The following is a 266,323-nucleotide window of genomic DNA, read 5'->3' as shown; positions in this document are numbered from 1 at the left end:
TCTATGTTCATAAATAAGGTTGGCTTATGTTTTTCTTATGCTGTTCTTTTTGTGGTTTGGTATCAAGGTTATGATGGCCCCATAAAAACTTGGAGAGTGACCCGCTTTTTCTGCAATCTGGAAAGTATATGTAATATTAGTGTTATTCCTTCCTTATGTATTTGGTAGAGTTTGCTGGTTAAACCTTATTTGTCTAGAGTTTCCTTCGTGGAATGAGAATGCAGTTCAACCCCCTTACTTACAGCAGGGAAAAATAAAGCCAGGAGCAGAATGACATAGTACGGACAGCACGGGCTGCTTCACTTACCTCATATACCTGAAATTAGTGACATTTTCTTTAATAGTCACAGGAATATATAGATTTTACTTTTTCAGTTTTATGAATTGTATTTTCTAGGAGTTGGTTTATTTCATCTAATATTTAATTTATCAACAGGTTGGCTTATATGATACTCATTTTAATGTCTAGTTTATAGTGATGTCCCCTTTTTGTTCTTCAGACTGATTATTTGGTTTGCTTTTTTTTTCTTAAATCTTGATCCAATGTCATTAGGAGTTCATCAATTTTTTTTTCAAAAACCAATTTTTTGTTTTGTTGCTATTCTCTAAAGCAGTACCCTGGTGAGGTGGCCAGAACGCAGAGGCACTGGCTTCATAGTGTGGTCAAAGAAACCCTGTACTAGGCATGTGACATGGAAGGAGAGAGTTGCTATCCACAAGGAACCAGCATCAGTGAGGATGTCAGGGGTCATTCAGAGAGGCTGAATATTAGAAATCCTTTCTCTGAATATCACATGGGTCTTTGAGAATCTAATGCAATACTAGAATGGAGAAAGAGCTTTAATAATGACTGAGATGGAATTTTCCCCTTCCATCCCAGAAGTGCAAGCTTGGTGTGCGAATTTTGTTGGTATAATCTAACTTTTCATTGACTTAGCTTTATACTATCTCATTTTTTTTTGGTAATTTATCTTGGTAAAAATCAAATTTTTCATGGACTTAGCTTCATATCCTTTCATTGTTTTGGTTTTCCACATAGACAAATCACTTCAAAGTGAAGGTCCAGATTCTCATGAGTCCTGAGGCCATGCTGGCCTAATCAGCTTGTTGCTGTTGTTCCCTGTACTCACTTTTGAACAATTACAGTTCCACAGCCTAGAAAGGGTTATTCTATAAGTAAGTAAGTAAAGTGTGTGTGTGTGTGTGTATGTGTGTGTGTGTGTGTGTGTGTGTGTAAAGGGGGATTTGATTATAATTTTTAATTAGTTCAACTTCAGGTTTACATATCTCAAAGGAACACTACAAGTATGTGGCAATTAATGTTTGTAAATCGCCTTGAGATCTTTGAGGAAGAGAGATGCTATATAAATGAATAATGTAATGAAAATAAGACTACATACACTTACATTCCCAAGCCAGTTGCCTGAATTGGGTCTTGAAGTCCAAGGAAAGCTGTACAAAATGTAGCTAGCTAAGAAAGATTTTCACACCATTCTTTAAGGCATGGTGGAAAATATCTGTGAAATACAGAATACGACTATAGCCTGCGACTATGATTTACAATACCTTTATGAATGTCTATTGTTTAGGTTAGTAACTATTTCACCATTCGTATACAACTATTAGATCAAAAACTAAAGGATATAATCAATTCTTTGGGATGATATTATGGGAAGCTGACTGGCAGCTATTTCAACATAGTTGCTAAATGATGCTCGATAATAAATTGTGGTTCTGTGATTAATTCAAGTTATGTCAATGGCATAATGGATATTTTTTGCAAAGATTTTTATAAATAAGTCTTTAAAAAGGCAAACAAAAAATCCTAAGTCAGTCTCAAACCATAAAAGAAATTGCTTTCTCCCCACCTGACCACCTTTCATTTCCTTTCCAAATTAAAGGTCAGTTATTGGATGCCTCTGACAATGGCCCTTCCCTTTGTCACTGCTCAGTGGAGGAGGAGGAAGAATGTACCTGTTTACTTTATGTAGGCCACTAAATTCCACCATTTCATATTTTGGCCATTTGGTTTCTGAAAGTTCTGAAAAATGGCATCAAACTTCACAGCCCAACTAAAAATGAGTTGTTGTTGTTGTTGTTGTTGTTGTTGTTTTTCTGTAAGTGTACAAAGTCAATTATGGCATTGAGTTTTTATTAAATAAGACCTTTAGGACTGAGAGGATAGATGAAAGAGCCATTATTTTGGATATGAACCACTTTTACTCTCTAATTTCACAACTTCATTAACGAGAAACTCTTTTGTTGTCATTGTCCTGTTGTTTGATTGTTGTGTCCCCCCAACAGGAACATAAACTCTTTGGAGCAATATCTTGTCTGTCTTTTGCACATGGATTCCCAGAACCCTAAGTTTAACTACCATCTAATAAATACAAGATCTCACTCCTGGGGAGAGCTTGTTAAGTACTTTGACAGCACACCCTTGTTGAAATAGAAAAGAAAATAGAGGGTTATGTGATAAAACGTAAGTCATGGAAAATCATCACATGGAAAAATAGAACAACTGTTGTTCTTTTGGGCTGATCCCAGAACAGGAAGCGAATGTATGTCTTAAACACTGGCGAATTTAAAAACATAAAGAGCAGTGAAATGTCCTTATGGTCTTTAAAGCATTCTTGCATGGATTACCTCCAGGCCTGGCAGGATATATCTCAGTTCCAGCAGGTTAACAGTGTGAAAAGAGAAGTTTGAACAAGTAAGGATGAATTTTTTTGGGGAAAAGAAAGCTTAGATTCTACTTATTAATGAAGCTTTGTAGACTAAAAGCTTTATGTTAGGTTGAGGATCAGAGCAATGCATAATTGAAGGATTCTCTAAGCAGTTGAAAAGGGGCCTGGATTTGGGTAGAAGTGAAGGTACAAAGATAAGGGTTAAGAAACTTTATACAATTTATAGTCAGTGTTTAGAATTGGTGTGACCACAAATTCATAGAGAAAGAATGCTCAGTTCTGAGAGTTGGGAGAAACTCCATCCTGTAGAGGATGAGGGAATATTTAAAAATTTCAAAAAAGTTAACCAGGGAAAAGTAATAACTGAAATAGGTAGGAATCTTGGCTAGTTCAGAGCCCCCACAAACCAATAGAATGGCCAGGAGGGGAGCATGTTAACTGTCAAATTTTGTAGTAAGGTCAAAGGTAGATAGATGATGGAGCAATAATACCTGATATGGAAATGCAGTCTTCAGAGAACAGTTCCTGGGGCACCTGGGTGGCTCAGTGGGGTAAGCAGCTGACTCTTGATTTCGGCTCAGGTGGTGATCTCATGGTTCATGAGATGAAGCCCAGCATTGGGCTCTGTGCTGACCACGTGAAGCCTACTTGGAATTCTCTATCTTCCTCTCTTTCTGCCCCTCCCCCACTCTCGCTCACTCCCCCCCTTCTCAAAAATAAATAAATAAACATTAAAAAAATAAAAGTAGGTTAAGAACAATGGAAGATATAAATAGTGAAACATTATATAGGAAAGAAAAACACATCCAGAAAGAAAAACAGAGACACAAATAAAAATTACAGAAGACGAGCACCTGGGTGGCTCAGTAGGTTGGGCTCAGGTCATGATCTCACAGTCTGTGGGTTTGAGCCCCACATCGGGCTCTGTGCTGACAGCTCAGAGCCTGGAGCTTGCTTCGGATTCTGTGCCTCCCTGTCTCTCTGTCCTTCCCCCGCTTACACTCCGTCTCTCTCTCTCTCTCTCTCAAAAATAAACACTAACAATTTTTTTTGAAAAATTACAGAATAAAAGGTTGGAGACCAAAAAGATAACAGTGACAAATTTTAATTCAGTATAATTGATTTCTAGAAGGAAAGAAATGAGAGAATGGAACAGAAGGGATATTTAAATGGATAACAGTTATTTTTCTTTCAAAGTGATAAAATATATCAAGCTAGTGATTCAGGAAGACTTGTGAACATAACCAAACCTAGAACAAATATGCCATATACTCTGAGACATAAAGATGAGATAAGAATGGTAGCGAGTCTCAGAAAAGGCCTCTCTATTGAGGTGCTATTGAAGCAGAGATCTAAATGAAGAGAACAGAGTTAAGCAATAGAGCGGTAGGTGGGTAGACCTTCCCACATAGGAAAATCTTTAAGGGTATGTTTGAGGACTGCCATGCAGGGTAGTGTCTCCAAAGTAGTATGAGAGAAATAGAAAATACTAGATGCACCAGGCCATACAGGTCATCTGTAGTCTTTGGATATATTCTGTGAGGGTGGTAAGGAAGGAGGAGGGTCATGGTAAGATTTTGTGCAGAAGAGTTCCATGCAGAATAATCTCTTTGGCTGCTCTTAGGAAAATAGACCATAAGAAGTACTTTTTAGGAAGTACTTTTTAAATTTTTTATTTTATTTTTTATCTTAGGGAAAGAGCACAAGCAGAGGAGAGGGTCAGAGAGACAGAGAGAGAGAGAGAGAGAGAGAGAGAGAGAATCTTCAGCAGTCTCCATGCTCAGCACAGAGCCCAATGAGGGGCTTGATCCCATGACCCTGGGATCATGATCTGAGCCAAAAGCAAGAGTCTGACACTCAACTGACTGAGCCCCTGAGGCATTCCAGGAAATACTTTTTGAAAAGGGGAAGAAAGTGTTAATGAAGACTTGTAGAAGTCTGTGCATGAGATGCTGGTGGTTTGCACTGGGGAGCTATTGTTGTACATGGTGTGAGGATTGGGTATGGACTTCAACTCTCTGCTGAGGATTAATATATAGAGTATTTTGATGAAATGTTTGTATCACTCCTGGAGGATATATTTAAAACGTATAAATTGAATTAAAGTGAGAAAGCTTAGAGGCAACTTTAATAAAATCTTATTAAAGTCAGCTATAGGAGTTCTAAAACTGTTATCTTAATTGAGTGGCTTCAGATTATTTATTTTATTTAGTAAAGTACAATAGGTCACCTCCTCAGACATGAAACAGCATTTTTTTTAATTCAAAATGTCTTTCAGTGGTACATTTCCAATGTAGCATTTGCTTTGAATTATGATCTATTCTAAGTCAGTCAATAAGAGAAGTTTCTCTGAATTATAAGATTTTTCTCAAAAAAAGAAAAAAAAAGGTCTTCCATAGATGTTGGGTTTTTGAGCCTATGAACTCCAGAAATAGTGGTCTAGCTCCAGAGTAAATTCTTGTTACTATATGGGTGGTGAGCTTCCTTTGAAGCTAGAAAATGATCTCCAGAAAATGTTTTCAGAGAGCTACTCTTTTTAAAGTAATAAAATCACCAGGTGTCTTTCTTTATGCAATCTTGCATTTTTTGCTCCCCGAATCATTACTCCTGATCTCTTGGAGTTATATTCCAGTTTTATATGAACATTGGATGAGTCTATACTAGTGTTCCAGGTCTGGTGGGAGAATCGCCTTCCAGGCTGTAATTAGATTTCAGTGAATTGCTTCAGTGAGAGATTATTTAAGCAAACATGGAAACAGCATTTAAGTGGTTTCCTTCAAATGATGAAATTACACATATAACTATTACAACACATAATCCTAGGATTAACCTCTAACTTTGAGATTCACTGGCTCTTTGTGTCACACCTTAGTGTCTGACTTCTCTTTTAAATTCAAAAGGGTTTTGAAAAATGATTTTTAAATGGCATGCCTTAGTTCATTATTAATTCTGATTTTAATCCTGTAATAAGATTAATTAACTGATGGAGAATTCAGTTGTTAGGATTCAAAAATAAATTATTGGAAATTATGTTTTTAATAAGAAGGATTAAATGGCAGGATCTATGAATGTCAGGTATGCCTAACTTTGAGTACAGGGGTGGACTTTTTAAAAATGATGAAATGGAGGGGCACCTGAGTGGGTCAGTAGTGAATCCAACTCTTGATTTTGGCTCAGGTCATGATCTAACAGTTTGTGGTTTCTACCCCACACTGGGCTCCATGCTCACAGTGTGGTGCCTGCTTGGATTCTCTCTCTCCCTCTCTCTCTGCCCCTCCCCTACATGCATGCTAGCTCTCTCTCTTGCTCTCTCTCTCAAAATAAATAAATTTTAAAAAGGTCTGAGATGGATAAAGCATTGGTAAAGGGTCATTCCTTCATGGGGAAAGCTTCACAGAGTGTTATAAAGATACAACAAATAGGCTTGTTTGGCTTTGCCCATTTTTTGGAGGAATTTTTGTTGCCAGTGCTGATTTATAAAAAAGCAATGGCAATCAGTTGAAAAATCTTTAAAAATTATAGAACATATACAGTAGAAAATCAAGGCCTCCCTTGATTTCCCTGACCTACCACCTCCCCACTTGCTGAGATAATTATTGCTAATAGTTTAGTATGTATTTTTCAGGATATGAAATATATAGTTGAACATGTGATATAAATATGATCAGTCTAATGTGTACACAGGATTAGGTTGTTTTCAACTTAACAGTGTATCATGAACACTTTTCATGTCAGGGCATGATTTAAGCTATTTGTTTGAAGAGCTATGTAATACTCCATTGAATCAGTATATTGGTGTGTGTGTGTGTGTGTGTGTGTGTGTGTGTGTGTGTGTGTTACATACAAAAACTAAAATTTAGGGAAATTAAGACACTACCCAAGGTCTTACTATCAGAATAGCTGCATCCTCATTCCAAAGCCCATATTTTTAAAATGATGCTACAAATTCTCCCACACTTTAATTGCTAAACATCTAATTTCTCTGTTGAAAAAAAAATGAAAATCTCCATTGAATATAGACATGTTGTTTTGCATATTTCTGGTTCCTTCCTTTGGATACATTTCTAAAAGTAGAGTTGTTAAGGTAAAGATTTATCTCAATTCTGATAGTTATTGGGAATGAAGGACTCCTACCAATGGTATATTTGAACACTTGTTTCCCCAAATACTTGCTGAGTCTATGAATTACTGATCTTGTTAATTTTGACAAATCTATAGATGCTTAATTAAAAAAACTTAAGCCCTTTCTCAAAAGTGTAATGCTTTGTTTGTGTATCTTGCTTTTATGAAGGAATCTGTGGATTTGAGGGTGCCTGTCTTCATGCTCACAAAATTGTAAAAATCCTAAGTAAAAAACATAACACTTTGTCACATAGGTTGCAAATCTGTTTTAAAGATTATTGCTTCTCCTTAAAATTTTTTTGTGACTTTTTTCATGTATAGCATGTAAGTACAATGGAGATATAACTGTGGTTTCTTAAGAATTAGTCTTCTGACCATGGTATTCTAATTAGAAAGCTTTAGCCCAGACTTACTGAACTATTGTTCTCCTTATTCATCTTGTCATGATTTTATTTTTGATGTTAAGTTTTAATCCATTGTTAATTAGTAATTATTTTTTTATATGTATGGTGGTCATTCCCGCACATCAAGTGGAGGGTTAATTGTCCCAAGATTTAATGAAGAATCTATTTATAAGTATAACTTTCATTATTTTATAATTCTCACCTATATGCTTTTTTTTCCCTCACTTATGTATCATCCATTTTATTTTTGTATTACATATTCTACTTCAAAATCCTTTCTTAAACTGTACTAAACTTCAAAGAATTCATCAACAATTACTTGGACTTAGTCCTAAGTATATATAGTTATATATATAAGTATATATAATTTCATTGCTAAGCCTTGTGTGTAAATTCATAGTTCACATTGTTTCTATAAAATATTTGTCCTTCTCTCTTTGATTCATTATTATGATTCACTTCTTGTTTGGTTCAATTGAATTCTTAAGCAATTCTTTTCAGGATTGCTGTATTGGCATTATACCTTTGAGTCCCTAAATGACTGATACAGTTTTTCTTTTCCCTCAAAGATATGAATATGCCAAAATTCCTAAATTGGGCTTCACTGAATAGTAATGTTGAATTAGATGTTAATAGATGTTTCAAAAGGGAAGGAGACATTATTGTTAAATAAATTTGAGAAACAGGATTAAGAAAACTAGCTTGTGGACTTTTTAAAAATTTGGTTTTATTACAGAATTTATCAGAGGTCTTAAGAAAATGTACTTTCTGCTTCTCTAAGAAATAAATGTAATGTATATTTCTAATAATGTAATTATTCACACATGCCCTTTAATAACAAACACATATCAACATCTCATGAAAAAACCATTGAAACAGTTCGGAAAATACTAAACTATAGAATTCTAGATGCTCTGTTCATGGAGGCTCATGGAGCATTTCCTATTAAAATTTAAGGAAAATTAAACTTCCTTGCTTACTCCTACCAGTCTGTTAAGGAATTGGTCTCTAATGTATGTAGTGGACCTATGTTTTTCTCTCTGTGTCATAGCCTTTTATTCATTCATTCATTCATTCATTCACTTACTCATCCGGATTTAATTAGTATCCAATGTGTTCTGGGAACTCTTCTTGACCTTGGAATAAAGTAGCGAACAAACTAGAAAAAAAATTATGAAGGTTCCGAGGGGAAGAGGGAAGACAGAAAATAAATGAGTAAAAATATGGTTTATCATATGGCAGAATGATGGATATAATATAAAACAGAGAAGGGGCACAGGAAGTTGTGTGTGTGTGTGTGTGTGTGTGTGTGTGTGTGTGTAGTTGGGGGATGAGTTTTCATAGGGTTCAGTTTTCAACGTTTTTTTTTTTTTTAATTTATTTTTGGGACAGAGAGAGACAGAGCATGAACGGGGGAGGGGTAGAGAGAGAGAGGGAGACACAGAATCGGAAACAGGCTCCAGGCTCCAAGCCATCAGCCCAGAGCCTGACGCGGGGCTCCAACTCACGGACCACGAGATCGTGACCTGGCTGAAGTCGGACGCTTAACCGACTGCGCCACCCAGGCGCCCCTCATAGGGTTCAGTTTTAAATAAATGGGCAGAAATATTTTACTGAGAAGGTCACATTTTAACAAGGGCATAAATGTGCTCAGGGAACAAGCCATGCAGGTATCTGGATGAAAGCTGGCATATAGGCAGAAAGAACATGGAGCTTGGTTTGTGGGTTTTTGTGTGTGTGTATTTTTTGTGTTTTCCCTTATGAGTTTGTAACAGCAAGCTGGCAATTCAAGCAGTCCATCTTTTCAGAAGAAGATATGTAAGTTTTTAAATCAGGAGAACATTTGTTACAACAAGAAGGATGTGCATGTCAGCTGCAGGAAGGTTCCAGCCACACAATAAGGACTGCCCTCCCTGAGCCTTCCTTTTCTATCAGAGTTGCAACCTTTTTTCTAGTTGCAGTGTCTGCCCTTAGAGAAGCTACCAGCAAACAATCTGAATCTGTCCTGGATCTCTGCTGGTGAAGGGACCCACATTCTTCTCCAGACCCTAACAGGAACTTCTCATTTCTTCATGTGACTCATTTTTGTATTTACTAAGAAATGGAAGCTACCAGTCAAAATGTTAACTGACCTGCACTACCCTATGTGGTTGGTGGCGAATGCTGCAGTGGTATTTCAGCCTCTAGCCAGTGGAGACACGTGGCTTTGGTGGTGCACCATTCTGTGGGGAAATGCAGGATTGTTTGCTCCCTCTGAAAGCATGGTTAGCATCACCAGCACCACAGAAGCCAGGGAGTGAGACTGCGTGTTCTCAATCATGGATAGGAAATTGAAGGCAACAAAAGTTTCTAATCTTCATCCTCTTCACGTATTTTCATTTGGCTTATCACTTCTTTTTTTAACATATTATTTATTTGTTTTTTAATGTTTATTTATTTTTAAGAGAGAGAGAGAGACACAGAGCATGAGCGGGGGAGGGCAGAGAGAGAGGGAGACACAGAATCAGAAGCAGGCTCCAGGCTCTGAGCTGTCAGCACAGAGCCTGACATAGGGCTCAAACCCATCAACCATGACATCATGACCTGAGCAGAAGTGAGACGCTCAACCGACTGAGCCACCCAGGCGCCCCACTTTTTAAATATATTTTTTAAAGGTTATTTATTTATTTTAGAGAGGGAGCGAGAGCAAGCAGGGGAGGGGCTGAGAGATAGAGAGGGAGAGACAGAATACCAGGCAGGCTCCCCACTGCAAGCACAGAGCCCAATGCGGGGCTCAAACCCATTAATCATGAGAACATGACCTGAGCTGAAATCAAGAGTTGGACATTTAACCAACTGAGCCTCTCTGGCGCCCCTGGTTTATCACCTCTTGACTTATTATCTTGGTTTTAGAACTAAATTAGTACTGTAAAGGGGATACCAGAAGTGCCATTTGCATTTGAAATGTAAAATGCTGTGTGTGTGTCTGTGTGTGTAATGTCAAAGTGAGAGAAGCATTTGAATAGGAATTCTAGAATAAAGAGTTAAATCCTTCTTTCTTCCATCATTTTGAAGAAGTACTAATGAATTTGAGAATTTAATGTTGAAGATAATTCTAATATGAAACTAGATTCTCTTATATGAAAATTTTGTTTCTCCCACTCTCTCAAGAAATTATTTTCCTTATCAGTTTTATTGAGGAGTAATTTATATGCAACAAATTCAGTCATTTGCAGTGTACAATTTGGTGAGTCTTGTCACTTGTAGACACCAATGAAACCGTTGCCACATCATGGAACAGAACATCCCCATTGCCCCCCGAAGAGATCTTGTGGTCTTTTACAGTTGATTCCTCTTTCCTGTCTTTGCCCCAGGTAACCACTGATCTGCTTTGTGTCAACTATAGATTAATTTGAATCTTGTACAAATTGAATTGTTGTTCACTGTGTTTTTCTTTGGCTTCTTTCACTCAGCAGAATGTTTTGCAAGTCCTCCATGATATCAGCAGTTCATTAATTTTTGCTGCCAAATGGTGTTTTAATTCTCTGCGTATACAACATTTTGTTTATCTGTTCACCTGCTGGTAGACGTTTGTGTTATTTCCAGTTTTTGGTAATTTCAAATAATGCTGCCATGAACATTCACGAATCATTTCTCCTAAGACTAAATCAATTTGATTCATTTATAGGATTTAAACATTACAAATTGAACTACCTGCCTATATTGCAGAGCTAGAAAAGTTCTGTTAACACTACAAATTTAAAAATTTCTCACCTCTATGTGGCAGGAAAAACTTTGCCTGTGGAGTTGATGATAAAGCTTTGCGAGGGAGTTTCTTCACTGAGAGAAATTTGAAATTTGAAATCATCAAAGGAAGTAGAACTTCAATGTTCTCACCAAATAAACTGAAATAAAATAATCTCAGAGAAAGCAAAGAGGCCAAAACACTATCAGTCACAGAAAGGACAAAGGAGAATATAATACACATGGCACCTATAATATACAAGCTGTATGAACTCTTCAGGAGAACAGGGAGGCAAGCCCCAGAGTAGCTAGAGATCAGCCACATAGGTCAGTTGTCATAAAATGGGGTGAAGACTGTAAGAAGTATCTGTGGAGACAGGTAACGGAGAATGGTGTTTCTAGGGAAATGTAGATGAGCAGCCAATGAGGATGTTGTTTAATCTATATAACCAGAAGAATTCAAGAATGAGTCAACAGTTGGACAGAAGGGTGAGGTCAGCTATCCTAATGGAAAGTCACTAACCACAAGTAATACCTCTAGAAGAGGAAACAAATATCCCCTTCCATGAAAACCATAAAGAACTAGAAAATTCTATTCTCTGTAGCAGTGAGTAGGAAAAGTAAAAAGTGGCAGCCTCTGAGAAAAGCAAAATGATGTTTTGTCTGTGTACTCAAGGTAATTAATTAGCAGACTGATGACTCCTGAGTGGTGAATGATGAAGGCATCAGGTGGGAGGAGATATGTCAGGAGTGAATGACTCAAGGCTTCATTTTACAGAGCAGTAAGACTTATCAAGCACTATTTCTATCTGGGTTTCTTCTACATCCGCTTTGAACTTTGAGAAATTAGAATTAAGCATACACACACAAAACTTTCTATTGAATATGGAAATTAATGGAGATTTACAGTTGTCTCCCCACATCTTTTCTCCACTTCTTCCTCATAGAAATAAAATCATCTATTTTAGCTATCACGTGACCAACCAGAACTAAATTCTGGACAATAGGCTGTTAGCGGAAATGATGTGCGGAACTTCTAACTCATGTCCTAAGAAGGAGAAGCAAACCTTTCTCACACCCTGCTTCCATCCTGTTGCTTGGAACGTGAACGTGGTCACACAACATCCTGAACCATGGGACAAGACAGAAATCCAGGAAAGGCAAAACAACAGAGCCCTTAAGTGACTACAAGTAACACAGCCTTTATACCCAATCTTTTAGGTGAGAGTGTAAAACACTTCTGTCTGTCTTAAATCACTGTTTTAGGTCTGTGTTACATGCAGCTGAAATAATATCCTAACTATAACGCACAACTTTTAAGTATGGTACATTATCTGCAATTTCCTATATTCTCTATAATAATTAAATATCCATCCCCAAGTTTCTTATACAAAAATGAAAGCAGGTAAGCTCTATATAAAAGATTTTTCTGAGGCATACTGAAAGGGATATATAACTCTAAGTTACTAACAGAAGACTCTCCTGGAAAGATAAAGCTGATGACAGTAAAAATATGGAACTATGAAATACGACTATGATTTCTTTGGCTCCTCATGTTGTACTTGATATTACAGGGCCTGGATATATATAAGGCCCAGAAAAATGATAGCATTGTGTGGTATCACTATGCTGATTAGCACTGAGTTGCTCCCAGATGAATTAGCAGCTGCAGAATCTTTAAAAAGATCTCATTCAGATTTATTTTTATGTATACCTTTTTTGGCATACCTATTGAAGACAGACCTGAACAATGGATATAGAACAATAATTGTCTATCTCTTGCAATTGCTGAATTTGAGCCATATGGCTTTTTGATACTGACTAATATATCATAGAGTCAGCTTCTCACAGTAATGAACACTTGATATCAAATAGTGTTAAAAGCTAAGCAGAATAAGATTGGGTACTGGGTCTCAATTTAGAGCTTTCTTATAAGGTGTCTGTATTTGCATGTCTGAGAAATTTTTTTAAAATTTTTTGTTTACACTTTATTTATTTTTGAGAGAGGGAGAGACGCAGAGCACAAGTGGGGGAGGTGGGGGGGGGGAGAGAGAGAGAGAGAGAGAGAGAGAGAGAGAGAGAGAGAATCCGAAGCAGGCTCCAGGCTCTGAGCTGTCAGCACAAAGCCCGATGCAGGGCTCAAACTCACAAACTGTGAGATCATGACCTGAGCTGAAGTCGGACGCTTAACCAACTGAGCCACCCAAGTGCCCCGAATGTCTGAGAGATTTTGACTAGAGTTTCTCCCAAGTAGCATTTTGACACCAAGAAGGTGTTTATTAAACACCTGATCTCCGACCTGATTTACCATCAGTACCACTGCTGTTACTACTAGCACATAACGCAGGGGTTGGCAGGTTAAGAGAGAAAAGGAGAAGGTGGAGGAAAGAAAAGAGGGAAAATAGGACAAAACAGCTCTTCCTTGACTTATGATGGGGTTACATCCCATAAACCCACTGCAGACTGAAAGTATCTTAAGTCAAAATGCATTTAATATGCCTGACCTTCCAAACATCATAGCTTAGCCTAGGCCACCTTAAATGTGCTCAGAACACATACATTAGCCTATAGTTGGGCAAGATCATCTAATACAAAGTCTATTTTGTAACAGAGTATTGAATATCTCATGTAATTTATTGAATACTCTACTGGAAATGAAAAACAGAATTGCTGAGAAGGGGCAGAATGGTTGTGAGTGTATACTTTTGTTGACCCTTGTGGTTGTGTAGCTTAGCAGCCAGCACCACTCTCTGCCTCTGCCGAGTATCACGAGGGATCTACACATATCACTGGCCTGGGAAAAGATCAAAATGCATAATTCAAAGTATAGCTTTTACTGAATGCATATTGCTTTTGCATCATCATAAAGTCAATAAAACACAAGTTGGGGACTGTCTGTAGGAGAAGAGAATGAAGGGAGAATAAGTGAAAAAAGCAAAAAAGAGCAGTTGGAACCGAACTGTGAGATGGAAAATATGAAGTTACAAGTTCAGCTTCAACAGAAATAGGTTCACTTACATAAAAGCCTTTGCAGATACACAAACTACGCTTGGGCCAGTGTTATGTGCCTCATGTCTCTCAGTGACTAAAAGGCTTACTGTGCTATAAAAATACAAACTAATATCAACACAGGATGAGGTCTGACTCTTGCACCTAAATACTTCTTTCTTTGGAGTATAACCTATACTAAAAATTTAGACAAATTTCCGTTGGGTATTTCTGGAATATTTTCTTACAATTCTTTGATGGTTATGAGTAAGAAAAAAAGCAGATGATATTCATAATGTTACTGAATCTGATGTTCATTTTTTTCCATGATAAAGGGTTGTCTTTGATAGATTTTACATTAAATATATACAGATAGCCTTGATCTCTTTAGTATAAAATGAAAGACCTTGCTTCATTGAGGAAGAAAAATACCTGGGAGTGTATTTAGAGATAATACTAACTGTATTTGGTTGTCATGGAAACTGAAATGTTAAAATGATGATGAAGTGATTGTCCAAAAACAAAGCCACTTGCATGTACTTGTTATGGTAACTACTCATTTGGCGAATATTTTTTTTCCTTTTTCTCTACATTAATGATGTGAAATACGAGCTTTACAAAATTGCTTCTGTGATGTATTTCACATAAAATATATGTCATACCAAGGATGGACATGTTCACGTAGAAATATTTTACATTTAGGTGAATTAATACAACATATGTGTGTATGTATCTGTGCATCTGTGTAAGTGTTAATTTATGCACAAAAAAAGACATCCCTAGATTGTAAGTGACTATTACAGGTCAGTGGTTTTGGAAGCATCCTCAGTTGGTAGAAGGTGGGCAGTGATTCAGGGAAGTTAGTAGATTGTTGTGCTAACAAAGACAAGGAATGGGATAGAATTAATATTTATTAAATATTTAAAGTGTGAAGAAGTTGACTTTAATATGTATTTTCTTATTTAGACCTAATGGTAACACTTTGAGGTTAGTAGTGTTCTCATTTTACAAGTGAGGAAAGCGAGTGTCAGAGATGCTAAATAACTTGCCCAAGGTCATAGGTAAGTAAGTGTGGAGCCAAGATTGAATCCATTTAAGTCTGTCTTAAAACCTGTTCTACTCCTTTGAACAATGGCTGATTCTAGGACTAGAGAAGGAAATATGCAAGGTGAGCCTGGAGCATCTTGTAGTGCCGGAAAGTAGGAAGGCTTAAAAAACTAAACACACACACACACACACACACACACACAGATTGATCACATTGATAAGGGTATGCCAAAAGGACACGAGCTACACGGGGGCCAACTGGAAGACCTCCCAAAGGCTAAAGCTGGAACACTTTGAGGGGCAAAACAAAGTAGTGGGCACAACTCCCCACTCCTTACGTGTGGGCTGTACAAAGTGACTTCCTTCCCATGAGTGCATCATGGAATGGAAGAAAAGGGTAACTTTACAGGGGAGGACTCTGATTCACTCTGGTGCAGCCAGGTAGACAAGGTTAACATCAACAATGATAAGTCATGTTGATAGTATGTACCCTTGATCAAATGTGATTTGAATGACAGTACATTTGTGAACTTTTTCCCCAAAACCCCAGCCCACTGTCTAATTATAAGAAAAATATTAAATAATAATTTGGGTCAAATAATGATAAGGGTCACTCTACATAATACTTGAGTGAAAAAAAGACATTAGATAAAAAATAAGGAAAGTTAAGTATGGATTTTAGTTAATAATAATGTATTAATTAATAATAGGCTTTATCCATTGTGTCAAAGGTACCAATACCTAAGGTAAGATGTTAATAATAGGGTAAAGTGAGTGTGGAGTATATGAAAGTCTCTATACAATATTTGCAACTTTCTATGAATATAAGTAAATATGAAATATTCTACATTCATTATACCACAATGTAGTCCCTCTTGTTTATAACTGCTTTTCCTCTTGACATTCATTTTATCAGAATCTTACCTAGAAAATTGTAGTTATACGTGTGGAATATGACTTATGGTTTGTCTCCAACCCAACTCTCTATCTCCTAGGGATTTTTTTTTAATATTCTGGGCTTAAAAGAGAAGTAATAGAATGAGTAACAGTGCATAAACTACAAAATGTTTCTTATACCCATTTTCACTTATGACTACCTTTTCTGTCTGCCAGTGTATGAATTGTCTTTGCCTTTCTATTGATATGTGCTGATGTTGCTATCTGTTATAGAAATCATTTGTCTCTGCTGGTAATAGCTCCTTTTAAAAATTTAACTGTATGTATGCTTAGAATAACTACATTTAGTGATTTGAAATGCACAATATTTAACATTCTTAATCAAGATGATTGGACATGAAAGAATTCTTATAGATACAAGTGGGGGCTGTCAAGTTTTGTGGAAATCTTGATGGTATTCCTTGTATTAAAAAAATTAATGTTTATTATTTATTTTTCAGAAAGAGGGAGAGAGACAGAGACAAACAGAGCACAAGTGGAGGAGGGGCAGAGAGAGAGGGAGACACAGAGTCAGAAGTGGGCTCTAGGCTCTGAACTGTCAGCACAGAGCCCAATGCAGGGCTCGAACTCACGTACAGTGAGATCATGACCCCAAGCTGAAGTTGGACGCTTACCCAACTGAGCCACTCAGGTGTCCCTTCCTTGTATTTTTCTTTCATGAAAACTGGTGTCATTGCCAGTGTTCCAGGGAACAACCATGGAACCAGTTGTGAGCTATGTGCACCACCAGACTTGAAGAGGGTGCCAGGTATAAAAGTTTCATTGGGGTTTATTGCGGTGCCCTCAGGCTGAAGGCACATGGAACTGTCTAGGGTATAAGCCAAATTTTCACTTGTATTTATTTTATATATTTTTAATATTTTATATGTTTTAGAGTCTCTCAAACATGCTTATGTTTTTCTCTCTCTCTTAAATAGAATCCCCCCAATAACTGTGCTCCATATGACTCAACAGAATGTAGTTGTCAAGACCAGAGTGAAGGGACGATAGATGTAACTTTTAGACTTCTATCACTTAGCAATTAACTGGTTCTCAGTTTCTCTATCTGAGAGATAATTTGGCCTGACTTTCAGCAAGTTTGTTGGTAAGTCAAGAAAAAAAAACCCAGTGTGGTAATTTGAGACAGCATGGATGGTAAGTGAAAATAATTCATACTGAGGAAGACAAACACCATATGATTCCACTCATGAATGGATTCTAAAAAAAATTTGAATAAACAAAAAGCAGAATTAGGCTCAGAAATACAGAGAGGAAACTGCCAGAGGGGCGTGGGGTGGGGGGTTGGGCAAAAATGGGTGAAGGGGAGAGGGAGATATAGGCTTCCAGTTATAGAATAAGTCATGGGAATAACGACACAGCATAATGGATACAGTCAATGATATTGTAATAGTGATGTAACACGATAGATTGTAGCTACGCTTGTGGTGAGCATAGCATTATGTATAAACTTGTCAAATCACTAAATTGGATACCTGAAACTAATACAGCACTGTGTGTCAACTGTACCAAAAAAAAATAATAATAATAATAATAAAGAAAGAAAGAAAAAAAAAAAAAAGAAAACTCCAGACCTATTCAGAAAACTCAAAAAAGTGTTTTTAACTATAAACACATAAAATTAGAGGATTATTTCTATTGCTATCTAAAAAATTTTTATTTTACTTTAGGGAGAGAGAGAGAGCATGAGCAGGGAGGGGGCAGAAGAGTGGGTGTGTGTGCAAGACAGAGAGAGAGAGAGAGAGAGAGAGAGAGAGAGAGCAGGCTCCATTCCATGCTCAGTGTGGAGCCCAACGACCCTGGGATCATGACCTGAATCAAAAATCAAGAGATGGCTGCTCAAATGCCTGAGCCACCCAGGTGCCCCTCTATTACTATTGATGAAGGAAAACTATACAGAAAGGAGTAGAACTTGTTGTTTGGAATATGGAATGAAGAATGAAGACCAGCTATACGTGAGGACCTGGAAGACCGGTTGTGTCACGATCTACACGTGGCACTGAGATCATGCCTTCTATGGTACATAGATGTGTTTTCTATATAACATATTAATGAGCCATACTTTTAAAAATGCCTTGTCTACATATGTTTAATGCTATTCCAGCTGTGAAGAGTCTGGCCACATGTGGAGGCCATGGACAGGCAAAATCCCCACTGGTTCCTATTATTTGGCGAGAATAACAAGGAACAGTCAAAGAACCATAGGGAACAGAGCAATGTACACAGAGAATTGTGTAGTGCTGGGGATACTAGCATTTTATTTTATAAAGTTGGATTGTTATAAATTCAACTCTTCCTTTGTTTTAGGAAATACTTGGTTTCTCTTCTTTTCCTTGACACAATTCCCAAATAAGTAATCAGCTGTTTCCATTTCTCCTTTAATTCAGATTCCACTCTGAGAAGTCCCCCGTCTTGCTGTCTATGGATGGACGAGTTAGAAACAGACACAATACAGTAGTGAAAAGGTTTCTAGACATCTCTAGGTTCTGAGGCTAGAGAACATACCAGAGATTTAGGGGTGGATTGGAGGGAGTTCTTTCTTTTGAGAAATTGAATTGAAAGAGAAGAGAACACAGGGACCAAGTACCACACCTGGGGAAATGTCTACCTGTCAGAAGTGGGAAGAGAAGCTAATGAAATAAATAATTGAGATAGGTCTGAGGGGGTAGGGAGAGAGAGAAAATAGAGCAGTGATAGAGCCATCTCATGGAAGATTGCACATCAGCTAAAACAGCTTTATTTTATTGGATTTCTTTTTAAAATTGCTTTTGAATAAAAGCTTTTGCAGATTAAAAAATGCTTGAAAATCAATGGACTAGAAAACCTTCTACCTCTCAATTCTGATTCAAGTGTAATTTCCTCTGAGAAATAAAAAATAAAAATAAAAATATGCATTGACTATACCACTATATTGCAAAATCTAATTTAAATATCTCTCCTTTCCTTTGACTGACTCATACTGCCTGTTTATGGCCTTATTGCAAAATGCATTGTATTTGAAATTCCTCACTGATGAATTGGGAACTGTAATTAAATGCATACCGAGAAAACATATCATTTTGAGAGTGAGAAAAAAATTCTCATTAAAATAATGTTGGACTATAGATGGTAATTTTATCAGCAGTTACTCCATTCTCAACTACTAAGGAGTTTTGGTAGTTCTTATGTCTCATTATATCATGAATATTAACAAGCATGACAATACAGTCTATTGTGATACATCTGTGTTATTTTTTCCCCCCACTTGATAGAATAGATCCTGGCTAGTGGAACACAGGCTAATGTTGGCCCAGTAATGTTTCCCAATTGAATATATCTTTAGCTTATCTCTTTAAACCTTGCACATTTTATCATAGATACCAGTGTAAGTGAGGAGCTATAATCCTTTTGGCATTATCCACCGTCTGCTCTGAAAGCCCTGTGGAATTTCTATTTCTTTTTGGAACCAGTGAGGTGAATAGGAATAGGAGATCTTACCAATCTATGAATTGGCATGAGAAGGGTAATAACTATTAGGATGCAACTATTTTTGGATTCATGGGATTCTGTTTCTTATTGAAATAAGAAATAGGAGCGATTATAATTGTTACGTTGAGTACTTTTCTTTATCTCAAGACCTCTGCTTCAATTTCATTTGTATTGTGTTTTCAAATTCAGGGCATATTTGACATCAAGTAGGAAACCTTCACAGAGGCTGACCTCAATGCACCTCTAGAATGTCTGCACTTGAAAGTGGTCCTCCACTCAGTCTTTGAAAAAATGATGCAGTTAGGTATTCCAGGACCTTACTTGTCATAGGTATTATATATAGTTCATTGGGGCGCCTGGGTGGCGCAGTCGGTTAAGCGTCCGACTTCAGCCAGGTCACGATCTCGCGGTCTGGGAGTTCGAGCCCCGCCTCGGGCTCTGGGCTGATGGCTCAGAGCCTGGAGCCTGTTTCCGATTCTGTGTCTCCCTCTCTCTCTGCCCCTCCCCCGTTCATGCTCTGTCTCTCTCTGTCCCAAAAATAAATAAACGTTGAAAAAAAAATTGAAAAAATGATGCAGTTAGGTATTCCAGGACCTTACTTGTCATAGGTATTATATATAGTTCATGGACCCTTCTTTTTGCCCAAATGCCGATAGAAAAATCAAAGTGGCTCTGGCCAAGTTCCAGGAGCATTTCAGTGCTCTTCAAAGCCACTTGGAAATGGACTTCACTAATGCAAACGTCAGGTTATTTGTGACTATAACTAAGGAAGATAAATACATCCTTTACACAGCAACTAATCAAATTGGCTCCCTTTTTCTTTCCACTTCATGAAAGGCATATTCTTCAGGGCTACTTAGGTCTCAGGAACCTTTGTCTGTCTTGTGGGCTATTCTCAATTCCTACATGTGCTTTCCAATGACCTTAAATGGCTCTCTAGTTTTATGATGCGTTCCGATTCATCTTCCTAAAATGGAAGCCCCTAAAAAGTAAGGACCATGTGTTGTTGTTGTTTTTGTTGTTGTCGTTTTGTATTTCCAGAACCTAGAACAGTGCCCCATATGAGACATCAAAAGCTTGTTAAATATTTGACTGGGGGTTTGATTGATAGGTGGACTGTACTTTCTGGATGTATGGGTATATATTAGAGTAACTCTCACAAATGAATTTTTCCCTCTTGTGAAAATTCTTTTTCTGAAATCCATCTTTTTTTTTCTGTTCTGTTCTTCCATTGAGCCTTTCAGTCTGCCAAATCAGCAACCAAATGCCTAATCCACTAAAGAAAGCTCCCAGACTGTCTTGATCCTTCTACCTTATTCTTCTAGCCTTCCCACTCTCACACAGCCCAGCACTGTCAGCAGACTGTTTTTTACTTTTAAAAACATTGTCAGTGTCTATTTTCCATAAGAAAGCATGCATTACAGTGCATGTAGATTCACATAGTTTCTGTTACCAGTGTATCTACTCCTTTCTTTCTGCTCCTCAGTGACACCACAGAGGTCTGAGACAACTTGGTTGCTTTATGACTGGAAGGGGTCATGAAATAGTATTAACCTGACTTTCTTACCAGTCTCTAGAACATGGATAGTAGTTTACTGCTTAGGAAAAGGGTTATTTCTTGGTTCTGTGTACCGTGTGGATGGGAGGAAAGGAGGGTGATTTTGGCAGCTTGAGACACAACTAATTACAAAGAGCAGAAAACCAAACAAATGTATCTTTGTATCTAAAATAAATATTGACACTGAAATACTTTAGACTTGGGAGGACTTTGAAGACATGGAGAAACATGCACAATGTAAGGGAGCTTGCCTAGTTCTTAGCTCTCTCCAAGGAAATGGGAATGGCAAATATTCCAGAGGAATTGTGGCAAGGCACAATCAAAAGGGAGAACAGAAACATTAGTGATAAGCAATCAACATTGATGTGGTTTCATTTTCAACTAGGCCCCTTAAGTCTGTCCAGCATTTATAGATACACTTCCCCCTGAAATCCTTAAATTTGTTGCTAGGCTGATGAGCTAGGAAGAAGAGAGAGCTGGTATGCCATACTTACACGAGTAAGGCATAGTTCTCGTCATCACTGAACACATATAATATAGCCACAGACACCTCAGGAATGATTGAGAAAAGAATAGATTTTATTTCATAGAAAAAGTCATTTTAATGGAAACCCTGACACCCAACCTCATAATGAAACTAATACCAAAATTAAGTCTGTAGACTTGAAAGAGCGGCCAGGATCATATTTATATTGGGTTGAACGAAAGAAAAAGAGACTACTTTTTGGAACTACAAAATGATATTGTGCGTGTTGAAGAGTTTGTTGAGGTGTGGCAAAGAAGTATAACTTCTCCTTTACTTACATAAAACCGTGATGTCTCCTCCCTCAGAATATTTAAGGAATGCATGCATATTTTGTCACTTCACTGTAGAATGAAAATAACTCAAGTGGGAGACTGTAAAACAAAATGAGTAAGAGAAGGAGGTGAGGATTTATATAAAATAGCTGCTATCAAAGGCAAAACTTAATGATTAGGACTTCCCATGCTAGAAAAATAAAAGTTAAGATGGGTAATTATGTGAGGGATAAAGAGGCTGTTACAATTAAAAATATATGTAATAATCCAGTCTTTGATGATGATCTCATATTAAGGATCACTCTTCTCTAAGTTCAAAAGAAGTTCATTTATACCCAATAATAACTAATTCATGTTCTGGGACACCATGAATTTTAAAATAAATGTTTTAAATGGGCTGAGATAAGTTTTTGGAAAATGTAATACTTAATGAGATTTATTAATAGATAGATGCTATTTTGGAAATAGCCCTAAATTTTTGCTACAGGAGTATATTCGTCTTCTGTACACATAGCACATACTTTGTACTTCTGTTATAGAAAAAGTCACTGAGCTTGATGAACCAAGGATTTGTCCTAGTGGGTTGTCTATCTTTTTATTGGGACGTGTAATTTAGGAAATGTTTGCAGTGGTGATGCTCAGTATGCTGAGATATGTAAAATGTAAAGAGCATTTATGTCCTCTAGCTGCACGCACCCGTGCTTACTCTTCTCCCTGTCCATGGCTGGCTCCTGGCTGACCACTGGATGGAAAGGTTTAGGGATAAATATGTGCTAGTTGAGCATAGCTTTCTGGATTCATTTTTTAGTCATCTTCAGAGGAAAAAGGAAAGGCCTTTCTTTCCTTTCCAGACAGATGGTGACTGTACTTGTGGTGTACACTGAGTAGGGTATGGAATTGTTGAATCTAGTTATATACCTGAAACTAATATAGCATTATATGCTACTTATACTTCAGAAAGAAAAAAAGGAAGGAAGGAAGGAAGGAAGGAAGGAAGGAAGGAAGGAAGGAAGGAAAAGAAACAAAGGGAAGGGAAGGGAAGGAAGAAAAGAGAAAGAAACTGAAGTAATCCATTTCTGTGCAAGACCAAAGCTCCTAGATGAAGAGTACACTTTTAAAGAGCAATTTCACACACCAGGCTTTGTTGTACAACTAAACACAGATGTGAAAATATTTTTTGACATTGCACGTGGAAATTTTCTGATAGACATGACTGTTTTTTTAAGAAATATGTGAAAATAAAAAAATTATCTTTATATCTGTTTGTTTTGATCTTGTTTGTACATGCCTAGTTCTTTAAATGCAGACAGTCATATTACAGTTTAATTCACGTATCTATATTTACTGAGTATCTTACAATGGCAGGCAATATTCTACATCCTTTTAGACATGCAAGCATTCTCACCTGTCACAATTATAATCTACTGAGAATGAGATTAGGAATTTTAAGGGTGATGATCAACCCTTTCCAGTGAGACAAAAATAGGTTTATCCCTGCTTACCCTACACTATCCAGGGATTAGCTGGGGCAAATGAATCATCCACCGTGTTGTTGTGAAGGAAAGTGATAGGTGCCTATCACTTTTTCCTGGTATCTCATGTGTTACTTCGTTAATCTGCGATAGCAGTTGCTTGAAGTTTACAGTTTCTATAAGAATGTAGAATGCATGAGGCATCCAAGTTAGTGTAATAGGCTTCTTGTTAGAGAATTAAGTAGATAGATAAGACCTTGTACCTATCTTTCACATGTCACACATTGACAAACTAAGGTTTGCAAGAACATGATAGCGTCAACAATTGGTTCTCTTCCCTGTTGCTCCTTTGTTTTGCTACATGAATGCCTGAATTTGATGTATCATATAATATTTATAACCATTCCCCAAGATATCCTTGACTTGAGTATTGCAACTGCATTTAAAGTGGATTTAGTTATTTGTGTCGTTAAGGGGCACTATTGCCTTTTTTCACTGAAAACCCAGCAGACCTCTGAATCCCTGCCTTACTTTTCACATAGTGACACTTAGACCTCTTGGGCCATAAGCAGAAGATAGGTTTGTATGATATAGTTTACATGAGGGTTTCATTTTAACTCAGTATTTTCACTTGCCACACTGGCTCATCAGCACTAACAAATGGTGGGACCTAGCAAACCTGAGGAGAACTGAAGCCCTGAAAAGATGTTTCCTGTCTCATTGACAACAGGCCGGTTTCCTGGTGATTGAGACTAAGCTCTGGTCAGACTTTCTTACCTAATACTCAGTACTATCCAGATTATGAACTTTTTCATGGTAGGGAGAGTGTTATATTTAATTCGTGATTCCACTGTCCAGCACCGCTTTGCATAGACCTAGATACTTGCTAAGAATCCATAAAATCCAACTCTAGGCTTTAATTTCAACTTGGGCAGGAAACCTGTAATGATCACTTACCTTTGTGTGATATGTATTCTGCACTGGGTCAATCATGTTTACTTTGGTTACTCTTGCTGGGTTTTGATCCACATTTCCCTGGAAACTGACCCCTGAGACTCAGGTATTCTTAGGTCTTCAGGGTTTGAGTCACCCACCTGTTGATTCCTTGCTCTTCATCTGGGCTCTGAGTATTTACCTCAGTGACTTAATATTTGGATACAAAGCTCTATCTCCATGTATACCCCAAAGATATCTTTGATTTATGTCGTGCTGTTAAAATAAAAATGGATTTATTAATTTGTTCCTAGAAGGACATTGTTCCTTTGTTTACTTAGTAACAGAATTCTTGCTATTTACTCCTATATCATCCTAAGCCCATATTCATCAAAGAACTTTGAAGCAGGAATGGCCTTAATAATAACTCACCCCTGCAAGCACCTCTTTTATTGAGACAAAGAAAGGTTCTGAGACCTCGAGAGATAGCAGTTTCGCAAATTCAGCAAGTAGGTTAGAAGTATAGCTAAGGATCTCTTTCTCCGCATATACTTGGCTTCCTCTATTCCTTCAGAATGGTCATCTGTGTCTTAGGCCTTGCTAGCATTTCTATTTGTCAGATGCAAAAACTCATTTGATTGCCTCAACTAAGCTGAGACAATAGGCGTCAGCACAGTTCAGGCAAACCACGATGAATGATCATTTCATACAGGTACCTCAAACTCAGCATGGAACACAGAAGTAATTTTTTTCCAATCTTATCTGCCTCTTGTATTCTCTACATTATTTGGTTCTGGTACCAAAACCATCTAGGTATCCAAGTGAGAAATCTGAAAGTCATCTCTGGCTCCCTTTCATCGTTCACCTGTGTGTCTTCACCCAATTCCTCCAGTTCCACCTCCTGAATATCACTTGAATGTATCTGTTTCTCTATATATTTACAGTGAGCTAATGAATATGGCTTATAAAATATTGAGAAATAGAAATTCATGTAAATGTAAGAAGTTATTTTTTGTCAATTTAATTTCATTTGAAACCTGTATTTTCAGATGCATTATGTTAACTCATGACCTTCTGAGGAGCCTCAGCCTATTTGGGGGAACTTCGGTCTCCCATCAGCCTGGCTCTATCAGATTTTCATGGTCAGGTGATTGTCTATATCTGCATACAGCCTTTTCTCCCCTACTTGTCCAACATCATCTAGATAGGTAAAGGGAATTGAAAACAGCTAGCTTGATATAGAGAAAAAATGCAGTTTCTCCCAGTGGGCTTTCTGATATTTTGTTTGCCTGCCTCTCTTGTCGTCCTAAGGAGTCTTGGACTCCTTGCCTAGATTGCTCTTTCCAGAATGTAGTTTTCATTATGCAACAGGGACATACAGTGACTCCTGTTTCCTCCCATCTAAACCCTGTCGTTGTCCTCCCGTGTTCAAGCCCCTCAGAGGCTGGTTTCCCGCACCTGTCGCAGTCATATATTCCAGTATATCTCAGCACATACAATTCGCTCCAGGCCAGTAGCCCTATATGTTTTCCTGGGCCCATGACATTCTTATTTCTACCCTATGGGCTTTGCACTTGCAGCCTACTGCTCCTGCATATCTAGATGATTTTCTTGGCATTTGAAAAATCTCATTCATTTCTCAAGAATCAACTCAAGTAACTCAGTCTTTAGAAAGCATGCTGGAGAACTTGAAGCCAAATCAATTTCTCCTGTCTCTGAACTCCCATAAATGTTTACTCAGGCAGCTTATTGTAGATGGAAAAACATGAGCCTGTGTTAGAGATTCCTGGATTTTAATACTGTCTTTGACACTTATTAGCTGTGGGAAGATTATTCTATATATCAAATCCCTCATGTGCAGAATAATGTGTAACTCATAGCCTTGGTTCCAAAATAAATGGTCTATTTTTTAAAATTACTATTTCTCTTAAGAACTTTTTGTGTATATATTCCGATTCTTTGGTGAGATTCAGTGAATTCAGTGGTTGATGGGTTGATTGAAATCCAACCAGATATATAGTCTACACATTCAAAATCTAAGCCACATGAAGTGTTTTAATTTGAGCAATGGTGCCTATATAGGTAAGTTCAATTTCTCTTAAAAATGCTAATTTCTCATAATCCTTTGCATTAATTATCCAATACTTTATCTCTTACATTATCCTTTTTCCTAGCTGTGTTTTCCTGTTACTATTTTTTTTTAAATTTTTTTTCAACGTTTATTTATTTTTGGGACAGAGAGAGACAGAGCATGAACGGGGGAGGGGCAGAGAGAGAGGGAGACACAGAATCGGAAACAGGCTCCAGGCTCTGAGCCATCAGCCCAGAGCCTGACGCGGGGCTCGAACTCACGGACCGTGAGATCGTGACCTGGCTGAAGTCGGATGCTTAACCGACTGCGCCACCCAGGCGCCCCAACCTGTTACTATTTTTAACTTTCAACATTGTTTGGTCATCCTAGTTTACCAAGTATGACCAATCTAAATGTAAAATATTTTTGATATTTGAATACTACCAATTATAGGATTCTCCCTATCATAGAATGAGAAACACAAACAGCTGAAATCCAATCATAGCATTTGTCATATATAGCTTTTCCTAAATCAAGTCACATTTCACAATTTTTAGTTCAGCTTCTATTAGGGCAATTGCTGTCGAGGGAAGAAATACCAATACTGTAACTGATTTGAAGATACCTTATTTTGGTAGTATTGGAAACTCTGGGATTTCTGAGTCAGTGTTTATGAAGATGCTATTATCCACCACTGTGGCAATTCTATATAAGCTGGGTGACTGGGCTAGTACTTATCCCTAGGCAGCCATGGTCAGAAAAAGGAGATTGAGTGAGCACTGCCTGATGTTGGCATGAATGAGTGTGTGTGGGTGTGTGGCTGTGTGTGTTTTCTGTGACATGAATCATTGTCTAAGAAAGAAGAATCTGCTACAGGAAATAATAAAATTTTGCATCAATGAAAGATAGAAAAAAAGCGACCAAAATCCTTATGGTTACAAAAATAATAACAAAACAAGCATCTCAGATTCCCTGTTCTAGTTCTGGGGCTTCTCCCAGGAGAGGCAATTATTATTTGTATTGATTTTAGTTTGCAATCCTGCTCTCTAATGTGCCAATGGATAGCCCCAAACTAGTAAATAATTACATATTATACAAAAATACTGTGTCTTTTTACTGTAAGCTTCACAGCCCCAGAGCAAATTAATCTTCTCACTGTATGCTCTGTTACCTGCAGTAAATACATCACAAAATATAGCAGAAAGGGAAAATAAAATCTTTTTGATCACCAGAGGAAAACTGTCAACAAACAAGTCTGATTACTATTAAGTAAGTGTTGAGGTTTATCTGTGTTCCCACATCCAGAAAATACACGATAGGTAAGTAGCCTTCACTTTATCTATATGTACATTTCTGTTCTATAAAGAACTTTATTAGCAAATGAAGTAATTAGAAAGGAGGAAAAGTAACACAGAAGCTGCATTATTCCTTTCTTTGCTTTTTATCAGCAATTATAATATTGACCAAAATGGCTCCAGTTTTCTAGCACAAGATCTAAAACTGCAATTTCTCTTTGTCCATTTTTTTTTCTCTCCTTTGATTACAAAGCAGAGTTTCTTCTTTTATCCAAAGCTAGTCTCTGCCCCTACCCCCACCTTTCCTTTATTCTGTTCTCCATTCCCTCTCGTGTCAAGTGTGTTCCCAAGCTACCCCCATCTTCGCATGGTAATTTGCCTCCCCTTTCCCCACCTACCTGAGTCTTCCTTAGTCTTCTCCATCTTGGCCAGTGGCACTAACATCTACTTAGCCCCCCAATCCCAAACCAGGGAGCCATTCTTGATTCATCACTTTTCACCATCTCCCAGCATCCAAACCATGCCAAAAAGTTTTTTTTCAAAGAATATCTCAAAACTGTCCAGTTCCCCATCATTTCCTATCATAACTCTAGACTAAGCCATCAATCTCTCTCACCTGTGCTTTATTGTTTCCCTAATATTAAGGCTTTATATCACAGCCAGAGGAATGTTTTAAAAATATAATTCAAGTCACATTACTCCCTTCATGCAAGCTCTTAAAAATCTAATACAACCCACACTTGTTACTATGGTTCTTCCAGGGCATCTTGGTTCTATGTGATCTAGCCTAGCCTCTGCTCATCCTCAGTTCACATCAGACCTCCCTTGTTCATTTCTTCTTAGCCATGCTGGTCTTTTGCCTTCCATGGAACAGGCCAGGAATGCTGCAGGTGACACTTTGGGTCTTGACACGTCGTGTATTTACTGCATTCAAAGCTGTTCCCCAGCTTTTCATAGACCATCCTTTCTCCTCCTCTAGCTCAGTGTCACCTCCCTAGACAGACTTTACCAGATACCATTTTCAAAATTAGTCCTTCCATAGCCATCCACTGTTACTCCCAATTATATCCCCCTGCTTTGTTTCCTTTATGGAACTTGTTAAAAATTGAAATGATCTAGTTTTACTATTTGATTACTCATTTATTGGCTGTCTGCTCCCACTTGAATGTAAGCCCCAGGAGAGAAGGGAACTTGTCTTTTTTGTTCCTAGTGTGTCTTTAGTGCCCAGAATAGTACTTGGTACACTCAGAACTCCAGGCTCTGGTATGAATGGCACCCTCTAGAGCTTTTCAACATGGCATACCTGAGTACATGTCTCTTTGATTGATCTAGTATAATTTTTTTTTTGCATCTGCTTTGGGTTTGTACTCCAGCTGAATCTTTTCTTTATTTTAGTTTTACCAGGATAATGAACTTACCATTGTATAGACAGAGCCACAAGAGGTCTGCATAATTCCCATGGATACCTTTTTAAAATCTGAAAAGTCAACACCCTAAGAGATAGAGTGAATTTGAAAAGAATGACTAATTCCTATGAAGTTATTAGATCTACACAGTTAGAGCCAGAGAAACAACAAAAAAAATTCAATTCAATGATGGAGTAGCCTAGGTGGAAGGTTGCAAAGTTATGTTAAAAAAAATGGCAGAATGAGGTAAGGATGTGACTCAAGCATAGGGAAATGGGTTACATTACCAGCCTCCTTCTTTAATTTAAAGGACTCTAAGATAAAGTGCCTAAAAGTGGCTGAAACTCAGCTCGACGGTTGGGATTATGAAAAAAATCACTCTAGATATTTTTAGCTCCTGACCTTATATTCCTGGCCGACATTACAGGTCCTTATATGACCCTACCCCTTGAAGATGTATAGGGTAATGTAGTTGTTTCCTTAACATCCTTAACCATAGGAAGATTTAGAATTAAACCTACAAATTAAAAAAAATGTACATTTATTTATTTTTGAGAGACTGAGTGAGACTGTGCACAAGTTGGGGAGGGGCAGAGAAAGAAGGAGACACAGAATCTGAAGCAGGCTCCAGGCTCTGAGCAAGCTGTCAGCACAGAACCTGACACAGGGCTCGAACTCACGAACCGTGAGATCATGACCTGAGCTGAAGTCGGACACTCAACAGACTAAGCCACCCAGGTGCCCCAAACATACAAATTTTTGATAGAATCATACCTAAATCATTAATATTTTTGTGCTAAGAAAAATTTTGTCCAAATTTGGTATTTTACCTAATTGTAATATTAAAGAGAATTTAGCTTTTTCAAGTAAAAACTTAACCTTGTTTGTGATTCTAATTTAAAATACATCATTGAATAATTGCTTTAAACTTGCAGTTTACTAAGATTAGGTATTATATTGGGAAACAAGATAATTTAAGAATCACCATACTTACAGTTTTAATTCTGTTGGTTTTATAACAAAACATAAGGGGAAATTTTTTAGGTTAGCCAAAGTACTTAAACAGGAAATGAAATATATTAAATTTATAAATGCAATTTAAAATATTGATGGTGTGAAGTTTGTGAGACCATTGTTAAAATTTTCTAGAAATATAAATAAAATCACAGCGCCTGAGTGGTTCAGTCAGTTAAGCATCTGACTCTTGATCTCAGTCCTGGTCTTGATTGCAGGGTCGTTATTGCAAGGCCTGTATTAGGCTCCATACTGGGCATGAAGCCTACTTTAAAAAAAGAGAGGAAAAAAGAGAGAGAGAGAGGGAGAAAGAAAGGAAGAAAGAAAGAAGAGAGAATACAAATATATGTATATTGGATCTAAAGAATAAGGGCAAGGGCAAAATGGGGTTTTGACTTTTGGAGCAAACCACTAAATAATATCTTTGGACCCTAAAAATTACCCTCAAGACATTAAGTCTAGTGAACTGTATGGCAAAAAAGAGATTTACACTGATCGGAGAGTTTCTTTTAATTATAAAGACTCATTGGAGCCAAAATAAATCACATTGTTAGGTTGTTAGGTGTATCAGACAGTGAGAAGTAGGTATAATGAGAGATTCTTAGTTTGAGTCTTAGCCCTCAAGTTTTGTTCACTGTTACAGTATTGTCTGCCCTCAAGTAGCCTATATACAAGTAGAAAGTTTCCAAGTTTATCTACAGCGTCTCTCATGAACAACTCACTGTCAAAAATAGTGAACCCCTCTTTCATTCTCCCAGGAAACTTAGAAGGTTGGTACTGTTATTCCCATTTTTTAAAAAAATATTTAATTGAAGCAAACATACATGTTATCTCCATTTTTAGATAATTTAAAATAATTAACTCATTTACCTCGTCATATAACTAGAAAGTGGTGAAATCAGGATTTGAACTCAAGACTTTATATCTCTGAAGCTCTTGTTCTTTTCACTTTACTCAGTTTGCTAATGAGTTAATGTGTTAAAGTCAGGGTTGCTACAAATATGATCAGCCTTTGTTGCACGACAATGCCTTGACCTTGTAGTGTCAACTACTAGACACTCAGGTAGGTAGATGGGTCCACTTTTCTAGGATGAAAGAATGAGAATAATAGAAATGACTTTTATCTTCACTCAAATTGTGTCAACTGGGCAGATGCTTAAGCAGTTTATTTGATGGATTTGCATTCTGTTTGTTTTAATTTAAATTTAATTTTTTTAATTTTTTTAGAGAGAGGGAGAGAAAGAGAGTGCACGAGCAGGGGAGAGGGGCAGAAGGAGAGAATCTTAAGCAGGCTCCACATTAGCAGGCTCCACATCCAATGTGGAGCCTGACGCGGGGCTTGATTCCATGACCCTGGGATCATGACCTGAGCTGAAATCAAGAGTTGGATGCTAAACTGACTGAGCCACCCAGGTGCCCCTTGTTAAATTTTTTAAACAAAGGATACAATCACTATACCATGACAATGATACGTAAAATTGTGATGACAATTTTAAGCTCAGAAACTTCTATAAATCCTGTGATATTGTAGTAGAGAATTTCAGTAGTTTTTACTATTTCACAGATAAACTGGCTAAGGGATGTGTGTGTGTGTGTGTGTGTGTGTGTGTGTGTACATGTATGTGTGTTTTCCAGTCTGCTGTGAAACCTGTAGTAGCAAGAAAATGTGAGGTTGGCATTCAGTCTGTGTAGATTTGGGATGCTGGCCTTTGTTTGGAACAGGGCAAAGACTAATTGGCATTTTCAAGGTTTTACTGGTTGGGTCCTGACCTGTTGAAGAGTGTCAGCTGTATGCCTGATGTTTTTCCAGAGCTGCAGGATGAGACTGATTAGATTTTCAGCCTTCACTTATTCTATTTCAATTATGAATAATGAATAATGGATTTTTATTAATATAATGACAAACGCCAAAGCCCAGATCATTTGTGTTGGACTCACAGTGGCCCTCAAGTCCTAAGTTGGGAAGTCACTTACGTGGGTCAGCTTACCTGAGTTTTCTGGTCACAGCACCTCAGGGTTATGAAACTAACATTAAGATCAACATAGAAGATGGTCCTGTCGACTAGTCATATTGAGTCTGTCTGGCCAATGGCCCCTAAACATGTTATTTCTCTAGAAGAGCAAAGGAGTCATTTCTTATTTTTAGTCTGGCTTCTGTTTTACATAAAATGCAACTCTGGCCTTAGTGATAGTGTTAGCATTACATGAAGCTGGGAGACATGAATAATGACACAGGTGACAGAAACTTCTAAGGAATGGGACAGGATGGTGCCACCAATCTTCCAGTAGGCCACATCTGGGAACCAGTATGTTTAGTGGATAAGTACACAGATTCTATCACCACATTACCTGAATTCAGCCACTTACTAGCTATATGACCTTTTAATATAAATATAAGCTGTACTATAAAATGTATATATTGCTGAGTTGATCTGTTTACAATAAATGTACTATCAAACATGATTCCTGATTTACTTTATTTGTATATTAGTTTGGGTTAGTATTTACCCTCCTGACAAGGATTATTTCAATTAGGGGAAAAGAAAAGATATATATGTGTATATACATATGTTAGGTGATTTGAAGGAACTGGTTGTTTAATATTTGCATACTGTAATATAGAATTATATTTTTATACTAAATAATAGAGTAGGAAAACACGCATTTTTGTCTCTGGGTTATCACTTACACATATGTCGTACAAGGCTACTTCTTGGTCCAAATGAGTAGTCTCCCGAATGGCATCCTCCTCACCCAGGAACTTATCAGAAATCTCAGGCCACACTCTAGAGCTACGGCCTCAGAAACACTGATTGTAGAGCTAGACTATCTGGATTTTGACAAGATCTGTGGGTGATATGTGTTGACTTTTATCCACTCAGAACAATCATCCTCTCAAGCAAGAATGTTCAAAGTGAGGTAAATACAAGACAATCCATTGGAGTCTGGGAGGAAAATACTGAAATTTTTACATACTTATTTTGTCCTATTTTATATTTTTGTATGTATATTGTAATATCCAGAATTTGTGTGTATATGTGTATGTATACATAAACATTTACAAACAAAACATAAATATACAAACATGTATTATATATATGTTTAAATAATTAACTATACTTCATATTGGATGGATTTTTTTAAACCAAGATATAGGTTTATTTATTTAAAAAATTTTAATGTTTATTTACTTCTGAGAGACAGAGAGAGTGAGCGAGCGCATGAGTCAGGGAGGGGCAGAGAGAGAGAGGGAGACACAGAATCTGAAGCAGGCTGCAGGCTCTGAGATGTCAACACAGAACTTGACGCAGGGCTTGAACCCATGAACTGCAAGATCATGACCTGAGCTGAAGTTAGACACTTAACTGACTGAGCCACCCAGGCGTCCCTAAAACCAAGACGTGGGTTTAAATAGTTTGGACACCATTGTTCTAAAGGACATATGCAGTTATTAGTTATATTCTGAGCATCACAGTAATACAAAAGTGAAAAAAGGAAACCAAATGACAGTAAAATTATTCAGCTCATAATTTTTGGTTACAGTTAAATTATAGTTAGATCTCTATGCACTTATAGGCATTCTTACATTGCAAATAGTCAATTGTTATCATAATTAAAGCAATAGTTTATCATATTAATACAGAATGAGTAATGATCACTGCCTGGACTTTCCCTTCAATTGAAATGAATCACCTATATTTTCCTAAATTCTATTGACTAAAGAAATTCAACAAGATATATTTAGGTAGAAAATTCCAAATGCCTTTTGCTGGCATTAAAAAGCTTCAAATTAAATATAAAAGCAGAATTGGCATTTTTGAAGAGAAACAAGCTTTCAGTGCAGTTTGCATTATTCTGGGAACATTATGCAAAATCCGTGCCTCTGTTATTTCTTCCAGTTACATGATGTATCATTTTATTTATTATTACTTGCAGAGGAGGATTGGGGAAGGAAATATATGAATTTCAAATTAATAAATTAGAGTCTTTGCTATTATCCACATAATTAATAAAACATAGATAGGCTTGAAGGTATGGGATACATTTGAAATATCTGTCCTTGCCTTTCCTTCCACTATTATTAACATTTATAGTTGAATGTTTACTATAAAAGTGATACCTGACCATTGATTCCTTCAAATTTCTATTCCATATAAGATTTCCTGAATTATTTTTGTAGTTTCTCAAGAAATTATTCTGGATGAAATAGAAACAAATGAAATGATACTTTCACATGTAAGTGGATTTAGCACTTTGTTAAACGACTTAAGGAATTGATTCCTGTTATAAAATCCAGAAAGCAATTAAAGGAGACATAAATAAATTCATATATCCACATTCCTGGATAGATATGCAATATTATTAAGAATTATTTTCTCCCAATTTATAAGTTCTTTTTAAAAAAATTTTTTTAATGTTTATTCTTGAGAGAGTGTGCAAGCTGGGGAGGGTCAGAGAGAGAGGGAGACACAGAGTTAGAAGTAGGCTCCAAGCTCCGAGTGGTCAGCACAGAGCCCGAAGAGGGGCTCAAACTCATGAAATATGAGAACATGACCTGAGCTGAAGTTGGACACTCAACTGACTGAGCCACCCAGGCACCCCCCACCCCAATTTATAAGTTCTGAAAGAAAATTCTATAACATTAGGGAAAGACTTTGTTCTTTAACCATGAGAACAAGTGGCTGCCAGAACTGGTTTACACCAGTTCAGTGGATCAGTGACAGGGAGACAGACACACGGGGGTGAACGCCACATGGTAAGTGAGAGAGATTAGAGGTAAGTAGCTTCCAGCCAAAGAATGCCCAGGACTGCTGGTGATTGCCTCCTGAATCTAGAAGAGACATGGAATGATTCTACCAAATCTCAAAGGAAGCGGGGATCTATCGACCCCTTGATTTCACACTTTTACTTTGAGAACTGGGACAGAATACATTTCTGTTGTTTTAACCATCCAAGATAGTGGTAATTTTTTTACAGCAGCCCTAATAAACTAATGCACCTGGGTTTTAGCATTTGACAAACTTGAGATTAGAAAAATACAGTTACCTTTAAAAAATTTTTAAATGTACCATTGTCTTTTCATTTCAGGTATTGAGTGGTAGTCTCATCATCTTTTATGTTTCAATGCAATTCCATTCAAAATCCCAGCAGACTTTTTAGTAGAAATTGACAACCTGAATTTAAATTTTATATGGGAATACAAAGAACCTAGAGTTTGAATGTGGTATTGGGATAAATATTTTTAAATAGATAAAAGAAACAGAACAGAGGGTACAGAAATAGACCCACATTTATATAGTCACTTGATTTGAGGCAAAAATGCCAAGGCACTAAATGTGAAAAAAGCAGACTACCCTATAATCTAGCAGTATCGTTTTTAATTCCTAAATATTTACCCAAAATAAATGAAAACATACGCCCACACAAAGATACATAAATTTTACAGCATTTTTATTCCTACTAACCAAAAACTGAGGAGGGGAGAATTTCCCTCAACAGGTAAATGGATAAATGAGATGTGCTGTTTTCATACAGTGAAATAATATTCAGCAAACAAAATGAATGGACTGCTGATATTCATGGATAAATCTTACAGACGTCGTGTTGAATGAAAGAAGTTAGATACAAAACTGTTCTGTGATTTCACTTGTATAAAGATTTAAAGCAGTCAAACCTAATTTATGGTGATTAAAATTATATCAGTGGTTGCTTGATACAGAGGTGAGTTTGAGTATTGATTGCAAAGAGGTGACAGATGTTCTCTATCTTGATTGGGGATGTAGTTACCTATATATTCAGCATATACATTTGTCAGAACTAATATATTAAACAGTACACTTAAAATTCTGTTTTATTGGATGTACATTATAGCTCAGAAAAGTTAAAAAAAAAACTGGAGAGGGGTGATTTGTAATTTTCCTCTGTTAAAATGTAATATAGGGGCACCTGGGTGGCTCAGTTGGCTAAACCTCTGACTTCAGCTCAGGTTATAATCTCATGGTTTGTCAGGTCTGCTGAGAGCACAGCCCTCTTTGGATCCTTTGTTTCCCTCTCTTTCTGCCCCTCCCCCACTCATTCTCTCTCTCTCTCTCTCTCTCTCTCTCTCTCTCTCTCTCTCTGTCTGTCTCTCTCTCTCTCTCTTTCCCTCTTTCTTTCTCAAAAGTAAGTAAACATTTAAGAAAATTAATATTTGATACACTTAATTTAGCCGGGCTTAGCCAGAATTTTCTAAATGAAATAGATTGAATGTGACTAAACCAGAATGCAACACACACAGTAAGTCTAATTATTTTATGTAACCCTTGTTTTAGGTTCGTGTGTGTCTGTGTATGTTTTCATGAAACAGTAAAATATATTTCTTATTGTAAATCACAGCACAAAATATTGGAAATACCCTGCCTTAGGGCACTATATCAATCCAGTCCTATTTGATATTTATCATCGATCTGGATGAAAGTATATCATCTTTCTCCTGTTTACCATAAACACCAAGCTGTCAGGAATAGAATGCATTGATGGTCAATAATTTAATTTTTTAGGTATGGTTACCCAATTTGAGTGAAAGTATAAGGAATTGCACATACTCTGCTGATGGAAAAAGTACTAAAACCAGTTTGGGAAGTTTTGACTGACATGCATTCAAGCTCACTGTTTCTTTGCTCAGCTATGTCCAGTCTACTGGTGAGCCCATCAAAGTAATTAATTTCCACCACAATGTTTTTAATTTCCTTCTAATTCATAGAATTTCAATCTCTCTGCTCACATTACCTATCTTTTCTTGCATGTTCTCCACGTTTTCTGTTAGAGCTCTTGCATATTAATCATGGTTATTTTAAATTCCTGGTCCAATAAATTCCCAAACCTCTGTCGTTATCTAAATTTCTTGTTGCTTCTCTGTCTCTGCAGATGGTGTTTTTACTTGACCTTTAGCATAGCTCCTAATGTTTTGTTAAAAGCTAGGCATGATACATTGAGTAATAGTGGCTGAGGTAAATAGGCCTTTAGTGGGAGGGTTTATATTAATCTGGCTAGGACGTTGGCTATCTTTAATGTTTGGTGTAATTGTAAATATTGGAGGCTTCAATTTCCTTTGTTTTCTTGTGTTTTGGGTTTTTTTTCTCTTTGGTATTTTTGGGTTTCCCTAGAGACTTTTTTTTTAAGTTTCTTTATTTAGTTTGAAACAGCATGAGGGGGAGGGGCAGAAAGAAAGGGAGAGTATCCCAAGCAGGCTCCAGAATACAGGGCTCAAACCCAGGAACCCATGAGATCGTGACCTGAGCTTTTATTTATTTATTTGTTTAAGTTTATTAATTTATTTTGAGAGGGAGAGAAAGCACAAGCCAGGGAGAGACAGAGAGATAGGGAGAGAATCCATACTGTCTGCACAGAACCCAACATGGCACTCCAACCCACGAACCATGAAATCATAACTTCAGCCAAAATCCAAAATCAAGAGTTGAACGTTTAATTGACTGAGCCACCCAGGCACCCTGAGACTTCTTTTTAAATAGAACCTGTGCCTTCCAGTTCTTTTATCTGGAATCCTCTGTTAGGACATGACACCAAAGCCCTGTTGCTGTCATGGTAAGGTTTAGGGGGAGGAGATGCATTCTACGATCATATGATGTTAGTGTTTCAGCAAGCCTCCCTCTCACACTTCAGGTGGGCTGTTCTCAGCCAGTGACTAAGCAGGGCAGAGATAAGGTAGACCCTTTTCTGGGAAATGAAGGACTTCTCTGAAAGTGATTTTGGATCAAGGACTTCCACTAGTTTTGTCAGACTTTCATGGAGCAGCCTTCAGACTCTTCCACTCAGCCTCCCTCCCTTCCCTTTCTCCTTCACAAGTGCAGGATAAGCATGGGCTCTGACAGCTGTCCTGGCCTCCCTCAGGTCCCTTTCCATTTCTCTTCACAGGGCATTTCCTCTAATAAATCTCTTGCATGTTTAATCTTGTTTTGGCATATGCTTCTCAGAGGACCTGGACGAATACATCTTTTATATTAAAATACAAAGATGAATTACAGAGTGCTAATGGGTTTTTAAGACCAAACATCAAAATCCAAAATCAGTTTGTACTTTTGGTTGGGCGTTTCACACTTTAATTGAAGACCCGTGGAATTAAAGATTTCTTCTCTCTGCTAAAGGTACCATATTAAGAAAAGTTTTAATGCACTGTGCTGGTCTAACCAGTAGGTTCTCATCAAACGCTCATGAAGTAATACCGTACTCCTTTTAACTAACTCAGTTCTAAAAAGAGCTTCTACAAAATACATAATATCTAAATTACCTTCCTCCTACTTACTAATGTTCTCTCTTTGTCTCTTGTACAGCATTCTGATGGACTCAACAAGACTTAAGTGGAGCTAATGTGAAATGATGGTCTCTGAGGTTCTGGCTACAGTTCTTGTTATCAATAAGCAAGCAATCACTTAGCATGTGCTCTGCTGGGAATCGTTTTGATCAATTTAAAAGATTAGATTAACTTAATTGAAGAGACTAATTTCTCCCGCTAATGAGATCAGTTTCAAATACCAGGGTGTCACTATTTAACTTCTTTAACATTGAATAATATTTATTATAAAAGAGTTCCAATCCTATGTAACTTACCAACCGTTACCCGTTTAACCCTGAGGAGTTGCATCTCATTCTAGAATTCAGAGGCATTGTATCTCTATCTTGATCTTCCATTTCTGTCATTAGCTCTGGTCCTGGGTGCATTTCTCATCATTTTCGCATAGATAAGTGAGGATTATTATTAGAAAAGTCCAAAAGTGATAAAATAATTTCTGTGTTTAACACACATTTGATTTGCCAACCCTTCATAAACTAAACATTAGATCAAAAATTTTATGATGAATTTAGATTACTCACACTTTTGCTTTCTTTGAATGTTTTCTAGGCATGAACCAGGTGGTAGACAATTAAAAGTTTATGGAGATTCCTCGTAGGTTCTTAATAAGAATTGAGTAGGTTGACCTTTAGATAGATAGAATTGTATCTATTTTTCAGATATTAAAAACAAAAAATGTACATTAGAACTAATTTGTGTTTTGAACAATTATAATTTTAAGGTAATCCAGAGATATTATTAAAGTCTACCTATTCATTAAAATGACAACATCATATTAATTAATTGTATAAATGTTTTCCTGGAAAATGATGAGGATGAAATCATTTCTTTCAATCAGGAAATTTTAAATTTCAATTATTATTTCCAGATATTGTTATCTGGAAGATTTAAGTGTGGTCAACTAAAGGGAAGTGCCGAAGGAAAAAATATATATATTTTAAAAATAGAATTGGTGCCATCAAAATGGCTTCAAAGTATGTGAAAAATCATAGCAAATTACTGAAGCTTTAAGGAATTGGTCCAATTGTGGGAAAATGATGGCTAGGGCAAGGAGGATTATTATACCACCAGATGGGAGCTATTTTATATGTGCCTTTCTGGTATTTCCATTTTTAACTTTTAGAGAAATACAGTACTGGTTTAAATATTTTAATACTGTCACTATCTTTAATCAATAATTATTTTTAAGAAATGTTACATATCTGTTTATCTCAAAAGATTATTGTACTTTTGAGATTTTTAAAAACCACTTTTAGGTTGTGAACATTTTCCAAGAACTGCATGTCCTCTTTTGTAATGAAAATCATTAAGTAAATGTAATTAGTAGATATTTACCGTAAGTTCTACTTTCTGGAATGTGTATCTATTCTTTTCACTAGACTGTATTGTTGTAAGGTATTCAAGTTAAGATGCCAATGCCTGCCTCTTTGTCATAGATTAGAGAGGAGTGAGCATTGGTTTAAAATGAGTGTGGAAATGCCCTGCAAGGAAGAAAAAGGCTTTCTTTCATCTTAAACAGTAAAAGAACACAATTACTTTATAGGGCCTGGAATGTAAAAAACACGTGAGTCATTTCATATTGCTGCACAGATTAGGGTTTATGGTGACAGCCATATCGAGTCTCCAAGATATAGGCCAGTGTGGAAAGCCAATGTGAGTGCTGTGTTTGCTCCACCGGTAAAAGGAATGTATGCTTTGTTCTTTAATGAACAGAATGCCTGTAGAACTGTTCTGTGGTCTAAGTGAAATTTTGCATGAAAATCATTTTGCTGAAGAGCTGGCGAAGTCATTTTGGGTGTTAATAGGGAAAAGTAGTTTTGAGATTAAAAAGATTTAACCATGTTGCATTTTATTTCAGTGATTACTTTTAGCTAAACCTGCCAGCGTAGTATCTGTAATTATGGCATGTATTAAAACCAGCCAAGCTGTTAAGTACACACTCGGATGTATAGCTGCAGTTCTAATATATCACTCAATCATTTTCCATTATACCATGCAACATTAGTCACCATTACTGCAGTGTGCAACCCTGATAAACACTTCATGCTAAAGGAGAAAATGTCGGGAATACTGCCTAATGTTTTTTTTTTTTTTTTTATCTCTGAGTCTACATTATGTTTCTCATGTGGTTCTCCCTGCTTCAATTCATCGGGTTCCCTTTGTTAAATTTGTACAAATTCTTAACATAAAAGTATCCCCACATGTCTATGGTGTAATTAGGTTGTAATTCTAAGCAGAGGGTCTAGTGACATTTAAGAGCAAACAGAGGAGCCAATGGGATACCGCTGACTCTTGGGGATTTAGAAAGGGAAGAGAAGAACTGATTTATGGGAGTCTGAGAGCTGATTATTTTAGGCACAACTACTTAGGAAATAAAAACTTCCTTAGTTCTTGTTCCCTCTGTTTCTCTCAGTTCAATTTTTATATCACTACTGTTCAATAGCTAGCTCTTTAGTTCACAGTGGTTAAAATAAATTTCTTAGTGGCAGTTTGCTTTGTTCAGAATGTCTATGTCCAACTCTAGAAGAGTATTGCATTAGTGCTTCTAGATTTTAATCTCAACATCTCTTTCTCTAAAAGATCCCATGTTTTTTTTTCAAGAAGTAACATTTTTCTTTTAATTTTTTCTTTAAATTTTAGAGAGAGGGAGAGAAAGCATGCACAAGCAGGGGAGGGTGGCAGAAGGGGAGAGAGAGAGAGAGAGAGAGAGAGAGAGAGAGAGAGAGAGAGAGAATCTCAATCTCAAACCGGCTCCACACCCAGCACTGCACTGCACAGAGCCCTATGTGGGATTAGATCCCACGACTTTGAGATCATGACCTGAGCCGAAACCAAGAGTTGGATGCTTCACTGACTGAACCACCCAGACTTACCAAAGGTCCCATAAGTTTTAAGCATTGAAAACTTTGGGCGTGGCAAACAGAACTCCTTATGTTAAGTTCAGGTGATGGTATTTGCTGACTTCACCGGAACCAACTCATGCCTGAGGTTTTAAAAAGCATACAAAACCATTTATTTGTCATGCAAAAGGAACGTGGATCACAAACTAAATGACAGAGAAAGGGAGTCAACGTTTCAGGTGTGCAGGGAGAAGTGACCCTTGCAGTTCCTGCACAAGAGGGCACCCAGTTAGTTCCAGCCCTGCACCAAGAACCTCTGCTACTGCTACCGCGCGGGGGAGCCACCTGCTGCTCGGCGCCCTTTGTTTCCACCACAGAGGCGTGGCCCCTCCTTTGTGCAGAGCCTACGTGTGTCCTATACCCCTTGCCCCCACCCCTGGGCATCCTGTTCAAGAGTGGGGCCTCCTTGTGAACTTACTGCCCTTTCAGAGGGTGGCCTTTTGTGGGCGTCTCTGCCCTCTGGCCTTAGGACCACGGGACTCCCGCAGTGCTCCCCTTTCCCGGGAGCGGCACCTGGGCGTTATTGAGCTCAGGTGTTCCAGGTCTTTATCAGGATGCACTTCTGTCCCACTGGCTCCCAGCGTGTTTTAGCAGCTTCCTGTTTCTGCTTTGCTGCGTCCAGGCCACAGTGGAAGCGAGGTTAGTGCCTTCTGAGAAGTTTTGTGGGGGTTTCTCTCCCGCCCCTTCCGCGGAGCCGCCGCCAGCCACCACTTCATAGCCGGTCAGCAGTGTTGGCAGAGGCTGTTTCAAAACTAGAGGGGAAATTCGGTTTTCAGTAGTGTTGCTGCATTGATCTCTCTGGTTTCATAGCAAGTCAGACTGCCTGGGCACAGCAAGGAAGCGGTCTCCAAAGAACCATTTTTCCCTGAAAGTGAGTCACCTATCAGAGTATGTGACCATGCCTACAGCGTGGAATCAGGAATTTCATTTTATACTTTCATTCTATGGATAAGGATCTGAAGAAAAGGAGACTTGCCAAAGGCATTTAAGCTGGGTCCTGTAGGAGAGCTTGGATATAAAAACTTCCTTTCAAATTTACCACCAGCCTGTGAATCTCTGGGTTTAGGTCCATTCTGCGTTTCTAGTGCTGTTTTCCTGAATTCCAAATGCCTTTCCCTTCCCCTCTGGCAATTCAAATGCTACCTAACCTGAGCTCTGCTTCCTCCATTAGAATTTTATCAATGAGGTCAGTTTATTTCTTTTTAAGGATCTCTTTTGCTTTGAGTGCGATACAAACTTTATTCAACTTAATTGTAGAGGACTCATCATTAAAATGCATATTCTGACCTAGTACATTGTACTTCTGCGTTCCTGACCAAGTCCCAAGTGAAGACCATGCTTGTGGTCCCTGGACAGTTCTATGCTGCACGTGGTACTCACTCACTGATGCCTAAGTACCTATTGTGGAGAATAGCTGTGTGGGCATCACCCACAACCAGTTGTAAAATGCCAATTCCAGGGAATTTGACTTAATTGCATCTGATGAAACAATTTCCAGGGTAGGGTCATAGCATCTGTTTCTTCACTAAGACTTCAGATGATTCTAAGTTCCAGCCACTAAGTCTCGTTCAGCGTCCATATTTTGCTGACAACCTGAGTTCCACGGGTGTCAAGAGAGAAGCACAAAGATAGCAGACAGCGTGTGTAATATTAGGAGTTAACAGGGAGTTACCCACCCCCTCCCTTTTAAAAACTTACTAGTATGAATTGAAACTCAAGTGTTAGTCTCTCTAGACGTTTTTCTCATCTGTAAAATGGAGATAGTAATCCCTACCTCAAAAGATGTGTATTAGGGTTTTGGGGAATAATAAAGGTTAGATGTCTAGGCCATAGCAGGTAGCAAATTTATTGTGATGGGGCTATTATTTCCTTTTTATGTATATTCTCTTCTAGATGACAAATCATTTGAGGGCAGGGATTAAGGAATTGCTGACCTTTTTGATCCAACCTGTTGCTAGCACAGAGCTGAGAACAGAGTAAATGCTCAGTAGATGTTTATTGACATGGCTCAAAATAGACTTCCTCTTGGCCTTTTAATATTTGGTCTCCCATATCAAATAGCTGGTGTCGGGTGATTCTCTTCTTGGACCCTGACCCAAAGGCAACTGAACTTAATATTACTGTCCTGAGCAGCTGTTCCCTGTCCATAATAAATTGATCTAACCCTGGATTAAGCCATATCCGTGGAAGATCAGAAGGTTGGGTCAACTCAAAGGACAATCAAAGATTCAGATCTATTTCATCTGGGGTTTCACACTCAAAATTTAATCATGCTTCAAACTGAACTTCTAGATCAACCTACCTATAACCTGACTAGTGTGGATTACTCTGGAATAGAGGTGAGCTGATGTTAATGAAATAATGGCCTCACCACAAAACCTCGCCCTTATTTGTTTACTCCCCTTTCTGCATCACTAGACCGTTAATGCCTTGAAGGCAGAGTGTGTCTTTTATCTGCAGATCCTCAGTAGCATCACAGTATAAGGTACATGGTGATTTCATGGGGTGACTCTAGACCTCTGCACCGTTTTTGGGTTGGAATGAGAGAAAATGTAACCTGACCTGATGTTAATCAGGCTTCTGTTCAGAAGTTAAATTAACTTTTTGCAATCAAGTCATTTGCCTTTGATTTTTCCCTGTAATCCTGTGCATGTGTCCCTACTGCAATACTTCTGAGCTAAGTCATCCTGAGTAATTTCAATAGTGATAAGAGCTATTGATTTATTATTTGTCATGTACTATGCAAAGTGTTTGACAAATACTCTGGTTCAAATACCATAACCTTGTGAGAGAGACCTCTCCATCTCCTAGATGAGGATCCTAAGGCCCAATAAGTTTTCCAAAGTCAAGGATTTAAACCTGTGCCTGCCTGAGTCTAAAGCTGTGCTCTTCATCATTCCCATCTACAGCTGCCATATGCTCTCATTTTAAAATTTGACTTGGGAATGGAGCAAATCTTTTAATATTACATGTAATAGAGACATGAATAATTTTCATCATAAATTGTTAACATTTACATTTAAGATAATATATAATCATTCCTAACCAATAGACACCAAAGTGAGTTTGGCCGAGTGGAATTTGTATAAGACCTTGACATCCGGGGAGTAGGAAGTAGCCTTGGGCAAGTTTCACAGCTTCACTATATTTCAGCATTTGCCCATAGAATGAGAAGGATATTGACTGCAGGTTGTGCTAGGATTGGAGATCAGTAAATACCTGGGGTCGTGCCTTCCATGTAGGGCACTCCCCCCATCCTCCTACTCTCTACCTGGATATCCTGCAAGTTCTTTCAGCTCAAAATTTCCCAACCAATGGCATTGGTTACTTTAATTTTTTTTTTCCTGCTAATTTGGTGATAGGCGTGTGCCAAATTTTATTTAAAGCTTCTTCCAAGGAAGGGGAAACCTAAGAAGATTAATTCAGAATCCCCTCTTAGTTGGGACATTTTACTAAAGGCAAAAAGAATGACCAGATAACGCTAGTTAGACTAGATAGAAGAAAAATACCTGGTCAGTGTCCTCACTCTTGACTGACCATTAACTAGATGAGTGGGTAACAAGTTTCCCAGAAACCATTAGCATTTATCAGAAAATTACTTAAGCATGTTACAGGGTATGCTAATTTTTCTCCAGGAGGTGACTGGGTATTTCATGAGAAAGGTTCTGTCTTCTAAGAGAATGTTTATCTCCTCTATTAATGACCTCCTACTTTTTTGGGATGTCTCCTCCCAGACTGTGGTCTCTTAACTAACCATCCTACCTTTAGCCTTTGTTGCTTCAACTCATTTTCTATAATCAAAATTATCTTTCTAAAATACCAATCTCATAACACCAGTTATGAGTTTAAAAGCTGTCCATTGTCTGGTCATTGATATCTAAAGTCCTTAACTTGCTCCTTCACAACCTGTTTTCCTCTTCCTGCATAGATGCAGCTTCAATGGCTCTTTTTAATGAAGGTTTTCTTCGATTTGTAGGAACAGTTGAGCCCTTTACTAAATCTCTTTAAGGACCTGACATACCCAGGTGTCATTATTTATGCTTTCTTCTTCTTTTCCTTTTTGGAAAACTTGATTCATTCTTAAAGACTTAGATTCATTCTTAAAGACTGGTATTAAGTAATACCAGTTCTCTGATGTACTTTTCCTGATATCTCACTGGGATCAGCTTTTCTCTCACCTCCTAAGCAATTGGTTCACTCTCCATTATTTTATTCAACAAGCTTTTATATAGCTTCTAGTATGTGCTAAACACTATTGTAAGCCCTTTTTAAATATTAACTATATTTAGTGTAAATAGGAACTTACAATGACACCATGAGGTAGGCACTAATTTTATCCTTATTTTGCAGATTACAGACCTGAGGCACAGAAAGGTTAAGTTACTTGCTCAAAGTCACACATCTAGTAAGAATGAGAGCTGGGATTCAAACTGAGACAATGTAGCTCTGAGTGAGTCCTTTCAGAGTCCATGTTTTTAATCACTATGCTAAAATGAGTCTTAAAGATCACTATACATTGCATTAAAGATATATTTCAGCACTTGTTACATTTTAGGGTTTCATTTTCACATACCAAAATCCCCTGATAAACCTCTTAAAGACAGAAACAAATTCTTTTGTGTTTCCTGGATTCCTGGCTCAGTACCTGCCATGAAGTGGATGCCTAATAAATGCATGTTGAACTGAGTTGAATTAAGATAAAAAATATTTTCCCTTTGCTGATAAATAGATTTGCATGTCAGTAGCTGTCCTTGAGGTTTGTTTATACTCAGTGACAAGAAAGGTAAGAAGATGAAAGTAAGTTAGTTTAGAAGAAAAGAAAGGCAATACTAGCAAATGCTCAGAAAACACTGTTAAATTCTATTACAGAGGTCCTTTTCCAAAATGGATGATTATTTAACCCATGTAGTAAGGGAGACAGAAGATTATACAATAATAGGGGCAACCTGCAGGCCATGCTTCACTAGTGCCCATCAACTGACCAGACATCACTGGAGTCCATACACAGTTCATGCAGGTCATTGAAACAAGTGTGCACACTTTGAATATTGCTAAAGGAGGTTAACCTGGAGTTTTTGGAAAGGGAAATGCTATTTCCAGTAGAAATCCTGATAGCTTAAATAGGAAAAGCAGGACTAATTGAACCTTCAGAGGAAAACAACCACAAATCCCTTCAGAGGGGAAAAAATAATCACGTAGGGTTTGTCATTATAGACAGTGAATCTTCTCATGAAAGCATTTGGTAAGTACACTAATGAGATCTAATGTTGACTATAGTATTACGAAGTTGTCCTAGAAATTGGTAATTATGATACCACTGAAATCAATATATTGGATGTTGGACTGGAATGAAAGGTCAAGTGGCAATAGTGATGGGAGGCGTTAGTTAAGGAATGGTAACGCTTTTTATGTCATAGAGTATTCAGGTAAATAAACATACATAATGTTATAAACTGTTCTAATTTCTGTTGATCAGTATAGATTTAATTATAGAAAACTACTAAAGTTTGGTATCTAATAAAACTACAGATTCAAAATTAGAATGAGATGACAGCAACTTCAGAGTAGGAGTTCAAACTGCCACCCAATATAATTTTTTTTAATTTTTACAATGTTATTTTTGTATGTGGGGGGGTGGGGTAGGGCAGCGAGAGTGGGATAAACAATCTTAAGCAGGTTCCATGCCCATGCAGAGCCCGATGCAATGCAGGGCCAGTCTCATGACCTGGGCTGAAATCAAGAGTCCGACTTTTAACCGACTGAGCCATCCACGGGCCCCTATTTTTATAAAATTCTTAATCAACTCTCAACAATTCTTTCCATTTTAACCCAGCTTCAGTTTTTAGCCATTGAATAGAGCAATAGTAAGGTCTTATCTGAAGTTCAGTGCTAAAGATGAAGAAAATGAAATAAGTTTGTTGCTCAAGGGAGATTTGCTGCAGTAATCTACCATTTAAAGAGAAGAAATAAGTACATCATTACCAACAACTTCATACAAATCAGGCAATTTCATATGATTATTATAACGTTGCTTAGTCTTAATGAAAACTTAACTACAACACTTTGTTGGCAATAGGGTTAATATGTTTCTGAACAGAATGCCTTGACACACATTATTTAATTCAGCTGTGCCGTCAATATAAATAGACTTTGTCCCATTTTGTGAAAATACTTAGGTTTTGTAGTCTTGAAATTACTGGAATTAAGACACTCTAATGAAGACATTCGAAACACTAGATCACAAAATGCTCAGAACCTTGAATTTTCTATTTAGTTAGCACTTTCTGAGTAGGTGTCCACAGGGAAGTGTTCTTTTTGTTATCTGGCAGATTTTCTTCTCTTTCATGCATTACTATTGAGCATAGAACCTTTTAAAAATAGTTGACATCATAAAGGCTTTACATCTGAACAGGTGAAATAAAATTTCCTTTCACTTTTTTGACATCATTCAGTTAACAGCTTTTATTTGGTGTCTACTGTGTGTCAGATCTTCAATACCTCAGAAATTAAGAGTCTGAAAGTGTTGGAGGCAAAGAAAAACAAAACTACATAATAGTCTCTATATTAAGCACTTAGAATGAATAAAACCAGTTACTGTTTTTAAATGCATTTCGTAGTAAATCTATTGTTATAATTTATTAAATGCTTGCTAAATGGCAGTCACCCTACTATTTTATAGACACGTTTGTTACTTACAACCATCCTGTAGGATAGATACTATGATTACTAATGTTTTGTCCATTTCACAGATGAGAAAAGTGGGGCACTGGGAGCCTCATGACCTTTTCCAGGTTATGTGACATCTAAGTGGCAGTTCTGGGACTCCATGGCTGTGTATGAAGTGTCACAAAACAAGCCACCAAATGACTCCTTATGTATTTACAAATACCTGCATGAGTTTCTTTCATCCTTTTTCATTAAGGCATAGATAGCAACAATAGAAAGTAAGAAAACCATCTCCTAGGGAAGGCAAGCCAAGTAAAACCAGAGAATTTAGAACTGCTGTCAGGTTTGCTGATTGCGGGTGTGCGTGTGTTGGGGGAAGTGTCTTGAGACTGTATAAAGAGGAGAATGATTCTGTAACCTCTCTTTGAGAAATAATATCACCTAACCGTAATCAAGAGCAAAATGTGAATTTCTGTGTGCCAGACTAGTTCAAGTCCAGCCCCAATGTTAGAAAGATAAACAGCACAAAGGAAGGACCCTAGAGGGCATCTCAGTCAGAATGTCTTCTGTAAGGCGGTTTGTATAGTTCAGTTCAAAAATGGCTGCTGTGAGCAGCCACATCAATTATCCCCTGGGTTTCTCTATCCACAGAGGATAACACAGGAATATAAGGATTGAAAACCTGTTGGGTTGAAGTTAGTTGAAGAAACTCCTTTCAGGTGAAGAGATCTATTTTTTGTGGAACTGTTGGGCTTTGCACCCCACAGTTGAATGAATCTGCAGATGAGCAAACTGAGGCTATAGTTTGAAGATGACATAAATAGGTGGAATCCATTTTAAACCCAGATGAGTCTCTTGTAGGTATGTAATGACATCTATGTTCCTCCAAAAGCTTTTGTTCCATTACTCCGGGCTTTATCTTACTCTACTTCCTTTGGGAGTTAATCTCTCTTTAAGCACCTTTTTCTCAAGTTAAAGGCACCCACAACTGGATTCAGTCTTCTAGGAAGCATTTAATCCAGAATATATGATGAGATAATAAGGCTCCTATGAGACACCTCATTGTTTAACTGCCCTCAGAAAGTGCATGATGAATATGAATTTGCCAATACTAAAGGGCATTCTACCTATTTGTGAATTAAATGTGACAGATCATCATGAAAGAGATGCCCGTGCCACCTAAAAATGTGCTGATGTTCAATAAATGTGATCTACTTTTGGCTGTCAGGTAGAATTAGGTGAGAAAAGGATACAGAACTGTCAAAAACTTGTAGGCTGATAGTGTTATTCAGTACAGGTGGTAAAATAAGACCGTGAAATCTTTCCAAAGAAGTTCTCTCTTGCTCTCTGGACGTGGATTGGTAGCATACTCTCCTCCGAGTGTGAATCTGCTTTGGTCATACTACACAATAATCAATGGCTATTCTAAGAGAGCTTGGATTGTCTTTCTAGAAATAAAAAAACAATTCAAATTTGTGATTTTTCTGAATAGGTTAAGAAATGTTCAGAGTAACAGGGCATTAAGAAATTCTCAGAATAAGGGGGCCATTATGTATATCAAAAACTATCCCTAACATTATAAATTTAATAATAACTGAATACGGGATGGCAAATGAAATTAATCACATAACTGAGAGCCCTGAGTATTTTCATTTGAGTGACTTCATATGGGGATAGCCTGAAAAGTGATAGCAGACCACTTAGGAGGCTGTGGAACTATGAACCAACCATGTGAGCTATGTAGACATGAGCTCTTAGTGAGGTCTTGAGTCATGTTTGCTACAGAACTGCAGGCATTTTGCTTAATGAGGATGGCCTCTGATATTGGCAGGGGCACCAAACTGATCACTAAGGGTAGAGCCCTGATGCACTAAACTGATCACTAAGGGTAGAGTCATGATGATGAAAATCTGCCAGAAGGACAGTTTTAAGCAAATGTTTTCTAATCAGCATACTGACTGCAACAGCTGGAAGAGTCTGTGGCAGAGAACATGAGATTTGTATACAGCATTTGAGTTCCTGCTCTTTCCCTTATTATTTAGAGGAGGTCTTTGAGCCTCCATTTCTCCAGTTATAGCCTGGGAATAAAGAACACCCACTTCATAGAGTTGATGGGAAAATTAGTTATTTCACTGGGTATATAGCATGGTAATTGACAGGGGGCATTGTTGTGATTATTAGGCCCGTGATTTGAACATGTGTGGGTGCCTTCCAGCTTTGTGTTAGGCTCTGAAGTATGCTAGGCCATTTCAGCCATATGTCTTAAGAAGAGGGTTATCTGGGGAGGAATGGACAAAAACACCACAAATAGAAGACATTAAGCAAGGGCTAAAATATTGGTCATTGCTGATTGGCACAATAGATCTTTAGGTATTTTTAATATACATTTGGTGACTTATTAGCTACTTTTCCTAGTTACATTTTCTTTTTACTGCACACAGACACACAACGTTGCCTACAATGAGATGATTATTTGTGGCTTACATTTTTTTTTTTCAACGTTTATTTTTTTATTTTTGGGACAGAGAGAGACAGAGCATGAACGGGGGAGGGGCAGAGAGAGAGGGAGACACAGAATCAGAAACAGGCTCCAGGCTCTGAGCCATCAGCCCAGAGCCCGACGCAGGGCTCGAACTCCTGGAGAGCGAGATCGTGACCTGGCTGAAGTCGGACACTTAACCGACTGCGCCACCCAGGCGCCCCCGTGGCTTACATTTTAATAAATGTATATATCATTGCAAGTAATACCCGGATCAATGTACAGCATTTCTATCACTAGGGGGAGAAAAAAAAAATCAAAAACAAAAACTTCTTTCCCTTTCCCAGTCAGTTGCCATCCAGGAGTATTCCAAAGATATACTATGTTGACTTCTGTCAATGCAGATCACTTTTGTCTGTTTTGAACCACACAGTAGAAGATTCTGCTTCTTTCACTGCATTTGTCTATTAGATGTATCCATGCTCTATCCATCACTAGTTCTTTTTCTTTGCAGTATATTAGGTCGTTCTATGAATAAAATACACATTATTTGCCCATCCTACTAATGATGGATATTTGAGCTGTTCTCAATTTTGTGCTATTAGAAATAAAGCTGCTATAAATGTTCTCATGCATGCCTTTGGAGGCCATAACCACTCATTTCTGTTAGGTATATATGCAGGAGTAGAATTGTTGTGTCATATGGTATGTATACTATGAAGCCTTTTTTCCAAAATGGTCTTGTTAATTTGTATTCCCAGCAGCAATAGAAGAGGTTTCCAGTGGCTCTGTAACCTGGAGAATACTTGGTATTTTCAGTCTTGAATTTGATCATCATGATTGCTTCTGAGTGGATCAGACCAAAGCATCAGGATTGCTTTGTCCTGTGAGACAAAGTACCAGAGACATCACTACAAGCATAAGCCACATATGTGGACTATGATATTTTAGCAGGGTGGGGAAGGCAATCACATATTCACAAAAATTGAGAACCTATCTGACCACAGTTTTTCTTGCCTTGAATTTTTACTCTGCCTTTCCTTTTCTAAGTTCCATGGATTCTCCAAAGGATTTTCCCTTTTTGACACCTACGAACATAATGTCTGCTCTTCTCTACTGACCAAATGTTGACTAACACTGGCCCCAAGAGCAGATAGGAAAGGCTCCCTTCTCTGGAATGTATAGCAGAACACTTTCTCTGCACTTCTAACTTCTGTCTGCCTTTTGCATAGTAGACGTTGAGTAAATATTTGTTGAAATGTGCTGACATTTCCTTTTTATTTTTTGGCTCTACAAAATAACTTTCACTGATGCTTGCTCCTGCTATAAACATTGCCTTTTCCTGGAAAATGGCTTATAACTTGTACATTTACCTGAAAAGCCTTAATTTGTCATCTTCAGTGCTTTTAGTCTTACATGATATGATTGGAGTGAGCAATATTGTGAGCTTCTTAAAACCTAAATCAACACATAATAGTGCTCAAAACTGAGCTGCTAACTATTTTTAAGAAGGATCTGGAGCAGGAATGTAGGCAACTTAGCATTTTGAAGACCATTTCGATGGTTTTTGCCTCAGACCTTTAAAAGAACCTGGTGGATACTGGGGACAGTATGTTTAAAACGCTCATAAAAAATAATTGATTATACATGAGTAATTTGTGGGGACTAACCATTATTGGACACCTAGAACATGTCTGGCAATATATATTATCTTTGAGTCTCTCCTCAGCTCTATTTCAATTTTGTAGAAATAAAAAATTTGAGAGTTAAAATTAACCTTGCCTAAATTATGCATATTTCAAATGGGATTTTCATCATTAAAATACAAACAAATTTGATAACAAAATCTTGAAAAAATGAGAAAGTGAAATTAATGTTGACACTAACTGATGTGATTTTAAATAATTTCTCAAGTGAAAAGAAATAAGAATGCTAGTTTGTTTTTGTTTCTGTCTTTTATTACCAGCACTCCTATTTCCACAGGTGTAGTTATATTGATGGTCCATGATCCAAACTATATTGTCCAAATGGGAAGAGGGACTGGGAAAGACTTTGAGGCCTCTTACATGGTTTCTTGGTATTATTTTCTCAAATCACAGGGCTTTATTTGACATGTTTCCAAAGACCATTGGAGTGCATTATTTTGCCTTCATTCTGAGAAATATCTTTGCTTTTTATAGCTTAATTTCTATTACCTTGCAACACAATCATGTTGTCCTTTGTAAAATCCCAATGGGTTGGGCAGTTTTCTCTTGATGATTACTTAGTTGGAAACCTGCATTATTTTTTTTGTTGTGCACTTCTTAAATATCTGTATATATTTTTTCTTTCTGTTTTTGTCAGTGTCATTTAGTATCTTACAAATTATTTTATGATTGTGTCTGTCTGTGAGCAAGTGGAATTTAAAAATTCTGGACTATCAATTCCTTTAGGCTATTTGTGCATCTCTAAAAAATCTTCCTCCACCCCATCAACTATGAGACTAACTAGTGGCTTGTGGTGAATTTGGCCAGAAAGGCTTAGCTGAATTTAACGCTAGATTTAACCCAGGTTTGTTATATATTTGACTATATGGAATTTACATATTTCACAATAAAAACCTATTGCCACTAAAAAATAGGCTTATTTGATGCTATGACTAATTTATAACCCAAGTAAGGAATCTGAAAGTCTCATAGAACCATCATCAAATGAATTTTTCTACTATACTGGTTCTTCTGTTGATACTTCCTTGCAATTCTGGTGTTAAAATTCCAATGTTAGTAAAAAACCAAAATCAGAAAGGGGTCCATTTGTCTATTGTGAATCGACTAGGACACAGGACAATTTAGGACACAGGACAATGGTGATTCCTAGTATACTGCTCTGGCACTTAGATACTGCACCAAGGCCACATGCTAAAGTTACCAGCTGAGGGGCACCTGGGTGGCACAGTCGGTTAAGCGTCCAACTTCAGCCAGGTCACGATCTCGCGGTCTGTGAGTTCGAGCCCCGCATCAGGCTCTGGGCTGATGGCTCGGAGCCTGGAGCCTGTTTCCGATTCTGTGTCTCCCCCTCTCTCTGCCCCTCCCCCATTCATGCTCTGTCTCTCTCTGTCCCAAAAATTAAAAAAAAAAAAAAGTTGAAAAAAAATAAAGTTACCAGCTGAGCTACATGTCAGATAGAATTCCCATTTTATTGTTTCCAGAGGAAAAGGCATAATAAGTTCTTGCCTCAAAAGTCATTGTAACAGGATACCCGGGAAGATGGCGGCATAGGAGGATGCTGGGCTCACCACATGTCCTGCTGATCACTTAGATTCCACCTACACCTGCCTGCCTAACCCAGAAAACCGCCAGAGGATTAGCAGAACGGAGTCTATGGAGCCAAGCACAGACGAGAGACCCATGGAAGAGGGTAGGAAGGGCGGCGAGGCGGTGTGTGCTCCACGGACTGGCGGGAGGGAGCCAGGGTGGAGGGGCAGCCTGCCAGCCAAGCAGAGCCCCCCGAGTCTGGCTGGCAAAAGTGGAGGGGCCAGACGGAGTGTGTTCTGACAGCAAGCGGGACCTGACATCTGGAAGGTTATAAGTTAACAGATCTGCTTGGAGAGCGGGAGGGCTGGAGGACAACGGGAGGGGGAGTTGTTGAGCCCCAGACGACAGAGAGCAGCTTGGCGGGGAACAAAGGCGCTCACCAGTGCCATCTCCCTCGCCCATCCCCCAGCCAAAATCCCAAAGGGAACCGGTTCCTGCCAAGGAACTTGTTCGCTCCGCGCAAACACCCAACTCTGTGCTTCTGCGGAGCCAAACCTCCAGCGGCAGATCTGACTCCCTCCTGCTGCCACAGGGCCCCTCCTGAAGTGGATCACCTAAGAAGAAGCGAGCTAAGCCTGCCCCTCCTGCTCTCGTGCACCTTGCCTACCCACCCCAGCTAATATGCCAGATCCCAGCATCACAAGCCTGGCAGTGTGCAAGTAGCCCAGATGGGCCACGCCACCCCACAGTGAATCCCGCCCCTGGAGAGGGGAAAAGAAGGCACACACCAGTCTGACTGTGGCCCCAGTGGTGGGCTAGAGGCAGACATCAGGTCAGACTGCGACCCCACCCACCAACTCCAGTTATACACCACAGCACAGGGGAAGTGCCCTGCAGGTCCTTACCACTCCAGGGACTATCCAAAATGACCAAACGGAAGAATTCCCCTCAGAAGAATCTCCAGGAAATAACAACAGCTAATGAACTGATCAAAAAGGATTTAAATAATATAACAGAAAGTGAATTTAGAATAATAGTCATAAAATTAATCGCTAGGCTTGAAAACAGTATACAGGACAGCAGAGAATCTCTTGCTACAGAGATCAAGGGACTAAGGAACAGTCAGGAGGAGCTGAAAAACGCTTTAAAACGAAATGCAAAACAAAATGGAAACCACGATGGCTCAGATTGAAGAGACAGAGGAGAGAATAGGTGAACTAGAAGATAAAGTTATGGAAAAAGAGGAAGCTGAGAAAAAGAGATAAAAAAATCCAGGAGTATGAGGGGAAAATTAGAGAACTAAGTGATACACTAAAAAGAAATAATATACGCATAATCGGTATCCCAGAGGAGGAAGAGAGAGGGAAAGGTGCTGAAGGGGTACTTGAAGAAATAATAGCTGAGAACTTCCCTGAACTGGGGAAGGAAAAAGGCATTGAAATCAAAGAGGCAAGAGAACTCCCTTCAGACGTACTTGAATCGATCCTCTGCATGACATATCATAGTGAAACTGGCAAAATACAAGGATAAAGAGAAAATTCTGAAAGCAGCAAGGGGTAAACGTGCCCTCACATATAAAGGGAGACCTATAAGACTCGTGACTGATCTCTCTTTTGAAACTTGGCAGGCCAGAAAGGATTGGCACGAGATTTTCAGTATGCTAAACAGGAAAAATATGCAGCCGAGAATCCTTTATCCAGCAAGTCTGTCATTCAGAATAAAAGAGATAAAGGTCTTCCCAAACAAAAACTGAAGGAATTTGTCACCACTAAACCAGCCCTACAAGAGATCCTAAGGGGGGTCCTGTGAGACAAAGTACCAGAGACATCACTACAAGCGTAAAACATACAGACATCACAATGACTCTAAACCCGTATCTTTCTATAATAACAATGAATGTAAATGGATTAAATGCGCCAACCAAAAGACATAGGGTATCAGAATGGATAAAAAAAACAAGACCCATCTATTTGCTGTCTACAAGAGACTCATTTTAGACCTGAGGACACCTTTAGATTGAGAGTGAGGGGATGGAGAACTATTTATCATGCTACTGGAAGCCAAAAGAAAGCCGGAGTAGCCATACTTCTATCAGACAAACTAGACTTTAAATTAAAGGCTGTAACAAGAGATGAAGAAGGGCATTATATAATAGTTACAGGGTCTATCCACCAGGAAGAGCTAACAATTATAAATGTCTATGTACCAAATACCGGAGCCCCCAAATATATAAAACAATTACTCATAAACATAAGCAACCTTATTGATAAGAATGTGGTAATTGCAGGGGACTTTAACACTCCACTTACAGAAATGGATAGATCATCTAGACACATGGTCAATAAAGAAACAAGGGCCCTGAATGATACATTGGATCAGATGGACTTGACAGATATATTTAGAACTCTGCATCCCAAAGCAACAGAATATGCTTTCTTCTCGAGTGCACATGGAACAGTCTCCAAGATAGATCATATACTGGGTCACAAAACAGCCCTTCATAAGTTTACAAGAATTGAAATTATACCATGCGTACTTTCAGACCACAATGCTATGAAGCTTGAAATCAACCACAGAAAAAAGTCTGGAAAACCTCCAAAAGCATGGAGGTTAAAGAACACCCTACTAACGAATGAGTGGGTCAACCAGGCAATTAGAGAAGAAATTAAAAAATACATGGAAACAAACGAAAATGAAAATAAAACAATCCAGACGCTTTGGGACACAGCGAAGGCAGTCCTGAGAGGAAAATACATTGCAATCCAGGCCTATCTCAAGAAACAAGAAAAATCCCAAATACAAAATCTAACAGCACACCTAAAGGAACTAGAAGCAGAACAGCAAAGGCAGCCTAAACCCAGCAGAAGAAGAGAAATAATAAAGATCAGAGCAGAAATAAACAATATAGAATCTAAAAAAATGGTAGAGCAGATCAACGAAACCAAGAGTTGGTTTTTTGAAAAAATAAACAAAATTGACAAACCTCTAGCCAGGCTTCTCAAAAAGAAAAGGGAGATGACCCAAATAGATAAAACCATGAATGAAAATGGAATTATTACAACCAATCCCTCAGAGATACAAACAATTATCAGGGAATACTATGAAAAATTATATGCCAACAAATTGGACAACCTGGAAGAAATGGACAAATTCCTGAACACCCACACTCTTCCAAAACTCAATCAGGAGGAAAGAGAAAGCTTGAACAGACCCATAACCAACGAAGAAATTGAATCGGTTATCAAAAATCTCCCAACAAATAAGAGTCCAGGACCAGATGGCTTCCCAGGGGAGTTCTACCAGACGTTTAAAGCAGAGATAATACCTATCCTTCTCAAGCTATTCCAAGAAATAGAAAGGGAAGGGAAGCTTCCAGACTCATTCTATGAAGCTAGTATTACTTTAATTCCAAAACCAGACAGAGACCCAGTAAAAAAAGAGAACTACAGGCCAATATCCCTGATGAATACGGATGCAAAAATTCTCAATAAGATACTAGCAAATCGAATTCAACGGCATATAAAAAGAATTATTCACCATGATCAAGTGGGATTCATTCCTGGGATGCAGGGCTGGTTCAACATCTGCAAATCAATCAACGTGATACATCACATTAATAAAAAAAGAAGAACCATATGATCCTGTCAATCGATGCAGAAAAGGCTTTGACAAAATCCAGCACCCTTTCTTAATAAAAACCCTTGAGAAAGTCGGGATAGAAGGAACATACTTACACATCATAAAAGCCATTTATGAAAAACCCACAGCTAACATCATCCTCAATGGGGAAAAACTGAGAGCTTTTTCCCTGAGATCAGGAACACGACAGGCATGCCCACTCTCACCGCTGTTGTTTAACATAGTGTTGGAAGTTCTAGCATCAACAATCAGACAACAAAAGGAAATCAAAGGCATCAAAATTGGCAAAGATGAAGTCAAGCTTTCACTTTTTGCAGATGACATGATATTATACATGGAAAATCCGATAGACTCCACCAAAAGTCTGCTAGAACTGATAAATGAATTTAGCAAAGTTGCAGGATACAAAATCAATGTACAGAAATCACTTGCATTCTTATACACTAACAATGAAGCAACAGAAAGACAAATAAAGAAACTGATCCCATTCACAATTGCACCAAGAAGCATAAAATCCCTGGGAATAAATCTAACCAAAGATGTAAAAGATCTGTATGCTGAAAACGATAGAAAGCTTATGAAGGTAGTTGAAGAAGATATAAAGAAATGGAAAGACATTCCCTGCTCATGGATTGGAAGAATAAATATTGTCAAAATGTCCATACTACCCAAAGCTATCTAAACATTCAATCCAATCCCAATCAAAATTGGACCAGCATTCTTCTCAAAACTAGAACAAGCAATCCTCAAATTCATATGGAACCACAAAAGGTCCCGAATAGCCAAAGGAATTTTGAAGAAGAAGACCAAAGCAGGAGGCATCACAATCCCAGACTTTAGCCTCTACTACAAAGCTGTCATCATCAAGACAGCATGGTATTGGCACAAAAACAGACACATAGACCAATGGAATAGAATAGAAACCCCAGAACTAGACCCACAAACGTATGGCCAACTCATCTTTGACAAAGCAGGGAAGAACATCCAATAGAAAAAAGACAGCCTCTTTAACAAATGGTGCTGGGAGAACTGGACAGCAACATGCAGAAGGTTGAAACTAGACCACTTCCTCACACCATTCACAAAAATAAACTCAAAATGGATAAAGGACCTGAATGTGAGACAGGAAACCATCAAAACCCTAGAGGAGAAAGCAGGAAAGACCTCTCTGACCTTAGCCGTAGCAATCTCTTCCTCGACACATCCCCAAAGGCAAGGGAATTAAAAGCAAAATTGAATTACTGGGACCTTATGAAGATAAAAAGCTTCTGCACAGCAAAGGAAACAACCAACAAAACTAAAAGGCAACCAAAAGAATGGGAAAAGATATTTGCAAATGACAACCGGAATGGGCTAGTATCCAAAATCTATAAAGAGCTCACCAAACTCCACACCCAAAAAACAAATAACCCAGTGAAGAAATGGGCAGAAAAACATGAATAGACACTTCTCTAAAGATGACATCCAGATGGCCAACAGGCACATGAAAAGATGTTCAACGTCGCTGCTTATCAGGGAAATACAAATCAAAACCACACTCAGATATCACCTCACGCCAGTCAGAGTGGCCAAAATGAACAAATCAGGAGACTATAGATGCTGTAGAGGATGTGGAGAAACGGGAACCCTCTTGCACTGTTGGTGGGAATGCAAATTGGTGCAGCCGCTCTGGAAAGCAGTGTGGAGGTTCCTCAGAAAATTAAAAATAGACTTACCCTATGACCCAGCAATAGCACTGCTAGGAATTCCCCCAAGGGATACAGGAGTACTGATGCATAGGGGCACTTGTACCCCAATGTTTATAGCAGCACTCTCAACAATAGCCAAATTGTGGAAAGAGCCTAAATGTCCATCAACTGATGAATGGATAAAGAAATTGTGGTTTATATACACAATGGAATACTACGTGGCAATGAGAAAGAATGAAATATGGCCCTTTGTAGCAAAGTGGATGGAACTGGAGAGTGTGATGCTAAGTGAAATAAGCCATACAGAGAAAGACAGATACCATATGGTTTCACTCTTATGTGGATCTTGAGAAACTTGACAGAAACCCATGGGGGAGGGGAAGGGAAAAAAAAAAAAAAGAGGTTAGAGTGAGATAGAGCCAAAGCAGAAGAGACTGTTAAAAACTGAGAACAAACTGAGGGTTGATGGGGGTGGGAGGAAGGGGAGGGTGGGTGATGGGTATTGAGGAGGGCACCTTTTGGGATGAGCACTGGGTGTTGTATGGAAACCAATTTGACAATAAATTTCATATATTGAAAAAAAATAAAAATGTAAAAAAAAAAGTCATTGTAACAGGATGATGACAATAGTAGTCAACTGTTTTAACTGTTTTTAAGGTGCAGGGTTAGGGGCAGATCTTATTGCATACTTGGTCCCTGGGTCCGACTGAGAACTTTCCATGAGACCATCAGTTACCTCTTAATTCTAAATCATTACTGAGCTGTTTTTCCCTTGCCTCTTATCTGTTTCATACCTTCTTGTCTCACAGACATCAAAGCCTTTCCCAGAGTTTCTTTGCTGCATAGTCATCATTATCACAGATACCCAGATGAGAGGATCTTGTCTGGCCCAATTTTCAGAAATGTAGTTTTTAAGCATGTGTGCAGAGAAAGGGAGCTCTGTGTCTAAATTACCATCAAATCTTTTAACATCTCTGGCTGAATGACATCTGCAAGTTTGCCCAGGGGAAAAAAAAACATTCGCTTTTAGAACACTTATTCATGAGCTTACTTGGGGAATATATATCCAGGAACTTCTGGTTCCTGTAATCAATAATTTAAACTATTTTGTGCATTTTAAGCAAAATGACAAATGTCCATTCTGCATCTCTGTTTGCCTTTCCGGAATTTTAGACTTATCAGAAATGAATCTTATGAACATGAATTGAGGCCGTCCCTGACTCTCTATTTCAGGGATTTGGTAATTTTAAAATTTCAAATGCATGGCTTTGAATTACCTGTTGTTTTGTGCGTTTAGGACAGCTGGATGTCCTTTCCCCAGCACTGAGTTGCTTTTCATAATAGCTTATCACTCCTGGTTCGGACTGTGGGAAGTGGTTGTGCAATACTGGTTGCACGAATTGATGGACAAGTCAGAAGCCCTGGAATAATCCTCTGACTGCGGGTTTTCTCTGTAGCTGCAAAATAAAAAGTTAAAAAGTCATCTGCAACTTGAGGTTGAGGAAATGGTTTTTGTGGGATGCTTCTTTCTTGATAGTGTTCAACTAGAAGATAGATTAGTGGGTGATAGCTCTTCAGGTACTGGGCCCATGTCAGCAAGACTCTTAACCCCCTACCCCCAAGGTATAAATGTAGAGCTAGTGAGCATTTGTGTCCTATCAGGTAGAATGTTCTTCGGGATGATGCGTCGCACCTTGCCAAATAATGTTGGATGAATGACTTAGAATCTCTCTACTATTTAAAACTTTTTTTGATATGCAGCTGTTTGGTTAATTTATTAACAATATCATTACTTCTATGAACCCTGCCTGAGTAATTCCTTTTGTAACTAGAGACTGAACAAAAGTTGTGGGAAAGAACAGAAATATTTAATGACTGCATTAGAGAAAGTCTTTTCCCTACTGGTGTAGTACAACCTGGATGCTGACTGAGCACTTTGAGAACCTCCATAAAGCCACCTCTACATACAGAACTGGATGTGGTTTCTTGTAGTTCTGATCAGATTAACTAGGGACTGAGGCTTTCTGTATGGCTCTGCCTTATGAGGGCAGGTAGAGAAGTCCAGGAAATCTGACAGTGCAAAGGTGACTGGAGGTTTTTCCTCTTAGGGGAAATAATCTATTTCAACAAAACCACCATCCTGTTAGTTTTATATACTGAGGGAGAGCCCACGATTCTCAAAAATCATTCAAAAGACAATAATTTCCAGGTAAAGGCCTATATATTTTTTACACATTAAATACTGATTGAGCTTTCTGTCCCTTCTAGAATTTGACCATATCTTGATCTATCTGATGCTGAAAACTTCATGCATTTATCATTTCACCTCATCAGCTACTGCATTTTTTTTTCTTCTTGTTTAGTGGCATTTTGTTACAGGAAAGAGTGGTTAGATGTATACCATTGGGAATGAGAGATGTTTATTTCAGGAAACAGAATTGTTGTGGATAGTGAGTATTTGTACAACTGGGGGGAAGGAGCTGTATCTGCTCCTCTGGGATCTGTAGCACATGGATTCCTGCCAGCACTTGCTGACATTTATTATAACCATCAGAGTGGCCAACAAAGCAACTGAAGACCACTTGGTGGCTAAGTGGGGAAAAATGCATAATAGAAAAAGAAATGTAATTAATTTGTCTCTCTGGGATCATGAAATCTGAGCATTGGAGCGGAAAATCACAATGTCATTGTTGAATGTACAGTGCTTTGGGATGTTTTCAATAAAATGTTTTTGTGTCCAATTCATTTATATAACTCAGAAAATAAAGTATCCTATCCAAAGCACAATTTTAGACCATCTTGGAATATGAGATATGTAAAATCTAGAGCTTTGCCTTGAATAATAATGGTCAACTTATTCGAGGGAAGTCCAAAGTTATTGGTACAGAAAATAAGTACTATGAGAACTAAGAGAAGAGTCAACATGGGGCCAGGTAAACAGGAAAGCTTCGTGGTAATAGAACTTGACTTTAACCTTCAATAATGTGCTTTTTAGTAAGTGTAGAGGGCAAAAGTTTGACAAAAAGCACTGAAAGTGCAATTAAGAGATTGGAATGACAAGAGTGTTCTCAGGTGATAGGGAGGTCACCAATTCCAACTGCAGGTAGAAGGAATGGAATGGAATCCAGCTGAGGAGAGTCAATAGCTGAGGAAGTCAACCTACTCTTTGAGGAAAGAATAATGGTTAAGAACTAACTTTTAAATGGGTTCTCTTTCTGGATCCTCTGGACTATGAGAGACATGAATAATTTCTTTGATCACAAGTAAGCAGAAGAGGTGTTTAAGAAGGTAAGACCTTGAAAGCCAATTTTGGAGGGAATGAGTTGGCTCTGATGGTTTGCCTGAGGATACTTTTAAGGCAGAATCCATTTCGTCTCAAACTGTCTTGTGTGTGTCAATCAGGTGAAAGGATCTGGAAATAATTTTAATTAAAAAAAATTTTTTTTGGGGGGAGAGCAAAAGCAGTGGAGGGGCAGAGGGAGAGAGAATCTCAAGCAGTTTCCATGCCCAGCATAGAGCCTGATGGGGGCAGGGGGTGACTCCTTGATCTCATGACTGTGAGATGATAACCTGAGCTCGAATCAAGAGAGGAATGCTCAACCGACTGAGCCACCCAGTTTCCCCGATAGAAATCATTTTGAAAACATAATAAAGATTCGATTGCTGTACCAAATAGTCTTATGGATGCTTACATAAAGTATGAGCTAGGTCTTGACAGCAACCTTGTGAGGTAGGTGTTCTACTCATTTTGCAGGTGAAAAATTTCAGCTTCAGAGAAGTTACTTGGCTTCACCTCCCACAAATAGAAGGAGGCAGAGCTGGGGTTAATGTCAAGAGACTCAGGCTTTGCATTCACACTCTTTCCACCCACCTGCATTGCTTTGTCATGTGATGTGGTATGTACACAAAAGAGTACCAAACACAAAGGGCAATAATCTAACACTTAGGCATTTTTTCTAAAGGGTAATCATTATACATGTGAAATGAACTCAAACAGGAGTGGCATAGAATTTGGTGCTTATCTACTTGTGATCGTCATCAGGCTATATGTGATTACTACAGATAGACAAGATTTTGTGCTTGTCCTTGGCCCCATCAACACACACTGTAATTCTAGCTCTGCATATTTAAAATTATTTTTAAAAATAATCTTCACAAAACTCAGCAGGCAGGATATGCCCATTATTTCCACGTTATTGGAAAGAAAAACTAACCCCAAGAGGTGTTAAATGGCAAAGCTAGCAATTAAATCCAGTTTTCATAGCTAAGTCTAATGACAACTTAATTCTGACTGAGTGTCTCAAATGTCAGCGCTATATTAGCCATCTTGGCTTTTGGAAAGATGACTGGATATGATCTATTACCCTTGCTTTGTGCCTGTCCATTATGGCTATTGTAGCTTGAAATACTTGTCCAAACTTTATTCACAATATTTCTCTGCTTATAATTCTATTACTTTCTAATCCAGAGTATTTCCTATTTCCCAGTTAGCTATTCTTGAAATGGTCCTCAGGTTACATGTCTAATTTTGCCTAATTTTTCAGTTACTAGTTTTAAGATTTCTCCATAAACGTAAAACCACCACCCTTTACATAAAAGACTGTTAATAGCCCTGATTATTGGACGGGAGGAAAAGGAACCTGGTGTTAGTAAAAGCATCTGCATGTCCTATTTCTTCTTGTTTAAATCCAGTCAAGGCTAATTATTCACTGAATAGTTTCATTTCATTGGAAGAGCAGAAAAACAGAAAATTCTGGTCTCTTAAATTGTACTGCTCTTTACGGATAATGGTCTTTATGGAACTAAATGAGGTTACAAACTGGATGTAGAGCTTGTCACAGACTTGGCCTCGCTTTTAGCACGCAAGACCCTTTGAAGTCCTTTGGAACTTCCTTCACCACCTTTGTGCCCGACAGCCCAGCCATGCTTAACTCTGCCATGTAGGGCATGAGAGAAAGTCAAGGTCAAACCTTTTGGTATTTCTCATACCAGAAATCGGAGGAAGGGGGTGACAGTTTTTCATAGGAAGGGGTATACATTTCCTATTGACTCTAGTGTAATATGAGGCCAGGCCTGAAGGATCACCCCAACCCCCCCTCCCCCAGCTGCTGCATTCTTCGCTGCTGGTCTGTTAGGGAAAAAGCCTGCAGAAAAAGCTTCAAGTGTTCTCCTATGGCACCACAAACAGAGGAGACCCAAGGAATCCTGAGAGGTATTACTACTGCAAGGAAAACCGAAAAGGCAATGGAATCCTTCCCAGCATGACCTACATTTAAATGTGTTCACCAGTCTGGAACAGCACTCACATGCTAATAAGAATATTTTTCAACGAGAAAACTACGTCTGACTCTGAGATGAAATAAAAATAATTGAAAACGAGGTAGCAATGGAAAGATTTCCTGTAGCTCCTGATATCACTGGGCTCCACACAATTGAAAAGGAAAAATGTAAACACAGAGTATCTGAAGAAACCACGTGAGGAATGAACATCAAAGAACTCAATAGGAAAAATCACTTCCCCTAAATCTAATGTCAAGAAAGCTCTATTGGAAAAAAAAGATTGATAATCCCTCCTCCCAGGGGAATATGCAGAAGCAAAGGTAAGCATTTTTAAGACTAGTGGAAACTGCACCAGGATTTAAAAAAAAATTAATAATCTACTTGCCAAAGGCCTATGGAAGGTGTTTATTTGTTCTGTGGGGAAAATAAAATCGTGAAAGGATGAACATATTGCGTTTATACACAACATATGTTTTATACCGTTCTGTCCTAACTGTACTTTTGTTATTCCAAATGATTAACCCACTCTAGCCTATTAAGTTTTTTGTGGGATGGTAACCTAGAAGGGCAACTGAATATTTTGCAATTCTTTGCAGAACTCTGAAAGGCTTGGAGACTATACTTCCTGCATGCTGCAAGAAAAGAACAGCGAATATTATCTTGCATATCTCATAAATCCACTTTTTCTTTAAGGTGGCTTTAAGCATGTTTTTAGAAGAATGGGGATCAGTCCAGGTATTTGACAGACAACATCTTTTATCACTGGTCAATATCCAGCCAGAGTCAGTTAAATATTTAGAATATTACACTGAGAATGGGCATTTAGTAGGCTTATGCCTTTTGCAATATAATATGAATTATTGCAACATATCTGGTCACTAATCAGAACAATAGCACATTCTATTTTCACTTTGTATATTGTTTAAGCTAGAACTCTTTTTTTTTTTTAAGGCTTTTTTTGAGAAAGAGACAGAGCCTCTGTGGAGGAGGGGCAGAGAGAGATGAAGACACAATCTGAAGCACTGTAGACTCAACACAGAGCCTGATGTGGGGCTTGAACTCACCACGAGATCATGACCTGAGTCAAAGTCAGATGCTTAACCGAATGAACCATCCAGGGGCCCCATAAGCTAGCTAGAGTTCTTAATGGACATTGTTTGTTTGTTTTTTTTAATCTCCTTAAAAAAAGTGTTCAATAAGAATATGAATATAATTGTAATATTTTCATTGCTTAGTTTTTTATATTACCAAAACTATGATTATTTTCCTTAGCCTTAGAGGAAGTATTGTCTTATATACTAATATTAAGAATAACATAATTGTAATTTTTAAAATTTTATGTACATTCTTTAAGAGTTTTCTAAAACAAACATTAAATTTTGTATGATGAAAATGTGTTCATGGCTTTTTTGGGCAAAAAACAAAAACAATAATGTCAAAATTTATAACAATTGCAAAGAAGTTGGCAGTATTAGGACATTAATTACCAGACTTGGGTTTGACTTATTTCTCTAGTAATGATGATAATCCTTGGTTTCTAATTTAATATGGATTCACTGACTTTCAAGTATCAGATACCACTGCAGGCAATAAGATTCCAAAGGTAAAATACTGTCTTCTAGGTTTATGGATCTATCCCTGGTTTTCTTGTGGGTTTACTTGTCTATCCTGATCCTTTATTACATGAATCTGATCTTCTAAGGTACTGAGGTTGACACAGGCCCAAAGCATATTACATGACTGTGCAGTGGGATGATATTCCTCATAATGACATGGGCAAATATTTATTAAATGCTTACTATGTGCCAGAATTATTCTAAATGTTTTATATTAATTTTCACAGAGTATCCATGAGTGCTTCCCTGGATTATCGCCATTTTCCCCATGAGCAAACTGGAGGGAAGGCCCAAGATCAAACAAGTGTAACTCATGATGGTAGAATTGTTGAAGAACGCACTGTGATGTTGATCTGTGTTAGCATAACTTCTGATGATCCAAGCAGTCAGGGACCTTTAATGTTAGTAAATGTATTATGCATAAATATTGTCTCTACCCAAATGGACTTCCATCTCTTGAGAAATATTTATTTTGAACTATTTCAAGAGACTGATTCAGGGGATCCTTCCTGTGCTTACTTCCTGTGCAGAGCTCCCTTGTCTGTGGTTAGGTTATGGCCCTCTGTGAGCTGCTTCTGAATCTGAGGGTAGCCTGGCTTTGCAGTTTCCTGTCTTTTCTCTGGGATTTCCCGGAATGCATCAGGCTTCACCTTTAAAAACGGTGTGCTCACCTTGAGAAGTTGTACTAATATTTTGTTCTAGCCTCTTTTGCCATCTGCTTTCTGAATCCTTCCTGAAATATAAACCTTATATCCTGGGCCTTCTGCCCTACTGTCATCAATTTGATTTCCCTTCTTGGCTACTGTTTTATTTCCCTCATCTCTATCCTTCTGGAAGAGTTTTTATGAGATATTTGGTATTATTTCTGAGATTCTCAAGTACTTAGTTAACAAAGCCCTTTTAATCTAGTAATGATTCAATAGATAGTCTTTTGCATTCACTGGCACTCAGAGGCTGTGGGGTTCTCCTCGCTTTCAACCTGTTCTCAGACTCAGTTTCCATGCACTGTAGTATCTGCTCCCCTTGTAGGAATATGTTGCCTATTTTGGGTTTCATCTTTGATTCCATTTCATTTCCAGCGGCTTCTGCCACACAACTGCTGTGTCTTCATTGGCCCTCCTCTACTTCTGCAGGGAGGTGGGTGGTGGAGGGGGTGAGGGACTGGGGAGGTGGTGGGATCTGGCCACACCCACCCACAATCTAGAGTTTCTGGGATTCCTAATCACCCAGTTTAACATGTCCTCCCTCGTTTTCTCTGCCCTACTGTTCTCCCCCAATCTCATCTGAAGAGAATACCTTTGCTTTATTTCTTAAAAGTAGAGTTACTGCTCTTGTTTCATAAACACAATTTCTTCTCTTAGCTAAGGATACCAGTATAACTTTTTTCCTTTGTTTTCCTTCCACATGTTCTCCTTTTATTCAAGTTGTTTAATTTGTTCCTTAACTTGTCATATTAGAAGCTTTCTTCAGATAGTTTGAACCTGGTGAAGCTAGGTTGTTGGCTCAGATTTAGAAGTAGGCACCATAAGGGATGCCTGGGTTCCTCAGTCCATTAAGCTTCCAACTCTGGCTCAGGTCATGATCTTGCAGTTCATGAGTTCGAGCCCTGTATGGGAGTCTGTGCTGACAGTGCGGAGCCTGTTTGGGATTCTCTCTCTCCCTCTCTCTCTGCCTTTCCCCGGATCATGCCCACTCTCTTCCCCACCCCCTTTCTGCCCCTCTGCCACTTGTGCACATGCTTGCTCTCTCTCTCAAATAAGCTTTAAAAAAACTATGAAAATAATTGGAAATGTGGTGTGTGTGTGTGTGTGTGTGTGTGTGTGTTTCCACTCTGAGCTTTGCTATAGGGTGATTTGCCAGGGCTGTTGCTTTGAGGAGTCTCCCATATCAGTAACTTCAGGTTTCCCTGGTAACTGGTCAGATCCCTGAAGAAGGACCTTCAAGTTTCTTATCTGGAGGGAATAGACCCAGCTGCCTTATCTGAACACTTAGTGAAGAAGTGGGGTTAGATTAGCCTCTCAGGATTAAGTATGTGTATGTTCTCTTACCTCTTTTGTTGGTACAATGTCCCTCCTTCAACTGGTCCTCCAACCCTGAGATGATAATCTGTGTAAAGAATAAACCTGTAGCCTCATAACAAGGTAAGGGAGAGGGTATTCTATAGAGGAGCAGGTCTGACTACATCTCGAAGAGTCTGTTTTCAGCTGGGTGTTCATTCATTGTTGTAAATCTACTTGTTGCCTCTGCTTCTTTGCAGGGAAATCAGCAACACACATCAGAGTATGTCTGCTTTTCGATAGCTAAGTCAGTTTCAGGTTCTGTTTTCCAGGTTTCAAAATTTTATTGGTCTTGTCTCTCTATTTTGTTGCCTTTTATCATGTGTTTATGATGTTTGGAAAAAGTTTTATTGTTGTTTCAATGGAGTTGTTGAAGGGAAGCAAAAGTAAATTCATGCATTCAATGCCCTGCCATTAACCAAAACGGGCTTAACATTGGCATTTTGGTAAATATCAAAGAATGTGTAAAAAAAAAATCTGTGCATTTCTGGATTCTACTTTTTTTTCCCCCTCCTGGTGGACAGAGATTCTATATCTCTGACACATTTATTATTCTCACTTCTATATCTTAATTGTTGCAAGAACTGGAATTTCTCTTATGCCACAAGTCCCTCTGTAAGCAAACAAATATTTTCCTACAGGAGCGATGTTATTCCTTACCTTACTAATCTAATAAGTAGAAAAATGCCCATCATATACTCTTTAGTCTTCTGAATGAAAACAAATGAGGTGTTTTGATTTTGAGAAAGGTTGCTCACCCCTCTTCGTTCCACAGAATTTTCGATTGGCTTTGTTTTGCTAATTACTATAGAAAGACTACTTTTGTGAAACAAATCTGATTATCTGATTCTTCTTAGTATATTTTTAAGTTCTCTCTTGTTCCAAGGCAAATAGCAAAACCTAGTGGCTAAAAACAGTCATTTTATGTTACAGTGTTGTTGGTCTGGGAATTCTGGAAGGGCTTGGCCCAGTGGTCTTTTTCACTCACAGGCCTGGCACCTTGGCCTGTCTTCATTCCCCTTTCATCTTTTCCGGGTGTCTTCATGTGTCTTGGGCTCTCACAGCATGACAGTCTCAGGCTACCAGACTTCTCACATGGTGGTTGGGCTTCCCCCGGGGAAAGCATTCTATGAACACGTGTTTCAGAAAACAGGAAGTAGAACGGACCTCGGCCTGGACACTAGGATAACTTCACTTGTGTTTTATTAATTTGATCAGAGTAGTCACACAGCTTACCCATACTCATGGAGAGGTGACCTAGAGGCCATGTCTCAAAGGAAAGACAAAGAATTTGCAGTCACCTCTAATCTGCTAATCTCCCCCTTCCATCCACCCACACAAATATATATGCATACCACCCATAAAAGATTTGACTAATTTCAGAGTCTAATTGGCATAATCCTATGCAAAGTGGATGGCTCAGCCATAAATACCTGCTTTGTTTAGGAGCACCTCACATCCTCTCTCTGCTGTCATTACTGTTGTCTGTGTTATGCCCAGAATTCGTGATCCCCAAAGACCACCAGGGAGCTGAGTCCGATGCAAAAGCAAAAGAGCCTTTACTCCAGCTAGCCCAAGCTCAATCCCTACCTGCACCAACTGACGCAGTGGTGAGATACGGGGGGGCGGGGAGTTTCAAAAGCACAAAGGTTTTATTGGGGTCTAAGGGCAGTTGGTAAGGTAATGGCTGTGGCCTCAGCCGATTGGCTGGGGCAGGGTCGGAGTCTTGTTAAACAGGTCGCCAGGCATGTTTTGATCAGGAAGTTTGAACGGGTGAGTGGTGAGCGGGAGGTTAGTCAAGGGGAGGAGGCGTGGTCAAGGTGAAGGACACAGAACAAGATGGAGTCGGCCGGGGTAGGCCCGCCCTTTCAGTCTGTAGATACCTCTTTGGCAAAAAGTTCTCCCCATAGCTACAGCTGGTTAGACTTCGTATCCCAGAGCAGGGGAGAGCAGACTTGACCAAGTGAATTTTCTTAAGAGCCACCAACCCACCTGTACTACAGTGCTGGACTTGTCACATCGTTCCCGAGAGAGTGAGGCTGTGTTTGGATAATGCCCTCCATGCCATTCGGATGGCAGAACAAGATAAGGTATCTGCCAACTAAATGTCCTCTTTCAAAGCAGCAGCAGTAGAGGGAACTGTAGTGGCAGTTCCTGAATAAGAGGGAAAAATAACCTCATGGAAAAGACACGCTCTGGGCTTATCTGCCCCCTTAATCTTCTACAAAAAATTACATAGCCTATGTACTGTCTTCGTTTATACGATGGAGCCAGTAATTTCATTTCTAAGAGGTTATAGTCAGATTAAGGGCACTCACACTGAGTCACAGTGTCTGGAAAAGAATTTGATTACAATTTTTGACTTATTTTCACATTATTATTAAGGAACAATATACAAACGTAGTGATGTGACCAGTTAGAGTTGATGTCCCTTAGCATTCATTGTATCTAACACTATTGATATGTAATGTCAAAACATAGTGGGTTGTACAGAATCTTTGAATTGGTGCCAGTTACAAGTATATTCAAATAATCAGCATTAAGGAGAAATTTTAGATCCTTTCAAAACTTCCCATAGGATTAGCACCGTATGATGGTGGTGGTGGTAGTCAGCACCTCTCTTCTGACCTCTTTTCATATGGAGATTGCCCAGGCTCCACTTGAAAACAATGGGGTTTATCGGTTTCAAGTTCCAATGGATTCTAGCTTTGCCTGGAGGTTGCAATGCGGGGAATCTGCCCCTTTCCGTACTTCCGTCTGTATGGTCAGCCCATTAGGACGTGGTCCTGCAGCTATTCCCATCATCCTTGCCTGTAGCTATTCCCATCATCCTCTTCACGGTCATCTTATGTGCTCTAATCACACATTGTTTTCCGAGTATGCATGAAACAAGTGACTCATGCTGCACCCCTGATCTCTGTCATTGACCATTTTGAGGGTGTCATGTTGGTAATAAAAGGAACTAAATACAGTGATGCTGTTGGGGGAGTACAAGCCATCACTCTGGCAGAGAAATAACACCAGCACACCCTGTCTTAGGCAACATGTGGTGTGGCATAGAGGCATTACCTATAAATGAGTTCTTCGTATCGAGGAAAGTTTGTATCTCTCACCTATGGCATGGAGCTTGTGGTCCTCAATCCGTACTCTTACTAGTAATTATTTTCACAAAAAAGATGCACCAGATTCAGAGACCCACAGATCTGGATTCTAATCTTGGTTCCACTCCTTAGTGGTTTTGTGTTTTAGGGGAAGATAATCACTCAGATACTTAGATTTTTCAGCTCTATAATATCTGTCTGCCTATCTATCTATCTATCTCTGTCTAAATAATATAGTTAAGTAAGATAATATGTGTAAAGTTTCTAAAAAAGAAAACTGGCATATAACACTTGTTTCAACAATAACTGATACATGACTGTTTTTATTTTCCTAATTCACCAACATCCCCAACCAGATTTTTTGAAGCAATTGCCAGATACTATATTACATCATCGCATCTTGAGTTACTTCATTATGTATCTTTAATGTCAAGGAAATTCTTTAATAACATAACTTTGGTAAAATTTTGACCCCTAAGTTACTAATAATTAGTATTATTAATTGTTAATTCATATCATCAAGATCTAGAAGTGTCATCAAATTCACATTCAATTTGTTTAGTTAGTCTTGGATAAACTACTTAATGGGCAGAATTGTGTACTTTCATACAGAGATCTGTAAGTCTGTTTTTTCTCTCTGATATTAGTAACTGATGATCATTGTTTGGATCTATTAATACATTAAGGGGTTATAGGATGGTGATACTTTGTCATTCTTTATTGTGTATTAGCTGAAATATTTCCATAAAGGCACAGTTCCTTTCTTTAACTGTAGTATAACTCCTATAGAATAGCAGAATAAATATTTAATTTCTCCCCTATATTTACTAGTTTTAGTGTAATACAGTCATTTCCTGGCATATTTAAGAGTAATTGTATTTATAATGTACTCTATTTTCATAGCTCTAGTTCAATATTCTTATTTGATTTTTATTGATAGACTTTATTAGGACAGTTTTAGGCTTACATAAAAATTGAGCACACGGTATAGAGAGTTCCCATATAGTCCCTTTCCCACACAGAGCTTTCCCTGTTATTAACGTCTTACATTAATGTGATACATTTGTTACAGACAATGAACCAATATTGATACATTGTTATAATTCAAGTCCACAGTCTACATTAGGATTCACTGTGTGGTGCATAGTTCCATTGCTTTGGGAAATGTACAACAGTCCTTGGAATACTTATTTTGAAAGTATTTTTTTCCCCACTCCATGGGTTACCTTATCATTTTCTTAGCAGTGTCTTGCACAGAGTGGATGTTTTTAATTTTAATGGAGTTCAGTTTATTAATTTCTTTCTCTTATGGATTGTAGGTACTTTAGTATTGTATTTAAAAGGACTCGCCAAATACAAGGCCACCTAGATTTTTTCCTGTTACCTTCTAAATGGCTTATAGTTTGGCATTTTACGTTTAGATCTGTGATCCATTTTGAGTTGTTATTGGTGAAAGGCATAAGGTCACCATCTAGATTAAGTTTTTTGAGTGTGAATGTCTAATTTTTTCAGAACTATTCATCGAAAGGACAATCCTTTCTCCATTGAATTGCTTCTGCTCCTTTATCAGAAATGTGCTAACTCCATTTGTGTGGGTCTATTTCTGAGTTCTCTATTCTGTTCCATTGATCTATTTGTCCATTCTTTTCCTTTAACAATATTGTCTCCCTTTCCATGAATGTAGAATATCTGTTTATATAGATACTTGATATTTTTAATCAGTCTTTTTTTTCAGTTTTCTTCATGTAGACTTTGTGCATATTTTGTGAGAGTTATGCTGTAATATTTCATTTTTGGTAACGTTAATATAAGTGATATTGTGCTATTCAAATCCTGATTGATCATTGCTAGTAAAAAGGAAAGCAATTGGCTTTTGTATATTAACCTTGTGTCTTGCAAACTTGCTATAAGTTTTTTAGTTCCAGGAGTAGTTTTGTAGGTTTTTGGAGATTTTTCTACATAGACAATTGTATCACCTGTGAATAGATAATTTTACTTCCTTTTTTTTCCCCAGTCTGTATAACTTTTATTATATTTTCTTCTCTTACTGTATTGCCAGGCTTTCTAGCATGATATTGAATAAGAGTAGTGAGAAAGTACATCCTTTCTTTGTTGCTAATCTTAGCAGAAAAGCATCCAGTTTTTCACAATGTTAGCTGTAGGTTTTTGGTAGGTGTTCTTTATCCAGTTGAAAACATTGCCTTCTATTCCTAGTTTCCTGGGTGTGTTTTATCATGAATGGTTGTTGGATTTTGTCAAATGCTTCTTCTACATTTACTGATTGGATTTTCTATAAGATTTTTAAAAATATTTATTTTTGAGAGAGACAGATAGACAAAGCATGAGTGGGGGAGGAGCGGAGAGGGACAGAGACACAGAACCCAAAGCAGGCTCCAACCTCTGAGCTGTCAGCACAGAGCCTGAAGTGGGGCTCAAATTCACGGACTGTGAGATCATAACCTGAGCTGAAGTCAGATGCTTGTTTAACTGACTGAGACACCCAGACTCCTCTATAAGATTTTTTTTTTTTTGGTAGCTACTTCTTTGTTTTCAGAATCTTCATATATTGAAGATACAATATTTCAAGTAACAGGGGCACCTGGATGGCTCAGTTGGTTAAGTGTTCGACTTGAGCTCAGGTCATGATCTCACAACTTGTGGGTTTGAGCCCCGTGTCTGGCTTTGTGCTGACAGCTCAGAGCCTGGAGCCTGCTTTGGATTCTGTGTCCCTCTTTCTCTGCCCCTCCCCTACTCACGCTCTGTCTCTCTCTCTCTCTCAAAAATAAATAAGGATTAAAAACATTTAAAAAACTGCAAGTAACAAAAAAAATTTGAATAGACAAATAATGTGTTTGATAATCAAACTCAAGACTCAAAGTGATCTGATAGGTTAAAATGTCAAGCTGAAACCTATAAGATAAAAGTTAAGTCCTGCATACCTCACTAAGTACAAAATGAGGGGGAAAAATGCCTTCACAGGAGTTCTTGGAAGAAGTATATAGCAAAATTTTGTTGACAAAAGTTTTAATATTAAATAGTACCAAGACCTGGTTAATTAACACCTGTTTGGGAGTATTTAGTTTCTGTCTTCTGGCTGGCAAATTTTAAGAGAGTCTATATACAACAGTGTGTGTCTTGTATTAATTTTATAATGATCTCTCTGTTGCTTACAGGACCACAGTGTGACAAGTTAGTATAGATAATAGCAAAAACCAAAAGCTAGAAAAATGGAGGAGTTAATGTGGCTGTGCAATAAGGATCTGAAAATACTTCATGGATTGTTAGTATAAAAGAAAATATAGGTATGTTTTTTATTCTTACAGAGCAAAACTATGAGCAGGGGCTAAGATTTAAAAGTAAAACATATTTTCAAAATCAAAACCAGGAAATTGGCATTGGTACAGTAATGTTAGAAAAAAAGCAAAATGTATCTTGAATACATGTGTGTATCATCTTGACATCCCTATACTTGAGGTATATGGTTTCTTTTCAGTTGTTGGATAGCATAAGACAAGTCCTTGGGATAGGGTGTAGAAGAGTTGCTACATGGGATAGAGTGTCAGGCTAAAAGAAGTGTAAAGATACCTTAGCACTTTAGCACTCAGTCTCTAATTCTCCTAGAGCTCATCTGAAGAAATAGATTCTGACCATAGGGCACTTGTGTAACTTTGGGGTGGGGATTCTGAGCTGCCGGGGCAAGGTAGAGAGAACGTAAAAGACTAGCTACCAAGAGTTGGTAGAAAATGAAAATGACAGAAAATACTCCTCTCTCAATACTGCATGAGTGAATAAGTGTGCAAATGCACATCCTCTTACAATTATTATTAGCATGAATAGTACATCCTTCATGCTTCCTGTGGGAATTGTGAAAGGCAGCTCAGTTTTGCAAGGCTATTCCCTAGAAATAAGAATAGCTCTGAAAACACAGAGTAGTTGGGGTAGAGTATTCAGGAGTAGGACTGACCTCAAGAAAACAAATTTGCTTCGAACTTTCTATGGGGCAGGAGAGCTTAAAAGATCCCACCCAGAATTTTATTCCGTCTTAAAATCAGTATCAAAACATTGCCACCATTCAGCATCAGAGGGCTCATATCAGAAGGAATTTTAGTTGCTAAAACAGAAAGAAACATCTATAAGTCAGTTAAGGAGTTAATATGGCAAGTTATGACCCTTTAATAAAGAAGCATTCCTTTGGTTAAGATCACTTATTAGCAAGGGGCGAACCTCTAGAAAATAAATGGTTAGGTTTTTTTATTCTTCTTCTACGTGAAGCACCTAATGGGATTTTTTTTTTTGAATAGAGTGAACAATTAGTTGGTATTCTGTTTCTGGTATGAATAAATTGAAACCGAATACATTTTTTGTTGTTGTTTAAGGGCAATAGAGAAGATGACAGTAGCCTTCGTCTGCTAAATAACTCCATTACAATTAGGGAGTCAAAAGAAACGATAGTTTTAGCAGATTATTAGAATTAAATTTTATATTAATTACACTGTCAAAAAAATGAATACAATTTAATTCAAGTCAGCAAGCTTTGACTATATTATTTATATAAAGATACTTAAAACTCAATTTAGTCTTATGAAGCGTGAATGTAAATAATATAGTTGGAATTGACTGAAGAATTCAGTCTGGAATGAAATCATATCTTCTTTTGAGGTCCTGTACACTTAGGTCATATTCAGTGATTGGCTTTCAGTTTTTTTCCCTTAAATGTTAACACTCTCATTGTGAGAGACCTAATTGACACATTTCCAATTATTCTTTCATGCTATTCTAAATATATGCCACTGACATTTAAGAAGTATCCCAATTAGGAATATAAGGGCTTAAACTTGCTTCTTGTGGAGGGAGAGTCCATGAACTGTCAGTGTGCCCTACCCTGTACTTTATTGACATAAAGCAGTGAGCCCATCCCCCCCACCCTGAGCTGACCCATCTACCCCATTCTGCCTGTTCATGGGCAATCTGTGTAAAAATACATATTCATCAGTAGAACACTCAAAAAAGACAACTTTCCCAAAACAGCAGAGGTTATTTTTATGGTTTCTTATAGTTGAATTTGGACTAGAACAAATTGCCGTATTCTGTCTCTAAACAAATGCTATTTCTGAAGCAACATGGTTGCATCTGACTGATGTTTAAATTGTGACTGGTCATGTGATTCTGACACAGTGAGCCCAGTGATCTGGCTAGATTGTTGGTGCTTATTAACTTCTTAAAGTAAAAGGAAAGAAGCACGTTGGGTGGGCATCCTTGTAGGGCATTAATATAACACCCTCATTCTTATTAAATGAGATACATAAAAATGAAGGACACGACGTTTTCCCCAATGCAAACATGCTGCTTTCCAATAACGTTACTATAAAAGGCAGAACAACATAGACTTCCAAATGCATTTTTGTTACTCTCCTGATGAAACAAACAAATTCATGACAACATGGCTTTGTGTATATTTTGAATCTCCACAGATTGTTATAGTTTTTCCTATTTTACATCCCACCATAATTTTTCTTTGGCAGATCAGCCCAAATTGCAGTTTATTATCTTTAGAGGAGTAAATGAGAGGGGTGACCAATGCCCTGGACCAAGTAACAGAGGGGCCTCTCTCTCGTTTAGACAAGCCTTGCTAGTTAAGCAAGTGCTGTTGGTATGTGACCTCCCTTCAGGTTCTCAGAGGTGAGGTCTCCGACCCATCCTGGCCCTGTCATTTGCTGACGTCCCCATAACCCCAAACCTGCCCTCCCATTCAAGAAACAGCAAGGACACTAAGGGAGATACTCGGGTGGCAAAGAAATTTCTTTTCAAAAGCCAATGCCACTGGAGACTGCAGTGTGGTGGTGAGGTTTCTGGAGCTGTGTCTGTCCTGACCTAGAGGTGAGGAGCATCAGAATATACTGGGGAGAGTTACCGGGGATCTGGAAGGATGGAGCAGTGGCCTATGTATCTTATTATCTAGTATCCTAGAATGATTGCTGACAGATTAATGAGGAGTCAGGAATGAAATAATATAATCAGAGATCATTGGTGACACAGGATTTGAAGATCTATCAAATTTCTAGTTAACTCTTTCTACTTGTAGAAAGGTCACAGATGGGTAATTGGCAGGTAGGGTCAGTAAGAGGACATCCAGACTAAGGAAGAGTGGACACTTAAATTTACTATGAAAATCCTCTGTCTTTCCTAAATTATTTCTTGTCCTTTCTGGAATATGTGTATTTCCTATAGAGAGCTGGTGCTTTTGAAGCAAAGGCCAGTTTCCATCCTTATGAGCCACTGAACCTCAGAGGAAAAAGAATAACAAAACATAAAACAAAAATTTCACAAGAGTAACAACAAAGGAAAAGGGCTAGAAAGTAAAATTAGAAAAGCAACTCAAAGTGTATATTATGCTAACACAAACCTATAAAAAATGCATGGTTTCACAAGGTCCAGGGATGCTTTTATTAGCTGGTATAACAGAATGGTTTTTTGGCTTGGGGAAAGTGACTTGGGATTCCAAGTCAGATATAGATATAGATATATACATACACAAATGCATATACTCCTACATATATGTACAGATGCGTGCACGCACATGTGTATGTGTGTGTATTTGCCTATGCACACATGTGCACATGTATGTATATGTATAAGCTTCAGATGTGTGTGTATATATATGAAGTTCAGATATATGTATGTGGATATGTGTAAAGTTTATACACACACACACACACACACACACGCACACACCCCAAACTGGGTATCTTCCAAAGTGATATTTTCTTAGGATACAAAGTAAACCTCCATTGTAGGCCAAATCAAACTAACTCATATATTACACATAGCCACTTAATAATTTATTCACACCATGGGCCTGGTACTAGAATAGGCCTTGAAGATGTGATTCACATCTGAGAAGACAGGTGTCACTCACATAGAGCTGTTAAATTATAATTGTGTTAAATGCTATCGGAAAAGGACATTTAGAGTTTCACTTGGATTTTCCATGGCCTTTACACATTAACAGCTTAACATAATGGAATGAATTGATCTTTTAAAAATTCCCTTGTTCTAGCTAAGAAAAGGAACTAAATTTGAGAAGAAAGAGAGCAACTTCCCCTCAGGCTGAGCTTCTCATTCCATTCAACTTTTCTATTCAATGTGCCCCACACTTGGCTTACATTCTTTAGCCAGTGGGCTTTCATATTCTCTCATTTAGAAGTGCTTTTTATCTCCCTTAAGGTCAGCTCAAATACTATTCCCTCGTTGGGGCGCCTGGGTGGCTCAGTCAGTTAAGTGTCCGACTTTAGTTCAGGTCATTATCTCGCAGTTTGTGAGTTCGAGTCCTGCGTTGGGCTCTGTGCTGACAGCTCAGAACCTGGAGCCTGCTTCAGATTCTGTGTCTCTCTCTCTCTTTGCACCTTTCCTGCTTGTGTGCGTGCTCTCTCTCTCTCTCTCTCTCTCTCTCTCTCTCTCTCTCTCTCTCTCTCTCAAAAGTATATAAAAAATATTACTTCCTTATTGATGCTTAACTGGGGTTAGTAATTGTTGGAGGAGGTCATTGAGAAGACAACCTCAGGGTGGCTCTCAAGCTGGACCCAAGCAATCAGAGGCTCCTCACCCCCTCACCTAACCTTGGAATGTGTGTTCTGTTCACTCTTGCCACAGTGTGAGCCCTTTTCAAGGACACAGCCTTAAAAGAGTAATGTGTTGTTGAGATGTGTCGATGGTGGACATGACTAAACCCTACAAGGCCTCTCTATAAACTGATTCTGATGGGTGGTTGGGTGTGAAGATACACTCACCTTGCATCCACCCACCACAACCCTTGTGTGTAAGTTCCCTTGCTGTTTAACCTGCTATCCACTGATCTGGACCAGTCAGCCCCTCTCTTAGGTCTCTCCTTGCCCTCTGTGTACAGAGGCTAATTTGCAAACCAACAGTTGGCAATCGTTCCCTTTTCTTTACCTTTGCTATTTTAATATCTTTTATAGTTCTTACCCAATTAACTTTTGAACCTTATTTTTCAACGGAGGTTGGAAACTGAACAAAGGCAATTCTATCCAATCCATGTGATGTGATTTATTAAACTATGCCTTTTCTCTTTTTGCCAGTTCAGTAATAGAAGAAATTATTTTATTTGTCTTACTGATAGGATTAGAAGGTCAATTAAGTATTCTCCATAGAAGGACCTATTTGTGTGCTGTGAGACCATGTTTTCAGAAGAGAACAGCAAAGTGAGAATCATATATATTTAAATACAATAAAATATCAGTAATAGCAATTAATAAAATTAGTAAACATAATTTAATGGTAACCTCTGAGTTTCTCATTCAAACTTCATGAAAAATTCTTTAAAGTTTTCTCGAAACTATGCAGAGATTGATAATAAACCAAATATAATACAGAATTCACTTCCTTAGGCTAAATGGAATACCCAACTAAGATTATTTTCAATTTTCATGATTCTGTAACTGGAACCAACTGAAACTTTCTTTCTGCATTAGCACGAGGTTACTACTCCAGGAAACTCTTGCTCAGGAAGACAAAAGTGGAAAATAACATTATTATTTTAGGAACTCCCCAGAGGCCTTTTAAATGAACATTAGACTCTTCACTTTTTCAGTAGGTAGCATGGAAAGTCTACTTCTGAAAGAGTATCTTTGGAACTCTCCTTAAGACCTTAGCTTGCAGTGTCTGTCCTTTCTAAACTATTAGATCATGAACCTTACTCAATTGTAATCAAATACACTGCCTTAAACCAGGCTCCCCAAACCTCATAAGTACCCAATTTTTCTGTCCCCATTCTAAAATGCTACTAAAATTCTGTCAAAATAGCAATCTCCTTGACCATAATAACCCATTTTCCCTTATGAACAGGTAATTTTGGTCGCATTTTATCAATTCTAATAAAATGAACAAAGTCATTTTTTATCCACTGAGAAAGTTTATGTATGCCCATCAAACAAATTTTTATAAATTCAATAAATTTCTGGTTTAGAAAAAAAAATAGAAGTCTGTTTAAAGTAGTACTTGGCATTTTTATGGAATGTATGAAGCTGTATCTTCATAAAGTGGATAGTGTTTGAAACTTCAAATCAAGTATATCCAAGCTTTTATTAAGTACAAAAATGCACCCCAAACCATTTCCTCTGATTACTTGGTACTTTGGAGCTTATACATGGGCTTTCATTTATTCAGATAAAAAGGTTGAAATCTGGCATTCCAGTACCACAGAAGCAATGAGTTTCCATTCTTAAGTCATCCTAAATCACTTTGCTTCTAGTTTTTCTTTATGAATACTTGTGCTTTGTGACATAGCTTTTCATCACTTGATTTCCCCTGTACAGTTTCTTCTCAGAATAATGATGTTTCTGGCACTTACCTTGCTTAAAGTTACTGAAAAAGCATTAGCTTTGGATTTGGGTGGACCTGAGTTTTGCTGTTTGTTCTGATTCCTTTCATCTCTATCACGTTTGATTTGATTCCTGTTCCTATCACCTGTATCACCTATTGAAAATAACCTCTTCTTTCTAAGCCTCAGGTTCCTCAACTGCAAAAGGGGGATCATGTTAATAACTCCCATATTTGTTTGGAAGATGAAAGGGGAAATGTAGGGAGTACTCAATCATGTGTCTTAATTTTTGTATTGATCCTGTTATTCAAGGGATTCCCTTTGATGAAGGGTAGTTTCTTCTCCTAGATGACTCTACTTTGGGTTATGATGTGCCTGCCACTGTGACATTTCTTTAACTGGGGTGCTTCTTGAGCTTATGGTACTTCCTTCCAAAGTGTTCCATGACAGATGTATTTTCCCAGAGCCTACATTTCAGTTGTTCAGGGAGCTCCACCTCCCGGCAGAGCTTTATGTCATGGTTTAACCTATTGTCAAAATTGTGGGCCAAATGTATTGCCCAAGTTACTTGTTTCACTTTAATCTTTTGGATTTTTAAAAATCTGTTTTAAACCATAGCAAATCTATCCTATAACCTCATGCACTTTTTACATTGCCAATCTTTATTTATTCTCATATGTACTTTAAAAAATATAATTTTACGATTCTATACTCTGAGATTTCATATTTAATACACATACCTAAGTCATGGCTCGTAATAATTTTTTCAACATCATATTTCAGACTGCCCTACAATGAATTGACCTCTCTTTGTCCTCAAGCAAAGATCCCCTGATAAGTTTCAAAAACATGGAGTTGTGTAACTAAAGGGGAATTTTAAAGGTAAAATCAGTCAGTGATTTAACATACTCTGTGAGGGAACAACTCCATTGGATAGTGCCTCTACATATCTAAAGCACTGCACCTTATTTGTGAAGACCATTCTACTAATCTACCACAATCTGTATAGCATCTGTTGGCTTTCCTATAGTGAGGTTAGGTTTATAAATTCTAGTAAATACAAACCAGAAGAATCTTGAAGTTGATCCAGTCCAGTTATCTTATAAACAGCTAGAAGCTCAAAGACTTGCTCAAGGTCACACTGCCTATTTATAAGAGATTTGTCTTTAGTACTCAGATTCTGTAACTCCCAGCCCAGCACTGTTTCTGCTTTACCTCAGCTTTGGTTTGATTCATGCTCTTTCTCACTGTCTCCGTTGGATTAATGGTACACATTTGTGAGATGGATGACCTGGGCTGTTGTCATTTTTCTAAAGAGATGTCCATCTACCCTCTTCAGCTCAACGGAATCCATGCAAACTTTTCTTTCAATGTCTCCTTTATTTCTGTCATCTCTGGAAAAATGAGAAAAATTCGAGTACCAGGCATTGCATTGATCCCATTGGAAAGCCTTTTCATCATAAATAACAACAAATAGTTGTTGAACATTCACTGTGCTTATGGTATACTTTATCATTTTCTTTTTTCTCCTTATGCTGTGTGTCTCCTTTAAATTTGTATACCATTTCCAGAGGATATGCTTAAAGTTATTTTGCTTAAAGTTATTCTCAGTTTCTTGTACCCTAAGAAATAATCCATGTTTGAGCCTGATTTTTTACATAGGTATTTGCTTGTGGGGAAATGCAAGGTAATCAAACTGCCTTCTATAATAGATGTTGGATTTATTCAAAACCAGACAAATGTTCCTGTGGCTGTACTACTTTCCTATAAATAAATAACTTGAAAATGTCATAAAGTTACTATGGCTGTGTCCTCTATATAGAACAGAGTGGATGCAAATAAAGGCCAGTTCAGTGCTTAATGGGTTAGTCTGGGGAAGAATGAGTGGTCTTGGAGATGGTAATAAGTGTATGGATTTGGAAAACCAGAGCTAAAGAATTTGCTGGTGGATTGGATCTGGGGTGTGGGGGGAAAAAAGCTGAATCAAGCATGATTTCTATTCTAGATTTTTAACACATCTGTTCAAATTGCAGTGTTGTTTTCTAAGATAATAGAAAAGATTTGTGGGAAGAGGTGTCAAGAATTTCAGACTCCTTGTTGAAGCAAAAATGTCAGGTTGGCTGTGGTGCTGGAATTCCTGGGAAGACACAGGAATTTCACCGTGTTGGTCATATGTTCCAAACACGATGGACTTAGGGGAGGTCAGGCAGTAAGAGTGTGAAATGATGACTGGGTTAAATAACAAGCAACAGGGATTGAAAAGTAGCATCCAATGAGGTAGAAGAGATGAATGAGTACTAAAACCCATAATGACAGAGGAAATGATCAGCTGTGGAGAATGGCACTGAGAGGTTGAGGGCACAGGGATGCCCATTGGTCTCACTTGGCAACTTGCAGCTCATTGGTGATGTTGACAAGAAGGATTTTAGAGATGTAAGGAGGCGAGATGAGCAATCAGAGTGGAGATGAGAGAGTGGAGGCGGAGGAAAATAGTGTCAGCAGGAGGAAAATGAGCTCAACACATTTAGAGATGGAAGAAATGGGGATTGTGGCTGATGAGGTAAAGAGGGCTAAGAGAGTTCATTTTTTTAAGTAGGTAGAGAATATTACAGTGTAACTTACTCTCATTTTGATGTATTGTAAATAATTTTGTTTGTTGTTACTCCTGACTTCTCATTAGCCACCACCTACTGGCTAGAGTGGTGGGGTGGGGGGGGGGAAGCTAAGTATTCTTTCAGGTTAAAATTTAATCCAATCTGATTATTTTAATTATCTTTTATTTTTTAATGTTTATTTGTTTTTGAGGGAGAGAGTCAGAGCGTGAGCAGGGAAGGGGCAGGGAGAGAGTTAGACACAGAATCTGAAGCACAGAGCCTGACGCAGGGCTCAAACCACAAGATCATGGCCTGGGCTGAAGTCCAACGCTTAACCAAATGAGCTACCCAGGTGCCCCTGATTATTTGAATTATCTCAAAAAAGGATTTCTAGGGAAAAAGTGCTCAGGTTTTCAATTTGCCTCCTACAGCTTCTCTCTAATCTGGCTTTTCTCTCCTGGGTCTAGGACAGGGCATTGCTGCTTTCACATCCCTGGGGTGAACGGAAAAACTCAGATCCTATGAGGACCCTCTTTTCTCCTGGTCGATTCCAGATATTTCATACTAAAGTCTGTAGCTGCTCTAACTCATGACTTGTTCACTCTTGTGCGTCCTCTGGCTTACTCAAAGCTCAAGGCCTTTCAGCTTCCATTCTCTTCCTGAGGCCTTATGTTTTGTATCCTGAAGACCAGCCTGTGTTACAGTCATTTTATGGGACAAGGCAGACCCTATAAAATGCACACAGCATCCAAGTACCCACACACTGAGGACACATTCAGATATCTAAACTTTGAGGTTGCCCTTTGCCTGGCAACACTATATGCACAAACTAGTAAAATTAGGCCTTGGTTCAGTTCTGAAAGCCAGTCAGACAATTAGTCTCATTCCTGAGTCATAAACACAGAGTTCCCACTATTGGTGGTGGTATCCTCACTTACTCAATGTCAAATATATTCTACTTTGTACCAAAGCCAGAGAGAAGACTATTCAGACACTCATATGTGGCATCCTCCCTCTTTCTGGAGCCAAAAAGAGGCAAATGTTAATACGCATCCCCTCTCTTTCTGTCTTGGTGTCCTTTATTTAAATATGGGAGGTAAGGGAATTCAGCTCCTCATTTATCTTCCAGGCTGAGGGATTCCTTAGATAAACTAGGAAGAAAGTCACGTACTAAGAAAGTAAAAGCCAAAAGTTCATGAATTAGGGGTGTCTGGGTGGCTTAGTTGGTTGAGTGTCTGACTCTTGATTTTGGCTTAGGTTATGATCCCAGGGTCATGGAATGGAGCCAGTGTCAGGCTCTGTGCTGTGTGTGGAGCCTTCTTGGGATTCTCTCTCCCTCTCTTTCTGCCCCCTCCCCTGCTCATGTGTTCTCTCTCTTGATCTCTCCCAAATACATATTTTTAAAAAAAGATCATGAATTCTATGAAACTTATTACCCCTTTTAGACATTTTAATGTGTTGGTAGAAATGATCTAGTGGAGATAAAGAAACCAATAGAAGAGAAAGGTCCTTCTTAGGAGAGATGGGAATGTGATGCACAAATGGATCTTTCAATTTTTGACAGGTCCAGAGACATTTCACGCATATTTTTTTTAACTTTTTAAATGTTTATTTTTAAGAGAGCAAGCAAGTAGGGGAGGTGCAGGGGAGTGGGGGACAGAGGATCTGAAGCAGACTCAGTGCTTACAGCAGTAAGCCCAATGTGGGGCTCCAACTCATGAATTGTGAGATCATGACCTGAGTCAAAGTAGGACGTTCAACTGACTGAGCCACCCAGGTGCCCCACTTCATCTTAATAGCTGACCACAAGGTGGGAAGGGTAAGTATAGATGCAGAAGGGTGGGCACTGTGACAGAGGAAACATGGGGTCGTTCACATCTGATTTCATCTGTGTTCTCCATGAGATGGGAGACAAGGTCATCACTTGTATTTGAGAAGAGAGAATGCCAAAGAACTGCACTCCAAAAAGAAATATTTTATAGTTTTATTTCACATAAGATGTTTCTCATAATGTAATTACTTTTCTCTATGTGGTGCTCTTCTGTTCCGAATGCACTAACTTACAGGTTTATATAATTTTATTCATTCTCTCTCTTGAAGATAAAATATTCTGTCCTTTATGAAATATAGGGATATCATTGCATGGAGTTAGTAGTTTCATTTACCTGTCAGGATAGATGGGACAGATTTGGGATTGATGGGAAAATTTCCAGTGGATCTACCTTGTCTTCATTCCCAGTAGAAATAATGACATATTTGTGTATGCGTATCAGTGCAGTCATTAGGTATGTTCTAAAAAATGCCTGGTTAAGAGTAATCAGAAAAAATTCTTAAGGTTATGGGAATGTCAGACTGAGTAATTTGAACCAACTCTATTGCTGATTATAATTTAAAAATATAGATGAACTAAAAAAAAAAAAAACCACAGACCAGTGTGTAAGCATCAAATAGTCAACATGATAGTGAAAAGATGAACTGGACCAATGTAGGAGAAGAAAGAATTGAGAGACGTAGGCCTGGAATTTGGAATTGCTTTGGCTCAGGAGCATTTGCCAGTTCAGAGGAGGATCTGAGCAGTCTTTGACAGAGTTTCAGAACTTCAGGGACAAAGGTTAGAGTCCATTGCTTGCCAAAGGTGAGGTGTCTGAGTAAACTTCCCTGACTTAAATTTGAGAACCAAATCAAGAGGGCAGATTGAACCAGAATCAAACCATCTTGGAACAGATGGCTGTCCCATGTCAAGTCATGTAGGTCACCCAGAAGAATTGGATTAAGCTAATATTTCCAGGCAACTGGAAAGCAAGTGAAAAATATTATTTTAGGCCTCAAATTATTTCTAGCAAATTTTTAAATACTATGCCTGGCATCCAGAGATAACAAGAGGCATGGGGAAGAGACAACATGGAAGAGAACCACTACAAAAGACAGATGACAAAGACCTGTAGATATGTCACATAGTGGAAATATGCTCAGACTGGGGAAAAATATGTTCACTGCACTCATGGAAATAAACGTTGAACCTAAACGTGTTATCGAGGATTTGGAAACTATGTAACATGACATTGTAATTTTAAAGAAAAGAATTGACTAGGAATTCTAAACCTGAAAAATAAAGTGACTAAAATTAAGAACTCAGGAGGTGGGTTTAAAGACATACAAGACACAGGGGAAGAGAAAATACACGAATCAGAAAATAGATCAAAAGACACCATCCAGAATAACGCTGAAGAAGTAAAATGCAGGAAGCACAAGATAGAGGGTAAGAGACACAGAGGATGGTGTGAGGTTTATTATATATTTACCTGGAGTCTCAGAAGAGAGGAAAGAGGGCATAAGGCAAGAGAAATATTTGCAGCGATAATAATTTCCCAAAACTTTTGGAAGACATTAAGGAACCAAATCACAAAGCTCCATTAATTTCAAGTAAACTTGTGAAACCTAATTCAGGGGAAGACTGGAATACATCAATGAATTTTGTACTATTGGTAGAGTGTTTTGTTTGAATTACTGTGTTAATTTTCTTGTACACTTGATCTAAACTGGGAAAATACTTGCTGGTTAGATGTTTTGTTTTAATATATTTAAACATTTATAATTAGCCTCAGTTGTTTAAAAACACATCTAAAAATGATTGAAAGTGGTTTGTTTTATAAATTGGCTATATATTGTTTTTATCTGATGTATCTTGTTTGTGAATCCAGTTTGTCTTAGCAGACAATGAAAGAAAAATAATCCCAGCAATATGCAAATCATCGCAGATTGAAAATGTGTGCTGAATTTACATATATTTACTTCAATGTAGTGAGCTGAAATCACCATTGTCTTATCAGGTTGCAAACTTTATAGAGATTTGTTCATACAAAGTTTTTAATATATTGGGAAAAAAAACTCTCCAGTCTCTGGGCTTTTCATCCCCCTCCCTTTCTTTCTTTCTTTTTTTTCCTTTGGTGGACATATGGACAGGGTTGAATAATGTAAAAGAGCTTAGAGAAAAGGCTTCATACTTCTGTATATCTACCATCTAATTTTTTAATTAAGAGTGACTGCAGTTGGCATCTACTGATGCCGCCATATGTTGGGAGAGATTATGTAAATGACAAAAGATTCCCCATATCCCAGTTTTTGCTTCTGACTTTGAGACATTCTCTTGTGTTAAAATTTAAATCTAAAGCTGAGATGAAGTTTCCAATTACAAAGTGCAATTGTCCTCCTTGAGCTATAGATACCGGATGGCAACCTCAAAAATTTCCCACCAGAGGCTTAACCAGGAGTCAAGTGATGCAAGGAAATAAAATAAATCTTGGCTGATTTCTAGGAAATCACCTCCCACCTGGCACAGGCCCATATCGGGCTTCAGAGTGATCTTCAGAGAGACATGGAGAACAGAGCTGAGTGACTCTTCACAGCAGGGCTGTGCTGCCCACGGGACAATCTGGGGAGCATTGAGGGCAGAAGGAAGTCACAGGCTGGTGAATCTTGCTGAAGGCTGACACTGATAACCCATCTGTCAGTGACACTGGCCAAACCACTTCTCCCCTTCCATGTACCAGGAGAATTTTGAAGTGCAATATTGGGGAACAGGTGTTAACAAACCATTTTGTATTTTTTTAATGTTAATTTGTTTTTGAGACAGAGAGAGACAGAGCATGAACGGGGGAGGGTCAGAGAGAGACGGAGACACAGAATCCGAAGCAGGCTCCAGGCTCTGAGCTGTCAGCCCAGAGCCTGACGCGGGGCTCGAACTCACAGACCATGAGATCGTGACCTGAGCTGAAGTCAGATGCTCAACCGACTGACCCACCCAGGTGCCCCAAACCATTTTGTATTTTTAACAACATTGTTTAATGGGAGTTGCTCATGTCTTTGTCACAAGCAAGGATGAAAATGCAGGCTTTCTTAAAGAGGGCCATGGGGGATGGAAGGAAATTAGTGCAGAGAAGGTGGAAGGTAAGTGGAAGAGTAATTGGGAGAGGAACAAAACAGATAAAAAATTAATGACAAAAAAAAGAGAAAGTGTGCAATTTAGTACCGTATCAGCACTTGTTAATTTCATATGCTTCTTATGGAAAGTTTAATGGAGAAATTAAAATGAGAAAAAAGTTAAGACATTAAAAATCTTCCATATTAAAGTACGCTTAGAAAAGTTTTAGGTTTTCTTCCTGCCTCCTCCCGTTTCCTTCTCTTTTCAAAGCTTTCTCTTTCTTTTGAATTAAACCATGGAATCTCCTTTCATAGACATTTTGGGGAAAAGATACTTTATCCTGTCTTTTAGAATTGTAGGGTCTGGTCTATGTAAATTTGTGATATTCCTTCCAGTCATTTGATCTTAACTTGTAGAGGCCTAGAGAATTATGTGAAATCTCCCTCAGTGGTCTGAAGGTTATTCAAAATGAGTTTCCTTAGACACTTACAATGGCGAAAGAAAGGAAAAAAGGAAGACTCCTCAGATGCATCAAAATATCAAGGCTTTACTTTTAAATCTGCATTCTGTCATTGTGGGTCAAACCCTTTCAGGTCTGTCAAAGCCTGGACCTGGCACTTAGGTCCCACTGTATGACTTTTCAACTGCCATGAGGGCCTGTTGCCACACTGGTGTTTCTGAAGCCGTTAGGGCATTTCTACTGAGGTTTAGTGTATATATGGAGTCCTCCTGAGCCTGTTTGTCAACGGGGAGTGAAACTTCAAGTAAAAAAATGAAAAATAAATAAATGATAGGATGACCAAGAATGGAACAGTGAGTGACAATAGCAAGTAGATCAGATTCTCAGCCAGATAGTTGAAGAGAGAGATAGCACATCTTGAAATTGAGGGGAAAGTGCACTCATTTTGGGGAAATACCACTAAAACCTCTCAACCAGGCAAAAGAGACTGAATGGGTGATCTATCAGGTCAAAATGACATAAAATCAGAAACGTAATCAAAATTACTTCGATCTAAATTTTTCTTACATCACCTTTACAATATCAAGTCTCCCCAGAGTAACCTCCTGTATTTTCCTAGGAACCCAAACATGCACTTACAAAATGAGCCTGGATTGTGCCCCGAGGCCTAGTGAGTTGGTCATCCCTGCTGAATATAACCTCTGGCCTGGTCTGAGATGCACAGGAGCCCCTGTGAAGGGAAAGGCACTGCAAAGAAAATGACAGGACCACAGTTTAGTTTGTTTTGTAATGTAAAGGGGATTTTCCTTAATCTTCACAGTGAGGACAAAAAGAGGGTAGGAACATACTCAAAGCATGCTCATTAAAAATCAGTGCAAGCCAGCTGGATGAGGAATCTTGCCTGTTTCTCCTTCCCTGGATATCTGTTGGGAGCTGCAGCACCATTGGGTCCATCATCTAAGTAAGGCAATTGTAAAGGTCTTTTCTCTGATATGACCTTGCTCATGATATCTGCTCCTGACTTACAGCATATGTTGACATGGTTTGCCAAGTATGCAGAATGGCTATCTGTATCAGAGACCAAGGACTAGAACATAGGTTTTCCTCATGCAAGGGTAGGATGGCATGGAGTGAATGTGCAATGTAGTCCAAGAAAATGGCTCTAAGCTTGTGTGTGTGTGTGTGTGTGTGTGTGTGTGTGTGTGTGTGTGTGTGTGGTGGGGAGGGAGGTTGCTAATAACACTTGGGAGGATTAACTCGTGAGTCACCTGATTTTTTTTCCACGGGAATGTTTGGAAAAAACATGTCACTCCCTACTGGTATGGTGGGGGTGGTGGTAATATGATGGGTAGAGGCATGAGGGACAAGGACAGGAATGTGGTAGGTATATAGGGAAAGCTGAGCAAGCCTCTTACCACATGTAAGGATGGTTCTGATTTTTATTAATGTTTCCATCTTTGCATTTGAACTTCTTGTTAACCTGTATTAAAAAGTCTTTTTCACAAGATCATTACAAGGTAAAAGAAAGAATAGTGAAAATAAGATTACTATTGAAATGAAAAAAATGTACAGGGTTCAGAGAGTTAAAGTTCCATATGTAAAACGGTGGGAGAGGGAAAAACTAAAACTTAAAAGTTTTACAGTAAGACATTTAAAAACATTAAGGGCTTAAAAAAGGATTCAAAGCAAGGGAACAGGCTTAGGGCTAACAAGATTTTTAAATGACTGGATGAGATTCAACAAAAAAATGACCCATGAGGGAGAGTGAAAATTTTAAAAAATACCTTCTGGTTTCATTCTAATTAAGAAATAAAGGTAATGGGCAAAAATAGAAATGTTTGAAAAGTAAGCATTTTAAGTAAAAAAAAAATCATTTTTGTAAGGAATTCTAATAACTAATACAACTTCTTTTTAGTACAGAAATGATTTACCTTTTAGAGGCAAAAGTAAAAGAGACCTAAATAAAACAACAACAACAAAAAAAAACCACCCAAAGCATGATCCAAAGCATGTTGGTCATAAATCTCTTACTCAGTCTGGATCTAATTTCTCCTGGTTACTAGCTAGGTACCAAAACTATTTCTCTGATGCTAACTACTTTCACCTGCCTCATACTGCTCCACAACAGGTAGGATTTTGAACCTCCAGCTGGGAAGGACAGAGCTGGGTACCTTGATCCATCAGGCAGACAGATGATGAAGAGAAGAGATAAGAAGAGGGGAGTTCCTAGCTGCCCCCGCCCCCGAAAACATTCCACTTCTTACTAACTGGCAGAAGAAAGTGAAACTTAAAAAGTAAAAACAAAACAAAACAAAAAACAACAAAACATAAGAATAAGGTCCAAGGTCCAAGCAGGGATCAAAGCAATTATGTTCAAGTAGCAGTAAATATTATTAAAATGATGCTTCTTTGATGAGAATGTTCACATTTCATTTTTCTTGCTGGGTTTGTTTTTATGTCTTATAATGCAGCTAGACAGTAAAGTTTAATGTTCCTTGTGCTCAGTGACCACATACATAGGATTTGAGCCTTTGCTTATAGAATTCTCTTACCCTTCCCACTCATTTATGTGGATATATATACACCCCATTTTTTAAAAACCAACTCAAATGCCGTCTCTTCCGTGAAGCTTCTCTGATTTCTATAGCTTGATGTAGTGTTTTTCTGTCTTGTTGGCCTCATTAGCCTTTGAATATTTAGAATTCTCTATACTCTATAAATGTTATTTATAAAGATAATTTCTTCTGAACCAAAAGTACTTAAAAAATTTTTTTGCATTCATTTTTGAGAGACAGAGAGCATGAGCAGGGGAGGTGCAGACAGAGAGGGAGACACAGAATTCGAAGCAGGCTTCAGGCTCCGAGCTGTCAGCACAGATCCCGACGCGGGGCTCAAACTCACAAGCTGTGAGATCATGACCTGAGTTTAAGTCGGATGCCTAACCGACTGATCCACCCAGGCACCCCTGAACCAAAAGTATTTTAAAGAAGCTGTCCATGTCTTAATCATCCTGGACATTAAAAAAATAAATAAACCCACAAAAACTAGCATTCTCCTGCATTTCCTTACAATAAGAGATGTGATTAAAAGATAAATGGATACTTCTATTCATTCATACTTCAATTACTTTTCCAGCAAGTACTTGTTTGAGCTTCTCTTGTAGACATCCATGCCATGATAGAGCTTGAATTCTGGTGGGGGGCAGACGATCAATGAACAAATTAAATATATAAAATATGTAGTATGTTAGAAGTGATAAGTGCTATGTAGAAAAGTAAAGCAAGAAAGGAGGAAATGGGTCGTTCAGTTTTTAATGAGGTGGCCACACTGGTTAGGTTATATTTGAGCAGAAACCTGATGTGAGGAAGCAAGGTGCATGGCTGTCTGGGAAAAGGAGTGTTCCCGGTCCACGAGAAAGCACACGTGGAAAGGTCCTAAGGCAAGAGCTCTTCTCCTGAGTTTTCAGAATTATGCCAGTGTGACTTAAAGAGAACAATCGAGGGATAGAATGGTAGGAGATAAGATCAGATAGGCTAATAAGGAACTCTATTGCAGCATTGTAGATCATTGGAAGAACTTGGGCTTTTGAGCGAGACCGACCGGAAACCACTGAAGAATTTTAAGCAGAAAGTGGGAGAGTGTGAGATGACTTGAATTTGTGTTTCCACATGGTTGAATTATATTCTATATTCTATATGATCCAGACACTGGATTCTCTGTACTACGTATACTATGTGTATCGTGTGCACTATACGTACTCTATAGTAGTAGGGTAAGCCACCTGCATTGTCTGAGTAGTAATCTGTCCTCACACATGGCTTCTGGTTGTGCAGCTACCGCTACGTGTTAAATACCACACAGTAAGGAACAATATATGTAGGAGTATCTGGCTTTCAATTTCCTGCCACCAGGGTCATTGTTCCTAAAACAAATCATAGATAGCTGAGCGCACAGGGCTGTGAAGTATTGACCACTTCAATTTCCTTATTTTACCTGTGTGGCTGAGCTTACAGATTTTTCTCAGGGTTTCTACTTAATGGAGTTTGATTTTTTAAAAAGGGCCATGACTGGGTTTTAAATGTCTTTCCTGATGTCAATGATTCACCAAGGATTTTCTAATTATATTGCACTCCACTGAAACCGGACTTGAATTTCACACTCCTCTGCAGAGGGACGCACTCTAAACTTAGCTTGTCTCCTATAGTGACAATATCTAATTAGAAGGGAGCCTAAAAAACATTCCAGTTCTGTTTCTATATTTAAAACTGTATCCTATTTCTCCCTGTCATTCTCTTATCAAATTTTCCTTGTGTATTAGCCTACAAGGAACACAAATTAAAATTTCATTGTTGCATATTTTCCCATTTTAAGTGCGTTTGAGTATAAATTGTTTCACTGATATTAACTCTAAAATTGCATACAGGTAGAGACTAGTGGTGAAAATTATTAAAATAAAAAGCCAAACAATTTTCATTTAGATATCTTAGACTAAATGCTCCAAGGAGATTTGGATTTAATTTGAGAGAAATAAAACTAGTCCAATTTTATATTATACTCAGAAAGATTACCTTAGGTGTCTTGTACTATATAATTTCATTTAAGGACTTTATAACTACGAATTTTTATCAATTAGAATTATACAATGGTTTTAATTAATCTCATTTTATTTGAAGTAAGTTTTTACCAAGGTATTGACTTTTAAAAAGAGTGATCTTTCTCGGCTAAAAAAAAAAATTTTTTTTCAGATAGAAGTAAGAACCCCAGCATCAATAAGCTGCTAAGAATCCAAAACACAATTATTTAACATAGAAAACAATAAAATAGAACACAATAGAATTCTTTAATTTTTGGAGCATTCTTTTTTTAATGTTTATTCAGTTTTTGAGAGACAGAGAGAGACAGAGCATGAGTGGAGAAGGGGCAGAGAGAGGGAGACACAGAATCTGAACCAGGCTCCAGGCTCTGAGACGTCAGCACAGAGCCCAACAAGGGGCTTAAACTTACGATCTACGAGATCATGCCCTGAGCTGAAGTCGGACTTTCAACCGACTGAGCCACCCACGCTCTCCTCTAACTTTTGGAGCATTCTTAAGCTGTATCATAAAGTCAATTCCATGATAAAGTGGTTTTGTCTGTTTGATTATTGAGGAATGCTAGGTTAAAAAAAAAATGCTTTTTATGACTCCTGAAAGTTTATTCTCAAAAGCTGATACCAATATTTTGTTTTTCTGAATTAAGAATAAAACAGTGTTATCCATTGTGGTTACTGCATATATTTACTTTGCTCCTGGCACCTGACATGCAGGTCCCCATTTAATAGACAAGAAAGCTGACTAAAGAATGGCAAATGATCTGCTTCAGTTGATTTAGGGAGTAACTGAAAGAGCTATACTTGAACTGGCTGTCTCCTTGTCCTAAGCCTGTTTCTTTACTTTGCCCCATATTTCTTCATCACAGAAAGGTTGCCTTTCTAGGTCTTTTGATATTTCTATCTTCACCTTTATCTCCTTTGTATAAAGAAATCAATTGTATAGTGATAATGGAATTTCACCTACAGTTTTTTGTTTGATTAAAAAATAATAGCACTACACCGCAGACACTATGCACATATATTCATAGGCTCCTGGAGAGATCACACAATAGACATTATTCTAAAACTCCAAAAAGAGGAATTGAAAAGAAACAGCCATGGTAACACAGACATTGAATTAGGAAATCTAACAGATGGTAGATTGGGGAGGCTTTGCCGGAGCTAATCTGTAAGGAGTGGGACTTTGTCTAATAGAAAATTTACATCAATAATTGTTAGTTTCCTTCTTTTCTTTCTATAAATATCCTTGCCCAATTTATCAGTGACTTAAAAGAGATATGGAACACATGATTATAAAATTTGAATGTATTTTGTATTTGTAGATGTATTTTGTAATAAAACTGATCTCCGGGGAATTGGTTTCAAAATATGTTCCATTCATTTGTTTTTATTAGGGCTCTTTTATTAATATTTTTTCTTTTAACCAACTTTAAATGGATTCCTTTTTTTTTTTTCTTAACTCAGTCCAAGAAATCACTGCCTATGAAACAGTGGGTTTGATGTGCTCGATTTTACTAACACATACATAGGCAAACATGTTTAATATTCTTTGTCTAAATATGCTACCTAAACTAATGTTGTATGTTTCCATTGATATTTATATCATATTTTGACATATACTGTCTTGATTTTAATTCCTGAGATGATTGGACTAGTCACTTCTTCTCATCTTTTTGATATAGGTCACCAACGAGACCTGTCTTTGAATATGCAGTAAAAGGACTGCTCTTGGGTAGGCAGGTGTGGAAATGCACTTAGTCCTATAGGTTGTCATCAGGAACTGGAATCACGTGATCAAGAGCCAGCAGAGGCTGTGGATAAGGTAGGCAATGACAATTAAACGTAACAGATATGAATGTTCACATTCAAATAACTTCTCAAGTGAAAAGTACTGAAGACTTGCCTTGGTGACAGTTCAAATGCCAAACTGGTGGTGATTTTGTTAATCATAAGGTTATTGGCGACTAGTAATATTACACAGAACATATAGATAAGGGCACTGACCAATAGTATGTGTTCCTATCCCAGCGATCAAAGGGGGAAGGCTCTCTGATTTATGGGATATGTAAAATAATTTTATGAACATTAAGAGAGTTGCCTTAAATATTGAAGTTGTCATAGGGAAGAGAGAAAACACCAGTGCTATCTTACTCTTCTGGACATAAGTAGAGATGGTGAGTTTTGGAGCAGTGTGAGGAACAACTTTAAATTACTTAGAATATTCCAAAATAGAAAACTTGAGCTGCGGCCAAGAAGAGGAAAAATGCTTCCCTTTCAAAGAGGCGGGAGGCAGTTTTGAATTCAGAGAGAAATTGAGCTTCATGGTCTGTGAATTTCTAGGCTTAAGAGTCTAAAAAAATTAGTAAAAATTTTTACACTTAAGTTCATATATCATAGTATATTGTGCGAAATATTTACAAGAGTAAATCTCTGGAAGTTTCATAATGCTGAGTTCGAAGTTTCCTAATGATTTGCATATAAATCTCCCCTTTTCAATCATTAAGTTTTTCTTAAAATCTCACGTTGGAAAGAAATCTCTCCATTCAAGAGATTTTTGTTCTCATAACTAAGCATTCTGTGCTCCAAGCAATTCTTCATACTTAGTAAGGACTTTCTTGGGATGGTAGATTTAACTAAGCTGTTAACCTTTAAAAATATGAATCTGAACAGAAGGAAAATGTCCAATCCACAGGGTATTCTCCTAATATTTGGCTACAACATTAGAAGTACGAGTGTATACTTTTAAAACAGACTTTATAATATCATGTGGATGTTCTTTATACTCAATGAGGTATAATACATTAACACTTGTAGTTATGGAGAAGTGTCAGTAAAATAAAAAAATATGATGTTGAAGTTAATGGGTGAAATACAGTGTTGAAGTTAATGGGTAGGCATATCTAATCTGTAATTTCTCTTTACTCCCAGACAATAGTCTGTTGTATACCTATTATTTACTCTTCCTGACCTTCCTGTTTTCAAATTATTTATGATATGTAGAATACTCTGATCCCTCCTTATTTATGTGAGAGAGCTTGGAGAACACATTTCTGAGAATAATGTTAGAGTTACTGCTACTTTCAAGAATCTGCAGAACAGAGCTCTGAGTAGGAACAAATGCCCATATGTTCTATTATAAATCCTATGATGCCTCCCACAACATAACTGTGTCACAATGGCAGAAAGAGCCCCTTTTATAGTGGCTCTATAGTGGTTAAAAGAAAATTTATTTAGAACTAGTTAAACACCACTCATTCTAAACAAAGAAAAGTGGGTAAAACAAGAATAAATCTCTATAGGAACAATTGTTATTGTGCTCACATTTAACTGTGAGTCCCAGTAAATTTTTTGTTCTACCATTAGTCCTAGATGAAGAACGTATTTTCTTCTCTGTGTAAATGTGGTTCTACCAGGTGTAAAAAAGGAATGTAGCAAGATATCTACTGCTATGTCTTTAGCCAGTCAAGATCACTGAATAAGCTGTGCTTCATTTCCTCTGGTGTTGCCATATTTGTGAGAATGAGATTGTAAGTAAAAGCTTGCTTGAATACTTGAGAAAAAGCATGGGAAAAGGTACCCATAAATGGTCCCCCAGTCTCAACTTAGAACCTGAGGGTGGAGTCCTTTGTAATTTGGGGAATATTTTGTGTTTTACCAGGATGGTATAGATAAATTATGACCTGGCGTACCCATGGGACAGTGAAGCTCCCCAAACACCAGACAAACCCCTGATAAAATTTATCTTTTATATACATATTTATGTGTATTAATATTTATCTTTTAAACTTCTCTTGCATATGTATTTATATTTTACATTAAGACATATATATGTGTGTGTATACATATATATATGTGCCTAGTTGGAGAAAGTCTTAACTCTCTTATCATTTCCTAGATATACATTGGGAGAGTTGGAGAGTTAAGACTTTCTCCAACTAGGCAAGAACATTTTTAGTGCCACTGTATTGGATCTATCCTTGGAGCTACTAACACTGTTTTTTGAGTCTTCCCCCTGGATATGAAGGTTGATGATCCTAATTTGTCAAGGAGTTGAGTTTTGTTTAACATAGATATATTTCTATGATTCATTATGTCTTGGCTGTTTGAGGTGATCATGACCATGGCCTTGTTAATTCTGTCTACTCCCACATAATGGCCAGGGCCCAATCTGAGTTACTTATCTCTCCCATACCTGTATTTGCTGGACTGAAGCTACTGTTCAACTGTTTCTTTTTTCTACCCCAAGCCTCACTCAACTTAGGTAGATATAGTCACTGAGAACCTTGTGACATCTCTAATGTTCATCATCCTGTGTGGTACCAAATTCAGAGGACAGTGCCCACAATGTAGTAAATTGACATGAGCAGAAAGACAGGACAGGAAGAGATTTACTACACTGACTTAAGAAGCAGTGCCTATGGACAACCTAACTTTGAGCTGAAGATAGGATACAATAAATTATGTAAAGGTGGCTAGAGTGTTGTATAGCAGTTTAGCCACTGATCATAAATACTCCTACCAGACAGAGGGGTGGGACTGCCTCGTGGCATGATGGAAACAACTATGAAACAGATAACAGTGGGCAACATAATATCAGTGGCAGCTAATGGGACCAGAGAAGAAGGAGAATTGAGTAAGTAGATCACCAAAGATGAAGGTATCAGTGGGGGTAAGCAGTAATCTGTCAGTGAAGTAAACAATGAAAAGGACAAGACAAGAAGTAACCCCCCAAAAGAAATACCAGATGTGAAAACAGTAAGACCTGAGGAGTTCAAAGTCATTACAGGGTCCTGAGCAATTCTGGGAAAGCACTTCCCAGAAAATGTTTCACTTCTATTTTGTTAATAATTGCATGGTCACCCTGTACCCAGACAGAATTCTTGTTTTTATTTTTTCTTATTTTAATTTATTTAAAAATTTTTTTTCAATGTTTATTTATTTTTGAGACAGGGAGAAACACAGCATGAACAAGGGAGGGTCAGAGAGAGGGAGACACAGAATCTGAAGCAGGCTCCAGGCTCTGAGCTGTCAGCACAGAGCCCAACGCGGGGCTAGAACTCATGGACCGCGAGATCATGACCTGAGCCGAAGTCGGCCGCTTAACCAACTGAGCCACCCAGGCGCCCCAGAATTCTTGTTTTTAAATTAATGCCATTCTTAAATTATGTAGGATAAGTCTCCTTCAATTCTTATCTATCCTATGCTTTGGAACTCCTATGCCACTCAGCTTTCAGCAGCCCCAAACCCAATAGTCTGTAAGTTCATTAGCCTGCACTAGCAGAACTTAACTTGATGTGATCAAATTACTTCCATACATCTTCAATGATGGCTCTTTGGAATATTGTCCTAAATACTCCTTATTAGTGTGCTCTGTTGTTGAAGGGATTTTTGTTTAAAATTCTGATTTCTAACATGTCCCTCAAAGTCCTTTAGGTTTTCTTTTGGAGAAGATTTATGCTTCATTTTGTCAAAAATGAGTGATATTTGATCAAGACAAACGGAAGCAAGTATTTTTCCATGTTATTTTTCCAGTTAGAGGAATCAAATGTAGACTTGGCATCTGCCTACCAAGCTTTGCCAAAGAATGTAGTTAGAGCTTAAAGAAATTCTACTTTTGACACCAGAACTGAGAATGTGTTGACAGTCCTTTAATGAAGATTTCTGGAGCTGATCAATGACTTTTCCCTGTAACATATCCTTTTCAGGTAAATACTAAGATTAATGGGTTATATTTAGACAGTTAAAGTGCCAACAGAATTGCTTCTGTTACAGCTGATGCTTTTTTGTGTGCCAGTTATATGAGGCATACGATCCAGACAATAAAAATTGAGCATGTCCCAAATTAAGCAAAAGCTCATTACATTCACTTCTTAATTAATTTAAAAAAAACAAACAAACACAGATAACATAATAGGCTTAACTCTGTGCCCCTCACATCTCCTTCATATTTCTGTTGCCAGGATTTGACTATTCATTTCCAGCCATCTGACAGTCCATTAACACTGTCACCCAAAAGGCGGGGAAAGGAAGGGAGGTGTTAATCCAATCAATCAGCTTCATAGCTCCCTAGAAGTAACACTGAATACTTTGGTAAAGGAAAAGTTTTACTCAAATGGCTAAAATGAAAATTTCAGAGTATTGACAAACCTTACTGTCTACCTACAATAAAAGATTCTCTGTAATCTCAGGTATTTTGGCAGGTAGGTATGTATCAACTTATCAGCATCACCAATGTTTATTCATGTGATGCAACTTAGCATTAGTTGAGTAATATCTTGGAGACTGCTCCCATAATGAAATATAGTCATACTTTTGTTTTTTAAAATCCAGAGATTTTGCTATTTGCAGTTTTGCTTAGTAGTAAATGAGTTGATGCTTTCTGCAATTTCTAACAAGCCAGCTAAGTTATTAGAAAGTTGTGGTCATTTGAATGTTTTGTTGTTTGTGATAAATGGCAAAATCATGATATGCTGATAGTTGGAAACTACAAATATTAAACACATCTGAAACAACAGGCACTGCCAGACCTAGGATCAAATTTTTCCTTGCCTCTTGCAGAATATTTGTATCATACCTCTGCCATGTAGAGAAGGCTTGAAGAGATTCAGATCCAGTTTTAGATTGCTTTGTTTCTGAAATAATGGGTTTTAATTGTATAGCAAATTACAGTTCCTCCGTTCTCAGAAATTACTAGCCTAAATCTTTGAATAGTTCATATATAATATAACTATAGAATGGAAGTGAAAAAATACTTTCATTTCACAATATTACACAAATAAGCTTTATACTTTTAACACATCCACATACTAAACTTTGTAGATTTTATTAATGAGGACAATTGTTTTTTAAAAGTAGCCTTCAACAAGCTATAACTCAAATCCAAGTTGTTTCTGATTATTTTTTGATGTAAAACAACAAATGAAACCTTATCTCTCACACATGAGATAGGCTTAGTGGGCTTAACTCTGTGTCCCTCACTTCATATTCCTGCTTCCAGGATTTGACTGTATATTTCCAGCCAGCTGGCAATCCATTAGGACTGTCACCAGTACGTTTTTAAATACACAAGGATCTCTAGCACCCTTTATGCTACTTGTTGAAACTGTGCTAGTTAAGCACAAGATCAGTTCCAAGACTATTGTCTCCAACTCTTCTTTTCTTGGCCATTGTCTCATCTTTTATCTGTTAAGAATATTCCATCAGTCACTGTTAGTGATGAAATATAGATTAAAAAGAAATAAAGTCAAACATTTATTGCCACAATATCTCTAGTATATTAAAAACACATATTTTATGTTTTCAGAAAATAAAATTAATCAAAAAAAGTTCAATACTCTTCTGCAAATTAAAGGTTTCTATATAAAAGCAGATAAGTAATATCTGGTAATAACCAGGGGCACAGGTTCCTGTTTAGATATGCTCTCCAAATTTAGAATATATCTGTCATATGAGCTAGTCAATAGGTAAACCTTTTTTTTTTTTTAATGTATTAACCACACTACTGGCTTTTTTGTTTGTTTGTTTGGAAAAAACAAAAACAAAGAAAAAATAAAAATGAAACAACCCTGATTTTTTATAACACATTAAAAAAAAAGTAGGTTCCTGGACATCTGGGAAATCCACGTTACTTCTTTTGGGGGGAAAATGTTGACTATCTACTGATTTTTTCTTTATAAAAAGCATTGAAGTGGCAAAATCCAGAGTGTGTCTTCTCATGAGGTTTACTCATCATTGCAGTAGTAAAAAGAACCTTTAGTGTCGTAGCTAAGGAAGTTGTCACAAGTACAGGAAAACAAAACATAGAATTTTTGACACGTCTCTTCAAAAAAGATTAAAAAAAAGATCATCATTATGATCATTGCGTTTTTGCTCTAAATATAAATTTAGAATGAGATTTAATGCATCAGTTATTTTCCTGGTTAGCACCATAGCTTCTATCACAAGAACTCTGTGCTTCTTTTATTTACCACAGAAACACTGATGATGGACTAGAGCCTTTACTAACTGACTCGCTGATGAAACAAGTCCTATATGAAATTAGCTTTGAAGGTTTCTTTTGACAGGTTCTAAGACATCGTGGCTCATCCTTTAAGTTTTAGGGAAAAAAAACCCTCTTTTTATGAGGAACTTGTTCATATTTCTTTCATGAATCTTATTCTATTTCACAAGATTTGACTGATTCTTTATCTCTAGAGGAAGTCTTGTTTTCCTCTGTAACATATAGCCATCATGATACATTCTTATAACAGATCTTTTCAAGAAAACCCCAAATCCAGATAGAGTCAAGTTTCTGCTATAATAAAATCATACCCTTCGTGGATCTCAATGTCATCATGGCCTGGCCATGTTTCTTGTGACCGCCATGATGTTATTGAAATCCCACACTCCATGGATGGTTTAAGGTTGAAATTTGAAAACTGTCTATCATAAATTTTGTGATCTTTAGATTTCATCCATTTCTTTTGAGCAAACAAATCCATGAGAAATGTATCTTTAGTTCTGTTTAAACATCCTTGATCCCCCTATATGAAGTGTAAGAGGATTGCTGTGAGCAAAGCATAATGTTCAAGATTGCATGCAAAGAGTGATGATATGACCAGGAGAAAAGGGTTAAAGAGAGTGATTCTTCCACTTTCATCTCAGAAATCAAGTTCTTTTGCCCAACTAGACATAAACAATATCCTTGAGAAATACTCCACTTTCTATCTCTTTATGACTTGGGAACAACAGTTATGGCAGTAGTAGGCTTCAGACTGAGAATACAAGGACTTCTGGATTAGACCAATTGACAAATGCACTACCAATATTGTGGTGAAATCATGGACAAATAGGAATATTTTCCTAGAAATAATCATTGTGGCTGACTTGCTGGTACTACCTATTTTATTTAGTAAGAGAAGAACTAAAAACTTCTTCCCACAAAATATACTAATAGAATTATCATGATGAACATACACCAGTATGGTTATTATCCTCATATTTATGCAACTCAACGAGGATTTCTCTATCTCTTTATTAGCAACATGTTTTGGGGGCGGGGTGGGGAGGAGGAATTGTCTGTGACATTGGCATTTGAGAGTTATGCTTTAAACCAGAGCTTGGCAAACTTTGCCTATAGAAAGCTAAATGATACCTACTAGGCTTGTGGCCCTGGTCTCTGTTAACTCCTCAACTATGTCGTTGTAGTGTAAAAGCAGCCAGAGATAACAGATAAGTGAATATGTGTGGCTGTGTTCCAGTAAAACTTTCTCTACAAAAACAGATGGTCGGTCAGATTTGGCCTACAGGCAGCAGTTTGGCAGCTCCTTAAAAGTTCCACATTAGACATGAGATATATTCAGCATAGATGTTGGCCTTTACTAGGAACTAAATTATATGTCAAAAGCATTTCCAGTATTAAGGTAGCATATTCAAACTCCTAATTAATTTGTAGAATAATAGGAATGATTGGTAGTAGAGTAGCAATACATTTTCTAAGATTTGTATGGTTTGGAAATGTCTGAGGCCAAAATAAAGTTCGTGATTACTTCAACTCCTTAGGTGGAAGTGTTCAAGTGTAAGCTACTGGTTATTATTAGTGGTTATTATTTTGCAAAGAAGGGCATGGTTTTTAAAACAAATATCAGTCCCTTGCATAATTTGAAATTAGAGTACATTGTTAATCTACTCATCTTGAAATTTGAGGGCTTGACAATTTGTAATGGTAGCTCAAAATAATATCCTGTAGAACACAGGTGAGATTAGAGTAATCTCGAAGTCTCCCTCCTGGTCTCACATTTAGTGGTTCTATGTAAATGAATACATCAAGGTTCTTATCAAATGTGACTGAACTTGGAAAGCATATGAGAAAAGAGCAATGGCTATTCTTGTAGACACTAATTATCTCCCACACATCATGTTTATTTTGATGCTTTGCCTAGGGTCTTAATTCTGAATAACTAAATTTTATGAGACTTTTAAGATTATCTTTTTTTTTGCTTCATTTTAAATGATTTTGGAACATCTGTATTTAACTCTATAGAAAGCATTAAAAATAAGCTTAATTTCTAGTTTTTCTTGTTCACCTGGTGGCCAAAATTTATTTTTGTTATGTATTTAGTTCTTCGACTACTTCAGATGAATTTGGTTTTATTTTTTCATGTTATATTTGGAAATTTTGTAACACATAAAAGCAGAGAAGAGGCACCCCTACCAATCATATTCAACAATGATTGATTTTACTATTATTATTATTTTTTGCAGCTTTATAGATTCCTCTGTTTAGCTTTGGAGGAGTTATAGAGCTTTAAAGTATATCTTTGATATCGTGTCTTACCTATAAAAGCTTTATTATGATGTCTAACTGATACAGAGATTTTTAAAGTAACAACTTTGCCATTATCAGACGTCAGAGCAATAAAAATTCCTCACTGTCATGTAATGTACAGGCTACATTCACATTCCCCAGATTGCTTTACAAACAAATCTTTATTTTTACAGCAGCTTGTTCATGTCAGGATACAAACAAGGATACAAACAAAGTTTTAATATGACTCTAATGGTTTATCGAACACTTTTTCCCCTGAAAAGAGCAGGAAGTTAAGAATAGATCAAAATACTCCCTTCAAATTCCTTCCCTAAATATGGTGATAATGTTACTGAAAACATCCATATACAAAAACTTACAATTGGACAATTATAAATCTTTGATGAGAAATAAGGATAGAGATTCTAAGATCAGGAGCAAATGAAATGAAATAAAAAATGAAATAAAAAACTCTTAACAATCTGTATTCATACAAATCCTTGTTGGTTTCTCATCTCCAAAAGCATAAGCCCCAGATCCTTTGCTTAATATGCAAGGCCTCAGTATCTGTCATGAGCCTAAGGATTCTAGGTTAATTTCATTCTTTCTTAATTTTTTTAAACGTTTCTTTATTTTTGAGAGAGAGAGAGAGAATGAGAACGAGTGAGGGAGGGGCAGAGAGAGAGACACACACAGAATCCGAAGCAGGCTCCAGGCTATGAGCTGTCAGCACAGAGACTGATGTGGGGCTCGAACTCATGAGCCCTGAGATCATGACCTGAGCTGAAGTCGGATGCTTAGCAGACTGAGCCACCCAGGCACCCCTCATACTTTGTATGTTATCTTTGGAATCCCTGTATTTCCTCAAATAGGACTTGCTCCAGGCGTTTTCTCTGCTTCTACTGCCTTGCCCCTTCCTCCATCTGATGTTCTTTTATGTCTGAGAGGAATGACACATCACTGAAAACCACAGTGATCCCTCTGTGACTACAGTTTCTTACAGAAGTCAAGAATTCATGAACTTACAGTGGTATATTCTTTTAGCATCTATAAGAAGTTCCTATCTGGTGTTAAAAAAAGGTTGTCACTTAAAAAAAATAATAAGGTGAACAAGAAGGAAGGGAAAATATGGGAACAGAACAGAGATGTCAATCATAGAAACATAGTGCTTTTTCTTCTGTGAAGCCCATGGGAATGATAAAGGAAAATGGAGAAAAGTAAACTTAGAATTTATTCCATCTCTCAGGAAGGGAGAAATAGCAAAAATGTATGTAAGGAATCAGTGGATTGGTAAAGAGGCAGGAAGATGAGGATACACAAATGACTAAATCCTGAGGTACAAACACGGACAGCCACAGACAAACAGATGGGGGAAGGGATGATGAGTGACCTGTCCCAGAGAGAAGCATCATGATGTATTAGCATCTAATTGTAACTCCTGGGAGGCAACCAATTGCAAATGGTCCTGTGATCAAGGATACTGAATGAAAATGCTTATTGGGCCTATTAGTCTAAATGTAAATGAGTGAAATTCCCTCATTATTGGCTCTTTTGAGTTGGATTGTACACCATACTCACACAGAAGTCCCTCCTGAATTGAGAGGAGAGTTTCCTTCCAAGTCCTGGGTTTGGGAGCAGATTCTTAGCCTCTCCCAGGCAGCTGCCCAGTTCAAACCCTGTCCAGAAGCTTCTCTCTTGTGCTAGCTCAGTCTGTGGCAAATAGAGGAGAGTGATCTGTGCTTTTAGAGGATATTCCTGACAGAAGAACAAAGGTGGTTTGGTGTGGAGGGCTGCAGAACAATGGAGGCAGGTAATACGTGAGGGTGACAGTCTTCAAAACACAGGTGACAAGGGCTGAACCCCAGGCCGAACTTGAGCCACTCTCCTTTCAGGGTGGGCTTGAGCCATTCTCCTTCCCCCTAGCTCCACTGAATTGCTGTGTATCTGACCCTGCTGTATAAAATAATATCAATTCTGACTAGCCCTGAGATTGTTACAATAGAAAGGTAAAAATTGAACTTTTTTTTTTTTTAACTTACAGCTGAGATAAGATTTAGCTGTTTCACTTCACACTCAGTGGTTTTGGTCATTTAGTCCTCACCTCCGAGAACCATGGTCAAGGTGAGTCTTGATGAAATATTACTGACTTCTTAGCCTCAAGCTTACTTTTGCTTTTGCACATTTGTTCTAATTCTTTAGTGTGCTCATGACTTAAGCATTCTGTTTAAACACCTTTCTTTATGTGTGCTGTGTTTTTTTTTTTTTTTTTTTTTTAATAATCAAACCACTTTTCTAAAAGGCGTTTTAGGTTCACAGCAAGACTGGGCAGCAAGTACAGAGAGGTCCTACATACCCACTGTCCCTGGCAGGCACCAGCTCCCCCACCATCAACATCCTGTAGCAGAATGGTACCTTTATGATTGAGCCTCCATTAACACATCCCCAGAGATCATAGTTTCTGTTACACTTCACTCTTGGTGTTCTACATTCTGTGGGTTTTGAAAAGATAAATCCACCATTGTAGTATCATACAGTACATTTTCATAACCCTAAAAATGCTCGGTATTCTGCCCATTCATCCCTGTCTCCCCACTACTCCCTGGCAACTACTGACTATTTTACTGTCTTTATAGTTTTGCCTTTTCCAGAATGTCATATAGTAAGTGTTGATAAATATAGTAGGACGTCCCAGTCTGAAATATGGCATGCTGACCAATTGAATATTTGAAACTGAAGGAATTCGAAAAATGGCAGATGCGAGAAGTACTTTTTGACTTTCGCCTGAAGCAGGTTATGAGACCTTCATGTGAGAGGTGGCCTCCCTCAGAATTTTCTCAGGAAAATTCTTATCTCTGAAGCTGGAGGAATACAGAGAGGAATAGAATTGGCCTTGCTAAGTTTCCCCAGTTTACTGCAATTAGCTCATATCCTTCATCTTTTAACATTTCCCACAACTTTCTACTCTTCATCAAACACAGTATAAAATAGTATAAAATGCTGTAGTATAAAAATGCTCAGGTTTTCATTTCCCATGTCACATAATATTTATATTAAATATAAACACTATATTTAATTATACATTGTATTTTTAAAAAAAATTTAATGTTTTTTTTAATTTATATGTTTTTTGAGACAGAGAGAGACAGACCATGAGCAGGGCAGGGGCAGAGAGAGAGGGAGACACAGAATCTGAAGCAGGCTCCTGGCTCTGAACTGTCAGCACAGAGCCTGACGCAGGGCTCGGACTCACGGACTGTGAGATCATGACCTGAGCTGAAGTCAGACACTTAACAGACTGAGCCACCCAGGTGCCCCTATATGTTGTATTTAAAGGATATATTATATCCTTTTCTCTTGTTAATCAGTCTTTGTTACAGGGACCCCCACCGAGAATTTTGAGAATTTCCAAGGGTAGAAGGAAAAGATATTTTTTCCTTCCCTATGGTATCACATAGTATGTAGACTTGCTGTATATTAAATTGGCTTCTTTCACTTAGTAATATTCATTTAAATTTCCTCCATGTATTTTTGTGACTTGGTAGCTCATTTCTTTTTAGCACTGAATAATATTCCATTGTTTGGATGTTTATGCACCTACAGAGGGACATTTTGGTTGCTTCCAATTTTTGGCAATTATAAAAAAAGCAGCTATGAATATTCTTTTTTTTTGTAGACATAAGTTATCAACTCATTTGGGCAAAAACCAAGGAACACGATTGCTGGATCATATGGTAAGATATGTTTAGTTTGGTAGGAAACTGTCAAACTGTCTGCCAAAGTAGTTGTACTTTTTGCATTCCTACCAGCAGTGACTGTGAGTTCCTATTGTTCCATATTGTCAGTGGTTTGGATTTTGGCCATTCTAACCGGTATGTACTGGTATCTCATTGTTGTTTTAATTTGTATTTTCCCAGTGACATATAATGTGAAGTGTCTTTTCATGTGCTTGTTTGCCAACTGATATCTTCATTGAAGTGTCTTGTAAGGTCTTTGGCCTATTTTTTAAATTGAGTGGTTTTTCACTGTTGAGTTTTAAGAGTTTTTTGTATAGTTTGGATAGAAGCCTTTATCAGTATGTCTTTGGCAAATATTTTCTCCCATTCTGTGGCTTGTCTTTTCATTCTCTTGAAGTGTCTTTCACAGAGCAAAAAGAAATTTAATTTTAATTATGTCTAGTTTCAGGTGGTGAAGAGAGTAGAGTCAGTGCCTATATATTTTTTTGCATGTTAATATCCAGTTACTCCAATTTATTGAAAAGACTGTCAGTGTTTCATTATATTGCCTTTTCTCCTTTGTCAAAATTCATTTGACTAGATTTATGTGGGTCTATTTCTGGGCTGTCTGTCCTGATCCATTGGTCTACTTGTCTGTTCTTTCACCAATACCACACTGTCTTGATTACAGATGGTAGCTTTATTTTTTACTTATTTTTCTTTGCTAAATACTTTTTTATTTTAGCCATCCTAATTGGTGTACAGTACTATGGCATTGTAATTCACATTTCCATTTCCATGATTTTTTATATTAAATATAATTTATTGTCAAATTGGTTTCTATACAACACCTAGTGCTCATCCCAACAGGTGCCCTCCTCAATGCCCATCACCCACTTTCCCCTCTCCCCCACCCCCCATCAACCCTCAGTTTGTTCTGTGTATTTAAGAGTCCCTTATGGTTTGCCTCCCTCTCTCTCTGTAACTTTTTTTTTCCTTCTTCCCCCTCCCCCATGGTCTTCTGTTAAGTTTTTCAAGGTCCACATATGAGTGAAAACATATGATATCTTCCTCTGCCTGACTTATTTCACTTAGCATAATACCCTCCCAGTTCCATCCACGTTGCTACAAATGGCCAGATTTCATTCTTTTTCATTGCCAAGTAGTATTCCATTGCATATATAAACCACATCTTCTTTATCCATTCATCAATTGAAGGACATTTAGGTTCTTCATAATTTGGCTATTGTTGAAAGTGCTGGTATAAACATTGGGGTACAAGTGCCTCTATGCATCAGTACGCCTGTATCCCTTGGGTAAATTCCTAGCAGTGCTATTGCTGGGTCATAAGATAGGTCTATTTTTAATTTTTTGAGGAACCTCCACACTGTTTTCCAGAGTGGCTGCACCAGTTTGCATTCCCACCAACAGTGCAAGGGGGTTCCCGTTTTTCCACATCCTCTCCAGCATCTGTAGTCTCCTGATTTGTTCATTTTAGCCACTCTGACTGGTGTGAGGTGATATCTGAGTGTGGTTTTGATTTGTATTTCCCTGATGAGGAGTGACGTTGAACATCTTTTCATGTGCCTGTTGGCCATCTGGATGTCTTCTTTAGAGAAGTGTCTATTCATGTCTTCTGCCCATTTCTTCATTGGATTATTTGTTTTTCGGGTGTGGAGTTTGGTGAGCTCTTTATAGATTTTGGATACTAGCCCTTTGTCTGATATGTCATTTGCAAATATCTTTTCCCATTCCGTTGGTTGCCTTTTAGTTTTGTTGATTGTTTCCTTTGCTGTGCAGAATTTCAGCACATGTGACCACTTGAACATGCTGACTTTGGTGCCTTATTCATTTTTTGCACTTATGTCTATGCACCCCTGGCTGGAGTTGGTTGCTTGGAATTTCCTGATGGGCAAATATTCTCTTTGAGTCTCCCAGTAGTTTTGTATAGGTCTTTGGCTTACACAGAGTTAGTTATAGTTCTTAAATTCTACTTAAAAAAATTTTTTTTAGTGTTTACTTATTTGAGACAGAGTGAGACAGAATGCAAGTGGGGGAAGGGCAAGAGAGAGAGAGACACAGAAGCTGAAGCAGGCTCCAGGCCCTGAGTGGTCAGCACAGAGCCCAATGCGGGGCTCGAGCTTAGGAGCGGTGAGATCATGACCTGAGCTGAAGTCAGCTGCTAACTAATTGAGCCACCCAGGCTCCCCCTTAAATTCTGCTCCTAATGCTTTTGAAAGAGTCTGACTTTAAGGACTACTCTCAGCCAATTCTAGATGCTAGCACTGTCACAATTAACTAGTATAATTTGGTGTTAGAATCTGTTTCTGACTTCCTTCATTGTACATTCTTTAATCAAATACCAATATAGATGAGTTAACTTCTATATATGGGCCCAATAAAAATGAAGCTGAAAATTTCCTAAATTTACTACCTAGTATCAGTCAGACACAGGTCACGGGGGGGGGGGGTGGACAAAGAAAATATGAAAATATTGATGGTTACAAAAAAGAACTAAACATAATAAATAATTCAAAACTATCTAGCTTATGGGCCAGAAGTAATATATTGACATAAATATTTTAATGAAATTAGATTAACCTAGCAAATAACTCTATAGTGCCATCCACTGTTTTTTTGTTTGTTTGTTTGTTTGTATTTTGTGTGGACTTTAACACATGTTGATAGCCCATAGGAAAGGTTCATTGTTGGTGGCTAATGTTTCTTTCCATTTGCATATGATGGCTTCTTAGAGAAATGTTTCAGGAACACTCAAGTTGTCAATAAACAAAAGGGCCAGACCTGTTCTTCTTATAGTCACTAACATACTGTAAGTTTGTAGAAATCGCATTTCTCAAATCTGATTTTAGTACAGTATGAAACAATATGCCTACCTATTCTAAGAAAGATACTGAGTGTTTGAAGGGTGAAATACTCTACAGCAAAAACTTTTAAAGACAAAGGGAAAAGTTATAAATCCTATATGTTACATTAGAAACTATGAAATAAACAGCAAGAGGTTAAAGACTAAAATATTTTTATTTCAACAAGCCACTTCAATACTATAAAACAAATCACTTGTCCTTCTATATCTTTCAAGTGGAATTCTTTGAAAGTTTGATATTACACATCTTAGAATAAATCCCAGGCAATTCCTTTGGTATTCATTGACAAAACAATATACGTATTTTCAGAAACCCATTTGCAAATGTCTCTTTTGGTCTGTCTCTCCGTGCAAAAAAAAAAAAAAAGCAGAGAGAAAAGATTTTTCCTTATTACTCAAAAAAGAAGAAAGAAAAATATGTAAGCAGACACTAAGTTTAATACTTTAATGGAAATTAATATGACCTATTTGGCTAATCGGCAGTAAAGACAGTAATACATCATCTTGGTTTGTTAGTACCTAAGAAGTAATTTAACATGTAGCAAGATGACGAAGTGTAGATCTAGAATAAAAAAGTATTTTACCAAAAAATTTCTTAGAAGTTGTTTATTAAATATTCCTGTGGTTTTATTTCAAATTGGACCTAACTTATAAAGTATGCAAATAGCAGAGATTGATAAAACAGTTAAATCTGCAAGTGCTTTCTCTCTTTAATTCGCATATTAAAAGTATATTGAAAGGTAGAGGATGAAGAGATCTTTTAGGAGAGAAGCAGGATATTGGGGAAGAAATAGGTAAAGAATAGGAGATCTACAACATTATTAGAAGTTGGTCTAAATCTGACTTGAAATGAAAACGAGAAGCAAATAATGTGAGATTAACATGCTAAACTAATAAAATGGTGCTCTTTCTCTACCAGTTTTCAAAGGATGATAGAAGTTAGCATTCATGTCAAAATAAGGCAACTGAGGTAATAATGAACAAACACAAATATGTATGTGGTAGGCATATTACTAGTTCATCCAATGTATATTAAAACATTATTTGTTAGGTACTATCCTAAAAACAGTGTAAACCATGGTATTTGAAGCAGCCTTTCAATCATACCTTTAATCACCTCCTCAGTGTTGTAATAGATGGATTGTGTGGGGTGCCTGCCTCACCCCTGCCTTCTGCTCTGACAAGTGTTCCCACAGTAAGAGCTGCTACTCTGTGCTACTCTGGCCCCAACCATTTCTGATTGGACCAGGAGTAAATAAATGCCTCATTAAGTGGAGCCTTTTCAAAGAACTGTTGTTCCACTGACCCTGAAATCCAGGGGATAAGGAAGAGGTTGGGTTATTTAATCACAGAAACTGAACCTAGGATAGGGCAAGGGTAGCTAGGTCAGGGCACAGCATAGATGGAGCAGAAGAATCAGGCAGACCTGCTCAGAGAAACAGATTGAGGACATGTGACCCCAGAGGAAGATAAGTGGAAAGAGTAGTTGTTTTGGTTCATGACCGTGTTTTCATTTCTATTTCCAATCCCTGTGGTATCTGACTACCTTCACTGACCCTAAATTCCAAAATATGCTCTTTTACTCTCTATCCTTTCCCTTAAATCACTTTCACCCATTTATTTTGGTTGGTTTTGTTTAAGGAAATTTAATATGTTTTTGTTACTTGCATACAAGGAGTATTCAACCACGGCACTAGTTTTTATTTAAAATTTACATTTCCTTCAACATGTTGGGGCAAACAAGTCAGCCACTTGAAAAAAAAACAATTTTGGTTTTTAATTTAGACTATAAGCAAAATATGTAACATATTTAAATATGTTATACAGAGGGATAACAATTAAATTTTTAGCAAAATTTTGGAGACAGCATGAATTTCTAAGTTGAGAAGTATAATAAAGAGCTTCAAAATTAAAATTTAATAGATTTGACTGCATGGTTTAAGGGCTCTGCATGTAAAAGGCAAAATAAATCCTATTAGAAAGCAATATATTGATACATCGAAAGCATATATTGGTCATATATGTATACCATATATGTGAGTGTCATTATCGTTCTTATATGAATATCTCAGAAAATCTGTAAGAAGAATGTCAAAAACTTCATGAGTAAAATGGACCAAAGTCCAAGTTCACAAAGATGATTAAACACAAATAATTGATATTAATGTGAAAACATCCAGTCTCTATCAAGTAAACAAATAAATATTAACACAAAAAAGAACACATTTTCTGCTACTAAATTGGAAATTTATTTTTAAATATTCACTGTTGCCCAAGGCAGGATAAAAGTGGAAATTTCCTACATTTTGGGTAATGCTAACTAGTACAACTCTTTTGAAAATGAATTGGAGATACTGTCCAGAGCAAAGGAAAGAAATAATACATACAAACAGACACACACACACACACACACACACACACACACACACACACACACACACACACTTGAGATATATAGTCCCAGAAGAGAATTACTGGGCCAAAGGATTTGTATTTAAACATAAACATCTGTGTAGCTATAGATATTACATAGGTATTAATGTTTATCTACATTCATGGCTATATATCTATATATTAATATTATTATATATTTTTATTTGTATATATTTTAAGTATACTTATCACATTATTTGTACCATGAAACACTGAAGAAAACTTAATATCCAATTATTGGAGAATATTTAGGAAGTTTGATAAAGTTACCTTGTGGCTTTTAAAGTGAAAGCTGTAAAATAATGAGAAGTCTCAAATTTGAAATGAGGTTACATTAAGAAAGCAAAATATATAATTAGAAATGTGATGTGTCAAAACATTTCAAAAATCTCAGGAAGAAAATGCTGGATGCAATGAAGCCTCAATGATTGAATTAAGATAATTTAATTATAGTTTGTTTTGCCTTTTAATACAAGAATGTTTATAATGCATCTATATACCTGTATATTTATTTTTTTAAAATCTCAATAACCATATGATTAAGACTGCACATTTGCAGCACATTCATCTTTACACTTTAATGTTATTTTGTTGATTTCTGAGGCCAGAATTTAATACAATTATTTATAGAAATGGATAATTAGAAAGAACTTACAGTCCAAACACTGAGGGAATAGTTAAATAAATTAAAGTAATTCTATTTGGAAAAATAGTATTCAAACTTTACTCCTACAGACAACGTAGTAGCCTTGGAAAGTAACTGAGAAATTCACTAAACCTATGTTCCTTATAATTATAAATATCTTTAAATATCTGCCTGTGGTGGGGACAAAATAATCTTACTAATAATATTCAGATACTAAGATTATGGACATTTTAAGATCAAGCTTTTCACAGAGCACCTGGGTGGCTCAGTTCATTAAATGTCTGACTTCGGCTCAGATCATGATCTCACAGTTCTTGAGTTCGAGCCCCTTACTGGGCTCTGTGCTGACAGCTCAGAGCCTGGAGCCTGCTTTGGATTCTGTGTCTCCCTCTCTCTCGGCCCATTCTCCCACTCGTGCTCGCTCTCTTTTTCCCTCAAAGTGAATAAACATGAAAAAAAAATAAAAAAAAATCAAGCTTTTATAAACTTGTCATATTATTTTGTATTTATAAAAAAGTTAATACTGTTAACATAATCAAGTAAGGAGGCTCTAAGCCTCCTTGGTAGACTGTATAAGCAAATGGAAAACAATACGTCATTTCCTGTAAATGCTTCTAATTAAGAACAACAGCCAACCACAAACAGCCAGCTAGGCTTTCCTAAATAATACAACTGATTATGCTGTAGCAAATCAAATAATTTCCTTGCTCTGCTTCAGGGTCTTTTCTGTAAAAACCTTGCTCCTAGCTTCTATCCAAGGAGACTCCTATTTCCCTATTTAGCACTGCTTGGTCAGAACTGATATTTGCTTAAGCTAAAAAAAAAAAAAAACTAATATGCTTCATTGTATCTTTTTTTTCCAGTTTCTGTTTTAATACATTAAACAAAGATGAGCTTTTTAACTGAAGGAAAGTAGATGTCATTCTGTGCATCAAGATAAGGCTTCTGAGGCAAACCAGAAGGTCTTCAAGCACACTGTATATATTCTAGTAATGGGAACTTTTGCCAGTGTTTGAAAAGGAAAAGCAGGCATTCGTTGAAAAACCGCTAGCATGTGATTTAAACCTACAATGAAAAAGGTCAGTTTTAAATACACTACCATTAATCCAGCTGCTTACACTGTAAATCTTTATTGAAACAGTGTCTGTTACATCCCTATGAAAGGGTTTTTTTTTTAAGTTGCTAATTACGTGCCCATCAGAATAATAGATGAATAATTATCCTTATTGTGCTTAGTGACATTGAAACTTCTTTTATTCCGTGATTGGACCTGCATAATTATAGATAATTGTTGGTACTGTATTGCCTGTTCAAATATAGCTCTGCAAAAATTACTTTATTTTAATTAAACATGTTTAATGTTTTACAAGTTTGGTTTGCTATCATAACCAAACAAACTCTTTTTAAATGTCATAATAGAATATATCTCCTGAACTCTTATTAATCAGTTTTGAGCAAATCAGTTCTTTAACTCTAAATGAACTGCCCTTGGGGTGCCTGGGTGGCTCAGTCCGTTGAGGGTCTTACTCTTGATTTTAGCTCAGGTCATGATCCCAGGGTCATGGGATTGATCTGTGCATCATGCTCTATGTTTAGCTTAAAATTCTCTCTCTCTCTCTGCCCCTTTCCTGTCCCCCCCCCCGTCTCAAATAATAATAAAAGTAAATAAATAAACAAACTGACCTTCTTCCACTTAAAAATCAATTAGATGAAATATAAAATTAGATGATTAGTATATTTTCTTTTGTAGGACTCAATTCTAAAAGCAAAGGTAGAATTTTTTTCTAATATTATTGACAATACGGTTTTTAGCTTTAAGAGATGGTAGTGCTGGGTTAATAAAGTACTTCTCAAAGATTTAATGAAATAAAGTATTGTAGAAACCATTTACAATAAGTATGACACACTATTTTGGAACAAAGTCAAGGAATATTAACAAAAAGAAATATAGAACTCCTTTATCAAAGATGTCACTTTCTCAGAAAACTTATTACAGTAGGAATCAGCCATATAACCTGAGTAGGCAGCCTGCACAGAACTCAGTCCTCTTTGCACTTCAGGCTTTGTACAAATACCACACCAGAAGTCACAAAGGACACTTTTCTTTGACCTTGTCTCCTCTTTTGATAACACATAGTTTATTTCAAGTTGACTTGTTCTTTGAGGCTGAGAAACACCACCGAGAGGTGGGTCCAATGCTTCTTTAGTGCATGGTCCACTTGTCTAAGATTCATAGGCACATTTTATGATGTTGTCATTGGCCATCACTCCGTCTTCCCTTTCCTTCTTGTGACTTTGTGGTAGGAGTTCAGTCTTGGAGCCAATTAGGGGTCTTTGCTGGGTTACTTGTCATTGACCTCTGCTGCTTGCCTTCTCCTGAGCAACTTTGACTCAGGTGCACAAACTCAAGTGAAAAAACACAGTATGGAATTTCAAATATTCCATTTACATCCAAGGTAACCCATCCCAAGGCTCCTAAGGGTCTTTGGCATTGTAGAATGATGGCACCCTGGGGACACTGGGTCTGTAGTTCATGAGCAATAAAACATCCCAGACAGAGAGATAGGGAGAAAAGTGTGAGGAGCTGTGTTTAATGGAAAGAGAAGCAGACAAGGGATTGAGCATAGACAGGCAAACTGTTAGGAACCATTGATAAAAATGTGTTTTCAAATTTGAACTTGTTTTCTTCTGGACCAAGACAGTTTTCATTCATTTGTTTTGCTTGCTTGTTTGCTTATGTTTTTGTTATTGTTTTTATGTTTGCATGTTTTGTTTGGTGTAAAAAGTACTAACATTTTCTCATTATCCAGGCTCAGAGTTGTCTTGGGATCCCCTTTTTCTTTCCCTCACCCATTCTCTTGCACATCAGCTCATTCCATACTCTATACAAATCTTTTACTGTTCTTTTCTCTTTCAAACTACATTTCTGCTTCTACTTCTAATGTTAGGTCATTCTTTTCATTTGCTTTGCTTTTAAACACACATCCACTTGCTTTTTTTTTTTCTTCCATGCATTAAGGTCTAACTCAAATGCCACTTTCATTGAGGAATCTTTCCTGATGACCCACATCTGAGATGTATCACTCTTAAGCTCTTTCTTATCCTCTCTTTTTTGTCTGGATATTCTGTTTTGCCTTAGTTGTTTATACCCTTGTTATTTTATCCTACTAATGTGAAAGCTCTTTGAGCCAAATACCCATCCTAGGCATGATATACATCACAACAAGTAACTTCACTTTCCACACACTATAAGATGAGAAGAACATAAGATTTCCTTTTAATATTTTAAACTAAGCATGTAACATAGATGCTAACAAGGGAGTCTTCATGTAACTTTATATAGGTCTTCCAAGAAGACAGATAAGATAATTTTTATGTGTAGCAGCTTAATATTTACATAGTGGATTAATTGTGAGATACAATATTTATCAGAGATGACAATGAAAATAGGCAACCTTCTTTCCACATAGTGAATATGATGCTCAAGTGGAAGAGTAGTCCCTAAAAATATTTTAACCTTTCATAATCAAATATGCTCATTATAAACACAGACTGTTTTAAAAATGCAAATTTAAATAATGTAACTAAACACTAATTTTGGAGAAAAATCTTCTAGATTTTAATTATAGAACCAAAAAATAGAAGAAGAAAATTCTAAGAGATAAATGTTTTTTTTTTACCTTTGATTAATGACCGTATATAATTTACTTTGGATTTACTGACAGTGTGAACGCAATGGGAATGGATTGGTCATGTTTCTCCATCACATGAAAACAACAGCTTTATGCAATCAACTTTGTAGAATCCCATTTTCTGGGAGAAGGTAGTAAGTGTGTGATAGAAAAATGGCTCCTGTCCAAATTATGATTCATTAAAAAGAGGCAGGCAGAGAAAGGCAGAAAAAATATTAGAAACATTTTTAACTCCTAGAAATCAGAAATGAATGTTTAACACGTATGAAGAAAGAGCAGTGAAAATCAGACTGTGATCACAGGGAATTCTTCTATATGACTTAACAGCATAGACTAGTTTACATTATCAATTTCAGAAAATAAAATATTTGATAATGCTGGGGCTAATGGTCATTTTGTTCATATTATAGTGCTGACACTTTCCCTTAGTTTCATACATCCTCACATGCGCCATATGTGAATAAAAATTATTTTGGCCCCAAGGAGATTTTTTTATACTCTTTGGCTTTGACTTTCAGAAACCTCCTGTGCCAGTTGATTCAATGCTTTGAAATACATAAACTTGTAGTGGAATCAAAAGTAATAACATTTTTATATAGGTTTAAAGAAAGTTCTTTTGAAAGTGTGTCTTCAACTAGGATTTGCTAAGACTGTAACACCATTTATCACATAGGGAAAAATGAACTGTTGTTTTAAGTCGACTATTGTTTAGTTCTCGAGGTGATCCGCTGAACCCTGGGAGTCCCTGAGACAATTTTAGAAGGGATATGAAGTCAAAACCATTTTAATAATAATATTATATATTTTATCATTTTTACTGTGTTAACATTGCACTAATTATGCCAAATCCATGGTGAGTAAAACTGTGGGTGCCTTAGCATGAGTAAAGGCAGTGGCACCAAACTATACTAGTAATGACTGTGTTCTTCACTGCTGTGAACTTAAAAGAAAAAAAAAATTCTTAGGAACATAAGACATTGAAACTAATTTTACTAAAGCTCAACCCTAGGATACATATCTTATTAAAATTTTATGTGATAAAGTAAGAAGTATGTATAAAGTACTTCTAATTCAAACCAAAGTATGATGCTTTAGAGAGAAATTGTGGAATTGTTTGGTTTGAAGGCAAATTAGCCACTTTTTTTCATGGAGTACCATTTTCAGTGTTTGAAGAATAACTATGAGAGAAACCTTGATTATTTAGGCTTGGGGAAATTGCCAGATATTTGTTCAAAAGTAAAGGAACTGAGCCTATCATGTCAAGGTAAACAATGAACAGTATTTGTTGGCAGTGATAAAATTTGAGTTTTCATGGGAAAAATGGAAATGTTGGAAAATACCTGTCAGTAAGAGCTTTACAGCTTCCTGATACTGGGCTATTTTTTGTGATAAGATTGGTGGTGATATTAAAGGTGATATTTTGCTATATTGTGAGGTAAAGAGTTAACTCAGCAGTCTTACATTGTTCAGATTCTGCACATTCCAAAGAACAGAATGGCTCTTGATTAGTTCATGGTACATAACATCTGAGCCTTGTAATATCTTGCCTGATAAGAGTGTTTTGTACATGGAGTTCCTGTACCTTGCTGTATTTGGCCTCTGAGGAGCTGAAGATTGAGTGGCCAAAACCAGTCTTGAGAGCAGTATGTCTACATGACTAACCTCAAGCCATTACTGGACTCAGAGCTCAGGTGAGCTACTCTGTCTGGTTGGCAATACTTGAGTTATGTTGTCACTAATAGAATTAAAGAGGTCCCTGTGTGACTCTTTCTAGTGAATTGAAGCCTGAGGTTGCTTTTAGGAACCCTCAACACACTTATAATGAAAAATGTCAACTTTGGAAGAACTTCACAACTCTGTGAATGACCAGTTCATGATGTAATAAAATCTTTCTTCCACTTCTTCCTGGTCACTGGCTCCTTTCTGATTAGTGGGACCTGAATAGGGCTTGGTTGCATACTTGCTCTGGTTCCGTCCTCTTTTGTTGTTTCTTCCTCTTTCTCTGGCTGACACCAGCCATTCTTTGACAGCTTTTGTGAAGCAGGTATATAAATGCTTGTTCTCTTTTGGATGCTTGGTTGATTTTTGTTCAAAGAATGCTGGGGTATACATTGTCAAGAACCAAGGCAACAACTCTTTCCTTTTCTTTTGTCTAGGGACATACTGTCTCTGCAGTGTATCTACCTGTACTTTTTACTTCATCTACTTTTGTCTAAAAGTACTTTTATCTACTTTTAGACAAAACATCCAACATGGATGCCTCTGTTCTCTCATTATGAGTGAAATCTCTTCAACCACAATTCCTAACTTCAACTCCATCCCTTGACTGTATACTATTATATACTACACAGTATTTTTTTTTTTTTTTTTTGAAGCTCTTTTTGCCTAGAAGTTAGGACTCTTGGAAGAGTTGATAGCTAGTTGAATCAAGCCTAATTAAGTTCTTTAGATACATGTGGCCCTGGATGTAAATGTGCCCTTGCCATGTGTCTTAATCAGCTCATGCTGCATGAAAAAAATACTATTAATGGTGTGACTTCCACACCATTCCACAACTAGAATTTATTTCTTACAATTCTGGAGGCTGGGAAGTCCAAAATCAAGGTGCTAGCCAATTCAGTTCCCCGGTGAGGGCTCTCTTCATGGCTTATAGAAATCTACCTTCTTGCTGTGTCCTCAAATGGCAGAGGGGGAATCAGGGAAGAGGGCAAAGTGAGGAGAGAGAGGAGAAGAGAATTCTGATCTTTTTCTCTTCACTAATCTCATCATGGAGGGTCACTCTTATGACCTCATCTAACCTTAATTATCACCCAAAGGCTCTACTTTCAAATATCATCAAGCTTCAACGTAAGAATTTTGGGGAGATAGGAACATTGAGTCCATAACACTATGGCAGTGGTGAAAGTGTAAATAGCTTTGCCCCTTCTCAAGACAAGGAATATGAAAGATCTCTTGTTTTTCCCTCCTGTGGCTATTCTCAGTCTCTCAGGTGGTTCTCTGGGAGCTCCCCTCACTTAGGGAAGTATTATTTCTAAGGAGGGGAAAAATAGCTTCTAAGCCTCAAACTCAGGATTGTTATTATTCTTACCCTTACTGTCCCCACTTGTCTTTATAGAGGCTAGCAAAAAGCAGTGGAGTTGACTAGTTTTGGCAAAGTCTGGACCAAAATGTTTATAGATTCCTTTAAAATAGAAGATATTTTGAGAGGCAATTGGGTGGCTCAGTCGGTTAAGCGTCCCACATCGGCTCAGGTCATGTTGGCACAGTTCGTGGGTTCAGGCCCTGTGTCTGGCTCTGTGTTGACAGCTCAGAGCCTGGAGTCTGCTTCAGATTCCGTGTCTCCCCCTCTCTCTGCCCTTCCTCGGCTCATACTCTATCTCTCAGACATAAATAAAATGTTTAAAAAAATTAAAAAAAAGATAGAAGATACTTTGAGCCTCTTTGTTCCTGCCTTTGGATCTCACCAGCCAATTCCTATAAAGTGTCACTCAACATCCAGTTACATCTCTACAAATGCGAATGGATATTCCAAAGTCATACATGGCGCCCCTGGAGCGTGCAACTCTTGATCTCAGGGTTGTGAGTTCAAGCCACACGTTGGGTATAGAGATTACTTAAAAATAAAATCTTTAAAAAAATTGCCTAGCACTACATATAATTCAATTCTTAAAAGTGTTGCCATGAATTGTGCCCTTTTAGGATGCTTTTCTGCCCCCTCCTTCCTTTTAAAAAAGGGAGGAATGACTCACCAAATTATTTTGTAATTAAAAAATTGTGAAATCATGTGGCACTTAGTTTCACAGATACTGTGTACCTGTTACCTCATTTTCTCTCCCAAGGATGCAAATTTTGTTTCTTGTTGTGTGAAAGCCAAACAGGGGAATTAAAAGTAGCAAATCTAGATAGAAAAAGGAAAATTTTCAGACTTACTTACCACTTTTTATAAAAGCATCAAAAAGTATATCAGTTGCTAAAATGTATTTTAAACTTAACCTTAAAGCACCCTTTGTCCTCAGATATCAAGTTAATCTCTGGAATGTTTATTTCATGTAACTCCAGACCTGAGAAGGATAAGCAGAGGTCACCAGATCTGTCCTGGTTATTAAAGATGAATGATAATCATCTGAAAAAGTTTGGGTGGAGGTTTGTGCAGGAGACAGTGCAGTGTAGGAGATAGGAGGGCCTTTGATCATGATGGTGGCTACCAACTAGGATGGCTTCCCAAGTGAAAGGAAAGTTGATCCTGGAGGGAAAGTTTCATTGAGACTGGAACAGACTGGGGTGAGATGAGATGCATTCTGAGAATCTAGAAGATACATTTGGGGAAAAAGCTGTAGGTCAGGGTAGCTTTTTGGCAAGATTTCTATGATCTACCTCAAACTGAATACCAAGTAATCCACTTTGTATTAGTAAATAATAAAAAAGGGGCCACCTGGTTGGTTAAAGTGTCCGACTCTTGATTTGTGCTCAGGTCATGATCTCATGGTTGTGAGATGGAGCCCCACGTCAAGCTCTGCTCTGGGTATGGAGCCTGCTTGGGATTCTCCCTCCCCCTCCCTCTCTTCTTCTCTATCTCCCTCTCTTCCTCCCCTCTCCTCCTCCCCCACTCACATGCATGCATGTGAGATCTTTCTCTCTAAAAAAAAGTAAAAACAAGAACAAACAAAAAACCCAAATAATAAAAGAAAATAAAACAATAAAAATTAAAATTCCTTTCCAGCCACTAACAGTACACCAGAAAAAATGAAACCATTACACAAATTGAAGGGGGAATTTTTATATTCTCCATTTCAAGTTCTTTAGTTATGTTTACATATTGGTCATTTAAAATATTTATAAAGTTCCTACAAAGTGTTTTGGATTCAAGGGAATAAAATAAACTGAAATAGATACTATCTTCTCCAGTTTACATTTGAAACCTCTTTATAGATTTGTTACATACAATGTTACTTATTCTTTATTAAAGGCACTAATTCTACCACACTGCCTGGGATACTACAGATAATATTCCCTTGTAGACTTTTTATTAAATTTTTATTCTTTTCTCTTTGGCTCTATCTTCACCTGGCAAGGTTTTCTGAGAAGTCCAAAGTGCTGGACATGGAAAAGAAAAAAGCTATAGTCACAATCCATCAAGAACTTTGCTTTCCTTCTAGACATAGCAGATGGCAATTTTCACATGTCAGAGGCAGGCACACAGGAATGCCATTTACCAATGGCATCAGCAAAATGGCAGCCAACCCCCAAACTGAGTAAGCATGTGTAATGTGGTTAAACAAAACCTATGTTTTTTATCTTCACCTCCTACTTAAATAGCAGTTGAGTCACTGTACTGATCAATTATGATCTGAGATGAATGATACAGTTACCAATCAACTGAAAGCTTCTTTGAGAAGTTGGAAGCTTTATATCTGTCTTCTTTAGCAGAGCCACTCTTACCGTAACTAAATATGCACTAAAAAAAAAGAAAGAAAAATAATTTAACCCAATTTCAAAAATACATCGTTGTAGCATTCTAAGCAAATAGGAAATGGTATCAAATCATGTGCTGTTTTGGCCATGTGGTAGGAGGTTCCCTTAATGCAAGTTATTGTTAGATAAACTTCGTGGATCGTAGATTAAACATGCCACAAAATACCAGTTTGAAGTAATAGAAGACTCTACTATAAGCAGTATATTTATATAATTACAGAAGACTGCTATTTCCAAGATAGTTGTGCTGCACCTGAGCTTCTCTATTACATTTTTGTTCTCCTGAATTTTTTTCCCCCTTTTACAGTAAGAACATTGTAGGGAATTTAGCTTCTAGGAAAATAGCTTCTTTTTAACAAATTAAATGCTGAATAGCCTTTCAGATTCAGAGTTAACATCTGTTACCCGTAATTAATTGTCATCATTGATGAAGACAAGCACACTATTAGCAGAAAGCAAGTCAGTCCAATACATTTCACGGAGAAGCTGGGTGAACAGTTTTCATTTTGCCATCTTTCCTAGTAGAAAATATTTCAAAGGACTCTCTGACTGTTGAGAGTTCATCCTCAGCAATGTGTGTGCTCTACCTGACCACCATAGATCGCTCACTCCCTTGTAGTAGCTAACTTTGAAGAGAACAGGGGACTACAGTGGTTTTACAGCTTCAAGGGAATTCTCTTCCTTTGCACCGATAAGTACACTTACTTGAGGTATGTCTTTTTCCACTAAGGATCATTTGAAAGTTCAGAGATAACAGAGTATTTTAAGTATCAGACATAAGTGTGGTAACTTTAATCCAGCTTTTCTTTAAAACTGACTTTCTACCTTAAAGCTGCATCCCTTTTTTTTTTTTTTAACATCAACAAACATTACATTGTTAAAAAAAAAAAAAGGCAATGAGAAAGATTGACAGTGAAAGGAACAGTGTGGGGTGGGAGAGCCAGGACTGTGGAAACAATTTTTTTTTCCTAACTAGCTTGTTTGTTTGTTTGTTTGCCACATTGCTGATTTGTTTTTAAATAGTTAACAAGATTAGGAATGCTGCTTAAAAATTCTTAGTGAATGATTCTGAAAGAACAGTTTTCACTGGGAAGGCGTAGCTTAAAGATACGGGCAGTAATTTGCCAGTTAAAAATATGAAGGAGAAGGAGAGGACGAAGAGGAAGAAGAATACAAACAGCACAAGAATATTTCAAGATCTCATGAATTAATAGAAATCTTGTTAGGTCATTTTTTTTTCCAAGATGGGTAAAAATGATATTCAGCTATGGTATGGACTTCTCGCTGAATGTTTTTTGTTTTTCCTTTTTTCCCCCCAGGAAGCTGGGAAGGAGCCTAGCCAAACCTGGTGAAATTTAAGTTGGTTTGTTAAAATTGCAGAGGGACCAGAGAAAATCAACATGCATAATAAGAGAAAAACATTTAATTGTAGGATAGATGAGGGATTTTTTTTAACTGAGATTAAAAGTGCAAAAGAAAAGGGTAACTGTGATAAACTAGATCTGATGCCAAGAGCTGATGCCAAGATAGGATTAAACATGCAAACATGGTATTAGCTGAAGCAGCTGCTAGAGAATCTATGACAGGAGCCTGAGAAGGCCAGAAGAACTTAGGGACTACAATGGAGATCTGACCTTGAGGGAAGGAGAGGGAAGGAAGGTTGAGTGCAAACACTGCTGACCGCTGAGCCGTCTATGGAAGGTTTGGCAAGGTCGTCTGGTTGTCCTCAAGCCAGAGTCTGAGGTCAGAGGTTCATAGCTTGCCACCTGCCTTAGTCTCTTGTGCCACTATCAGTTGATTGTTCCGTGTCTCTTCCGTGGTGGGTATTTTCTCTGTCAGCACAGAGCCTGATGCGGGGCTCCAACTCACAAACCATAAGATCATGACCTGAGCCGAAATCAAGAGTCTGACACTTGAACCACCTGAGCTACCTGGGTGCCCCCATGGTGGGTATTTTCTGATGGGCATTAACATGTGTTATAAAAATCTTCACATTTGATGCAGGTGCCCCTGGTTTTAAAGCATTTTTTAATGCATGTCCAGAAGATAAAAGTTGTTATTAATAGCCCGCACATCTTAGCATTGGTACCTGAACGTTTGTCAGTTGTTGCTTTTTAAAATGACATCTGGTAATGACCTCTAATTGCCTTTTTGTTTGTTTGTTTCTAAGATGATCAGTTTAAATATCTCAGAAGGCTTTGTACATTTCTAGGATCATACTATGTTCTAGCCCCTAGTATTTGTGTAGAGTTTGAAGAAGTTATTTCTTTTCATAAAACATTATTTAGTGACTACATGTAGTTTTTTAATTATTAAAAATCTGGACTAGTAACTGAATCCTCATCAGTGACCAGTTTAAGCCCTAGGGGCTGGGAGACCATTGCAAGAGGAGTTTTGGATGGGGAAGCAGCCTCTATGCTCTTCAAGATTTGTCTTGTAAATTATAGGGAATACATAACATGTGATATCACTTTAATAGAAAGAAAAAGTACTCTAAAGAATCCTACCCTGCAGAAATCTTTCATTGCTTCAAGATCCTTTAGAATTATGGTGTCCCCAAAGTGATTTATTACTAGATGTACTGAACCACGTAAGTCAATGTTATCTTGAAGTTCAAACACATCAGATAAAAGGAACCAGTAAATGACATCAAAGCAGTTGTAAAGAACAACTCAGGAGAATTAGAATTACAATATTTGATCTGGGTGTATACGTTACACTGTGCCTGCCCATTCTAATTATAATCACTATGATATACAAAAGTTGATTAATCATAAAGTGAAATTGCTGTCGCGGGAAAACTCTTACTCAGTGATTACATGATTCTAGCTATTCTAACATGACAGAGCATGCTTGCAGTTCTGAGGTTAAGGAACCCTTTGGCATTCAGATCTGAGAAGGAACAACTTTTTGTATATACAAAATTCTGAAAAAGCTACACTGTGGCTGCGTAATATGCTGAGTGGTCTTAAAATATTTCATCAAGAATCTTTGAAGGATTTAGTATTCTGCAAGAAAATAAAATGCTGTTTATCATTAAAAGGAAAGTTGACAGCATAACACTCAAATATAAATGAATTGAGTTCTGATTTATCTGAACTGACTTTGAAAAAAGGATTTTGGAACTACAAGGACATTTCTTGTACATCTTTCAGAGCAAGATACTGAACAAAACTTTTGTTTTTCAAACCTACATTCTAGTGTCAGAGAAATTAGTGAAATTTTCTGACTGCATCCCTGTCACCTTTTTCATGGTCTTGGGACTGTCACCATTGGCCCTGAACAAAGTAGATGGCAAAAGAGACATCGATGAAGAACTGTCTTCAGAGACCTTAATTTTTAGTATTCCTTACAATCATTTACAGAATCCTTTCAATCAAACAAGTCCTCAAATAGCATATAATGTCTGATGTTATTTTTCTTCATCATCTTCTCAGTCAACGTACAAACACATTATCATGCAAATATCAGAGGTCATATAGGAGCATGAATATCTTCAGCTTTTAAAAACATTAACTCCTTCTCTCCATAGGAAGTTGAGGTCCTTGGTGAACTTTAACAGGTTTGTTTCTTTTTAAAAGTATAAACATTAAAACAATTTTTTTTAATGTTTATTTCTGAGACAGAGAGAGAAAGAGAGAGAGAGTGTGAGCGAGCATGAGTGGGGGAGGGGCAGAGAGCGAGGGAGACACAGAATCTGAAGCAGGCTCCAGGCTCCGAGCTGTCAGCACAGAGCCCTATGCTGGGCTCAAACTCACAGACCGCGAGATCATGACCTGAGCCAAAGTCGGACGCCCAACTGGCTGAGCCACCCAGGTACCCCTTAAAAGTATAAACTTTTATTTGGAAGTGTTTTCAAAGTTAGAAAAGACTTGCATGAATAAGGCTAGCACAAAGAATACCTATATACCTCTTATCCAAGTTTGTCTAATTTTACCATTTGCTTTATATTGTATTCTTTGTTCTTCTTTCTCCATATATACATATACAATTTATATATATTTATTTTTATATTGTACCTATATATGTATGTATATATATTATGTATTATATTTTCATATTAATATATTAACATTAATTATATTATATTATAATATTAATATATTAATAACATATATTATATTATATTAATAATATATAATTATGATATTATGTATATTTTATGTATATATTATGTATTATTATATATACATACATATATATGTAATTTAATTATTTCTTTGCTCTCTATTATAGCAGGATGTTCCAAGCTTATGTTTATCTTGTGCTTAGCCTGCCTCAGCCCTAAAAATAGCCTAAGATACCCTGGCTCCTTTTAGTGGAAAATGACGTTAGAGATCAAGATGTGAGTATGAGATATGCTCATTTCTACTGGAGTGTCATTGTTTCTTGTACTTTTCAGCAGACAGAACTAGGAAATACGTGGATGTATATAAACACATGGACACAAAACATGCATCCATACACATAGGCATATCCATATTGATTCTACCTATAAGTTCATTCTTGCTTTACCATAGTTAGACCATTTGAATTACTTATGAATGGAAGTGTGACATCATCATGGAAGTTACTACTAGTTGCTTTGTCAGTATTTTCACAGTCATCTTTGGTTGGATGAATCCCATCCTTGAGTAGACTGTCATGTTTCTCTTTCCTTTCTCAAGATCCTATTTTTGCCCTCTTTTCCACTTTCCTTTACTGTTTCATCTCTAAAAGTGATACCCTTCTTAATATATCTGGTTCTGTTTCAGAAGCAATACATCTTCAAGGCTGCCACTTCAGGTTCTGTACACTTTCAAGTTCCTTTTCTGTGGTCAGTTCTATGAACCACCATTCTGACATACGTTGAGTATGTTACCACTTATCGTTGAGCATTTTCTTTCTGGGAATGGTTTTGTCCGTGCTTTTATCTCAGTCTTTTGCTCTCCTCTAGTCTTAATCATGGAGTATTGTTAGTCTTCCTTCCTCCACTCTCTGCACCCACAGGATTGCAGCATAGAGCTGGTAGTGAGAATGCCATTGGATTTTTTTTAATTTTTTATTTTCTCTGCTTGCAGGTAATTGTAAAGTTGCATTTCTCTGTCTTATAATAATGCTTAAAGTATTGGCTCTGAGTGGTTTATTTGCTCTCCCTCTTGAGTTTATGGAGTGCTAAACCATTAAAATAGTTATATGTCTTCTGAAAAACCTCAAAAATAATACGGGCATCAAATAAAATGTTTTCTCAGAAACGACCATTTTGGTTTAAATATTTAGTCATTATAGGGAAATGTGAGCTAGATGCTAATACTTTCAGTTAATTTGGGAGAAGTGACCAGGAGGTCAGCATGTGAAAGAGACCAGGTGGGAGAGATGGGTAGTGTGGCCAGATGGCTCAGGGCAGAGGAGTGGGTATGGATACAGGAGAGTAGAAATGTAATGGACTAGAAAAGCACTAGGAGCAAGGTTTTTGATCGTCTCCCAAGCCAGAGGTTTTAGAAAATCAGCAGCATTTATCATAATAGAGCTTCTGGGGAAATAGTATCCTCAAACAAAAGCTTGGGGAGGGAATATTCTGTGAATAGTTTCCAGAAAATGGAAAATAGGTGAATAGTGGTACATTCGGATTGGAAAGGATGAGTAGGGCAGCATTGGGATGCAGTTATGATATGGAGGATGGCCAAAATTGGCTGGGATGGGTGGTGTTGCAGGATGAACTCTTCCTAAATTTTAAACAGACATCACATACAAAGTGGCTTTAATGCAGGCACACTTTAAGTCTCCAGTTTGAGTCAGAGGTTTAGAGAATGGTCTAGACAAAGGGCCCTAAGAGAAACAAGGGTCTCATCTGTAGGCGCTAAGGTAGACACAGGTGGGGGTCCTTGGTTGAGTACGCAGAGAAGGAAAAAATCTTTTTTCCTTCTATCTTTCTAGATTCTCTGCTGGGTTTCTGTAATAAAAAACAGGTTAACAAGTGAAAAAAACCCGAATTTATTAATATGTATGTAATATGTACGTCTTATATATACATGGGAGAAATTCAGGCATGAGTAACTCAAAGGGATGTTTAGAACTTAGGCACATACATCTTAGGTTAAGGACAGGGAGGCAAAATATGGGAAGGTAACCAGTAAAAGTATAGGGATCAAGGGTAAGGTTTGTTAGGCAGATTTGAATGGTGTCTTCTGTGATTAAGAGTCATCCTTCTCTTCCTGATACATAGAGAGAAACTCCTTTACAAATGGAGATTTGCTTTAAAAATGTAAATTTTCCTTACAAAGGGACACTCTGTTCTGTCCTCAGAGCTTCTCCTGTGTCTGCTGTTATTCAAAATAATCAGTAAAAATTATCTTCCTGCCAAAGAGGCATATTTTGGGATGGCATATTCTGGTCTCCTACAAGTCAAAGTCCTGGTGTGGGTGGAGTTGGAGATCTACATGCAATCTGCTAGGAGCTTTAGTCTGATTTTCCCAGAGGCTCACAGGTAATAAATGCCAGTCCACTCCTTCTAGCCTCTAGTGCTGCAAATGAGGTAGATACCTAATGTCAGTGTCGCCACTCTCTCCTTTGCATGGGTTATAATGTGATACCTAGATATGTGTTCTTCATTTGCAATCCAGTGACATCTTTGCATCTGTGAACTTAGCATTTTCTTCAGTTTAGGGGTCTGGTCATTTGTTACAATACAGTTAATGCCTCTTCTCCATCCTTTTTATCCTTTACCAGCTCTCGTTATTCATTGTCAAATTCTTTCTTCCTCGTTATTATTTTCTCTCTATCCTTTGCCTCCACTCTGAGATATTTTTCTCCTATTTTACCTTTTAGGCCATTAATGCGGGTTTCAACACTGTCCACTTCAGTTTTCCCCTGAATTGTTCAACTATGAACAGTTATGTTAAACCGTGTTAGTGTGCTGTATTTTAGTTTTCTTAAGGTCTGCTGTTATTACATTAAGTGTGGATTTTCTGGTTTTCCTTACATGTGTTCTGTGTGTTCTGACATTCTCAGGTGCTAAGAGAGTGACTAGTTCTCTATTTTCAGCTTTTTAGGGCTCCAGTGTAATAGTTGGAGAGTATGGTTGGAGTGTGCCACTGGTAGATTTCCAGTGGGCTTCTTCTCCCCTGAGGCCTGGCCTCACATGTAGAGTTGGGCATGCTACCAGTTTGCAGCTGCAACGGCTCGAGGAAGTCGTGGAAGACATGGCCCATCTTCTGGTTCCTCTAGGAATTTTGGGGCTCCAGGGACAAGTCAGATGTACACAGGGTCAATGTCAGAAGGTAATGTTTCCCCACCCTGAAGAGGATATATGCTACTCACTGGCTAGTGCACTGGGGGCTCCTGAACAATGCCTCCACAATGCTGACCCCGCCCACCATAAAGGACTGCACCAGTCATCTGTAATGAGATTCTGGTAAAATACAGGATACCCAGTTTAATCTGAATTTCAGTTAAGATATATATATGTGTGTGTGTATATATATACACACACACAAATATGTATATACACACACACATATATATATACATATATATACACATATATATATACACATATATATACACATATATGTATGTATGTGTATATGTGTGTGTGTGTGTGTGTGTGTGTGTGTGTATATATATATATATATATATATATATATATATATATATATCCTAACTATTGCATGAAGCACACATACATTTAGATGGTATTCATTGTTTACTGGAAATTCAAATTAAAAACATTTTAATGTTTGTTTATTTGTTGAGAGAGAGAGAGCATACAAATGGGGAGGGGCAGAGAGAGAGGGAGTTACAGAATCAAAGGAGCACAGAACCCAATGCAGAGCTCTAACCCACCAACTATTAGATCATGACCTGTGCTGAAGTTGGATGCTTAACTGACTGAGACACCCAGGTGCCCCTAAAATTCAAACTTAACTTATTTTTCTTTGCTGGATCTAACCACTTGACCATAGAGGTCAAGGACATCTTGCACACAGCGGTCTGTAAGGTCATGCAGAAGGTTGATGCAGAAAGGGCAGATGGTTTGATCTTGAGAGATGGAAGAAAGCAGTTCAGTTCCTGTCATGTCTCCAAATCTTTTTTTTTTTTTTGCAATCTTCTACTTCCCTTTTCACTTTGCCCATTACATATGTTTTCCAAAATAAACAAGACCTTTTGAGCTGACCTGGAAAGTAACAACAATTATAATAAAACCTTTCCCCATTAGAATCATGTGCCTGTGGGTACAAATATTTTACACATTTTGTTTTATTTTCCACATCAATGATTTTATTTTTATTATAGTAGGTTATAAAGCAAAATATAGCTATAAGCTATTTTTAAGAAACACATTTAAAATGAATAATTAAAGAAAACAATTAAAAGGATACTGGAGAAAGGGAAACAAAATATTAAAAAGGTTAAAAGAAAAAAGTAACAGTGGAAAATCATTATCAAACTATTGAGAATTTAAGTTTAAAGTCACCAAACAGGATAAACAAATGCATATTGTAATAATTTGTATCTCACAAACATAATAGCTAAAAACCACAAAGAAATGCAGACATTGGAAATATTACAATGGAAGACTTCCATATTCTCAGAATTAGGCAAATTGAATGACCACAAGAATAGCAAAATAAAGACATTAGGAAGAGGAAATTGATTAAAAAAATAGTTTAACATCTGATGAAGGGGTCGTAGAGTAAGGAATGTTATAGGTTACTGGCAGAAAATAAAGCATTATAAGAATTTGGAAAAACAATTGGGCAGCCTCTATTAAACTGAACTTTCAGGGGCGCCTTGGTGGCTCAGTCACTTAAGCGTCTGATGCTTGATCTCAGCTCAGGTCTTGATCTCAGGGTAACGAGTTCAAGCTCCGCACTGGACCCCATGCTGGATGTGGACCCTACTTTAAAAAAAATGAGGGGAACCTGGGTGGCTCAGTTGGTTGAGCATCTGACTCTTGGTTTCTGCTCAGATCATGATCTTACAGTTTGTGAGTTCGAACCCCACATTGGGCTCTGCGCTGACAGCGTAGAGCCTCTGCATCTCTCTCTCTCTGTCTCAAGGATAAATAAATAAACAAACAAAAATGAACTTTCAAAGATCTTTTGACCCATCAAGCTCATTCATGGAAATCTTTCCATGGAGGTACCTGAATGACTCAGTCGGTTAAGCATCCGACTCTTGCTTTTGGATCAAGTCATGATGATCTCATGGTTATCAGCTGTCTTTCTCTCAAATAAATAAACTGAAAAAGGAAAAAAAAAACTTTGCTATAAAGGAGAAGGCATTGGTATTTGAGTTTCAGGGGAATAGGAATGTTCGCTACAGTACTATAGGCAATGACAAAAAAGAAAGGAAATGAAATGGATGCCTCTCTATAAGAAAATGGGTGACTTCTTGTTCTCAGCAAGGAATACATGTCAGATGAAACAGAGGGAGTTAGAGGAGTTGCCAGCTAAGAGAGGAATTCAAGATGCAGAAAATGTGTATGATTTGGTGTTTTAACCTAAATATGACTTAATGTATACTTTCTTATAAAGTTGAATGAATAAATGAAGAAACATGGGTGGAATAAGTATATACTAACAGTTTTACTTTACATTGACTGGTAAGAGTGACTATTGGAGAAAGAACGCAAAGATTTCACTGACTTTCACACTGAGTTGTAAACAAAGAACACCTATGTAGGTATCATACTGTGATCCACGCAAAGGAGAGAGGAAAATGAGAGGGGAAAGCCATGCAGAAGAGAGAAAAAAACAAAAATGTTGCCCCTAAATAAAAACATGTATGGCATGATCGCACATATGAATTTATTTAAAAATATTTATTGCCTTATGTGTAAATAAATTGACTAATAAAAATCATCGGATCTCTGCCCATTATATGCACATTATAGGAAAAAAAAAATCTCAGTTCCTGGTTTTGGTCTCAGAAGTTATCTTTTATCTCCTACTCTTTTTTTATTCCGGCTCCAGTTATGTTATTATAAAAATTGGCATCCTCAGTAATCCCAGGTTAGAAGTCGGCATCTCCTTACTGGCTGGGGTTCTCACACTTGTGCTTTCTAGCTGGTTGGTTACCCTTCTCTCCCTTCCCACCTTCTTAAGCTTTTCCTATATAGATCTGTGTCAGGTGTTGTGGAAGGTGGAAGAAGTGTATTGCTCAGTCCCACTTTTGAGAGAGCTCAAAGTACAGCTGGAGAGACAAGTCATGTGCACTTAAACTACTGCAACTTTAGAATAAACCAATGCAAACACTGGCATAAGCCAGGACATAGTTAAGAAACAAATGCAGTTTATTTTTTTTTTAATGAAAAAAAATGTTCATTTATTTTTGAGAGAGAGACAGAGACAGAGAGAGACAGAGCATGGGCGGGGGAAGGGCATAGAGCTAGGGAGACACAGAATCTGAAGCAGGCTCCAGGCAGGCTATGAGCTGTCAGCACAGAGCCTGACTCCAGGCTCAAGCTCGCAAACCACAAGATCATGACCAGAGCTGAAGTCAGACGCTTAACTTATGGAGCCAACCAGGCACCCCTTGTGGCTCATTATTTAAACTGCATGTGTTTCTTAGAGCACCTGGGTGGCTCCTGGGTTAAGTATTGGATTGAGTCATGATCAGGTCATGATCTTGTGGTTTGTGAGTTTGAGCCCAGAGTCAGTCTCTGTGCTGACACCTCAGAGCCTGGAACCTGCTTCAAATTCTTTGTCTCCCTCTGTCTCTGCCTCTGCCCCTGCCCTTCACCCTCTGTGCCTCTCTTTCAAAAATAAAACATTAAAAAAACATAATGGGCCACGTACTAGAGTTGATAAGAGGGAGAATTTACCATGGGTTGGAGTAATCAGAGAATTCAGTGAGGCTATTAGCACAAGGACTTGGCTCTTGATACCTGTGGTTACACAGGCTGTTTTGCTGCTAAAACATTCTACATAGGCACGTCTTCTTAAAAAGAAACCAAACACTTCCTAGGAAGGAATGAAGGGACACCACAAAGAAAACCTAGCAGCCCATCATTTGATCAAAGAATCAGAGCATTAAGTTTTCATGAGAATGCCTATCTCCCAAAGGATAACTCTATGGTAAACAGTCCTATATCCAATTCCTTAGTGCATGAGGTGGGAGAACAGGTCTATGCAATGCTAGAATTCCTTGAGCCAGAAATACTCGGGGCGCCTGGGTGGCTCATTCAGTTAGGCTTCTGACTCTTGGTCTTGGCTCAGGTCATGATCTCATGGTTTGTGGATTTAAGCCCTGTGCTCTGGACAGATAGGATGAAATCTGCTTGGGATTCTCTCTCCTCCCCTCTCTCTGCCCCTTCCATTCTCTCTCTCCCTCTCTCAAAAATAAATAAACATTAAAAAAGAAAAAGAAAATAGTGAACACTTTCTCGAAAATCTGTATATTCCAGGCAACACTGGAAGTATCTTCTTAACTCCTCCAACACTTCTGTGAGGTTGGCACTGTTATTATCTGTTATTTAGGGTGGAGGAAATGGAGTCACAGGTAGGCTAGTACTTGCTTGGTGTCACATTGCTTGTGAAGGATAGAACTGGAATTGGAACCTAGGTACAGACCCACGATGCTGACCGTCACTTTAACAGTGGACACGTTACAAGGCAGTATGTGGTGCAGTGACCATTAGCCTGGACCTGGAAACTGCTTCAGTATGATCATGTGCCTTTAATCATATTTGTAAAAATAAGGTTGTAGCTGCACAAACCACTTCCTACTGCATCAGGGAAACTCCTTTAGGACCAATGGTAATTAGTAAAAGGAATCTTTAAATGCCTTCACTAAGCAGCGTGGTGGGAATGTTGCAGGGTACACATGGCATATTTTAGTACTTGCTGTAGAATTTAGACAACTGTCAGCCCATGGGGAGCTCATATTTAAGCTAATTTAAAATAAATGAGTAATTAACATTTCATGAGCTAATGAATCAGACATTTGGCTAAATGGAAGACATATCATGTCTGTAGCTCAGCCCTCAATCTCAGCTACGAATCCTATAATTCAATTAAAAACAAGCCCTTTGGCCTTTGCTTGAAAAACACTATTGTGTTTTTTCCTCTGGAAATATCTAGATTCCCACCATCACCCCCCTCCCCTTAATACATACTTGCTGTAATAACACATTTTGCTTTTGGATTTCTTTCAGTGAATGAAATATGTTTTAATGATCTTCTCAAGATAATTTAAAATGCGATCTATATTAAACTCCTTGTTTGAAAGGGATGGGAAAGGAAAGTGGGTGGAGTCTAGACTAGGAAATTTCAGTTTTTCAGCTTCATTTTTTTAATTTAAATTTCTTTTTTAATGTTTATTCTTGAGAGAGAGTGCGAGTTGGGGAGGGTCAGAGAGAGAGGGAGACAGAGAATCCAAAGCAGGCTCCAGGCTCTGAGCTGTCAGCACAGAGCCCAACACAGGGCTTGAACTCATAAACCGCATCAACTTCATTTTTTTTAAATATTAATATATCCATTTGAGAGGGAGTGAGTGCCCACGGGGGAGACACAGAGAGAAGAGACAGAGAAACCCAAGTAGGCTCTGAACTGTCAACACAGAGCCCAGTGTGGGGCTCCAGCTTGAGAACCAAAATCAAGAGTCAGAAGCTTAGCCAAATGAGCCACCAAGGCACTCCTCAACTTCATTTAAAAAAAAAAAAAGTTTATTTTTGAGAGAGACGGAGACAGAATGCGAGTCGATTAGGGGCAGAGAGAGAGGGAGACACAGAATCCAAAGCAGGCTCCAGGCTCCGAGCTGTCATCACAGAGCCTGACGCGGGGCTAGAACTCACGGACTGTGAGATCATGACCTGAGCTGAAGCCGGACACTCAACCGACTGAGCCATCCAGGTGCCCCACAACTTCATGTTTTTAAGGTTGTTTTGCTGTAACTTTTACTGAGAGCTTTCTAGGCCTGTTGAGGAGCAAGAATCCTGTCCCCTCAAAGGTCCTTCTAGGTGGGCTAAGAATCATATCTAGCTGGAGAAAATCAAATTTAATAGGCGTACCCACAGGGAATCCACACAGACATGGAAATTCTGAAGACAGGCAAAATGAGGTATATGTGCCATTCTGAAATAAGGAGCAGTGGGGAGGGGTCTGGTAATTCAGAGGAAAGGAATGTACTTCACAGGGTGATAAGAGCATATGTTTGGTAATTAGATATTTGCCTTGTCACATAGATGGGTCACTCAGATAAAATTTGGGAAGGGCTCCTAATTTAGATTCTTCTTGGTAGTTAAGGGAGCGGCAAACGTTTCTCTTAAGCCTCTGTGGTCTCAAGTGTCTTCAGTTCAAAATAATCCAGATGCTACAGTGGCTCATTCAAGGGGATGGGGGCGGGGGGGAGGGTTGTCCTGAAATTGTCAGGGCTTTATGCTGACTTCTTTACATGCAGTATCCAAATAGGACTCAGCAATATTAGGTGGTAGTTATTATTGCCATCCTTAATGTAAATGGACCCACTCATGAATTCAACATTTACTGACTATTAGGTTCAGACATCGTGTTATACAGGAGCCATCCCTTGAAATCTAATCATCAGGAAGGCTAAATCCTCTGCCTTCCAGTCTCTGTTGCAAGGTAGGAGCCTGACTTCCGTGGGTGCCAATTAGCAAACACAGAAGGCCCAATGACCTTAACCAACCTCCCTCCTCCCCTCATGTTTTCCAGTATTTTTCCACCAGCCCACCCTAGTTCAAGCTGAGTTTCATGGCTACTGTCAGGCAGCAACAGTGAATGGTTGGGGATGAAACCCAGAGTCTCCTGGTGTGTTTTTTACTATTAAAGTCAAGTCCTCAGCAAAGAGGAGAATAATAATTTATCAGCGTGTGTGGACAGTAAACGAGGACACGTCATGAACAGGCTGGCTGAGGAGGACCTGGAACAGAGTTGTGGTTAATAGAAAAGAGAAACTTGTAGGCTAATAACCCTGGGGTTTGTTGGTGCAGGTGTGCATATGTATATGAAGAGATGGAGAGAGTTATATCTAAGTTTTGCCATGAGTTATCAAGGGACCAATCCTCTGGTGTTCTTGTAAATTCAATAAACTCTTAAGCTGTTTTTCCATTACTGTTGTGTGTTGGAGGATGTTTATTTCAGTGGCACACTACACAGGGACAGAATATCTCAAGGCTCCTGAGTGTTTGAAGGCTTCACTGGGAACTGAAAAATGGTGAGTGCTGTGTGACAGAAGCATAGTGAGGAGGAGAGTGGTATGAAACGAGGTTGGTGGAGTATGAAAGGTTGGATATGGAACAAGCCTGAAGCAGCATGAGTAGAATTAAAAACCAGGCCTGCCTAATATTGTAATGAATTCAAGGGTTTACTGTTGGGGAACATGAAATTGAATATCTTTGTGGTTATTACTTTAAATCCTCTATCAGGCATATTACTTAAATCTGTTTCATGTTGGTTTCTTGCTATGGTTTGGTCCTGCTCTTTTAGTTGGGATATATTCCTCTGTCTCTTCATTTTGTCTGACTTTCTGTGGCTGTTTCTGTGTGTTAGGAAAGTCAGGTAAGTCTCTTGGTCTTCGAGATGATGGCTTTATGAAGAAGAGGTTCTGTATACCCTGCAGTGCAGTGTCCCCTATTCTTTGGGACCTGGGATTTGAGGGAGTGTCTCCTATGTGTGCTGCCCATGCCCTGCTCTTGAGTCTTGACCTCTTTTTCCTTCAGTCCTGTTGTCTGTAGAGGCTCTCTGTGCTGCTTGGGAGCAGTGTTGGTCCCTGGCTGGGTGAGGTACATTTTAACAAGGTGTGAGCTGGTCTGCTTGTGAAACTAGACCTGCCCCCACCACCGTGGGAACCAAAGCCCCACTAAAGGTAAGGGTTGGAGATGCGGTGCTGGTGAGCTTTGCACTGGTCTTCTGGGGGAAGGGCCCTGCGGCACCAGATCTGAGGGGAACATGACTAGAAAGGGCAGATCTGCCCCAAGCATGGGCTGGGGCTTGCTGTAAGCAAGTTAGATAGCCAGTGTCTACGCCTGGGTGGGTGTTAGTAGGTGGCCATGTGCTTATGCTGAGGGGTAGGGGAAGAAAATGGCACCTGCCAGCTCCTTTGTTCCTGGAGGCATCTCCCTATGATCCCTGCCTCTCCAGAACAAGCTCTGAAATGAATAAATCACTCTCCCTCTTCTGTGCCCCAGTCATTTTGCAAACTTCTTCCAAACTGGATCTCCACAGGCTGTTTGTCATGCTGTCTCTTTAGGGGCTTGAACTCTGCTTCCTAATGCACTCTGCGGTTTCTCAGAGCTGAGCTTGCTGATTTTTACATTTCCTGGCTTTAAGTCCCACTGATTGTAAGAAATCAGGAAATTTGGCCCCTCTTGCTTTCAAAGCCAAATGTTGTGGGGATTCTTCTTCCCAAGCAAGTGACCTCCCCAGTGTGATAGTCTGTTTTTCACCCTTATCTGCACCACCAGCTCCCTCCCCACATGGAAGGCTATGGGCTCTTTCCCTCCTAAACCACATCTTTGCCCTTCCTGCCTTCTTTGATGTGGCCTCTTCTCTACCATTAGTTGTGGAGTTAGTTCTGCCAGTCTTAGGATCATTTTCTGGGTTCTTTGCCGTGATGTGAGTGCTATCTGCTTACTTCCTCCCAGTGGAGTCCTCCTATTCCACTGGCTTCCCAGTCTCCTTCTGGTGCGTTAAATTGAACACAATTCAAGGCAATGTTAGAAACAAAGAACTTTTTATTACCTGCTACAAGTAAAGATGTACCTGAGGCCCAAGGGTGTGAGAGCACCTGCCTCCTGGGGTCCCAAACAGAACAGGTTCAGCTACTCGCCACTGACAAATCCAAAGGCAGAGAGAGGAAGAGTGGTGAAACAAGAAAGGAATTTATTTCAGTGAGGCTGACACTGGGAAGACAGTTGTCTCCAAAGTGCTGAAAATGCTTCTAGATTTATATAAGGAGAATGTGGGACCCAAGTCAGTGGGTACATGCAGTGGGACAGTAAAGAACAGGCAATCACTGTCTTGGGGCCAGTCATGTGAGGTCTTGCTGGTATCAGGGCAGTTATTATTGCCAGAGGAGGTAATACTGGTTTTCATCACAGGATATTTTGCTCACAGGGTCTTTTCCCTGAGTTAAAAGATAAACTGGAGGGGCGCTTGGGTGGCTCAGTGGGTTAAGTGTAGGACTCTTGATGTAGGCTTAGGTCATGATCTCATGGTTGTGAGTTCGAGCCCTGCATCTGGCTCTGCACTGGCAGCATGGAGCCTGCTTGGGTTTCTGTCTCTCACTCTCTCTCTCTGCCCCTCCCCCTCTGGAAAGCAGGCACGTGTGCATGTGCTCTCTCAAAACAAATACATTAAAACATTAAAAAAATGATAAACTGTAAAGAACTTGATCAGTTAAAAAGTACAGAGTGAGGTCAAAATAGAGGTAAAGTCTTCTTTCCAGGAGACAGCTCCCAAAGCACTGTCTCCCTGTGGGTTTAGTACCAGAGGCTTTTATGCTGGGTATTAGTGGGCTGGGGGCTTGCTTATACGTTAAGAACTTATATATACTCTCTTAGGCATTTTGGTTCAAGTGTGCTTGCTCAACATTTCAACAGCTAATGCGTACACTGAATGTTCAAAAAATGGCAGAAAACCTCACCCGTAGGAGGAGATATTAGTATTACAATGAGCTAAAAACGACCTCAGGACAACTAAGTGGGACTTCTGCACAGGTCTTCAGCTCCATTCTGGCTCAGACTAGCTCATGTAAGGGGTTCTCAGGTGAAATACCTAGCTGGGCATCTCCTTGGCTAGAACTGCTGGTTCTGTAAAACAAAAACATATTCTTTCCCTGCTTTTGTCCCTCCCTCTTCCTTCCTTCCTCTGATAGCCTTCAACCCTCTGATCTAACTTCCCTTAGCATCTAGGCTAACAAAATTGACACAAATACTTCAACTACAGAATATTAAATGAGAGGAAACCATTCTGCTCATCTAAGGCTGACTGTGTCTCTCAGTTCTCTCTCAGCATAACCCAAGAACGGTAGGAGTAGGCCATAGAGTTTAGTATGTAGAAAATATTAGCAGCCACCTAGTGAATTCTTTTTGAATAAATACAAGAGTGAAGTGAGCAAAGATTAGTTGATTGACCTGTCTCCCTCTCATTATGTTTGTCACCTCAGAAAGGAAGAGTCCTGTTTTGTTCTCCACTGTGTTTCCAGTGACTCAGGTGGTGCCTGGTCTATAGAAGGCACTCGGGATTTGTACGAATGAGCGAGGAAGTGAGTAAACACTAATGACTCTGCTCGTCCCTCAAAATAATGTTTGATTTCTTTTTCCCTTGCAAATCAATTAACCTTATAAAGAAAATAAAAATATACATTAACTTAAAAAATAAATAATTCTCCCATATGACAACTTGGAACCTAAAACAGAAATTGTAAAGAGTAAAGCATCCTGAAGGAGAACAGAAAGTCCTTCCAAAATATGTCTCTTTGGCATAGGGTTATTTTATAATAATCATTTATAAAAAACAGCAGACATGGGAAAAGCTCTGTAAACTGGATAGAATTACCCTTTTGAAAGAACATGTACATTTATAATGGAAATCTCCATTTCTAAGGGTGTCTCCTCTACAGCCCCAAGAAGAGGATGGTGAAATCTCTGTAAAGGCTTATCAGTGCTAAAGGCAACAGACTTAAATCTTCATAACAACCATACCCTTGTTTGCTGTGCTTTTCTTGATGACATTCCATAACTGGCTTCCCTCCTGCCCAGCATCTTTTGTTTTTAGCTGGAGATGGTATTTAAGGTGATGGCTTGGCCATTTTTGTAGTTACTTGGTTTTTCTGGATATCTCTTCTGTATCCAGCAGGTATACATATTGTTAAAATTCTCTCTTTCTCATGTGCTCCTGTCTTTTATTACAGGGGCCTATCCCATAACCAAGAAGGGTAGAGGGAAAATTATTTTTCTTCCCTAATACTGCCTTTCCCCCGGAGATAGTTTCCCCATCCCGGCAGCCTCCAAGAACACACACACCCATGCCTAGTACAACACACACTTGACTAATGAGTTCCTGGCACCTTTCTCATGCCCTCAAGTTAAAGGAGCCTGGATTCTGAGCCTGTGTAACTTCTTCTAAAAGGAGCCCTTTTCTCAATGGACTTGATGGTAATGGTGTTCTTAGAACTGGTCCTGGACACCCAAGGAACCCCGATTCTTTTGTGCAGGCCAACACTTGCTTCAGTAAAACTTAGTGTGTATATTCAGGTAGACATAGGATAAAGTAAAAAATAATATTTCTTAGGAAATATTCCTCTCCTAAATAAAAAATTCATGTTCATTCATGTTCATGAGAACAACACATTTATTTCTGAGACAAAAGGGATGTCAACTACTGTGTTGCTTCAGCTCTCTCTTTTAGTCACGCTAATTAAAATTAATCTCCCCAACAAATGATAATGATAATAAAAAAAAAACTTGTAAAATTTTTTTTGAAGTGTCTCACCCCTATTTGAAAGGTGAGACACCTTGAAAGTGATTTGTTAGTCTTTATTAATGTGTTAAACACTGTGCTAGATTCTATAGGTACAAAATATATAGGTCGCTCAAGTCCTTAGACTCTATAGGACAAGTTGCTGTTATGTAGTGACTAACTTGGGACATTTCTCCGGATTATGCTTCTGACTGCCTTTCCAAAACTGTTTGTTTTCTTCAGTTGCTGCCCCTTTCCTGAAAGCTCATTTCTCCTTGGTCAGGAGTCAAGAAAGGCTTCACATTTAGGATGAACTTTCAGTGGAGGTGCACTGGTGGATATTGTCAGGCAAACAGAGAAGGAAGGGCAAAGCAGATATAGGTAGGAGAAATCCCTGTAAACACACAGAGGGGTCAAATAGTCTGATTTATTGGGGAATTTTAAACAGGTCATGGTGACTGGAGCAGCATATTCAAGGAGTGATATTACAAGGATAAAAGTGTGGAGGAGAAGGAAGTAGAGGTTACATTATTACAAAGCTGTATAGACTTTATTTCATAAGAGATTAAGTCAGGAGACTCAATCTTAGTGAGTTTGCCCATGTATTTCAGCAAGGAAAAGAAAACCAAAACTAAGTAGAATAATGTCTTTGTCATCTTATATCACTTTTGATGACAGAACTTTAAATTCCCTTCTACAGTCCTGCCCTAATACCAGATAGCTTCTACTTGAATATATACTGCGATAGGGAACTCACTATTTTCCAAAAATACTCCATTCACTCTTAGCCAGCTATGGTTGTCTGCTTATTTTTTATTTGTTTGAAGTGGAATTATAGTTTGTGAAATTTTACCTAGTACTTCCTAGTTTTCTCTCAAGTAAAATAGAACAGACATTCTCCTTCCACGTGACAACTTCTTGTAAAATACGTTTTTCCTTCAAAACATGTTGTGGAAAAAAAAAATTCTACATCAGTCTAGAGATTGGTCTGGGGACTGCTGCAATTCTATTTCATAAAGCAGGTGTCATAATAAAACCCTGCATGTACAATAATGAAAATAACAACTACTCTTTTGTTAGTGATGAGCAGGTGCCAAATGCTGAGTATTAATCTTTACAATAACCCTGTGGAGTTGACATTATACTCATATAGGTTAGGAATCTAAGGTGAGTAAAATGTTCTTATGTGTGTAACCGGTAAGTGATGGATCAAAGATCCATTCAGTTCTATGTTCTATACGTAGATCCAGTTCTATGCATCTTAAAAAAAAAAGATCAGATTAGGATTTTTAGATTAAAAGTCAGAACCATGTATAACATAAAACACAAAGTCTCTTACATTAGTACCACATCCTGTGTTCAACATTTTGTAGGTTAATTAACCTTAACATCCTCATTTTAAAGAAGTTTTAGCAGCACATTATACACACTCAATTGGGAATACTGTGAGTTCCTGGGCCATTCTTATTTTACCATTTTGATCTCAGACCCAAACTAATATATTCCAGACATTTTAGTTAGACACATATTTCTTCATGGATAGTATTAAACTCCTACATTGCTTTAACTTCCTCAGGGAAAATATCAAAGTTTGTTATAATAATTACTTGAATATGGTGAGACAAGTGTTGAAGATTTCTTCTACAGTATTTAAAACTCTAATTAAAACAGCACAATGGCTACACAAAATTAAAACTATTGATTAGAAGTGAATAAAGCAAAATAGCATTTGGGAAGGTCTTACGCATTCTGGGGTTCGTTCTTTAATAAAACTTTGCAGTTACGGTTTTTTTTTACTGTAATTTTATTTGTCAACAGTTGCTTATCTTAGAGCTCGTATATATAATTATCATTAATGACTTAGTGATTATTTTGTAAGTCAACTAAATTTATGGAAGTTTCAGGAACACTTTCCTATGAATCATAATACATTTAAGTTCAATTGTTTAAGAAAGTATTTTAATTTTTGGATATCCGTTCATTATTATGGTATCAGAGGGTCTTTGAAAGATGATCTTAGTAAAATGGTGAGAATTCTATTCTTAAAAAATGTCTAAAATCCAAAGCTTTGAAATAAGATAGATGGGACCACTAACTAGATGTGTGATCTCAGGTCCTAACCTCCCTGCTCTCCTGTATCCTCATTATAAAATAGTAATGATAATATGCTGTTCACAGAGATAACAAGCCAATGATACAGGGACATATGTAGAAACTGTAGAGCAGCTAATATTGTCTGTGATTATGAGGTGATCATATCAGTTAAACTGGGATATTTTTGAGAATAAAGGAAGTGCTAACACAATTTAAATTATAAAATTTTTGAAATATTAATTCATAGACAAATTAATTCATAGGTCCAGGTGGACCCATTCAAAAACAGCTTTCAAAATTAAATTGCTTCCAAAATATAAAACATATATGTATGCATACACACACACACACACACACACACACACACACACACACACACACATTAAAGCAACATTTTAAAAATTTGTATAAACAAAAAGGTATTCTTGGTGCATAGTCATATACTTTAATCAGTTCTTTAGCTTTATAGGTCTCTAACACTATGTCACTTATATTTTTCTGAAGAAAACATTTTTTCTGAAAGAAAAAAATACTTCTGAAGAAAACATTTTTCTGAAGAAAACATTTTCTGAAGAAAACGTGATTTTTGTAATTGCTGAAGTCTTCTTCAAAGTCACATTTTATGTTGAATACATTTAAGTTGTTTATAATTTTAATTAACTTTTTTGATATTCTTAACTTTTGAGAATGCATTCATTGGTGATACTAAGATTCCCAGTAAGTGCACAGCAAATTCTGCTAAATGGAGCAAAGACTCAAGTCTAATTGTCATATAAATATATATAGTTGTTATATAAATTCATATATGTGTGTGTGTGTGTGTGTGTGTGTGCATATATATTGTTTTTCTTTTTTTTTGAGAGAGAGCACACATGCACATAGTGGAGAGGCAGAGGAAGGGAGAAAGAGAATCCCAAGTAGGCTCCAGTCTAGTGTGGAGCCCAATGCAGGGCTCAATCCCACAACCTTGAGATCATGACCTGAGCCAAAATCCAGTTGGACGCCTAACCAACTGAGCCACCCAGGTGCCCCTAATTGTTATATTGAAATGTATAGGTATTTCAACGTAGTTATTTTCATAGTTTACTCTCTTTTGCCTCTATTCATTTTTTTCTTTTGTAATATTTCAACAAAATAAAACTTGTCAAATAAATTATCTAATCTATAATTTTTTGAATGCCAAAATTAGATGTTCCTAAATCATAGTCAAGTTGGTTTTATTCATTTTCACTGCAGAATGTAAGTTTATTTGATTTAAAATAGGTTGCTCCAAGAGTCAAAATATTGCAGTGGAAAATTAGAGAATTTCAAAATTATACCTTACATGCAATTTGAGCTAGTTCCTCCCTCATATTATAACAATAGATTTCAACATTCCTCTGTTTAGAAGCTTTTTAAAATTCAGTAACTGCAGTTAACTAAAACTTCAAACACTGAAGATTTTTGGTGCTCTAGTCATGAGTACTTTCACTAAATATTTTAAAGTAACTTTCAGTTAAAGTACCGAACACTCTTTTCAGAATAATAGTGTAAGATAGTTTTGTTAATTTGCAAATTAGTTCCTCAAATGCTCAAACTTTCCCATATTCTAAGATTCTGTGGATGACAGGAAGCAAAGAGAGAAAGTGTGTACCTCTCTGCTCCAGACTTTTTTATTCAACATCTGCTTTGTCCAAAAAAACTTGCCCTTTCATTACTTTAAAGGTGGATATATATCTTCACACCTTCAGATTCTTTTCTCACTGATGAGAATAAGACAAATTGCGTGCACATGATTATAATTATGCACACCATAACAAATCCTAATTAATTTTCTGCATTACAAACTGCTTAAAACATTGTTTAACCATGTTTGATTGACCAAAATATTTATTTTTAGTATCATAAGAAAATTGATTCATCTTTCATGTTGAACTTTTGTTCTTGTTTTTGTGTGGGTTTTTTTTTTGTTTTTTTGTTTTTTTTTTTTTTTTTTTGAGGAAGAAGAAGAGAGGGACAGAGCGTGAGTGAGGGAGTGGCAGAAAGAGAGGGAGATACAGAATCTGAAGCAGGCTCCAGGCTCTGAGCTGTCAGCAGGGAGCCTCATGTGGGGCTCAAACTCACAGACTGTGAGATCATGACCTGAGCTGAAGTCAGACACTTAACCACTTGAGCCACCCAGGTGCCCCTCATGTTGAACTTTTAAACTGAAGTGTAGCATCCATAATAATTGCAGATGTTTGACCTTCAAGAGAATGAACTTAACACAAAATCTTTCTTTAATTCATAAGTTGGATAAAAATAATATTTTCATCAATTTTCTGTCATGTATCTAATGACAGTGATGCAAAACTGGCAAAATTTGTGAAATTGTTTTTTGCTAATAGAGCCTACATAGAAAAAAAAGTCACTTTTTGCATATCCACCGAATAACTTGAAATGAGCAACATTAATTTGGAAGAGCGGTCATTTGGTATAAGTGAAAATCCTACTTCACACACTGGTATGTAAACACACCTTCTGTAGCCACATGTGTTCAGTTGTTAACTTTGAGCATAGTCCTCTGAAAATATCCACTAACTCTTGAAGTAGGTGTTGATGCTCCTTAGCAGATGAATGTTTTCTGACTTTTATGTGGTCTTTAATGCTGCTACAATCCCTATAGGACTGTATAGTGGAAAGTAAATGTCTAGAAACATCATGTGCACATGACACGATCATCAATTTTCATGAGAAATGGAATTTAGTACCTAATTTTTACTATGTATTTTTTGAAGCAATCCCTTACTGCGGAAAGGGTTTGTTGCAAAATAAATAGCGTCTCCAAACAATACAATTAATGGTTATCGATTATGCACACAATCCCATATAGTAGTAAGAACATTTAGGCCGTTCTCACTGAGCTCCACTGCAAAACTACTTTGCCTCTACTTTCCACACATATTTGATGTGTACCTAATCTCCTACTTCCCATGGTTCCTCCTGATCTTGCCCCTTGGTGGCCTATCGGCTTTGTGCACTTCACAGGCCATGGCACAGCCCATGGCATCACTGGCTGGTGAACCAAGGAGCTAACAGACATACCAGAGATGAATGCCTCTCCCACTGCTCTTGAGACGGAAGGAGCCTATAACTCTTACGTCCCAGTGCACTCAATTTTATCGGTGATTTCTCTGCATGCACCATTTGGAAGTGGTATATAAGTTACATTGCGTCTGACAGGGTCAGGGAAAGAGGGACATTGTTTGTATTTCAAATTTAACCATACATGAAAATAAAAGTTCTGTCTCAAACACGACTAGCTGACATCACCCCAAACCCATCCTGGCTTATTGTAAAGCAATTAACAGTAATACTTATTTAAACAGTGCAAAAATCCAGGGCAAAAATTTGACGGCACCAAATGCCAGAACAGCAAGAACAAACTAGGACTGTCTTGGGCAAACCAGAATGTATGATCAGCTGAGTTGTTGTTTTCCTCATTGTGTTAGTGTAATCACTAGATGACTAGAATTGGCCAGGATTGTTTCTCAAAAGAGAAAAAAGAGAGATGTGAGCTTGCGTCTTAGTGAAAGATTGCCTAAAACCCAAAGTCTGAGGGAAAGTTAGCTAAGGAGAAGGCCAGACAGATGGGCTTAGGGATTCTGTTGAGCAAAATCTGTTGCCTCACATTGGAAGCCAGTTTCTTTTAGGTTGTGTCAGGCAGGAGGGCTAGAGAAAATACAAAACATTATAAAACCAACTGTTAACTAATCCAGGAAAGGGGTGAGTCTTAGGGTGACTGGACCTTTTGATGCAGTCTTTTCCTCATTAAACTAGAGCTCAGATGCTTCAGTAGATGCCTCTTACATTACAGAAAGCTGTCTGGTTAAGGAGCTAGACCCTCCATATTCCAGGTTTAGTCTACCCAGCCAACCTTCTTTCCTTTTCCACATGCGGTGCACTCCACTTAGCAGATTCTCTTCTTTAGCTTGTATGCTGTATTTCCTCTTTCTCTATCCAAATTCTGTCTGCATAGGTTTTTGTTTGATAAGATAAATATTCACAGACTTTTTTCAAACAAAGATGTTGGATTTTTTGAAGTGTTTTTTATTCATTTATTGAAATGTTTGTATAGTTTTTATAATTTTCATTTGTGAATACGGTAAAGTTCAATGATTGACTTTTTTTTTCCAGTAGGCTTCATGCCCATTGTGAGGCTTGAACTCATAACTGTGAGATCACGATCTGAGCTGAGATTAAGTTGGGCACCTAACCAACTGAGCCTCTCCGGTGACCCCAGTGATTGATTTAAAAAAATTTTGATGTTTATTTACTTTTGATAGACAGATACAGAGTGCGTGCAGGGTAGAGGCAGAGAAAGAGAGAGACACAGAATCCAAAGCAGGCTCCAGGCTCTGAGCTGTCAGCACAGAGCCTGACACGGGGCTCAAACTCACGAACCGTGAGATCATGACCTGAGCCAAAGTCGGACGCTTAACCGACTGAGCCACCCAGGCAACCCCCCTACCCAGTGATTGATTTTTACATGGTAAACCAAATTTTACGTTTCAGGGATAAATTTCATTGAGTCATGATGGATTATTCATATTATATATTTTTGGATTTGGTTTGTTAAACTTTTGTTTAATATTATTGCATTTATCCTTATCAGGGATGTCGGTCTGTTATTTTATTTACCTGTATTGGAAGTACGTTAGTATCCAACTGTCTTTCCACATATCAGGTTTTGTGTTCAGGGTAACAGTTGAAGAGATTAGGAAGTTTTAGAAGTATTCTCTTTGCTTCTATTTTCTGGAAAAGTTTTCATAGAATTGGTTCTATTTCTTAAATGTTTACTAGAGTTCACTAGTGAAGCCATCTAGGCCTTGAGTTTTCTTTGTAGAAAGGTTTGTAACTATAAATGCAATGACTTTAGTAGCCGTAGGAGGCTTAGGGTATCAGTATCTTCATGAGTGGGTTTTGTTAATTTGTATCTTCCAAGGAATTTGTCCATTTGTCACATTTATTGACAAAAGTCATTCATAAGAGTTCCTTATATTTTAACCTTTATATAATTTATTGTGATGTCTATCTCTCAGTTCTAATACTGGTAATTTGTGTCTTATATCTTTATCTAATTAGTCTGACTAGAAGCTTATCAGTTGTACTGATCTTATCAAAACCCTAGTTTTTTTAAATTTTAATTATTTTTTCTGTTTTCTCTTTCATTAATTTATATTCCTTATGCATTAAGGTCTTCATTATTTTCTTTCTTCCACTTTGAATTTTATTTGCTCTTTTCTCTCAGATTTCTTCATTAGATGCTAAGATCACTGAGACCTCCCCTTTTTCTAACATAAGCATTTGATACTTTAAATTCCCTCCTGTTTACTACTCTAATAATACCACTCAAATTTTGATATGTTTCAAAAGTTTTTTTTTTAACTGCTGTTACTCTCAAGACAGCATTACCAACCATTCATGTACTGCAACTTTGTTCTTATAACTGTGTGTGTGTGTGTGTGTGTGTGTGTGTGTGTGTGTGTGTGTTCTTCAAGTGGTCAAGAAGACCTGGGGCTGATACCATATTAAGATTGGACAGAGTGTTTTGCCTATAATTTGGCGTAAGCTTCAAGGAGGGAGATGTTAAAGTCTTTTTTAAGATCTCTTATGATAGAAATGATAGGTGGGGCTAACCTCCAACTATAGATTTTGTATCTTATTTGAAGAGGGTTAATCAGATATGTCTCTAACTCTTTTTTTTTTATGTTTATTTATTTCTGAGACAGAGACAGAGCATGAGTGGGGGAGGGGTAAAGAGAGAGGGAGACACAGAATCTGCAGCAGGCTCCAGGCTCTGAACTGTCAGCACAGAGCCTGACACGGGGCTCGAACCCACGAACTGAGATCATGACCTGAGCCGAAGTCGGTAACTCAACCGACTGAGCCACCCAGGCGCCCCATCTCTAACTCGTAATAGCAGCGTTAATAGCCAGGAGGCACAACTGTGAAGAGAGAGTTATCATAACAAAGTTTTGTATGCATTAAATTCTACTTGTGCTAATATGTGAAATTTATTTCTTCAAAAGGTTACATATATATTTTACTGAGACTAATTTTATGAAATTCAGTTTTTCTCAAGGGAGAGGAAAAGTCATATGAGATACAGGAGAGACTTGAAGATATAAAGAGGATAATTTTTTCTAAAGAGGATAATTTGATCAAAGTTGTCCACCAATAAAATGTCCAGTTCAAATTATTGCAACATGTGGGTTATAACTGTGTTTGATTTATTTTATTTACTTTTATTTATTCTGTAGGGAAAACCTTTCATTAAATTTTTACACACACAGAATTTGACTTACTGAGTAGTAAATTGTAATCATAAAACATAAAAATAAACATTATAATGAAATTTTACAAATAAAACTGCAGTGACTTACTGAAAAGTGAGAGTATGTACATTATCTCATTTAATACTCAGGATAGCCCTGTGACCTAGCTATTACTATTCCCATCCTGCACATAAGGAAACCAGGCTCAGAGTGATTAAATACTCTGAGTCACACAAAGAGTTGGAACATTTGTCTGTGATGCCACTACTTTCCACTTTTCATATATACTATTTCACAGAAAGAATTTAGCTGCATTTTATTTGATGACATTTAATAAGCCACTGACATACTGTAGGCCAAGCATATTGATTTCTGTAGATACAAGTTAGAACAAAACATGCCCTCAGTGGGCTCATAGAGGTGAAAGGACTCTAATCTCAGACAAATGAGACATCCAGTAATGACTAATAAATATTACCGTCAGATCCTATCTGTATTCCTAAACCAGGAATCAAAACTTAAAATATCCAAGGCTTTTTTTTACCAACAGAATTGTCACACAGAATGAAAATGGGTGTTTTTAACTCCTAATGACCTCTATAAAATTAAGATACAAATGAATTTGTACCATCATTACATAAGGCTATAAACTCAAAGTCACATTTATTTTTTCCTTGGAAAATTAATGTGATTAAATGTCAAGAAAAGGCTAGCCCTGTAAATTTACTATCTCTTTACAAAAAATGCCAGCCAGTGCATAACAAGCTTTGAGGGGGAAAAAAAAAAGACAAAACTCTGTATAGGTATGTGAATGTGTTAGGGGAAATCAGGCATCACTTGTAGAAGGTATTAAGTCACTCATCCACCTCTCTTGTCTTCTCTTGGCCCCACAACGAGATTTTGGACTGAAACTGAATCTGAAATCCTTTAGCTTTCTTTGGTTGGTCCAAAGTGTTCACACCTGGGACTGCCCTTAGTTCTATGAATAACCATGCCAGGCAGTTCTGGAAAATTAACTTTCATGTCATCCCTGTCCTGGCCTTGGATGTTGTAAGATCAGGTAGTGAAAGGACACGGTTCAGTGAAAACTTAAAATTAATTCATTAGATTCCTCGCTGAGCCACAAAGGTTGAAAAGCCTATGAGAGTAGCTCTGAGGTGGTTCCACAGATTCTGAATAAGGAGGGATCACCGTAGGTCATAGAAGTAAGCATTCTCTCAGGACAACTTTTCATTCACTGGCTGGTCTGAAAATAATTAGCCTCAAGTGCTTTCTGCACAAGAGCCGTAAAAATGTTCATTCTGCGGTATGCTTACTGTATTCTTCATTAACTTTCAGGCATTTCAGCTCTTTTCATTATATGATCTTGAGATCGGTGTGTTAAGTTGCAAAACGAGTTGAAAAAGACTTTCCTGATTGGAAGGAGGGTACTGAAATGACTAAAAATAAATTCTACTGTTCCAAAAATTTTAGCATAGCTTTTTTAATGACTTGAGTCACTGTGGTATTGTAAGACAACTGACATCTGGGCTTCTTGTCATGGGACAAAAGGTAAAACTTTATTTGCTGAAGACGGTACAAGCAGGTTTGTGAGCCAGGCAGCTGGTACATACGTTGCTGGTGGTGTTATGAGAACTGAATGAAAATATAAATTGCAGGTATGCATGAATGCCACAAAATAGTTTGCATCGCTTAGGCATCTAGTTATTGTTTTTGTCGTTGTTTTGGTGAATAGTACACTCCTGCACAGAATTTCCGAAGCATGAAAATTTGTTTAAAAGACGATGCATAGGGGTCACATTTATTGGCGAGGCACTGGGAATGTAAACATTTCATAGTTTCTTCTCTCAAGGAATTAGGTTTATTAGGGCTAAAGATAAATAAAATTTTACAATACAGTGTAAACACTGTGTTGGCTCCAAAGAGTGTGATTCCTGGTGGAGACACCTGTGTTGGTAATAAGTGCTAGAAAGTAAAGAGATGAGGGAGAGGGGGAATATTCAGGGAGCAGAAGCAGTTAAGTAAAATAATAATAAAAAAAAACCCAGAAGCTCAGTTGAAGAACCAAATGTAGTTCAGAATTTCAGAAGCAGAGGATAATAAGATGGTGAGGAGGCATTGGCTTTTTCAGATAAGAAAGGGCTTTGATATTATTTACACTCAAGATTTTATCCAGAGGGCAGTGGGATTTCTCTGTAGAATTTTACACCAGAAGTGTAGTGATGGGCATGTTAGGTCACTGACAGAGGTGTGGTGAATAGTTTGAAGAAGGCAAAGCCAGAGTGAGAAAAGCAATTAGGATGCAATAGCAATAGTACACCTGAGAGATGGTGAGGATGGGGAAGCCGGACAGAATCAAGAAATAAAGAAGAAAACAAGGAAAGATTTCATTGCCAACTAATACATTTGTGAGAGTTTGGTAGATGCTGAGAGTGTGGCAGAAACTGAATGTAATAAAATCTCTCAATACTAGAAGTTTCAGGCTTCTGTTCTGGACCATTAAAATTCCTTATAAAGCAGAGCCAGACAGAAATGATATTCAAGGAAAGAAATACATTAGAAGTTAAAGAATGGGAGATGAATTATTGAGATGATGTTTTAAAATAAATCACCATAATTTTGTAGTTAAAAAAGAACTCTCAAGCAACCACGATGTCCTCCAATAGCTAAATTGATAAAGGAAGTGTAGTACATCGTTTAGTCACCAATAAAAGGGAGTGACCTGGCAGGCTACGAAAAGATACAATGGATACTTAAATGCATATTGCTAAGTGAAAGAAACCAGTTTGCAAAGCCCATATACTGCATGACTCCAACTATATGACATTCTGGAAAAGGTTAAAATGATAGAGACAGTAACAAGATCAGTGGTTGTGAGGGGTTCAGAGGGAAAAGGAGAGAGATAAACAAACGGAACACAGCACATTTTGGGGACAGTGAAAATATTCTGTTAGATACTGTAATGATGGGTATGTGGCATTATGCATTTGTAAAAATCCATAGAACTGCACAACACAAAAGTAAACCTTTGTACAAACTATGGACTTTTCAGTTGATAATAATGTATCACTATTGGTTCCTCACTTATACCAAATATACCACACTAATGAAAGGTGTTAATGATAGGGGTGCCAGGGTGGCTCAGTCGGTTAACCACTCAACTTTTGGTTTTGGCTCAGGTCATGATCTCAAGGTTCGTGTGTTCGAGCCCTGTGTCTGGCTCTGCACTGACAGTGTAGTGCCTGCTTGGGATTCTTTCTCTCCTTCTCTCTCTGCTCCTCCCCTACTTGCTCTCTGTGTCTCTCTCACAATAAATAAACAAAACAATTCTTAAAAAAGATAATAATGGTAGGGGAAACTTTATGCAGGGGGACATGTGGGGGAATATGGAACTCTGTTCTTCCTGTGCAATTTTCTGTAAATCAAAACTTCTCTAAAAACTGTAGTTTATTAGGAAACAGCCCTCTCCTCCAAATAAATCAAGTCAGAACAATATTTGTTTTTATTCAAGATAGGAAAGTCTTTGGTCACAGGCTCTTTGACACACAAACTATACTTAAACAGAAGATCTCCCAACTTTCCTTTTGCCTTTTTTTTTAACATGGATCAAAAACTCTTCCAAGCCTCATAGTTAAGTCCAATATTTCTCATCAGATCGAGAATAATATTCCACAGAAGAGTTCAGCTAATAAATTAGTATTTGTCCCTGCAGGATTTTAGTCTTGATTGATGAATTCTTTAGATTTTGCAAAACTGTATTTAGATCTTTCCTCTTCAGACCCTGAAGTTCTTTTGTCAAAATCCTGCAAGTATTTTGTTCTGCCTATCATACATAGTATGCACTTCTAGATATTACCATGGCATCCAGTACCATTTACCTCCCAAGACTGAGGAAACTAGCCCAGGGAGAAGGTGACATTTCCTTTATAAAGAGCTACTTCTACCTGGGTCTTATGTCAACTACCTTATTGACTGCCTCTCACTGTGGCCCTCCACAGATGATTTTCAAGATTCTCAGGTGATTTCTTCTTGTTTCAGTGATAGCCAAAATAAATGTTCTTACAGTTATAGACTAACATATATATGAGATACCTGGAAAATCATATATGCACATTTCTTCAAAGTTTGTCATGAACTAGTATCACAAGTATCATGATACATACACCCATATCTTAGCATTGGTGTTTTGAGTCAGGTTCCTAGTCAGTATCATTTCTTTTTAACTAAATATTTTTTCCCAAACATAGCTAGATTAAACACTTCATTTTCCAGGCATAATTCTAAATAATATAGTCATTCCTTAAATGAACTGTAGTCTTAAATGGAGAAAATTCTGAGACTAATCAAAAGAACTTCAGATGGGGTCCTCTGGTGATTCTACATGAAAAATTCCAAACTGCTTTGAATAATGGGAGCACTATTAAAATGCACTTCATTTTCCTTTATTTGAAGGAAATGACACTCATTTGTATGTTACTGGGTTGGCTTGTTAAAATCATGCTCTTTTCTTTCTATTCCTATCATAATAAAAAGTTATAAAAATCAAGAACTCCTAGGGGGGAAAAGTGTTTTTCTCCAGCTAGTTTTTTTTTCACGTGATAAATGATGCTAGAAATAATAATAAAATGTTTCAAATAAAGCACAAATTTTAATGTTTAAAAACTTAAAGAGACATTGATGTTAACACACCTATACTATTCAGGTGTTTCCTAGTGCCTCCCCCTACTTTGGTTTATTTCTGAAGACCCAAATATACAAATTCCACCTAACCTCCATCAGTTTTTTCATTAATTTAAAAAATTATCAGGTATTTAGCAGTATAGGAAATTTCTCTCCAAAATTTTCACCAGTATTGGTAACAATTTTTGATCTATTTTGGAAAAAAAATTCTTTTTAATGTCTTTATTTTGAGAGAGAGAGTGCAGGAAGGGCAGAGAAAGAGGGAGAGAGAGAATCCCAAGCAGGTGCCACACTGTCAGCGTGGAGCCTGATGCGGGGCTTGAACTTATGAACCAACCGTGAGTTCATGACCTGAGCCAGGATCAAGAGTTGGATGCTTACTTGACTGAGCCACCCAGGTGCCCCCGTTTTGAAAATTTATATCTGAGGAAAGATGGCAGGGACACCTGGGTGGCTCAGAGGACAGTTCATCTATTCTTTCCCTTTAATTTGCCAATAAATAATGAATGCGCATGAGAAAGATGTTTTACCAAATGACATGTACTTAACAGGAGCTTAGCTTTAAATGCCATTTCCACCTGTAGCTGGTAGGGAATGGACCTAAGTGTGGGCTAGATCTCCTGTTTTCCTCCCTTATGTCCCTGATGTGGTTGGTTGTTTCTTAGGTATGAATTTGCCTAAACTCTTTCTCAGTAGAGTTGACAGATATGGCAAATAAAAATACAGGTTGCACAGCTAAGTTTGACTTGAATTTTTAAAATTATCACTATATCCCAAATATTGTACAGGACACACTTCTAACAATTATTTATCTGCACTTTGAATTTAACTGGGCATTCTGTATTTCTCTGGCAACCCTTCTCTTCAACACAGTCAAGTTGGAAGCGTTTGCCTGGTTCCATCACACTGAGAAAGGCCATTCATGTTATGGAATCTTATGTAACATGGGGAGGATCACATGCTGGCACAAGATTAGTTTCATTGGCCTTCGAGGAACTATGGTCTCATCATGCGATGAGATGCACATCATAAACATGAGTAAAGAATTACCACTATTTGAGTCATCATTTATAGGGTATTGCAACATGAAGTTTTTGTTCACCTATTTACTCAGTGTGTTTTGCTTGAGGTGTGTATACATGTGTGTGTATGTGTGATGTATCAGTGTACTAAAACTGAACTCCAGAATATATGTTTTGCTTATGTGCACTCTTTATAGTCCATGGAAACCATAAAGGACAGTGACTTCTTCCCTAAGAAGTCTTGTTTTGCTATAACATGGCTGTCCTGTATAAAGGAAATCCTGCCACAGAGATTATTATTATTATTTTTTTACATTTTATTTATTTTTGATAGAGATAGAGGACAAGTGGGGGAGGGGCATAGAGAGAGGGAGATACAGAATCCAAAGCAGGCTCCAGGCTCTGAGCTGTCAGCCCAGAGCCTGACGCGGAGCTCGAACTCACAAACTGCGAGATCATGACCTGAGCCGAAGTCAGACGCTTAGCCAACTGAGCCACCCAGGCGCCCCCCTACCACAGAGATTATTAAAAGAATATTTATTGGCCTCAATTGATTAAAAATGGCATCAATACAGTGGGCACTTAGAAATTTATTATAATCCTGTAATTCACTTTAGTCTTTCTGTAAAGGTTCTTTAGTTTACCAGACATTCTCTAGAATGGAATCAGTAAACCAGAGGCATTTACTAAGGACACTTGGATCAGTGCCCATCTCACAGTTTAGCCGCCTCTTATTAGCCTCTGAGGGGCCTTCTCTTGTGCTTGTTCCTTCATAAATGAGTCGTCTTATCAAGTATGTGAAAAAGCACACATCACACAAACTGACGGATATATCTTCTTCTCAGTAAACTCACTCCACCCATACCCTCACTGTAGTTGGGTCAGCCTTTCTTCAGCAGATTCTTGTTTCACTTGGATGATAACATCACTGCAGGACTACCAGTGGGTCAAGTTAGTTTGTTTCAGTGTTTTCATTTCTGGAGAATCGTTTACCCCAGTTCTGATTCAGCATATTTTAAAAATGTTTGACTAAACAACCTTTGCGTTTATAACTGGGTGGTAAGATCTTACTTTTAGTTTGGTTTGGTTTGGAAGATCTAGTTTCCCCGCTCCCTTTGTCCATGGGCGTCTCTGGAGCAGTCTGCGGGCCTACATCAGTATATGTCCTAACTTTTCTGCAGGACAGGCCACTACTTACCAATTCATCAGAACTCTTTTTTTTTTTTAACTCTTTACTGAAGCCTAATATACATACAAAAAAAAGTATACAGTTGTAACTTTACCACTTTCTTCCCTCTCCCTCCCTCCCTCCCTCCCTCCCCCCCCCCATATACACACACACACACTGAATGAATTTTCACAGAATATGCATTACCAGCACCTCACAGGTTCCCCACTCCCATGGATCCTTTCAAGTCGCTCTCCCCCACGAAAGATAACAACTGTTTTTACTTTTAGTAGCATGGATGAGTTTTGACTAAATTTGAATTTTATACAAATGAATTCACTCTCTTGTATCTAGCATCTTCTCAACATTTTATGTGTGAATGATTCCACATTGTTGCATGGGTTGTAGTTTTTATTCATTCTCATTGCTGTATAATGTTGCATTTCGTGAATACATCACAATTTATTTATACCTCTGACACTTGATCAGGCATTTGGATAATGATGCTATGAAAATTATTTTGCATGTGTTTTGATGAATATCCCACATTTCTTTTGGTGCATCCTGAAGACAAGAATTTTTGAACTCTGATTTAATTTTTAACTAACACATCTCCTTTATTAGGATTAACGCTGCTGAGGCTCTCTAAGCTTATAACATGGTTGAAATTTTAGAGCATATAAACCTTAAAAATCCAGCTGTAATTTTAGAATTGTAAACAGAAAACCATGCAGGGTAATGGGACTGGCATAATGCTTGGGTCAATTGTGTTAGACTTTAGATGATCCAAGTCATCTAAACTATAAAAACAGTCATAACAACATCATTGCTATTTATTTCACAGATTTGTCATGGGGATTAAACAATCATTTTTGTTTGTGTATTTTTATAAGCAAAAAATTTAGCAGTAAATGTATAATATTAAGGTTCTGCAGCAATATATTTGGATATCTGAATACCTTAGAAAAAAAATATATCTATAGATTTGAATATTCACCCTGTGAACAAACTTATTTACTCAAAAACCATTTATGGTCAATACTAGAAATCCACATGTATTCCTGGTATGTCAACAGGATATATAGAAAATACTGATATGTCAACAGGACATATACAGATACTTCTCTATAGCTAAGAGGTGAACTCAAGTCCAGGTTTGGTAATTTCCATTCAAATAGCCCATTTATCTTGCTTTGAGCCAGTGTCCTTCTGATATACCTGAACCATTTCTAAATATACAATTTACATAACTTACCTCTTAAAACAGCCTACCCAGCTCATCTCTCCAACACAGTTCAATAACTCATACATAGTATATGTCCTTGAACTTCTTCCCTACGCCACATTCCACCAACCCAGCACATCTTGTCCTCCACATCTAACACCTGTAATGTTTCTGTTTGCTTTAACTTACCTCTTTCTGTAACTTACCACAAACATTATTCAATCCAGATTTTCATTTATAGTTCTAACATAACCTTGATTTCTCAAGGACTTGCAGTAATTATTTCCACTTGTACCAGTTCATGCCTCAACCTCAGGCTCCCTTCGAGTTAACACCCACATGATTATGTCTAACAGTCCCATAGAGAATTCTTGTACGCACTCACTCTTCCAGGTGTTGTTTATTTCCTGGTATTCACTGTGGCTCTGTGGCAATACAGTGTTGGAAGTATCCTAAGTAGTTCTGTCCTATCAGATATTTTTCCCTTTTGTTTATTTCTTGGTTTGATATATGTCTACACTGCCTCACTGTCAGACTCAAATAAGAGTCCAAAAGGGTCGGATTGAATGACCAATCCAAATAAGTAAATATAGATGCCATGCTATACTTAATTTATTTTTTGTCCACTCCAAGGGTTAAGTCTAGTCATCATTGCCTGGCTTCTTCTTCCCTGAGGAAAATCATTTCCCAGAGGGTCCTGAAAGCTTCGTGCAAATTACCTTTTGAGTGATCTTAACCATTAGTTTTCATGCATATTTGGGATTGTCAGAATCTCATTTAGTTTCACATTTTACCTTACACACATACCCCATTTTAATCTTTGTATTATCCCAAATGCCATAGTTGATTTCACCAAACTCCTTGACAGGCTTAAGACTGTGCTACTTTCCAGTTTGGGCGCAGACAGATGGAATGAATATGGAAACATGAAGTGAAGCAATTAAAGGCATTTTTTTCTTTTTCACAGAAGAGAAAAGACACTTACCTGAGTGAAAAGTTTCCAAAAGATGTAAAATTAAAATTACAAACATGAGTTAGCGAGAAGTGGGCTCTCTAACTTTTCGGCCCTCCTTTGAGTATCTGTGGCTCTTTTAACATCTTTACTTCTTTCCTTTCCCAGATTAAGCCCCATTTTCCATTTCCCTCTTTTGTTTCCACACTCAGCTTTCTTGCCTTTCTCTTTCCCATCACACTTGCCTGTCAAATGCTGCTCTGGTTAAGTCCAGTTTCAGCTCTTCCCTCATTGGCCCTTTAACTACTTGTCAGAGAACAACACAGAGATATGCTGACTGGTCTCACGCTAAATTTATGGCCATGATTCTGAAATGGGGACTCTTACGCTGTCTGGCCATCCTACTGCATTTCTCTATTTAATGTTTCTCCCTCTGTCTATTTTGTCTTATTCTCTCCTTTCAAATCCCATCATCCCATCCACCTAGTTTCCCTTCCAGCTGACAGCCTTCATTTTTCTTTGACTGAGAACATAGCAGCAATCAGACAAGCCCTTTTTCATTTCTGCATCACTCCCTCACCCCTGTGTGCATGTCTGTCCCCACAGACTCCATCTTCCTTTCACAGTGCATGAACATTCTACTCCTGTGTGAGGCCAAGCCTTCCACTTGTGCCATGGTACCCATCCCCTTTCTCTTAACTAAAGCTGTTGCTCCTGGAGTACTTCCTTTCCTCTACTGGGTCATCAGCCCCAAATCCTCCACAGGGTCAGCAGCAGCAGCAGGGGCTGAGCTCACTGCGAGAGCCCTTGTCCCCTCAGACACTTGTCCATACATACAACAGAAACCCATCTGTCAGTGTCCCCAGTAATTTCATCCTCGTCACAGTTGGGGGTCAGTTATCAGCCTTTATCCCCCTTAAGCTTTAAGATGTATTTGACATCATGGAACCATCTGGAAACTTCTTCACTTGGCTTCAGCCTCTGCCCGTTTTGATTTAAGTCTGACCTACTGTCCACTTGTTCCTAATATCTTTTGTGGTATCACTCTTGTTCTCCAGACCTGTGCATGTTGTCGTGTCCTTATGCATTTGTATTCCCTCCTTAGATGATCTCATCAGGTCTGAATCTGGCTGCACGTATAGTTCAGTTCTCAGTATGCCCCAAATTCTGTCTCTAGCCCAAATTCTACCCTGAGCTTCAGGCTTGTGTCATGAGAGCCCCACTGGGCTCAAACTTCACATGTCACAACTGATCTCCTGGCCCTGTCCTTCAGCCTGTTTCTCCATGAGTGTTCCTTTTTTCAGCAAATTGTACCACTAGTAACCCTGATACTCATGACAGAATCTCACCTTTTTCCTTGCTTCCTCTTTTTGGTTGGTTGGTATCCCATACCAACACATCTTATATGTGCCACCTTCAAAATAGATCCCAAACCAGACCAAGTCTAACAAGTCCACTGCTACACGATTGCCCAAGGTGCTATTCTTTCTTGTCTGGATTTCTGCTCTCACTGCTAACATCATCTCCCTGCTGCTTCTCCAAGACTTCATTTTATTCCCCACACATCGGCCTCTGAAATATAAAACATGATCTGTAACTTCTTTTCTCAAAATTATTCAGTGGCTTCTCATCACATGCATTATAAACTTTGGGGTCCTTGCCGTGTGCTACAATGCCCTGCAAAGTCTAGCCCCTGAGAGCACAATGGCTTCTTCTGTTGGCTTTCTGCCCTTTGCTTTCACACCTGCAGCAATACTGGTTTTCTTACTACTTGCTGAATAGGCTGAGCAAGTTCCTCTCCTAGGGCATGTACAGTTTGTATTCCCTGAGTCTAGAACACTTAAATTGCCCCCTCATTTTATTCAGGTTTTCGTCTAAAAGTCTCCTCCCCAGAAAAGAAAATAATTTCCTTACCAGGATATTTACAGTAGCTGCCCCCATTGGTCTTCATCCCCTTACTGTGGCTAGTTTTCATTCAAAAACACATATGTAGTCATGGGGTGTTGTTTTCCCTTTACTTCTTATCCATCTTAGCTACTAGATTACAAAATACAAGAGACAGAACTGTATCTTGTTTACCACTCTATCCCTAGCATATATAACACTATCTGACATGTGGTAAGTGGTTAGTAAACATTTATTAAATACATGAATTAATGACCACATTTGGATGTGAGAAATAGTCATTCAATCTGGCAATGTTCATCGTCTCATCACAACCCCCAGAAGCTAACACAATAAGTTCTATACATTCAAGGACAAGGGGTTCACATGAGTGTGGTCTATGACTTTTAGGATTTTTGAAAAATACTGAAAGGTTTTGAGCAATATTGCAATTTCTTGTGTTGTTAGAGCATAGGGCTTTATTTTGCTGCTTTATTATTATTTTATAAAAAGAACAAGTGTAACATATATTAAAAATTTTTAACAGTGATACTGAAGCAAACAACTGTGTACTGATTACTCAGTTTAAGAACTAGAACATTTGACTGATCTGTTCGACCAGGGAGAATCGTATGCCCTGCTCTGCCTACATCACCTTCTACACACATACACCTTGCAGGAAACCACTACCCTGAATGATTAATCATTTCCTTGATTACAGTTATACTGCACATTTATGTATCCTTAAAAACATAAAGCCTAGTTACTTTAAATAGCAGTATAGCAATTAATATTCTTCTGTAATTTTCATTTTTCATGAAAATTTGTAGCAGGGGTAGACTCCTGGTGAGGATGTTTTAAAAATAATTTATACATTTATGTCCCTTTTTGTGATTCCCACATTTCAAGGACACTAGTTTTACCTCCTGTCTCCTGTGACATCAGTCAAAACCCAACCTTCGAAACACTAGGCGTCAGCACATTCAAATGGAGAAATATGGTATTCGAGGCCTACTTCTCTGAATTCAGGCTTTCTAGTCACTTCTAGAGTCCAAAGTGTTTTATTTATTTATTCTTTGTTTGTTTTCCTTGTACTCCAGCATAACATATTTTAAATGTGTATTTGACATATTGTTTTAGGTATTCTCCATTGGCTTGTCCACCTCTTTGGGAGGTTAAACTATTCTATTTCTTTAATTGTGATACCAGTCTGAAACTGAACTATGTACATCTAGTCTTTATGAGCTTACACATTATGATAGATTGAAATGGGGGATTCGTCTTAAACAATGAGATAGTTAGAGATAATGTAAGAGTCTAAGAGTTTCGATGAGTTTGAAACCCAAATATTTTACTGTGGCAAAAACAAATGTGCCTCTCTCCCATATTAACAACAGTTAACACTCACCAGGTGATGCTATGTTCTAGGCACCTTTCTAAATACTTTATCTGAATCCATTTATTGAGCTCTCACAGAAACCTTATGATGGTATGAATTGTATTGTATTTTATAGATTATGGGGCACAGAGAGTTTGAATAACATGCCTAAAATCATATCGTAAGTAGAAGAGTTGGAGTCATTGAAATCAAGAGAGAAAATCAGCTAGAACTTGACTGTTGATAGAGATCATAAAAGGGGAAAGAGACAGTGGAGAAAAGAAGGGAGATCCTGAAAATACCAGCCCTTGGAAACTTCTAGGGTTCAAGAGTGATTACTGTCTTCTTACCTAGCTTTAATCTCTCGCAAGCGTCCAACCACATGTGCCCATTTTTGGTACCATAGCTGATTTCATTTAGTTTTGGCAGAATCAGCCAATCAGGAATCAGGAAAAATAACCAGGCTTCCTATCACAGATGTTGGGTTATTTGGAATCCTAGGGTATAAATACAGCCAAAGCTTTTTAGAGACTTGGGGCAACATGGATAAATGAAACACCATAAGCTAAAGCCAGCATAGGCTTATCTCCAGGCATGGGCTGAGGATGTGATAAGTTCTGAGCTGACAGATTTAACGTGTGGATAAAAGGGAAAGAATCAGTGGAGGTATGGAACATAGATCTAAAGAGGAAAGAGGCACATACCAAAATAAATGGGCATCAGAGGTCTTATCAAGGAAATTCACTAATATGTCAAAATCTTAGAAATGGTAGGACAGCAAGAGGTAGGATACAAGGATGGGATGCTATGGCAAGAAAGTAGGAATCTAACAATTGGATGACCAAGAAAAAAGCAAGTTTGACTTGACACTAAACTGGATAAATATTTCAGTAAAGCTTTTAATATTCTCTACTTCCCAAATAGATTTTATTCAGTGCATGGGGTAGAGGTTGAACATAAAAAGAGTGGTTTAGTGGCCACATCTGCTAGGTTTAAAAGGAGCAAGGGGTAAGGAGCCAGGTGGACCATTAGTCAGCTTAATATGTCATTACAACCAGTCTTTGCTCTGTGGCCTCTGTCACTTAAGTTAACAAATACATCATTAAAAGGGTCACCTTTCAGCTAGGAAATGACAGATTATTGCCTTCCGGGTACCACCTTCCCCCTGCTCTGTGTTTTCTCACTTGTTTCTAAAAATCAAGTGCTGACAGCAATGGTGATATAATTTCTTCTTTGCCCTTTCTTTCTTTCTTTCTTTCTTTCTTTCTTTCTTTCTTTCTTTCTTTCTTTCTTTCACCTCTGATCTAGGTTATGGCTCACCATCCAATGTAAAATAAGAGTGTGCAAAATAATAATTAATGTTTTATCCTGCCAAACAAAATCATAGGAATGAATTAATTTTGATAATAATAAATTCAATTACTATTTTATATGCTAAATATTTGAGGGGAAACACCACAGTGACCTGAGTGAGTGTCTTTTACAGTTCATACTATTCATGTTTGCTGTTTTAATAAAATATGAGGAATAAAAACTGAAAACCTTAGAATTATATACAAGTTTTATGTAGTCACTAGAGAAAGATAAATGAAGAGAAAAGCAAGTTGAAGTTAACAAAAGATTAAAATAATTAGGAGGAACTGATAGAAGCTCAGTAGGAAGTGACTCTCATTGATGCCTGCCTCATTGAAATGAGTCTTCTCAAGTTCACTGCCCCCTTCCTATGTGTGTGAGTGCATGTGGGTGTCTATAACACACATAAACAACAAGGTAAAAAAATGGCTAACAGTAAAAGAAGGGTAACATTTTAGAGCTAGGGAGGTTATTAGAGAGTATCTAGTCCTCCTAGATAATCCTGATATCCTATTTTCAGGACAATGTAAGCCAGAGAGGTTAAATGACATGCCTCAAATAAGGCAGTTTGGAAGTGGAAAAAGGAACCAATTTGGCCAGAAACCATGGCAATTTCAAGGTTATTTTAGTGAGAAGCAGCTAATTTTGATTATCTGATAGTTCTTTCTCACTTAAAAGGGCATTTAACCTCTATAGGAAAGTCTCTCTAACAAAATTGCTTGATGAATAAAACCTATATTGGAAAAGAGCTATTTGCTGCAAAAACATAATGCTAACAATCCCTCCTTTAATTTCTCATTATTTTTATAACCTCTAGTTAGATTGAAATCCAGGAATATCACACCCACACCCCCCCCCCCCACACACACATCTTTAATCATTACCTCTGTCACTGACTCGAGATTTAATGTAAAAAATAAAAACCCAAAATATTATCAGTGAGTAAAAATGCTTATTACTTTTCTCTTATTTCCGTGCTAGCTATTAGGAGCCAAATTTTCAAAAAAAGATGAAAAAGACAAAATGATGAAAAGTCAATAATTGTATTGATTTTTGTGCATAATATTCACAAAAATGAATCTTGTGGCATGTTTATAGGGCTAATTATTCAGTTTTGCATAAGAAGAATCAGCTGTTAGATAATACATATTAGGCTCATTTCTGTTGTCTGAAAAGTGGCCAAATGGTTTAAGGCATTTTTGGTAAAACCTGCTAAAGGAGCAGTGGTTTAAAGAAATGTCATATTCATCACTTCCAAGTGGCCCTTATTAGTCAGTATTCACAAACATAGTTGGGCACAGGGAGTGTATTTTCCCGACCAACACAGAGCTTTTTAGAGGAATAATCTTTCACCAGTGTATAGTTAAAGGCAAAGTTTTGGTAATACATAAGTGGAAAATTAACAAGTAAGAAAGAAAATGTAATACTGTTGACAGTAAAAGTAAAAAAAAAAAGTGAAGGGCAGAAAAGTGATGAGAATAAATATTTAGATACAGGAGCAGCAGAACCTCAGAGGCAGGCAGATGAGAAGACATTAGACCTGCTTTCCCACAAGACAGGACCGTCTCATCCTTCGTACTTAAGGGCACCTAATATGGCAAGGATGGTGAAGCTCAGACCAGCTGTTCCTTTCAAGATGGGGTTTGGGAAGCATCATTTTGGCCTGTTAATTTGGTAGGCTCTCAATGGAAGAGGATCAGAATGCAAAATTCTGAATGGAAAAAAAATACATATCAAGGATGAAATATACTGCAGGTGATCCATTTCCAATTACATTTATTCTTCTATAGGGGTTCCTGGGTGGCTCAATCGGTTAAGCATCTGAATTTGGGTCAGGTCATGATCTCATGGTTTGTGAGTTCGAGCATCACTTCGGGTGAGCTCAAGCCCTGCATTGGGTAAGCTTGTCCCCCACTTCGAGTGAGACCCACCCACTTCTTTCTCTCTCCCCCTGCTCTCTCTGCCTCTTATAGGATTCTCTCTCTTTGCCCCTTGCTCACTTGTGCCCTCTCTCTCTCTCAAAAAAAAAATTCTTCTATAACCTATTTTCCAGTAAAGAAACAACTAAGAACATACTCAGATTAACTTAGAAAATTTTATTGATTCATTTATTAAAAGATTAACTGAGCATCTATGAGTTGCATGAGATTTTTTGGATAATGGGGGCATAAAGATGAAAATCATCTGATTCTTGTCTTCAAGGTGCTTACTTTCTGATATCAGAAAAGACATGTAGATAAATAATTGAAAAAGAAACTTCCAGAGTGATGGATATCATATGAGAATTGACAGATACTGCAGTAGTTCATTCATTCAACAAATGTCTATTGCACACTTCTTACATGGGCAAACACCTAAAAACGAATGGGAGATACGATGAAGAGAAACCTTTGTTTTTATGGAGTATGTGTAGTGTTGAGGAAACACAGGTAGACTTGTTTATTTATAACAAGTAAATAAAATGTGTTAGGTTGTAGTAAATGCTTTGGAATAAAATAAAGCAATGAGGGAGGGTGCGGATGTGGATGCTTGTAGGGAATGTTGGTGCAGGTGAGATTTGCTCTTTTAAGGATGGTGGTCAGGAAAGAGAGAGAGAGTATAAAAAGAAAGAAGTTACTTAAGGAGGGCCTTTACACTTGCTGGTCATGGATGTTTTCCAACTCAGATTCAAGATACATTGAAAGGCCAGGAAGCCCAGATGCATCCTGTGTTAAGCTGGAGGGATCTTGTCCCTGCTTGAACGCTTTGAAATACCGCCAAAATACATATATAAACACACATGTGTACATACGTATGTACAAAATAAAAATGCAAGGTACAAATATAGGATATTTGGGATAAAAAATATAATGCATTGATGAAATATAATATGATACCTCCCCTCCCCTTCATGGGAACAGGATTTGTTTGTTTGGTAGTGCTAGAAAGCCTTGCTAAGTGTGTATTAACCCCTGCTCTTTGAGGAAAGTGTGGGAATAGTTCATGTGTAGTCATATGTTAGGGTGCTCAGAGGGAACTCTACTGGAGAGAAACTTCTTTTAAAAACGTGAAAAATGTGATAATCTTTAGAGCAGGTAGAAACAAGTCCTGGACAAGAAACCATACTATACACCTAGCCCTTGGTCCCTCAACATGAGCAAAAGCACATGAAACACATCTCGATTGCTTTGCTTTTGGTTCCATTTGGTGATCTGTGTCTGTGTCCTTTCTCTCTTTTTTCTCTTACATAAAAGAGTTCATGTTACAGTCTACCCTTCCATGGTGAGTGTTTTGTGGTACTCACCAGCTACAACACCAGAGCTGTTCAGAACTTTGAGATATTTTACTGAGGCATTAATTCTTGTAGACTGTCCAGAAAGTGGCCTGAGGTGAAGCAGGTGACCTCCCTTCTGGGGCATCCATCTTGAGCAGGGATCAGCAAACCTTTTCCATACAGTCCAGATAATACATTTTTAGGCTTTGCTGGCCATATGGTTTTGTTCCTAACTACTGAAGTCTGCCCTTGCAGCATGAAAGCAGCCAGAGACAAAGCATAAGCAGGTGTGGTTGCATTCCAGTAAAACCTGATTTTTAAAAACGTGATGTGCTGAATTTGGCCTGTGAGCCATAGTTTGCTGACCTCTGAACTGGAAAAGCATTGCTGCTGTCCTGGTTCTGGTCCTCAGTGTCTTACACAGGCTCCTACCTAGTCCCTTGTCTTCAGTGTCTCTAGTCGAGTTCTCATTGTTTCTTTACACACACACACACACACACACACACACACACACACACACACACGCAGGGGAAGTGTAGAAAGCAAGGGAGACAGAATCGAAGCAGGTTCCAGGCTCTGAGCTATCAGCACAGAGTTGGACACGGGGCTGAAACCCATGAACCATGAGATCATGACCTCAGCCAAAGTCGGACACTTAATCAACTGAGCCACCCAGATGCCCCTCATCGTTCTGTTATTCACATGGCTGCCAGAGTAGTTTTTCTAACACATATGATATGTCATTTATCTGCCTCATGTCTTTAGATCTTATATCATGTCGTCTGTATCTGCAACTTGGCCGTGTCTGCTGACCCACAGTCGGCTTCACCTGCTGCCCTGCTCAGAAGAGGCTCCAAATCACACCTGCTATGACTCTACTAGATTATCATCAGGACCCGCTCCCCCCCTCCCCTGCCTATATTTCAGATATGGCCAAGACTTAAGTTATCCCTTCTTTTCCACATTGAAGCCTCTCCAGCAGAAGAGAATGAAATCTCCTTTATATCAATTAGGAACTTCTTTGACAGGAGAGACCTAGTGAGGCATGATTTTAGCTGTGTTAGGTCTTCTAAGATAAGAGTATTTCTAACCCAAAACTTCATTCAGATTTTCATGGTGCTTCTCATAAATCCTAGACCTTGAGCAATTTGACTTCATGACTCTTCCCACTGCCTGCCATTATATCTTAAGGTTGCAGCATTTACCAAACTCAGTATCATAATTGCTCATATCCATGAATAATGGATGCCTCTTAAAAAGATACATTTAAAAAATTTTTTAACGTTTATTTTGAGAGAGAGTGAGTGTGTGTGCACACACATAGGGGAGGGGCAGGGAGAGAGAGAGGAAGAATCCCAAGCAGGCTCTGTCAGTGCAGAGGCCGATGTAGGGCTCAATTGCACAAACGATGAGATCATGACCTGAGCCAAAGTCAAGAGTCAGACACTTAGCCGACTGAGCCACCTTAGGCACCCCTAAAATGATACATTTTTTTAAAACCTCCATTTGGTTACTACTCTAGCTACAGTCCCCACATCAATACTGCATTGTTAAGATCTCAGAAAGTCTTAAACTGCTCAAGTAATGGTCTTGCCACACTTCTAATTGCTTATGCGGGTTAATGCGTTTAATCCAAAGGAACTCTTTTAAAGTAAATAATTATTATCTTTGATTTTTAGATGAGGAAACCAAGAGAAAAAGGGCTCACATACCTTGTTTATGGTACTCTTAATCTAAGTTGCTTTCTCTCTAGAGAGAAAGCATTAAAGCACTCTTTTTTTTTTTTTCAACGTTTATTTATTTTTGGGACAGAGAGAGACAGAGCATGAACGGGGGAGGGGCAGAGAGAGAGGGAGACACAGAATCGGAAACAGGCTCCAGGCTCTGAGCCATCAGCCCAGAGCCGGACGCGGGGCTCCAACTCACGGACTGCGAGATCATGACCTGGCTGAAGTCAGACGCTTAACCGACTGCGCCACCTAGGCGCCCCTAAAGCACTCTTAAATTAAAATTTCTCTATACATATGCATATCTCCACACACTGATGTCAACTGGACATATGTTACACATCTACACCATAAATGATAGTTGGATCTTAAATGCACTTGAAAATATTAACCAGGGATTTGAGAAAAATTTCAAACTCTGTAGATATATATATATATATCTATCTATATATATCTATCTATATATATATAGATAGATATATATATAAATGTTAGTGCAAATGTATTGTTTTTCAAAGGTACTACGTTTTATGAAATAACACCCAGACTATACATATAAATATTACAAATAATACTTTTAAAAATAAAAATATTAAAAATATATTCAACATATTTTATATATAACTTATAAATACATCTATATATACCTCTACTATATAATATAAAATTAAAACTTGATTATGGGACTGTGAACAAGAAAAAGACATATACATAATCATTTGTTCAACACAATTTCCTTACTGCTTGAGAGTTTTAGCAGGAAACTTGGCTTTTATATGCATAGCTTTATTGATTTTCTGTTCTGCAAAGGTAAATGGACAGTAATGATTGCATTTCCTGATGTTGGTCCTTGTGTTTCTCAGAGGATATTGCTGTATTCTGCAAACAGTCAGGTATCAGCCTCTCAATACCTTCCAAAGGTGGATAAACTCAAAAAGGGATTCTTGATGACATAATTTTGTTTGTTTAATGATAGTGGCTCCTGCTTACAAAATCTCTTGGTCCTTCCCAAAGCACTACACTTCTTTTGTTTTACTTGATCCTCACAATGGTTCTGTGAGGAGCAAAGGAGCGGTTTTGTTGTTTCCACTTACCCAGAAGGAAACGAACACTCTAGGAAGTTAAGTGACAGGCTTGTGTATACTGTCAAGTAGCTAGCATGAGACTTGTACCTGATGGTTCTGATGTATAGCTAGTGAAAAGGCTTAACAAAAATCTGACTTATCTTTGCTTCTAGAAAAATACAGCCTACCCAGGCCTTTCAGAGACTTGTCCATAAATTTCCCAAGGGGCTCCCCCATTTGTAGATATGTGGCTGAATCTGCTTTCCTCTCCATAGCTCATTCCATCCACACTTGGTTCACCCACTCCTTGGCCAGCACTTACCACTTGCTGTGTTCCTGATTCTAAGCTTCCGGTGTTGAATCCTATGTCAGTAGGTCCTGCTAAGCAACCCTTATTTCTAAATCCTAAGCCTTCCCACCTGGAGCATTAATTGTGAACATAAATTTATTAGTAATGACCCTTTCATTTATTAGTTACTGGGAATCCTGTCCTTTCTGCTTATCTTTCTTCTCCTCTCAGAGGGAGCCCATATGGGCACATTCTGACCCTACAGGTAGGCGTGGAAAACCAGCCTGCCCCATGTAATGAATATGAAAACATTGCTCAGGGATATCTAGGTGACTTTAGCTTACAAACTCATTTATTTTGTATAGCATCACTTTTGAGTGTCAGATATCTAAGTCATTTTTTTTTCCCTAGCCAGAAGTTAGTCCAAACAAGTAAGATCCTGGAAACCCATGGCTGACACTAGAAGTCTTGTTCGACATTTAGGAAATATCATTTGCTAGGGAAGATACAGAGTCATAAGAATATGATGGTATCCAAGACAAAGAAGGTTATAAAATCCCAAATAAAGGGCCTAATAGGAGAACCAGAGGTCAGAGATAATGAGAATTAGGAAGACAGCCCAGAGCAGCAAGTCCAAAATGGGAAGTGAGAGGTATAGGGAGAGATCTCTTGGGAAATTGCCAGAAACGAACCATGTTGAAGGCTGCTGGTTTTGCAATAAAAAGGACTAAGGACCAGATGAGAACTCATGAATAGCATTGCATCCCCCCCTTGTTATACAGTGTTGCACAATCACCTCATAGAAACCACATCCTGGTGGCTATTCCAGATAATTAATAAAAAGAGCAACTTTCATGAACTAAAATATATTAAATACATACAACATCTCAAAATGTAAGCCTGCAGTCTGGCAAATGAAAAATAGAACCCCAGCATTGACATTCACACAAGAGTAAGTCAATATATGTTAGATTTTAAAAAATAAAATATATTACTCTAGAAATAAAAGCATACACTATTTCTTAATATCATAAGTCAACCTTTTTTTCTATTAGAAAAGTTTTGTTTAGGCCACAAAATATGTATTGTGAATCATGCACCATATTCTTAGTGCTTCCATCATTTTAAAATGTGTTCCTAGTAATGCATGTAAATGGCTTAAACATGAAAACCAAGTGACACAGTGATGATATATGGCTGAGCTTACATTGCACACATCTTTTATGACATGTTTCACTTGCTTTAACTCTCCATGGCAGTAAACATCAAGGAATAACTTTTTACTGTTCGAACTGAACACAAAGTAAAAGCAGAGAAGCAATTTTTAAAAACTGTCACCCATAATATGGTGCCAATACATTATAATGGAAATTACACATATTACATGTTCAGGCATTCATTATAAAGGGTTTACAGCAATAAGAAAAAAAAAGGTAAATACAAGATAGATTACATTATATCTGTTTATGTCACTTTTTATTATATGTATTGGTTATGAGAAATCATTCTTGCCTGACAACCATTACTTTTTCCTGTCAGATTATAGAAAAGCTAAGGCATCCAAAGAAGTGACCCGTTATATTATGAATGGAATACCAAAAATTGCCTGCATTTTGCCTAGACCATGAATATTTACTAGGGTTAGAACTACAACTGGATCTACTTCAAAATTCTCTTAATTGGAACAAAAAGTCAAATAGACCAATAAGGAGCATAGCAATTGCTTATACAGATAAGTGTTTGCAGAGGAACGGACAAAGGTTCAGGAAACCATGAATATCTTACCTTCTCCAAACCAGATTGGCTGAGAAAAGTCCAGTATAAAGAGTAGCTAAAACTAAATGTTAGCTAAGGCCCCTAAAGAAAACTGTGGAACACAAAATATCATTAGTGAGTAGAAGCAGAGATGCCAAAGGGATGACTTAAAAGATCTATCCTACAGAAAGCTGTTATTAGTAATGAATTCTTAAGAAAATACACAGAATGTTTAGACAATTTAATATAGTTTTGTTGTTGTTATTGGAAATATTCCTTATTTTAGATTCCTCTTATTGATGGATGGTTATTAAGCCACATGTATTATTAATAAACCTAACTGGGTTAAGACAATATCAGTTGGGTTTACATCCCTGGCCAAAGCGTACTTCTAAAAAATAAAATGCCCAAGTAACATGACCTATAGTTACTGAAATACACAACTCTCCCTGGTGCCGAAACTGTTGGAAAAGGCATAGTGAATTAATCCTGAGGTTTAGTATGTTCTGTTTTACAGGGAGAAAGTCAGGGGAACATGCCAAAAACATTTCAGCTTATATCCTAGGAGCCTTTTAAAATAGAATATTTATCTTAATTAAGTTCCTAGCTTATTTTAAAAATAAGACATTTAAAATTCAGATTACTTATTCCAAACTGGGAAATATTCACATAATTTCTTTTTTTTTTAATTTTTTTCAACATTTATTTATTTTTGGGACAGAGAGAGACAGAGCATAAACGGGGGAGGGGCAGAGAGAGAGGGAGACACAGAATCGGAAACAGGCTCCAGGCTCTGAGCCATCAGCCCAGAGCCTGACGCGGGGCTCGAACTCACAGACCGCGAGATCGTGACCTGGCTGAAGTCAGACGCTTAATCGACTGCGCCACCCAGGCACCCCCATAATTTCTGATATTCAGGAAAGTATATAGGTGGTGGTTATCTCACAAGGAAGGTACCATTGAATTTGGAAAGAGAATCATACTGATGACATATGTATTTATAAAAGGATAAAAACTATTTCATAGCACTCAGTAAGGGGTGGTACTTAACACTGCTTACCCAATCTCAGCACAAAGGTCTTTACTATGTTTTTGAGAGGCTTTCAGCCCTACATTGTCCCTTGTCCTCATCCCATTCCTGGAGCCAAATAAACAAACATGTACATTATATTTTTGATCACGCTTCTAGTTCTGAACAGTTTCCACTGCTACCGTGAATGACAGTTTATTCTTTTTTTTTTTAATTTTATTTTAGAGAGAGTGCAAGTGGGGGAAAGGGGCAGAGAGAGAGAGAGAGAGAGAGAGAGAATCTTAAGCAGGATCCATGCTCAGCATGGAATCCAATGTGAGGCTTTATCTCACAATCCTGGGATCATGACCTGAGCTGAAATCGAGTCAAATGCTCAACCACCTGAGCCACCTAGGTGCCCTGACTGTCCATTCTAATGTCAATTATTTAGCTTATTATCCGTTTTTTCCCCCCCTCATTTCAGAATTCAGTATGGAGTCTTTGGTCTAAGTCTTAGCATTCTTTTCTCAGCTAAAATTTTAGCTCCCACATGCATGGGAGGAGGGGCAAAGAGAGAATTCCAGATAAAACTTTTAGCTCCAGTGTGTGGGGGAGGGGCACAGAGAGAATCCCAAGCAGGCTCCATGTTGTCAGCATAGAGCCTGACCCAGGGCTCAGTTCCACAAACCATGAGATCTTGACCTGAAAAGAAATCAAGAGTTTGATGTTTAACTGACTGAGCCACCCAAGCGCCACCAAACAAGTTTGTTTTTTATATAGCACACCAAAGAGAATACAGATTTTTTTTATAATAAATAAGTACATTCATTGTTTTGTCAAGCGCTCTTCATCATAATTTTCTACTTTTCTGTTTTTATTTTTCATAGAAAATGAAGCTTATGCTTTCATAAAGCAGTCGCCAACTAATGGATAGAGTCTGACCTTGTATACTTTACAATATGCACGTTGTGCTTAGAATATGGACTTGGTTAGAATGCTTAATGGACATAAACCTTGTACTTAAACTCAGTTATGTATTTCTTTTTGAAACTATGAACTCCATTTCAGCAGCTAAGATGTCTTATTTAATATTTGTATCCTTAATTTTACATAGTGTCTCACATATCCTAGTATACTCAACAAATGTTGAGAATCCATTCATTTACTTCATATTTTTTCATCACCTACTATTTACTCTTATATTTGGACATTCCAATCAATGATCAGGATAGAATAAGCTGCTGATCTCATGGATTGATTAAAGATAGCTACTCTCCCAGAGACCATTTTTTTTCTTGTTTAATCATGCATCACTAAAATTATGAAGCTTAAAAGCAAAAAAATTCCCAAGAGATTCCTAGTATATAGATCTCCTCCAAGGACATCTAGAGATGGATAACATTACCTAAATGGTCTATGAGGCACCATTATCCAATTTAGAAATGTTTCTGGCTGGAGGCATGATATGAAAAGAAATCTCTACAGTGAGTGGAGTTTCTTCCAGGCCAAAGTGATTAAGAATCACGGTCTTAGTCTCACGCCTATTAAGGTTCCTGGAAGGCAACCTAACATTCTAGAATCTGGAACCTCTCAAGTCACATGTCACTGTGTGTATAAGGAGATGGGAGCATCACTGCTGGTGGTGGTAGGTCACGGCACTCCACTGTAGCACTGAATCAATGCTATAGTGAAAAATTGAGGGCTGAGTAGCATCCTGTTCAGGAAAGTAAAAATGTACCTTGCTGTACAAAACAAAATGTTCAGTCTTTGTCAATTCTTACTGATGAGACAAATGAGCCTCATAGGGAAGATTGAGAGAGCTGCCTACTAAATTGTGAATGTGGCCAAAGACTTCTTTATCCAAAAGTAACTGCCACAACCAATTGTGATCCTAAAAAACATTCTTAGAGGCCTTTTTTGGAGTTCTCTTCTTAAGACTTCTTATAAAATGTGAATACTTTTTGAAGAATTAACACTAATTCAGTCCCTCTAAAAAGTTAATGGCTCATTTGATTTTATATTTTTCTAAGAATAACCATATTGGCTACCTGTGGAGAACAAAGGAGAATGGTAGATGGCTCTAAAAAGTGTGGCTTAGGGGGAAAGTTTATGGTTTCTGGTGTCATTGAGACCTGAGTTTAAATCCTGGCTCTGAAACATTTTGGTTATGTGATGCTGTACAAATTACATGGTCACTTGGAACCATACATTGCTTGAAGAGAAGTGATAAGACACTGTTTTTATGAGGAACAATTGAGCAAATGAAAGGCACATAGCATTATGTTTTGGAGAGCGCTTGGCACCAAATACTTGCTCAGTATAAGTTGTTTTCCAACTTGAAGAGAGAGGAAAATGTAAAAAATGACATGGCATGTTTCAGGAGAAAAATGTAACCATTTAGAAATGTAACTTGTTGTGTACTGGCAAATTCTTCCAGAAGATGGAGGAAGTTGTATGTCAATAGAATTCCAAGGAGATACTGCCCCAGGAGACGTTACAAATATCAATGGAGGCAAAACAACCAAAAAGAATGGAGAAAGGTTAAACAATCTGTTGGTAAATTAAGTTAGACTGCTAGCAAAAGGATGAGCTAACAGACTGAGGAAACATGTGTTGACATGACGGGTGTGAAAAGCAGGGAAAGTAATAATGTTGGAAAAGACTTGAGAGATTGGTTGTCATCCAATTAATTAGCTGCAACACATGCCTGTGTGGTTTTACACCACACAAGAGATTTGTCCCACGTGACAATGATGTGAATGCACCTGGCATATCACATTTAACAGGGCCTCTTCAGTCCCTCAACACTGAAGGAAAATCAAAGTGATCAAGAGCAATGATTAAGGGTCTTGGTAGGCAATTCTGTAATGAAAAAAATGAAGCAACAGTGTATCTAGAACTTGATGTGGATAACCAGATGCAAATCAATACAAGCTTGTTATAACTGGACTCACTATTACATAGTCAGAAAATTCCCAGCCCAGTCACATTCTCCATCTGACTCCCTAGAGTAAATATATGGGATAAGACTGTTGGATTATGACACATAAATCAGTCCTGTCCTATTTTACCAGGGTATGCTGGATTTCCTGATGGGAGCCTCTGGACAGGATCCTTTCAATCCCTTCTCCCTCCTTCCTTCCTGAACGAAGTCTGTTCCATCTCAAACTACCACCTCAAGGTGCTTATACTCCAAACACATCAGATGACTGAGTGTTATTTAAACAGGTTCTGGAATTTTCTATGTCTCTGTCTTTATTCATCCTAATTTCCTTAGCTTACGGTTTTCTTCTTCACTTCCCACCCATGATGGTCATTCTTTACCCTTCCCAGATCATCTTCTTCTCCTTCTCCCTCAGTAAGCTGGGTGGCTAGCCACTTTGGGCTACATCTCCTGGACATATTGCCTGCTGGCTTCCCATTGAATTGGCCAATGAGAGGTAATGGCAGGAGATCAGAGAGTGGGAAGGGAAAGATAAAGAGTTTTGTTGTGTTTTGGCAGTGGCTATGATCCTCTTTCAGGTTCTCTATTGTAATCATCATTTGTTTGAGTTACAGTTATGGCTCCCACACCTTGACTCTAACAGCCTAAAATAGGTGAGGACATCATGCTCTTGTTGGCCCCAGAATGCTATACCACCCCTCACTTGTACCCCAACCCTGCTCTGCACATTTGCACAAGTCTGTTCATTAGATGTTTTTCAATCTTTCTTTTTTGAGAGTACCATCAGTTCCTTCTCATACATGAAATCTTTCTTAGCTTTCTGTTTGCAATATATCTTTATTCTTATGCTCTTGGTGTAATTATAATAGGTCTTCCAACAGATAATACAACAATTTTTCTATAACTCAGCTTTGTTTTTATTTTTGTATTCCAGCTTTGTGACAGGAAGTTAATCATCCATTTGAGATCATCCCACTCTCAAAACAGTTAGTTTTAGAGTGTCCTCTGTAGCCTGGTAAAGTGGCAGAGCAACCTGTGCGTTGGTTATCAGTCTAGTCTAGCTAGCTGCATGTCTGTAATGGGAATGGTGAGGCCAGACCCAGATCCCTCCTCAATGAAGGGCATGTAGTCTCAGTTGCTGAGATTACAGAAGACAGCCTTCACATGATGCCATGGTACTCAAGGTTATGACCTTCCTGGGGCTGCACTTCTCCACTGATAGTTCACTATGGTGATACAAAGACTCAGACACCTCCTCCAGTGCATGACAACTGAGAGGCCTTTCTAGTTGTAGCATCGCTTGAGTTGGCTGATGCCTTCCTGGCCCTCTGTCCCAGTTCTCCCTCTGTGTTGACTAGTCCTCCTGCCTCCCTTCTACAGGTGTTGATCTTGAGGGCACTTTCTAATAAACTTCCTGCACACTCAACTCCATTTCAGAGCCTGATTCCAAGGGATCACTACTTGCAAAAATATCTTTGGTCCTACTTACTTCTCAGTAACCAGTTGTAGCCGATAGGTCTGTCCCTCCTCCCTGTCCCCTTGCTCTCTGAGGTTTGCTTCCAACTTCTGTTTGTGTTCATAATGTATCATATGGCTGCATAACAGTGTCTACAAACTTAGTAGCTTAAAACAACATGTGTTTATTATCTCAAGTTTTCCATAAATCAGGAGTCTTTCCAAGCTTAGTTGGACCCTCTGATTGAAAGTCTTACAATGTTACAATCAAGGTGTCAGGGCTGCAAACTGAGCCAAGGCTCAGCTGGGAAAGGAGCCACTTCCAAGGTCACTTGGTTGTTGACAGCATCTATGTCCTTATGGCTGTTGGACAGTTTTGTCCACTGTCATCTGGAGGTCATTTTAAGCAACTTAAAGTAGGTCTTCTCGACATGACCCCTTCTTCAAAGCCAGTAAAGAGTCTCTTAGTGAGATGTGTTTTAATCTTAAATTATTGTGAAAGTGATATTCCATCACCTTTGCTGTATTTATTGGGCAGAAGCAAGTCACACTTCCTGCCCTCACTCAGTGGGAGAAGATCAGGAGGCATGAACACAGGAGGTGGGGACCACAGGACCTGCCTAAAGTCTCTTCACCACAGTCTGGCATCTCTGAGGTTATCTTTGTCTATCTAGAAGCATCAAGCACCTAGCTATCCTCTTCTGGACATATCTGGGAGTCTCCTTGTAGAGTAGGAATTGGGGAATTTCTCTCTTGAGCCAAGCAAACTCTTATCCCTCCATATCAGCAAAAATATGAAGGCACAAAAGGGAAAGTGGCAAGAACTGAGACTCTTGCAATGCCACTGAAGTGGAAGGAGGAGAATGGTGGTGGTGAACTCTTGCCTAGTTCCAGAATCCATTCAATGGTTTTTCTTCATGTCTGGGGGAAAGAGGGAAAGGAGAGGGAGTGAAGAGGTATGGGAAGGAGGGAGAAGGATAGAGGAAGCATTGGTGATGTTAAGATGTGCCTTCTCTGTCACAAGCACTTAGAGTACTAACCAGCTCCATTTAGCAACAGCTGGCATTTAAACAAATACTGTGATTGACAGTTGAATCTCGAATTTTCTACATTAGAATCTGAATCCCTCAGCTTGCTACTAATTCTCATACCTGCAGAGTAGAACAGCAAATTCTTCAGAGTTGTTTAAGGGAGAGAAATTTGGGTACTTCTCCTAGGCTAAAAAGCAGCACATTCTCCTACCATTTCATAAATTTAAGGAAGCATCTCTTTAGGGAAGGTTTAAAAACAGCCCATGTCCTGAAACACAAGACTTCACATTCAGTAGATAGTTTTTCTCAGTGGTATCTATTCCTTTCACTGATGTTCATTGTCAGAGTTAACCTTAAGCATCGATGAATTAGGCCTTAACCAGGTTGGTGGGGGTTGGGGTGGGGACTGCCACAGAGTCTGAGCCTCCAAATAACTTCTGCCACTGCCACTGCCCTTCTGTGAGTTCACCTTTTATGTCCATCAACTCTCTTTAAGTAGTTTAAAGTTATGATCTAGCATTAACAGCGTGTCAGCAACCAACTCTAAAATCTTTCCATATGTGAAAAGAATTCCAGGTGTATTATTAACAAAATAATCTAACTTAGCCCAATGAGAGTATCGAAGGCATTCTGTGATATTCTTGTATTGCATGATAATGAAATATAAAAACTGTAAGTATCATGTATAAAGTGATTGGGAATAGGGGACTAAATAGGTTTTGAAAGTCATTTATGTTCCAAGAACTGTATTAAGTACTTATGCCGTTTCATTGTATTTTTATAATTACCTTGCAGGGTATGTATTAAAATCTCCATTTTATAGATGAGAGAGGTCAGGTGCTTAGGTTAATAAACTGTCAATGTCACAAAACTGGTAGGGATTGACAACATGATGTAAGCCCAAGTCTGTGTCCTATAAATCACATTTTTCCACCTGCCATGTTGCCTCCTGAAATTAGTAAATAGTTTGAATAGCCCTGTGAGTTAATGAAAACATATACATGGGTCTCTGCCCCAAGTTTCTGGCACAGAGCTCCTATAAAGCCCTTGTAATTTCCTAAGTGATAAGAACAGCAGGGACATCTTTTGTTCTAATATTTGTCTTTGACCCTGTCCCTGACACAGGGCTCAAAAACCCTTGTGAGTTTCTAAGTGATATGAGAACCAGGAGTATATTTTGTTCTAATGGGTGGGCTCCTGAATGGCTGCTGGATGGGGCCTGGTCACCAGAAGGAACAAGCCATGATTAGAACCTTGGAATTTTCATCCTCACCCCTTGTCTTCCATAGAGGGGGGAGAGGGGCTGGAAAGGAATTAATAATTAGTCATGCTTACATGAGGAAGCTTCCATAAAATCACCATAATACAGGGTTCACAGAGCTTCCAAGTTGGTCAAACACATCCATACCAAGAGGGTGACGTACCCCAACACCACAGGGACAGGGCCTCTGAGCTTGGGACCCTCCCAAACCTTGCTCTGTGATATCTCTTCATCTCGTTGCTCATCTCAATCCTTTGTTATATCCTTTAATAAACTGGTAAATGTAAGTAAGTGTTTCCCTGTATTCTGTGAGCTGCTCTTGGAAATTAATTGAACACAAGGAGGGGTCATTGGAATCTCCAGTCTAAGCTGCTTGGTCAGGAGCACAAGTGACAAGCAGAGGGTGGGCCTGGCCTCTGAAATTTTTGTGTGTGAATGGGGGCAGTGTTGTGGGACTGAGTTCTTACCTGTGTGATCTGATGCTGTCTCCAGGTAGATAATGTCAGAATTGAGTTGAATTCTTGGACACCTTGCAGGTGTCTGAGAATTACTTGGTGTGAAGAAAAACCTCCACACATTAAGTAACCAGAGTGTCAGAAATGAAGTGTTCTGTGAGTAGTAAAGGAGACACTTGAGTAAAAGAAAGACACACTAGGGAAGAACTAGGGTTTTCCCTACACAGGAGAGGAAAACAGAGTTTCTAATTTATAAGCCCCAAGCATCATTTCTAGGGACACCTGGGAGCAGTGAAAAATGTAGGAAACAAGAAAGGGCAGTGTGTGATCCTAAACTTTCTCTTATTCCAGGGGAAGATGTTTAGAGGAATTGGTCTATTTACCCTCTGAGACCAATGGTTTCTGTCTGGAATTTGAGGCACAGAATCCCCCACAAACAGAGTCAGCAAAACACACCATGTCCCTCCTGTTTCTTCTTAAATAATGATGAAAACCCACATATGTGACACCAGTTGAAGGATTCCAACCCATTGCAAACAATAAATGCCCGATAGCCATTCACCCCATGTATAATAATTTCTTTTAAACAGAAAACTCTCACTAGAACGTTAAAGAGAATGTGAGGGTGTGCAGTGAGAAAAAGGAACCACCAGGCATCAGCAAAATCTTTCCCTGGAATAGACTACCTTTGTCCTTCATTCATAAGAGAGAATAATAATAAATAGGGGAAAGAAGCCCAATTGTGTGAGGATCAAAAGCCACAACCTGTAAGGAACGGATTAGTGGAAATTGGGTATAATCACTAACTGACTTCTGTGGGAACAAAAAATAAGAAAATCCCACTGAGGTAAAAGTGATTACAGAATACAATACATAGGACATGGAGGTGTTTGGTCAATCATAACTGTGATGATTCCTATTATTATTCCTGAACACTTCTTTATATATAGAGAGAGGAATGAGCTAGCCACGGTGAGCTGGTTCTGCACTGATAAATTCTAGAGAAAACCTCTCATGTACACAATACATATAGAGCTTTGTGTGGCTGTTCCTGTGAATTATATATCAAAGGAAACAGTTTATTTTCTAAAGTCCACTAATTTGAAATGCATATGTCTGAAACTATAGGGAATAGAAAGTTTTAAATTGTATTGTCTTATTTTCAGTAGTGCTTTGCCTCTGATTAGCAATTAAGACCAAAGATCAAAGGTGTATCCATATTGGAATGTATAGAGATAAGGGACATCACCTAGCTCAGAGACATTTTGACGTAGGCACAGAGAAGTTTAATAATTTAATCAGGTTTTGTTCCTCTGAAAGAAAATGAGGCCCAGTGCCTGCTATGCATGGTTGATGTCTCAAGGAGAAAAAGTAGACAACAAAGCGTCTGTAAACTAAAAGGGCATATTGACCAGAGGTATTGATGTTGGATGGAATGCAGATGAGGTGTTTTGGAAATGGCTACGTTTATGGGGGCACAAGGCAGCTGAGGAGGCTTTTTGCATTCTGTTACTCTGTGATGTCTTTTTCATCGAATCTCAGTTGCTTTCCTCCACTAAGCACCTTCTCTACCTCTCATTTTCATTACTTGTTGGTTGGTTTTCTTGAAATACATGTTGTATACACAATATTCAGGAAGATGAAGACCACTTGACAGCCTTTCTCTTCAGGGATTGTTTTCCAGTTTGAACCATTTTGAGCTGCCCTTTGTGGTGGAATACAGTGTCTTCTAATATCTGGCATTTATCATTGCTTCGTTAGAGAAATACTGCCATGTGGGCTTTAAATTTTAACATGTCTACAACTTGCATACAACTCTGAAGTATCTTAATACTGATCCCTATGTTGGCACCGAGCATTCATTTATCACCTCATATGTGAATGTGCTGTATTCATGGTATCTACCTCTTGGATTGACTCTTCTTTTAGGTAAATATACCTAAGAGTTTGCTAAATGACTGACTCTTCCTAGTCTTTCTATTCATCTTCCTTAAGCTAACATTATTGTTGCTAGAGGGCTTTTTGACAAACATACCTGTGGTATCAGAGTTAAATATGTCACTGCGAACGTGCGGCATAAAAGCACAAGGAATGGCATGCTTCATCAACATTGGCAGTTGACTTCTCATTGATGGTGTAGATAATAGCACAAGCCTTAGTCTGGTAACAATAGTTAGGCAAAGTAACTGTGTGCTGCATTGGCAGAAATGACAGGAAAATGAGGGTTTTGATACATTCTGATGGGAAAGCTACAATATGCTTTCTAATTGCACAAATTCAATTCCTTCTTTATATATTCCCAAGACTGCAATCTTTCTTTTTTTACTCTTTAGGTAATGGACAATTACAAAAGTGCCATTCAAGCAAAAAATGCTTTTAAAAATATTTTAAAGAGATTGAGAATAAAGATCAAAATATACTTATAGTAAAAGATTGGTTTTTCTGTGATGCTGTTATTATATAGAATGTATTTAGTCAAATTGTTAAAGTCCTCAATACAATTCATATGTAGAAATGTAATTAAGTAATTAAATGCTCAATATATAATGTCAACTGCAGAAATACTTCTAGAAAATTGTGATGTACTAGATAAGGAGACATTCACCTTCTTTCCACAGTGTGTGGTCATTGTTGAAATTAAGAGTCGCTAACTAGGAAGTTTGATAGGAACTAGCTATATCCTTATGAGGCTTTGGAGAAGTAGAGAAATATGTGGAAAGGGATAGAGGAATATATGGGGAGAATGGAGGTTTTTTTCTAGGGAGACAGCAGCAGAGCATAAGACAACTAGGCAAAACCTTTGCCTCACTAGAAAGCCATGAGCCAGTCTGTAGCCACCAACTGATTTGGGATCTCTGTTTAATAGTATTTAACACTGGACTCTCAGGGTTCTCATGATGCAGGAGCTCTACAAAGACAAGAGCACAATGTTTCTAGTGTGATTACTCCTAAGATCAAGGATAGTGCCCTCAACCCTACTCAGAAATTCATTTCCTACAGGGACACACCAGCAGAGCATTTACATTTCTTTGCCACTTTGTATTAGCTCTAAGAATCAAACGGGTTAGTACTTAGACCTTGTGTTTAAAGCGTGATCTTTATATCTGAGGAGCAGCCTGAGGGTAGGATGAGCAATGGACTCCCAAGTTTTTATTTTTCCTGTATTTAGGGAGGAATCAGGTGTGTTACCCAATTTCTGTAAGAGCTGGAGATAAAATGAGAACACCTGTATTTGAGACTCCAGTGGAATCATATGTCAAGACATAAGCTGTCCTTATAGGGGGCACCCTCTAACAGTGTTCTGAATCCCCCTCTACTGTACTTCCCTGTGGGTTTTTTCTTTTCTTTTTAAATTTTTTTTTCAACGTTTATTTATTTTTTGGGACAGAGAGAGACAGAGCATGAACGGGGGAGGGGCAGAGAGAGGGGGAGACACAGAATCAGAAACAGGCTCCAGGCTCTGAGCCATCAGCCCAGAGCCCGACGCGGGGCTCGAACTCTCGGACCGCGAGATCATGACCTGGCTGAAGTCGGACGCTTAACTGACTGCGCCACCCAGGCGCCCCACCTGTGGGTTTTTTCATTGTCTTGCCTTGGCATTTCTGTAATCTACTGGATGCTATTCACCAGACCTAGTTTACAGAATAGAAAACTAAACCAGGAAGGAAAATGCCTCTTTAAGATCAACAACTAGTACAAAGCCAAGCCATTCCTCCCCATCTATCTCAGAATATAACTTAACTTTCTGACAAAATATTGCGTTTCCCAAACATTTTTTAAAATGAAATCAATAGCTCTAAGTTGTGTGTTTGAATAGAATTGCCCCAGAGAAGGCCTGCAGTTCCACTGTTTTGGGCCAGGCTCTGTGCTGTTGGCAGCTACGTAGGTCTGATACTTTGGAATTAGGTTTTAGTGCTCAAAGCCCAACTCCTGTCTGGAGATATTACATGGTTAGGTATAGACCAAAGTTGGGGGGCGGGGGATGGATTTTTTTTTAGAAATTACTTTCTTAGCATTATAAATACTAGTTAGGGAGGTGAAAACTGAAATCGTTGATCATGCAGGCTATTTCCAAAGTCTCTTTGAAAATGTCATCAGCATGTTATAGTCAGATGGATTCAGAAACCACAGCTAACTGCTACATCCTTCAGTTTGCTAAATGACAGTAAAAGTTACAGTTCTTTTATTAATAAAAAAAAAGTACTGTCCCTTTTCTTATTGTTTCTTCCTTATAAAAAATGTCCCTTTTCTTATTGTTTCTTGCTTGTTCCTTTAATATCCTATCTTGGTCATTTCTTTTTTCCATTCCCTAATTTAACAAATTGTATCCTCTTTGTCTCAGACATTTTTGGTTCTCTCAAGGCATGGCCATCAGTTTCAGGAGAGGCCTTTTTATCTGGTCAATTAACTACATTCCCAGGAATAAAAGAAATTTAATTTTTCCAGAGAAAAATAAAAATTAGAATGGTTTAAATGATTTTTTTTAAATCTTTCTTTTCACATAAAGTCCCCTCAATCTATTGTCAAAACCCAAGGAGACACTATAAAGAAATAAGTAAGGATTTTCTCAGAAGGCAATTTAAATTTAAATTGTGACACGAATTTCACTATAGCAATCAATTAGCATTTACAAGGGCAAAGATGTATTCTGATATTTTTTCAGTTCATCCTTTCACTTAGACATTGTATACAGTAAGGCATAATTAAACTTGTGTCATATAAATAAAACAGTGATTAATCTATAATTAAGTAGAGGGTGACCAAAAGAGAGATCTGTTCAGTAAAGAGAATAGAAACTATTTATTTAGAAATATTCAGGATTTTATGTAAAAAAAAAAGATAAACTTGCAAATAATTTACAGTTGGGTTGACTGAGGGGGAAAATGTCAAAGCTATGTACCTTTGATTTTATATTTTGATAATGTATTCATCATTTTATGGTGCTCATTTCTACTATGGTGCACAGAACCATTTAAACATGTTTTTAGTACCAAATTTTGTTTCTGGTAACCTTCAGAGTTCTTTTAAAAATACACTTAGATATTAAATTTATTATATATTATATATTAATAAATACATATAAAATACTTTTTTTACTTTATCAAAAGACTTAAATAACCTATATAAGTAATACAATCAAGGAAAGAAATGATTAAATCCATAATTAAGCAGGTCTTGGTCATAGTCATGGAACTTTTTGAAAGAAATTTTAACCCTCTTTTGAGACTTTTTCAACAGGAAAGATACCAAAATTTAAGAGTATGTCTTAATATATAGGTATCATTACTATTGAACATTGTTAGTAAACAATTTAATATAAGACACATCACTTTGGTTTCTATTAAGAAATCTTTTTCTCCATCACAACCTTGATTTACATTTTTAAGCAGAACTATGTTTAAGAATTACAGTTGGTCAGGGGGAACACCTGGGTGGCTTAGTTGGTTAAGCATCTGACTTCAGATCTCCTGGTCCGTGGGTTTGAGCCCTACTTCAGGCTCTCTGCTGACAGCTCAGAGCCTAGAGCCTGTTTCGGATTATGGGTTTCCCTCTATCTCTGACCCTCCCCTGCTCATGCTCTTTCTCACTCTCAAAAATAAGCAAACATTTAAAAAATAATATAAAAACAGAATTGACAGTGGGCAGTAGCAGAGTTTCATATGCAAGTGTCTAATACAAGCTCAGTGGAAAAGAATAACCAATATTTTCATCCTCATTGTTGAAATGTGCTATTCATGCAAGTGAAGATTTTTCAATTTATCCATGGAAAAATGCAGTTATTGCTATATTTACCCCAGGAAGCACCTAAGAGCAGGAACAGTGAACTAATGTTATTGTATTTGTAAATCACATTGGAATTTACAAAGTGCATCTCTTTTGATCTCTTAGCTCTGTGGGGACAAGTACCATTTTCTCTGATTTACAGCTGGAAAAATCTGAGCTCAGTACTGCATAATGAATTGCCAAGTTTCCATACATAGCCAGATGTGGCCAGGTGTGCTCAGGCCTTCTGCCTCATAAGCCATTGCACTTTCTCCTAAGAAGAATGAACTGGGTTAGGGAGAGGATATGTTCAGTGTCTTTCACTGATTTTTGAAAAATCCTCAACTCCAATTGGCCCCCACATTTTTTCTTTAAGCTCCATGCCCAGTGTGGAGTCCAACATAGGCTTGAACAACCCTGAGATTAAGACCTGAGCTGAGCTTGAGAGTCAATGTTTAATGGACAAGTCACTCAGGTGCCCCAGCCCCCCACTTTTAAAATGACTGCAGGTTGTGGTGTAGGCTCAATATAAGTAGTGACATGTTTATGTCTTCACGTATTACATGGCAGTGAATGAAACGTTGGACAACTATTTTACTGGTCACACACGTACAGTAATTTTTAGAGAAAAGTTATAGGGGCCGGGGCAGGGGCTGTGAGATCATCCCTGAGGTCCCTTCCTGCTCTCTCACCTTCTGGGATTGTCCTGTGCTGAGAGCAGAATGAATGCTCACAAAATGCATGCTGAACGAATTAATCCACTTCATACAAAAGTGAGTTATAGAGCTGCCATCTTGGCGAGATAGTAGCACTGACAGCATCATATGTCGAAAGCACTCCTCACAATAATGTTTGGCTTGATACAATGCTGGAGAAATAAAATATTTGCCATTTGTTTTTCTCCATTAATAATTTTAGACTCTTGAGTTCTGCAGGCTTTGCAAAGAATAACCATGGGCATGCTTTTCAGCTCTCTGTCAGCTCAGACTGTCTTTCAACTTCCTTCTCAGAAGGAATGTCCTTGCCCTCCCGAGATTCGCACAAAAGGACTCTTCCAGGGCAAGAAGGAACCAAACTACATTTACACTTTAAGAACCCTTTCGAAGTCCCCACTTTACAAGTTAGAGGAACAGGGGTTAATTTCATCTGGAATTTTAAGGATGGGTTTTAAGAAGAGGCAGCATTGTGGATTATGAAAGAGGAGGTGAGGACATTCCAGAAAGGGTCAGAAGGAAATTGCAGAAGAGATGGTGAGGAAGCAGTAGCCTGTATGCAAAGGTGTGCTGATGACTCTCTGTGGGGATTAAGAAGAACTGGCCTGAAGGAATCTGAAAGGAAAAAGGAAAAAGAAAGAAAAAACAAAGGGTGAACCTTAAGAGGAGGTCAGTATGGGACGAATCTTCAAACGCTGGCTTTTTTTTTTTTTCTTTTTACCTGCAGCCTCTGAGTAGGGGAAAAAAATAAAAGTGCATTTTCAGCACTTCCTGAACAGAATGGAAAGGAAGTTCAGGATGATTATCTTCCACTTAAAAGTATGTTTTCACTTTTGACCTAAAAAAAAAATGGAGAACAGCAGGGGCTAGGTGCCCCTCCTGGAGACTAGGCCCGCGTGTATCCTGGTGTGCTGTGGCTGGAGCAAGTCTCTTTTTAAAGGATGTCCGGAAATAGGGGGATTCACATGTCTCCTGACCCCTGCCTGAAACTTCTACCTGAACTAAGTGATACTGGGTAGTGCAATTCCGAGCCCTTTATACGCTGGCCTTGAGCCCATAAGCCTGGGAAAACGTCTTTTAGCTTCATCTGTTAATTCTTTGTGTGACTAGAATGGCAAACTGTAGGAACATTATCTTCAAGGTTCAGCTTGTTTCATCTTGAAGGAGATGTGCCACCTTCGGCGCCCCAAAACAGTGTTTATTAGAATACTTTTAATGAAATTACTCAAAATCCTAACACACATTATTTGGCGTGTATATCCTTTACCATTCCAATAACCTAATAAACTGGTGGCTACTCATTAATGGAAAATAAAGATTCATGTTCACTAATATTATCACATTTGTCAACATCATATGTCCAATTGCTATTGATCATCTTAGGAATGCTTTATCTAAAAAAGGGGAGGAGGGAGACACCTGGGTGGCCCAGTTGGTTAAGGCTCCGACTTTGGTTCAGGTCATGATCTCATGGTTCATGAGTTTGAACCTCGCATCGGGCTCTGTACTGACAGCGCAGAGCCTGGAGCCTGTGTCTCCCTCTCTCTCTGCTCCTCCCTTGCTCATGCTGTCTCTCTGTCTCGCAAAAATAAACAAACACTTAAAGGAATACTGTATCTGCACATATTTTGAATGCTATAAAAAAGTTACACAAAAACTTTTCTAGCTAAATCAGATACCATATTTTTTCATTTGTCATATCATTTTTTCAGTTTAATGTGAATACACAATGGTAATGATTTCTACGGTGCCTTAAAATATTTGATTTGTTGTAGCTACAACCAAGATGGACTACGGCACTATTCATGTTGAGCTTATGGGTTGACAGATAAATAATTACTCTTAACTTAAAGCAGTAGAAATCAACGTTTGTGCCAGAATTTTACATTTGGATCCCACAGCTGATTTTATGACTGTCTTTCTGGATAGAAACAAATAGTTCTGTTTCTGTAACAAATAGAAGTGCAGTTTAACACATTCTGTGTCAGCAAGATCAAAGCAATTACTGGGCTGCCCTCCCACCCTCCTCCCCTTTACCTCCCTCCTTCTCCCCCCCCCACCCCGCCGCCTTCTCCATCAGGAATGTTTGCATCTAGTCACATCACCATAGTCAGTGGAGCCACTGCTTCTGAATTACTTTGCTCCAGCCTCCATAAACATGTGCTCCTCTGCTTGTAATAGATTGAAAAAAAAAAAGGCAAGAACGCCTTGGGTGAATATCAGAACACTCCTCAACTTTCAATGGGAAGGCTGTACACTAGGAATAGTGACACATTTTCATTTGTCTCAAGGCATTCAGGGAGCTGGCAATCCTGTAGGATGTTCTTTGTCCTAAAGTCTTATCCAGCTCTTAGGCAAATGCTCAGCTTCTACCTAGAGGCAGTTCCTTGATAAGCCTCTCAAACAGCTCTCCAATGCTGATTTTTCTCAGTCTGTTCCACAACTGACCCACAATCTGTGTTCCCTTTGTTCCCTTATTTTTTACACCAGCCTTTTCCCTTCATCTTTCCGTTCTTGTTTTTGCCTTCATTAATACCTGGATTCTCTTCATGTATCATTTCAAAAGGGTAAACATTATTCTTAATTTCTGCTTCTATCTCCAGATGAGTATATTTTTACCTTGGCTCCATAACACATTGTTTATTGAAACTCAGGCACCCGGAAGGAGTGTAAACATAGTGGCTTTGAGGAGTCAGGCAAACCTTATTATGAATCCTACCTCACTAGCTTGAGGACCTTGAAAATTTGAAAAATTTCTTTAAGTATAAATTCCTTTCTCCCCTAAAATGGAAATGTATAACCTTGGCTTGTTTTGGTTCCTGTGAATGTTAAGTGATATTCCGTAAAATCATTAGCACTGCTTATGGCATATAGTAAGAACTCAGTAATCGTTACCATACATCTTTTGTCACCCTGCTGTGCTTTTGGATATTTTTTGTGTGGTGAGGCTGATGGTTTAGTAGAAAGGATATGAGCTTTTAAGGCACAGACATCTGTGTTTATGTTCTGCCTCTACTACTCTGTGGATGAGAGAGCTTGGATAATCTATTAATCTTGGTGTTTCAGTATGATCATCTATAAACTGAAGTTATGACTACCTACTTGAACTCCACTGGGAGGATAAAATGTCATAATGAAGGTATGTGACAAAAATAATGGCTGACATATTAGTAATTTCTTCTCAAATGATAAACATGGCCTAGAAACAGAATTCTCCTCCAATTTTTGTTGTCTTAGGACAAACCTGCGGATAGCCTTCTCTATGCCATACCAACCCACTAATTCCCCTTTTCTCTTTGTTCCATCATCATTTTAGATAATTTCAAAATTACCCTGACATTCCTTGTGATATCCATCTCATGGGACCAGGATTTTACCATTAACAATTGTTTTTTTTTTATATGAAATTTATTGTCAAATTGGTTTCCATTCAACACCCAGTGCTCATCCCAACAGGTGCTCTCCTCAGTACCCCTCCCCTCCCCTCCCCTCCATTCAACCCTCCCCCCCCATCAACCCTCAGTTTATTATCAGTTTTTAAGAGTCTCTTATGGTTTCCCTCCCTCCTCTCTAACCTTTTTTTTTTCCTTCCCCTCCCCCATGGTCTTCTGTTAAGTTTCTCAGGATCCACATAGTAGTGAAAACATATGGTACCTGTCTTTCTCTGTATGACTTATTTCACTTAGCATCACACTCTCCAGTTCCATCCATGTTGCTACAAAAGGCCATATTTCATTCTTTCTCATTGCCACGTAGTATTCCGTTGTGTATATAAACCATAATTCCTTTATCCATTCATCAGTTGATGGGTATTTAGGCTCTTCCAATAATTTGGCTATTGTTGAAAGTGCTGCTGTAAACATTGGGGTACAAGTGCCCTTACGCGTCAGCACTCATGTATCCCTTGGGGAAATTCCTAGCAGTGCTGTTGCTGGGTCATAGGGTAGATCAATTTTTAATTTTTTGAGGAACCTCCACACTGTTTTCCAGAGCGGCTGCACTAGTTTGCATTCCCACCAACAGTGCAAGAGGGTTCGCCTATCTCCACATCCTCTCCAGCATCTATAGTCTCCTAATTTGTTCATTTTAGCCACTCTGACTGGCATGAGGTGGTATCTGAATGTGGTTTTGATCTGTATTTCCCTGATTAGTAACATTGAGCATCTTTTCATGTGCCTGCTGGCCATCTGAATGTCTTCTTTAGAGAAGTGTCTATTCATGTCTTTGGCCCATTTCTTCACTGGATTATTTGTTTTTCAGGTGTGGAGTTTGGTGAGTTCTTTATAGATTTTGGATACTAGCCCTTTGTCCGATATGTCATTTGCAAATATCTTTTCCCATTCCGTTGGTTGCCTTTTAGTTTTGTTGATTGTTTCCTTTGCAGTGCAAAAGCTTTTTATCTTCATGAGGTCCCAATAGTTCATTTTTGCTTTTAATTCCCTTGCCTTTGGAGATGTGTCAAGTAAGAAATTGCTGCAGCTGAGATCAGAGAGGTTTTTTCCTGCTTTCCCCTCTAGGGTTTTGATGGTTTCCTGTCTCACAATCAGGTCCTTCATCCATTTTGAGTTTATTTTTGTGAATGGTGTAAGAAATTAGTTTAGTTTCATTCTTCTGCATGTTGCTGTCCAGCTCTCCTAGCACTATTTGTTAAAGAGACTGTCTTTTTTCCATTGGATATTCTTTCCTGCTTTGTCAAAGATTAGTTGGCCATAATTGTGTGGGTCTAATTCTGGGGTTTCTATTCTATTCCATTGGTCTATGTGTCTGTTTTTGTGCCAATACCATGCTGTCTTGATGATTACAGCTTTGTAGTAGAGGCTAAAGTCTGGGATTGTGATGCCTCCTGCTTTGGTCTTCTTCAAAATTACTTTGGCTATTCAGGGCCTTTTGTGGTTCCATACAAATGTTAGGATTGCTTGCTCTAGCTTCAAGAAGAATGCTGGTGCAATTTTGATTGGGATTGCATTGAATGTGTAGATAGCTTTGGGTAGTATTGACATTTTAACAATATTTATTCTTCCAATACATGAGCATGGAATGTTTTTCCATTTCTTTATATCTTCTTCAATTTCCTTCATCAGCTTTCTATAGTTTTCAGCATACAGATCTTTTACATCTTTGGTTAGATTTGTTCCTAGGTATTTTATGTTTCTTGGTGCAATTGTGAATGGGATCAGTTTCTTTATTTGTCTTTCTGTTGCTTCATTGTTAGTGTATAAGAATGCAACTGATTTCTGTACATTGATTTTGTATCCTGCAACTTTGCTGAATTCATGTATCAGTTCTAGCAGACTTTTTGTGGAGTCTGTCGGGTTTTCCATGTGTAATATCATGTCATCTGCAAAAAGTGAAAGCTTGACTTCATCTTTGCCAATTTTGGTGCCTTTGATTTCCTTTTGTTGTCTGATTGCTGATGCTATCACTTCGAACACTATGTTAAACAACAGCAGTGAGAGTGGACATCCCTGTCGTGTTCCTGATCTCAGGGAGAAAGCTCTCAGTTTTTCCCCATTGAGGATGATATTAGCTGTGGACTTTTCATAAATGGCTTTTATGATCTTTAAGTATATTCCTTCTATCCCGACTTTCTCGAGGGTTTTTATTGAGAAAGCATACTGAATTTTGTCAAATGCTTTTTCTGCATCCATTGACAGGATCACATGGTTCTTATCTTTTCTTTTATTAATGTGATGTATGACATTGATTGATTTGCGAATGTTGAACCAGCCCTGCATCCCAGGAATGAATCCCACTTGATCATGGTGAATAATTCTTTTTATATGCTGTTGAATTCGATTTGCTAGTATCTTATTAGGAATTTTTGCATCCATATTCATCAGGGATATTGGCCTGTAGTTCTCTTTTTTTGCTGGCTCTTGTCTGGTTTAGGAATCAAAGTAATATTGGCTTCATAGAATGAGTCTGGAAGTTTTCCTTCCCTTTGTATTTTTTGGAACAACTTGAGAAGAATAGGTATTATCTCTGCTTTAAATGTCTGGTATAATTCCCCAGGGAAGCCATCCGGTCCTGGACTCTTATTTGTTGGGAGATGTTTGATAACTGATTCAATTTCTTTGCTGGTTATGGGTCTGTTCAAGTTTTCTATTTCTTCCTGTTTGAGTTTTGGAAGTGTGTAGGTGCTTAGGAATTTGTCCATTTCTTCCAGGTTGTCCAGTTTGTTGGCATATAATTTTTCATGGTATTCCGATAATTGCTTCTATTTCTGAGGGATTAGTTGTAATAATTCCATTTTCATTCATGATTTTATCTATTTGGGTCCTCTCCCTTTTCTTTTTGAGAAACCTGGCTAGAGGTTTATCAATTTTGTTTATTAAAAAAAAAAAACAACTCTTTGTTTCATTGATCTGCTCTACAGTTTTTTTAAATTCTATGTTGTTTACTTCTGCTCTGATCTTTATTATTTCTCTTCTTCTTCTGGGCTTGGGGTGTCTTTGCTGTTCTGCTTCTATTTCCTTTAGGTGTGCTGTTAGATCTTGTATTTGGGATTTTTCTTGTTTCTTGAGATAGGCCTGGATTGCAATGTATTTTCCTCTCAGGACTGCCTTTGCTGCATCCCAAAGCATTTGGATTGTTGTATTTTCATTTTCATTTGTTTCCATATATTTTTAAATTTCTTCTCGAATTGCCTGGTTGACCCATTCATTCTTTAGTAGGGTGTTCTTTAACCTCCATGCTTTTGGAGGTTTTCCAGACTTTTTCCTGTGGTTGATTTCAAGTTTCATAGCATTGTGGTCTGAAAGTGTGCATGGTATGATCTCAGTTCTTTTATACTTATGAAGGGTTGTTTTGTGACCCAGTATGTGATCTATCTTGGAGAATGTTCCATGTGCACTCGAGAAGAAAGTATATTCTGTTGCTTTGGGGTGCAGAATTCTAAATATATCTGTCAAATCCATCTGATCCAATGTATCATTCAGGGCCCTTGTTTCTTTATTGATCTTGTGTCTAGATGATCTATCCATTGTTGTAAGTGGAGTATTAAAGTCCCCTGCAATTACCACATTCTTATCAATAAGGTTGCTTATGTTTGTGATTAATTGTTTTGTATATTTGGGGGCTCCCCTATTCAGCACATAGACATTTATAATTGTTAGTTCTTCCTGATAGACAGACCCTGTAATTATTATATAATGCCCTTCTTAATCTCTTGTTACAACCTTTAATTTAAAGTCTAGTTTGTCTGATACAAGTATGGCTACTCCAGCTTTCTTTTGACTTCCAGTAGCATGATAGATAGTTCTCCCTCACCTCACTTTCAATCTGAAGGTGTCCTCAGGTCTAAAATGAGTCTCTTGTAGACAGCAAATAGATGGGTCTTGTTTTTTTTATCCATTCTAATACCCTATGTCTTTTGGTTGGTGCATTTAGTCCATTTACATTCAGTGTTATAGAAAGATGTGGGTTTAGAGTCATTGTGATGTCTGTAGATTTCATGCCTATAGTGATGTCTCTGGTACTTTGTGGTCCTTGTAACATTTCACTCACAGAATCCCCCTTAGGATCCCTTGTAGGGCTGGTTTAGTGGTGATGAATTCCTTCAGTTTTTGTTTGTTTGGGAAGACCTTTATCTCTCCTTCTATTCTGAATGACAGACTTGCTGGATAAAGGATTTTTGGCTGCATATTTTTTCTGTTCATCACATTGAAGATTTCCTGTCATTTCTTTCTGGTCTGCCAAGTTTCAGTAGATAGGTCTGCCACTAGTCTTATGAGTCTCCCTTTATAAGTTAAAGCGTGTTTATCCCTAGCTGCTTTCAGAATTTTCTCTTTATCTTTGTATTTTGCCAGTTTCACTATGATAGGTCGTACAAAAGATTGACTCAAGTTACGTCTGAAAGGAGTTCTCTATGCCTCTTGGATTTCAGTGCCTTTTTCCTTCCCTAGATGAGGGAAGTTCTCAACTGTGATTTGTTCTAGTACACCCTCAGCCCCTTTCTCTCTCTCTTCCACTTCGAGAATTCCTATGGTACAGATATTGTTCCGTTTGATTGCATCACTTAGTTCTCTAATTCTCCCCTCATACTCCTGGATTTTTTTATCTCTCTTTTTCTCAGCTTCCTCTTTTTCCATAATTTTATTTTCTTTTAAAAAAATTTTTTTTCAACGTTTATTTATTTTTGGGACAGAGAGAGACAGAGCATGAATGGGGGAGGGGCAGAGAGAGAGGGAGACACAGAATCGGAAACAGGCTCCAGGCTCTGAGCCATCAGCCCAGAGCCCGACGCGGGGCTCGAACTCACAGACCGCGAGATCGTGACCTGGCTGAAGTCAGACTCTTAACCGACTGCGCCACCCAGGTGCCCCCATAATTTTATTTTCTAACTCACCTATTCTCTCTTCGGCCTCTTCAATCTGAGCTGTGGTCACCTCCATTTTATTTTGCACTTCATTTATAGCATTTTTTAGCTCCTCATGACTATTTCTTAGTCCCTTGGTCTCTGTAGCAATAGATTCTCTGCTGTCCTCTATACTTTTTACAAGCCCATCGATTAATTTTCTGACTATTATTCTAAATTCTTGTTCTGTTATATTGCTTAATTCTTTTTTTTTTTTAATTTTTTTTTCAACGTTTATTTATTTTGGGACAGAGAGAGACAGAGCATGAACGGGGGAGGGGCAGAGAGAGAGAGGGAGACACAGAATCGGAAACAGGCTCCAGGCTCTGAGCCATCAGCCCAGAGCCTGACGCGGGGCTCAAACTCACGGACCGCGAGATCGTGACCTGGCTGAAGTCAGACGCTTAACCGACTGCGCCACCCAGGCGCCCCGCTTAATTCATTTTTGATCAATCATTAGCTGTCACTACTTCCTGGAGTTTCTTTTGAGGAGAGTTCTTCCGTTTTGTCATTTTGGGTAGTCCCTGGGGTGGCGCAGAACTGCAGGGCACTTCCCCTGTGCTGTCTGGAGTAACTTGTGTTGGTGGGCGGGGCTGAAATCAGACCCAATGTCTGTCCCCAGCCCACCGCTGGGGCCACAGTCAGACTGGTATGTACCTTCCCCTCCTCCAGTGGCAGGACTCACTGTGGAGTGGTGTGGCCCCTGTCCACGCTACTTGCACACTTCCAGGCTTGTGGTGCTGCTTTGATGGGATCTGGCATATTAGCTGGGGTGGATCCGCAAGATGCACAGGGGCGGGAGGGGCAGGCTTAGCTTGCTTTGCCATAGGTCGTCCCCTGAAGGAGGGGCCCTGCAGCACCGGGAAGGAGGCAGTCCCGTCGGAGGGATGGATCCACAGGAGCACAGTGTTGGGTGTTTGCACGGTGCAAGCAAGTTCGGTGACGGGAACTGATTCCCTTTGGGATTTTGGCTGGAGGACAGGACGGGGAGATGGCGCTGGCCAGCACCTTTGTTCCCTGCGGAGCTGAGCTCTGTCTCCTGGGGCTCAACAACTCTCCCTCCTGGTGTCGCCTCACCCTCCCGTTCTCCGAGGAGATCTTTTGACTTTTAACATTCCAGATAATAAGTCCTGCTGGCTGTCAGAACTCACAGAGTCTGGACCCTCTGCTTTTGCAAGCCAGACTCGTGGGCTCTGCCTTGCCAGATGGGCTGCCCCTCTACCTGCCTGGCTCCCTCCCGCCAGTCCGTGTAGGGCTCACTGCCTCTCTGCCCTTCCTACCCTCTTCCGTGGGCCTCTTGTCTATGCTTGGCTCCAGAGTTTCTGTTCTGCTAGTCTTCTGGTGGTTTTCTGGGTTATTTAGGCAGGTGTGGGTGGAATCTGAGTGATCAGCAGGAGGAGGTGAGCCCAGCATCCTCCTATGCCGCCCTCTTCCCCTCCAATCCCATTAACAATTGTTTTAAGATCTTTTGAGTAAATACCTAATAGTGCAATTGCTGGGTTGTAGGGTAGTTCTATTTTCAACTTCTGGAAGAAACTGCATGCTGTTTTCCAGATTGACTGCACCAGTTTGCATTCCCACCAATGGTTTTAGATCTTAAAATTTGAAATTATTCTTTGTGACCACCATGATTTCACCTCACACTCCATCACTTTCCTTTATCCTCACCATGACCTCTCTACCCTCTGTCACTCTATACTGAGTCCATTTGTTCTCCCCTCACTCCACAAATAACCATTCTACTTAATAATTTCTACTTAAGCATTTCTAGTACTATTATTTCCACCAATATTGTTCAACTTAACCATTTCTGGTACTTTATTTTCCTCCATCTTGTTTTGCCTCATGAATCACTCAAACCAACCACCAGTGCTGACCTCGTTGCTCAATTCTCTATTTTTACAAGATTTTCCATGGGACTACTTTAATTATTTCCTTAAATTTTGAATTCAGTTCACCAATGAACCTTTTGGGGACTGAAATTTTCTTTGTAGGAAGGTTTTAAATCACAATTTTAATTTCTTTGGTAGAGGGTTATTCAGGTTTTCTATTTCAGTTTCAGTAAATTTTATACGTGTACAAAATCTATGTCAATAACTTTTCCCTCGAAAAACTTCCTTGATTTGATTTATCGATTTGACATAATGTGTCATTCCTTGGGAATTACCTAACTAACTAAAACTTTATGGGCTTCACTTAAGACATTTACTTGATGGCACTTGAATTATACCCATGTTGGCAAGTTTCACAGGGACAGAAATCTGATTTAATCATCTTTGTGCTACTCATCACATCAAGTACATGAATAAAATCAATAAGTACATTTTGAATTCAATTATCATTGTTACAGGAGATAGATTGTAACATTTCTAAACTTTAGAATTAGATTCTGTTCCTTAGTCTTTGGCATAGCCCCCCATACATTTCTAATTATTCTTAAATTACTAAACCCAGAAGCAGTTTCCAAGATACTCTTTTTTGAAGGTGTGCTCATTCAATTGTCTAAAAAGTACTAGTGGGATAAACTGATGTTAAATAAATGAAACCTGCTACAGTCAGTACATTTTCTCTCTTCCTGTTCCCCATTCTTTCCCACCATCATGTAACACTTCACATAACCATTGTACTTAATAATTTCTAGGACTTTATTTCCATCAGTATTATTTGGCTTAACCATTTCTAGTGCAAAAAGAAGAAAATTGGCCATAGGTTTTAATACTGATTCAAGAATAACCTACCATGTTTTAGCAGTGAGACAAGACCAGGAGTTTTGTAAAAGGATATGTGTTAGCACTTTGCCTGGATAATTTGAAGCATATTGGCATTCCCTCCCTGCACCCACACCCCTACCCCCCCCCCCCCCACTGATTTTGCCATGGTATTCTGATAAAGGGACTTTTGAGTTTACTAAAACTTCTTTATTTTTTAAATTTTTTACTAAAACTTCTTTAAGTTGCCACATATTTGGCATCATTATTGCATTGCCTTTCTAAAAGACAGGATGTTGCCCTACAGTTCCCTATCAGGTCAATGATTTAAGCCCAATTCTGTGAGAAAAGTCATAAGTGTCAGACAATGAATCATTAATACACTTTTCCAGAAGAATTCATATCTTTCTTGAGGTTGATTATCTATTTGATGTACAACTCATGGCAGGACATAAGTGGGTGGGGATATTTGTTCAGAATGTTATCCCTTGTCTCTCTCTTCCCCACCTCCTTCCCATTCTCAAAAGTGGACAGAAATGCTGCTTTTTCTTAGTGCTTCCATATTATGAGAATAAAGGCAGTCTTGCAGCACTTCTTATTATAAATTCAATTTCTTGAAACAGGCTTCAGGGGGATGTTTATGAATAACAAAGAGAGGAAAGGGGAAATTTGTGGAAAAATTGTAATTTTCCTGGGATTGAAAGATAATTCAAAATGCAACAAATCAATAAAACAGAGATATGTCTGCGAGAAAAAGAACTGCTGGAAAGAATATGTATTGTATATGTGTAGTTTTGTTACCCAAAATGCTCACACTGAAACCAAGAGTAGAAAATAAGAGGTTTTTGAATTTTGCACGAACTAGAACAAACATCTGTTCCATGCCATCTAGGACTGAATGCTAATGCTGGATGTAGATGACAGAGAGTTTTTATACCATAGTTTGTGATCTCTGACCTGTGAGTTTATTTAGGTGTGCCACTTCCTCCCTACCTCACCCCAACCCTCATTTAAAACTTGTGTTTAATGTTACACTGGTCTCTGGTGCATGTAATGACATTGTACTATTACTTAATAAAATATTTTATGGCTCCCAGGAATCATCACTTCAGCTCACTATTCGGCTCCCCCCTCATACCCAGAAAAATAAAAGTTGTATGCTTCAAAACCATTTGAAATTGGGGGAGCAATAAAACATGATCTTTTATTATATTATTTATAATCCAGAATGCTGCTAGGGAAACAAAAAATAAGCTCCTGTCTTTCATGTCTATAGTCTGTGTGAGTAAGAGGAAGGAAGCTAATGACGCATGTAATACAGTTGTGGACAATGATTTACCTTTGATTTTGTCCATCTGTTTTCTGAGAGCAGTCGTTTTCTTGTCCTGAGGAGAACAGCAAGGATATGATCCCAGAGGCTTCTCAGTTCAATCCCCCCTACCCCTCTGGGAGAAGTAGATAAACAGCCCTCTTTGGACCTAAGATGGGGTTAGTCTTCTTGCAGGCATGCTGTCCCTGTCCCTCTCATCTGAGAGCTGCTGCAGGCAGAAGTGCTCCAGGCCTTTCCTTTTCAGTGAGAATGCCTGATTACCATTGGCCCACAGAGTTGACAGGGTTTCAGCAACCATGAGGACAGCTCTCCAAGTCTTTTGTGTCTGATGTCATCTTCCCATGAAGATGTTTTAGACAAAGTGTCAAGCTATAAATGCGACTGGCTCCCATGATACACAGGGAGTGATGCCCTGGGGGAAGGTTTTCTGGTGTTCAGCAGGGATGCCATAATGAACATATCTGTGCATCTCACATATGCAGCCTAATTACTTCTGTCAAAACTCCTCTGTTGACTTGTTGCTTGTCTCCTCATATTTTAGACTTGGCCTTAGTGACCTGACTCTGATTGGTCCAGACCCAGTTTGCAGCCACATGCTACCACTGGGCCCTTGCACCTGGATAGTGTAAATGATACCATAGGGTTCCCTTTGGTATCTTGCTAAGAGAACACTGGTAGGAGAGGTGAGAATACGCCTAGCTAAGATTTATGTTAGGTAAGGGGCATCCTACCAATGAGTTTTTTTTTAGCTGTGCCCTCTTCCCAGTCAGTTCACTTGCCCATCATGCCACCATTTTTATTGTTGGAAATGTGGGAGTGAGGGTCAAATAAAAATCTATTACCAGGGAATAAATTATTAATGTTAAAGCAGGCATTATTTGATAGTCAAGAACAATATTGAAATATAAACCCTGAAAATGGCAACCCGAAGAGACTTGTTTGAAGAAGTTTGGGGTGGGGAGGGATCAGGGATTCATCATGTTGCTGTGTTTTACATTTTCCCTTTATTAGCTAGCCTGTCTCTTTACCCTTTCACTGTTGGCTATTCACCTTCCCTGTCCCCATTTGTAAATGCTACTATGTTAAGAGTCCCAGTGAAATAATATTGTAGAGTATTGCTTTTTATTCTGAGGTCAAACCTATTGGGATATACTTCTGGTATCTTAAAATGTACCCATGAAATCCAGTGAAAAGAGACATTTCCATGGAACATTTTCTTTTACAGTTTTTCACCTCTACACTGTTTGGTGTTGCCTTCTTTTCACATTTAGTTTTCTGTTCCTCATTCTCAGTCTTTTGTGGAATTTTTATGAACTCTATTCTCTGGGTGTTATCCATCCCTCTGGCTATATTTGCCACTTTTACTAAGGAATATCTCTAGTTTGGGATATGGCTAGACATGAAATAAAAAGCACATTGAAAAGTATGCTCTTTTCCTGGAAAGCGTTCAGTGTACAGGACAGGTGTAGGCTGGTTCACATCCCATCATGTTCACATAAAGGGATTAGCATTCTTGTGGGTGCTAAGCCCACCTTGGTTTTCGTAATAGTTTTCTGTTTTGTGGTTCATTATATATTGTATTGGTAATTTTATACACAACTATTTCCATGCTTATTCTTCACAAGGATTAATTAAATTCAACAAATATTGATTTTTTACTTCATGTCAGGCGCTATGGTAATTACTGTGGTTCCATAGGAACAACATGGTGATACCATCTAGAAAGAATTCGTAATAACAGCACTTATGTGGCATTTCATAGTTAACCAAACACTTGTACTTTTACTATCTAATTTGATCCTCTTAGCACTCTGAGAGTAACAAGAGTGGGTATTAACATTCCCACTTAACAGAGAAGGAAAATGGCTTAGAGGTAAAGCGAGTTTCTCAAGGTCACAGCTAATAAGGGGAAGACTTAGGGCAGAGAGTAAGAGGAATTTTCATTTAAAACTGATCTACAAAAAATGGTCCTTAAATTCCCATAGCAACATGTGACTAATGATATTTATTTGCTTTATCAGAGCCCAAAATTAGTATTAGTATCTTTCTGATTATGGCTATCTCCTTCGTCCATCTTATAAAAAATAAATACCAAAGAAAGGAATTGTTGTAAAGGCAAGCTATTTGACACTCTCCATAAAATATTATTGTTGTTTCTCAGTCTTATCCCAGAGGGATAGTTAAATCTAAGAAAAACTAATTTATATGTCAGACCAATAGCATATTGCAACTGGAGATCAATTTAAATGGACATTTATTCGTTGATTTTTATTTTTAAAGAGACACCAGTAGAATAAAAACCATTTCATAAAAGAAACAGTAATCGTCTCCTTTGCTTCTTCTGGTTCATGCTACAATTCTGTCTGGCTCTCTCATGCTCAGTATAAAGGCAGAGGCAAGTCAGAATATCTCTTCATCATTAGTATCACCTTGCTTCTCTTTTAAAAACTCGATACCTAATTACCTTCACTAATTTATTCTCATGTATTTCATAGCCTTTTTTCTCCTCTGTTTTTGGAGGAGGTCAGTAAATATATGAAGCATTTCCATAGTAGTTTATAGGAGAAAGAGGAGCTACAGCTTTCCAGAGTATTTTCCTAACCTCTGTGTAGCATTTGACACACTTGACCACTTTTTCTCTCTTGACATTCTCACTTCCCTTAAATTCTGTAACCCTGCATTGTCTCATTATTTTCCTATCTCCAGTTGTCTCTATTTTTTCTCATGCTTTCAAATGTAGCAATACCTGGAAGTTCTATTCTTATCCCTTTTCTGATCTCATCTTCTGATAGTATATCTATGTTCATGATTCTATCAGTCATCCATTATGAATGACTTCCTAAATTACACATTTAAGGTTCAAATTCTCTTTCAAACCCAATTCACGAAAATATCTGCTAGATAAAATTATCTTTCTTACTATAACTGATATTTTGGTATTTTAAAAATGGAATATCTCATTTTACTCTTAAATTTATTTCACTCAGCAAGATACTGTCTATTTCTGTTGGTACTATCTTCAATCTCTTAGGTGTAAAACTCAAGTTTCAAGTTACCTTAATCACCCTTTCCTTTTTATAACATATTTAATCAGCTTCTAAGACCTGAAAATTTTATCTTTAAATTGCAGTTACTTTTGTTTACATGTTTTTATTTACATTGCCACCATCAGGTCCTCTATTTTCATTGCTGTCAGATTTATTTTCTAAAACATGGCTATTACTAGTTGCAACCATGATCAAAAATGGTCAATAATCTCTCAGTGTGTCAAAAGCCTGACAAGTCTGCCTATGATGTCCCTTTCTGACACTTATTAACTTCAACTTATATCCCAGTTTCAGGTTTGTAGTTTCTCCTAGGTAAACATTTTGCTCAGTCTTGGTTTTATGACTTTATCCATGCTGTTTCTCCAATGGATGAGTTATCTCCTTCTTACCACATAATAGGAACTCCATGAATCCTTCAGTTCATTTTATTTCCCATATTCTGTGTAAGTCATCACTGACCATCCAGAATGAAACTCTGCCTTGTCTCTGTTTTTCTTTAGTAGATTATTTGGCCTTTTGCATATAATGTCTTAAAACTTTATTGTCCTTTATATCCATGTATTTCCCATCTTCCCAACTAATTTATAAAGTGCTTATTATCAGGGATTATGTCTTATCTCTTCTTGCAGTTTCAACAATTCAGAACATTTTAGGTACTCAGTAAACAGTTGATTTGTTGCATATAAAAATAAATTATTAATGCAAATTATATTGATAAGCTATATGTACTTTTGAAGATCATTAACGAGATTATGCATGGTGATAATTCTTCATTGGTGGTTTGTAACACTTTTAGGTACTCGATAAACCAAAAACAAATAAAATCCATTAATCATCTTCAATTAGTTTGGCAGTAGATCAAAGCCTAAAATAGATGATAGACAAACATAAACATTATCGTTCCAGTGTCTTGTCTTTTAATCCCAGGCAAAGCCTTCTTTAAGCTCTTATCCACTCCCTCTCTTTCTTCTAAATGGAGCAATTATTAAGGCTTTTCCTAACTGATTGTACCCAGGGAAGATAAACTTACTGAGGAACAAAACATGACAAAAGCAGAAAGCCCATCTTATGTGAGAGTTGAGATGCAGTGACCCAGAGGGGCACGGGGGTGGGAGGCATTACATTATGTATATGCTGCATTCAAGATCTTTTAATCAGATTCTTATAGTCACAAGAAAGGTTCTACACCCTGTGTTAATGATTGTTTTTCTCCATTAGTGTGTACACTGTGGAGCCCAGGATTTGTGCTTTATTTCTTTCTGAAACCTCAATGCCTAGTAGTTTTGCTTACATAGTTTGGGTGCAATATTTATTCTTTCATTCTTTTTTTCAGTGCACAAGAGGATAATAGCTTGCCCTCTCCTTATCTACATATTTAGTAGATGGCTTATAAGCCAAGTCGTGCAGCTGGCACTGGGTAACATTCAAGACTTACACAAACTGATCAACATCGACAAGGGAGAGGAAAAGAATCTCCCCTACACACACACACACACACACACACACACACACACACTTTCGCCTTTCCTCCCACACATTAATTTATTAGACAGAAAGTAGCAAAAGACTAGAAGAAGTAGGTTTTCAGGGTGCTGGAGTTGTGTCCCTGATAATGACCTAGATTATGCTTTTTCCACGTTTCATCAAATATAAAGGAGAAAAGCTGATCCTCAAACCCATCTCTCTAGAGCAGTGGTTGTCAACCAGGAGTGATACTGCCCCAGAGGGAAAGAACATGTGGCGATAACTATAGACACTTTTTGACTGTCACAACAGTGTGGGTGTGTGGTGGTGGTAGTAGGCATCAAGTGAGTGGAGGCTAGAGATGCTGCTAAATATCCCATGAAATGTAGGACAGCCTCACAACATGGAATTTTCCAGCCCTAAATGTAAATAGGGTCAAGACTGAGAAACCCTGCTTTGGACTCTAATTCAGTAGTTAAACTGGGACCTTGGATTTTGCATTTTTAAAAAAAGTTTATTTATTTTTAAGAGAGAGAGGGGGGCAGAGGATCTGAAGTGGACTGTGCCCTGACAGCAGCAAGCCCCATGCTGGGCTTGAAGTTACGAACCAAATCATGAGATCATGACCTAAGCTGAAGTCAGACCTTCAACAGACTGAGCCACCCACATGCCCCAGATTTTGCATTTTTAACATGTCCTCTCTCTGATCTGATACAGATGATTCTTGGAGTCTCAAAGAAGCATACTTGTCTTTGAATAATTATTTCTCTGTGATTCAATTACATGAAAAATTATTATACATATAAATGTTCAATTAAAACGTTCAGTATTTTGTACCAATGTGTATGATTCTTGTTGATCTGAAATGCTTAAAATGAGCTTCACAGAGCACCAGCATGACTTATTATTACTGGCAGGAAGCAAGCCAGGGTTAACACCCTCACTGTCTAGTCAAGTCTGACAGGCTTGTTGGCTCCATTGTCAAGGAGTATGCCTCCACAATTACAGCATGTAGTCGGCTTCAGTGTCCCACAAAAGAAAGTATTGTAGCAGATAACTGCTTCTAGGATCCCTGCTGTCAGAGAAAATAAGCAAGTTATAACTTCTCCATGGTGCTGCTAGAGAGCATTTTCAATGGTGCCTGTTGCTTCACTCGGATGCTACATGTTGTTTCTCTCTGGTGAGTGGTCCGGCTACTTTTGACCTTTTCTTAGGTCATGCCACATTGATTCCTGCATGAAGTTATTGTTGGGAAATAAGACTTTTTCTCGCTGCTACAAAACTTAATACAACTCTTGATATGCTAATAGCTTCTCAATCACTGTTTGGAGGGGAATACCATTTCTTCTTTTGCAATGCAGAGTGTCTGCAACTAAAGATCTCTTCATTAGTGTACCCCAGTGGCCTCTTCTGATGCCCTGTCTCCCCTGGTGCCACAGTCTCAGCCACAGCCCTTGCACCTGTTATGCTGTCAACCATTTACAACCAGAGCCATCTTCATAGACCCAAGTAAGGAACCTCCATCCCTCCTTCATCTTTATTTCTGACATCCTATTTCTTGACCAAGTCGTTTCTGCCTCCATTGCATGTACCATATCCCTTTCCTATTTGCCATCTCTTTTTTAGCTTCGCCCTTGAAAACTTCTGCTTCTAAAATTAAGGCTGCTTTCCGTTTAGTTTCTCTACTGCGTTTCTCTTTTGATTCCCTTCTAATTTACCTTCTGTATTATTTGGGGTTTTCTTTTGCAAAGAACTCTCATTATGCCATCCCATACATACAATTCACAAATGATAACCTATTCCCTATGGAGAAAAATCCAAACTTCTCAGATTGACAACCAAGACCCTTTAGAGTCTGGGGCCCTACTCTACCCTACTCTACCTCTTTAATTTTCCAACAAACCACACAACTTACCTGAATAATGTATTCTTTCATATTTCTATTTTTTTCTTGCTTTGTTCCTTTTGCAGGGAATGCACTTGTTTCTTCTCCATTAGACAAATTCATATTTGATACCGAGGGATAAAGCTCAAATTGTAACATATCTCACACGTCTTCTTTGACCTCCCTGGACTAGATATTATCAGGTTCATTTCCTTAGGAAGCAGACCCTAAGACAGAGGTTTGCATGGAGGAATTTTGTTGAGAGTATAGTCTTTGAATCAGTTATTTGTGGGGGTGGGAAGGAAACAGGATTGTCCAGAGAGGGAAGCTGAACTGTGCTGCAGTTACAACAAAGGCCTCAGACAATGTTATGGGGAACTCCTAGCTGGCATGACTCTTCAGAGTTGTCCTGAATGAAGGCAAGGGGGCTGGACCTTCATACCTCAGGGTTCATGTTACTGTTTGTGAATTGTCCAGGAAGTGGGGTGACCTGAGCAGAGCCTGGGAAAGTCCTAGAGAGAGACTTTGCTGAGAGCTGTGGGACTTTGCTGAGAGCTGTGGATAACTCATTCTTTAACAGGTGATAGAATGAGTACTTCAGTCTTTAAGGAGGAGCTGAGGAGGTGTAGGCATGTAGCACCCCATGACATCTACTAGGCCAGAAATATTCATGCCTTCTTCTCAGACTTTAATTATAGAATTTAACATTTTGTACAGTGACTATTTGTTTACATCTTTTGCTTACTGAACCAAACTAATGTTTTTCAAAGGGAGTGGATTTGGGATTCAGGCTCATGAATCAGGGGAAGATAGGATAAGCACCCCAGGGTAGTAAAAGTAGGTTGTATTAGTCTTTCCTTCATTAAATATAAAAATGCAGCTACCGGGGTGCCTGGGTGGCGCAGTCGGTTAAGCGTCCGACTTCAGCCAGGTCACGATCTCGCGGTCTGTGAGTTCGAGCCCCGCGTCGGGCTCTGGGCTGATGGCTCAGAGCCTGGAACCTGTTTCCAATTCTGTGTCTCCCTCTCTCTCTGCCCCTCCCCCGTTCATGCTCTGTCTCTCTCTGTCCCAAAAATAAATAAACGTTGAAAAAAAAAATAAAAATGCAGCTACCGTGATGTAACCAATGGATAGCATTGATCTGCATATTCAGTTCTTAGTTTTAAATGAGATTGGCTCTGTTTCTAAATAATTATAACAAAGCTTTCAATAGGCAATTATTTATTTTTCTCATTAACAAAGGACTTAGATTTTTAAAAATATCAATAGCATATCACTGTGCGCTTAAAAACCTTATATACAAAAATCTGGAAAAAATTAATGGAAAATAATATTACATAAAAATTATTTCCAAAATGCTTACTAAAGCTCAGTTGCAAAGAGAACAAGCTTAATCATCCCGTTAGTGTCTGGTAACATACTCAGATTCCTTCTTACTTGAAGAAGAAAACATTAAAAGATCTAAGATATATATTGCACAAGAAAGCTGTGGCCTTTGAATGTAGTTCATTTAGTTCTTATCATTAGATGATAAAATATAATGAGTTCATTGTCATAAATGTAACTATTCAGGAAATGTAATAGAGTTTCATAGCAATATATTTAGTATAGCGTGCAATTACTCACTTACTGTTTATACCATTCATCATGAGTCAGTTGATGTCAACATTAAAATTTCATCTTGAACATTTCCTAGCTTCTCTTTGTTTAACTTGTTAAATTCTAAATGTTTTATTCCTAATTATTACTTGTTTTATTCTTCTGAATGCAAGAACATAGTAGAAAAATAACCTTTTTCTCACCATTAAAGACACATTGAATTTTCCATAGTCACCAGATACCATTCTTTATATAAATTACTCTGATTTAGACATAATGATGATGTAACTATGAGTTACCATTTCTGAGGCTGAAGCAAAGAAATAATTTTACAAACTAGGTGACACCTGGGGCCACCAGAAGCTGCAAAGGACAAGGAAGTGTTCTCATCTGGAGCCTTCAGAGGGAACTTGGCCCTGATAACACCAGGACACGTTGATTTGGGAGTTGCAAGCTTTACAACTCAGAATATATTTCTGTTGTATTAATGTTTATTTATTTTTGACAGGGGTGGGGGGTGGTGAGGGAGTAGCAGACATAGAGGGAGACAGAGAATCTGAAGCAGGCTATGCACTGACTTTAGAGAGCCTGACGTGAGGCTCAAACTCATGAACCATGAGATCATGGCCTGAGCCCAAGTCAGATGTTTAACTGACTGAGCCACCCAGGTGCCCCTATTTCTGTTGTTTTAAATTCTAGGAAATGAATACGGATTTTGATGCCCTCTTCAATTATTATTTAAAAAAAACACATTGATTTTCATTTATATGACCTCTCCATCTACATTTTGGGTATTAAAAGCTTGGAGGGTAAACCAGCCCAGTGTTGATAAAACTTGAGGCTGCTAGATTTCAGAGAGCTAGCATTCACTTGTTACATTCCTTCTATCTTCCAGAAGAACTGGAACAAGGTCAGAATAGGTTGATGCATGGATGAAACTGATTCCAGGCTGTGAGTAAATCTCCTCACTTAACCCACAAACTGTGACCCCACATTTGTCACTCAGGAAGAAGGGTTCCACACCTCAGAGGATAACCCTTAGCTCATACTGTTTTAGAGATGAAGACATTGCACCTCTAAGCTAAGACTTATCCCCATTGACACAGTGAGTTAATTCTGGACCCAGATGCTCTGGTTCTTAACCATTCTTTATTTCCTGTTGGATAGAAGGACAACTGGACCCTAAGACAGACACATAAGCATTGGTAACTCAATCAACTCTAGCTAACTGTATCAGGAAGACAACATTTGTGAAAGCATATTTGCATTTGTCTTAAAATATTTCATACTTATAACCCTTATGATGCTAATTGTGTATGACATTATTTAGATTAACCAAACATTTGTAGATTACCCTTTATGCATTCTACATTTTTACTTCTATTGTCATATTTAATCATCATAATTTCAGATAGATTATGTCATTTTTCCAAGATAAGTAACACTGCTAGTTCCCAGTACATTTTTCACTGGAATAGTAGTAAAAGGTAGTACAAATAGGGTAAGCCTATAATTAATTGTTAAAAATCTAGGCCATTTTAAAGAGGGAAATGAGGCACTACTCATAAATACACTTGGCATAAGCCAAGATTGTTCTGTCACAATAGGACATAAGGTACAAGTAAGAATGGTCTAGGGAGATTCTCACAACATTTCTTTAAGTTGAATTTTGAACATTATAGTTACAAGTACTCATCCCAGTATATAAGGTATTTGGGATTTAAGAAAAAAGGTAACTCTATGGGAAGTGCATTGTAGCAGTTAAATTCCAAGATAGAACTCGTGCAAAGATTGGTAAGAGTACCTTGGGTGCTCCCTGAGAAATCAAACTTGGTGACACTGTCACCTATCATTTTGTTTAGCTGACTTAAGACCTGGTCCCTTCTTGTAGCTATTAGTTGTGTGAAGCACTCTCCCTCATGCACATTTGGCCTCATTGTCTTTTGTGCCTTTTAAATTCTTTAATCATACCTCTTTTAGGACACTTAATTTATTATAAGTTTTCATGGCTGTGTGTGTTCTTCCCCATTGGTAGAATGTGTATCTCATCACTTTGTGCCATTCTTGGCACAGACACTTACTTACTTACTTGATACAGACAGGTACCTGGACAGTTACCATGGGTAAAAGTGGATTGGGGAAAATTGTTGTGGACAGCAAATGAGCACTAAAGAACAGAGGCTTATCTTTTTTGAAACAAATACTCATCAGCACCTACAGCACAGGGAGGAAAATGTGCCATGTTAGTAGTTTGAAAGGGCTTATAGAAAATTCGACATACTCTATTTTAATAATGATGTCAATGAATATAAAAACAACAAATGTAAAGTGTTTATTATGTTCCAGGTACTCTTTTAAGATACCTTCACATCACTTGGACACTAAAATCTAAAACAATCTTAAAAAAAATTAACATTTATTTACTGTTGAGAGACAAAGAGAGACATAGCACAAGCAGAGGAGGGGCAGAGAGAGACAGAGAGAGACAGAGACAGAATCCAAAGCAGGCTCCAGGCTCCAGGCTCCAAGCTGTCAGCACAGAGCCTGATGCAGGGCTTGAACTCATGAACCGTGAGGTCATGACCTGAACTGAAGTGGAATGCTTAACAGACTCAGCCACCCAGGTGCCCTAAAACAATCTTAACATGATTTTACTATCTCATAATCTCATTAGCATAGCTTTTCTATTCCAGAAGACTTGCCCAGGAAGATAAAATTTGCGAATAACTGCATTACTCATTTCAGGAATTCCCAAGACCTATTACCTCTCCAGTAGAAAGTGTCAACAGTGTACTACTTAAGACTCCTTGAATTCTTCACCTCAAAATACTCCTCTTGATATTTCCACCAATACCAAATTATCATGATCTTTACCCAGTACTCATTAAGAGATGTACTGAAAAACATGCTTTCAACTACACTTTAAAATTTCAATAAATTGAACTCCAGCATGCTATCAGACAGCGTAGAAGTTTTATTATCCCAGATAAGCCATAAACTCAGCTTTGCCTTATCAAAAGCTTATAAACAGCTTTGCTCTTCTGGGAGGCTCTCAGGAAGCACATTGCCTGTAACTAACATGATCTTCACTGCAACTTTGTGAGGTTTGGTGTATTCTTATTCCCATTTTGCAGAAGAGAAACTAAGCCCAAAGTTGCACTGCAGGTAGATGGTAGAGCTGGGATCTGAATCTAGGCTCTATGACCCTACAGCCAGTGTATTGGCACTGGATTCCTGGGAGCCATTTAAAAGCCACTTTAATTGGCCTCATTTGGAAGAAATTTCAAAGCATCAGAATAAATGAAAACACTTTAAAAAAAGACACAATTAGAAATGCAACATTTTAAACATCATCATTTACATAAATTAATCATTCTTCTGCTCACATGCTCTATAGTTTTTCTCCATTTAAAGGAGCAATGATAAGCATTCTGACATTTTCAATGGTCATGATGCAGGAAAATTGTCTTAACATCTGAAAATATTCTGGCCTTTGAAAAAAATAACCATTGCATTTATCACTCCTGAATAGCCAGTGTGTTTCCAACATGAGTTTCAACTTGAATCCACTGTTGTAGGGAAAGAAAATTATCTGCTGATAATTTACTAAAGGTACTTCTTCAGAATTAAAAGGCAGTGGATAACCAAATAATGGTTTAAAAAGAAAACAATCCTCTGAATGGATTTCGATGGAAATTTTTTCATAGTAAGGAAGAAATGGGAATATACATTTGGAAAGAGAATACCCAAGGGTAGATTCTTGTCCCAATAGTTGTTGCAACTGAATTGAATAAAAAGATTTATCCTCCTGAAATGGAATGAACATGAATGGTATGTTAATATTCTATACAATGGAACCAAGGTCCCATATAATATCAATAAGCTGGAAGAATGGGGCAAAACCAACAACAATTTACACAGGTAAATAAAAACTGTGTTTCAATTTGAAAAATAAATTGTGTTAAATGCTTTCTAACAATTAAAGCAGACACAGAGTGAATTAGTCAGCCTTGGGGCACCTGGATGTCTCAATCAATTAAGCATCCGACTCTTGATCTCAGCTCAGGTCATGATCTCACAGTCTGAGTTCAAGCCCAGCCTTGGGCGCTGTGTGGCAGTGCGGAGCCTGCTTGGGATTCTCTCTGCCCCTCCCTCCTCTCTCTACCACTCCCCTATTTGCTCACACATGCAAGCAAAAATAAACAAACATTAAAAAAAAGAATTAGCCTTATAGTACAGGAACAGAACACCCCAACACACCAACTATTTAAACAGAACATAGATGACCCTCTTTCTGGAAAATTCTGTATGGCAGTGAAATGATGTCTAAGGTTCTTCCCAATTACTAAATCCATGGTATTGATATAGCCATATGGTTTGACAGAACCAAGGCTTTCATCTGTGTTTTAGTTACATGGCATGTAGACATTCCTCAATTGATATATCTATTAGTACATATTTTCAGATACTTTCAGGAGGGTTTGAGCAAAGCCCTTTTACCTACTAATAGACATATGCACATAACTTTGGCCATGACCAGATGTCCAAGAGAGAATGGACACCTGAAAGAGAATTTATCATAGACTTTGATCTCTGCATCAAGGTTCACAGAGGAAAGGAACATTTGCTTTCATTCTTGGGGGTCTCGGAGATTAGATTTTCTCCCTCCCTACCCTTCATGGTAGAATTGGCTTGTTTAAGTGAATCCAGGAGTTCAAACATTGGGAGTATGGCTAATTTGATATGCAACCACACTGAGTAAACTTGTTTCTGAGGACAGGAGCCTATGTTTGAGCTAGAGGAACCACTCTTTTCCAAACAGTAACTGTAGTAGTAATAGTGTCAGGAGCATCAGTGGCCCAGGGGGTGACTCAACCAGAGGATGCTGACAGTGCCCTGGACCTGGGGATGCTAGGGTTCTGGCACACTGAATCTCAACGCTGTATTCAGCAATGGCAATACTGTCAAAGTAAGTCATATTTAGAGGACGTAAGAGGCATTAAGTCATGATGGCCAGAGCAAGGGCTGTTTCACTACATGGCAACACAACTTTGGGGCCAAAGGTTCTTTACTCCTCTGCCACCAGAGGAGTTCTTTACTCCTCTGCCATGAAGCCCTGAAAGGGGATTTTTCTTTTCTTTACTTGAAATCTTTTTTTTTCTTTAATGGTTTAAAAAAAAACATTTGGTAAACAGAGGCTGAAACAAAAAGTTTTTCTTTAGGTAGTAAGCATATATTGGTACAGTATTTCTCCTTTTTTTAAACAAGGTCGTTATTATCATTAATATTCTTATTATTTATATTAGTATACAGTACTGTGAGTTTAAGAGCTGAAGAGACTGTGTTAAGTGGTTACCACAGTTAGGATGCTGAACATATGTGTCTTCCCCAAAACTCCTTCAGCTGCCTTTGGGGTCAAATTCTTCCCCCATACATAACCTGTGCTGTTCTCTATCCCTATAGTTTTGCCTTTCCAGAAAGTTGGATAAATGGAATCTTTTGAGGCTGGCTTCTTTGACATAGCTTAATGCTTTTGAGATATCAATGTTATTGTATCAATATCCCCTTCCTTTTTGTTTTTGGGTACTATCCCATTGTATGAATATACCACATTTTGTTTATTCACTTAACTATTAAGAGTTATTTGGATTATTTCTCATTTGAGGCTACTGTGAATAGCTGTAGTAAGCATGTGTACTAAGGTTTGGTGTAAACATAAATTTCTGTTATCTAGTGAAAATATTTAGCGGAAAAATTGCTGGGTTATATAATGTCTTTAACTTTGTACAAAATTTATATATTCATCTATAAATTAATATATTTTTACATATTTATAAATATTTTAATTATATATAATATGTATACATATATTTTACATATATAATTATATATTACATATAATGTGTAAATTTCTTATAAAGTTAATCTATTAAGATATACAGTTGATCCTTGAACAATGTGGGGATTAGGAGCACTGACATAACCCCATGCAGTTGGAATCTGCATATAACCTTTGACTCCCCCAAAACTTAACTACTACTTGCCTACTGTTGACCTGAAACCTACCAATAACATAAACAGTTGATTAGCACATATTTTGTATATTATTATATGATAGATTCTTACAAAAAGCTAGAGAAAATGTTATTAAGAAAATTATAAGGAAAATATATTTATAGTACTATACTGTAAAAAATCCATATATAAGTGGAAACACACAGTTCATACTCATGTTGTTCAAGGACCAGCTGTGCATCTTTATAAGAAATGAACCATTCTTTGAGGAAGATGGCGGCGTAGGAGGACGCTGGGCTCACCGCGCGTCCTGCTGATCACTTAGATTCCACCTACACCTGCCTAAATAACCCAGAAAACCGCCAAGGATTAGCAGAACGGAGTCGCCGGAGCCAAGCGCAGACGAGAGGCCCACGGAAGAGGGTAGGAAGGATGACGAGGCGGTGCGCGCTCCACGGACTGGTGGGAGGGAGCCGGGGCGGAGGGGTGGCTCCCCGGCCAAGCAGAGCCCCCGAGTCTGGCTTGCAAAAGTGGACGGGCCTGACAGACTGTGTTCCTACAACAAGCGCGACTTAGCATCTGGGAGGTCATAAGTGAACAGCTCTGCTCAGGAAGGTGGGAAGGCTGGAGGACAAAGGGAGGGAGGAGAGCTGCTGAGCCCCTGGACGACAGAGCTCAGTTTGGTGGGGAACAAAGGCGCTCGCCAGCTCCATCTTCCCCGCCCATCCCCCAGCCAAAATCCCAAAGAGAACCAGTTCCTGCCAGGGAACTTGCTCGCCCCGCGCAAACACCCAACTCTGTGCTTCTGCGGAGCCAAACCTCCGGCAGTGGATCTGACTCCCAACTGCTGCCACAGGGCCCCTCCTGAAGTGGATCACCTAAGGAGAAGCGACCTAAGCCTGCCCCTCCTGCCCCTGTGCACCTTGCCTACCCACCCCAGCTAATATGCCAGATCCCCAGCATCACAAGCCTGGCAGTGTGCAAGTAGCACAGACTGGCCACGCCGCCCCTAGGAGAGGGGAAGAGAAGGCACACACCAGTCTGACTGAGGCCCCAGCAGTGGGCTGGGGGCAGACATCAGGTCTGACTGCAGCCCTGCCCACCAACTCCAGTTATACACCACAGCACAGGGGAAGTGCCCTGCAGGTCCTCACCACGTCAGGGACTATCCAAAATGACCAAGCGGAAGAATTCCCCTCAGAAGAATCTCCAGGAAATAACAACAGCTAATGAACTGATCAAAAAGGATTTAAATAATATAACAGAAAGTGAATTTAGAATAATAGTCATAAAATTAATCGCTGGGCTTGAAAACAGTATACAGGACAGCAGAGAATCTCTTGCTACAGAGATCAAGGGACTAAGGAACAGTCACGAGGAGCTGAAAAACACTTTAAATGAAATGCAAAACAAAATTGAAACCACCATGGCTCGGATTGAAGAGGCAGAGGAAAGAATAGGTGAACTAGAAGATAAAGTTATGGAAAAAGAGGAAGCTGAGAAAAAGAGAGATAAAAAAATCCAGGAGTATGAGGGGAAAATTAGAGAACTAAGTGATACACTAAAAAGAAATAATATACGCATAATTGGTATCCCAGAGGAGGAAGAGAGAGGGAAAGGTGCTGAAGGGGTACTTTAAGAAATAATAGCTGAGAACTTCCCTGAACTGGGGAAGGAAAAAGGCATTGAAATCCAAGAGGCACAGAGACTCCCTTCAGACGTAACTTGACTCGATCTTCTGCACGACATATCATAGTGAAACTGGCAAAATACAAGGATAAAGAGAAAATTCTGAAAGCAGCAAGGGGTAAACGTGCCCTCACATATAAAGGGAGACCCATAAGACTCGTGACTGATCTCTCTTTTGAAACTTGGCAGGCCAGAAAGAATTGGCACGAGATTTTCAGGGTGCTAGACAGAAAAAATATGCAGCCGAGAATCCTTTATCCAGCAAGTCTGTCATTTAGAATAGAAGGAGAGATAAAGGTCTTCCCAAACAACCAAAAACTGAAGGAATTTGTCAACACTAAACCAGCCCTACAAGAGATCCTAAGGGGGACCCTGTGAGACAAAGTCCCAGAGACATCACTACAAGCATAAAACATACAGACATCACAATGACTCTCAACCCGTATCTTTCTATAATAACACTGAATGTAAATGGACTAAATGCGCCAACCAAAAGACATAGGGTATCAGAATGGATAAAAAAACAAGACCCATCTATTTGCTGTCTACAAGAGACTCATTTTAGACCTGAGGACACCTTTAGATTGAGAGTGAGGGGATGGAGAACTATTTATCATGCGACTGGAAGCCAAAAGAAAGCTGGAGTAGCCATACTTATATCAGACAAACTAGACTTTAAATTAAAGGCTGTAACAAGAGATGAAGAAGGACATTATATAATAGCTACAGGGTCTATCCATCAGGAAGAGCTAACAATTATAAATGTCTATGCGCCGAATACCGGAGCCCCCAAATATATAAAACAATTACTCATAAACATAAGCAACCTTATTGATAAGAATGTGGTAATTGCAGGGACTTTAACACCCCACTTACAGAAATGGACAGATCATCTAGACACACGGTCAATAAAGAAACAAGGGCCCTGAATGAGACATTGGATCAGATGGACTTGACAGATATATTTAGAACTCTACATCCCAAAGCAACAGAATATACTTTCTTCTCGAGTGCACATGGAACATTCTCCAAGATAGATCATATACTGGGTCACAAAACAGCCCTTCATAAGTTTACAAGAATTGAAATTATACCATGCATACTTTCAGACCACAATGCTATGAAGCTTGAAATCAACCACAGAAAAAAGTCTGGAAAACCTCCAAAAGCATGGAGGTTAAAGAACACCCTACTAACGAATGAGTGGGTCAACCAGGCAATTAGAGAAGAAATTTAAAAATATATGGAAACAAATGAAAATGAAAATACAACAATCCAAACGCTTTGGGATGCAGCGAAGGCAGTCCTGAGACGAAAATATATTGCAATCCAGGCCTATCTCAAGAAACAAGAAAAATCCCAAATACAAAACCTAACAGCACACCTAAAGGAACTAGAAGCAGAACAGCAAAGGCAGCCTAAACCCAGCAGAAGAAGAGAAATAATAAAGATCAGAGCAGAAATAAACAATATAGAATCTAAAAAAACTGTAGAGCAGATCAACAAAACCAAGAGTTGGTTTTTTGAAAAAATAAACAAAATTGACAAACCTCTAGCCAGGCTTCTCAAAAAGAAAAGGGAAATGACCCAAATAGATAAAATCATGAATGAAAATGGAATTATTACAACCAATCCCTCAGAGATACAAACAATTATCAGGGAATACTATGAAAAATTATATGCCAACAAATTGGACAACCTGGAAGAAATGGACAAATTCCTGAACACCCACACGCTTCCAAAACTCAATCAGGAGGAAATAGAAAGCTTGAACAGACCCATAGCCCGCGAAGAAATTGAATCGGTTATCAAAAATCTCCCAACAAATAAGAGTCCTGGACCAGATGGCTTCCCAGGGGAGTTCTACCAGACGTTTAAAGCAGAGATAATACCTATCCTTCTCAAGCTATTCCAAGAAATAGAAAGGGAAGGAAAACTTCCAGACTCCTTCTATGAAGCCAGTATTACTTTGATTCCTAAACCAGAGACCCAGTAAAAAAAGAGAACTACAGGCCAATATCCCTGATGAATATGGATGCAAAAATTCTCAATAAGATACTAGCAAATCGAATTCAACGGCATATAAAAAGAATTATTCACCATGATCAAGTGGGATTCATTCCTGGGATGCAGGGCTGGTTCAACATTCGCAAATCAATCAACGTGATATATCACAGTAACAAAAAAAAAAGAGAAGAACCATATGATCCTGTCAATCGATGCAGAAAAGGCCTTTGACAAAATCCAGCACCCTTTCTTAATAAACACCCTTGAGGAAGTCGGGATAGAAGGAACATACTTAAAGATCATAAAAGCCATTTATGAAAAGCCAACAGCTAACATCATCCTCAATGGGGAAAAACTGAGAGCTTTTTCCCTGAGATCAGGAACACGACAGGCATGCCCACTCTCACCGCTGTTGTTTAACATAGTGCTGGAAGTTCTAGCATCAGCAATCAGACAACAAAAGGAAATCAAAGGCATCAAAATTGGCAAAGATGAAGTCAAGCTTTCGCTTTTGCAGATGACATGATATTATACATGGAAAATCCGATAGACTCCACCAAAAGTCTGCTAGAACTGATACAGGAATTCAGCAAAGTTGCAGGATACAAAATCAATGTACAGAAATCAGTTGCATTCTTATACACTAACAATGAAGCAACAGAAAGACAAATAAAGAAACTGATCCCATTCACAATTGCACCAAGAAGCATAAAATACCTAGGAATAAATCTAACCAAAGATGTAAAGGATCTGTATGCTGAAAACTATAGAAAGCTTATGAGAGTAATTGAAGAAGATTTAACGAAATGGAAAGACATTCCCTGCTCATGGATTGGAAAAATAAATATTGTCAAAATGTCAATACTAACCAAAGCTATCTACACATTCAATGCAATCCCAATCAAAATTGCACCAGCATTCTTCTCGAAACTAGAACAAGCAATCCTAAAATTCATAAGGAACCACAAAAGGCCCCGAATAGCCAAAGGAATTTTGAAGAAGAAGACCAAAGCAGGAGGCATCACAATCCCAGACTTTAGCCTCTACTACAAAGCTGTCATCATCAAGACAGCATGGTATTGGCACAAAAACAGACACATAGACCAATGGAATAGAATAGAAACCCCAGAACTAGACCCACAAACGTATGGCCAACTCATCTTTGACAAAGCAGGGAAGAACATCCAATGGAAAAAAGACAGCCTCTTTAACAAATGGTGCTGGGAGAACTGGACAGCAACATGCGGAAGGTTGAAACTAGACCACTTTCTCACACCATTCACGAAAATAAACTCAAAATGGATAAAGGACCTAAATGTGAGACAGGAAACCATCAAAACCTTAGAGGAGAAAGCAGGAAAAGACCTCTCTGACCTCAGCCGTAGCAATCTCTTCCTCGACACATCCCCAAAGGCAAGGGAATTAAAAGCAAAAGTGAATTACTGGGACCTTATGAAGATACAAAGCTTCTGCACAGCAAAGGAAACAACCAACAAAACTAAAAGGCAACCAACGGAATGGGAAAAGATATTCGCAAATGACATATCGGACAAAGGGCTAGTATCCAAAATCTATAAAGAGCTCACCAAACTCCACACCTGAAAAACAAATAACCCAGTGAAGAAATGGGCAGAAAACATGAATAGACACTTGTCTAAAGAAGACATCCGGATGGCCAACAGGCACATGAAAAGATGTTCAGCGTCGCTCCTTATCAGGGAAATACAAATCAAAACCACACTCAGGTATCACCTCACACCAGTCAGAGTGGCCAAAATGAACAAATCAGGAGACTATAGATGCTGGAGAGGATGTGGAGAAACGGGAACCCTCTTGCACTGTTGGTGGGAATGCAAATTGGTGCAGCCGCTCTGGAAAGCAGTGTGGAGGTTCCTCAGAAAATTAAAAATAGACCTACCCTATGACCCAGCAATAGCACTGCTAGGAATTTACCCAAGGGATACAGGAGTACTGATGCATAGGGCCACTTGTACCCCAATGTTCATAGCAGCACTCTCAACAATAGCCAAATTATGGAAAGAGCCTAAATGTCCATCAACTGATGAATGGATAAAGAAATTGTGGTTTATATACACAATGGAATATTACGTAGCAATGAGAAAAAATGAAATATGGCCTTTTGTAGCAACGTGGATGGAACTGGAGAGTGTGATGCTAAGTGAAATAAGCCATACAGAGAAAAACAGATACCATATGGTTTCATTCTTATGTGGATCCTGAGAAACTTAACAGGAACCCATGGGGGAGTGGAAGGGGAAAAAAAAAAAGAGGTTAGAGTAGGAGAGAGCCAAAGCATAAGAGACTGTTAAAAACTGAGAACAAACTGAGGGTTAATGGGGGGTGGGAGGGAGGAGAGGGTGGGTGATGGGTATTGAGGAGGGCACCTTTTGGGATGAGCACTGGGTGTTGTATGGAAACCAATTTGTCAATAAATTTCATATAAAAAAAAAGAAATGAACCATTTGCATTTTTATGTGGGTGTTCCAATCATCCTGTATTGGTGTCAGCACTTGGAATTGTCGAGTTTTTTTTTTTTCCACACCCATTCTAAATAATTATATAGGGTAATCTTATGGTAGTTTTAATTTGCATGTTTCTAATCTCTAAATGATACTGACCATCTTTTAATCTGTTCCTTTTCCATCTGTGCATATTTTTTATTTTTTGGTAAAGTATTCAAATCTTTTGTTCATTTTTAATTGGGTTGTTTGTCGTTGAGTTATGAGAATTCTTTATATACACTACATAAAAGTCTTGTGACTATTACTTACAAATATTTTTTCTCTAGTCTGTAGCTTATCTTTTTATTCTCCATTAAGCTTTCATACAGCAAAAAATAAATTAATTTATTTTAAGTAGGCTCCATGCCCAATGTAGGTATTGAACTCACAACCATGAGATCAAGAATCACATGATCTACCAACTGAGCCAGTCTGGTGTCCCTATTTGTTTAATTTTAAAATCTATTTTATTAACTTTTTCTTTCTATATCATGTTATTTTGTGTCTTATGTAAGAGTTTTTTTTACCGAAGCTTAGGTCACACAAATTTTCTCCCATGATTTCTTTCTATAGTTTTACCTTTACATGTATAGCTGTGATCCATTTTGAGTTAGCTTTTCTATGAAGTATGTAGTTTGGACTGAGATTTATTTATTTATTTATGGCAGATAAAGATGCCCAATTATTCCACTTTCTGAGAAGAAAACCAAACACCTTCCCTGTATTTGAATCTTGTCAAAGAGCAATCATATTTCTGTAGGTCTGTTTCTGGACTCAATTCTGTTCCATTGATCTATGTGCCTCTCTCTTCACCAGTGCCTCTGTCTTGACTAATAAGGCTTTATAGTAAAACCAGGTAGTAAGAATCTTCCACTTCAGGGAACACAATGTGTTCCCTTTATTTTCCCTTTATTTAGGTCTCCATTTTCTTTTAGTGTTTTTAGCAAATAGATCTTCTACACATTAAGTTAAATTATACGTGTTTCATTATTTTTGGCACAAATATATATTGATGTATTGATATATATCCAGCAAACATTGTGAACTCACTTATTAGTTCTAGGAAATTTTTTCAAAATTACTTGGTATTTGTTACATAGATAGTCATGGGTGTGAATATGAACAGTGTCACTTCATGCTTTCCAGTCTGTACGCCTATTATATTTCTTCTTTTATTGCACTGGCTAGTACTTCCAGCACAATATTGAATTGATGTGGTGAGAATTAATATCCTTCTTTTGTTCTCAATTTGAGAAGAAACATATTTAGTCTTTTTACTATTAAGTATGGGAGTTAAAAGTGTGTTTTCTTTTGAAACAGATAATCACATAAAGGAATTTCCCTTCTAATCCTAGTTTCCTGAGAGTTTCTCTCATAAAATGGCATTCTAGGTTTCCTCTTGCACTGACAAGAATAATTTTAGCCAGAATTATATACTCAGGAAGGAGGGCATAGTGACAGTGTAAGGGAATAACTGACTTTATTGTTAAATTGTGTAATAGAAGGTCAGAATTGGGTTTTTTAAGGGGCCAATATTGGGTGACATTGCTTTGTATTCAAAGCTAGTAGACCAGATATCACAACTACTCTACAAAATGTGTTAGATGATGTCTGCAGGTAGGCTTGCCATTGGACATAATGTTCTGTGAAAACGACTTTAATATCATAACTTGCTTTGTTATGGTTATATCCATATCTTATAAGAGGAATGGATCATCGGGTAAATGTGATACAGAAACATTTTATAACTAGTTCGTTTATAATGCATATCCTACATTCTTCCAAAAACACTTGAATTTTGTAGAGAGAAAATCTGTATACTTATTATAGCCTGAAATGTTGATTAAATAATTTTACTATATTTCAATTAATGCTTTATTGACTAATAATTTTTAAAAATAATATTTCTCTAAATTTTTGAAGCTGATATACTGCAGTTGTCTCAAGTACTTTCCTTATACTTTGGAAGAGTTATTCATTGATTTTCTGTTCTTTAGTGTCTCATAAAAGATTTACATGAATAATTATATCACATAATACATAGTAAGCCAGATTGCACTGGCCACTGCCTTGTTCCTGAATATAATTTAAGGTGCTGACATTGCTTTAAAACCTCTAAGCGTTTGCCATTCTCATTATATTAGAAATTATTGTTCCCAACTGCTCTTTCAAAATAAGGGAGATTAGGCAATACTGATATTACCCATAATTCACCTTTGGAGAGTCACAGCTTAGACATTTATTTTTGTGACTTCATGTAAGGAAGATCTTATCTGTCTCTGTCTGGAAAACCAATATTTGATCTCCCGATAGTTGGTGTGAGGCCTATGGTTTTCAGATTTTCGGGTGGCATCTTCAAATTTTATAGCTGACTTTGTAAAACATGCAATATAAATTGCAATGTCATGAGGAATCTCTTTTTAATGCCTTTATTAGCTATTTCTCCCTGAAGCAATTCTTAGAAGAGCACATTTTAAAAATTAAACAAATCTGAAGAGGGTTTAAGAAAATGTATGGCTTGGCATAATTACGAATCTAGAGTAAAGACTATTCATACCCTCATTTTCTTATGAGTGAAATTTATTCAGTGAGTTTCACAATGATATTTTGTATTTTTGGACTGCACATCTCTGGATAAATTTTTGCATTCAGTTTACTTCTCTTCTTTACGTCTGTAATGGTAGATTACTATAGTGAGATTTTACTCGTAAAATTTTAGAGTAAAGTAATTCAGTTTATGTTATAAGCATTTTTAATCCAATTCTCTTGTTTTGGGAGAGTTGTAATAAAATATCAATTAATATTGCTTAAACACCTTTGTGCCTCTCTGTCTCCATATATCAAAAGAATAAATAGTTTTCTTATCAGTGATGTTTTTTATGTTTATTCAAAGCCTAAAATGGAAAAAAAAACATGGAGGGGCACCTGAGTGGCTCAGTCAGTTAAGTGTCCAACTTCAGCTGAAGTCATGATCTCACGTCTTGTGAGTTCAAGCCCCACGTCGGGCTCTGTGCTGACAGCTCAGAGTCTGGAGCCTGCTTTGGATTCTGTGTCTCCCTCTTTCTCTCTCCCCTCCCCTGCTCATGTTCTGTCTGTCTCTTCTCAAAAATAAATAAAAACATTAACAAAAAAATAAAAAAAAAACATGGAGCAACCAAAGACCTGAAGAAAGTTAAATTAGTGTAGATAGACCACAATAATCTAGTAAGAGCCAATGAAAAGAAATAGGAGAGAAAAAAAAAAATAACAAGTAGAATTTGGTGTCATGGAAATGAAAAGTAGTGTTCAGTAAAAGGAATGGTTTCAATATTGTTTGTTTCTTCTAGGAGTTCTATCAGGTGGAAGCCTGAAAAATACCCAAACAGATTTAACAATATGCAAATCGTAGTTGATCCTACCTTCTATTTCTATGAATTTTCTGGGTCACAAATCAGAATGGAATAGATTGAAGAAATGAGAAATGAGCTCAGTTTATACAATATTGATTACTCTGGTTGTGACGGAAGAAAGATAAAGAAGTTAGCTTAAAGAAATTGTTTTTGTAATATATTAAAGATAGGAGACCCTTGAGCATATATAAATGATAATGAAAAGATCCAACTGAGAAATAGAGATTGAAGATACACCATAGTATGACTTCCTGAAATGGGGAGAAACAAGCAGGAGATCAGAGAAAGATAATCAGAGCAGAGGAAATGTGTAGTTTGGCATCAGGAATTTCAGTAACTTATTATTTAAAGGCTTCTATTTAATTTGGTAAGAGAAAGGTAACATCCCATATCAAGAATGGGATGGAAGTGATAAGGTTAGAAATTTGAGGAGAATCACATACAATTAAAATAGTCACTACAGGAAAACATAGTAAGCATTCTATGTGAGGTTGACTTCCCATTAGAGTGTAGTCACTCCCAATTCATAGTGCTGGCTTTCCTGATAGTAGTAGGGGAGGAAAAATAATTTGCCCTCTAACCTTCTAGGTGTTTGGCTGAGACCAACCTATAATAAAAGACAGGTTAACAAGAGAAAAACAAACATAAGTTTAATAACATGTATACGTCTATACATGGGAAATACCCAGGAAAACAGTAACCCACCCAAATAGCCCAAGCCACCATCTTAAATAACATCTCCAGTTAAAGACAAAAGATGTTTGGGGGCAAGGGGAAGCCCAGTTATGGGAGGTTACTAGGAAAACACATAAACAAGGGTACTGTTGCTGTACAGATTTAAATTGTTGCCTTCTCCATGGGCAAAATTTTCTAGAGATTTAGAGTCATTCTTTTCTTCTTGGAACAGAGAGGGTGACACCCTTACAAATGGAGATTTCCCTTCTAAAGGTAAATTTTCTTTTTCTCATTTTCTAAAATTTTATAAAAGTTAAATACCCTTTTGTAAAAGGGTAACGTCTCCTCCATTTTTTAGAGTTTTCCTGTGCCAGTTGTTTCTTAAAAATAGCCTAAGATCATCCTCATGCCAGAGGCATATTTTGGGGTGCTATATTCTCCCCTTCGTAATACATTTCTTCGGCATTGTTCATCTGCTGCAGCGATGCAGGCAAAGAAAAGTGATGTACTTGGTATGTTGTAAAATGGAAGTGTTAAAAATATTGAGTAACAGGGGAATTTAGATTTCTAAGAGGTATATATAAATGATGCACCATAGATTCAAAACTGCAAAGTGAGCACAGTGAAGATGAGAGGGGAATAAAATATGCAGGAAGAAGGCAGAATTATCATTGGTCATGATGAGGAAGAAGAATTACGATAGTAGTTGACTAGCAAGTTGTAGAGGTAGGAGATGGTGATGTGGGACAATGGGACAACCATCCATAATACAAAAAATAATCTTAGTGTTAAGGCTTTACAATCATAACATCCTACCTTACCTACCCATTCTATTTTTAAATCATGATTTTTTTTCCCTCCTTATCTTCTTTGTTCTTTCTTCTGCCTCTAAAGTTTAGCTCTGTTACTCAGTTACATCTTTTGCTATTAGGAACAACCAAAGATTGCTGAGGGCTAACAAGGAAGGAGGAAATACAACTATAACCACAGACAGAAGCTTTATCTGGAGCATCCTGTAAGCAGATGGGCTGATAAGGCTTCATTTTTGCCCTTGTATTCCTTACTTTCAGTAAGTGCTATAAATTAATAACATAGGTCTTAAAGGCTGAATCTTAGCAGGCTGAGTTTTACAGGCTCAACGATTAAGAGCAAATCAAGTCACCATGCACTGAAGACTGTCAGTAAAACCAACAACAATAACAGTAGTAATGGCAGCTAGCATTTATTGAGAATCTTGTGTCTAATCATTTTCACAATTTTATGTAATTTACCTAGTTTACTACAACATTTCTAAAAGGTAGAAGTTATTCTTCTTTTTTTACACTAAGAAAGCCAAAGGTCAAAAAAGTTAATATTGTCTAGGTTGCATAACCACTGACAAACTAGTTTTTAAGCACAGGTCCATTAGAATCCAAAGCCTGTCTTCTTTATGCTGTCAAACTGTTAGTTTTTACACAGAAAATTGTAGAACTTAGACATCTTTATACTTGTGTATGTATACTTGTATGAATCTTACCCACTGTTAAACTGTTGTGTGTGGATTCATGGTTCAGATTTCAACTCAGCCCCTTTCCCCAGAATGGTCTTCATTAACACTACCCCTAATCATAAACTCCTGCAACAATCCCTAAACTAAATTACATCCCTATATTAAATACTTTGATATAAACTTGTCTCTTTCCTTTAAAGTGTGGGGAGGAAAAAAAAACACTTTTCCTGTACCCTTTGTAGTTCTTTGTCTAATCAAATTAACATGGGGAAGATTAATAGAATAATAAATCAATTACATATGTATAGGGGCACCCATGAAAATATAAGACCCAAAGACAAGCTGGGCAACTGAGGCTTATATGCTGTTTTATAATAAGGGATGGAATAGGTGCCTGGGGCTAAAGAGGGTGGGTGGGTGAAAAGAAGAACAGGATGATAAGAGCAGACATTTGCTAATTAAATGTTTGTACTGCCATACAGATTTTTAAAATGTTATCTCTTGGTAACAGTTCTGGGCCAGGCCTCCGATCTAAATTCTGTTAGGTAGTTTAAGAATAGGTAGAAATTCTTCTTGAATCTGCTGGGTCTTGATTACCTTTAACTCAAAATAGTCCAGTGCCACAGTGACACATTTTGGGGATGCCTTTTCTGAGTCAGTTCAGAAGCATTAACATGAAATTTTCTGTTCTTACCATTTATTTGGAAAATGTCTGTATCTTCCAATAAATTATAAGCTGTAAGAATACAACAACTATATCTTCTTTGCTGACCATTTTATTTTGCCCAGCATTAACAGAGCCCTAGCACATAATAGGAGATTAATAAATTGCTTTGGCATTGTGTCCTTAATCATTTATCTTCCAGCTATAATGGATTACCTAGAGGAAATTGCCCAACTTTCCCAACTTTACATTTTTTAAAGTTTTTACAAAGATTTTATGCTTTTATTTTAATGTTCTGTAATATAGGTATTTTTACGCCAATTTATCACACAAGTAAATTGTAGATCAGAGAGGCTGTCTGGTCACACACTAGTAACTGCTGAAAGTGAGACTTAATTATTTTTTTTTCAACGTTTATTTATTTTTGGGACAGAGAGAGACAGAGCATGAACGGGGGAGGGGCAGAGAGAGAGGGAGACACAGAATCGGAAACAGGCTCCAGGCTCTGAGCCATCAGCCCAGAGCCTGACGCGGGGCTCGAACTCACGGAGCGCGAGATCGTGACCTGGCTGAAGTCGGACGCTTAACCGACTGCGCCACCCAGGCGCCCCAAGACTTAATTATTTTTAAGTTCATTTGAGAGAGAGAGAGAGAGAGAGAGAGAGCAAGAGCTCATGCGCACGATCTGGGGGAGGGGCAGACAGAGAGGGAGAGAAAGAATCCCAAGAAGACTCTGCACTGTCAGCATGGAGCCCAGAGTGGGGCTTGCTCTCACAAACCACAGGATCATGACCTGAGCTGAGATCAAGAGTCAGCTGCTTAGCCAACTGAGCCACCCAGGTGCCCTGAAAGTGAGTTTTAAATGTAACCTCTACTTTTCTTTAACCTCTGCTGAGTTATAATTTATATACCATACAGTTCATCCACTTACAAGTGTGTAATTAGTTTTTAGTGTATTTACGGAAGTGTGCAACCATCACTATATTCCAGTTGTAGAACATTTTATCAAATGCAAAGAAGAAACCTTGTACCTTTTAGTAATTATTCTCCATCTCTTCCTCCACTCCCTAACTTCTAGTCATAGGCCAACACTGATCTACTTTCTGTCTCTATGGATGTACCTGTTCTGGACATTTCACATAGGGTAGTATCAAAGAATATGTGATTTTTGTGACTGGCTTCTTTTACGACTTTCATTAGCAGCATAGTGATTTTGAGGTTTATCCATGTTGTGCCACATATCAGCACTTGATTCTTTCTTAAGGCCCAATTATATCCTATTGTATAGATGTATTATATTCTTTTATCCATTTATCAGTTGACCAGCATTTTAATTGTTTCCACTTTGTAGCTATTATTCATAATAGCTAAATACTGCTATGAACAGTCAAGTGCAGTTTTTTTGTGGGCATATGTTTTTGTTTCTCTTATCTATCTACCTAGGAGTGGAACTGATGGATCATATGATAATTGTATATTTAACATTTTGAGGAGTAGTCCAACTGTTTTCCAAAACGGCTGCAACATCTTAACATTCCCACTAGCAATGTATGAAAATTCCGATTTCTCTACAAGTTAACTGGGAATTAACTTTATTGCTTTTTATTTGAAATTTTGAATTTTAGACATTCTTGCAAATGCAAAGTGGTATCACTTGTGGTCTTCAGTTACATTTTCCAAATAACTAATAATGTTGAACATATTTTAATGTGCTTATTAGCCACCTGTATATAATCTTTGGAAAAAAATGTCTATTTAAATCCTTTGGTCATTTCAAATTGTTATCCTTTTATTGTTGAACTTTAAGAGTTTTTAATAAATTCTAAATACAAATTCCTTACTTGATATATGATCTGCAAATATTTTCTCCCAGTCTGTGGGTTGTCTTATCACTTTCCTGATGATGTCCTTTGAAATACAAATGTTTTAAAATTTTGATGAATTACAACATAACAATCTTCTCCTTGATTGCTTGTGCTAAGAAATCATTGCCCAACACAACCTGTGGTCACAAAGGTTTACTCCTGTGGTTTTTTGGTAAGAACTTTATAGTTTTAGCTCTTATATTTAACTATGATATATTTTAATTAAAAAAAATTTTTTTTGACAGAGAGGGAGAGAGAAAGACAGAGCATGAGCAGGGGAGGGGCAGAGAGAGAGAGAGGAGGCACAGAATCTGAAGCAGGATCCAGGCTCTGAGCTGTCAGCACAGAGCCTGCTGCAGGGATTGAACTCAGGATGTGAGATCATGACCTGAGTTGAAGTCAGATGCTCAACTGACTAAGCCACCCAGGTGGCAGTAGGTTTTGAAAATTTTTAATTTTTATGCATGGGTCAAGGAATGGGTTCAACTTCTTTTACTTCTTTCTTTGTTTTTTTATTTTTTTTTATTTTTTTTTCTTTTGCTTTTATTTTTTTATTTTTTTTTCATATGAAATTTATTGACAAATTGGTTTCCATACAACACCCAGTGCTCATCCCAAAAGGTGCCCTCCTCAATACCCATCACCCACCCTCTCCTCCCTCCCACCCCCCATCAACCCTCAGTTTGTTCTCAGTTTTTAACAGTCTCTTATGCTTTGGCTCTCTCCCACTCTAACCTGTTTTTTTTTTTCCTTACCCTCCCCCATGGGTTCCTGTTAATTTCTCAGGGTCCACATAAGAGTGAAACCATATGGTATCTGTCTTTCTCTGTATGACTTATTTCACTTAGCATCACACTCTCCAGTTCCATCCACGTTGCTACAAAAGGCCATATTTCATTTTTTCTCATTGCCACGTAGTACTCCATTGTGTATATAAACCACAATTTCTTTATCCATTCATCAGTTGATGGACATTTAGGCTCTTTCCATAATTTGGCTATTGTTGAGAGTGCTGCTATGAACATTGGGGTACAAGTGGCCCTATGCATCAGTCCTCCTGTATCCCTTGGATAAATTCCTAGCAGTGCTATTGCTGGGTCATAGGGTAGGTCTATTTTTAATTTTCTGAGGAACCTCCACACTGCTTTCCAGAGCGGCTGCACCAATTTGCATTCCCACCAACAGTGCAAGAGGGTTCCCGTTTCTCCACATCCTCTCCAGCATCTATAGTCTCCTGATTTGTTCATTTTGGCCACTCTGACTGGCGTGAGGTGATACCTGAGTGTGGTTTTGATTTGTATTTCCCTGATAAGGAGCGACACTGAACATCTTTTCATGTGCCTGTTGGCCATCCGGATGTCTTCTTTAGACAAGTGTCTATTCATGTTTTCTGCCCATTTCTTCACTGGGTTATTTGTTTTTCGGGTGTGGAGTTTGGTGAGCTCTTTATAGATTTTGGATACTAGCCCTTTGTCCGATATGTCATTTGCGAATATCTTTTCCCATTCCGTTGGTTGCCTTTTAGTTTTGTTGGTTGTTTCCTTTGCTGTGCAGAAGCTTTGTATCTTCATAAGGTCCCAGTAATTCACTTTTGCTTTTAATTCCCTTGCCTTTGGGGATGTGTCGAGGAAGAGATTGCTACGGCTGAGGTCAGAGAGGTCTTTTCCTGCTTTCTCCTCTAAGGTTTTGATGGTTTCCTGTCTCACATTCAGGTCCTTTATCCATTTTGAGTTTATTTTTGTGAATCGTGTGAGAAAGTGGTCTAGTTTCAACCTTCTGCATGTTGCTGTCCAGTTCTCCCAGCACCATTTGTTAAAGAGGCTGTCTTTTTTCCATTGGATGTTCTTTCCTGCTTTGTCAAAGATGAGTTGGCCAGACGTTTGTGGGTCTAGTTCTGGGGTTTCTATTCTATTCCATTGGTCTATGTGTCTGTTTTTGTGCCAATACCATGCTGTCTTGATGATGACAGCTTTGTAGTAGAGGCTAAAGTCTGGGATTGTGATGCCTCCTGCTTTGGTCTTCTTCTTCAAAATTCCTTTGGCTATTCGGGGCCTTTTGTGGTTCCATATGAATTTTAGGATTGCTTGTTCTAGTTTCGAGAAGAATGCTGGTGCAATCTTGATTGGGATTGCATTGAATGTGTAGATAGCTTTGGGTAGTATTGACATTTTGACAATATTTATTTTTCCAATCCATGAGCAGGGAATGTCTTTCCATTTCTTTAAATCTTCTTCAATTTCCTTCATAAGCTTTCTATAGTTTTCAGCATACAGATCCTTTACATCTTTGGTTAGATTTATTCCTAGGTATTTTATGCTTCTTGGTGCAATTGTGAATGGGATCAGTTTCTTTATTTGTCTTTCTGTTGCTTCATTGTTAGTGTATAAGAATGCAACTGATTTCTGTACATTGATTTTGTATCCTGCAACTTTGCAGAATTCCTGTATCAGTTCTAGTAGACTTTTGGTGGAGTCTATCGGATTTTCCATGTATAATATCATGTCATCTGCAAAAAGCGAAAGCTTGACTTCGTCTTTGCCAATTTTGATGCCTTTGATTTCCTTTTGTTGTCTGATTGCTGATGCTAGAACTTCCAGCACTATGTTAAACAGCAGCGGTGAGAGTGGGCATCCTTGTCGTGTTCCTGATCTCAGGGAAAAAGCTCTCAGTTTTTCCCTGTTGAGGATGATGTTAGCTGTGGGCTTTTCATAAATGGCTTTTATGATCTTTAAGTATGTTCCTTCTATCCCGACTTTCTCAAGGGCTTTTATTAAGAAAGGTGCTGGATTTTGTCAAAGGCCTTTTCTGCATCGATTGACAGGATCATATGGTTCTTCTCTTTTTTTTTTGTTAATGTGATGTATCACGTTGATTGATTTGCGAATGTTGAACCAGCCCTGCATCCCAGGAATGAATCCCACTTGATCATGGTGAATAATTCTTTTTATATGCCGTTGAATTCGATTTGCTAGTATCTTATTGAGAATTTTTGCATCCATATTCATCAGGGATATTGGCCTGTAGTTCTCTTTTTTTACTGGGTCTTTGTCTGGTTTAGGAATCAAAGTAATACTGGCTTCATAGAATGAGTCTGGAAGTTTTCCTTCCCTTTCTATTTCTTGGAATAGCTTGAGAAGGATAGGTATTATCTCTGCTTTAAACGTCTGGTAGAACTCCCCTGGGAAGCCATCTGGTCCTGGACTCTTATTTGTTGGGAGATTTTTGATAACCGATTCAATTTCTTCGCTGGTTATGGGTCTGTTCAAGCTTTCTATTTCCTCCTTGTTGAGTTTTGGAAGAGTGTGGTTGTTCAGGAATTTGTCCATTTCTTCCAGGTTGTCCAACTTGTTGGCATATAATTTTTCATAGTATTCCCTGATAATTGTTTGTATCTCTGAGGGATTGGTTGTAATAATTCCATTTTCATTCATGATTTTATCTATTTGGGTCATTTCCCTTTTCTTTTTGAGAAGCCTGGCTAGAGGTTTGTCAATTTTGTTTATTTTTTCAAAAAACCAACTCTTGGTTTCGTTGATCTGCTCTACAGTTTTTTTAGATTCTATATTGTTTATTTCTGCTCTGATCTTTATTATTTCTCTTCTTCTGCTGGGTTTAGGCTGCCTTTGCTGTTCTGCTTCTAGTTCCTTTAGGTGTGCTGTTAGATTTTGTATTTGGGATTTTTCTTGTTTCTTGAGATAGGCCTGGATTGCAATGTATTTTCCTCTCAGGACTGCCTTCGCTGCGTCCCAAAGCGTTTGGATGGTTGTATTTTCATTTTCGTTTGTTTCCATATATTTTTTAATTTCTTCTCTAATTGCCTGGTTGACCCACTCATTCGTTAGTAGGGTGTTCTTTAACCTCCATGCCTTTGGAGGTTTTCCAGACTTTTTTCTGTGGTTGATTTCAAGCTTCATAGCATTGTGGTCTGAAAGTATGCATGGTATAATTTCAATTCTTGTAAACTTATGAAGGGCTGTTTTGTGACCCAGTATATGATCTATCTTGGAGAATGTTCCATGTGCACTCGAGAAGAAAGTATATTCTGTTGCTTTGGGATGCAGAGTTCTAAATATATCTGTCAAGTCCATCTGATCCAATGTCTCATTCAGGGCCCTTGTTTCTTTATTGACCGTGTGTCTAGATGATCTGTCCATTTCTGTAAGTGGGGTGTTAAAGTCCCCTGCAATTACCACATTCTTATCAATAAGGTTGCTTATGTTTATGAGTAATTGTTTTATATATTTGGGGGCTCCGGTATTCGGTGCATAGACATTTATAATTGTTAGCTCTTCCTGATGGATAGACCCTGTAACTATTATATAATGTCCTTCTTCATCTCTTGTTACAGCCTTTAATTTAAAGTCTAGTTTGTCTGATATAAGTATGGCTACTCCAGCTTTCTTTTGGCTTCCAGTCACATGATAAATAGTTCTCCATCCCCTCACTCTCAATCTAAAGGTGTCCTCAGGTCTAAAATGAGTCTCTTGTAGACAGCAAATAGATGGGTCTTGTTTTTTTATCCATTCTGATACCCTATGTCTTTTGGTTGGCGCATTTAATCCATTTACTTTCAGTGTTATTATAGAAAGATATGGGATTAGAGTCATTGTGATGTCTGTATGTTTTATGCTTGTAGTGATGTCTCTGGGACTTTGTCTCACAGGGTCCCCCTTAGGATCTCTTGTAGGGCTGGTTTAGTGGTGACAAATTCCTTCAGTTTTTGGTTGTTTGGGAAGACCTTTATCTCTCCTTCTATTCTAAATGACAGACTTGCTGGATAAAGGATTCTCGGCTGCATATTTTTTCTGTCTAGCACCCTGAAAATCTCGTGCCAATTCTTTCTGGCCTGCCAAGTTTCAAAAGAGAGATCAGTCACGAGTCTTATGGGTCTCCCTTTATATGTGAGGGCACGTTTACCCCTTGCTGCTTTCAGAATTTTCTCTTTATCCTTGTATTTTGCCAGTTTCACCATGATATGTCGTGCAGAAGATCCATTCAAGTTACGTCTGAAGGGAGTTCTCTGTGCCTCTTGGATTTCAATGCCTTTTTCCTTCCCCAGTTCAGGGAAGTTCTCAGCTATTATTTCTTCAAGTACCCCTTCAGCACCTTTCCCTCTCTCTTCCTCCTCTGGGATACCAATTATGCGTATATTATTTCTTTTTAGTGTATCACTTAGTTCTCTAATTTTCCCCTCATACTCCTGGATTTTTTTATCTCTCTTTTTCTCAGCTTCCTCTTTTTCCATAACTTTATCTTCTAGTTCACCTATTCTCTCCTCTGCCTCTTCAAGCCGAGCTGTGGTGGTTTCCATTTTGTTATGCATTTCGTTTAAAGCATTTTTCAGCTCCTCGTGACTGTTCCTTAGTCCCTTGATCTCTGTAGCAAGAGATTCTCTGCTGTCCTGTATACTGTTTTCAAGCCCAGCGATTAATTTTATGACTATTATTCTAAATTCACTTTCTGTTATATTATTTAAATCCTTTTTGATCAGCTCATTAGCTGTTGTTATTTGCTGGAGATTCTTCTAAGGGGAATTCTTCCGCTTGGTCATTTTGGATAGTCCCTGGTGTGGTGAGGGCCTGCAGGGCACTTCCCCTGTGCTGTGGTGTATAACTGGAGTCGGTGGGCGGGGCCGCAATCAGACCTGATGTCTGCCCCCAGCCCACCACTGGGGCCACAGTCAGACTGGTGTGTGCCTTTTCTTCCCCTCTCCTAGGGGCGGGATTCACTGTGGGGTGGTGTGGCCCATCTGGGCTACTTGCACACTGCCAGGCTTGTGATGCTGGGGATCTGGCATATTAGCTGGGGTGGGTAGGCAAGGTGCACAGGGGCAGGAGGGGCAGGCTTAGGTCGCTTCTCCTTAGGTGATCCTCTTCAGGAGGGGCCCTGTGGCAGCGGGAGGGAGTCAGATCCGCTGCTGGAGGTTTGGCTCTGCAGAAGCACAGAGTTGGGTGTTTGCACGGAGCGAGCAAGTTCCCTGGCAGGAACTGGTTCTCTTTGGGATTTTGGCTGGGGGATGGGAGGGAGAGATGGCGCTGGCGAGCGCCTTTGTTCCCCACCAAACTGAGCTCTGTTGTCAGGGGGCTCAGCAGCTCTCCCTCCCTTTGTCCTCCAGCCTTCCCGCTTTCAGAGCAGAGCTGTTAACTTATGACCTCCCAGACGCTAAGTCGTGCTTGTTGTGGGAACACAGCCCGTCAGGCCCCTCTGCTTTTGCAAGCCAGACTCGGGGTCTCTGCTTGGCTGGCGAGCCGCCCCTCCGCCCCGGCTCCCTCCCGCCAGTCCGTGGAGCGCGCACCGCCTCGCCGCCCTTCCTACCCTCTTCCGTGGGCCTCTCGTCTGCGCTTGGCTCCGGTGACTCCGTTCTGCTAATCCTCTGGCGGTTTTCTGGGTTATTTAGGCAGGTGTAGGTGGAATCTAAGTGATCAGCAGGACGCGCGGTGAGCCCAGCGTCCTCCTAAGCCGCCATCTTGCCGCTTTTCTTTGTTTTTTTTTTTTAATGTGAATACTCCATTGCCCAGAACCATTTATTAAAAAGACTTTTTCCCCCATTGAATTATTTTGGCTCCTTTCTCTTCCATGGATCTGTGTCTGTTCTTATGTCAGCAATATACTGTGTTGATTATTGGGCCTTGCAGTAGGTTTTGAAAACAGGACATGTGAGCACATTACTCTGTACTTACACTTACTCTGTTATAAGTTGTGCTTACACTTACTCTGTTGGCTATTCTGAGTCCTTTACATTTTCTTAGGAATTTTTGGATAAGCTGGTCATTTTCTGCGAAAAACAAAACAAAACAAGCTAGCTGGTATTTGATAGGAATTGTGCTGAATCTGTAGATTGATATGGGGAATATTAACAGCTTAACAAGTCAATTTAATATAGTGATTATAATACCTATGATTGCATGACATCTTTATCTTTTTAAATTTCTTTCAGTGATATTTTAAGTTTCCAATGTACAATTCTAGAGCTTTTAAGAAATCTATTCCTAAGTATTTTATTATTTTTGGTACTACTGTAAATAGAATTCTTTTCATTGCCAGTGTATAGAAATAGAATTTGTTTTTGAATATTGATCTTATATCTTGCAACCATACTGAACTTGTTTATTCTAATAATCATTAATTCTAATGGTTTTGGGGAAGATTTTTTGGTATTTTCTATATATAAGATCATCTCATTTACAAATAGACTTCTTTCTTTCCAATCTAGATTCCTCTTGTTTCTTTCTTTCTTTCTTTTTTTTTTGTTTTGCCAAATTATCCCAGCTAGAACCTCAGGTACAATATGGAAGAGAAGTGGCAGAAGTAGATGTTTTACCAGATTGAGGAAATTTTCTTTATTCCTCTTTTGTTGAGTATTTTTATCATGAAAGTGTTTTAGATTTTTTCAAATACTTTTTCTGAAACATTGAAATGCGATTTCTGTTCTTATTACTATAGTGCATATGAGTTGATTTTTGTATATAAATACAATCTTTATTACTCTCATATATTACTGGAATATTTCTAACTCTTATCCTGCTACTTTATTCACTTCACCAATGAAATTCTATCCACCTTTCAAGCCATATCTTTAGATCACCCTCTTTCAAGATCTGTACACCATAATAATTTGTATCATCCATGTCACTCATGGTTTTTCATATTATTCATGTGCATATAATTTTTACATCACTTCATAATTACATAAATACATGTATATATGCTATGTAATAATTGTTCTTAGGGGTAGAAAACACATCCCATGCTTGTATTACATCATAATTTCCAGCAAAATAGTATATACAGAACATAACAGAAAAGTTGTTCAATAAATGTTTGTTGAATTGCCAGGAGTTTCCAGTTTTCTTGAGGGCAGTCTTCTAATAACTATAGCATTGAAAGAGTTGAGGTAATCCCATTACACTCAAAACATGCTAAATTCAAATTAACAAGCAAATTTCCATTTCATTGTCTTGTCATTTACTTGAGCTTTTTGTCTTCTTGATGTAAAGTTATGGCAGATATTTCAATATGTGGATGAAATTTCTAGAACATTTGAACAGAAAATCCATTTAGAAAAATGTATCCAAGTGGAAAAAGGCATTTTCAGTTTTAACTCAAAAAGTTCTAAGTGCTGAACAACGTTCACATGACATATATTCAATCTTCAGCTTTCAAACGTTAAAGACAGTTTTACAACACTAAATTTAGCACTAAAAAAAAAAAGCCAAACAAAACCTATCTGTCAAGCTCGTGTACGTTTTGTATATGCTCAAAATCTCTTCCCCTTCTAACTTATTTTTTAAGAGTTCCTTGCAATCCAGAAATTGCTTAAGATCAGTAAAATGTTTCTCATCAATTGCATTCTGTCTTTCAGGCTCAAGTGCAAATTACTTTTACTCAGTGGTAGGAGTTTATGGGAAGTCCTACCTAGAAGTTTTAATGCAGTGGCCAGAGGAAATACTGCCCTGGCCTGGCTGTGGCCCCAAGAATTAGCTCTCAGTACATGGGTTTTTCTTTTTGCAGCACATTAGGCAAGATGAAGGCAAAAGAGATTCAGGGTGCAAGTCTTATTATGGGCAGAATCATTTAAAAAGAACCACTTTATTCATTTCGTGGTCTCTGAATTCAGATGCTCACAGTCATTTAATTAAGAGACATTTCATAAGAAGCCATTGGATATAAAGGAATTTGCTAGACGTCAGGATGGTTTGGGGGGAATAGGTGAGAAAAAATAGAATAATCACAGTCCATTCATTTTTCCTCTTTAGGTTTATTAAAGACCAGTTTAAATGCAAAACAAATACACTATTGTTTTCTTTCTTTCCTTCTCCCTTTATTTCCTCTTTATTCCTTCTTCTCTCTCTCTCTCCCTCTCTCTTCCTTCTTCCCTCTTTCTCTCTCTCTCCTTTTCTTTCCTTTCCTCTTTTCTCTTTTTCCTTTCCTTTCCTTTTCTTTCCTTTCCTTTCGTTTTGTTTCGTTTCCTTTGTCCCTAAAGAGTTGTTTTGATTTTCTCTTGTTCAAGGCATGCATTAGACTGGATGAAGGAAAGGTTTCCACCAATTAATTGACTGTCAGACTCTAGAAAAGTCATTTTACCAGTTGTGCTAAGTTACCTGGAACCTCAAAAAGTGGACAGGGGCTTAGGAGAAATTCAATTGTATTCTTCACAGAAAGCAAATTTAAAGCACATTATTGGGACAGAGAACAATTTAGTTATGTGATTGCCATTTAGCAATGAAGAACCCCTTTTCAGCAGTTTACACAGCCAATATGAACTTGCTGTATGATAGGCTTTGACTTACTCATGTGTTAAGTGGTGTATTTCCCAAACCATGTTCCAAAGAATACTACTGTTCAGCAAATGTTCCTAAATACTTTCTTTAGGGTGGAAGAGAATTCTGTGGCCAAATATCCACTGGAAAAACTTTATACTAGATCAACATTTGGATTCAGTTTTTAAATTTTGGTTGTAGAATTTAGTGATTTATCATTAATATACCCAGTGCTCATCCTAACGAGTGTCTTTCTTAATGCCCATCACCCATTTAGCCCATCCCCCACCCAACAGACCTCCAGCAACCACTGGTTTGTTCTCTGTATTTAAGAGTCTCTTATGGTTTGCCTCCCTGTTTGTTTTTATCTTATTTTTTCTTCCCTTTCCCTATGATGATGTTTGTTTCTTAAATTGCACCAATGAATGAAGTCATATGATATTTGTCTTTCTCTGACTTAGTTCGCTTAGCATATCCTCTAGTTCCTTCCACATTGTTGCAAATGGCAAGATTGCATTTTCTTTTTTGATTGCCAAGGAATATTACATTGTATATATTAAATTATACACACACACACACACACACACATACATACATACACACACACCACATCTTTATCTATTAGTTGATGGATTTTTGGGCTCTTTCCATACTTTGGCTATACTCAATAGTACTACTATAAACATTGGGGTGCATGTGCATATTTGAATCAGCATTTTTATACCCTTTGGATAAATACCTAGTAGTGCAATTGCTGGGTTGTAGGATAGCTCTATTTTTAATTTCTTGAGGAACCTCCATACTGTTTTCTAGACTGACTGCACCAGTTTGCATTCCCACCAGCAGTGCAAAAGGTTTCTCCTTTCTCCATCCTAGCCAACATCTGTTGTTTCCTGAGTTATTAATTTTACCCATTCTGACAGCTGTGGGTGGTATCTCATTTTGGTTTTGATTTGTTTTTCCCTGATGATGAGTAATGTTGAGCATCTTCTCATGTGTCTATTAGCCATCTGGATGTCTTCTTTGGAAAAGTTTCTAGTCATGTTTTTTGCCCATTTCTTCACTGGATTATTTGTTTTTGATAATGTTGGGTTTGATAAGTTCTTTATATATTTTGGATTCTAACCCTTTGTCTGATGCGTCACTTGAAAATATCTTCTTCCATTCCATCAGGTGCCTTTTAGTTTTTCTGATTGTTTCCTTCACCATGAAAAAGCTTTTTATCTTGATGAGGTCTCATAGTTCATTTCTGCTTTTGTTTCCCTTGCCTCTGGAGACATGTCAAATAAGAAGTTGCTGCAGCCAATGGTTTGCTTGTTTTCTCCTCTAGGATTTTGATGACTTCCTGTCTTACATTTAGGTCTTTCATCTATTTTGAGTATTTTTGTGTATGGTGTAAGAAAGTGATCTAGGTTCATTCTTAGGATGTCGCTGTCCAGTTTTCCCAACACTATCTACTGAAGAAACTTTTTTTCCCCCACTGGATATTCTTTCCTACTTTGTCAAAGATTAGTTGGCCATATGTCTGTGGGTCCATTTCTGGGTTCTTTATTCTGTTCCATTGATCTGTGTGTCTGTTTTTGTGTCAGTACCATACTGTTTAGATGATTATAGCTTTGTAATACAGCTTGAAGTCTGGAATTGTGATGCTTCCAGCTTTGGTTTTCTTTTTCAACATTACTTTGGTTATTTCGGGTCTTTTCTGGTTCCTTACAAATTTCAAGATTGTTTTTTCTACCTCTGAAAAATACTGATGTTATTTTGATAGGTATTGTGTTGAATATGTGGATTGCTTTTGGTAGTAGAGACGTTTTAACAATTCCTGTTCATGAGGATGAATGAGATTTCAATCCATGAGATTGGAATGTTTTTCTATTTCTTTGTGTCCTTTTCAATTTCTTTCATAAGCTTTCTATAGTTTTTAGTGTATAGCTCTTTTACCTCTTTGGTTGGATTTATTACTAAGTATTTTATTGTTTTCGGTGCAATTATAAATGGGATCAATTCCTTGATTTCTTTCTGCTGCTTTATTATTGGTGTATAGAAATGCAACCGATTTCTGCATGTTGATTTTATATCCTGTGACTTTGCTGAATTTATGTATCAGTTCAGGCAGAGTTTTGCTGTAGTCTTTTGGGTTTTCCATGTAGAGTATTCTGTCATCTGTGAAGAGTGAAAGTTTAACTTCTACCTTGCTGATTTGGATGCCTTTTATTTCATATTGTTGTCTTATTGCTGAGGCTAGAACTTGCAACACTGTGTTGAATAACATTGGTGAGAGTGGACAGCCCTGTCATGTTCCTGAGCTTAGGGGGAAAGCTCTCAGTTTTTTCCCCATTGAGGATGATATTAGCTGTGGGCCTTTTTTATATGGTCTTTATGATGTTGAGGTATGCTCCTTTATTAAAATTTTTCTTAATGTTTATTTTTAAAAGAGAGAGTGCAAGTTGGGAGAGGCAGAGAGAGGGAGACACAGAATTCAAAGCAGGCTAGAAGCTCTGAGCTGTCAGCACAGAGCCTGACGTGGGGCTCAAACTCATGAGTCCCAAATTCATGACCTGAGCTGAAGTTGGACACTTAACCCAGGTGCCCCAAGTTATATTTTTCTATCCCTATTTTCTTGAGGGTTTTTATCAAGAAAGGATGCTATATTTTGTCAAATGCTTTCTCTGCATCTATTGAGAGGATGTGGTTTTTAGCTTTTCTTTTATTAATGTTATGTATAACATTGATTGATTTTCACATATTGAACCAGCCCTCCATCCCAGGAATAAATCCCAAATCATGGTGAATAATTCTTCAATGTATTGTTGGATCTGGTTTGCTAGTATCTTGTTGAGAATTTTTGCATCCATGTTCATCAGGGAAATTAGTCTGTAGTTCTCCTTTTTAGTGCAGTCTTTGTCTGGTTTTGGCATCAAGGTAATGGTGGCCTTGTAGAACAAGTTTGGAAGTTTGCCTTCCATTTGCATTTTTTGGAACAGCTTCAAAAGAATAGGTGTTAACTCTTCTTTAAGTATTTGGTAGAATTCCCCTGGAAAGCCATCCAGTCCGGGACACTTGTTTGTTGGGAGATTTTTTGTTAATGATCCAATTTCTTTGTTGGTTATGGCTATGTTCAAATTTTCTATTTCTTCCTGTTTCAGTTTTGGTAGTTTATATGTTTCTAGGAATTTGTAAGTTTCTGAAAAGTGGTGCAGTTACGAAAGCACACATTCTCAGGGTGCCTCAGTTGGTTAAATGTCTGACCCTTGATTTTGCCTCAGGTCATGATCTCATGGTTCCTGAGTTCATCCCCTATTTGAGCCCCCAGTAGGGCTCTACACTGACTGCACAGAGCCTGATTGGGATTTTCTCTCCCCCTCTCTCTTGGCCCCTCCCCTGCATGCTCATTCTTTCTCAAAAATAAATAAATAAGCATTAAAAAATAAAAGAGAACACACATTCTCAAACCTGTGAGACCACAATAGCCTTTTTTAATGGAGTTTAGAGGTTTTAGGAATGTAGATTCACAATTCACAAATGCTAATTTTAAGAAAATTTTTAAAATTTCTTTTATTTTGTTAGTTTTTTTACTTGTTAAAGTCTCCAGACTTCAAGGATTAAAATAAATTATTTTTTAAGCTACTCTTGTTTTTGCATTTTTTCCTTTGATATCAGTTATATGTAATGTTAGTATTTATGGCTCAATTGTGGGGGAACATATTTTTCTGGTTATTTTGTCTTTTTTCTCTAAGCATCTCATCATAGACACCATTTTCATTCTTATTATTCCTATTAAATATTTCTAATATATTTTTTAAAGTTTATTCTGGGAGAGAGAGAGGGAGGGAGGGAGGGAGGGAGGGAGGGAGGGACATAGAGCAGGGGCAGAGAGAGGGGAGAGAGACAGAATCCCTAGGAGGTTCTATGCAGTCTGTGCAGGGCCCTACTGGGGGCTCAAACTCATGAACTGTGAGATCATTATCGAAAACAAAATCAAGAGTAGGACATTTAACCAACTGAGCCATCCAGGCTCCCCAAATAGTTCTGGTATTTCTTATATATTGGAAAAATATGCTTTATAACCTCCATGCTTAATATCTGCTTTGATATTTAGTGTTTAACATGAAGCAGTTGGAAGCATGTATTTGGTTAGCTCAAATAGTATGGCACAGGATTTTTCTTTTTCTTTCTTTCTTTCTTTTTTTTTTTTTTTGTACCTAGAAGATGTCTCAGGGATGGATAAAATTCACTATTTCTTCTTCGCAATTTATAGAAATGGGAAATGCAATATAGCTATGCAAAGAATTAGTCTAGTGAGGGAGACACATTTATCAAGATTCGCCTTCCCCAGGAAGGCTCTCTTAGCACCTGACCTCAGCTCATTCTGATTCCTCCTTAGTTGTTTCCTTCAAAATGGATTCACTCAATTTCTTAGTTCTTCTGTGTGTTTTGGGCTTGTCACCTCAGAAGACTATAAACTGTGTGTGTGGTTGGGTTGGGGGGTGTACTCTAAATATTGTTGTATGTTTACACATCCACAATGTGCTTTCAAAAGCACTTTCAAAGTGCTTTCAAAAAGTGATTTTTAAATGAATGTGGGACTATCTGAAGGAATAAAAAGATCCATGTTTTTTCTCAAACTTAATCTGTGATATCCAATGTAGAGCTGAGCTAACATTGACATTTTGAGGGGGGGGGAGAAAAGCCCATGTCTGTAGAAGTGACATTCTATATTGAGAGGGAAATGATTGAGAGATAAGGTTGTGCATTTTTTGATAATAATAGTTATTCTGAGTTATTTGTAGTAACTGTATCAAGTGCTGTGTTTCACAGCAATCAATGACAGCATCATGCCTATATCATGAGTGGTAAAGGGACTTGTTTACAGGATCTCACTCAAACCTGAATATGAAGTTCCACCTGATTCCAAACACCATGGCCTATCAACATTTTACCATGATTTAAGGACAAGGGTCTTTTATTCAGATAACATCACCTGTACATACATGATGGGGTTAACTAGTCTTTCTTTTTTGGATAGATATTGGAAAGCATTAGAATTTTCAGATAAGAATTAGAGCTAGGAATATAGAGTTAGCAGAAGAAACAGGTATTTCTACTTATTCTTATTTTCTATAAAGTTGTTTTGTTTAAGCATGACTAGATGTTAATGGATGAATTTGGTGATTTTTTTCTATAAATTTTCGTTATGTTATGAAGTGGCCAGTGAAAACTCAAGACTAGCAAAGTTTTTCTTGGAATATATATATATATAGAGAGAGAGAGAGCGCGAGCGAGAGCGCGCTCATGAGAGTTTATTGTGAATGGAGAAGCTTGAGGAGAGCATAAAATAAAAAGAGACTAAAATCAAATTGGATGCACGATATGAATTCCATGCAGTCTAAACTCCAAATATTAGGAAGTAAATTTTGGTAAACCTGAATGATTTTTTATCTGACAATTCCCTTCAAAATCAGATATTGACTACAGCTTGCCTCTCTGTGCTCAGATGCTTTTATTGACTTTTCTGTTCACTGCCTTGTGATGCAGTACTGAAGTGATTGGATCAGTATATTTTCCCTTTGGGATTATTGTTGGAATCTTGGAAATCTTACAGATGCATTTATTACATTTCCAAAATTTTAGTGCTTACTTAACCAACCAGGGGCTTGCTGTTTTATGTAGTGCAGTTTGGGGAAAGGAAATAATTTACTGGAGCTAATACAGATAGTTTGAAAGTTATATCATAGTTTCTGTTAATGGAGCTTATAACCCTAGAGAAAAACGTACCATTAAAACAGTTTGGGCGAGCTTGCAAAAGTGCAGTAATGAGTTCTGTGGCTATGGTGGTGGTAGTTGTTTTTCTTCTCTCTAAATCTTGTAATTCTTCTCTACCTTTTTTAATTTTGCTAATTCTCACTGCTACTACACAAAAACTTTCTTGTTGATAACATCCTATGTTATTTTTTATGTATAATATGTTGTGAGTTAATTCACTTATTATTTTTAAAAATTTATTTAGACTCAAGTTAGTTAACATGCAGGGTAGTATTGGTTTCAGGACTAGAACCCAATGATTCATCATCACTTATATATAACACCCAGTGCTCATCCCCACAAGTGCCCTCCTTTAAAAAAATAATGTTTATTTATTTTTGAGAGAGAGTGAGTGAGCGAGCGTGCTCAAGTAGGGGAGGGGCAGAGAGGAAGACACAGAATCTGAAGCAGGCTCCAGGATGTGAGCTGTCAGCACAGAGCCCAACACAGGGCTCAAACTCATGAACCAGGAGATGATGACCTGAGCCAAAGTCAGACGTTCAACTGACTGAGCCACCAAGGACCCCACCAACAACCTTCCTTAATGCCCATCACCCATCTAGACCATCTCCCCGCAACTTACCCTCCAGTAACCATGTTTGTTCTTTGTATTTAAGAGTATCTTCTGGTTTGCCTCTCTGTTTTTATCTTATTTTTCCTTCCCTTCCCCTGTGTTCTTCTGTTTTGTTTCTTAAATTCCACATATGAGTGAAATCATACGATATTTCTCTTTCTCTGACTTATTTCACTTAGCATAATACACTCTAGTTCCCTCCACATTATTGCAAGTGGCAAGATTTCACTTTTTGATGGCTAAGTAGTATTACATTGTAAATACATACCACAACTTCTTTATCCATTTATCAGTCGATGGATGTTCAGGCTCTCTCCACAGTTTGGCTGTGGTTGATAATGCTACTATAAACATTGGGGTGCATGTGCCCCTTTGAATCAGCATTTTTATATCCTTTGGATAAGTACCTAGAGTGATTCATTTAATAATTCTGACAAACAAGAAGTCAGTGTTTAATTCATTTAAAGTATATAATTATTTTTAGGTGAACCTTGAAACAATGTGAGATTTTATTTTTTACATTAATATGAGGCTTTACTAAACTCTGCACTCAGAGGTAACACCACCTTCACTTCTATCCTAATCTCTTTATCTTCCCTTTCCTCAGCCACTCCCAAGTCTGAGACTTTCCCTTTTTTATGCTTTTTCTATATTCTGATCAATAACAAATTATTGAACATAGAGTGATGCTATCCATTGTAAGGAATCATGTGTACAGGGGAATAAAATACAGTAAGAATCAGGTAAAATATGAGATTTGATAATATTGCCTGAATGAAATTCAAATTCAGTCAAAACTATTGTACATTTTTAATGTATTTTTCACTAAACTCTTTTATTTATTTATTTATTTATTTATTTATTTATTTATTTTAAAAAAATTTTTTTCAACGTTTATTTTTTTTGGGACAGAGAGAGACAGAGCATGAACGGGGGAGGGGCAGAGAGAGAGGGAGACACAGAACCGGAAACAGGCTCCAGGCTCTGAGCCATCAGCCCAGAGCCCGACGCGGGGCTCGAACTCAGGGACCGCGAGATCGTGACCTGGCTGAAGTCAGACGCTTAACCGACTACGCCACCCAGGTGCCCCTAAACTCTTTTATTTAAAAAACACTTTATTGAGGTATGATTGACATACAAAAAGCTATACATATTTAATGTATACAAGTTGGAGATAAGTATATATCCATGAAACCATCACCACAATTTATGATTCCCAAAGTTGCCTCTTGCCATGCTTAGAATTATTCAAGTGTGTATGAGAGAGAACATCTTATATTAACCTCTTAGCAATGAAGTATGATTAATATACAGTGTTAGTTTCAGGTGTACAACATTTTGATTTGAAAATTCTATACTAAATGCTTACCACAATAAGTGTAGTCACCATCTGTCATCATACAATATTTTTGACTATGTTCCTTATGCTTTACTTTTCATTTCTGTGACTTCTTTATAACTGAAAGTTTGTACCTCTAAATCCCCTTTATTTTGCCTTTCCCCCCACTCCTCTCCCTGGTGGCAACCACTGGTTAGTTCTCTGAGTTTAAGAGTCTGGTTTTGTTTGTAAATTGTTTTGTTTTTTAGACTGCACATGTAAGTGAAATCATATGGTATTTGTCTTTCTCTGATTTATTTCACTTAGCATAATATCCTTTACATCAATCCATGTTGTCACAAATGACAAGATCTCTTTCTTGTATATGGCTGAGTTATAATCCATTATGTATACCTACCACATCTTTATCCATTCATTTGGCAAGAGACACTTAGGTTGCTTCCATATTGTATATATTGTAAATGATGCTGCGATAAACGTAGGAGTGCATATGCTTTTTTAGTGTTATCCTTTTTTGTCAGATAGATAGCAATTAGTGGAATTACTGGATCATATGATATTTCTATTTTTAGTTTATTGAGGACCCTCTACACTGCTTTCAGTAGCAGCTGCACCAGTTTGCATTCCTACCAACAGTGCAGGAGGGTTTCTTTTTTCTCTCATCCTCAGTAACGCTTGTTTCTTGTGTTTTTAATTTTACCCATTCAGACAGGTGTGAGGTGATACCTCATTGTTTTGATTTCCCTGATAATGAGTGATGTTGAGCATCTTTTCATGTGTCTATTAGACATCTGAATGTCTTCTTTGAAAATGTATCTATTCAGGCTCTCTGCCCATTTTTTAATCAGATTGACTTTTGACATTGAGTTTTATAAATTCTCTATGTATTTTTGACCTTAACCCCTTATCAGAACATTTGGAAATATCTTCTCCCATTCAGTTGCTTTGCTGTGCAAAAGTTTTCATTTCGGTGTATTCCTGATAGTTTAATTTTGCTTTTCTTTCCCTTGCCACAGGAGAACTATCTAGAAAAATGTTTCTACAGCTGAAATCCAAGAGATTCTTGTCTATGTTTTCTTTTAAAAGTTTATGGTTTCAAATCTCACATTTGGGTCTTTAATCCATTTTTAGTTTATTTTTGTGTATGGTGTAAGAAAGTGGTCCAGTTTCATTCTTTTGCATGTAGATTTATTATTCCCTTCCATCTACTAGCTCTGGATTTTGTTCTTTTTCTAGCCTCTTAGAACTGATTTTCCTGGGTCTCTAAGATTTTGGACCATTGTGTTTCTATTTATATTTACTGTTTGATTTCTTGGTTGACCCACTCATCGTTTGGTACCAATTGTTTAGCCTCCATGTATTTTCCAAATATTTTCTTGAAATTGATTTTTAGTCTCATAGTGTTGTGGTCAGAAAAGATGCTTGATTCAATTGCAGTCTTCTTAAATTTATTGAGACCTGTTTGTAGCCTAATGTGATTTATTCTGGAGTATCTTCTATGTGTGTTTGAAAAGAATTTTCTGAATATATCTATTGGGTTAATCTGGTGTAATATGTTGTTGGAAGCTATTATTTCCCTGTTGATTTTCTGTTTGGATGATCTTTCGATTGATGTAACTGGGGTGTTAAAAGTCCCATAAAATACAAAAAGTCTCATACTATAATTGTATTACTGTTACTTTCTCCCTTTATGTCTGTTAATATTTGCTTTCTGTATTTAGAGACTTTGCTGTGTTGGGGGATAGATATTTACAATTGCTATATCCTCTTGTTGGATGATTTATCATTATGTAGTACCCTTCTTTGTCTCTTGCTACAGTTTTGATTTAAACTGGTTTAATGGTATTGAGTTCCTATAACTTTTGCTTGTCTGGAAAACGATTGCCCCTTCAATTCTGAATACTCTACCTTCCTGGGTAGAGTATTTTTGGTGATAGATGTTTTCCATTTAGCATTTTGAATATGTTATGCCACTCCCACTGGCCTGCATAGTTTGTTCTGGGAAATCAGCTGATAGCTTTATGAAGTTTTCATTATATATAACTGTTTCCTTTTATTCTATTTTTAAAAGTCTATATTATTAATTTATTCCATTTTAATTATTATGTGTTTTGATATAGACTTCCTTGGGTTAATTGTGTCAGGGGTTCTCTGTGATTTCTGGACCTAGATGTCTGTTTCTCCAGATTTTCAGCTATTATTTCTATAAAAATGCTTTCTATTCTAATCCATATTACTCTTTTATTCTTTTTGCTTTTCAGGTTAGTTGCTTTCCACTTCTCTGTTTTCCAGATCACTGATTCATCCTTCTGCATACTCTAATCTGCTGTTGACTCCCTCTAGTGTATTTTTTATTTCAGTTATTGAATTTTTCTAAGTAAGTTCATCCACTCTTTTCTCAAGTGAAGTGAATGTCTTTATAGACATTACTTTGAATTATTTATCAGGCATATTGCTTACTTCCATTTCATTTAGTTCTTTTTTGTTGTTGTTGCTGTGATTTTGCCTTTTTTTAAAATTTGGGACATATTTCTCTGTCTCCTCATTTTGTCTAACCCTCTGTACTTGTTTTCATGTATTAGGGAGTTTAGCTATGCCTCCTGGTCTTGAAAGTAGAGGCCTGTATAGAAGAGTTCCTGTGGTGCCTCTGTGCCACAGTGCCTCCTAGTCACTAGATTCAGGTGCTCCAGTGGTGTCTCCTTTGTGAGCTGAGGGCACCTTACTGCTGTGGCTGAGCTATATTTACTTCCAGCCCACCAAGCCACAGTGATTCACTTTGCCTGTTGTGGGTATACCGGGCAGGGTTTGTTCCCAATGCTGTTGAGAGGCCTGTATGAGGCAATTTTTGGGTTTGTTGGTGGGGAGGACCTGCAGTCAGGCTAGCTGTCTGCCATTAGTCTGTCACAGTTGTGGGCTCACCAGATGGCAAGCCAGCTAAATGGCTGTGTTGCTATATCTGTGGGCATGCTTGTGGAAGGGGTTATCTTCCCCTTTCCCCAAGGCAGAAATCACTTTGCAGTGCTGCTGGTCCCTGCTGGGGCCACCTGTAGTGTGTGGCAGGGCCAGAGCTGCTTTGGAGGAATGGCTATTTAGGCAGGTGGGTCTGCAGGGGAACCCTGGAGTGTTAGCTGGATGCTTCAGGGAGCCAGTGCTATGTCGGCTCAGGGAGGGGAAGAAGAGAAATCTTTATGTATACCCCAGGTGCTTTTTTAAACTGCTGCTTTTCTCCTGTATCTCATGCTGATTTATTTATTATTATTGGCTCTTCAAGGGTAGGATCTTGTTTCCTGTCATACTCTGGCTCTCCAAGAGTTAAACCACTGATTTTTCAAAGCCAGATGTTATGGGAATTTATCTTCCCAGTGCAGATCCTCAATGCTGGGGGTGCCTGGTATGGGGGTCTGATCCTTTTGCGTCTCCACCCATCCTACCATTTTCAATATAGCTTCCTGTCTACAATTAACTGTTGAAAGTCTACTCACTAGTGCTCAGGTCCTTTTCAGAGGTAGTTGCATATCTCAGTGTGTCCATGGGATGAGGTGAGCTCCGGATCCTCTGAGTCTGCCATCTTTCCCGAACTGCAAATTATTAAGTATATAATTCATTATCAACTTTATACACCGTGTGGTAGATCTCTAGAACTTACTCATGTTGTATGAGTAAAACTTTGTATCCCTTAAAGCAGCCCTAGGAGGTATGTTTTAGTACCCCTAATCCTAGATTTACAAGTGAGAAAATAGTAATTAAATTCTTCTGAGTCTATATCTCTAATTCATAGGTGCTATTAAGTAACATGTATTAGTTGGAATAGGTTAAGTTCTGAGGCAGGAACAGACAATCCCTGAAACCTCACTGGTTTAAAACAGTAAATCTATTTCTCACTCATGGAGGAAAGTCCAAGTTGGACTGTCCATCTTAGGGCTGCACTATCTGGAATATAGAGCCTGGAAGGACACCATGGCAAAGAAAGAGAAAGATGGCAGCTAGAACTATTTTCATACTCCAAGTCAAAGGGAGGTTAGGTCCACGGAAACTTCAATAAGCACTAAATGTTTTTGCCTTGTAATGGAACAAGTTGAATTCATATTATTAAACTTCCAAACTTCTTTTCATACCATACTATGCTTTCTTCAGGAGAGTTTCCCTTTGAGTCAATAATGCAGTTACTTTCCAGATTCCTGTAGCAAATGAAAGCTTCCATCTCATGAAGGTCAATATATATATAAATGGTAGCAATCATATACAGGGGATTATGTGTAGTTTCCCTAACATTTTATAATGAATAATTTTCTATATATTATTGTCCAAAAATATTTGAATGAATATATCATATTTATTAAAATATTCTATTGTTGAAAATTAAAGTTCGCTCAATATTTTGATTGTTACAATTAATGCCATTATTGTGTCTTTTGTGCAGTTCCTTAATTCAGAATATTTGCTTCAGATACAGTTGTTGAGTGGGAATTGCTGAGTCAAAGGATATTAACAACTTTAAATCTATTTATTAGTAAATTTCCCCCAAGAATAAAGTGCATCCACTTGCACTTTATTAGATATTCAGAGAGTATGTCATAACATTTGTTTAGAATTTTGTATGCATTTGTGAGTTGTTTGAAGGTAGGCCTCAAGTCTCATTTTCTCATAACTGAATCATTGTTTCATCTTTCTGTGAAGAAAGGTCAATTATTGCTTCCTTCAGCATTAAACTTTCAGCTTTATTTCAAAATTATATTATTTCCTTGCTCATATAGTTTCCATGCATGCCTTAAGGACTGTCATCTTGGACCTCTTATCTACTCCCTCAGTTCTTTCATTTATGTCATTAATTCAGCAAATGCTTATTTTTTCCCCCTCATCTCTTTCATTCCTTTTCTCCTCATACTTTTGATAATGAAATTCCAGATGGCAGGATGTAGTGAGATGAAAAGGTAAAGGTATAGGAAGGACCCTGTTGTAAAGACAGCCATTAGGTTTAATGGAACCTCCCCAATAAATCCATATAGACTAGAATTAAAAAATGGAGTAAAACACCCCTGACTGGATTACCAATTTGCTTCTTCTTGTATCAGGTTAAATAGGACATTGGAAAAATTTAATACTCAACCATTTAGATCATGTTTATAAAGACACTGATATTGGAAAAACCTCAGGAATGTCAAATTCATGAAGATGGTTCCTATCTCAGGAAACTGACCTCTGCTTTATTCTAAGAGTTATATGACCAGTCTACTACCTTCCATTTTTCCATTTGTTTTATTTAATCAACATAAATGCAGCTTACCTTACCTATTGTATTGATTTCTGTAGCAGATTTCAGTAGTACCACAGACAGAGGCAAAGACAGTTCCCTCTTATGCTCTGATTGATGCAGTCTTTTACCACACATGACAAAGTGATAGATGTACTTAGTTAACTTTCTCCAAAATCATTAATGCCATACTCACTGGTTGGCTACTCAGGAATTGGTTAAGTACCTGTCATGCATTTGCTACCTGAAACACTGCAATACTGAATAAGGAGCCCATTAATTTTCGTTCAAGATCAACTCAAGAGAATAGGTATGAAATGCATAGTTAGAAAAGAAGTAGAAGAATATATACCATGGGCTTCAGAGAGATATTGGGTACTGCAAAATTACAACCTAAGCCTGAGATTAAAAAAAGAGAAAGTAAATTGATTTTTCTCTGAATTTACACTTGGGAAAATTGTTTAAAATGCTAATAAGTTTTCTTGCAAGCCATAATTTAGATGTTGAGTATGTATGTAGCATCTAAATTTTAATCTTGAACCCACAAATACACTCAAGCACTAGAGGGCAAGTTTTTGTTTCAGAAAAATGTTCTAAAATGAGACAAGAATGAAAAATATAGAAAATGTACAGATTGAACTAAAAGGTAATAATTTCATAGTTACCAAAGGAACCTAATGAATAAATAATGAATACTCCAGAAAAATGGGAGAAAATGTTACTGACCTAGAAGAAATATATTACTAATACTTTAGTGTAGCAATTTAATAGTTCTCTTCTACATTTTATATCAATATTACTCACATAGACTCTTTAAGCTATAATTAGACTTTGCCTTATGGAATAAAAGCTATGGTTTATCTTTTCCTGTGAACTCAAGATAATTTCTCTTTTATAGTTAATGAGGCAGTAACTAAAGCCTAAGAACCAGTTAGTTGAATATCTTGCATCTCTAAAGGCTTCAACATGCTGACTCTCTCCTTCTCCTTTCTCCTGGTTCTATGTTCAGTTGAAAAGAATCTTTTCCATATATATAGTGTTTTCTGCTTGGCGGGGGGGGGGGGGGGATTCGCATGGTAACTGTTTCTGGAACCACAGATAAAGTAAAATAGTAACTTACTATTTTAGAGAAATAGTAACAATGCCTTACGTCTGTTTTATTCCAACAGAGAAATATGGCTGACCGATGGCCAAGCAAACAAGAACATAAACAATGAACACTTCTAAATAGCAAGCCTCTTCTGACATGAAGTGTTAATATTTATTCAAAGAATTAAACATGGAAAAGATCTAAAGGGATGAACTAGACTGTATAGCTTTCTGTAGGGAGAAAATGCAAGAGAAGGGAACATTGTTCTATTTCTGCCAGCAAGAAGTTACCAAGCTTGTGAGGAAAAGGTGACACAGACATATATGCTAGAAAAATCAGTTATTAGAAGATATTTAACAAACATAGATTTTTGTACCCACTATATTCCAAATAAAGGTTTAGTGTCTGGGGAAGACAATACTGAACAAGCTAGAAAATAGAGCTTATATTCTACTGAGGCAGGAGACAGACAATAAAGACAGAAACATCTACAGAGAGAGGTGCAGTTGTGAATAAATGCAAAGAAGGCAATGGTCCTGACAATGGCAGGCGGTAAAGTGTAGCTTTCTGTGGATACGATGGTCTGGCAAGTCCTCTCCTAGGAAAGGCTTTTGAGCAGAAACCTGAATGATGAGAAAGAACCAGTCACTGACAGTTCTGGTTGAAGAATGTTTCAGGCAGAAGCAGCAGCAAGGTTAAAGGGCCTGAGGTGAAAAGGAATTTCAGGTATTGAAAGGACGTGTAGCTGGAGCTCATTGCTGTGTGCACGTGGATAGGGAGACATGTGATATGCACACTCAGAAATGGCTGATATTATATAGTCACCATAGTTTCCCAGTCCGTTCAACTAATATGTCATGTCACACTCAAATGCCTCAGCTTTATGACCTGAGATATTAGAATAATAACATTGTATATCTCTTATAAAACCATTCCCTTTCTATTGATTTTTGTCCACAGAGATCATCATAGTGCTATTATGATTTCCATTTAGCACTTACTCGTCCTTACTGGTTAGTTGTACAATCAATACTGTGTCTAGAAAGCAGAAGCCATCTTTATTTCTCTTATCTCTTTTTTGGTAAGCATGAGGGAAGGGATCTCTCTTGCATTGGGAAACAAACAAATTGCTGTGGAAGTACAAGTAATAACATCATGTTTCTCTGGTACATACTAGGAAACTACATTGTTTATTTGCAAAGAATCACTTCTGCTTTCAGCCAAAGCTTGGTACTATCCAGACATTTCAAACTGCACATTATAGCTTGGCTGCTTTCTTTAAGGAAACGCTGATTCCTGAGGCCATCCTGCGTTTGGAGCAGACGGCTGCCCTTTAAATCTAGTGAACCAATCATTGATTTATTTGCCAATTTCTGACTATATTTTGCTCAAAAATACCCATTTAAAAACAAACTCACTCCCCAAATATCTTTCCACGCTGTGTCGGCCTACTTTTATAAGCCCACATTATCATTGTTAACATGTATTATATAACTTGTATGTGTGTACTGTGTGATTAAGAATAGATTATTTTACCTTATGCCTTTAAGTACCTTAAGACATAATTTCACAGAAGTTTTCTTGTTCATTCCCAAGTGCTCCTAAGTATTGCTGTATACATTTTTGTCCACTTGTCTGTCTTTACTGCATACTAAATAACTCTGTAAATATTCTTCCTCTTTCCCCAGTTTAAAAAACATCTTAGACCTTTAAAAATTACTAAAAGTATAAGCATACTTTAAAAATCTTTGGGGTGCCTAGGTGGCTCAGTCAGTTGAGCGTCCGACTTCGGCTCAGGTCATGATCTCACCGTCTGCAAGTTTGAGCCCCACGTCGGGCTCTGTGCTAACACCTCAGAGCCTGGAGCCTGTTACAGATTCCGTGTTTCCCTCTCTCTCTGACCCTACCCCGTTCATGCTCTGTCTCTCTCGGTCTCAAAAAAAAAACACATTAAAAAAATTTAAAAAATCTATATTCACAGCTAGAACTTGGGGAAGATGGGAACATGATGTCATATTGCGAGATGGCAGAAAATAAGGACTACTCTAGCGCAGATGATTTCTGTGTTATACTTGAGAATCATCCGCTTGTTCTGTTAGCCTGTATTCACTAAATATCCATTATATGCCAAGAGAGATTTCAGGGACTGCAATATAATTGCTCCTGTGGAGGGATATAACAACTCCAAGATTAAAATATAATAAAGGCAGCCTAAATCTGGTGGTAGAGGTCAAAAAGATGACTTTCAAAGGAGGTAAGCTTAAAAGCATGAATTTTCCTTTTGCAATCCAAGGCAGTGTATTCCAGGGAGAGGGAACAGAATATATAAGGGCATAGTGTCATTTACTAAGCATGGTATATATAGAATGAGAAAAGTAGTTCCCCCATTGCTTTCTTTTTTTTCTTTTTTGTATCAAGGGAAGTAATAGATAAGTTTGGAGGCTTTGCAGGAATCAAATGTGAAGATTTTTACATGCCAAATAAAGGAAGAATTCTGGACAATTTTTGTATAATACATTTACCAAATCAGATTAAAAAAAATACTGAGATATTTGTGATCAGAAAGCATTAAACATGACCAAAAGTGGAAAATCTTTGTGAGAATACTGACAGCCTAAAGTAAGGAAGTGTCTTAGAAATGGAGAGAGGAGAATAAGAATCACATAGGAGGAAAACTGTCAGAATTTAGTAAGTAATTGCATATGGTCAGTAGAGGGGGTATTTTAAAATGCGTTATTGGATTTTGGCTTGGGAAACAAATATATGTTCACCAAGATATAAAAACATATTTCTGAATAAAGGAAGATTACAAGCGTGTGTGTGTGTGTGTGTATACAGACACACACACACACACACACACACACACATATATATATATAGTTTTATAGTTATATAGTTATATAGTTAAATGTGATAAGCCTACGTAATAACTAGGTTTTGGATTGAACCAAGTTAAACTGTCTTGTTTAGCTCAAAAGAGTCAACAGAAATCCCATATTATTCAAACTAATCTCCTGTATTCGTGATTCTGAAGCTCAGAAGAGATATCTGGACTGGGAATATAAATTATGGTCTCAGGTAATAGCAAAAAAAAAAAAAGCCATAGTTACCATGTTGAGGTAGAAGTAAAGCCTGAAAATAAAACCTATTGGAATACTTAATTATTTCAATCCTTAGGTATATATAGAAAGGAATCCTGAAAACACTTTGAAAACTGAGTGACTAGCGGTATGGGAAGAAAACATGGAAGACCATGGAGTTAGAGAAATCTGGGAAGTAGCCAATCTCAAGAAGGAGAAGATGCATGGCTCCCTTTGTCAGATTCATGAGCTAAGTCAAAGATAACTGAAAAGAAGTTGACTAGATTTGACAAATTTGTAATTGTTTTATAATGTAAATGAGTTATATATCAGTTGAGTGGCAAAAGCAGCTTGGACTTTGAAGCAAAAATTGTCTTATATATTTTTTTGTTTGTTTTTAAAAGGTATGGTAAACTTGAGCATGGTTATATGATGCAGAATAGACAGTATAGAAGAACAAAATAAATACACAGTAAATGACAGGTTACTTCAAAAATAAAATTTCTTCAGGCAGGAAGAGAGGGGACAAAGGGGTGGAGATAAAATTTGCAGGTTGGGGATAAGTACTTCTTTGCTTCATCAAGTAAGAAATACATGCATTGGGTTCTAAGCACGTTGTGTTATTAAGTAGGGTATTGACAGAGGTGAAGCTGATGTGTTGTGTCCTATAGAGAATTGGTCTAGGGGTGGGGTTATAGGCTTGAAATGCAACTTTAGAATCACTGTTAATAGTCTTTCACACATGATAGAGCTCATTGTTCAAAGTACTTTATCCAACTGAACCCAACTGCATCTTTAGAGTCTTTCTCTGCACATAGCCCATCCAGATGGCCACTACCAGTAAGCCAGGGCTGTTTTAAGAATAGAGGTCTCTATATCATCCTTTGCCAAAGTGAAGGATCTGACTAGGGATGGGTGCTAGGATTAAAATTTTATTTGGGGGTCATTGCTTAGATGGGATACACTTTAGTGATTTCAGTTAGCACAATTAAATTTTTTTAATTCTCTTTATCAACACTCACCAGTTCAGGTACAAAGTGTTTAGGCTTTTGCAGAAAGATGAGGCAAATGGACAGAAAGGTGAAGATGGAATTGGCAAGTGATAGATGGAAGAGATGCCATTGGAGTCTTGGCTGGCTAAATGAGGAAGAGGAATATAGAGGGTGATTATACACTTAGAAAAGAGGGGAAATTGAAGCAGTGGAGAGTAGAGTCTCAGAGTATGTTTAATGAGCATGAGAGTGAGGAATTCGAGAGTAAGAGACTGAGTTAGAGAAAGAAACAGCTAAAGAAAACGAGAAAGCAAGAATTGCGACAAAAGCATGACCGTGGAAATAGTCAGATAAGCAATATTGGAGGTTAAAATCATGAAAGGTAATGGTGCTAAGGAACAGTTTGTTAGATGTTCCTCCATGAGGACTGGATTTGGAGTGTGGACAGAGATTGTGAAGTCCCTCATGGATCTGGGTAAGGTATTGGAACATTGGTAGAAAGCTGCGTGGGTTTTGACACAGGAGGGGATTTTGCCTAGGATGTAAATTGAAGGAGGCTGGAAATGGCAAGTAGGTGAATGCTTCCTTTACCCCTTGAACACAGGGTCCCTAGAGCACTATATTCAAATATTGATAACTGTGATCTATGGTAAGAAAGTTATTTTACATTATTACTAGGAACACATACATCACCACAGAGAACACACTCCTATACATACATGTGCACACACATGTGCACACTTACATAAACAGTATAGTCTAAATGATTCCCCAAACGATATTTACTCTTACTAATTGTGATATGCTGTGATAGGTTCTAGTTTAATCTATCTTATTGTGTTCTTTTTTTAAAAAAAATTGTAATATTTGCCTCTCCTTGCAAAATAATTAGTGTCTGAGTGGGGGAGGGGCAGAGTGTGAAGGAGACACAGCATCCGAAGAGGGCTGTCAGCACAGAGCCCAACCTGGGGCTTGAAGTCACGAACCATGACATCATGACCTGAGCCGAAATTGGATGCTTGACTGACGGAGCCACCCAGGCTATCCTCCCCCTTTTTAATGTTTATTTATTTTTGAGAGAGAGAGATACAGAGCATGAGCAGGGAGGGAGACAGAATCCAAAGCAGGCTCTAGGCTCTGAGCTGTCAGCAGGACATTCCCAACAGAACTTATCAATTCTCAACAGAAACGTGTAGATATGTACAATACAAATTAAGAATGTTTAGGCAGCATTATGCACAATAGCTTAAAACTAGAAATAACCCAAATGTCTTTCAACCATGGAATGGATAAATAAATGGTGATGTGATTATAATACAAAATATTTTTTAGCAACAAAGATCAATAAACTACAACTATGTGCAACAACATCAAAAGGTAAGGACATTATGGCCAAAGGCAGCCTCCAACAGGCTGTCTAGAGAAAGCAATGACAGACTTTAGTTATCTTCCTTCTACTAGACTGAACCTTTTATTTTGGATCAGGAATGTGTGCACTGGAACACCTTGGAACCAAGAAGATAAAAATAGAGTTTCAGCTATGGTTCCTTAGGCCTACATGAACAGCAGGAGATATTTCTTGCATAGAACCAATTCCAAAAGGGCAGAACATTTCAGGGGCCTCAATGACATGAGGTATAAATCATCATTCTCACTGTTACCAATAAACAATGCTGACAGGCTGATACAAACCACCCTGAAACTCCTTGTAACCATGATTACCAAACACTATTAGTCTGTTTTAAGCCTTGATCAAGAGTCAGTGCTGTGCAGCTACATTTCGTTTTTCAGTGATGTAGTACAGGTCAATGTCAGGCCTGTAGAAACACCTTCAAAGGACATCTAGTAATCAATAAATAGATAAATATATAAATATTCCCTAAATTAATATGCTGTTTTACTAAATTTATAGTAACTTTGTCTTAGTGCCAAATTTATTAAGTTAGCTACAACTTTGTACTGAACAGCATACCTCTGGAGTGATTTGTGTTCCACATAGTGTGACTTTGTTATACCTGGAAACCAAACCTTATCATGAATGACTGAAAAACCTGGCAATGTGTAGACAGGAGAAAGAAGACAGAAAAATTATAACCTCTTCAAGAAAGGGGATTATTTCAAAGGTATCTACTGCACATAATCTCAGGAGATTCCAGACCTCTGATTGAAATGGCAATAGTGTGTAAAACCACTGTTCCATTAAGTGTACTTAAAAACTATAATTATTATTTTATTCTGGAAGAGTGCTAACAAAACTTTCCGCAATGATAGAAATATTCTATTACTGCATTGCCCTATCTAGTAGCTGCTAACTACTTTTAATTATTGAGCACTTGTAATATGCCTAGTTAGAGGAACGGGATTCTTAATTTTATGTAAATTATTTTAATAACTTATTTAAACATTTAAACATTTTTCTAGATATGTCTCCTCTGGTAAGGGAAACTAAAGCAAAATTAAACTATTGGGACTGCACCAGAATAAAAAGCTTCTGCACAGCGAAGGAAACCATCAACAAAACAAAAGGACAACCTACTGATTACTTATGGGGAGAAGATATTTGCAAGTCATCCATCTGATAAGGGGTTAATCCCCAAAATATATAAAGAACTTATACAACTCAAAACCAAAAAACTATTCAAAATATGGGCAGAACACCTAAACAGTTATTTTCCCATAGAAGACAGACTGATGGCTAACAGACACATGAAAAGATGCTCAACATCACTCATTATAATGGAAATGCAAATCAAAATGACAATGAGATATTACCTTACACCTGTCAGAATGGCTAAAAATAAAAAACACAAGAAACAAGTGTTGGTGACGATGTGGAGAAAGAAGAACTCTCATGTACTGTTGGTGGGGATGTTAATTGGTACAGCCACAGTGGAAAAAGGTATGGAGGTTTCTCAAAAACTTAAAATAGAAATACCATATGATCCAGTAAGTCCACTCCTGGGTATTTACACAAAGAAAATGAAAATACTAATTCAAAAAGATATATGCACCCCTATGTTTATTGCAGCTTTATTTTTAATAGCCAAGATATGGAAGCAACCCATGTCCACTGATAGATTAATGGATAAAGAGGATGTGGTATATATATCCTATAGAGAAACAAAATAAAATCATGCCGTTTGAAACAACATGCATGCACCTACAGGGTATAATGCTAAATGAGATCAGAGAGAGACAAAAACCATTAATTTAGGAAACAAAACACCTGGGCAAATTAAAAAACAAAGCAAAACAAAGATTCTTAAATAAAGAGAAAAAAAAAACTGGTAGTTGCCAGAGGGGAGGTGGGTGGAGGGATGGATGAAAAAAACATACACGTGAAAACAAAATATTCAAACTCACAACACTTAAAATTAGGACAAAGAGGCAACCCGTTTCCAAAATTTGGAGGATTTCCCCCTAACTACAGGGCTGAGGGAAGAACTGGATTATGAGTGCCCCACATTTGATTGCCTCATGTGAAATTGTTAAGATTGAGGACAATTTTTATTACTCCTCTATCCTCTGCCTTCCCCCTGCCCAGCACTGTCATCCACCCCCCCCCCCCCCCCCCCCCCGCAGAATAAAGGGCCCTACATGCAAGAAATATGAGCAGCCATTATGCTAGGAGTGTATGCTTTCCTTTGAGGTAACCAGAGTACAATATACTCAAAGACCAGTTTTTTATTTTGTGTAATTACATTTTAATATACATAAAACAAATGAATGGGCAGCCAGCGGGGAAAGGAGTAGGGTCAGTGATACAGTGCATGTTGGGAAGAGCAATCCTCACAGTCAGGTACTGAGGAGGAAAACATAAAGAGAAAGAGGTCTGGGAGCAAAGCTGTATATACTGGGAAATTAACTTTTCATCAGTTCAAAGCTCAGTTCATCTGTACCAGGGGTAGTTTGTGAGTGAGAAGTGGGCAAGGCATTACCCATTCTAATCTGCTATCCAATTAATAAACTCACAAAAAGCAAGTAATTAAATGGCTCCCCAATTTCAGAATAAGTAAACAGTCATGTAAATATACACCATGAGGCCTGAAAAAATACTGCAAAACAAGCTAAGATTATTCCAAAGATGGAAAAAATAATGTTCCTTTGGTAGTTGGATGAAAAATAACTTGGGTACAACAGGTGTAGAAATAAATATTGAGAGAGCAAGCTGAAATTCAAGATAAGAAAAGGAGAGGGATGAGAGAAGGAACTATCAGGCTGATGGGAGCCTGAAAATGGAATTGTAAGATTACTATCTACATAAGAGGTAGAAAAGATTAAAAGTTACATTATGGATAGGGACATTTTAGAAGACAAAATTGTCCCTCAGCAAGAAGAGAAAAAGTCAAGAAGATGAAATGTTGATAGAGCAGCTAAGAAATGTGGAGGTCAGGGAACATATGTAGATAAATTTTGTCAACATAAATAACATTGCAGTATAAAGAAAATATGCATTCATCAGTTGATGGAAAGAAAGTGTGGTTTATATACACAATGGAATACTACTTGGGAAAGAGAAAGAATGAAATATGGCCTTTTGTAGCAATGTGGATGGAACTGGAGAGTGTTAGGCTAAGTAAAATAAGTCATACAGAGAAACACAGGTACCATATGTTTTCACTCTTATGTGGATCCTGAGAAACTTAACAGAAGACCATGGGGGAGGGGAAGGAAAAACAAAAGTTACAGAGTGAGGGAGCCAAACCATAAGAGACTCTTAAAAACTGAGAATAACCTGAGGGTTGATGGGGGGTGGGAGAGAGAGGAGGGTAGGTGATGGGCACTGAGGAGGGCACCTGTTGGGATGAGTCCTGGGTGTTGTATGGAAACCAATTTGAAAATAAATTTCATACTAAAAAATAAAGAAAATATGCATTCCTGTATTTAAATTTATTTATAGAATACTGTTCTGGATTTACCCCTGGGGATACAGAGGTAAAGAGTATAGGAATGTTTACTTTTATGATAAGGACAGAAATAAATGAAAATATTTTTTAAAAAGGAAATCATTAATATTAAGTGCTGTGATGAGCACAATACAAGTGATGGGATGCAGGACAAAGTGACCAGAGGTCACTTAATATTGGGTGGCCAGGGACACCTGTCTGAGAAGACAGCATTTATTCCTGTCTCTGACCATTTTCTGTTGATTGCTCGTGCCTTGGTTTAGTCAGGAACATTCTGAAAGAAATGGTAGCTGTTGGAAAGATCCTAAGACCAGAACAAGCTGGTATATTCTAGGAACTGAGAGAAGACCCTATATTTTAATGATTCTAAGTAAGAGAAAAGGAGTATCAGAAAAACAGAAGCAGATTATCTAGGACTCTGTTAGCCAGGGTGAGGACTTGGGATTTAATTGTACTATTGTCATTACTACTGGAAACCACTGAAAGATTTTTAAGATCAGGATTGGCAAAAATGAGATTGAATTTTTAACAAAAGATCAGTTTAGCTTTGGTGGAAGAATGGAACATAGGGAAATATCTATGAGGTTTTGAAAGAAGTTACTGAAATATTCTAGGTAGGATATAATGTGTGTTAGTAGAGATGGAGAGAAGTCAACACATCTAGGTTATCCTAGGCTCCAGCATAGGGTTAGGCGTTTCTGTGCAGTGGGGAAGGAGACCAGGGGTGCTGTGTTTGAGACTGGTTAAGTTTGGGATCCATTTAAAATTTAGATGCCTATGAGATACCAGAGTGGAAAAAGTAAATTAACTATTGCATGTAAGTCCTTAGTGTTCAAAGGAGCTCTCTGGACTAGAAATATAGATTTGTGAGTGTTAATAGATGAAAGGTCAATCAGGAAAAATACACAATCTGCAAGTGAGTAAAAGAGTCTAAGAGTCTCTGCATTATTAACAGAATCTAATAGAGGAGTATCTGTAGAGTATGGAAATGAAAAAGTTGTGAGGCAGTAATTGATAGTATATCAAACTACCATCATACATGAAGGAAAGAATAAGCAATTCCAGATATGTGCAAACTATAAAGTATTATACTGCCACCCTGCCTTTAAAAGAGAACACTTAAAGTCATGCTTCCAAGTAATTGAAATTGAATCAAAATTTAGTATTCAGTAAAGATGATGTTGTGGTTTTATACTCCCCTTCTAGAAATATATCCTAAGAAAATTATCTGAAATATGGATGCAAATTTATGCACAAAAGTGTTCACTGTAGATTTTTTGTTAATAATGAAAATTGCAGTCAACATTAGGAGGGTATCCATATGGTGGAATACTAGGAAGACATGGAGAATTATGTTTGTGAATAATTTAAATTACATAGAGAAATGATTATGAAACACAGTTAAGTGACAAAAAAGCAGGATGCCACATTATAGGTGCTGTATCATCTCTTTCAACATGTGTAGAAAAACATCCTGGAAGGGAAAAACTTTAATATTATTGGTGTTTGACTCTGGGGGGTGAAATTGGGAGGTGAAATTACTTTTCCAGTTTCATTGTTACTTTTTGTACTTTGTAAAACTTCTAAATCAGTATTACTTACAAAAATAGAAGATTGTATTTAAAATGTTTAAAACTTGAATACGTAATATAACACCTATGGAAACCTGCAATAATTGATATAAGGCCAAGTAAAAAAGCAGAATAAATATTCAGTATGCATTACTGTTACAAATATATAAAGGATAAGTAAATGTATGCATGTGGTAACAGTACCTTCAAAATAATAATGTCATCAGTATTAATTGAAGTTGGAGAATACTATGAATTTCAAGTTACTTGTTAAGTAGGGAAATAAACACAGAATTCTAATAGTTACTGATGGAACTCCCTTTTAAGACTGCAAGTTTATGAATGCAGAGATTAGTTCCAAGAAGGAAGAGTCTAATAGAGCACAGGTAGTGAAGAGAACAAGGAAGATGAGAACGGGCAAAGCTCATGGAAAAAAAATCAATCCCAGAAAGTCCAACAACCAAGTACCAAAATACTGAACACAAATTAGAAACTTGTAGTTCATCACACTGGTTGTTCACTATGTATAACGTAGTTCATATTTACTGTAGTTCAAAATGTTCATAGTGTAGTTTATAACATTACTACTCGGGGAGAAGAGGTAGCCTGCCTCTACCTGGTAGTAATGGGGGAAAAAACAGAAGTAAGAGAGAAAACTACAAGTCTTCCCAAAACAACACAGAGCCACAAAATAAGCCAATCTACCCTCATCCTCCATCATTAGTGCCAACCATTATTGAAACTATATGTGACTATATGAGCAAAAGAGCATGCTCTTAAGATAGGAACTCTGTCCACAAATGCCTCAAAATAGGAAAAAAAAATCAGAGAAATTCCCTATCAAACTACTCAAAAAAAGAAAACAGAAGCATTTTATCTGTTATAAAGTTTCCTATGTATCCAGTCAAAAGAACAAAACAGTCTTATATAAATTAGGTAGTCTTATAATCAGGTTGTTTAAAAAAAATAGACTCTGAATTCAAGAATTATGAACAAAACCTACAAATACAAAAAGATGTGAAGTTCAGGGACAGTTGATAGAATTCAGGAAGGAAATTAAAGAAAGACATTTTTAAATAGCAGAAATGAAGGATAGATTTCAAAGTGCCCAAGGGAGAATAAAAATGAAAATCTAATAATTAGGGACATTGAAAGAAAGCAGGAAATGAATGTAAACATTACAAAAAAGAAAAAAGAAAAAGAATATTGCTAGAAAAAACGTGGTTAAAATGTAGGACATGCAAACAAAATGTAACTGAAATCTATGAAGACAAATAACAAAACAATGAAAGCTAATATTCACAGCACTAGTGCAAAACATTTTCAAGCAAAAATTAAATCTCTAGATCAACATAATTGAAAAAACTCATTGTGCATCTGGAAAGACTGGAGTCAGAGCAATCACTCCATGACATACTAAGGTAAAATTAGAGGATTAAAAGACAAATATAACCTTTGTGCCTACAGGTAAAATGACCAAATTATTTAAAAGAATAAGAAAGCAAGTTGGGCACCAGAAATTTCAAGAGCACATCAGCTGTAACAAATTGGCAGTAGCGAAGGATTTTCAAAAAACTCAAGAAAAGAAGTTTGTTAGAGGATGCACTCCACCCTGGGAAAACTCAATAAAAAATATTTAATATATTTAATTTTAGATCTAAGATTAAAAAAGGAGCAATGACATGGTGGAAAAATAATATATAAACCTATTTCTGAAAGATAAGAAGAATGCAACTAACAAACAAGAGGAAAAGAGAGAAAGGGAAAAGTAGAATATGAACATTAATTGTTATGTAAGTAACAGTTGAGTATCAAAGAATGCCATGTAAAATTGGCAGTGCATTTAGAAAAAAAAAAGATTTAATTTAAAAAGGGGTATATTAACGGTAAGATTACAAAAGTAATTGCTATTTTAAAATGTATACTTTCCTAAATACTAAGCAAACACATAACAGTGAGAGGAAACACAACAAATATAATATGCACAGTAATTATGATATAAAAAAATACAGCAAAGCTGAGACAAAGCATATCAGTTGTATCAGTAATTATGAATGAGCTTAACTCACTAAAGAAAAGGATTTTCAAACTGATCTCAAAAAGAAAAATCTAATTGTGTATGTGGTGCATCTGAAGTCAATTGATTCAAAGGCTAAAAAAAAAAAATAAGAGATGGTTAAAAATATCCTAGGTAACTGAAAGAAGTAAAGAAACTAGATAAAGGAGAAGTAAGCCAAAAAGAGAAAAAATTCAGTGAGATTAAGGATGCTTTTTATTGCTAAAAGTCATGATTTACAGTGAAGAGTTAACAGTTATGAATATCTAGGCAAGATATAATAAGAATCCATGAATCCACACTGAGAGATATTTAGATCAATAGGTATTAAGAGAAATGATAGATAGGCAGAGGAGAAGAGAGAAAGCTTTCATATGATGAAATGTCAACTAATATGAAAGAAATAATGTAGAAAATTGCATTTTTACAACTATCATAATAAAAATTGATGCAGGCAAGAATTATTCATTAAAGTTAGCCTCCTGGGGGATGATCAGGTTTGATGAGGACAGGATATTGACAGTCTTAGAATTACTATATAATTTATATAGTAAAATTATATTAATGCATGAAAACTATACTGTGCAGAAACTGGATAATGCCTTAATGAAGTACAAACATATAAGTTGTGATTTGGAATGTGATACCTTAAAGACCAATTTTAATTGAGGGACACTCTCTAAAATACTGCCCTTATTTTTGAAATGTATCAATGTTATGAAAAATACAGACTAACTCTTCCAAATTACAGGAGAGTAAAAAAATACATCAACTGAATGCAGTAAGAGTTCCTGGATCTGTCTTGAACTAGAAGACAAATTCAATAAAAAATATTATTGAGATAAGAAGGAAATGGCCTATAGTTTAGATAGAAGTATTGTATCAAAGTTAAATTTCCTGAAGTTGAAAAATAAATAAGTTGTATTTTATCCCTGAAAGTAAGGAGTTGCAGAGAACAGTAAAAGGAAGGTAATGTAGACACTTCTACATTACTGGTGCTACCACATTGGTGGTAGAGTGAGTAAATTCTTACTCTTGAATATATATTTTAAGAATTCCTAGAATTTCTGGTTTGCTTCCATCCCTTGATACACTCGTTTGGTGATATGGGGCAGCTATGTAATGGAGACAGTTTCTTGTTCCTATTATGGCCTGAATCTGGAATGTAAAAATGTTCTGGCATCTTCACCAAATTGGAGTGGTTGGACTCATCAGTGAAAGGGAAGACTTAAATCCTGTGCCCACCAGTAATCAGGCCAAGCAGCATGATCCTGAGGTATCCTGAGGGACATTTCCCTAAAGATAGACATTGTAAAACAGAAAACATACCAATCTGTCACAAATCTATGAATATGAATACTCTGGATGTGGTTTGAAATATCCTTGCTTTCAATACAGAGGGAAAAAGTGGAAACATATTTATACAAGTATGAAATGATTTCCTCATTTTCACTGATCAGACAATTTCACATTTGAAATTTTAATTAATTTTTTGTTCTTCTATTCAGGAGATCCTCACTGTGCCCTTCTTAGGCTTATGTGTTAGATGTCAAATTGAAGTGCTTCTAAATATTCTATTCTTGAATTATTTTTATTTTCTCCATTTCTAGTACTAGTTCAATCCTTCATGGGTAGTGGTTCAAGAACTTTCTAACCGCTATGGCTACTAAAGTTTATCTCCCATACAATCTGTCATCCAACATGTGACCCTCAGATTTTTTTGCGTCAAATATAAATCTGACCATGCTCTACCCACTTTTAAGATTGTAATAGTTTACTTTTTCTATAGGACAAAGCCAGCTATATCATCATAGTAAATATTGTTCTCTCCCAAACTTCCTTCAGTTGATATAGAACTACTTTCTGTTTTGGGAACAAACCACATCCATGTGTATTTTTTCTGAAGTATGCCTTCTTTTTAGGTTTATTTTCCTTATGCTTCTGGGAAACTGAGGCCTTGATTAAAATGTGTCCTCTCTCATCAAACAATATTAAGAGGTGCAGATATGGACTTTCACGGCACATTATATCTGGTTTCTTCCAGACTAGATATGTTTCTAAATTTCCATATTTCCCTTTCCCTGGTAACTTGGACCATAGCTTCTGTGATGCAGGCCTCACATCTTATCCCAGTGATTTGTACAATGTTTGGATCCTGTTATAGTTTTAATAAATATTTGTCAAATTCAAAGATAATATTTACCATGACTACATAATTAAGTCAACTGGAGAAGAAAATAAGATGTTAGGAGAATGGTCTATAAAAGAAAATCCCCCAAAGACTTCAGAAGCAAGAGCACATGTTGCACAAATGGTCTGAATGCATGTACCGCCCATTAAAAAGTTTCAAATTGTACCTAATGATACTCCATTAACAACACCCAAGATGATTTTGAAAACATTAAAGATGTTGGACAGAATTAGACATCTGGCTTGAAATAATTCCAGTGGGATACAGACAGGCAATCTCTTTGAAGTAAAAATGTTTATGCAACACAGAAGAATTATCAAATACTCTACCTACTGCCAGAGAGTGGCTGCAGCCAAGTATTAAATAATGTGAAAGAGAAAATGAGGCTGTAATTCTTTCAATGGGATATAAACCGAGGATAGGCCTTGTTTCAGACATGTATTGGGACACAAGCAATACATTCATTCAATAGTATTATCTTTAGTACAAAACAAAATGAGAAAAATGAACAGAAAATATAATTTTGCCTTTCAAAAATTTAACTCAGAATAATGCCTCTTTATCATTTTTGAGTAGTGCTTTGATTTCAGTCAAGGGGAATATTAAAAAAGTAAGACGTTAATTACTAAGTATGTAACTTTTTCTACTCTTGTTGTTTTTATATTTTTTTCTTTTAAGTAGGCCTTTGTGTATACTTCACATGATTCATTTATTAAAAGACTTAAGACTATGAGCAGAATAAGAATTAATTTTCATGGCGTGGTTTCTCTTATTTGCATACATAATGACACTTATCTTTAGTAAAGAGGCTTTTGAGAGGTAAGTAAGAAGTAGATAATCTATAGAATTCATAAGCACCATCAGGACATCTTTATACTCTGTTGTCCTCCCTCTGCACTGCAGAACTTGGCTCATGATTCCTTTCAAACTACATTATAAACAAGTCAAATTCCAGCAGAATATTTACATCAGTGGCTCATTCAACCTCTCTGGCTTGAAAAGGCTTCCTGGGCATTGAAATTATGGCAGGATTATGACTTATTTGATTAATTATATGAATAGTAACCCACCCACTTCTATGTGTTACAAGCCAAGTCCCTTAGGGAATGAAAAGAATAATAGTATTAAGTAATAATACTTAACATTTATTGAGCAATTACCATGTGTTGGTATTTTATTAAGGAATTTACATGTATTTTCTCACAGAAGCTCCATGATGTGGGAAATATTACCTATATTTTATACATGAGGAAACTCAGTACAGTGTGATTATTTTCCCAAGAGCCATATGAAGTGAATAAACAAGATATGATCCAGTTCTGGCCCAAGATAGCAACATAGGAAGACCCTGAATTCTCCTCCTCCACAAATACACCAAATCAATACCTATTTTTAGAGTGGTTCCTTCTGAAGAACAACCAAGGACTGACTGAATAGTTTCTGCATAACAAATGATAAGGAGACCACACAGAGAAGAGCAAAAAAGACAGAGACACTGTAACAAGGGAATCCCTACAGCCAACACCACCATTGGAGGGATAGTAATACGAGATTTGTCTACCCAGGGGCACAGAAAAAAAAGTCATGGTTTAGAAGGACAACTAGAATGTAAAGGAACCAGGCCTAGAACACTGACAAGCAGCAGAGAAGTTGCTGGAACTCTCTCCAGGTCATATGGGCTGGCAAACACCACAGTCTACTCCTTCCACCTTGACAAAGCTGATGGGAAAAGGGTCTGGATGTCATAGCTGGCCTGCTGCCTCAGTGAGTCCTGAGACTCCAACCCACACCAGTCTAGGACACCCTGGGACATGGAAAAAAAAGTTAGTTTATAAGAGCAACTGGAATCTAAAGGAGTCAGCTCTGAACTCTGCCAAATGGCAGGGGAGATGTTGGAACTTTCTCTGGGTCAGAGGGGCTGGTGAATATCACAGTTTGTTTCCATCCCACCTCAATAGTATAGATGGGAACAGGATCCAGGCATCCTCGCTGGCCTACCGCTTCAATGAACACCAACCCCCTAGACTACATTAGCCTAAGCATTCCTACCAAGACAGCCTCAGGGCAGTGCATACTGGGATACCCCTAGTCAGTGCTTACTAGAGTTCCAGGCATAGTGCCAAAGTGACACAGGTGCAAAGTAGCCAGAACACTCTGGTCCACACCACTTTGACTTCATATGGCTTGTTAGGGCAACTCCAGCATAGAGTGCTCTAGGACCTTCTGACTCATTCCTGCTTTGGCTCCATCAACCCTGCCAGAGTACCCCCGATATAGAGCACCCCAGGATACCCTGGCCCATGCCAGCCTCAGCTCCAGCTACCCTGCTAGGACACTATCTGCCCAGAGAG

At 37.8% G+C, this 266,323-nt stretch overlaps 1 long non-coding RNA gene across 2 annotated transcripts; it reads left to right on the top strand.

Annotated features, from left to right (window-relative positions):
• The first annotated feature begins 41,147 nt into the window (after positions 1-41,147).
• Positions 41,148-250,922, top strand: LOC123384554. Of its 2 annotated transcripts, none has more exons than XR_006595824.1 (5): positions 41,148-41,829; positions 94,535-94,674; positions 105,179-105,258; positions 106,811-106,868; positions 249,255-250,922. It is a non-coding gene; the product is annotated as an uncharacterized LOC123384554 (long non-coding RNA). The 2 variants fall into 2 exon arrangements; XR_006595823.1 differs by lacking the exon at positions 249,255-250,922 and adding an exon at positions 113,677-114,237 and having other exon boundaries at positions 41,152-41,829.
• The last annotated feature ends 15,401 nt before the right edge of the window (positions 250,923-266,323 follow it).

This window comes from Felis catus, chromosome A3 (assembly GCF_018350175.1).
Source record: "Felis catus isolate Fca126 chromosome A3, F.catus_Fca126_mat1.0, whole genome shotgun sequence".
In the NCBI taxonomy this organism is placed as follows: Eukaryota; Metazoa; Chordata; class Mammalia; order Carnivora; family Felidae; genus Felis; species Felis catus.
The sequence above is the reverse complement of the archived record's forward strand: the minus strand, read 5'-3'. Positions and strand labels throughout refer to the sequence as shown.